At 44.4% G+C, this 245,058-nt stretch overlaps 3 protein-coding genes and 1 long non-coding RNA gene across 8 annotated transcripts; 1 reads left to right on the forward strand and 3 right to left on the reverse strand.

Moving 5' to 3' along the window:
* The first annotated feature begins 11,050 nt into the window (after positions 1–11,050).
* Positions 11,051–29,667, forward strand: LOC141108697 (uncharacterized). The gene is made up of 3 exons (XR_012236108.1): positions 11,051–11,207; positions 20,974–21,056; positions 26,111–29,667. It is a non-coding gene; the product is annotated as an uncharacterized lncRNA (long non-coding RNA).
* A 12,988-nt stretch (positions 29,668–42,655) lies between these two features.
* On the reverse strand, positions 42,656–175,884 carry LOC141107310 (HEPACAM family member 2-like). 5 transcript variants are annotated; one of them, XM_073598004.1, is made up of 5 exons: positions 175,745–175,884; positions 94,016–94,393; positions 48,406–48,433; positions 47,179–47,207; positions 42,656–43,024 (listed from the first exon to the last, which is right to left on the reverse strand). In XM_073598004.1, exons 2-5 carry the CDS (start codon positions 94,377–94,379, stop codon positions 42,918–42,920), a joined length of 528 nt encoding a protein of 175 aa, XP_073454105.1. In that variant the 5' UTR covers positions 94,380–94,393; positions 175,745–175,884; the 3' UTR covers positions 42,656–42,917. The 5 variants fall into 5 exon arrangements, with proteins under 5 accessions (XP_073454105.1, XP_073454104.1, XP_073454102.1 ...); XM_073598003.1 differs by lacking the exon at positions 175,745–175,884 and adding an exon at positions 115,287–115,416 and having other exon boundaries at positions 42,656–42,979; XM_073598001.1 differs by lacking the exon at positions 175,745–175,884 and adding an exon at positions 115,287–115,416.
* LOC141109032 (olfactory receptor 1M1-like) lies at positions 131,380–132,321 on the reverse strand. Its single transcript, XM_073600987.1, has one exon. It carries the CDS (start codon positions 132,319–132,321, stop codon positions 131,380–131,382), a length of 942 nt encoding a protein of 313 aa, XP_073457088.1.
* Positions 175,885–223,835: 47,951 nt separating the features above from the next.
* Positions 223,836–225,013, reverse strand: LOC141107313 (olfactory receptor 1M1-like). The gene has a single exon (XM_073598007.1). It carries the CDS (start codon positions 225,011–225,013, stop codon positions 224,048–224,050), a length of 966 nt encoding a protein of 321 aa, XP_073454108.1. The 3' UTR covers positions 223,836–224,047.
* Between the last annotated feature and the right edge of the window lie 20,045 nt (positions 225,014–245,058).

A 245,058-nucleotide genomic window follows, 5' to 3' on the forward strand; every position in this document is an offset into this window, starting at 1 on the left:
TCTCCGCCATTCTTTAACTCCACTACGCGCCGTAACAAAAAATGGGCGGAGAACATGAGTTAAAATCGAACGTCAGGGGCGGGCGACGCAGGCGGAGTTTCACACATGCGTAGTGTATAAAGAGGGGCCTTGCGCACGTGTCGTACGTACGTTCTGTGCGTCGAATTAGGGGGCGGAGAACATGAGTTAATTTCGAACGTCAGGGGCGGGCGACGCAGGCGGAGTTTCACACATGCGTAGTGTATGAAGAGGGCCCTTGCGCACGTGTCGTACGAACGTTCTGTGCGTAGGTGATAGTGGACCAGGACGTTACAAAACGAAGGTAATTTTAAATATATTTTTTTTGGGTTTTATGGTCATGACTTTGTAGCAAGCGGCCTATATGGCTTGATAGATTGATGAGGCCTACATAGGGAGAAGATGATGAGGGGTTAGCCGAAACCTATAATAAAAGTGTTTTTTGTCTTGTGACTTCATCTTTTCCAGATATAATGAATCCCCTATTTAAGGATCCAGAGTTCCTTACATCTTTTATTTCCAAATATCGAGAGATGAGGAATTTGTGGGAGGTGAAACACCCTCAGTATTATGCTAAGCATGTGAGGAAGTCAACGCTGGAGAGACTTCTGGCCTTTGTCCAGGCGACCATCCCGGAAGCAACAATGGAGACATTGCTCAAGAAAATTGGGGGCTTGAGGAACATGTATAAGAGGGAGCATAAGAAGATCCAGGAATCAAGGAGATCAGGAGCATCAGCAGATGATGTTTATGTACCCAGGCTGGGAGAACTCTGATTATGAACAGCAAAACACCTTCGTTCTTTATAGAGCCTTCGTAAAGAAGAAATAAAATGCGCTGCATTCAACGATCACAGATTTTGCAGCGTGATGAATGTGCTACCTACAATACGAACACTAGTTTTACTAGACCGAGTGCTTCCGTTTAGTTTTTGCTTATGAGCATGCGTCGTTTTTTTGTCCGTCGGACTAGCATACAGACGAGCGGACTTCGGGGTCCGTCGTACTTACGACGTAAAGATTTGAAGCATGCTTCAAATCTAAAGTCCGTCGGATTTGAGGCTAAAAAAGTCCGTTGAAAGTCCGGAGAAGCCCACACACGATCGGATTACCAGCCAGCTTTAGTCCGTCAGCGTCCGTTGGACTTTTGTAGACGAAAAGTCCGACCGTGTGTACGCGGCATTACTTTTTTTTTTAATTAATTTCATGTAATTAATTTAAACAAAAAAAATTGCCTTTAACCACTTCAATACAGGGCACTTTTGGCCATTCCTGCCCAGGACAATTTTCAGCTTTCAGCGGTGTCACACTTTGAATGACAATTGTGCGGTCATACAACGCTGCACACAAACAAAATTTTTATCATTTTCTTCCCACAAATAGAGCCTTCTTTTGGTGGTATTTGATCCCCTCTGGGGTTTTTTATTTTTTGCTAAACAAACTAAAAAAGACCAAAATTTTTGAAAAAAAAATTTTTTCCTTAGGTTTTGTCATAAAATTTTGTTTTCCCCTTCACTGACGGGCACTGACGAGGTGGCACTAAAGAGGTGGTACTGATGGGCACTGATGAGGAGGCACTGATATGTAGAATTGATGGGCACTGATAGGCGGCACTGATATGCAGCACTGATGGGCACTGATAGGTGGCACTGATGGGCACAGACAGGCGGCACTGATGGGCACTGACAGGTGGCACTGATGAGCACTGACAGGCGGCACTGATTGGCACTGACAGGTGGCACTGATTGGCACTGACAGGTGACTGTGATGGACACTGACAGGCGGCACTGATTGGCACTGACAGGTGGCACTGATGGGCAGCACTGATGATGAGGTACTGAGAGATTACTGACAGGTGTTACTGCTGGGCACTGATTGGCACTGTGGTGGGCTCTGGCACACTTTATTGTTGGGACACTGCTGGGCACTGATTTACAGGTGATTTGCACAACTGAGGGGGCTATATGAAGTAGGCCTTGGTCAATAATAAATAAACCTGCAGTATCTATCATAACATGTCGGGGCCGGGACTTGGGGAGAGAGACGCAGGGATGAACACACGGGCAGGTGAGCGAGCAAAGCGGTGCTTGGCGGGGTGGGTAGCGACAATCGATGGAGCAACAGGGAGGGTGGTCGGAGGGCTGGCTGGGGGGGAGTCCCCCTAACAAATCTGAGCAACAGCCGCCACTGCTCTCTATTGAGATAATTCTCATGAAGCTACTTCTAAAAAGTTAAACGTTTGACAGAAGATATAAGGATAATACTTACTTGAGCCCCATCTCTCTCCAGCGATGTCCACGAATGAAGGCCCCTTGAACTGCCTTTAGGGAAAGGAAGCCTTGACTGCTGGAAGCATGGCATCACTGTGGGTGTGAACCTAAAAGGGAAGTTAAGTACCTCCCTTAGGGCCCTTTCACACTGGGGGGGGGGGGGGGGGGGGGGCGGCGGCGGGGATAAAGCGCCGCTATTATAAGCGGCGCTTTACCGTCGGTATTCGGCCGCTAGCGGGGCGGTTTTACCCCCCGCTAGCGGCCGAGAAAGGGTTAAATACCACTGCAGAGGCGCCTTGCCAGTGGTATAGCCGCACTGTCCCATTGATTTCAATGGGCAGGAGCGGTGAAGGAGCGGTATACACTCCGCTCCTTCACCGCTCCGATGATGCTGCTGGCAGGACTTTTTTTCCCGTCCTGCTAGCGCACCGCACCAGTGTGAAAGCCCTCGGGGCTTTCACACTGGAGACAAAGCAGCGGCACTTTCGGGTCGGTTTGCAGGCGCTATTATTAGCGCAATAGCGCCTGCAAACCGCCTCCGTGTGAAAGGACCCTTAGGATAAGACCTGAGGTGACTGGGTGGAGCCTGAACCCTAAGAAAAGGCTACGCTGAGGCACATCCAACTGCTCTGAGGAGATTCAGCTATCACAAGAGTTGTTAGGTGAGTATCTCTCAGTCAGACATTAGATTAGTACTGGAGCCACTGGCAATGAATTTGCTGGCTCCACTCCTACAATCCCCACTCTGCCCTCAGCTCTACAGGATCATTTACATGTCCCTGACTTCTCCTATAGGGCCCCTTTCACACTGGGGCGGTTTGCAGGCGCTATTGTGCTAATAATGGCGCCTGCGGACCGACCCGAAACAGCCGCTGCTGTCTCTCCAGTGTGAGAGCCCTGAGGGCTTTCACACTGGAGCGGTGCGCTAGCAGGACGGAAAAAAAAAAAGTCCTGCTGGCAGCATCTTCAGAGCGGTGAAGGAGCGGAGTATACACCGCTCCTGCCCATTGAAATCAATGGGACAGTGTGGCTATACCGCCGGCAAAGCACCTCTGCAGAGGCACTTTGCGGTGGTTTTTTAACCCTTTCTCGGCCCCTAGCGGGGGGTAAAACCGCCCCGCTAGTGGCCGAATACCGACGGTAAAGCGCCGCTAACAATAGCAGCGCTTTGTCCGCCGACGCCGCCCCAGTGTGAAGGGGGCCTAATTCATAGACCCCTGTTGTTACCCACTCTCAGCCAACACATCCCCTGAAAACTGCTGCTCTGACTAGAAGGTGTCTCTCTTCCACACCCAGCAGCCTTCCCCTATGCTCATTCCTGCATGGGATGGGGCCCTTCACCACAGCTACTGGCTCTGATGGCGCTGGCTCCTCTCCTACTTTCATCTACTTTCTGCCCACAACCTGTGAGGACTTTTACTACAGCATCTGGCCCTATTAACCAGTTGCCGACCTTCTAACGCAGATATACTGCGGCAGAATGGCAGGGGCAGGCAAAATCACGTACCTGGTACGTGATCTGCCTCCCGTGGGCGGGGGGTCCGATCGGACCCCCCCGGTGCCCAGGCGGGTGGCTTCTGACTGGGAGCGTTCAGAGATGGGGGGAGGCCATCCATTCGTGGCCCCCCCTCGCGATTGATCCCAGCCAATGAGAATCTTCCCCTGCCTCTGTATAGTACACAGAGGCAGAGGAAGTGATGTCATCTGTCCTCGGCTCGGTATTTTCCGTTCCGGCGCCGAGGAGAGAAGGCATCCGAGTGAGTTACACAAACACACACACACACACAGTAGAACATGCCAGGCACACTTTACACCCCCCTTTACCCTCCGATCCCCCCCCGATCATCCCCCAATCACCCCCCAATCACCCCCCCCGTCACACTGACACCAAGCATTTTTTTTTTCTGATTACTGCATTGGTGTCAGTTTGTGACAGTGTGGTAGGGCAGTTAGTGTTAGCCCCCTTTAGATCTAGGATACCACCTAACCCCCCCTAATAAAGTTTTAACCCCTTGATCATCCCCCGTCGCCAGTGTCGCTAAGCGATCGTTTTTCTGATCGCTGTATTAGTGTCATCGGTGACGCTAGTTAGGGAGGTAAATATTTAGGTTCGCCGTCAGTGTTTTATAGTGACAGGGACCCCCATATACTATCTAATAAAGGTTTTAACCCCTTGATTGCCCCCTAGTTAACCCTTTCACCACTGATCACTGTATAACTGTTACGGGTGACGCTGGTTAGTTCGTCTATTTTTTATAGTGTCAGGGCACCTGCCGTTTATTACCTAATAAAGGTTTAGCCCCCTGATCGCCCGGCGGTGATATGCGTCGCCCCAGGCAGCGTCAGGTTAGAGCCAGTACCGCTAACACCCACGCACGCAGCATACGCCTCCCTTAGTGGTATAGTATCTGAACGGATCAATATCTGATCCGATCAGATCTATACTAGCGTCCCCAGCAGTTTAGGGTTCCCAAAAATGCAGTGTTAGCGGGATCAGCCCAGATACCTGCTAGCACCTGCGTTTTGCCCCTCCGCCCAGCCCAGCCCACCCAAGTGCAGTATCGATCGATCACTGTCACTTACAAAACACTAAACGCATAACTGCAGCGTTCGCAGAGTCAGGCCTGATCTCTGCGATCGCTAACAGTTTTTTTGGTAGCATTTTGGTGAACTGGCAAGCACCAGCACCAAGCAGCGTCAGGTTAGCGCCAGTACCGCTAACACCCACGCACGCACCGTACACCTCCCTTAGTGGGATCAGCCCAGATACCTGCTAGCACCTGCGTTTTGCCCCTCCGCCCGTAGCGTTTTGGGGAACTGGCAAGCCCCAGCGGCCTAGTACACCCCGGTCGTAGTCAAACCAGCACTGCAGTAACACTTGGTGACGTTGCGAGTCCCATAAATGAAGTTCAAGCTGGTGAGGTGGCAAGCACAAGTAGTGTCCCGCTGCCACCAAAAAGACAAACACAGGCCCGTCGTGCCCATAATGCCCTTCCTGCTGCATTCGCCAATCCTAATTGGGAACCCACCGCTTCTGCAGCGCCCGTACTTCCCCCATTCACATCCCCAACCAAATGCAGTCGGCTGCATGAGAGGCATTTTCTTTATGTCCTCCCGAGTACCCCTACCCAACGAACCCCCCCAAAAAAGATGTTGTTTCTGCAGCAAGCGCGGATATAGACGTGACATCCGCTATTATTGTCCCTCCTGTCCCGACAATCCTGGTCTTTGCATTGGTGAATGTTTTGAACGCTACCATACACTAGTTATTAGCGTAGGGTACAGCATTGCACAGACTAGGCGCACTTTCACAGGATCTCCCAAGATGCCATCGCATTTTGAGAGACCCGAACCTGGAACCGGTTACAGTTATAAAAGTTACAAAAAAAAGTGTAAAAAAAAAATATATAAAAAAAAAAAAAAAAAAAAAATAGTTGTCATTTTATTGTTCTCTCTCTCTCTATTCTCTCTCTATTGTTCTGCTCTTTTTTACTGTATTCTATTCTGCAATGTTTTATTGTTATTATGTTTTATCATGTTTGCTTTTCAGGTATGTAATTTTTTATACTTTACTCTTTACTGTGTTTTATTGTTAGCCATTTTTTTGTCTTCAGGTACGCCATTCACGACTTTGAGTGGTTATACCAGATGCCTGCAGGTTTAGGTATCATCTTGGTATCATTCTTTTCAGCCAGCGGTCGGCTTTCATGTAAAAGCAATCCTAGCGGCTAATTAGCCTCTAGATTGCTTTTACAAGCAGTGGGAGGGAATGTCCCCCCCACCCACCGTCTTCCATGTTTTTCTTTGGCTCTTCTGTCTCAACAGGGAACCTGAGAATGCAGCCGGTGATTCAGCCAACTGACCATAGAGGTGATCAGAGACCAGAATGGCTCCAATCATCTCTATGGCCTAAGAAAACGGAAGCTACGAGCATTTCATGACTTAGATTTCGCCGGATGTAAACAGCGCCATTGGGAAATTGGGAAAGCATTTTATCACACCGATCTAGGTGTGGTCAGATGCTTTGAGGGCAGAGAAGAGATCTAGGGCCTAATAGACCCCATTTTTAAAAAAAAAAGAGTACCTGTCACTACCTATTGCTATCATAGGGGATATTTACATTCTCTGGCATAACAATAAAAATGATAAAAAAAATTAAAGGAGCAGTTTAAAAATAAGATAAAAAAGCAAAAAAAAAAACAAAAAAAAAAAACACCCCTGTCCCCCCCTGCTCTCGCGCAAAAGCGAACTCAAACGTTGGTCTGGCGTCAAATGTAAACAGCAATTGCACCATGCATGTGAGGTATCACCACGAAGGTCAGATCGAGGGCAGTAATTTTAGCAGTAGACCTGCTCTGTAAATCTAAAGTGGTAACCTGTAAAGGGTTTTAAAGGCTTTTAAAAATGTATGTGGTTTGTCGCCACGGCACGTTTGTGTGCAATTTTAAAGCATGTCATGTTTGGTATCCATGTACTCGGCCTAAGATCATCTTTTTTATTTCATCAAACATTTGGGCAATATAGTGTGTTTTAGTGCATTAAAATTAAAAAAAGTGTGTTTTTTTCCCCAAAAAATGCGTTTGAAAAATCGCTGCGCAAATACTGTGTGGACAAAAAAAAATGAAACACCCACCATTTTAATCTGTAGGGCATTCGCTTTTAAAAAATATATAATGTTTGGAGGTTCAAAGTAATTTTCTTGCAAAAAAAAAAAAATTTTCATGTAAACAAATAGTGTCAGAAAGGGCTTTGTCTTCAAGTGGTTAGAAGAGTGGGTGATGTGTGACATAAGCTTCTAAATGTTGTGCATAAAATGCCAGGACAGTTCAAAACCCCCCCAAATGACCCCATTTTGGAAAGTAGACACCCCAAGCTATTTGCTGAGAGGTATAGTGAGTATTTTGCTGACCTCACTTTTTGTCACAAAGTTTTGAAAATTGGAAAAAGAAAAAAACATTTTTTGTTGTTGTCTTTCTTCATTTTCAAAAACAAATGAGAGCTGCAAAATACTCACCATGCCTCTCAAATTCCTTGGGGTGTCTACTTTCCAAAATGGGGTCATTTGGGGGGTTTTGTACTGCCCTGCAATTTTAGCACCTCAAGAAATGACATAGACAGTCATAAACTAAAAGCTGTGTAAATACCAGAAAATGTACCCTAGCTTGTCGACGCTATAACTTGCGCAAACCAATAAATATATGCTTATTGACATTTTTTTTACCAAAGACATGTGGCCGAATACATTTTGGCCTAAATGTATGGCTAAAATTGAGTTTATTGGATTTTTTTTATAACAAAAAGTAGAAAATATCTTTTTTTTTTCAAAATTTTCGGTCTTTTTCCGTTTATAGCGCAAAAAATAAAAACCGCAGAGGTGATCAAATACCATCAAAAGAAAGCTCTATTTGTGGGAAGAAGAGGACGCAAATTTTGTTTGGGTGCCGCATTGCATAACCGCGCAATTACCCTGTTTCCCCGAAAATAAGACCTAGCGTGATTGTCGGTGATGGCTGCAATATAAGCCCTACCCCCCCAAATAAGCCCTACTCTGTTTCCTCGAAAATAAGCCCTACCCTGAAAATAAGACCTACAAGGACTTTAACTAGGGCTTATTTGGGGGGGTAGGGCTTATATTGCAGCCATCACCGACAATCACGCTAGGTCTTATTTTCGGGGAAACAGGGTAGCAGTTAAAGCGCCGCAGTGCCAAATTGTAAAAAGTGCTCTGGTCAGGAAGGGGGTAAATCCTTCCGGGGATGAAGTGGTTAATGGACACCGCCTTCCCTATCCTAGGATTCCCAGAGCACTGCCATCACATGTGAATGGACCTCTGACCCAGGGTTGCCAACCTCCCGCAACATTTTTTACTGACAAAACATGGAAAATTTACTGGAGGGGCACTTTTTTTTTACTGACAGCCTGAGAAATTACAGAACTCCTATTGAAAACTAACACCGTGAATATTTAAACAGTATAAGCATGATATGGAAACACTGACAATACCTAAAACAAAGTAATTTGCTTGATTTACACTTAAAAAGTCAACACAGCGTGAAATGATCAGCCCCTGATATTTACTGGCAGTTGTAAAAAAAAAAAAATCACAGAATTTTACAAACTGTCAGTAAATTTACTGGCAGTTGGCAACCCTGCTCAGACCTTGGACACTTGCAGCATCTCACTCCCTGGATTCTGTCAGAGAGACTGAGTTCCCTGTGCTCTATAGAGCAGGGACTGATGTATTCTGTCAGCTCTCATCCCCTCCATCATTATCACTCAGCTCCTCTCACTGCCTGTGTCAGGGATCAGGTTTCCATATTGCAGGAGACACCTATTTCCATCCCTGCCTCAGCCTGCATGCCAGCCAGCTCTCCTCTTCAGTGACATGTGATTTCAGTGTTCAGCCTCCCCAAGTGACATGCCTCACATTCTCTGACAGGGCTTCTGTGTCGCTTGAGGCAGGAGGCGCCTTCTTATTAACCCCTCATGTCCCGGCAAAAAAAAAAAAAAAAAAAAAAAACAACTTAGTACAGGGGATTAAATAAATACATTTTAACGACGGCACCGCGAGTTCACTGATGTGCTGACGCTGGTGCTTTTTAATACACAGACCGTTGACATATAGAAAGATATTTATGTTAATACTTAGGCTCGGTTCACACAGGGGCGACTTGTCAGGCGACCTAGTCGCCTGACAAGTCGCCTCCCGTTCTGTGCTACGGAACCGTTCTAATAGGAGCGACGCAAGTCGCTCCGACTTAGAAAAAGGTTCCTGTACTACTTTGGGGCCGACTTACATAGACTTCTATGCAGAAGTCGTTTTGCAAGTCGCCTCGGAAGTCGTTTGCAGGTCGCCTCGCTGAGGCGACCTGCAAGTCGTGCCGCGCCTGTGTGAACCTGCACTAAGGGTGAAAGTCTAAGCAGCTTCCTTGTATTTTGGTATTTTGTATCCTTGTGGATGTCAGTTGAGAAGTCTACAAAATATATGGAGGGCTGTGCTGCCTGCTGTGGGGGAACTCGACAGGAGGGAGGGGCCAGGAGCAGCAAAGAGGGACCTGAGAAGAGGAGGATCTGGGCTGCTCTGTGCAAAACCAACCGCACAGGGCAGGTAAGTAGAACATGTTTGCTATTTTTTTTTATTTATTTTTTTTTTAACAAGACTTTACAATCCCTTTAAATTACACACAGGTGGGTTCTATTTACTAATTAGGTGACTTCTGAAGGCAATTGGTTCCACTAGATTTTAGTTAGGGGTATCAGAGTTGGGCTCTTTCACACGGGGGATCCGTATGTCCGTTTTTCATCCTTCCGTTTTCGGATGAAAAACGGACATACATGTATCCCTATGGAGCGTCGGATGTCAGCGGTGACATGTCCGCTGACATCCGACGCCGCTCCGATCCGAAAAGTGTAACGGAGGAAAAACCTACTTTTCCATCCATTTTCGGATCGGATCGGGTGACAACGGACACTACGGTCCGTCATCATCCGATCCCCCATAGGGGAGAGCGGCGCTCTGACAGGTCCGTAGCTGCACAGCGTGCAGCGATGGACCTGTCATCTTTCTGCTCAGCGGGGATCGGCGGAGCGATCCCCGCTGAGCCAGCGGGTGTTCACGGGGCGGATCATCACTGATCCGCCCCGTGTGAAAGAGCCCTAAAGAGGGCTGAATACAAATGTACCCCACACTTTTCACATATTTATTTGTAAAAAATATTGAAAACCATTTATCATTTTCCTTCCACTTCACAATTATGTGCCACTTTGTGTTGGTCTATCACATAAAATCCCAATAAAATACATTTATGTTTTGATTGTAACATGACAAAATGTGGAAAATTTCAAGGGGTATGAATACTTTTTCAAGGCACTGTATTGTCTAAAATAATGTTCAATATATTTAATGACAATTTCAATTTGTGTGGTTTATTTGTCTTAAGGGTGCACCAGAGTGCTGGAGATACCCCACGATTGAAATATTTTAGCTCCAATAAAAACGTATTAAATTAGCAGCTCCTAAGGGAGTGAACTACAGAGAGATCACAAGATTTCTGGCTGGAGGAGCAGGGATCTCATACAGGGATCTCATGCAGGGATTTCATGCAAGGATCTCATACAGGGATCTCATACAGGGATCTCATGCAAGGATCTCATACAGGGATCTCATGCAAGGATCTCATACAGGGATCTCATGCAAGGATCTCATACAGGGATCTCATACAGGGATCTCATGCAAGGATCTCATACAGGGATCTCATACAGGGATCTCATGCAAGGATCTCATACAGGGATCTCATGCAGAGATCTCATGCAAGGATCTCATACAGGGATCTCATGCAGAGATCTCATACAGGGATCTCATACAGGGATCTCATGCAGAGATCTCATGCAGGGATCTCATACAGGGATCTCATACAGGGATCTCATGCAGAGATCTCATGCAAGGATCTCATACAGGGATCTCATGCAAGGATCTCATACAGGGATCTCATACAGGGATCTCATGCAAGGATCTCATACAGGGATCTCATGCAAGGATCTCATACAGGGATCTCATGCAAGGATCTCATGCAGGGATCTCATATCTACACTTGTTGAACAGATATAATAAAACACTGTCAATGGTATATTTACAGAGACCAAAAGGGAGTAAATAAGAGGAAAGTATTGTTGGAGTTTCCATACACTCAGACTGAGCATTGTATACAGGGAAGGTCCCTTTACGTGTTCCTGTCTAGAAAAATAAACATTAGAAGATCAGCTGTGTTCTGTATACTGCACCAGTTGCTGAGATTCCCATACTGGGGGGGGAGGTGGCGGAGCTTTGTGACGTCAGGATTCCGGGAACCTGAAACTACAACCATGGCGTTACTGGCGATGTGTGTGCTGCAAGGAGTGCTGGTGTGCGGGGTCATTGCCGGTAATGTGTCAGTGTTCTGTCCTATTGCTGAAACAGTCCTTGTATGATGTGACATGCTGGGAGATGTAGTCCTGCAGTGACCGCACAGTCCCTGTGTGATGTGACATGCTGGGAGATGTAGTCCTGCAGTGACCGCACAGTCCCTGTATGAAGTGACATGCTGGGAGATGTAGTCCTGCAGTGACCGCACAGTCCCTGTATGAAGTGACATGCTGGGAGATGTAGTCCTGCAGTGACCGCACAGTCCCCGTGTGACGTGACATGCTGGGAGATGTAGTCCTGCAGTGACCGCACAGTCCCTGTGTGATGTGACATGCTGGGAGATGTAGTCCTGCAGTGACCGCACAGTCCCTGTGTGATGTGACATGCTGGGAGATGTAGTCCTGCAGTGACCGCACAGTCCCTGTATGACGTGACATGCTGGGAGATGTAGTCCTGCAGTGACCGCACAGTCCCTGTATGATATGACATGCTGGGAGATGTAGTCCTGCAGTGACCGCACAGTCCCTGTATGATGTGACATGCTGGGGGATGTAGTTCTGCAGTGACCGCACAGTCCCTGTATGACGTGACATGCTGGGAGATGTAGTCCTGCAGTGACCGCACAGTCCCTGTATGATGTGACATGCTGGGAGATGTAGTCCTGCAGTGACCGCACAGTCCCTGTGTGATGTGACATGCTGGGAGATGTAGTCCTGCAGTGACCGCACAGTCCCTGTGTGATGTGACATGCTGGGAGATGTAGTCCTGCAGTGACCGCACAGTCCCTGTATGACGTGACATGCTGGGAGATGTAGTCCTGCAGTGACCGCACAGTCCCTGTGTGATGTGACATGCTGGGAGATGTAGTCCTGCAGTGACCGCACAGTCCCTGTGTGATGTGACATGCTGGGAGATGTAGTCCTGCAGTGACCGCACAGTCCCTGTATGACGTGACATGCTGGGAGATGTAGTCCTGCAGTGACCGCACAGTCCCTGTATGATATGACATGCTGGGAGATGTAGTCCTGCAGTGACCGCACAGTCCCTGTATGATGTGACATGCTGGGAGATGTAGTTCTGCAGTGACCGCACAGTCCCTGTATGACGTGACATGCTGGGAGATGTAGTCCTGCAGTGACCGCACAGTCCCTGTATGATGTGACATGCTGGGAGATGTAGTCCTGCAGTGACCGCACAGTCCCTGTATGATGTGACATGCTGGGAGATGTAGTCCTGCAGTGACCGCACAGTCCCTGTGTGATGTGACATGCTGGGAGATGTAGTCCTGCAGTGACCGCACAGTCCCTGTGTGATGTGACATGCTGGGAGATGTAGTCCTGCAGTGACCGCACAGTCCCTGTATGATGTGACATGCTGGGAGATGTAGTCCTGCAGTGACCGCACAGTCCCTGTATGACGTGACATGCTGGGAGATGTAGTCCTGCAGTGACCGCACAGTCCCTGTGTGATGTGACATGCTGGGAGATGTAGTCCTGCAGTGACCGCACAGTCCCTGTGTGATGTGACATGCTGGGAGATGTAGTCCTGCAGTGACCGCACAGTCCCTGTATGACGTGACATGCTGGGAGATGTAGTCCTGCAGTGACCGCACAGTCCCTGTATGACGTGACATGCTGGGAGATGTAGTCCTGCAGTGACCGCACAGTCCCTGTATGATATGACATGCTGGGAGATGTAGTCCTGCAGTGACCGCACAGTCCCTGTATGATGTGACATGCTGGGAGATGTAGTTCTGCAGTGACCGCACAGTCCCTGTATGACGTGACATGCTGGGAGATGTAGTCCTGCAGTGACCGCACAGTCCCTGTATGATGTGACATGCTGGGAGATGTAGTCCTGCAGTGACCGCACAGTCCCTGTATGACGTGACATGCTGGGAGATGTAGTCCTGCAGTGACCGCACAGTCCCTGTATGACGTGACATGCTGGGAGATGTAGTCCTGCAGTGACCGCACAGTCCCTGTATGATGTGACATGCTGGGAGATGTAGTCCTGCAGTGACCGCACAGTCCCTGTATGATGTGACATGACATAGACCTGGGGTGTGCCGTAGTCATGTGGTCAGTATGCCTAAAAGGGGGCAGACCCAAGTACGATTAAGAAGGAAAGTAAAAGAAAGAAGGGGAATGGGTGGGTGGGATACGTGAGCCATGGTTGATAGGGAAGGAGGGACAGAGGGGAAGCTTTGTGCAGCCCGACTCCTCCCACAAACACAGGCTGACCTGCGGTCAGCCTTACACTTGTACTCGGAGTCTCCTTATGGATTGTTTTAGGAATGGAAGAAGCTACGGAAAATAGACCTGGGGTGTGCCGTAGTCAGTATGCCTAAAAGGGGGCAAAAATAAAGACAGTAGGATGAAGCTATCAAAAATTTATTGCAAAACTGAAATGTAATAATCAGTCAAAACAACAAACACCTGTGACATCTCGACCAGAGGATCCGGGATATATCTAGAGAAGCAAGATGACTTCCATCCACCTAATTTTTTGATCACATGAACCAAGACCCCTTGGTGAGAAGCTGCCCCAATTCTGAAAGAATGGCCCGAATACGCCTTGGGATCCAAACCCAAATTGGCCAGACGGGTGCTGCAATGATGTATGAACTGAGCTATAGAGGGGGGAGCACTAGGGAAAGGCAATAGTGGACTGTCCCTAGGCCTGTCCGCTGTTGCCCTTACAAGCTGGTCTAAGACCAAAACCGGGCACCATGCATTATTGGTCTTAAAAAACCTAATGACGGTGCCGACTCCCAGCTGCTGCGTCTTGCAAGTATGCAGAGGCAACTGAAAGTAGTCGGAGAACCTGACTACCTGATTGGCCAAAAGAATACTGAATCCTAGTCCAGAAAAAATAAACTCCCCAGGTCTCAAGAAACCATAAAATGGCAGATACATAGCCGCCCTAAGCACTAAGCTAGGCAACAACCCAAAGGGAGACCTGGCAAGTAAATCAGACATGCCCCGGAATATTTGCCCCGTAATGGGCAGCCTGCTAGCTACAGCAGGAGGGCTACTCTTCTGAATCCCTTTGAGGATAGCTTTAATGGGGTGTGCTGAAAAAATGGATGGCCTGCTGGGGTCCCGTAAAGACAAAAAGTGCTGAATGCCTGCTAAATATGCCCTAATGGTGCCATGGACCAGCTTAAGCTGAGAGTGGCAAAAAGCAGTGAACGCTAGTAAATACTGAACGCTGTAGCCATCAACCTCAGGATACTATGCCTGGAAGGTCTGGAAAACATTCCAGGCTGTGATGTACCTTCCTGGTGTTCACTGATTTGTCAGTCAAAGCTGCCACGATGGCCCAGTGGGTATCTAGTCCATCATTAATTGAAGAAAGTGCGGTGCTGGAGTGGCGCCGGCATCTGGGACCTGCTGGAAAAACAGTAATTAAGCAGGGACAGTGCATCTGCCGTTACATTGTCTACTCTACACCATTGATGAATCTGCAGTGTATGTAGAAGTTAAATCGGAGGGAGAGCCGAATGATCCTACGCACAAAAGACTAGATTAGAGCTGCACGATTCTGGCTAAAATGAGAATCATGTTTTTTTTTTTTGCTTAGAAGATAGATCACGATTCTTACGGCGTAACATCATCTTTCACATTAAACAAAATAATTGGGCTAACTTTACTGTTTCATTTTTTTTTTTTTTTTATTCATTGAAGTTTATTTTTCCCCAAAAATTGCGTTTGAAAGACCACTGTGCAAATACAATGTGACATAAAATATTGCAACAATCGCCTTTTTTATCCCCTAGGGCAGGGGTGTCCAATCTTTTTTCCAAGAGGGCCAGATTTGATGAATAGAACATGCTTGAGGGCCGACCATTTTGCCTGACATTCTTAAACCATTAAAATTTGGTCTAAGTGTGTCCATCCGAGCACTAATACACGGCCCAACAAGAATTCTCTTGCCTTTGTGCTGTGTGTGGTGAATAGATGAGCTTGGGCGTGTTATTTGGATATACCGGATTTAATCTGCTTATAACACGCACCTTCACTTTAAAAATGAAGTTTCAGGAAAAAAAATCTTAAATTTTAAATAAAGAACTGTGAAGCAAAATAAGGGTCAGTGCCCATCAATGCAGCCTAATCAGTGCCCATCTGCGGCCCCCACTCCATTGCCATGAATGTGGCCCCCACTGTATTGACATGAATGCAGCCCCCACCGTATTGACATGAATGCAGCCCCCACCACATTAACATGAATGCAGCCCCCACCACATTAACATGAATGCAGCCCCCACCGTATTGACATGAATGCAGCCCCCACCGTATTGACATGAATGCAGCCCCCACCACATTCACATGAATGCAGCCCCCACCGTATTGACATGAATGCAGCCCCCACCGTATTGACATGAATGCAGCCCCCACCGTATTGACATGAATGCAGCCCCCACCACATTCACATGAATGCAGCCCCCACCGTATTGACATGAATGCAGCCCCCACCGTATTGACATGAATGCAGCCCCCACCGTATTGACATGAATGCAGCCCCCACCGTATTGACATGAATGCAGCCCCCACCGTATTGACATGAATGCAGCCCCCACCGTATTGACATGAATGCAGCCCCCACCACATTCACATGAATGCAGCCCCCACCGTATTGACATGAATGCAGCCCCCACCACATTCACATGAATGCAGCCCCCACCGTATTGACATGAATGCAGCCCCCACCGTATTGACATGAATGCAGCCCCCACCACATTCACATGAATGCAGCCCCCACCACATTCACATGAATGCAGCCCCCACCACATTCACATGAATGCAGCCCCCACCACATTCACATGAATGCAGCCCCCACATTCACATGAATGCAGCCCCCACCGTATTGACATGAATGCAGCCCCCACCGTATTGACATGAATGCAGCCCCCACCACATTCACATGAATGCAGCCCCCACCACATTCACATGAATGCAGCCCCCACCACATTCACATGAATGCAGCCCCCACATTCACATGAATGCAGCCCCCACCACATTCACATGAATGCAGCCCCCACATTCACATGAATGCAGCCCCCACCGTATTGACATGAATGCAGCCCCCACCACATTCACATGAATGCAGCCCCCACATTCACATGAATGCAGCCCCCACCACATTGACATAAATACGGCAGCCCCCACCACATTGACATGAATGCAGACTCACCATTGCTGTCAGTGCAGCCTGATTCATGTCCATCTGCAGCCTTGGAGGAGACAGGGAGGGGGCGGGACGAGCGCCAACAGATATACAGGAGAAATTCCTGTTTACACGGCGGCCTCTTTAATTGAAAGTCCCGCCTCCTATGATGGACAAAACAATTGTCCAATGGCAGCGCAGGAGACGGGACTTCCTTTTACACAGGACGCCGTGTAAACAGGAAATTCTCCTGTATCCTGTACGGCGCTTGTCCCGCCCCCTCCAAGGCAGCCAGCATATCTATCTTTTATGGCCCCCGGCGCTCGGGGATTCGTTGGGGGCCACAAAAGATATATATGTCAAAATTACCAGGCGGGCCGTCCGAAACCGGACCGCGGGCCGCGATTGGCCCGCGGGCCGGACTTTGGACATGCCTGCCCTAGGGTCTCTGCTAAATATATATATATATAAAATGTTTGGGGGTTCCAAGTAATTTTCTAGCAAAAAAATCAGATTTTAACTGTAAGAAACAAGTGTCAGAAAAAGGTTTAGACTTTAAGTAGTTAAACTTCCTGCATATTCACACAGAAGTTTTAATCCTTTGGCAGGGATACCCACTGAGCCGCCCAGCTGTTTGCCCGCTCTCTCACCCGCCCGCCAAACCTCCCGCCTGCTCACCAACCGAGCCTGCCGCCAGCCCGGGTCGCCCGCGGATCCGCACACTCTCTCGCCCGTGGAGCCGCACCGCCTGCAGATCTCTCTCACCCGCAGAACCGCACCGCCCACGGACCTCTCTCGCCCGCAGATCTCTCTCACCCTTGGAACCGCACTGCCCGCGGTTCTCTCTCACCCTCGGAACCGCACCGCCCACGGATCTCTCTCACCCTCGGAACCGCACCGCCCGCGGATCTCTCTCACCCTCGGAACCGCACCGCCCGCGGTTCTCTCTCACCCGCGGAACCGCACCGCCCGCGGTTCTCTCTCACCCTCGGAACCGCACCACCCACGGATCTCTCTCACCCTCGGAACCGCACCGCCCACGGTTCTCTCTCACCTGCGGAACCGCACCGCCCGCGGATCTCTCTCACCCGCGGAACCGCACCGCCCGCGGATCTCTCTCACCCGCGGAACCACACCGCCCGCGGTTCTCTCTCACCCTCGGAACCGCACCGCCCGCGGATCTCTCTCACCCTCGGAACCGCGCCGCCCGCGGATCTCTCTCACCCTCGGAACTGCACCGCCCACGGATCTCTCTCACCTGCGGAACCGCACCGCCCGTGGACCTGCACACTCTTTCACCCGCGGGGCTGCACCGCCCGCAAAATCACTCACCCGCATTCTTAGGGGGGGTCAATTGCCCTGTCGCGCCCCCCCTCCCCGGATCCGTCCCTGGTCTGGGAAGAGGATAGTGTTAAATTTACAATCTGGCAGAATCACCAGATGAAAATAAATCCTAAAAAAATAAAACCAATGCAGTCACCACATCTAAGAATTGGTAATTTGCAAAATAATACATTTTTGCTTTTGATTTGAATACCACATTAATCATAAGATTAGATCAAATGCTTCCAGACTGCTTTACCAGTCAATTGCAGGAAACTTTATGCTTTTGCGACATTTTTCTAGTCTACCACTAGATGTCCTCAAAGCTTTGCCTAGTAATATGTTGCTTATGTTCTGGCTAAAGTGGAGGATATAGGCAACATATAAAGAAATTACCATAAATGTATGATTCAGTGTATGATTCAGCATTAACACAGTGATGTTTGTTTGTCCCCATTATAAAAGACAGTACATTTCCTGTAATAGTCCAAATTGACCTATAAACATGATAATTACAGGAAGTCTCAATCTAAATTGCTAAGGCCCATAGGTGTGCACAGCCTCTTGCATTAGGGTGTGCACCCCAAAGCTCAAATACATATGCATGTGTATATGTACTGATGGTGTCAGTAGGGCAGTGGACAGTGTAATTTTGTTAATTTTCTTTTCCCAAAAATTTTTAGCTTGTGTAACATTTTTTGGGGGGATGAAATATCAGTGGTCTAAACAGGGGGGGAATATGCACCACACAAGGCAATTAGGGTGTGCCCAGGCACACCTGGCACACCCTGTGCGCACGCCTATGCTAAGGCCTCATTTACACTGCATCTGATAAAAGGTTGCTTATAGTCATTTAGGCCCCTTTCACACTGGGGCGGTGGGGGCATCGGCGGTACAACAGCGCTATTTTTAGCGCTGCTGTACCGTCGTTCTTGCAGCTGTATTCGGCCGCTTGCGGTGTGGTTTTAACCCCCGCTGGCGGCCGAAAAAGGGTTAAAATCCCTCGTACAGCGCGGCTATAGCCGCGGTATTGCCGCGGTAAATCCGCGCTGTCCCATTGATTTCAATGGGCAGGAGCGGTTTAGGAGCGGTGAATACACCGCTCCTTCCCCGCTCCAAAGAAGCTGTTTGCAGGACTTTTTTCACCATCCTGCCAGCGCACCGCTTCAGTGTGAAAGCCCTCGGGCTTTCACACTGAACAAACAGCGGAGGCTGTTTAGGGGCGGTTTGCAGGCTGTATTTTTAGCGCAATAACGCCTGCAAACCGCCTCAGTGTGAAAGGGGCCTTAGAGGCAGTTGAGTTTACTGGTATTTTTTTGAAAGCAGATAAATCGCATTCGGGACGGTAGTTTACTGGCATTCCAAACGCCAAATGCTTGTAACTGCTTGTAAACTCGTGTATAAGCTGTAACCCGAGTTTATGCACTTTTTTTTTATAATCGTTTTTCAGGCTGGGTTAACATTGGTGCACTGTGCGACATTGCATGTGATTCGCATTGAACTGCTGTGCAAATCACATGTGATGTCTGTGCGATGTTCAGCCATACAGACTGTATTGTTTTGGTCCACACCAGAATCAGATTGCATGGAGAGAGAGAGAGAGAGAGAGAGAGAGAGAGAGAGAGAGAGAGAGAGAGAGAGAGAGAGAGAGAGAGAGAGAGAGAGAGAGAGAGAGAGAGAGAGAGAGAGAGAGAGAGAGAGAGAGAGAGACAGACTAGATGAGGGTGCGCTACCTTGCGCACCAAAATGCCACTTGTCTAAAACTTTCACACGGGTGGTCCGCCTGGTGGACTTTGCTTTGCTCAGAGGGGGATCGATCTGCTGATCCCCGCTGAGCAGACGGATGACAGGTCTGTTTCCGCTCACTGTGCCAAAACAGACTTGCCGGAGTCCCGCTCTAGTCTATGGGGACATCGGATGAAAGCAGACCGCCTGTGCATTTTCATCCGATCCAATCGGTCAGACGAATGGAAAATAGGGTCTCCATCCATCTGGATTTCACGGACAGGATGGGATAGCAGCGAGTGTCAGCGGACATGTCACTGCAGACATCCGCTGCTCCATAGGGGTGAATGGAGTGTCCGATCAGGTCCGCCTGAAAAACTGACAGGCGGACCTGATCGGAAAGCTCATGTGAAAGGGGCCTTATTATAAATCGTAAAAGGTATGTAAATGAATATAGCAGATATGCTCATAAGGTGATGTCTATCTCTCAGATATGTAATACGGGTACACTAATCCACGTGGACACAGATAACCGCTGATGGACAAGCCCCATATTTCACCATATCCAGGGCCATCTTTAATATTGATTGGACCCTGGGCAAACATATTCTTGGACCCTCCTGAATCCACTTATCAACTATTTGGGGGCAGTGCAGGGATCAAGGGGCAGCTGTTTTGGGTACCACAACAATGACAGGGCCCAGGGCAGCTGCCCCTTTTGTCCCGTGTTAAAGATGGCCCTGACCATATCCACCATTAGCTAAGACTGCATTGGTGGCACAAGGCACATCACACCCCACAATGATGAAGGGGGGGGAGGGGGGGGTGGGAGAAAGAGCATGTCAGGACAAGAAAAAGATCATGTGAACCTAAATAATAAAGTCAGAAGGTGCTCCCAAAATAAAAATCATCCAAACCTAACATGTTTCACTTTTCAAATAAAAGTGAAACTGCAGAATAGAAAACCTTGCACAACTCCATTTACACTTTGATAATAACACTGTGCATACAACTTCTGTTTAGTGTAATAGAGACTGTCATTATGGAATGTTTAAACAGCCTGATCATTAGATGAACATGTGACTATTTATCCAGCCTGTGTGTTTGATGCACTCTTGGTACTAAGCACAGTTATATTTGAGAAGTGTCAGGGTTTCTATCAGCAGAGGAAAATACATTTGTTTATTAATTAAAGATTGGAAGAGCACTGTGACCAAGGTGTGGCTTGGGAAATATTTGGTATATTAGGTGATGACATGGAAAATCTGGCCCTGCCCCTGAGGAGCATGGGGTTGAGGGGTCCTGAATAAGAGCAACTTTTCCTTTGAATATAGACAAAAGAACATTAAGACGTGCAACTGTCATCTCATGTCTATGGGAGGCATTACATTTCAAAAGTGAAAGTTACAACTTTGGAAAGTATATAGAGATCACATAGCTCTGCCTTGTATACCTGTGGTAATCCTTAGAGATATTTTGCTCTGTTTTATCACTGTGATTTGCAGAACGAAATAGTGTTTTACTGCTGCCCTGACCATTATACTGTATATGCTTTTTATCATTATAGAAAGTCAACTGCCAACCAACTGGACTGATTGGATTGCCATCCCTGTATTTTTTGTATTATTGTGCATCATATACTTGTGCTATGTAAGTAGTGCGTTTTATTCCAACTGTTTTATCATCATTATTCTTCTTGGCTGTTAGTATTCGGCTGTGGATGGGTTATGGTCTTGTTATGGATTGTATAGCTGTAGTCTAGTTTTCCACTGTACATGATGCTGGGAATGAGTCCTGGATGGGAGATATGTGTCCCCACGTTATGGTTCCTTTTAAGGGGGATCATTTTTTTTTTTTTTTTTTACGTATAACTCTTTATTCAAAGATTTTTCCAAATATAAACATTATGTAGAAAAAGAAGACAAACAAAGAAATAAACCTATTACAAAACCAACTTTGATAAGCATATACATTTAATAGGCCAACACTGACACTTATTAACTTTATAAACTAAAGATATAAACTAGAGATAGGAGATTAATACAGAATATAAATTAATACGCCACCTTAATGCAAATTCACTTCGAATGAAATAATAACCTCGAAAATATGTCGATATGCATCGATTACTGCAATTGTTAACCTATATGCTTATACCTAAACTTAACTAATTTAAAATGAGAAACCTTTCTCCTGACCCCATCAATGGGGGGTCCGGAGACAAAATCTACTAAAAAACTGAGAAAAAGAGAGAAAAAAAAAAAAAGGAGAAAAAGAGATTAAATATAACTAACTCAAACTCAGAACCTTCGCTGCCCCCCCCCCCCCCCCCTTCCAGAGTTCCCGCATCAGGGCCCAGCTCATCCTTATGAATCCCAAACCCTCCCAACCTATACGGAAATGCAATCAACATATTGAGGGGTGCACGAAAAGGTCGTCCATGGCCGCCAGGTATCCCTACACTCCTCCTCTCTACCATAGAGAGACCCTGTCAAAAATTCCATTGTCCTTATTTCGTCTATCCTAGAAAACCATTTTTTCAGAGAAGGTGTAGTCGTGGACTTCCACATGTCTGGAATACAAGCCCAGGCAGCATGCAGCATTTGCGCTAACAACGTCTTTCTATAGTGGTGAAGGGGTTGTTCATTTAAATGCAAGAGATAGCCCAAGGGGTCCGAACCAAGGTCAACAAATGACAATTTTTTAATCATCCCCCCCACATTCTTCCAGAATGCTGTAATTGAAGGGCACTGCCAAAAAATGTGTAGTAATGTCCCAGTCTTTTTATTACATTGCCAGTATAACTTAGACATTTGTGGGTAGAATTTGTTCATTAAGGCAGGAACCCTATACCACCTAACCAATAGGGGGATCATTTGAGTACAGTTTGGAGTACTCAGGGGTAGGGCTGCAACTAACGATTATTTTCATAATCGATTAGTTGGCCGATTATTGTTTCGATTAATCGATTAATCGGTTAATAACCTTAAAAAAAAAGTGTGGTGTATAATTTAGTTAATATGTAAAGTTTAAAAAAAAAGGCAATTCATTCTTAAATATTTCTATGCAGTGGTAAATATAAACAACCAACTATATGGTTAGGGAGCAAAATATTGAATCCACTCTGAGAATAATAGACAGAAGAGATATACTGTATATTCACTATTAGAGGAGATATACTGTATACACTATTAGAAGAGAAATACTGTTTTTTGGCCAATTTGTTGTTGGGCAGATTAAAAAATACAAATTGCTGCAAAAACGCATTACATGCTTTTCTGCAGCTTCTCCATTGAAGTATATTGAACCTAAAAAGCACCATTTTGCATTAAGAAAAAAAAAAAGTCCTTGACCCTTTCCAAATACGCAGCGGCTGAAAAAAAGCATAGATGTGAACGTGTCCCATAGGAAACCATGTTAAATTAACTGTAGTGTTTCTGCAAAAAGCACCAAAAAACACATAGATGTGAACCAGGTCTAAGACGTTTAGTAACATAATGGGGTTAAAAGAAACTAAAATGAGCCCTTTATTAGTACAAAAAAAGCAAATAATCGCAACTGTAAGGGGTTCATTTTTTTTACTGTAGAACGGTGAAAGTAATATTTACAGTAGCGATTTGCTCTTTTTGTACTATAAAGGGCTCATTTTATTTTTTTAACCCCACTATTTTACTGGCCGATTAATCGATTATGAAAATAGTAATCGATTAATTTCATAATCGATTAGTTGTCGATTAATCGATTAGTTGTTTCAGCCCTACTCAGGGGTTCTCACCCATGAAGGGTGAGGGATTCCAGCTATTAAGATAAACAGGTTTACAGTTTTCCACAATTGTTAGGTCCTTATATGGGATCTGGAATTCAGAGACTCGGAGAGACTTTGGGTGGGAAAGAGACTCTAAATTCTGGATCCCATATAGTGACCTGAAGTGGTTGAAAACCCTCACATATGCCCAGTGACAGAGCTAGCATCAAGTAATACACAGAGATGACCCAAATCCTCCTACATAATTTGTACATGTTTATCTTCTGCCATCTGTCCTCTACAACCATTAAAGGTCCAGAATTTACAGAGGATCTCTCATCTCTGAAAAGCAGTGAAAAGCAGGGAGCGAGGATCTGAAGTCTCAAAGTGCAAATCTCAGTGAGGACAACTCTGAGTCCTGACTGGAGGGAAGAGAGACCCCCCCACCGTCACACGGTACAGGGGAAACGTGTAAATCTGAGCATATCAGCCACAGGTTGTGTGCTGTATCTCTCCTCCCCATCACTATTTTACCTCTTGGTGTTGGAAAACCTTTCAAAACCAACTCATGCTGATAGCTTTGGATATAGGCAAGTACACACTATAGAAGGATGTGCTTCATTCATATTTTATGTCTGAGGTTTACGACCACTTTAAAGTATAACTAAAGGCAGAACATTTTTATGTTTTGGATAGGAGAGGGATTTAAACCCTTGTCAGGTTTTATTGCTATCTTTATCCTCATTTGGGAGATTCACCTTCTCTATTTGTTGTGTTTTTACCACTTTTTAGTGAATGTAAAAGAAAATGCTACATTTTGGGTTGTTTCCACAAAAGAAATAGAGAGGAAATCTTCCATTGGAGACACTAGTTATGGTGACCTTGGTGACAACCAGTGATTTCCTCACTTTGGATGCATTTCCTCTCACTTATTGTTTTGGCTATAGGAAAGGAAGTGAAAAGAATTAGAGGGGAAATCTTTCAATAGGGACACTAGTCCTGGTGACCTGGGGGTCCTCAAGGAATTCCCTTTATTTTCAGTGATTTCTTCCCACTTCCTGTTTAGCTATTAGAGAAGGAGTGAAGGTAAATCTCCCAAATGGGGGAAGAAATAATCTGCGAGAGTGGGAGAAAAATAAAATCTGACCGGGGTTATAACCCTCCCTTATTCTGTTCAAAGTGAAAAAAAAAAAGTTTTTCCTTAATTACACTTTAACAATCTTTTCCCTTTATAATTGGAATCCTTCACCGTCATAGGTGAGAATGCCTGAGTACTCCCAACTGTTCTCAAATTATCCCCCTTAAAGATACCATAGCCCAAACAGTGGGGACACACATCTCTCATCCAGGACCTAGTAAAGAAAAGCCATGGGGTCCATGTGTTTTAAAACTTCTGTTTTATCATTTTGCAATGACAACAAACATTCAAGATCACAAATGGCATCTAATTCCAACACCCAATCGATCATTGATGGTATCACAGTAGACTTCCAAAGTTAATGAAATACAGCTTTTGCTGCTGAAAGGAAGCGCCTAAAGATATCTTTTTTAGCTGAAAGATAAAGAATAATACTACTTTAGGTGTTAACCCATGGAACAAATTATTAATCCTTACCCAAAAAATGTTTAATAGGAAGACCTAATACGGGTCATAGTCCCCTTGACTCTATGGCAATACCAACAGGTATCAGGTACAGTGGTACAGATATGATTCAGAGTTTCTGGACAAATTTCATATTGATCTGGTAATCAACTTAAAAGTCTTCTCTTGTGCTCTGTTGGCTAGGGGCAATCTGTTATATAGGATTAAACATATATTCTATTCTTCTGGGGTAATGTTAATACTAAGTTATTTTTCCCAGGTAGCTGTATATAATGGAAAAGAAGTGTGAGACTGAGATTGTAAGATTGAATAAGTAACAGATATTACAGGAGTAGGTGAAGAATCTTGACAAAAAAAAGGGGTCTCTGGTGGAATAGGTTTTGTTTGAATCTGTTTGGAATAGATTGCAGAAATGAGTAAAGCTGATGTCTCTTGAACCAATGGCCCACAGCCCTGGGACCAATAGACCTGCTCCTATAGAGTTAGGGCTAGGTTAATTTTGTATCACTGTAGCTATTCTACAGTGGGTGTCCTTAAACTATGAGCCAAAGGCCAGAGCTTGTTCAGCAGGGTCTAATGCCAGATTATTGTTTAAAAAAAGGTATTATAGGGCCTAAATATTGAGAGACCTGAAATCTATGGATAAACTGGTCCCAGTTAGCAAGAGTTTGTTTCCTTAGATCTGGGAATGCTTTAAGAGCATTCCTAAGGTTGGGGAAAACCCAAGTTAGAGCCCATAGATCTGATAATGTCATTACTCCTTCTAGCCAAACCCATAATTTCTTATGTAAATGATGAAACCAGTCTACTAGTCTTGTGGTTAATGACGAATAATATTATAATATCACATCTCTTAGGAAGTGTAAGGGCTCTTTCACACGGACGTGCCCGGGAATCGCTCCGTCGATCCCCGCTGAGCAGGCAGATGACAGGTCCGTCGCTGCACACTGTGCAGCGACGGACCTGTCAGAGCGCCGCTCTCCCCTATGGGGGATCGGATGAAGACGGACCGTAGAGTCCGTTGTCATCCGATCAGCAGACGGATGGAAAAGTAGGTTTTTCCTCTGTTACACTTTTTCGGATCGGAGCGGGTCGAATGTCAACGGACATGTCACCCCCGACATCCGACGCTCCATAGAGATCTATGGAGCGTCCGTTCAGGTCCGCCTAAAAAACTGACAGGCGGACCTGAACGGATCGTTCGTGTGAAAGAGGCCTAAAGTGTTTTGAAGCATATTCGGGGACGATGGTTATTCCAGATAGTCAAATTTCTCTTTTCTATGAGTGTTACATGGAATCTATTCTCTGGATCGTGAAAAATTAACTCATCATTTGATTTTGTTTTTATTGTTGTAGAGCGATCTGTGTTGGCAGTTGATGACCTCTCTCAGTGTTCCATCCTGGTTGCATCAGTTAGTAAAGTCAGCAAGTTTTCGAATGAGTCACAACAATGAAAGCCACCCAGAGGACCCCGCATGTGACCAAATCCTTTAAATACATGTCTGTTTTTTTTTAAATTTATTTATTTTAACGTCCCGATTTAAAACCAAGAAATGCAAAGTCGTTTATAAAATAAATGATCTGTGACTCAGAAGGAAGATTAGGCAGTACTTTGTATCGGAAAGGTACTGCTGAAAATACAGTATTGCATGCTGACAGCTTTCATCCTATCCCTTTTAAAAGACTCGATCCCTTATGGACAGTATACGGTTGCGAAGGAACTGTTCCAATAGTGATTTGTTTTGGCTAGATGCAGGTAAACTCCAGGACAGATTACTAGCCCGGGGATATAGTCGTTCATGTCTACGGAGGGCTTATAATAAAACAATTGGTCAGTCACGTCAAAAACTTTTATTTCAATCGAAGTCTAAAAAGAACTCTAATTTTGACCCCATGAGGATCATTATGCGTTATTCAAGTCAACATACAGAAATTAGAGAAAACATTAAAAAACAATGGTCTATTCTTATAGACGACCAGAGAATACAGCAATTTATATCAACTAATCCTTTGATTACTTATAAACCTGCTTCTTCAATTAAAGACAAAACTGGTTCAGAGCGAATATAAGGTTAAATCCATTTAAAAAAAAAACATTGTCCTTCTATATATGGTTCCTTCCCCTGTGGACAATGTTCACACTGTTACCTTATCAGGAGACGTCTTTCCTACTTCCCAATGGCGAAATGTTTAACCCCAAGCACTTTGCCAATTGCCAAACATCTGGGGTCGTCTTTTTGATGTCCTGTGAATGTGGGGCATATTATATAGGCAAGACAAAACAACAATTTTGGTGTCGAATCTCTCAACATATATACAGTATGGAAATTGGAAATAGACATCTACCAGTGGGTAGACATGTAGTCTCATACCAGCATTATCAAATGCCAAAAGTCACCTTTTGCTGCCCTCAACAGAATACATATTTCTGATCAAGGTGGAGATTGGAACAAAGTGTTGCTTCAACATGAGCAACGCTGGATTTTTAAATTACAGGCCACCACCTTTCCTGGCCTAAATGAATCTATAACTTTTGCCCCTTTCCTAAAAGGATTTGTGTCTGGCAAAACTAATTAAATAGGAAAATGTTTTTTTTTTTAAATACTTTAATTATTATTTCATGGGAAAATGGAGAGAAACGGAAAACTCAGCCCGGCATTGGGTACGCCTAAAATAAATAAATGTAAAATATATTCTAAATGCAGAGTATTAAACAATATATTTTTCTCTGTATGTATCGTGTAATATTGCACTGTTTATAAATATGGAATACTAAATTATGTTTTACAATTTATGCTTTTTCTTTCTTTTTTGCAGTCATTTTCAGCATCCCAATTCAGTGTCTTCCTCGCATCCATTAGTGGTATCCTGCCACTCTTTCAACTTCCCGGTACGGGAAGGGAGAGGCTTATGCCTTCTCCCATTCATTTCCTCCCCACAGGTGCAAAATCCATCAGCACCACAAGAGGAAGCATTGCCGTGCCGGCGGTGTCCTGCGATCACGGCCGGACATTAAATCGTCATCGTGTGCATGCGCCGTTATGGCGGAGCGTGAGCGTGACGTCATTTGTTTGGAACGGAAGTGACTGAGGTTTCCGGGGCACTCCTTCCGGAATGCCGAGGAGACCATGAGGTGAGCGCCATGATGGCGATCAGGACCTACAGGAAGTGTTTGGAGGAAGTGGGAGGGAGACAGGCACCTGTACACTATTAAATCATTAAGGAGGTATATATACGCTAATAGCTCTTGTGAATCCTGTAGTGATCCCAGCAAGCTGCTGACATATAGACACATTGAAAACTCTGCTCACAAGTAAGTCCCAGGATGGGGAGTGTAATACTACTTTGGATTTCTTTTAGTAATCTTTATAGTCATTAATACTTTCACTTGAATTCACTAATATAGATACAGATCTTGGGAAGTCATTTATGCTCCTTTATCTGCATTGCTGATTCATCATATCAGCTGTGTGTCATTTATGCGTGCTCACATCGCCTAAGGTATTGTTAGCACTTCTATATCATTTTCATTAGTTTTCACTAATTTATACACAATATAGCACATCTATCATCTTTCACTTATCCAATTTAATTTCTTTTTCTTTTTCATTTAATTTAATTATTGATTATTGTAATTCAATCACCTTCACACTTTTTGTCACATGGCACTTATATGGATTTATATTATTGCCATAAATAATACCGTATTTTCCGGCATATAAGACGACCTTTTACAGTAAAAAAAAAACGGGCAAAAAGCGGGGGTCGTCTTATACACCTGGTATAAAGCTGGGGTTGTCATATGCCAGCCGTCCGCTGGATGTTAAGCCCTCCGGATGCTTGCTGAGTGTGCGGTAATACTGTATACATACAGTATACACCGCTGAGCCAATCCCGGCGAGCGATGTATTCTATTAATGAATACAGAGCCTGCTCGGATTGGAGTAACAACCTTTGCCAATCCGAGCAGGCTACATACAGTAGCCTGCTCGGATTGGCTGTGAGAGGCGTGGGCTGATGATGTTACAGTCTCTGCCAATCCGAGCAGGCATTGTATTCAATAATAGAATGCATAGCTCGCCGTGATTGGCTCAGGGAGGTATACTGTATTTATACTGTGAGACAGCATGTTACCCGGTACCAACGTAGTTTCTGAACATACGATATTACTGCACATGGGGGTCATCTTATACAGTGAGTATAGCACAAAACCAACATTTTAAATAGAAAATTAGGGGGTCGTCTTATACGCCCAGCCGCCTTATACGCCGGTAAATACGGTAAGTAAAAAATATATAATCTAGTGATTTAAGTATTCCTAACAAAAATGTCTTTATTATCATTTATTGAAACCAATATAGTAAAGAATAAGTCTACTATGATATACTACAGGTGCCTGTTCGCTCCCCTCCCCATCTCCTTCTTAGGGTGTCCAAACAAATGGTCTCTTGTAAGTTCTTTGAGGGCAGGGTCCATGTCATAGGAGGTGGAGACGACACACCAATGTCTTTGGGATTGCTGGAATGAGCTGTTTTTAAAAGAAATCTCTGGCTATAGGATATGTTTTTCTCTCTTCCATCGTCTTGACTGGTAAATATACATTTTTTTTGCATGATTTATTACATGGGAAAATTAATAAAATTTTTATCAAAATGTAAAATAATCCACTTTTTTTCTGCATAGAATAAAATGCCCTCTTGAAGTAGATCACAAAGGGTTGAAACACGTAGGGGTTCTGTGTGGAAGATTATTTTTTGGCAATGAAATGCAATTTTACTTAAACTTCATATAAATGTATGTTTATCTTGATCGGTGGTTTTGTCATTTTCACGTGAATGCCAGAGCACAATTTTTTACAACTCTTATGTAACTGTCAAATTGCCTTTTGATACAATAAAATATTTTAATTAAAATCTTTGAACATTTTTTTGGCTGCTAAAAAAACCCCATCTTATAAAATAAATACTTTTTTATGTTCTGTAGTTTTTTTTTAATGCAACAAATGAAAAAATAATAAAATAAAAAAAGTTTACATATGAATGCTAAAAAAAAAGACAAAAAAAAAAAGGCTTGAAAATCTAAGCTTGATTTGAGAAGAGGAGTGAAAAGTTAAATAGGGTTGTCAAATGTTAACTAAGATTAATAAGGGGTTAAACAGAAACAGTTTTTTCATTAATAGAAACTTTTTTTATTCACTTGAGAAGTTGCTGGAACATGATGGTGAAAACATGTTCACCTTTTTTTGTGTTTTGGAGAGGGGTGATGTTAGAATTCAGTCTGAAATAAAAAAGCTTTTTTTTTTCAATTTTTTTTTTTTGGAGATTTGTCAAGATAACAAATTCAATATAAAACATCAGTTCACAACCAGCAGTATGCATCAAGCATTTAATCATATACAAATTGTAACTGTAACTTACATGGTGCAGCTTAGCATAGTTAATGTAAAAAGAAAAGGGGTTCCAATAAGGGTCCCATCACCCTAGACGCACAAACCTCCATCCCCATGAATAGAGGGTCACACATCTGGATCTGCTTGAAACAAAATGCCCAAGTAGCCACTAAGGGCTTCTGTGAAGTATTATTTATATAGCACTACCCCTGAAGGAGCCGCTTAAGTATGTTTGGTTCTGCCAGTGGCGGCCCCCTCTCTCCAGGCCACCCCCTATTTGGTAATGGATAGATTCATGCATATTCATGAATCTATCCATGGCCGCCATGGACAACCCCTATTCATGCGTCCGGCCCCTTTCAGGTCACCGGGCGCATGAATTACAGCAGCAGGGGATTTTTTTGAAGCACCTGATTAGAGCCAGAGGTTAGGCTTCAAAATCCGGTGGGTTCAGGTCGCAGAGCATGTGACCTGGAGCCCACCCAGTTGTGTTGCAACAGCGAATGAATATTCGCTGTTGAAACACTGATCCTCAATCCGGCCAATCAGAAGTGTTTGTGAGACCCGTTTTCCGATTGGCCGAAAAGCAAAGACTCCCGATTGGCCGCCGAGGAGGGAGGAAATGGAAGCTGCCGCCGTTGATGGAGAACGGGAGGCCACCACCAAGCAGGGGGAATTTGTTGATGATGGGGTAAGTGCTCTCCCACCAGCCTCCACTGGGTTTTGTACTCTGCCTCTCAACCCCAAGAACAGTCTCGACCCGTCTGGCACACCTGGCAGAGCAATGAAAAACACACACGTTATGATAAAACACAGGAATCGTCCTTACCTTAAGGTTTCTGTGGAAAAGTAACAGACAGTAACAGTATATTTTCAAGTGAAATAACTGGAGAGCAATGACTGAGATCAAGAGCATTATAACCCAATATTGTAGTCAGGCTGCTTTCAGGGGATTCCACAATGGCGAATGACCCCAAGAGTGGGGTGACCAGACTTCCCCGATTTCCGGGGTTAGTCCCCAGACTGAGGACACTATGCCCGGACCAAGTCTGTCCCCAGTCCTAATCAGTATGGCGGTGATGGGAGTTACAATCACCGATCTCCCTGTGTGGCTTTCAATGAAGCAGCTGACAGCCACTTCTCCTCCTGAGGCTTTCAGCTGCATCGAAAGCCATACAAGGAGATTGGTGATTGTAACTCCCCCCACCGCCGCACCGATCATCCCTGACTGCCCATCAAATTTCCCTAATCTCTGGACCCCCGTGTCCTCCGCCAACTCACAGGGTCCTCCTCTGGTTCCCTTCTGTGCTCCTCCGCCCCCCCCCCTCATCCTGGATCTGTCAGAATGGAGAGTGGAGGAAGGAGCCGGTAAATATGTCATTTACCAGCTCCTTCCTTTTCTGAATGAACAGAGTCACTGATCACTGACTCTCTGTCCATTCATAACTGAGCAGCTTCAGTTTATGAATGAAAGAGACTGGGGAAGCTCTGTCCTCAGTCCCTTTTCCTTTCTCAAAGGGGAGATGTCAGGGGTCTGTTTAGACCCCTAATATATCACCAAAGCCCCCCAACAGGGCTGATAAAAAAAAAATCAAGAATTGTAATAAATAAATATTTAAAAATTAAATTGTAAAAATAAAAAAAAACACTGACACCATCCATCCAAAAGAAAGCATTGTATAAAAAACATAAATTGTAAAAATATATAAAAATAAATAAATTGTAAAAAATTTAATAAATAAACTACTGACACTGCCCACTGCTCTACTGACACCATCCAGCCATACCCGTCCACAGCCCCCCCCACCACAAACTTAAGCACTGTGAAATGATTTTATAAAATTGTAAAAAATAATAAAAAATAAAATAAAAACTACTGACTGTACTGACACTGTCCAGTGCCCTCACTAAATGTTTGTAAAAAAAAAAATACAAAAATAGAATTGTAAAAAAAATAATAATAAAAAAAAAAAAATTTACGCTGTCAATTGCTTTATTGACACTATCCACTGCCCTACTGACACCATCCTGCACATACTACCCACCACCATATATATAATCTCTTTTATCCTGGGAGGAGCTGGTCTGTGTAGTTTTGTCCCCATAGAAAGCTAAGGGATGTTTTGCAATGGGCACTACACATCCCATGATGCTTTGTTCCTCCAATGCTGGAGTCCCATTAGTTCCCTCCCCCTGTCAATGAGGAAGCAGGGGAGGGATCAGCTATGTCTGTGTGTGTCTCTCCTTACTGGACAGTGAAAAGAGGAGAGGGGGGGAATTCCCCTGCAGGAGCTGACAGATTGTGTCTTCCTTGTGAGAGCCTGTGTTTGTTAATCCTGGAGGTGGCTGGAGAAAGATGCGGGCCCGCAGGGCACCCGCTATATTTAGTAAAACAAAATGGGAGCATAAAAGCTTAAAGGTCCTCCTTAATTGTGCATATCAAAAAGTCTACATTTAAAGAAGACCCTTTCATGAGTTTATCTTTGTTCCACATTTAGGTTTTGAGATCTGCCTCTGTGTGGAAAGCTGTGGGGGATTGTGGGATTAGCCAGTTTTTCATAACGGCCCTTAGAAACACGTATGTATTCCATCCACTATTATTCTATGGGTGTGAGTGGGAAGAGGCCCAATAGCTGAACATACATAACATACATGGCCAACAAGGGGGGGAGGTTCTGGGGTGGGCTTTCCCCCCCCACCCCCAGAATTTACTTGTGACCCCCCTCCCAGGCCAGCCACCCCATGGAAATTCTGCTTGACCGCTGAGCTCCTCTCCCCACCCCTGAATTCAGCCTTGAGCAGGGAACTAAAGTGAAAAGTCAGAGAAAAGTGACAGTGGCAGAGAGGAGAGAATGGGAAGGATGTGCAGGCTGTGCTGTGCTCAGCTCCTTCTGTCATATCAGCACTCCTCCATACAGTAGGTCACTCAGGATTGCTATATTGAACTATGCCTGGTTTGATTAACCGCCCCATCCACATTTCCTGCTCCCGGGAGAAGGGCAACCCTCGGAGGACATAGGGGGAAGATAATCAAGCACTGCATGAATAGCCGATGAAAGGGAAATCCTGTGTCATCCTCTGTTATGACAGGAGGAGGGAGAGCACAGCACACCTCCTCCTGGCTCTGTAGCATATTCCCACCTGCTGTAAGTTTGGGGGGTGCTGAAACTTACAGGTGGGGGAATTGTACTGGGACCACAATGGGGAAAGAAGAGGAGGTAAGAACCATCTGTGCTTCGGTAGGAAGAGAGGTTTGTGGTGGAAGGGGGATGGGGGGTTATTTGTGCTGGGAAGGGTAATGGGGGGGGTTAAGCCCTTTTGGGAGGAATGGGGTGGGGGGATATGCGCTAGAAAGGGGGATTGAGGGAATTTGTGCTAGATGGGGTGGGGGGATTTTGGTTAAGAGGGGGAATTTGACCCCCTGTACCCTGCCCTGCGGACCCCTGTACACTGCTCGCTAACTTTCTGTCCTGCTGACCCTGTCCTCTGTTCTGCTGACCTCCTGTCATCCATCCTGCTGACCCCCTGTCCTCCGTCCTGCTGACCCCTGTACACTGCCCTACTGACCCCCTGTCCTCTGTCCTGCTGACCCTGTCCTCTGTTCTGCTGACCTCCTGTCAACCATCCTGCTGACCCCCTGTCCTCCGTCCTGCTGACCCCTGTACACTGCCCTACTGACCCCCTGTCCTCTGTCCTGATGACCCTTGTCCTCCATCCTGCTGATCCCTTTATACTGCCCTTCCGACCACCTTTCTTCTGCCCTGCTGGTCCCTGTCCTCTGCACTTGTCACTCCTCTGCCATACTGATCCATGTCCCCGGCCTGCTGACCCCTGTACACTGCCCTGCAGAGCCTTCTCCTCTGCCCTTCTGGTCCCTGTTCTCTGCCCTTTTGACTCCTGTCCTCAACCCTGCTGACTGTGCTAGGATGAGAACTGCGGGGGATATGTGCTAAGAGGGGAGGTTTGTGCTGGGGGGTTCTGGGATTTTGGTCCTCCATCCTGCTGACCCCCTGTACCCTGCCCTACTGACCCTCTGTCCTCCATCCGGCTGACCCCATCCTCTGCCCTGCTGTCCTCCTGTCCTCCATCCTGGTGACCCCCTCTACATTGTCCTACTGTCCCCCTGTCCTCCATCCTGCTGACCCCTGTCCTCCATGCTGCTGATCCCTGTACAATGCCCTGCAGACCCTTCTCCTTTATCCTGATCTCTGCCTACTTCCCTTGTGAGCATGTGTGCTAAGACGGGGATTTGTGCTAGGAGGGGGTGGGGGATTTTGGTTAAGAGGGGGAATGTGGGGAATTTGACCCCCTGTACCCTGCCCTGCTGATCCCTGTACACTGCCCTGCTGACCCCCTTTCTTCCATCCTGCTGACCCCCTGTCCTCCATTCTGCTGACTTCTGTACACTGCCCTACTGAGCCCGTCGTGCTGCCCCGTGTCCGCTGCCCTACTGACTTCTATACACTGACCTTGCATCCTCTGCCCCCCATACATTTTAAAACTGCGCCCCCACATCAGACAGGCTAGATCCAGCTCTGATAACAAAGGGTCTTTTGGTAGTTATAATCCTAAAATTCTTCTTTATAATGTTAGTCGGCAGACAAAAATTTATATTATTTTTGTAATTTAAAGTGAATAGACACACACATCAAGATGTATATAAAAGCTATTCTCATTTTCCTGAAGATGGGTAAGAGTTTTTATAGACAGTGAGACATTACATGAGACATACAAAAACTCAAACCAATCAAATATCTTTATGACTATGTCATGGTCAGAGGTCAGGCTCGGACACCAGTAGCTAAAGCAGTACAGAGGTTCACACCAACCAGCAGGATAAGTAGACAAGCAGGTCACCCTGGCGGATGAGGTGGGCTCACCCAAGGCGCAGGTTCTAAGCACTAACTAGTCTTTAGAGCTTCTAATGGTAGAGTTGGGTTTCATTGTGTGGTAGTGCCAAGTTGCTGTCCCCAGGATTGCCCCATCAGGAGATGAGCAAGCCAGGGTCCAGCAACATATGTAGTAGGTAGGGATCAAACAAAAGTGTAGTCAGTATACAAACAAAAGGTTGGTAACAGGCGGATGCAGGGTTGGGATCAAGCTGAGGCGTAACCAAAGAACTATCCAAAGGTCGGTATGAGAGGTAGTGAAGATAAGGACAGCTGCATGTACACAAAAGAGCAAGAAATTGACTGGGGAGAGCGCAATAATCTGGCAATGAGGAAGTTCAAAGACATGGCTTAAGTTTTGAAGTTCATGAGAGGAGCAAAGAGTTCAAGGTTTATCAGAAATAAAATACAAGGCAAGGCTGTCCAATGGATCAGGCAGGGAGCCTACCAGCATCTCAGGTGGCACAGTGAGAAGACTTACAGCTAGACACAGCAGATGTCCCAGGTAAAGATCCTAACCCCGATACAGTAAGAGGAAGATTACTTACAGTAAGAGGAACAAGTGCTTAACTGGCAGCAGAGGGGATTTTCCAATACCCTGAGATGTTCTTCCTGCTTCTTTGACCAAGAAAATGGCTGTATTTCAGAATAAGCAAAAGCTAATTTCCCCTTCAGTAGTGTTTTGCACAAGGGGGTCGAAATGGCTGGGCACTTCCAGAGGTTGTGTTTCAATATAGCCCCTCATATTTAGGGGAGCTGTTATGATAGTGACCCAAAGATTAATTTTGTCAAGGGATTATATGAATATTAGACCTTATGCATGACCTTGAACTCTGTCTCTCTCCTTACATCATTTATGATACATTTTTTACTTCGGCAGTAACCTTGTAAAATTTTGCCCATGGCGTTCTCCATGGGAAAGTGTATGTAATTTTTGGACATTGGTTTTGTGGAGTAAGTGTACATGAACCATATTACAATGAGGGTATAAAGTAAGAATTAAGTATTGTCTTCATTTGGACATAGTGTCCATTATGTTATATTTCGAGAAAGATTCATACTCCTTGGCTTATTGTTTCCAAAAGTGGGTCATTTGAGCATAATACAGGAAATTGGCAGACAATATTAAAAACAAAGATCTGCGAATGATGTGTCTCAGGGTGTCTAGGTAAAAGGTAAGATCCCAGATTTGATAAATACCCTTGTTCCCAAAGCCTGTGTGCCTGGTGTTCATAACCTTTGGGAAATTAGGGGTTGCCCAGTAGGGGAAAATATCAGAAAGGTAAAGATTTTGTTTAAAATAGAACTATAGGCAAAGCGTTTTTTTTTTCATTTTGGATAGAGTAAGGGAGGGTTATAACCCCTGTCAGTTTTATTTTTGACGCCTGTGTCCCATTGTGGAGATTTCCTATCACTTCCTGTCCCATAGCCAAACAGGAAGTGAGAGGAAATCCCTGCAACTGAAGGGAATTCCTTGGGGAATCCCCAGGTCACCAGAACTAGTGTCCCCATTGGAAGATTTCCCCTCTAATACTTTCCAGAGGACAATCCAAAATATGGTATTTCCTCTTACTTTCACTTTCAATGATAATGGTAAACAGGACAAATAGAGAGGGTGAATTTCCATAGTGGGGGCACAGACAGCAATACAAACTGTCAGATGTTCTAATCCCTCTCCACTCTATCCAAAACTTAAAAAAAAAGTTTTGCCTTAAGTAATACTTTAAGGTTTTTCCAGATTCTCTTCATGCCAAAATTTGAACTCGAAGGCATATTTTTGAGAGCAGAAGGTAATTTTGACATTCTAGCATGAAAAAAAATTGGCGAGCCAGTCAAAAGTGTAAGGTAGGAGACACACCATATTGTGTCTCCTCTGTTAATTGTTTGAGGGGTGGGGGTGGAGAAGCAGCAGTACACTGATCATCCCAGTGAATGCCTGTGCTTGGGTGGGGCGGGGGGGTGCGTGTCAGCACAAGTCTGATCATTAGAAGACATTGGTGGAAAACCAATCTTGCTGGAAAGGATGTGTCAGGAGTGTCTAGAGCTCCTGCTCCAAATTTCAGCATCCTGGTTTTGGCTATGGTATTCTCCCAGTCTTTGTTCACCTGCAAGGTGATTAATGTGGTCAGTCTCTGAGTGGAAACCAAACCTGTTATAAGCCAGCCAAACCTTCAGTCTCATGTTTTTGATAGAGAGTGATAACGTGTAATATCTGATCAATCCCCCTGTCTGTCCACCCTGCTAGATTGGATTAATTGGATTTCCCTATGTATGACCTCAAACCAGATAACGACTATTCTCTGAACTCTGCTCTGCCTGCCTTTTATCTGGACTGTCATTGAACCACTCTGCCTGTCTGAGAAACCACAAATACCTGTTTACTTTGCTCAGTTCACGCATGCCCTGGCATGGTGCCTAGGCACTATAGCATTGTATATAAGACCTGGAGGCAACTGAGTACCGGTAGGCCTGCTTGCCTTATGGGAAAGGGGGCTGCTATAGGTGAAGAACACAGTAACCAGCTTCAGTGTCTGACCGCCTACGTTAGGGGTAAGTGTGACAAGATGAGCTTCTATGTGTCACGATCAGGGGTCAGGCTCGAAGATCAGTTGCTATAGCAGTAGTGGGACCACCACTGACCAGCAGGATAGGTACACTGGTAGTCACCCTGGCGAATGACGTGGGCTCACCTGAGGTGCGAAGTCTGAGCACTAACCGATGTTCATCAGAGCTCATCAGAATAATAATAGTGAATATATGATAAAGCACATATGGAATAAAATCACTTCCGGTGCCGTCAGGTTGCGAGCTCGCCGCTCGTGGTGCTGTGCTTTGTTTGTTTATTTTTTAATGTGGGTACAATATCGGCTCTTTTTTAAATGTACCCAGTCTCAATATGCTTCACAATCTGGACCTCCATTCTTTTCTCTCTCTCCTATACACTGTATTGGACCTGGAGCTTCCCCCTTTTTTTTCTTATACCTACTGCTGAGTTATACAGAGGAAAAACCCCTACTGGCCTATGGCAGGAACCCGGACTATTGTGGTCATCTTTATACTTTCTCACGCTGTTACCTTATGGCGGTAAGGTAAGGGACCACCTTACACGGAGGTGTTACACTGAAGAATTTCATCACCAAGTCACTAATGCCACGTACACATGATAGGAAATTCCGCCAGCAAAACTCCGATGAGAGCTTTTTGTCGGAAAATGCGACCGTGTGTATGCTCCATCAGTCTTTTGCTGGCGGAATTCCAGCCAGCAAAAGATTGAGAGCATATTCTCTATTTTTCGGTCGGGAAAAGTTCCTATCCGAAAATGCGATCGTTTGTACAAATTCTGACGCGCAAAGTTCCTACGCATGCTCGGAAACAATTCAACGCATGCTCGGAAGCATTGAACTTCATTTTCTCGGCTCGTTGTAGTGTTGTACGTCACCGCGTTCTTGATGGTCTAAAGTTCAGAGAACTTTTGTGTGACCGTGTGTATGCAAGGCAAGCTTGACCGGAATTCCGCTCGTGTGTACGGGGCATAAGTCACTAATGATATTTTTTCTTTGGATCTGCACAGAGTGTCATTTGGAGCAGCACGTCACTACTCCAGTTCACTCTTATATGGACTTGCTTTATACTAGTAGCACTTTAATATTTGTTTGAAGAATTACCTATGTGGACTTTTCCATCATCTTAATATTAGTTCACACAAAGTTTTTTTCACCACTGTCACTTTTATCATTTGCACTTTATATTTATTCACTTATTGGCTATTTTCTAGTATTGTATGATTATTATTTAGGATTTTATTCCATATGTGCTTTATCATATATTCACTATTATTATTCTAGCCAATACCTAGAGCGCAACATCACTCATTGATTTTTATTCTATTTAGTTTTTGGGTTTTGGTTGAACTATCTGTTGTTTGCTGCAACCAGGATCTTTATTCCCGGTAATACGGGCAGCTTGGGAATATTCCTCCTTCCCATATTCTGATTATACCTTTACCATTATCACTGATGGGCGAATTAGGGCAGTTACCTCCCATGTTTGGAACCAACTAATCACGAAATGGTAAATATGAGGAGAAGGAGGTAATCATCCGAAAATTACATTGCACCCTACAGAAGGGGACACACACATGAGTCAAGGGACCGAGGACCACAGATCCACACGCTGACATACACCCAAGCTTTGTAATAAGTGACCACTTACCATCTCGTTGGATGTTGCTGTTGGAACGAATCGAATATACATCCTTTCCTTTTAAACAGTGGTGAGATACTGACCATATAAATATTGATCAACCTTTTTCTACTCAAAATTATAGAAATTGTATTTTACTGTTTATATTTTAATCTTATCAAGTACTGTGTGAAGGGTAGTTTAGTATTTAATAATTGTCCCACATTATTTGTCATGCCGTGTGTTGAAGCCATGTGTGGTTGAAAATAAGATCAACCTGTATTGCAACTAATTTGGCTATTGTGGTCCCAGGGAAATTATTTATTGCCCAATCAAATCTGGTAGCCCTGTTAAATTAAGACTTCCTTAAAATTGATAATATCTATCTGTTGGCTCCTCAAGACATATTTTGACTTTCTTCCAGCCGGAGAAATTGAGAAAATTGTCTTCCGAGCGGCAAGAGTTATTGTGTTTTTTTATTTTAAGGCACGGTTAACCACACTATTTTTAACATAGTCGATTGGGGCTACCCTAGGGTTTTTTGTTAATATTAAGGGCAATAATTTTATTGTTGCGTTGATGTCTTTGGTAATGTGTGAAATATTAATCACCCGAAATTCCAGTATTGTATGAAGTTGTATAATTATACTTGTAAATTAATAAAATGTATTTACTTATCCATTTCATTGGGAGATATTTATAAGAATTCCCCATAGATTAACGAACTCAGGAAATTATTACGGTATGTTACTGTTACTGAAAAAGTTCACATTTTTTTTATTAATTGTCGTAACTGTCTGGAGGCACTGTAAATCCACTATACTTATAGTCAGACACTACCCTTTTCTTTATAATTTACCAATCGCCAAAACATTAAATTCTATTTAATTAAAATTCCCCATATTTATTATCATTAAGATTCCATACCACACTCACAGATATAAAAGCAGTAAGGTAAGTAATGCACTCACATGTATAAGTGCCTGTATGTGTATACAGCATGTATACAGCATGTGCGGATCCGGCTGTTTTCCTCCAGCTCTAGGGTGCGATGCAAGCCTCGCTCAATTTTATTAGACTGTTGCAGCCGGAAACGTTCATGTTGGTTTTTGATTTAAGCTGGCCATAGATGGGTAGAATTTCAAGCAAGAACTCTTAGTAAAAGAATATTCTATGTTCTAATGTTCTATTCTAAGTTCACTCGCTATTTTAATCAATAGTGGATAAAATTGACGATTGTTTTCAACCACAGTGACTGGAAAATTCGAAGGAGAGGGGTGGAAAATTTTTCTTGAATGAACAAATTTCTAACAGTGTATGTGGTTTTCGTTTGGTAAAGGCCATTCATTCCAAAATCAAATGTTGAAATCAAATGAAATCTTTTGAACAACATTTGAATGAACTGTTTGAACGAGTTTTCCTAATGCTGCCTACACACGACCGGACTTTACGGCAGACTTTGTCCGGCGGACTTTACGACAGACTTTCCAAATGAACGAACTTGCCTACACACGATCAACCAAAGTCCGACGGATTCGTACGTGATGACGTACGACTGGACTAAAATAAGGAAGTTCATAGCCAGTAGCCAATAGCTGCCCTAGTGTAGTTTTTGTCCGTCGGACTAGCATATAGACAAGCGGACTTTTCGACCGGACTCGAGTCCGTTGGACAGATTTGAAACATGTTTCAAATCTAAATCCGTCAAACTTTTGAGAAAAAAAAGTCCGCTGGAGCCCACACACAGTGAGATTGTCCGGCGGACTCTTGTCCGCCGGACCAAGTATGCCGGAAAGTCCGGTCGTGTGTACGCGGCATAATGCCCCGTACACACGGTCGGACTTTGTTCGGACATTCCGACAACAAAATCCTAGGATTTTTTCAGACGGATGTTGGCTCAAACTTGTCTTGCATACACACAGTCACACAAAGTTGTTGGAAAATCCGATTGTTCTGAACGCGGTGACGTAAAACACGTACGTCGGGACTATAAACGGGGCAGTGGCCAATAGCTTTCATTCTGAGCATGCGTGGCACTTTTTGTCCGTCGGATTTGTGTACACACGATCGGAATTTCCGACAACGGATTTTGTTGTCGGAAAATTTTATATCCTGCTCTCAAACTTTGTGTGTCGGAAAATCCGATGGAAAATGTGTGATGGAGCCAACACACAGTCGGAATGTACGACAACAAGGTCCTATCACACATTTTCTGTCGGAAAATCCGACAGTGTGTACGGAGCATAAGACTTTTCCTAAGAATTTTCGTTCAAATTTCCATCCATCTATTGCCAGCTTTAAATGTGCCCTTTTCTTTCTGTTTATTCATCAGATAGGTATTGAGAAAGCCATTGTATCTTCATTCTTTATTTAACATACAAATGCGTGAACTCTACTTCAGAATGTAATAAGAGGAATACAACAGATACCAATATTGAGGGAGTATTACATATTGGTTTGTAGAAAAAATATTATTTAACAAAAATTTTTGGTTGATATGAAAACCCTTTGGGAACATTTAGGAACTATGTTTTGAAAAGCCCAACACTATCCACATGTTTATCTGTTTTGAGTAGACAGAGGAACCTTTATCATGTTTTAACTGTTACCTTTGTCCACATTTGGGAAATTTTCCTTCTCTTCCTATCACGGGAAAAATGAGGAGAGGGCAAATCCCCCAAGGGCCTTTGTTGATGGCCTTTGGGCTTGTGTTGATGGCAAAAGGTTTGAAATCAATTAAAGATACTTCTGGGATAATTCAGAACTAATTGAATGGTGCATTTGACTTGCAGTTGACCTCCTTCTAACGTGCATTTAACCTTTGAACATCCAATAGCAAAGTTAACACTACCAATCAAAATGCCCTGTTACTCCAGTCAGTTCGTACTGCTTCCAGGTACTGGTTGGGCTGGGTACAGGCTTGTCAAGCTCGATCATAGGACTATAGGAAAATGGTGCCCTCCCGCACACTGTTAAGTCACACTACCGGTCACAACTATGTTAAAATGGCTTCAGCCTGCTCTTCACCTAGGGGAGGACCCCCCTCCAGAGGAGGGGGTTTTCTCCTAGGTGGAGACCGAGCTCTAGAGGGGGTTATACCATGAGTGGAGCCTAGGCTGAAGCCATTTTAACATCGTTGTGACTTAACAGTGTGTGGGAGAGTGCCATATTGCCGAAGTCCTATGATAGAGCTTGACAAGCATGCATTTGATCTTCACACTGGTTTTGATTTCCCATAGGCTTGTATGGAAATGCAAAACCTATTTGAGGTGAACAAATGCCCATTGACACAGGATTTACAAGGCTCAGGAAGGGTTTTCAATCTAGGTTAGCTTTTAATTGCTTTCTGTATCCCTAGTAGGAGCTTTGCTTCAATTTTTATCCCGGTGTTGGGCATCATCAGTCCCGATACTCTTTTCATGTAGGACAAATACAAATAACTAAGATTTAACATTTCTTTATTCTATGCTCAACTTAAAAAAAAAGCACATTTTGGTTGGAGTTCTGGCTAGAAATGAGACGTAAGGTAAAGGTGATATTGTGGGTATTGATGTATCTCAATACTCCATTGTCCAGTAAAGCAGCAAATGAATACGGCCTTCTTTGTTGTGCTAAAATGGTTGAAGACTCTTCAGGTAAACTTCTTTTAAAGATGAAATCTTCCTGTCCCAAATATAAGCAGAAACATCCGCATCAACGATCCTCAGTCACACCCCCAGCGTCGTAAAATGAACGCAAGCACAGCGATCGGAAGGAAACAGAAGGCTGTTCGTAAAGAGAAAATGATAACATTCTTGGTTGTGTGTTCACCTGCAAGAGGTGAGAATGTGAAGTGAATTGGCAAGAAATATGGTGCCTATGACATACAGCATTTATGAATAACCAATAAACGTTAAACCCTGATTCATGGATGCAGCCCAGGTGGAGCAATGAATGCTATCAGCTCACAAGGTTTATATTATAATCAACAGGTGTTTTTTTACACTTACTAGGCCTTGGTCACAGGGGCACCGAGGCTCATATTCCATGAATGGGCCATTTTTTAGTGTCTCTAGATGCTGCCTTGCTCGTACTCTCTGCACTAATTCACCCTAAAGGTGTTCTATCGGGTTGAGGTCAGGACTCTGTGCAGGCCAGTCAAGTTCCTCCACCCCAAACTTGCTCATCCATGTCTTTATGGACCTTGCTTTGTGCACTGGTCCAAATCAATTGGTGGAGGGGGGATTATGGTGTGGGGTTGTTTTTCAGGGGTTGGGCTTGGCCCCTTAGTTCCAGTAAAGGGAACTCTTAAGACATCATCATACCAAGACATTTTGGACAATTGCATTTTTCCAACTCTGTGGGAAGAGTTTGGGGATGGCGCCTGTGACAGACTCACCCGGGACAGAGGCTATTGGAGGGGACTGAACGCAAGCCTCTTGCCCACTGATTATGGGCCCTAGCATTTGGGGGAATGGTGCTCTCTGTGAGCTGTATGCCTGGGGACCCTGGGGTTGGTGTTACTTTGGATTCAGCTCCATGTCCCCCCAAAACACGCAGACTCTGGGAACCCTTTATATGCCATATTAGAATGATAAGACTGAATTATACTGTTGGGACACATCCTGTGAGGAGATGCTGGTGTCATCAACTCCAACTACCTGTGTTTATGTTAATTGAATGAGCTGATGACATTGTCCTCTATACAATCTAGGAGACGGGACGACTCCTATTGGAGCTGCTGCTATTGTGAGAAAATGTCCTGTGATAATTAACTCAGTCTGGGCAATAGGTCATGTCTCAGTCACCTAGGCTGTATAAAGGATTAGTTAATTAGCTCATGTTAATTAGGTTAATTAGGTTACGTTTGTATTGTTAGAGTAATATTTTCTCCTGTATATAAGACTGTATTCTGGTTCTGAATAAAGTGAGTTCATGTTAGCAACAAGCAAGTGTCACCTTGTTTTGTGCTCAGAGAGGTTGGAATATCTGATATCTGTATACAGACTGGGAGGAAGTGGTATATGACGGAAACACTCAAGCGGAGTGTGGGACGTTCCGTGACAGCGCCTTCCTGTTCTAACATGACTGCTCACCAGTGCACAAAACAAGGCTCATAAAGACATGGATGAGCAAGTTTGGGGTGGAGGAACTTGACTGGCCTGCACAGAGTCCTGACCTCAACGCAATAGAACACCTTTGGGATGAATTCGAGTGGAGACTGCAAGCCAGGCATTCTCGTCCAACATCAGTGCCTGACCTCACAAAAGTGCTTCTGGAAAAATGGTCAAACATTCCCATAGACACACTCCTAAACCTTGTGGACACCTTTCCCAGAAGAGTTGAAGCTGTTATAGCTGCTAAGGGTAGGCCAACTCAATACTGGACTCTACAGACTAAGACTGGGATGCCATTAAAGTTCATGTGCGTGTACTTTTGGTAATATAGTGTATCTGCTTATCTTGGAGTTCGGCTTTAAGCATCAAGGTCTATAAATATTTGGGATGGCACTCAAAGTTATATTAAAGCTTTGAATAATAAACATGTTGCACTTCTTTCTCTGTGTGATGGTATAGCACAGAGCAGCCCCAATCCTCCTCTTCTCCAGTTCTCCATTGGTGCTCCTGGCTTTTCCTTTTTGGTGAGTGCCCCCCATAATAAGCTGCTTTCTATATGGGCACTTGTGCAAACTCACTCCCAAACCACCCTGTCTGTGTCTGTTGGCACAGGCAGGGTGACTCAGCCCCTTGACTTATAGTAGCGGGAGGCAATCTCCGCAAGGCAGCTTTAAAGTGTACCTGTGCCCACACTATGGGCATGACATTATTTACATAGTGTTAACAAACAGTAAAGGAACTGTATTCCAGGAAAAATTGATTTTTCAAATTTTTAGATGAGGCCAGCATGATTAAATTTAATGATTGCTACGTAACATCCATAAGGCTGCTGGGGACACTAAATTGTCAGTAGTAGCCCATGGCACGTACAGTCTGAGCTGTGACCATTCGGTGGTGCTGCAGTGACTTCTAGTTTCCTAGGGCTCGTTCACACTAGCTTTGATCTCTGAAGAATGACCCACATTCGGGTTGCTCTTCAAAGAGCATTTGACAGGCAGGAAGACAGCTTCCTATCGCCTCCTTACTGTCTGCTTTAACCCCTAGAATCCTACACCAGCAGACTGCAGCCATGTGCACTGCACAAGGCTGTAGGGTGCTTTCAGAGCAGTGCCATTCACTTAAAGCAACAGGACAGGGGGTATAATTCCTTCCACAAGCCACAAAGTGAAACGCCGTGGCATGTGTACACTCCCACTGCCCCTGCAACTAAAGAGAGACTGATTGGGGAGCAGTAAAAATGCAGCTTACCCACAGGCTGTCATACAGAACTTTTGGCTTTGATACTTTGAGCCACTGACCTAGAACACCAGTCTAAATAAGGCCTTCTGACGTGGCAGCGACATTCGAGATAGGCATACTTGTTCTTGGGCCCAAGTTCTTGATTAGGAAACTCTATATGATAACAGAAATCTTAAAGTGATTCTAAATTTTTTTTTTTTTTAAATAACACACATTATACTTACCTGCTCTGTGTAATGGTTTTGCACAGAGCAGCACCAATTCTCTTCTTCTCGGGTCCCCCGCCTGTGCTCCTGGCTCCTCCCTATTAACCAGTGCCTCCAATAGCAAGCCGTTTGGTATGGGAGCACTGGTGCATGCTCAATCTCAAGCCCTGCTCTATGCATCCATAAGACACACAGAGCTGTGGTTCAGCCCTGCCCCCTCCTCATTGGCTGACTAGCTGTGATTGACATGCTAATGGGTCCCACTGCTGTGTCTCAGCCAATGAGGGATGAGAGATCCGGGACAGCTGAGGCTCCCGTGCACATCACTGGATCCATAAGGGGCTCTGGTGAGTAGCCATTGACAGCCAGGGACCAAGTATGTTCAGGTCCGCAATAGCAGCCTGCATACTTCCTCGTTACAGACACCATATTACCAAAAGTATTGGGACGCTTGCCTTTACACCCACATGAACTTTAATGGCATCCCAGTCTTAGTCCTTAGGGTTCAATATTGAGTTGGCCCACCCTTTACAGCTATAACAGCTTCAACTCTTCTGGGAAGGCTGTCCACAAGGTTTAGGAGTGTGTCTATGGGAATGTTTGACCATTCTTCCAGAAGCGCATTTGTGAGGTCAGGCACTGATGTTGGATGAGAAGGCCTAGCTCACAGTCTTTTCTCTAACTCATCCCAAAGGTGTTCTATCGGGCTGAGGTCAGGACTCTGTGCAGGCCAGTCAAGTTCCTCCACCCCAAACTCCCTCATCCATGTCTTTATGGACCTTGCTTTGTGCACTGGTCCAAATCATTTGGTGGAGGGGGGATTATGGTGTAGGGTTGTTTCTCAGGGGTTGGGCTTGGCCACTTAGTTCCAGTGAAGGGAACTCTTAAAACATCAGCATACCAAGACATTTTGGACAATTTCATGCTCCCAACTTTGTGGGAACAGTTTGGGGATGGCCTCTTCCTGTTCCATCATTACTGCGCACCAGTGCACTAAGCAAGGTCCATAAAGAGCAGAGACTGCGAGCCAGGCCTTCCCATCCACATCAGTTTGGAGCGGAGGAACTTGACTGGCCTGCACAGAGTCTTGACCTCAACCCGATAGAACACCTTTGGGATGAATTAGAGTGGAGACTGTGAGCCAGGCCTTCTCGTCCACATCAGTGCCTGACCTCACACATGCGCTTCTGGAAGAATGGTCAAACATTCCCATAGACACACCCCTAAACCTTGTGGACAGCCTTCCCAGAAGAGTTGAAGCTGTTATAGCTGCAAAGGGTGGGCCAACTCAATATTGAACCCTACGGACTAAGACTGGGATGCCAATAAAGTTCTTGTGCGCGTAAGGCAGGTGTCCCAATACTTTTGGTAATATAGTGTATTTCTTTTAAACAGGAAAAGAAAATGAAAAGCAATAACTTACATGCTGTAGTAGAGTTGTCAGTAGCAAACCTAAAAACAAATAAATAAATAGAATAAAATTTGCATTTGTGTAGTATATAAGTGTATATATAGTTAAAGGAGAACTCTATTCTGTATGGAAGAGCCCTGGGGCCATCATAAAAAAAATACAGAATTATGAGTTTGAAAAAAAAATTTTTTTTTTACAGAATTCTGAGTTTGAAAGTCAGAATTCTGAGTTAGAAAATCAGAATTCTGAGATTCAAAGTCAGAATTCTGACTTTGAATCTCAGAATTCTGGAATTCAAAGTCAGAATCGTGAGTTTGAAAAAAAAAAATCTACAGAATTCTGAGATTTAAAAGTCAGAATTCTGAAATTTAAAGTCAGAATTCTGAGTTTCAAAGTCAGAATTCTGAGTTTAAAAGTCAGAATTCTGAGATGAATTCTGACTTTTAATCTCAGAATTCTGACTTTTAATCTCAGAATTCTGACTTTGAATCACAGAATTCTGACTTTGAATCTCAGAATTTTGTAGAATTTTTTTTTTTTAAACTTACATTTCTGAATTTCAATCTCAGAATTCTGAGTTTCAAAGTCAGAATTCTGTTTTTTTTTTATGATGGCCCTAGGGCTCTTCTATAATTCTGGATCAAACTCAGCTCAGCACACACTAAAGGGTCTATTTATAAAACGTTAATTGGACGAATGTCACACACATTTGTGTAGGATGCATGCATTTTATTCCGTAATAGGTAATTCCTATGGTCATCTGCTCCATCTAGAGGCCAAAATGCAGTATGCTGTATGTTTTAATTGAGGTATTTCAGAAAAATGATACCACATTTTGGACACTAGATGGAGCTGACGATTATAGGAAGTAATTTATTGCAGAAATTATAGTCACAGTGTGTGCAGTCTCCATGAATGTTTGAAGCATTTATCCAACGAATGTTTCATAAATAGACCCCTGTATGTTGGGCTATGTATATCATATCATGGGGTATTATTGAGTGTAAAAGTTAGCATTTTGCATGAAACTCACAGAAGCAGATTGTTCTTTCAATTCCTATTGCACAATATATGGAGCCAATATTACTCTCTTCTTAACTGCATTTAAAAGCTGCCTGGGGTAAAAAAGTGTTCATTTGTTCAACATTTAGTAACTGGGTTTATGTTTGGCCAGATGGGCTTCTTTTTATTAATGTCTAGTATATTAAATGCTGAAAAATAATAGTAAAAAGTGAATACCCATTTGCACTGGATATAGGTGACAAGCCTGCAAAAAAAAAAAAAATGTTATTCAATATATATATATATAATAAAAAAAAAAGTGTTATTCAGATTATCAGGGATAACCTCAAGAAAAGGAACTGCCATGTCAATTATAGCAGCCAACACATATTACCCATCAGTTGATGAGAATTCTCTGCATGTTGAACATACCAGAAATATATATTTGTGTTATATATCCTCATTGCTCTCATCACACATTGGTTAAAGGGAATGTATAAAGTTTTTGTATATACTGTGATCAATTATTGTATTCAGGAAAAAAAAAAAAAAAAAAAAAAAGATTGTATTAAAAATTAGGTAAATATGAAATATGGCTTATGGATATTTAATATGTGCCACTTGTAGGCAGCTGTTTGCAAACTCAGAAGTCGCTTTGCAGAAGCCAGATTTACAGTTGTAAATTGTTGCTCTGAATAGCCTGAAGAACCTTTGTTGTGAAAAGATCTGACCAGCAGGAGAGATCAGATTACACATACTGCTAAAGGACACACCCCTGAGAAAAACAGCTAGCCAGTCACATGATACAAAATAAAAATTAAACTCAATAGCGCAAATAGAGGGTGGATAGGGATAATCCACAAAAAAAACATAAGTGTCTATATATAGAGGAAAATCATGGTGTAACAGAGTCCACTTGAGGTGATGTCTGCTGCTTTTCTTACGAGGGTATTAGATTTCCTCTGTGCTCTAAAGCAACAAGCAAACAGAAGGCTCTGCCATCTAAGTGTATCAATTTATTAAAAACCATGAGTTAAATGTAGCGCCCTGCTCCTGTTGATCAGGCGCTTATATGTAAATTTAGTGGGTTATCTGTTCTGTACATAGTTCAGATTTAATCTATGGCTAAATTAGCCTCTGTTCCAGCATTGGCTGTGTTGTGTGCAGTTTCACACTGTCGCCTGTAGGTGTCGTTGTCACCACAGGCCGGTGTTGAAAAAACAACAAGCTGAAGTGTATTGAGTGCTCTTCTTTCTCAGAAGCAATTCGGCAGAGGTGGTCCACTGCATAGTGGCCAACAGTCCCGATTTTCCCGGGACAATCCCAATTTTGGGACCCTCGTCCCGATCGGAGGCTGTCCCAAATCGGGATTTGCCCAGGGAAAATCGGGAATGTTTGCAATTTACATTTTTTGGAAGCTGGAAGTTCAGAGGTCTGCTGAGGGGGTCTGCACTGATGGAGGGGGGTCTGCTCTGAGGGGGTCTGCACTGATGGAGGGGGGTCTGCTCTGAGGGGGTCTTCTCTGAGGGGGCCTGCACTGATGGAGGGGGGTCTGTTCTAAGGGGGTCTGCACTGATGGAGGGGGGTCTGCTCTGAGGGGGTCTGCACTGATGGAGGGGGGTCTGCTCTGAGGGGGTCTGCACTGATGGAGGGGGGTCTGCTGAGGGGGTCTGCACTGAGGGGGTTCTGCTCTGAGGGGGTCTGCACTGATGGAGGGGGGTCTGCTGAGTGCATCTGCACTGATGGAGGGGGGTCTGCTCTGAGGGGGTCTGCACTGATGGAGGGGGGTCTGCTCTGAGGGGGTCTGCACTGATGGAGGGGGGTCTGCTCGGAGGGGGTCTGCACTGATGGAGATGATGGAGGGGGGTCTGCTGTGAGGAGGTCTGCACTGATGGAGGGGGGTCTGCTCTGAGGGGTTCTGCACTGATGGAGGGGGGTCTGCACTGATGGAGGGGGGTCTGCACTGAGGGGGTCTGCACTGATGGAGGGGGTCTGCACTGAGGGGGTCTGTACTGAGGGGGGTCTGCACTGATGGAGGGGGGCACCTGATGCAAGGACGGACTCTGCTGGGGGCACCTGATGCAAGGAGGAACTCTGCCGGGGGCATCTGATACGAGGACAGACTCTGCTGGGGACACCTGATGCAAGGATAGACTCTGCTGGGGACACCTGCTGCAAAGACGGACTCTGCTGGTGGCACCTGATGCAAGGATGGACTCTGCTGGTGGCAACCGACGTGGCAGGTGACACACTCAGGGATCCCACTGATTCGGCATTATGGTGAGTTGAATGATTTAATTTTATATTACAATGTAATAATAGAAATAATGCGCTTCAATCATCCTGACACCATAACATTCATGGTGCTGGGATGATTGAAGCGCTAACACCAGGTGTTTGGAGTATCTTTATCTGCTGATTGTTAAACTTTCTAGAATACACATATTTCTATTGTTGTGTAGGATCTGGGGCTGCTGTCCCTTCATTCCTCTCTCCCCCTTTCCCTCTCCATCCCTCATTCATCTCAGACTCTAACCACACCCTTTGAGCCACGCCCATTTAAGCCACAACCACTATTCACGTAAACCACGCCCATTTTTTGTTGCGGCGAGCTTCGCATGCCACAGTTTTATTTTTATTGCTAAGCCACGCCTACAAACGCATGCCCCACCCCCTAATTATTATACAGCTCCGCCTACAGCCAGAAAAGTGTCCCACATTTTTTTTTTGCAATGTTGGCAACTATGCCACAGCTATGCATTTTGGGAGAGGGTACTTAAGAGGCAGACACCATTTTTGGTTTTCTTTTACCTGCTGGCCCTCCTGGCCTAAAGGTATGTGGCGGCTTCCTTTCAGTCTCGAGACCATGCTGGCCCGAGGCTACGTTACCATAAGTGGGTCCAGAGGTCGCCTGGGGACTGCTGGTTTAGAGGTGGTCCCGTGCTGTCTGTCCTGCGGGAAGAAGCCAAGCAATTGAGAAGATCCAGGGGAGGACTCATCTTGGAGAGGACCGTGTGGAAGGCTGGTATCTCAAGAGAGGCCTGGTGACTCAATTTGAGGATGCATCCTAACCTAACTTACCGCACAGTACTGCCGGGTCGGCTTAAAGGTTCTGGTACTGTGTCGCTGTTCATCTAAAACCATTACATCCTGTGGCAGAGGATCGTATAGCTATTTTGTTTCTCTAAAGTCTGTGGCAGAGACTTTTTGTTCGTGCTCCATTCCGGCTGTTAGGTCAGTGAGAGAGACCTATCCGGGTGGGCAGAGATCTTTGGACTGAAGGTATAATCGTCTCTAAGATCTTCAATCCCTCAATGATCTGAAAAAGGTATTTGAATTTTCCTGCAACTCCCTTTCTACCTCTTCACTGCTACTTCTTTCAAGTTTTTTTCATTAAAGCATTGGAAAATTACTAAAGTGACCAGTGCATACATTGTTGGATACAAAGCTCAACATGGACTCTAGGTTCCTGATATGGTGAAACTACAGGTAAAGGGTGACAGTAACAACCCGAAATATTTCAACAGCTCCTTCGGGGGTTAATGCTACATAAAGAAAGTGTTAGAATGCACTCACAAAAGGTAGCAAGAAACAGGCATGTCATCAGTCCTTGTTCCCTGGCCAGCCTCAGGGAGCAGAGGCTCAGGATGAAGCTTGTGTAAGTCTCTGAATACCCCGCTGTAGATCGGATGGAGTGTGGCTGAGTGGTTTCTACAGGGGCTCTGCTGGACCGGCAGTAGCAGGCAAAGGGATCCCCAGGCTGGAGCTGTAACCACATTGGAACGCAAGCCAGCGCTGGGACCGGAATCAGAAGGACGTTGGAACGTGGTGATGTCACAGAATGGGTGGCAACATGTTTCGAGGGAACCCGCTCCTTTGTCAAACCAAAGAGAAGGGAAAAAGCCAGCGAACAAGGATTAATGACATGCCTGCTTCTTCCTACTTCTGTGAGTGCATTTTAACCCTGTGTTGTATTCATGGTATTTAATAAATTGATATACTTAGATGGTGGCTCCTTCTGTTTGCTTGTTGTTTTAGCCAGTCACATGATCATCTTATTACATTTCTAGGGAAGTCACATATGTATCTAGAAAGCTGCTATTATTGCAATGGTTAAATGGAAGTTATGTTTTGAATTTTTGCTAGTGTTAGAAAAAAATAGCTGTCCGCAGATAATGATGGAAAGGTCATTGTGATAAAATTATCTTATAATAGATTTTATTAACAGTTTATTGGTATGCCATTCTTTTCAATGAAAGTGCTGTTACAGTTTGTGTTCTTGCGCTGTGGGCATTTGTCCCTAGGTGCATACTGCCCTAAAGATTAGTACCCCTCAGTGCACCATCCAGCCGAAGCAGCTTTCAGCCACTCCAAAAGTTTTACAGGCTGCCGTCAGCGTGGACGGGATGGATGGTGTACCTGTGACTTCCACTCCAGTGGCAGCTGGTGCTCCATTTTTTGGGGGAGGGGGGCAGCAAACAAACCAAACCACCACCCCCCGCCTGCCAGCCCCGCACTTACCCCATCCAGGTCGCGGACGGCTTCCCTGGCTTCTCCTCCTGGCCAATCCGGTCTTAGAACCCGCTTTGTGTCTTGATTGGCCAGGAGGAGAAGCAGGAAGACAATAGTGAATCAACATTCGCTGTTGTTACAAGTGGGTGGGCTTGGGGTGTTGGGGAGCCCAACCTTTTTGCAGCCAATTAGAGCCTCAGGCTTTAATTATGTGCTTCACAAAAATAAAAAACCCATAGAAATCCATGCGTCCAGCACCCTGCATGGAGCTCCCCTTATGGACTGGCCGCCGTTGAGAATCGCACCAAAACATCAGGATCTCATACACCAGGGCCTTAGAATGGAGTATCAAAAAATGTAGCCAAAATTTGCATGTACAAAGCTGCACCATGTGGTATCTGCTTTCATGGGTTTGCATTAGGTAAACCCTTTCTATTGGGGACAGGTTAGCTTTTTTAGTGAATAGTGAAACTACAATAAAATAAATATAAAGACACAGTGAATAGCAATAGATAATGAGCACCAAATGTTTTGTGTGCTACATATATGCCCCTTTCAATCACGGCGCCGACGGACCAGAAAAATATAAAAAAAAAAAAAAGCTCTGCCTCGATGGGTGGTGTCCCTCCAACTGCTGTCTTCTCGTGGTGACAGCTGTTATATAGGCAAGGGCGGGGACACCAGGTGATGTAACCAAGTGACCCCGCCCCTTCTGACGTCATGTTCCGGATCTGGTATGGATTTGGGGGGGGGGGGTTATTTATTTATTTTTTTTAATTTTGTCGTGGAGTTCCCCTTAATATCTATACCAGACCCAAAGTGCCTGGTATGGACTGGGGGGACCCATGACGTTTTTTCCTTGATTTTTATCTATACTACCGGGAGCCGGCAATACATTACAGCCGCGAGCAAGTTTACATGAAATTTTTTACCTTAGAAATGTCATTTCGCTATTTTACAGGCAGGCTAAGGGGACCCCCCAGGCACAATATTTAAAAGAAATATTTTATTTTTAATGTTTCACTTTAAGTATTAATAAAATCACTGCTCCTGAAAAAACGGTAATTTTTAAAACTTTTTTTTGCATTGATACATATCCCCTGGGGCAGTACCCAGGTCCCCATACACTTTATATGGAAATAACTTGCATATAAGCCTTTAAAACAATCACTTTTGGTTTTTCATGTTTGTGTCCCATAGACTTTAACGGGGTTCGCGTGTTCGCAGAAATGTTTTGCCTATTTGCATGTTCTGGTGCGAACCAAACCGGGGTGGGGGGGTGTTTGGCTCATCCCTATTAAAGAGGTTATGGCAGTCTGGTGAGTGGTATTCCAGTAGAGCACATGACACAATGACACTTCACATTAAAGAATCAAGAAGCTTTGTTTAACCACTTCAGCCCCGGAAGATTTGGCTGCTCAATGACCAGGCCATTTTTTGCGATACGGCACTGCATCATTTTAACTGACAATTGCGCAGTTGTGCAACGCTGTACCCAAACAAAATTGATGTATTTTTTCCCACAAATAGAGCTTTCTTTTGGTGGTATTTGATCATCTCTGCGACAATTTTGAAAAAAACACAAAATTTTGTACTTTTTGCTATAATAAATATCCCCAATTTTTTTAAAAAAGCTATTTTTTTTCTCAGTTTAGGCCGATATATATTCTTCTACATATTTTTGGTAATAGAAATCACAATAAGCGTATATTGAGCGATTTTGCGCAAAAGTTTTAGCGTCTACAAAATAGGGGACAGATTTATGGCATTTTTATTATTATTATTATTTTTTTACTAGTAATGGCGAGATTTTTATTGAGACTGCGACATTATGGCGGACACATCGGACACTTTTGACACATTTTTGGGACGATTGTCGATTATAGAGCGATCGGTGCCATAAAAATGCACTGATTACTGTATAAATGTCACTGGCAGGGAAGGGGTTAACACAAGGGGGCTTTCAAGGGGTTAACTGTGTTCCCTGGGTGTGTGTTCTAACTGTAGGGGGAGGGGACTATTAGGAACTCAGGATCTGCATCTCCTCTCCTCACAGAACAGGGAAGTGTGTGTTTACACACACACCTCCCTGTTCTGCCTCGCTTGCCCGCGATCGCGCATGGCCGGTCACGAGCATCGGCACCCCCTCAGGGCAGCGGTGCACGCCTGCTATCCTGCTTAAAGGAGCCAACGTACAGCTATGACGGTTCACGGGATCGTGCCGACCTGTTTTAGTATAATGACGGCGGCTGGTCGGCAAGTGGTTAAGAAGAACACAAATTAACTTTATTTGAAGCACTATATGTTATTTTATTTTATTTATTTTTTTGCACTTTATTAATTTTATGCACTTTATTTAGGAGCATATTGCATCTGTGTTTGCTATAATATTATTTATCGCACGTTTTAGCTACTATTGCACCATATACTTGAGTAGGGATGAGCTTCATGTTCAAGTTGAACCCATGTTCGACTCGAACATCGTCTGTTCGGCCGTTCGCCGAATTGCGAACGATATGGGCCGTTCACGCCAAATTCGTGTGGCGCGTCATGGCCCATAATTCACTGCGGCATCGCAGTGCATTGCTGGCTGATGATTGGCCAAGCATGCATTATGACCCGCATGCTTGGCCAATCACAGCGCCGTCTGAACAGAGAGCCGTAATTGGCCAAAGCCAAGGAGGCTTTGGCCAATTATGGCTCAGGGGATTTATTACACGCCCCACACTATATAAGGCCGCCTGCACGGCGGCCCTGTGTAGTGTGTGTTCCGGCATTGAAAGCGATAGACAGAGAGACAGTGCCATTTGATTTAAGTTAGATAGATTAGGCAGGACAGTCAGTGAGTTAACTGCACTCACAGTGTATTGTGTATATATATATATATATGCATCCCAGGTGTTGTGTGTGTGTGTATATATATATATATATATATATATATATATACACTGTATTCAGTTTAGCTAGATCCGTTCCTGTTATCTTCCTACTGACAGGCAGGCTTGTCTTGTTACAGTATTTACAGCTACCTGAAGAAAATTGCTGGTGTTCTTTTGATCCTATTAGTATCACAGTCAGGCAGCTAGACTATTTACAGTTAGTGTAGTGCGTCCTCCTCACAGTGTTCAGTTAAAGCTACAAGTTAGTTTAGTGTGACCTCTGCACAGTGTTCAGCTAAAGCTACAAGTTAGGGTAGTGCGTCCTCCTCACAGTGTTCAGCTAATGCTACAAGTTAGTGTAGTGCGTCCTCCTCACAGTGTTCAGCTAAAACTACAAGTTAGTGTAGTGCGACCTCTGCACAGTGTTCACCTAAAGCTACCTGCAGAAGGTTGGTGGTGTTTTCCTGATCCTATCACTACCGCAGGCAGCTAAATAAGCTACAAGTTATTTTTTTGCGAACTCTGCATAGTGTTCAGCTAAAGCTACCTGTAGAAGGTTGGTGGTGTTTTCCTGATCCTATCACTACTGCAGGCAGCTAAATAAGCTACAAGTTAGTGTAGTGCGTCCTCCTCACAGTTTTCAGCTAAAACTACAAGTTAGTGTAGTGCGACCTCTGCACAGTGTTCAGCTAAAGCAACAAGTTAGTATAGTGCGTCCTCCTCACAGTGTTCAGCTAAAACTACAAGTTAGTGTACTGCGACCTCTGCACAGTGTTCAGCTAAAGCTACAAGTTAGTGTAGTGCGTCCTCTGAACAGTGTTCAGCTAAAACTACAAGTTAGTGTAGTGCGACCTCTGCACAGTGTTCAGCTAAAGCTACCTGTAGAAGGTTGGTGGTGTTTTCCTGATCCTATCACTACCGCAAGCAGCTAAATAAGCTACAAGTTAGTTTTTTGCGAGCTCTGCACAGTGTTCAGCTAAAGCTACCTGTAGAAGGTTGGTGGTGTTTTCCTGATCCTTTCACTACCGCAAGCAGCTAAATAAGCTACAAGTTAGTTTTTTGCGAGCTCTGCACAGTGTTCAGTTAAAGCTACCTGTAGAAGGTTGGTGGTGTTTTCCTGATCCTATCACTACCGCAGGCAGCTAAATAAGCTACAAGTTAGTGTAGTGCGTCCTCCTCACAGTGTTCAGCTAAAACTACAAGTTAGTGTAGTGCACAGTGTTCAGCTAAAGCTACAAGTTAGGGTAGTGTGTCCTCCTCACAGTGTTCAGCTAAAGCTACAAGTTAGGGTAGTGCGTCCTCCTCATAGTGTTCAGCTAATGCTACAAGTTAGTGTAGTGCGTCCTCCTCACAGTGTTCAGCTAAAACTACAAGTTAGTGTAGTGCGACCTCTGCACAGTGTTCACCTAAAGCCACCTGCAGAAGGTTGGTGGTGTTTTCCTGATCCTATCACTACCGCAGGCAGCTAAATAAGCTACAAGTTATTTTTTTGCGAACTCTGCATAGTGTTCAGCTAAAGCTACCTGTAGAAGGTTGGTGGTGTTTTCCTGATCCTATCACTACTGCAGGCAGCTAAATAAGCTACAAGTTAGTGTAGTGCGTCCTCCTCACAGTTTTCAGCTAAAACTACAAGTTAGTGTAGTGCGACCTCTGCACAGTGTTCAGCTAAAGCAACAAGTTAGTGTAGTGCGTCCTCCTCACAGTGTTCAGCTAAAACTACAAGTTAGTGTACTGCGACCTCTGCACAGTGTTCAGCTAAAGCTACAAGTTAGTGTAGTGCGTCCTCTGAACAGTGTTCAGCTAAAACTACAAGTTAGTGTAGTGCGACCTCTGCACAGTGTTCAGCTAAAGCTACCTGTAGAAGGTTGGTGGTGTTTTCCTGATCCTATCACTACCGCAAGCAGCTAAATAAGCTACAAGTTAGTTTTTTGCGAGCTCTGCACAGTGTTCAGCTAAAGCTACCTGTAGAAGGTTGGTGGTGTTTTCCTGATCCTATCACTACCGCAAGCAGCTAAATAAGCTACAAGTTCGTTTTTTGCGAGCTCTGCACAGTGTTCAGCTAAAGCTACCTGTAGAAGGTTGGTGGTGTTTTCCTGATCCTATCACTACCGCAGGCAGCTAAATAAGCTACAAGTTAGTGTAGTGCGTCCTCCTCACAGTGTTCAGCTAAAACTACAAGTTAGTGTAGTGCACAGTGTTCAGCTAAAGCTACAAGTTAGGGTAGTGCGTCCTCCTCACAGTGTTCAGCTAAAACTACAAGTTAGTGTAGTGCGACCTCTGCACAGTGTTCAGCTAAAGCTACAAGTTAGTGTAGTGCGTCCTCTGAACAGTGTTCAGCTAAAACTACAAGTTAGTGTAGTGCGACCTCTGCACAGTGTTCAGCTAAAGCTACAAGTTAGTGTAGTGCGTCCTCCTCACAGTGTTCAGCTAAAACTACAAGTTAGCGTAGTGCGACCTCTGCACAGTGTTCAGCTAAAGCTACAAGTTAGTGTAGTGCGACCTCTGCACAGTGTTCAGCTAAAGCTACAAGTTAGTGTAGTTCGTCCTCTGAACAGTGTTCAGCTAAAGCTACAAGTTAGTGTAGTGCGTCCTCCTCACAGTGTTCAGCTAAAACTACAAATTAGTGTAGTGCGACCTCTGCACAGTGTTCACCTAAAACTACCTGTAGAAGGTTGTTGGTGTTTTCCTGATCCTATCACTACCGCAGGCAGCTAAATAAGCTACAAGTTAGTTTTTTGAGTTTTTTGCGAGCTCTGCCCAGTGTTCAGCTAAAGCTACCTGTAGAAGGTTGGTGGTGTTTTCCTGATCCTATCACTACCGCAGGCAGCTAAATAAGCTACAAGTTAGTTTTTTGAGTTTTTTGCGAGCTCTGCACAGTGTTCAGCTAAAGCTACCTGTAGAAGGTTGGTGGTGTTTTCCTGATCCTATCACTACCACAGGCAGCTAAATAAGCTACAAGTTATTTTTTTTTGCAAGCTCTGCACAGTGTTCAGCTAAAGCTACCTGTAGAAGGTTGGTGGTGTTTTCCTGATCCTATCACTACCGCAGGCAGCTAAATAAGCTACAAGTTAGTTTTTTGCGAGCTCTGCACAGTGTTCAGCTAAAACTACAAGTTAGTGTAGCGCGAGCTCTGCACAGTGTTCAGCTAAAGCTACCTGTAGAAGGTTGGTGGTGTTTTCCTGATCCTATCACTACCGCAGGCAGCTAAATAAGCTACAAGTTAGTTTTTTGCGAGCTCTGCACAGTGTTCAGCTAAAGCTACCTGTAGAAGGTTGGTGGTGTTTTCTTGATCCTATCACTACCGCAGACAGCTAAATAAGCTACAAGTTATTTTTTTTTGCGAGCTCTGCACAGTGTTCACCTAAAGCTACTTGTAGAAGGCTGGTGGTGTTTTCCTGATCCTATCACTACCGCAGGCAGCTAAATAAGCTACAAGTTCGTTTTTTGCGAGCTCTGCACAGTGTTCAGCTAAAGCTACCTGTAGAAGGTTGGTGGTGTTCTCATACTACAGGCAGGCAGTTGATTTTGCTAGCTGCAGTATCAGTATATATATATATATATATATATATATATATATATCCCAGCTTAGTGCAGCTACAGGCCATTAGTATGTCTGGAAGGCCAACAAGGAGAGGCAGACAGTCACAAGCCAATAAAAGAGGGCAAGCAGGCTCTGTGTCTAGAGGCAACAGTGCTGGTCGTGGAGACGGTGCATCCTCATCAGCACGTGGCCGTGGGACACGCTTGGCGTTTTTGTCGGCAGCTGGCCGTGTTGAGCCGCAACATGCAGAAGACTTGGTCGAGTGGATGACCAAGACGTCATCATCCTCATCCTCTCTCACCCATGCTCAGAGTACTTTGTCTGGCAAAGCAGCTGCCAACGCGGCCTCTTCCCTCAGCTCAATGGCATCAGTGACTCCTTCCCTAGCCCCACCATGTCCTCATGAGGAGTCCCTCGAACTGTTTAACCACAGTGTTGGGTATATGCTCCAGGAGGATGCCCAGCGTTTAGAAGGCTCTGATGATGATACTGAGCTAGATGAAGGCAGTAACGTGAGCACGGACAGAGGGGGTGCCCAAGAAGGACAGCAATCTGGCAGTCATGCTCCCCCTGCTGCAGCATACTGCCAGGTTTGCTCCAGTGATGAGGAGGGAGGGGATGATGAGGTCACTGACTCAACATGGGTGCCTGATAGGAGAGAGGAGGAGGCACATCACCAACGAGGCAGGATGCCCTCCAGGGGCCAGCCTAAGGGCAGCACACTGACTGCATCACACCCCAAAGCTCCACATGTGCAGGGCGCTGCTGTCTCTGCGTGTTATTCCAAGAGTTCTTTGGTGTGGCCCTTTTTTGAGACGAGTGCATCAGATCGCACCGCTGCTATTTGCAACATATGTCTCAAACATATCTCGCGTGGCCAAAACATCTCCCGCTTGGGCACCACATGCTTGACCAGACATATGTTGACCTGCCATGCAGTTCGTTGGCAAGCGTATCTAAAATACCCACACCAAAGAACAAAGAGGACCTCTCCTTGCTCCTCATCAGCTGAGATCTCCAACCCCACTATACCTTCAGTCCTCTCTGAGACCTGCACTGAGAGGAATGAAGGTGTAGAATTAGGTGTGTCACAGCCAAGTACTTGTGGGCAATCTGCTTTTGGTACACCAACGTCAGATTGTACCAGGCAAATTTCCCTGCCCCAGCTGCTGCACCGCCGAAAGAAGTTCGCTCCAAGCCATCCACATGCCCAGCGGTTGAATGCTAGCTTGGCAAAATTGCTAGCACTTCAACTGCTGCCTTTTCAGTTGGTAGACTCTGCCCCCTTCCGTGAGTTTGTAGAATGTGCAGTTCCTCAGTGGCAGGTACCCAAACGCCACTTTTTCTCACGGAAGGCGATTCCGGCTCTCTACCGGCATGTGGAAGGCAATGTCAATGCCTCGCTGGACAGGGCGGTCAGCGGTAAGGTGCATATTACCGCTGACTCATGGTCCAGCAGGCATGGACAGGGACGTTATCTAAGTTTCAGTGTGCATTAGGTGACTCTGCTGGCAGCTGGGAAGGATGCAGGACAAGGTGCAGTAGTGTTGGAGGTTGTTCCGCCACCACGCCTCCAAAATGCCACTACTAATGATTGTGACACACCTCTCTCCTCCACCCCATCCTCTTCTTCTTCCTCCATGGCCTCTTCCTGTGCTTGGTCATCGGAACCAGCGGTGCTCCGTAGCCGTTCAAGGGGCTACGCAAATACGCAGGCCAAAAGATGCCATGCGGTGCTTGAGCTGGTGTGCTTGGGGGACAGGAGCCACACTGGGGCAGAGGTTCTGTCAGCTCTGCAGGGGCAGGTTCAGAGGTGGTTGACGCCACGCCAACTTAAGCCAGGAATGGTGGTTTGCGACAATGGCACCAACCTCCTCTCTGCCCTCCGACAGGGAAAAATGATCCATGTGCCCTGTTTGGCTCATGTCCTTAACTTGGTGGTACAGTGGTTCTTGGGCAGGTATCCGGGCTTACAGGATGTCCTGAGGCAGGCCAGGAAAGTCTGTGTGCATTTCTGCCGGTCATATAATGTCAGTGCTCGCCTGGCAGACCTCCAAAAGGAGTTTAACCTGCCCAAGAACCGCCTAATCTGTGACATGCCCACCAGGTGGAACTCAACGTTGGCCATGCTGCAGCGGCTGCACATGCAGCAGAGGGCCATCAATGAGTACCTGTGCGACTATGGCACCAGGGCAGGGTCAGGGGAGCTTGTTTTTTTTTCCCTACACCAGTGGGCCATGATCAGGGATGCATGCACTGTCCTGTCACCATTTGAGGAGGCGAGCAGTGAGCAGTGACAGTGCATGCATCAGTGACACTGTCCCCCTTATCCACCTGTTGGAGCACACGCTGCGTGGAATAATGGACAGGGCACTTGAGGCAGAACAGAGGCAGGAAGAGGAGGACTTCCTTAGCTCTCAAGGCCCCCTTTATCCAGACAGTGTTCCTGCATGCCCGCCGATCACACAGGAAGAGGACGAGGACGAGGAGGAGGAGGATTGTGTCAATATGGAGGTGGAACCTGGCACTCAGCATCAGCAGCAGTCTTTAAGGGATCAGTCCCAAGAAACACATGGACTTGTACGTGGCTGGGAGGAGGTGGCTGCAGACCATGTCGTCCTTAGTGACCCAGAGGACTCCGGACCGAATGCCTCAGCAAACCTACGCTGCATGGCCTCCCTGATCCTGCAAAGCCTGCGTAAGGATCCTCGTATTCGTGGTATCAAGGAGAAGGACCAATACTGGCTGGCAACCCTCCTTGATCCACGTTACAAGGGTAAGGTTGTGGACCTTATTTTGCCGTCGCAGAGGGAGCAGAGGATGAAACATCTTCGGGAGGCCATGCAGAAAGGTCTGTGCAACAGGTTCCCAGAGACTGAGAGGTTACAAACTCCTGTTTCTGGACAACGTGTTGCTGAGGCTTCGGTCAGTCAAAGAAGGAGCGGTGGAGAAGGTGGCCGTCTGACTGATGCGTTCAGACAATTATTTAGTCCGCAGCCCCAAGGTATGATCGGTTCCAGCAACCATCGCCAGCGTCTGTTTTACATGGTGCAGGAATACCTAGGGGAAAGATCTGACTTGGACACCTTTCCCACCGAAAATCCTCTGGGTTACTGGGTCTTGAGGATGGATCACTGGCCAGAGCTTGCACAGAATGCAGTTGAGCTACTGGCCTGTCCTGCATCCAGCGTTCTTTCGGAACGCACATTTAGTGCTGCTGGAGGCTTTGTAACCGATCACAGGGTGCGTCTGTCCACAGACTCGGTCGATCGACTGACCTTCATAAAAATGAATCAGTCTTGGATCACCACCAGCTACCAAGCACCTGATGCTGATGTAACCGAATACTTTTTTTTGAAATCTCAGATCCCTTCAAAGACTGCCTATGCTGATGCTGAGTGACTATCCTGAGTAATTATCCTCTTCCTCCTCAATGATCACGCTGATAGCTTGTAAGAACATTTTTGGTTCTGGGCGCCGCCACCAGTGCCTAAGGCCCAATTTTTCAGAACCTGTTTAACAGGGGCTTGTAATTACAATTTTTGATGCAATACTTTGCAGCAGGGCTCGTTCCTGCGTTCCAACTAGAGTATCTGTGAGGGGTTGCAGTGTTGTGGCACCAGCACCAGTGCCTAAGGCCCAATTTTTCAGCCCCTGTTCAACAGGGGCATGTAATTACAATTCTTGATCTAATATTTCACAGCAGGGCCCGTTTCTGCGCCCACCAAGAGCGAGTGAGGACTTACAGTGTTGTGGCACCAGCACCACCACCACCACCAAAGGCCCAATTTTTCTGCCCCTCTTTAACAGGGCGTGTAATTATAATTTTTGATGCAATACTTTGCAGCAGGGCTCGTTCCTGCGTTCCAACTAGAGTATCTGTAAGGGGTTGCAGTGTTGTGGCACCAGCACCAGTGCCTAAGGCCCAATTTTTCAGCCCCTGTTTAACAGGGGCGTGTAATTACAATTTTTGATGCAATACTTTGCAGAAGGGCTCGTTCCTGCGTTCCAACTAGAGTATCTGTGAGGGGTTGCAGTGTTGTGGCACCAGCACCAGTGCCTAAGGCCCAATTTTTCAGCCCCTGTTCAACAGGGGCATGTAGTTACAATTCTTGATCTAATATTTCACAGCAGGGCCCTGAGAGGGCTTACAGTGTTGTGGCCACAACAACACCTAAGGCCCAAATTTCTGCTGAGTATATAGGGCAGGCCCCTACTTTCAAACATCCAACTTACAAACTACTCCTACTTGCAAACGGAAGGAGACAACAGGAAGTGGGATGAAATCTACCCCTAGGAAGGGAAATTCTCTCCTGTAAGAGTTAATATGGGAAAAACATTTCTCCTTTCCATTGATGCTTTATCACCAATCCTTGTTTCACAAAAAAACCCAAATTTTCAAAAAACATTTGTCATTGGGACAAAAAGTGAGGTGAAATCTTCTGAAGAGGAGCACGGACAGCAAAACAAATGTCACAGGGGTGAAAACCCTTCCCTATGTTTTCCAAAAAGCTTAAAATAGATTTTTTGGCTGGAGCTAAACACGTTAAAAATGTACCAGTTCAAAATTACAAACAGATTCTACTTAACAACAAACCTACAGTCCCTGTCTTGTTTGCACCGCCTGTATACTGCTGTTCAGAGTACAGAGCCTGTATACTGCTGTTTCCTTTTTTAATGTGGGTGCGGGGTTCCCCTTAATATCCATACAAGACCCAAAGGGCCTGGTAATGGACTGGGGGGTACCCATGCCGTTTGTCTCACTGATTTTCATCCATATTGCCAGGACCCGACATTACATTAAAGCCGCAAGCAGTTTTAAATGACTTTTTTTCCTTTAAAAATGACATTTTGTGCAGGGACTGTTCTAAGCACGGGAAACATGCGCCACTTTACAGGCATACTATAGACACCCCCCAGGTACGAAATTTAAAGGAATATTTCACTTTTTTTTTTTTTACTTTAAGCATCATTAAAATCACTGCTCCCGAAAAAACGGCCGTTTTTAAACATTTTTTTTGCATTAATACATGTCCCCTGGGGCAGGACCCGGGTCCCCAAACCCTTTTTAGGACAATACCATTTAAATTAGCCTTTAAAATGAGTACTTTTGATTTTGAACATTCAAGTCCCATAGACGTCAATGGGGTTCTAAAGTTCGTGCAAATTTTCGGTCCGTTCGCAGGTTCTGGTGAGAAACCAAACCAGGGGGTGTTCAGCTCATCCCTATACTTGAGTATAGCGCCCCTCATATCATTCTTATGCTGTTTAGCATTGCCTTGCAGTGTACCAGAATTGATGAATGTCCCCCAATAGTTTCTAGAGAGAGAGGGTACAGAAGATGCTGCCACATTCTATCAGAATCTCAGTACAGTCCCATTCTAAAAGAGGAGACAAGGAGGGAGGGATGGGAAGGATTCACTGATCTGATGCAATTATATCTCAACTTGAGCTATTGAACTTTGTTAGCACCTAGAGTATGCTGTCCAGTTCTGGGCACCAGTCCTCAGGAAGGATGTACTGGAAATGGAGAGAGTACAAAGAAGGGCAAAAAAACAAATAAATCCTCCCAAAACCATGCTTCCCGCATGCCCCCTGGGACCTGCATCCAGCGCAATCACAGTAGCCAGTTACCATGTGATGTCAGCTGATCACATGTAAACAGACTTGCCGGTTATCCGCAGCCCTTTCCTCCCACGCTGTGTCTTTGTTAGGAAAGGACTGCCATTAAAGGTCAACAATGTCAGTAAATTGTTTACACTGATAATAAGTGCCCCAATCATCAGTGCCATCTATCAGTGCCCATCAATGCCGCCTATCAGTGCCCATCAATGCCGCCTACAAGTGTTACCTATCAGTGCTCATTAATGCCGCCTATTAGTGCCCATCAAATCTGCCTATCAGCACCACCTATCAGTGCTCATTATTGCCGCCTAACAGCGTCCATCCGTGCCACCTATCAGTACTCTTCAATGCTGCCCATCAATACTGCCTGTGCCTGAGTTCTGCCTATTAGTGTTCCTCAGTGCCCATCCGTGCAGCCTATGAGTTCTGCCTATCAGTGCTCATCAATGCCTCCTATCAGTGCAGCCTATCAGTGCCCCCCTTCAGTGCTCATCAATGCCTCTTATCAGTGTCCCCTATCAGTGCCCCCTAGTGCCTTCTCAGTGCCCCCTATCAGTGCCTCCCTTCAGTGTTCATCAGTTAATACCATCGGTGCCCCCTATCAGTGCCCCCTATCAGTGCTTATCAGTAAATCCTATCAGTGCCCACCAGTGCCTCCCATCGGTGCCCTCTAGTGCCTTCTCAGTGCCCCCTATCATTGCCCACTAGTGCCTCCCATCTGTGCCCCTAGTGCCTTCTCAGTGCCCACTATCAGTGCCTCCTATCAGTGCCCACCAGTACCTCCCATAAGTGCCCCCTAGTGCCTTCTCAATGCCCCCTATGAGTGCCTCCCTTCAGTGCCCATCAGTAAATCCTATCAGTGCCTCACATTGGTGTCCCCTATCAGTGCCTCCCATCGGTGTCCCCTATCAGTGCCTCCCATTGGTGTCCCCTATCAGCGCCTCCCATCGGTGTCCCCTATCAGTGCCTCCCCTTCAGTGCCCATCAGTAAATCCTATCAGTGCCTCCCATCGGTGTCCCCTATCAGTCCCACCCATCGGTGTCCCCTATCAGTGCCTCCCATCAGTGTCCCCTATTAGTGCCTCCCATCGGTGTCCCCTATCAGTGCCTCCCCTTCAGTGCTCATCAGTAAATCCTATCAGTGCCCCCTATCAGTGTCCATCAGAGTCCTCTATCAGTATCCATCAGTGCCCATCAGAGTCCTCTATCAGTGTCCATCAGAGTCCTCTATCAGTGTCCATCAGAGTCCTCTATCAGTGTCCATCAGTATTCATCAGTGCCCATCAGAGTCCTCTGTCTTCTCAGGACAGCACAGCTCTGAGTGGAGAGCGTGTCTCAGTAGCACAGATACGCTGGCATTGACAGTTTGTTTTATTTACCTCTCCATGTGTCCTCTCTCACATGGGATGACAGAGGACACACAGCTGATCTCTCCCCCCTTCTCCCCCCTCCCCTCTCCTGTGTGCAGGAGAAGGGAGGGGGGAGCAGATCAGTTGTGTGTCCTGTGTCATCCCATGTGAGAGAGGACACATGGAGAGGTAAATAAAACAAACTGTCAATGCCAGCGTATCTGTGCTACTGTTACATGAGAGACACGCTCTCCGCTCAGGGCCCTGCTAATAGCAACCCCGCTGCCCCCCCCCCCCCCCCCCCACAGTGATAGAATGCCAGGGCGCCATCGCAAGTGCGACTGTTGCAACCCTGGTAATTCCGCCACTGCTCCTCTGTATAGTGACCCTTCCTCCTGTGCCCTTTCCCTCGGACCCATCCCCCACCCCCCCATGCTAGCTGCACGGCCAAACTGAGTGATGTTCTCTCCTCTATCTCTCAGAAAACAGGTAACATTTTCAGGCTTCATATCTCTGTTCTTTGCTGTGGAAGACAACTGTTCTTTCACATTCTATTTTTAGTACATGCACATTCACAAGGGGTGCAAACAATGCGTCTCCCATGCAGGGCTGTATCCCCATGCCAGCAACCCATTCATTTCTATTGGGACATGGGGCTGTACGGACACAGCTGCTGTATCCTATATATGACATACAGGTGCGGGATACAATAGAAGTAAATAGGAGGCTGGCACAGGGATGCACAAACTGTACTGATAAAAGAGAGCCCTGCACAGGACACACATGTCTGCATTGCATGTGAATGGACCCTAAAGAACGCATGTACATGGATGCTTGGTGAGCTCCCCAGGCATAAGAAAACCACGGGGATTTTACACAGGAGCTAATAAAGCTGGCCATAGATGGATCGATCTGCTCAGTTTTTTTTTATCGGACATGGACTGATAAATTAAAAAAAAACGGATCCATACACTATATAAACCGATTGTACAATACCTTTTGGATCTACCACCAACTATGTAGTACAAAGGCCTGCCTGATTGGATACTACTTAAATTAATTGTTTAGGTTTGTCCATATATTACAAAGTTTTGGTAAATCTAAAGGAGATTGTGCAGAGATTGATAGTGTATGCTCACCTACAGCATAGTGTTCTTGTGCATGAGTACTAACAATGACAAATGTTTTCCCTGTTATAAAGATAACACCTATATATTGTTAACACCCTGACACATTGTATAAAGCTGGGTACACACTAGGGTTGCCCCAATACATGTTTTGTACTGGCAATTACGAGTACCGATACTTGTGCTCAAGTACTCACTGATACCAGTTATTGAAACCTTTGTGGTAAGATTTAATACAAAATGAATGGGCTCATATCACACTGCAAAGAATCTTGTGCGATTCCTGCCCATTTTGGCATCCTCACCCTGGGCACTGAAATACCTTATCCCGCCACTGCCAGGCTGTATGGGGTATCGTAAGAGAAGGGGTCGGATTATAACGTAGGTATGCTGAAATTTGCAGAAATGCAAAGTGGTCCAAGGAGGAGGCATTGGAAGTCTCTTTAAAGTGGATGTAAACCCGAAATTTTTTTTTTTTTTATGTAGAGTATAAGATTTCCTATCATTTGAGCCCAGTCTTGCCACAAAGAGTTAATCCATCTCTGAGCAATCCTCTTATTGTTCAGTGAAATAAAACTTGACAAACAGAGAAAAACTTTGTCAAATCCTCCCCCTTGCTGTGAGTGACAGGTGATTTACATATCTCGTGTACTAGCCTAAGACATGCATTATTTTTTAATTCCCTCCCCCACTCCTTTCTTCAGCAGCTCTGCCAGGATTGGCTGTTCCACACCTCACCATGATTTGGCATGCTGAAGTCATGTGGTTACTTTCCTGTCTTTTCACTGGATGTTAGAGATCGTAGCAGAAGTTCAGTGTAAGAAATACACAGAGAATATGCATATTGACAAGGGGAGTGTAGAGGTGGGCGGGGAGTCTACTGACATCACGACTCCACCCACCGCGCTCCAGACAACAGACCCACCCACAGAATCTGCAGTTTTTCGGGTCTCATAACAGACAGAGGGGAGACATTTGACAGGTAAAGATACATGCAGGAGGCGTGTATATCCTTATAGATAACCCCTATGGCAGTAGTTTAGAAAGGATGACATTGGGTTTACATCCACTTTATTAGCATCGAGGGAGGGCAATTGGTCATTAGTCACTAATTCCTGAAGAGGGCTTAGATTTACTAATTGTACATGTGGTTTCAGGCACCGCTCCTATGTGTACCCAGGCTGAAGTCACTATGACAAGCCTAGGCTCACACAGGAACTGTGTGGGAAACCACATGTGATTCGGACAGGAATCACACCGTATTGCATGCAATTCTTTACAGTGGGATTTGAGCACATTCATTTTGCATGAGCTCAAATCACAATGCAAAATATTGGTTTTAGGTATCGGAGCATTTGAATGAGTACAAGTACTTGTGCAAATGCTTAGTATCAGCACCGATATCTGTATCAGTGCAACCCTAGTACACGCTATATATTTTTTTTCTTCCAGCAGGTTGAACATATCCCTGCATCCACTCAAACAAGGTGGATGGAGGAATCCCCCCTCTTTGCTGTTGTACTCTGACAGCAGGACTCCTCCACTGTCAGAATGCAATGATCAGCGCTGCAGCCCGCAGATCGAAGGAGGTTTTCAAGCAGGACCAAGATCAGCTTCAATTAGTTCTGGAGCACCATTTACAACCTTCAAAAATCACCCCTGGGCAGCCAACTTACTCATTAGTTACCAATCACCAATGTAAATAGTAATACTGAAGCTCTCCGCTATCTGCAACCATCACATATGTTTTTGTGTGCTGCAAATGCTTCTACTAGCTCCGCCCCCTACTCTGCGTGGGGGGAGGGGAGGGGGCGCATTTTGACAATCTCGCCCTGGGCACTGAAATACCTTGTCCTGGTTATGAGGAAAGGTTGCGAGCACTGAACTTATTCTCTCTGGAGAAGAGACGCTTGAGAAGTAGATATGATTTCAATATACAAATACTGTACTGGTGACCCCACAATAGGGATAAAACTTTTTCGCGGAAGGAAGTTTAACTGCTTGCTGTCAATTGACGGCCAGGCGGTGCGGCTCTCGTTGCGGGAGGGCGTCACATGACGCCCTCGCTTTCCCGGCCCACCAGGGGGCGTGCGCACGCCGCCGACGGCAATCGCGTGCGCCCGCCGTGTCACTGGGCACCCACAATTGCCCGGCAACACAGCAGAACCGTGGATCTGTGTGTGTAAACACACAGATCCACGTCCTGTCAGGTGAGAGGAGACCGATGGTGTTGTCCCAGTACAGAGGAAAAACGATCGGTCTCCTCCTCTTGTGTGTCCCCGCCCCCTACAGTTAGAATCACTCCCTAGAAACATAATTAACCCCTTCCCTGCCCCCTAGTGTTAACCCCTTCCCTGCCAGTCACATTTATACAGTAATCAATGCATTATTTTAGCACGGATCGCTGTATAAATGTGATTGGTCCCAAAAATGTGTCAAAAAGTGTCCGATATGTCCGCCGCAATATCGCAGCCACGATAAAAATCGCAGATCGCCGCCATTACTAGTAAAAAAAAAAATAATAAAAATGCTATAAATCTATCCCCTATTTTGTAGACGCTATAACTTTGCACAAACCAATCAATATACGCTTATTGCGATTTTTTTTTTTTTTTTACCAAAAATATGTAGAAGAATACATATTGGCCTAAACTGAGGAAAAAATTTGTTTTAAAGAAATAAAAATTGGATATTTATTATAGCAAAAAGTAAAAATTGTGGTTTTTTTTTCAAACTTGTCACTCTTCTTTTGTTTATAGCGCAAAAAATAAAAACCGCAGTGGCGATCAAATACCACCAAAAGAAAGCTCTATTTGTGGGGAAAAAATGATAACAATTTCACCTGGGTACAATGTTGTATGACCGCGCAATTGTCATTCAAAGTGTGACAGAGCTGAAAGCTGAAAAATGGCCTGGGCAGGAAGGGGGTGAAAATGCACTGTATTGAGGTAGTTAACAAGACTCGTGGCCACTCATTAAAATTAGAAGAAAAGAGGTTTAACCTTAAACTACATAGAGGGTTCTTTTCTGTAAGAGCGGCAAGAATGTGGAATTCCCTTCCACAGGCGGTGGCCTCAGCGGGAACATCGATAGTTTCAAAAAACTATTGGATAAGCACCTGAACGACCGCAACATACAGGGATATACAATGTAATACTGACACATAATCACACACATAGGTTGGACTTGATGGACTTTTGTGTCTTTTTTCAACCTCACCTACTATGTAACTATGTAACACTTTTTTTTTTTTTGACCAGCCTCGTTTTGGATTTTAGGTGTTTACATGTTTAAAACAGTTTTTTTTGCTAGAAAATTACTTATAACCCCCAAACATTATATATTGTTTTTTTTTTCTAACACCCTAGAGAATAAAATGGCAGTCAATAAAATACTTTTTTTTGCACCGTATTTGCGCAGCGGTCTTATAAGCACACTTTTTTTGGAAAAAATTCACTTTTTTGAATAAAAAAATAAGACAACAAATAAGACAACAGTAAAGTTAGCCCTTTTTTTTTTTTATACTGTGAAATATAATGTTACGCCAAGTAAATTGATACCCAACATGTCACGCTTCAAAATTGCGGCCGCTCGTGGAATGGCGTCAAACTTTTACCCTCAAAAATCTCCATAGGCGACGTTGCATGTTTTGCGTTACAGAGGAGGTCTAGGGCTAGAATTATTGCTCTCGCTCTACCGGTCGTGGCGATACTTCACATGTGTGGTTTGACCACCGTTTTCATATGCAGGCGGTACTCAGGTATGCATTCGCTTCTGCACACGAGCTTGTCGGGACGGGGTTTTTAAAAAAAAAAAATTTATATTTATTATTTATTTTACATGATTTTATTTATTTTTACACAGTTTAAAAAAAATAAAAAAATGTGTCACTTTTATTCCTATTACAAGGAATGTAAACATCCCTTGTAATAGAAAAAAGCATGACAGGTCCTCTTAAATATGAGATCTGGGGTCAAAAAGACCTCAGATCTCATATTTACACGAAAATGCAATAAAAAAAAAAAAGAAAAAAAAAAGTCATTTAAAGAAATGACATTGAAAAAAATGTTCCTTTAAGACGTATGGGCGGAAGTGACGTTTTGACGTCACTTCCGCCCAGCAGTGTCATGGAGACGAGTGGGCGCCATCTTAGCCTCACTCCTCTCCAGGCACAGCACGGAGAAGGACGCGATCGCCTCCGCCGCTACCGACGGCTCTGGTAAGAGGGCACCGGATCGCGGCGGGAGGGGGGCCCCTCTCCCGCCACCGATAAAAGTAATCTTGCGGCGAATCAACCGCAGAGACTACTTTTATCTTAAAGCCAACCACCGCACGAAAACAAGGATACCGGGGTTATAGCAGCTAGCTCCTACCATAACATCGATATCTGCCGCCAAAGTTTGGACGTACATCGGCGTGCGGCAATCGGCAAGTGGTTAAAGGAGCTAAGGCAGGGGCAGATCCAGGGGGGGCAACAGGGCACTGACATGTCTCTTGCACTTGCTCTGCTCGAGTCTCTCTCTCACATCAGCTGATCAGCGGTGCCGAGAGACTCATCTATTGGTATTACGGCTACACCGCGGCTGCACTGACCAGGAGCCGGAGGAGGTGGGAGGCGCCTCTTCCCTGCACTCGTTGCTAGCGCCTGGGCCGCCTGGCGTCTAGCAACGAGTGACGTCAGAGTCACGTCGGACTCGAGTCTCAGTGCCGACGTGACAGGAGCTGGAGCCTCAAATAGGGGGACAGTTGTTGCTGCAGTTTAGAGTTTAGACAGATAGATAGAGTTAGATATAGTTTAGAGTTTAGACAGACTAGTTAAAATGTCCAGCGTCACTGTCAGTGGCAGAGCGCCAGCATTATTCCTTCCCCCCCCAACTTGTGGCAAGTGACAATCCGCAACGTGTGGCAGGTGATGTGGCAAGTGGACAATCCGCAACGTGTGGCAGGTGACGTGGCAAGTGCACAATCCGCAACGTGTGGCAGGTGATGTGGCAAGTGACAATCCGCAATGTGTGGCAGGTGACATGGCAAGTGACAATCCGCAACGTGTGGCAGGTGACGTGGCGTGTGGACAATCCGCAACATGTGGCAGGTGACGTGGCAAGTGCACAATCCGCAATGTGTGGCAGGTCACATGGCAAGTGCACAATCCACAACATGTGGCAAGTGACGTGGCAGGTGCACAATCCGCAGCTTGTGGCGGGTGACGTGGCAAGTGGACAATCTGCAACGTGTGGCAGGTGATATGACAAGTGGACAATCCGCAGCTTGTGGCAAGTGGACAATCCGCAATGTGTGGCAGGTGACGTGGCAAGTGGACAATCCGCAGCTTGTGGCAGGTGACATGACAAGTGGACAATCTGCAACGTGTGGCAGGTGACGTGGCAAGTGGACAATCCGCAATGTGTGGCAGGTGACGTGGCAAGTGACAATTCGCAACGTGTGGCAGGTGACGTGGCAAGTGACAATCCGCAACGTGTGGCAGGTGATGTGGCAAGTGGACAATCTGCAATGTGTGGCAGGTGACATGGCAAGTGACACACTCAGGGCTCCCACTGATTCTGCATTATGGTGAGTTGAACCATTTCATTTTATATTACAATGTAATAATATAAATAATGCTCTTCAATCATCCTGACACCATAACAACCTTGGTGCCGTGATGATTGAAACGCCAACACCAGCCATTTCCCCGATGCATTGCTCGCAAAAAAAAAAAAATCTCTGCCAGTGCCCCTCCCGAGACTGGACTCTAGAGCCGCCGCTGAGCTAAGGTAAATATGAAAAGGAGTCTGAAGCTCCACTTGGTGGCTGGAAATGTGCATATTAGTTATTAATTCGTATTGGTTCATATTTACCTGATCACAAAAAGAAAATGCATTTTTTGAGTGTATAATATAGTTCTGAACATAATAAGTAAACAAAAGGAAAATATATACAAAAACACTTTATGATCCCTTTAGGAACAGCAAAAGGGAATTTCCAGTGACTATACATTCTTGCAAAGCCAACCCCACTATTGGGGAACTTTAAACCACAGAGGAAGAGGAAAGAAAGGCAATAAAATATATACAGACATGTCATATTTCAAATTGTGGCCTAAAAAGAAAATAAAGTTTTATGTGCCATTATGACCTTACATGTGCTGCCATCTTTCTGCAGCCCATGTCTGCTCCTTGACAGCTAACATGTAACATGTCAGAATGCCAAGGTCTGTTTTATTGTCTGGACTTACTTGTACTTCCTTTGTTTTTTCCATGTCTCCCCATCTAGATGTCTTTCTTTAAAGAGCATCTCCTTGCACAGCTCTCCATATTCCAACTTTCTCTCACATATTCAGCAGTTATTAAAAATGAATACCTTAAAGTGTTACAAAACCCACAACTGTAAAATCAGTCTGTATATGCAGTAAAGCATGCTTGTTTTACTCACTGTGGAACCTAAGGGGTTAATCTTCTGCATTGTGTAAAACGGCTGTTTGATCCTGTCCTCTCTGATTCTCCCCTTCTTCCACTGTCCCCACCCCATCCCCTTATAGAACAGAGCCTTGGGGGCGAGCTGCACATGCCCAGTTTGGTGTGTATTGCTAGGGAGTTTTTTTTTTCTCTTGGGAGAGAGAATGTGATCAGCACAGGGCCAATCACCACTGTCCGAACAGAGGGCCAGGGGTCATGCAGCCTCATAGGACAATCAGAGGAGTATGAAAACTCCTCCTACAAGCTTTACCCTGTGCTCTGCTGGACATTGATAGAAGTCACAAGGTATTTAGCAGTTTATATTTACTAAAATAACCCCTTTTCCATGTTATGTGTACTGTGGGATATAGATATAGTGAATGCAGAGTCCTGGGTTTTGTCACACTTTTTTTAAGAACCTTTTTTTATACATACTTAACTTTGCCATCTCTGTCCCTTGCCAGTGCCCCCTCCAGAAATGATGACTGGTGGAACCCACACTGCAATGCCCGTGCCGGCCGGTCTCCTTATCAAAATGTCTTAATGCGGCGCAGCTTGAGAGGACCCAACCATGGACAGCCAATTGGAAGGATTTTTAAAAACTTCTTTTATATTAACCCATCAATTTATTGGGAAGTGTGTTTTTTTTCCTGGAGTTCAGATGTAATTCAAATGGGCATAAAGTAGAACCTCACCCTACTTCCTTTTTCTCCACCCATTATAAAAACAAGCTAGTGTCCTAATTTGCTTTTGGATTTCCATTTCTGTCTGTGAGCCCACAAAGGAGATTTTCCTTTACTTACCAATGAGGACAAATGCCAAAAAAAAAAAAAAACATTTACAGAGGCTATAACATTTTTCCTTCTCGATAAAGTAGAATGTTTTGGTGTTAAAGTGGTGTTCCGGCCGAAATTATACTTTTTAAATAAAAATACCCCTATAATACACAAGCTTAATGTATTCTAGTAAAGTTAGTCTGTAAACTAAGGTCTGTTTTCTTAGTTTATAGCAGTATTTTGTTATTTTATAAACTTAAAGCAGGCCGTGGCCATCGTAAGTGTGGGCATCTGAAGCCAGACAGTATTTCTTCCTGCATCTCATCCTTGCAGATCTCGCACATGCTCAGTGCAGCACAAGCAGTGTAATAGGTTTCAGGTCAGGTTTCCATAGCAACGGCAGTGTCAGAGGAAGTTGCCGCCCCTTCCCAGAAGGCATTGCAAACAGGAAATGATGCGATGGGCCACGGCCAGGGAGTAGGAAGTGAAAAATGAATACAGCAGATATACAGTAGGTGCTGAGAATTGTTTTTTTTAAATATCCAATTCGTTTACAGTGCACAGTTTAGTAAAGGATGCTGAAGAGTTGTAAAAGTGGGTGGAACTCCACTTTAAACTTGAACTGTTTGCTTGAGTGAAAAAACGTTATATGGAAGTTCTGGCTTGACAAAGGGTTGTATAGGGCCTCAAATGTAGCATGGGAAAAGAAGGAGCATTTTTGTCTAAGCTTTCTGTGAGATGTTGAAGAGTGCAATAAAGAAGATTAAGTCCCTGTACCACTCTTGCTGTGTTATTACTTCCTGTCCCCGTGATGCCCATGCAAGAAACCTGGGAGTGGTTGTCACCATGGCAGAAAGGTGAAGACACCAATAAAAGTATTATCAGATATTCAAATTTCTCCACACTCTTCTAAAACCTGTTTTTGTTTATATACCCCCATTAAAGAGATTTCCCATCATATCTTGTTCTGGCAGGAAGTAAAGGGAAATAGTTCTAACAAGGATATCCCTCTCTGCAGCGTTCCTTTATAGAGAGCCCAATTAACCGCTTCACCCCCGGAAGATTTTACCCCCTTCCTGACCAGAGCACTTTTTGCAATTCGGCACTGCGTCGCTTTAACTGACAATTGTGCGGTCGTGAGACGTTGCACCCAAACAAAATTGAGGTCCTTTTTTCCCCACAAATAGAGCTTTCTTTTGGTGGTATTTGATCACCTCTGCGGTTTTTATTTTTTGCGCTATAAACAAAAAAAGAGTGACAATTTTGAAAAAAACGCAATATTTTTTACTTTTTGCTATCATAAATATCCCCCAAAAATATATATGTAGCGCCCTGCTCCTGTTGATCAGGCGCTTGCATGTAAATTTAGTGGGTATCTGTTCTGTATATAGTTCAGATGTAATATTATGGCTAAATTAGCCTCTGTTCCAGCATTGGCTGTGTTGTGTGCAGTTCTACACTTTCACCTGTAGGTGTCATTGTCACCACAGGCCAGTGATGGAAGAGCAACAGGCTAAGGCGTATTGAGTGTCCTTCTTATCCAGGAACAGCCCGGTGGGAGTGGTTCACCACTGTGCATTCTGGGAAAGGATACTTAAGGACACCATATTTTTCACTCTCTCACCTCCTGGCCCTCCTGGCCTAAGGTATGTGACAACTCCTTTTCTGTCTTGGGGCCCTGCTGGCCCGAGGCTATCTGGGGCCTGCTGGTTCAGAGGTGGTCCTGTGCTATCTGTCCTACGGGAAGAAGCCGAGCAATAGAAAGATCTGGGGGAGGACTCATCTTGGAGAGTACCGAGCGAAAGGCTGGTATCTCGAGAGGAGCCTGGTGACTCAATTGGAGGATGCATCCTAACCAACCTACCTCACAGTACTGCCGGGTCGGCTTAAAGGTTCTGGTACTGTGTTGCTATTCAACTAATACTAAATCCTGTGGCAGGGGCGGTGGCGAGGTCGGGGCGTGACCGGAAGGGCGGGTGCGTGCTGAGCCGCAGCATGGAGTGAGTGTGAGTGAGTGAGGACGCTGTGTGCTCTATCTCACCTCCGCTCCCCTACGAGCACACGGACGGATGACCGGGAGAGGCAGGCTCGCTGCAGGACGGGCGATGCAACGCTAGAGCGTGGGTAGAGCAGTTGTTGTCCACCAGCCTTGCCTCACCGCTCCCCCCGCTGGACTTTTCCACTCCACGGTAGGCTGTAAACGCCGAGGAAATCCCCAGGCGTGACGTCATCTCCTGCACTCTGCCATGTATTGGTATGTGACACAGCAATAGCTCCACCCCCCATTCTCACGCATCCAGCAGTGAGCTGAAGACCTCTAGAGCGGTACAGTATGATGCATAATCATTGTTAATGAGAGATAAGCCAGAAGCTGATGAAAGAGATATAGAATCACTGTTATCTTCTCCTTTTCGGATCGGCTCAGCACCTGGTAATATGTAATTCTTGTCATTCTTGCAATAACAACAAACTCTTGCAATAACAACACCGCCTGCAACAAACAAACAAAATAGGATACAGGATATCTAGGTGTTGTTAGGGGCCTGTTTGACTGTTTGGGGGTATAAAAATCGTAAGTTAAGTTCTATAACACTGTGTGTAAAATATCGTTCATTGCTTGCACTGAGTTCAGGCTGGGTCTGGGAGTAGCAGGACCGTGTGTTAATTTTCTGTCCCCTCATCCTCAGGTGGAGTTGCCCTCTACCTATTACCCACGCTCTTACAAAAGTAAAAGGTTCAGGACGGGCTCAGTAGCTGAAGGGGCGGTAGGCTTGGGGGTGATGGGATATGCTGTATATTCATTCCAGCCGGTACATATTGTCGTTGTATAAGCGAGTCATCCAGGATAGTCATTGCATTCTATGGTGGGGCATCGGCTGCAGAGGCGGTGGGGGTGTATAAGGGTGAAAAGAGCTGCTTCGCTCTGGACATTACTCCCATTAAAAAGCATCTTTCTCTTTGTATGCCCCGTAACACGAGCGGATAAGGGTATAGGTTCCCTCCTCCTCCCTTCTTCCTCCTCCCTTCTCACTAAACTAGTTGCTATAAGAGAATATATTTAAGAGCAAAGGATGCAGAGCCTATGCTCAGCGAAAGAGAAAACCTCGCAACATACTGTGGCAGCATCTGCAGTAGCAAAACTGGAGCAATTTGCCCATGCCTCAGCTCTGACCCCTCCAAAAAAGGGGGCACAGCTGAAGTCTCAGCAGGGTGGTGCATCGGATAGGAAAAGCCAGGAACAGCCTCATTCACAGCCCTCCGGGAGTGCACCTATCGCCCAGTCCTCTAAAACGCAAAGTAATAAAGGCCCGGGGCCAAGTGAACTGAATATAAATCTGAATATGGAGTCAATAAAAGATCCGAATCAACCTCTGGATAAGGAACCAACCTTAACGGATGTTTTTATGGCAGTAGGGATGTGCAATGGCTTGCTCAAAGAACTCTGTGAACAGATGAAAGGTGTAAAAGCAGATTTGCTACTAGTTAAACAAGATTTGCAGAAAACGGCGGAGAGAACAACAGCCCTGGAAGAAAGAGTCAGTGGTCTAGAAGATAATGTGTCCCAAATAATTAAAGAAATAGAATGGCTGAAAGAACAGATATCCAAACAAGCTTCTAAACTGGATGAGATGGAGAACAGGAGCAGAAGAGATAACGTGAGGCTGGTAGGAATGCCTGAAAGAAGCGAGGGCGCCAACCCGGTTAAGTTCCTAGAGAAGTGGCTGGGGGAGCTATTTGGGAAAGAATCGTTTTCGGCCTCGTTTGCCATCGTAAGAGCCCACAGGATTCCCTTCAGGGCACCGCCGGAGGGGGGTCGCCCCAGACCCCTTCTCTTGAGATTTCTTAACTATAGGGATAAAGTGACTCTGTTACGGAAGACCAGGGAGGCAGGGGAGGTCCGCTTTAAAGGGGCAAAAATCTCGTTCTACTCTGACTTTTCGCCAGATTTGCAGAGGAGCAGGGCAGAATATATTCAGGCAAAACGCAATCTACAAAAAGTTAAGCTGCCATATGCCCTCCTCTACCCGGCAAGGCTGCGGGTTACAGCCTTGGGGGAAACCTTATTTTTTAACTCTCCTGCTGGGGTTGAGAAGTGGCTTGAAGACAACAGAGAAAAAATTGCGAATCTTATTTAGAGGGATAGGGAGGATGAAATGGGCCGGTGTGTTAATAGGGTGATGTGGTGGGGAACGGGGAGGCACAGGGGATTTATTTACATTTTTTCCTTCTCTTTTTTGTGGTCCCTGTTCCTTAGTATTTCACCCCTACCTGCTATTCGTTAAAAGTTTGTGCTTATTGGGGGGTGGGGGGGGGATGGGTGCACATAGCTGTTTGCTTGTGGGGAGGTGAGTGGGACGATTGGTGTAATAGGGTGTTGGTAGCGGGTGAGATAACGGTCATGGTAAACCCCCGGGGGGGTTCACCTAGATAGGTGGGTGTGGGTGGGAAAGAGGGGGGGGGGATGGGGGGAGAGGGTAGAGGTGGGGGAATGGGAGGGGGAAAGGGTAAGGAGGGGAGGGTGGAAGGGAGGGGTGTTAGGGGGGTAAAATATTATCTTCGAGAATATACATCACTAGAAACTATTCTGGAGGTATCCAGTCTTTCACTTATAGGTTTTTGGTTGTTACTACACGCACATGCAAGCACTGTCTATAGCAAATTTATGTCCAAAGTAAGGCTGATATAGCCAAAATGAGCACGTGGTTTAGAGGCCACATTATGCATACACATGAAACTGACACAACAGTCACAAGGGGGGAAAAACTAATTTTGGGTGTAGGGATATATAAATCATTCCTCTTTTTTATTTTTTGGATATATATGATAGCACGTGTTGGGGTAAAGGATATTCCTCAGTCTCTAGATGCTAGCTAAGACCCTGAAAATAGGATCCTGGAATGTCAGGGGCCTAGGTATACCACTTAAAAGATTGGCAGTGTTCTCTATGATGGAGAGATGTGGGGCTGATCTGGTCTGTCTGCAGGAAACCCACCTAACCAAGGAAACTACTCATCACTTACAGATGAAAACATTTCAAACCCAATTTCATGCGGTTCACTCCTCCTATAGTAGGGGAGTGAGTGTCTTGGTAAAGACAGGGGTGAAGTTTTCCTGCAGTCAGGTCAGGATAGACGAGTTGGGTAGATACATCTTTCTATTATGCTCTATTGATAGCGCCAGGTATGTGGTGGCAAATATATACATTCCTCCGCCCTTTAATCTGAACGAATTTCTGCTAGATAAAAAAGAGGTACCGGTTGTAGCAATGGGGGACTTTAACGAGGTTTTAGATAAAGGGCTGGATAGATTCCCACTACGAAAATGCTCAGAGGATTCAGTAAGGAGCCGATTAAGCTCTTTTTTGGAAGAAGTGGGGCTAGTGGATTTGTGGAGGGCACGGAACCCAGGCGTGCTGCAATATACTTGCTGCTCTGCGTCATACTCCACGCTTTCAAGGATAGATCTAGCCCTAGGAAACGACAGGGCTCTCCAGAAGGTAGAAAAAATAACGTACTGGCCAAGAGGCATCTCAGACCACTCACCTATGGTAGTTATACTAAATCTTGGGGAGCCCAGGCCCCGGAAGAACTGGAGTATAAGCCCGTACTGGTTTGAAATGATTAAAAAGCCGGATGGGATGCTCCCCTCCTTAAGGGAGTTTGTTGAGATTAATCAGGGAACGGTGTCCCCCTCTATGCTATGGGACGCCCTTAAGGCTTTTTTTAGGGGGGTCCTGATACAGCAGATAGCTAAATTCAATAAAGAGGCTGGAAGGGAGGAGGAGAGTTCGTTGATAGACGCTTTTGAAGCGGAAAATAATTATACTTGCAATCCAACTCCGGAGACGGAAAGTATCTGGCAAGAGAAACAACAAGTATATAAATCAGTGGTTATACAGAAAGCAGAAACCAGGCGCTTACTCCAAAGACAGGAATCTATGGTGGAGGGCGAGAGAATGGGAAGGACATTGGCTATGCTAGCAAAATCAAATGCAGCTCCATCCACGGTCCTCGCGATTAGATCACAGAGTGGTGAGGTAGTATCAAGCGCCCCAAAAATAGTACAAGCCTTCAGGGATTACTATAAAAAACTGTATTCCTCTCAGAAGAAGGGTAAGGAGGCCAAGATGGAGGACTTCCTAAGGGGGTTAGATATCCCCATCATATCACAAGAAGAAAGAGATATATTAGATGCCCCAATATCTATAGCAGAACTACACCAAGCAGTAGCGGGCATGGCAACCCATAAGTCGCCCGGGCCAGATGGTCTTCCAATTGAGACCTATAAATACTATGGCGAAGTGTTGATCCCCGAACTGTTGAAAGTTTGGGGGGGGGGGGCGCTTGAGGGGGGCCAGTTACCTGCCTCAATGCTAGAAGCAACTATTATCGTATTACAGAAAGAAGGGAAAGATCCCCTGGATATGGCCGCCTATAGACCAATTTCTCTTCTATGCACTGACGTAAAAATTCTGGCCAAAGTGCTGGCAGCAAGATTGAATGGAGTTATCCATAAGCTGATTCATGAGGACCAGGCAGGCTTCATAGCTAATAGATCTACGAGCCTGAATATTAGAAGGGCGTTTTTGAACTTACAGGCCCCAACGGTGAACGAGGGCTCGAGAGCGTTAATGACCCTTGACGTATCCAAGGCTTTTGATAGTGTGGAGTGGGGCTATATGTGGCGTGTATTGGGGAACTTTGGATTCGGCCCTGCCTTTATAGGGTGGATCAGAATGCTATATACTCGACCTAAGGCAAGATTAAAAATTAACAACAAATTCTCAGACTGGTTTGAGCTGGAGAGGGGGACGAGGCAGGGGTGCCCACTCTCTCCCCTGCTGTTTGCATTGGCGATGGAACCTCTAGCCATCTCCATAAGGGGAAGTCGCGCGATAACCGGCTTCCAGAGAAAAACAGGCGAGGAAAGAATCGCGTTGTATGCGGATGACATTCTGCTATTTCTGGGAGACTCGAGAAAGTCACTACCGGGAGCGATGAGGATAGTGGAGGACTTCGGTAGTTTTTCTGGCTTAGAGATAAACTGGGAGAAATCTGAGTTTCTGCCGATAGACCCCATAAATGAGACAATAGCACGTGGTATACCCCAGATGGTAATAGTGGAAGCTTTGAAGTATCTAGGGATCATTCTGACAAAGGACCCTGCTCTATATATTAGTAAAAACCTCGTTCCTCTACTAAAAAAATTTAAACAAAAAATAGGAATCTGGAGACGCCTGCCTCTATCAGTTGCAGGAAGATGTAGCTTAATAAAAATGATATGGATGCCACAATTGCTATACGTCTTGCACAACTCTCCAGGTTGGATTGGCAAGAAGTGGTTTAAAAAAATTGATAGCCTCTTTAGGGAATTGATTTGGAAGGGGAAGCAAGCCAGGATTCGTCTTGGAGTGCTCCAGCTCCCTACCCGGGAGGGGGGCTTTGCCCTCCCACATCCCGAGCGTTACTTTTTCTCAACTCAGTTGCAGCAGTTATTGGGCTGTGGGATACCGAAAGGAGGCACCCCTAATGGCAAGTTACTATTGTTGAGTTCCACACACAACACAATAATTGAAGCCCTAGAGGCGGACATGTTCTATGACAAATCTCCAACAATTAAATTTATAATTAAACTCTGGAAAACAGTCAAGAAAATGATGGGGTATGGAGACCTAACAGTCTACTCTCCTATTTGGAACAACCGCAATTTGCAGGAAGTTCTTAAAATAGGTATATTTAGAGAGTGGGAGAAGTTTGGTATCAGAATGCTAAGTCAACTATATAATGACTCCAGGCTAAAGAAATTTCCGGAATTGGTTAGAGAGTTTAAGCTTCCCCGGGGTTCTTTCTTCTTATATGTCCAGCTGGAACATGCCCTTAAAGCGCAATTTAAAGCCCAGATTCCGAGATGGGAAGAGATGCCTCTATTTCAGTGTATAATTCAAATAACCCCCACTAGAGGGGTAATATCAAGAATTTATGACCAATTAAGTAAATCGGTTAACAGCAGGGAGATACTCCATGGAGTAAAGGCTAAATGGGAAGAGGACGTGGGAGGAATGACCCAGGAGCAATGGGCGAGAATCTTGGAGCTGGGAGTACAGGTCTCTGTGTCCCCTTCACAGAGACTTTCACATTTAATGCTGTTAAATAGAGCCTATTATACTCCTAAAAGACTTTTTAAATTTGGGAGAAGGCCCAATGACAACTGCCCCAGGTGTCGGAAGACGGGAGATCTCATCCACTGGGTGTGGAGGTATCCCAAGCTGTTCAGATACTAGGAGGAGGTGACTGGGAGCTTGGGAAATATTTTTGGTACGACAGTGGCAAAGGAGGCCTTAGCTTGTATTCTGGGGCATAGAAGAGTGATGGGAGAAAGGCTGAGCACTACTTTAGCTGTCACGCGGGCCCTTTTTCAAGCTAGAAAGATGATAACACTTAGATGGCAGTCAAAGGAGCCCCCCACTGTGAAAGATTGGATCTCTACAATGAATGAAACCCTGGGCAGGGAAAGAGTGGAGTACATAAAAAGGGGCAATCTTCAGGAATTCGAAAGTATGTGGAAGTTGTGGATAGAGAAAGCGAAGAGCCATTAATAGCGGGTTTGGCGCGGAATAGACTGAGGGATGGGTTTAATATAGGTATATGGGCAATTGGAATCCTTGCAGGCAATGGATGTTATAATAAAGTGTTTTGGATATGAATATTCTTAGCTAAATATATAGTCTAGTTGGGCACAGGACAAAATATAGGGAGTGGGTGGGGGGGTGGGGGGGATTAGGGCATAGGTAAATTTGTGCACAATGCTGGCTAAGTCAGTAGAAGATGGGCACGGGGAGCCCACAAGTTCGTTTTTACAAACCTCTCTTCTTGTTTTTTTTTCTATGTTTTTCTGTCCCTTTTCTTTTTTGCTAGCCCCTTCTCTCTTCAAACTGAATCAGAAAAGGATAGGACCCATTGGATATCGAGTTTTAGCCAGTGGGGCCTATGAGTTGGAAGAGATGGGGGACTTGATGGTAAAGATTTGTAATAAAGTTCTCTGTTCACTGGGACGGTATAAAAAGTAATGAGAAAATGAATAATCCACTATGATGTGAATATGAGAAGGCGACAGTTAATGAACACCAAACTGATTTAGCCCTCTAACTACCGTTTGCTGATGTGGAAAAAAAAAAAAAAAAAATCCTGTGGCAGAGGATCGTTGTTCAACTAATACTAAATCCTAAAAAAAGGAAAAAGGGGTTGAAAAAACCCCGGGACTTTTAAGGTGCTTATATTTTGTAATAAATAGGGTAAATAAACATGTATGATTTATCCATAAAAAATTTTTTAATACAATTGATATAAATTACACATCATAGTTAAAAAATCTATGTATATCGATATCCACATCTCAAGGTAGGCAAACAATCAGAAAAATACCACTCAAAAGAATACCACTCTACATGTTTCGCTCATTGGGAGCTTCTTCAGGAGTTTTGGTATATATTAACCACTTGCCGACCGCCTAACGTATATATACATCGGCAGAATGGCACGGGCAGGCAGAATCACGTACCTGTACGTGATCTGCCTCCCGCGGGCAGGGGGTCCGATCGGACCCCCCCCCCCGGTGCCAGCGGCGGTCGGCATTTGACTGGGAGCGTCGGGAGGCGAGGGGGAGACCATCCGATCGTGGCCCCCCCCTCGCGATCGCTCCCAGCCAATCGGAATCCTCCCCTGCCTGTGTGTAGTTTCACACAGGCAGAGGATGTGATGTCATCTCTCCTCGGCTCGGCAGTTTCCGTTCCAGCGCCGAGGAGAGAAGACATGTAAGTGCACACAACACAAACACACAAAGTAGAACATGCCAGGCATACTTTACACCCCCGATCCCCCCCCGATCGCCCCCCCGATCCCCCCCCAATCACCCCCCCCTGTCACAAACTGACAGCAAGCAGTATTTTTTTTTTTTCTGATTACTGCATGGTGTCAGTTTGTGACAGTTACAGTGTTAGGGCAGTGAATATTACCCCCCTTTAGGTCTAGGATACCCCCCTAACCCCCCCTAATAAAGTTTTAACCCCTTGATCACCCCCTGTCACCAGCGTCGCTAAGCGATCATTTTTCTGATCGCTGTATTAGTGTCGCTGGTGACGCTAGTTAGGAACGTAAATATTTAGGTTCGCCGTCAGCGTTTTATAGTGACAGGGACCCCCATATACTACCTAATAAATGTTTTAACCCCTTGATTGCCCCCTAGTTAACCCTTTCACCACTGATCACCGTATAACCGTTACGGGTGACGCTAGTTAGTTCGTTTATTTTTTATAGTGTCAGGGGACCCGCCGTTTATTACCTAATAAAGGTTTAGCCCCCTGATCGCCCGGCGGTGATATGCGTCGCCCCAGGCAGCGTCAGGTTAGTGCCAGTACCGCTAACACCTACGCACGCAGCATACGCCTCCCTTAGTGGTATAGTATCTGTACGGATCAATATCTGATCCGATCAGATCTATACTAGTGTCCCCAGCAGTTTAGGGTTCCCAAAAACGCAGTGTTAGCGGGATCAGCCCAGATACCCGCTAGCACCTGCGTTCTTCCCCTCCGCCCGGCCCAGCCCAAGTGCAGTATCGATCGATCACTGTCACTTACAAAACACTAAACGCATAACTGCAGCGTTCACAGAGTCAGGCCTGATCCCTGCGATCGCTAACAGTTTTCTTGGTAGCGTTTTGGTGAACTGGCAAGCACCAGCCCCAGGCAGCATCAGGTTAGCGCCAGTACCGCTAACACCCACGCACACACCGTACACCTCCCTTAGTGGTATAGTATCTGATCGGATCAATATCTGATCTGATCAGATCTATACTAGCGTCCCCAGCAGTTTAGGGTTCCCACAAACGCAGTGTTAGCGGGATCAGCCCAGATACCTGCTAGCACCTGCGTTTTGCCCCTCTGCCCGGCCCAGCCCAGCCCACCCAAGTGCAGTATCGATCGATCACTGACACTTACAAAACACTAAACGCATAACTGCAGCGTTCGCAGAGTCAGGCCTGATCCCTGCAATCTCTAACAGTTTTTTTGGTAGCGTTTTGGTGAACTGGCAAGCACCAGCAGCCTAGTACACCCCGGTCGTAGTCAAACCAGCACTGCAGTAACACTTGGTGACATGGCGAGTCCCATAAATGCAGTTCAAGCTGGTGAGGTGGCAAGCACAAGTAGTGTCCCGCTGCCACCAAGAAGACAAACACAGGCCCGTCGTGTCCATAGTGCCCTTCCTGCTGCATTCGCCAATCCTAATTGGGAACCCACCGCTTCTGCAGCGCCCGTACTTCCCCCATTCACATCCCCAACCAAATGCAGTCGGCTGCATGAGAGGCATTTTCTTTATGTCCTCCCGAGTACCCCTACCCAACAAACCCCCCCAAAAAAGATGTTGTGTCTGCAGCAAGCGCGAATATAGGCGTGACACCCTCTATTATTGTCCCTCCTGTCCTGACAATCCTGGTCTTTGCATTGGTGAATGTTTTGAACACTACCATTCACTAGTTGAGTATTAGCGTAGGGTACAGCATTGCACAGACTAGGCACACTTTCACAGGGTCTCCCAAGATGCCATCGCATTTTGAGAGACCCGAACCTGGAACCGGTTACAGTTATAAAAGTTAGTTACAAAAAAAAGTGTAAAAAAAAAAAAAAAACACAAACAAAAATATAAAATAAAAAAAAAAATAGTTGTCGTTTTATTGTTCTCTCTCTCTATTCTCTCTCTATTGTTCTGCTCTTTTTTACTGTATTCTATTCTGCAATGTTTTATTGTTGTTATGTTTTATCATGTTTGCTTTTCAGATATGCAATTTTTTATACCTTACCGTTTACTGTGCTTTATTGTTAACCATTTTTTTGTCTTCAGGTACGCCATTCACGACTTTGAGTGGTTATACCAGAATGATGCCTGCAGGTTTAGGTATCATCTTGGTATCATTCTTTTCAGCCAGTGATTGGCTTTCATGTAAAAGCAATCCTAGCAGCTAATTAGCCTCTAGACTGCTTTTACAAGCAGTGGGAGGGAATGCCCCCCCCCCCAACGTCTTCCGTGTTTTTCTCTGGCTCTCCTGTCTCAACAGGGAACCTGAGAATGCAGCCGGTGATTCAGCCAGCTGACCATAGAGCTGATCAGAGACCAGAGTGGCTCCAAACATCTCTATGGCCTAAGAAACCGGAAGCTACGAGCATTTTATGACTTAGATTTCGCCGGATGTAAACAGCGCCATTGGGAAATTGGGAAAGCATTTTATCACACCGATCTTGGTGTGGTCAGATGCTTTGAGGGCAGAGGAGAAATCTAGGGTCTAATAGACCCCAATTTTTGCAAAAAAGAGTACCTGTCACTACCTATTGCTATGATAGGGGATATTTACATTCCCTGAGATAACAATAAAAATGATTTAAAAAAAAAAAAAATGAAAGGAACAGTTTAAAAATAAGATAAAAAAATAATAATAATAAAGAAAAAAAAAAAAAAGCACCCCTGTCCCCCCTGCTCTCGCGCTAAGGCGAACGCAAGCATCGGTCTGGCGTCAAATGTAAACAGCAATTGCACCATGCATGTGAGGTATCACCGCGCAGGTCAGATCGAGGGCAGTAATTTTAGCAGTAGACCTCCTCTGTAAATCTAAAGTGGTAACCTGTAAAGGCTTTTAAAGGCTTTTAAAAATGTATTTAGTTTGTCGCCACTGCACGTTTGTGCGCAACTTTAAAGCATGTCATGTTTGGTATCCATGTACTCGGCCTAAGATCATCTTTTTTATTTCATCAAACATTTGGGCAATATAGTGTGTTTTAGTGCATTCAAATTTAAAAAAGTGTGTTTTTTCCCCAAAAAATGCGTTTGAAAAATCGCTGCGCAAATACTGTGTGAAAAAAAAAAATGAAACACCCACCATTTTAATCTGTAGGGCATTTGCTTTAAAAAAATATATAATGTTTGGGGGTTCAAAGTAATTTTCTTGCAAAAATAAGTGTCAGAAAGGGCTTTGTCTTCAAGTGGTTAGAAGAGTGTGTGATGTGTGACATAAGCTTCTAGATGTTGTGCATAAAATGCCAGGACAGTTCAAAACCCCCCCAAATGACCCCATTTTGGAAAGTAGACACCCCAAGCTATTTGCTGAGAGGCATGTCAAGTCCATGGAATATTTTATATTGTGACACAAGTTGCGGGAAAGAGACAATTTTTTATTTTTTTTATTTTTTTTTGCGCAAAGTTGTCACTAAATGATATATTGCTCAAACATGCCATGGGAATATGTGAAATTACACCCCAAAATACATTCTGTTGCTTCTCCTGAGTACGGGGATACCACATGTGTGGGACTTTTTGGGAGCCTCGTACGGGACCCCGAAAACCAAGCACCGCCTTCAGGCTTTCTAAGGCCGTAAATTTTTGATTTCACTCTTCACTGCCTATCACAGTCTCGGAGGCCATGGAATGCCCAGGTGGCAAAAAACCCCCCCAAATGACCCCATTTTGGAAAGTAGACACCCCAAGCTATTTGATGAGAGGTATAGTGAGTATTTTGCAGACCTCACTTTTTGTCACAAAGTTTTGAAAATTGAAAAAAGAAAAAAAAAAATTTTTTTTCTCGTCTTTCTTTATTTTCAAAAACAAATGAGAGCTGCAAAATACTCACCATGCCTCTCAGCAAATAGCTTGGGGTGTCTACTTTCCAAAATGGGGTCATTTGGGGGGGGTTTGTGCCACCTGGGCATTCCATGGCCTCCGAAACTGTGATAGGTAGTGAGGAGTAAAATCAAAAATGTACGCCCTTGGAAATCCTGAAGGCACTGATTGGTTTTCGGGGCCCCGTACGCGGCTAGGCTCCCAAAAAGTCCCACACATGTGGTATCCCCATACTCAGGAGAAGCAGCTAAATGTATTTTGGGGTGCAATTCCACATATGCCCATGGCCTGTGTGAGCAATATATCATTTAGTGACAACTTTTTGCAATTTTTTTTTTTTTTTTTTGTCATTATTCAATCACTTGGGACAAAAAAAATGAATATTCAATGGGCTCAACATGCCTCTCAGCAAATTCCTTGGGGTGTCTACTTTCCAAAATGGGGTCATTTGTGGGGGTTTTGTACTGCCCTGCCATTTTAGCACCTCAAGAAACGACATAGGCAGTCATAAATTAAAGGCTGTGTAAATTCCAGAAAATGTACCCTAGTTTGTAGGCACTATAACTTTTGCGCAAACCAATAAATATACACTTATTGACATTTTTTCTACCAAAGACATGTGGCCGAATACATTTTGGCCTAAATGTATGACTAAAATTGAGTTTATTGGATTTTTTTTAAGAACAAAAAGTAAAAAATATCATTTTTTTTCAAGATTTTCGGTCTTTTTCCGTGTATAGCGCAAAAAATAAAAACGGGAGAGGTGATCAAATACCATCAAAAGAAAGCTCTATTTATGGGAAGAAAAGGACGCAAATTTCGTTTGGGTACAGCATTGCATGACCGCGCAATTAGCAGTTAAAGCGACGCAGTGCCGAATTGTAAAAAGTGCTCTGGTCAGGAAGGGGGTAAAACCTTCCGGGGCTGAAGTGGTTAAGGAGTACGAAAAATGATAAGAGAAGGAACATGGATGAGATATCATATTACTTAATAAAATTTAAACAGCATGAAAATATGTTTATATGGATAACATGTCATACATGAACTTATAACAGACTGAAAAAAATCAGGAAAATCAAAAAATCAATCAAACAACACATCAATCAATCAAAATTTATAATCTTACCAGGCTGCCAAAGGTTAAATGTGAATTATATTGAATAAAAATATTGCCAATGAATAACATCAGAAATACACAGGCATCACGTGATAAGAGCGTCCATCCAAATTGGCCACAGAAGGACATAGAATTAATATATCCTTAATGAAAAGGACGAAAAAATATATATATAAGGGATGGAATGAACAATTAATGTAAAAAGGACACCATATTGAAAACCTTCTGCAGGCAATTCCCTGCTTCACACCACCAGCTCCCCCCCCTGCGTCTCTTATAGAATTATACAATGTGCCCTATGGGCAATATTTGAGAATTAAACGAAATTGTAGTGCAGACTCTGATTTTGAAAGGGAAGCCAAGTTGCTGCGGTCTCATCTGCTAAAACGAGGTTACAGCAACAAATGTTTAAAGAAGGCCTATTTGAAGACCAAGAACCAAAACAGAGTCTCTATTATACATGATCCCAAACCCAAAAAGGCTAATTCAGGTGTTTGACTCATCACCAGATTTTCGGGTCAGCATCGACAGGTGCGAGACATTATGAGACGGTACTGGTACCTGTTGATGGGAGACCAAAAAGTCTCCAAACATTTGAAACCCTACCCCGAGATCACATTCAGGCGATCTCGATCCTTTAGGGATACTCTGGTACATAGTCACTATGATACTCAAACCAAAGTCCCTGGTGAATCCAATAAGGGCAGCAAACCCTGTCATAAATGCAATTTTTGTAGGTTTACTTCTACAAAAAGAGGCACGTTGGATACATGAATTATTAGCTTTAAGGTATCCTGGCCTTAATGATGCATTTAGCTTTAAACCTTTACTTTAAATCATACTATACAATAAATCATCAAATTTAACTTTGCATCTCTTCTCTTTTTTGTTCCTTTTTTTCTTGCTTTTCTTTTTCAAATATATATATTTTTGAATATTGTAATAAAATTATTTTGTACATTTGTATGTCATGTGCTCTTCCCTATGTATTTGACACCATTTTCTTACAGGCTGTCTTTAATTTGTGGCTCTGTTTGACTCCCCAATGGGCTACTTACATGGACTCTATCTGACTGGCGATTCTTGTTGTGCTTTGCCCTTCAGCTGTACCTCTATATATCCATATCTTTGGATTTCAGTCTTGCTACCTATGATCATCTGATTGCTGGTTATGAACCTTGTTTGGCATATTGATTCAATACTGTTTTACACCTTTGCAATGAGGATTTTTCACTTCTAGCAAAAAGTTTTTTGATTCTACTGAAGGTAACCTTTATGTAAACATGGTGTTTAGACTTTATGTCCCTTTTTTACATTAATTGTTCATTCCATCCCTTATATATATTTTTTCGTCCTTTTCATTGAGGATATACTAATTCTATGTCCTTCTGTGGCCAATTTGGACGGATGCTCTTATCTGAGAGACCTACGTGATGCCTGTGTATTTCTGATGTTATTCATCGGCAATATTTTTATTCAATATAATTCACATTTTACCTTCGGCAGCCTGGTAAGATTATACATTTTGATTGATTGATGTGTTGTTTGATTGATTTTTCTGATTTTCCTGATTTTTTTCAGTCTGTTATAAGTTCATGTATGACATGTTATCCATATAAACATATTTTCATGCTGTTTAATTGTAAATTTTATTAAGTAATATGATATCTCATCCATGTTCCTTCTCTTTTCATTTTTAGTACTCCTTAATATATACCAAAACTCCTGAAGAAGCTCCCAATGAGCGAAACATGTAGAGTGGTATTCTTTTGAGTGGTATTTTTCTGATTGTTTGCCTACCTTGAGATGTGGATATCAATATACATAGATTTTTTAACTATGTTGTGTAATTTATATCAATTGTAATAAAATCTTTTTTATGGATAAATCATACATGTTTATTTACCCTATCTATTACAAAATATAAGCCCCTTAAAAGTCCCGGGGTTTTTTCAACCCCTTTTTCCTTTTTTTATGTAAATTTCATGGGATGCGGTGCTAAGTTTGACTGTTTCTGCCATCATCATTGCCTTTATAATACTAAATCCTGTGGCAGAGGATTGTTCAACCATTTTTGTTCTTATCAAGTCTGTGGCAGAGACTTTTTGTCCGTGCATCATACCGGTTGCTAGGTCAGTGAGAGGGGCCTATCCAGGTGAGCAAGATCCGTTGACTGAAGGAGTACTTGTCTCCGGGATCTAAAAGTTCCTCAGTGATCTGCACAAGGTATCTGAACTTTCCCTTAAGCCCTCCATCCCTCTACTGCTCAAGCTGTTCAATAAAAAAGCATTGGAAAAAGAACCAAGTGATTGGTGCATATATCGGTGGGTGCAAGGCCCAGTATAGACTCTTAAGTTTCTGGTATGGTGAACTGCGAGTAAGGAGTAACAGGAAAGACCCAATTTAAACCAGCAGCTCCTTCGGGGGTAAGTGCTACATATAAAAAATTTTTTTTTTCCCTCAGTTTAGGTCAATATGTATTCTACATATTTTTGGTAAAAAAAAATCGCAATAAGTGTATATTGATTGGTTTGCGCAAAAGTTATAGCGTCTACAAAATAGGGCATAGTTTTATGGCATTTTTATTGTTAATTTCTTTTTACTAGTACGGGACTGTGACATTAGGGCGGACACGTTGGACAATTTTGACACATTTTTGGGACCATTGGCATTTTTACAGCGTTCGGTGCTATAAAAATGCATTGATTACTGTAAAAATGTCACTGGCAATGAAGAGGTTAACCACTAGGGAGCAATCAAGGGGTTAATGTGTTCCCTAGTGTGTGTTCTAACTGAAGGGGGAGGAGACTGTGTAGGGGAAAAGATAGATCGCTGTTCATACTCTGTATGAACAGACGATATGTCACTTCTCCCCTCAGAGAACCGGAAACTGTGTGTTTACACACACAGATCCCAGTTCTCCGTGTGTCAGCGGTGATGGTGGGAGCCTGGCGGTGATCGTGACCGCCGGGCACTCGCATCGGCTTGGGGGGGCGTGCAACAGGCGCGCTCCTCTGGTGGCGTGCATGCGCCCCCTAGTGGCCACAGGGCGAAGCGACGTTACATAACATCGTTTCGCCCAGCCGTGCCATTCTGCCTCAGTACAACTGTGGCGGCTGGTCGGCAAGTGGTTAAGGGGAGCAGCAAGTAGATTGGGACTACCACTTTATGTTCTAAACAGCTTTGTGCAATGTCTGCAATTTTTATTTGTTTAGTGTTCATGTTTACAATGTTTCAATGATGTGTTGTTTTTCAACATGAGAGATTTTTTAATAGTTTTTCTACAAATAAATACATATTTTTGCATAATTTATGTATACTTTTCATTGCCCATAAAATCCCATCTTTTGAGGTTATTTATACAATAGTTCTAACAGGAACATAGACAGCAGTAATAAGAACTCTGAACCTTCCTCTTTAAATTTTGTCTGGAGTTAAGCTTTAAAACCTCGTTTACACAGGGCATACTAAAGCATGCAGCCATAGGACAGGCCATGTTTACCCACACAAGTGGTACGTGTATCCCTGTGCAGGCAGACCTATTGATGTCAATTGGGAGGAAGCGACTACATGGACACAGACACTGCTTCTAATCTGACATCCATGTGGGTGCAGGTTCACGGCCCTGATTGCAATCACGGCCATGCACCCGCACAGATGTCCAGTCAGGAAATGAGGAAGGCTCCATCTGACTTGCTACAGCTTCCAATGAATACTGTAAAAATCTCACAGTGTGCAGTGAAATCAGTTAAGCCATCTCAGTACAGCAGAGAAGCCTGTACAACTGTACAAGAGCTAAGATAAGGCTGGGGTTCAGCTTTCAAGTGTATTTCAACCTTTTTAGTCAAATTTATTAAAACCCTATAATATGTTTGTTTTGTATTCCTATTCTCACAGCCTAAAAAAAAAAAAAATTCTTACCCTTTAGATGTTTCTCAGGTTGGCTGACTGCAAAAAATTCTCAACTAGCTTAGCATGTACCAATAGCTGGGCTGGGGACTGGACTGGCTTAGTCCAGTTCTCATTAATATACAATAGAAAAGTCCAGCTCTTAAACCTTTACGCCCCATTCGAACCTGTGCATTCCAGGAATGTGAGCAGAAACACAAGATTTTGTGAGCTTTCCTGGAAATGTGCAAAAATCGTGCCAAAGTCCTTAATGGTAATGGTACCCCAAACGTAGCTAACAGACCCACATTTTGTCATGGCACAAAATGCACGACAAACATGCAGTATAAAAATGCGTGAGGCTTACTACCCAAAAAAGGTACAGGAGCTACTTTGGTGCATTTAAAAATGCGTAGGGAAGCCCGTTCAATTGAACAAGCTCCACTTTGCTGTTGCACGTCAAACCCATTTAAAAAAAAAACGCAAAAGAACTTATGTAAGTGTGACGCACAGTTGTGATTGAGGCTTTAGCCTTTTGTTAAAGCAGACAGTGTTCATATCTACTACAACTGATGAGATGACATTTGCCTGCACAGTACAGCGTTAGTTATAGTAAACACAGCTTTCCAGCACCCCCCTTATAGCAAAGGGAACTAAGTAGAATTTTTTCTTGCTGGAATTTCCAGGAAAGAGCATCTAAAAATGTAAGGTGCAATTTTTAATATTTGGTTATGCTATTTGTAACAAATATAAAGTAGGTATTATCCCAATTTGGCTCCAAAAGTGGCAACAACCTATAAGTATTTTTTCAAAAGCTTGTGTTATAAAATATACTCAGGTAGTCCATTAAAATAATCTGGCATTTTCCTGCTTACATTGTAGAGCTATTTGGGGGTAATAATAATGATGATACTCACAAGAAGGAGTGATGCTAGTGACATAGAGGGTGATATTCCTTCTATATATTTTGCCTTCAGCAGACAAGATGACAACGTAATTCCCAGCATCGCTGATCTGGAGGTCCTGTAGCAATAGTGACGCATTTGTTGGGTAGAACTCCACCCGTCTGGTAAAGTTTGGAAAAATACTGGGTCTTCCTTTGTTCCCACTAGAAAGTCCTTCAGGATCAGTGAAGAAGTCGTGATACAGAATAAATTTGTCATTGAATAGCCATCGGATCGTATATTTGCTCATCTGAACGGGCAGAGCGTACAATGTCTCTAGGAGCACTGACTGACCAACTGTAGCACTTATTGAACCTTTGGTAACATTTATGTCCATTCCTTTGGAGGGACCTGGAAGATATACAATAAATGTCCTATTATCACAAAATTCTTATGCTGGTTTGGACAGAAGTGGGACAACCTTAAACATCTTTTACAAAACAGGCCCTCTTGTTTGTAAGTAGATAGATCCCCAATCCATATGGTGCTACATGCTATAAGTTTGTTTTACTTAAAAAGCAATTAGGGCAGCAGATTTGAAATAAACTAATTATACACACCTAAAAAAATATTATCACACCTAAAACCCTGACACTGTGTTAATGAAAGCCTTACCCCAACCTAAACATCAACCTAGCTCCAACCAGCAACCTTAACCTATCCCCTAAACCTCAACCTAACTCTCAATACAGAATGCTGTATTAATCCCAAAGGGAAATTGGGAAATTGATACGACACAGACACACTTAACAAAACAACACCAGATCACATCAATAAACTGAACAAGATGCAAAAACACAACAAAATTACCAATAATAGCCATTAACACCAAATAACAAAATTAAGACTACACTACAAATAAAACATCTATACAATTAAAATACAACATAGAATAAATAACACAGATTACATTACCAGGCAAACTACCAAATACAAATAATACACCACTTTCTCTAACACAACCCCAAATAATAACCAACACAATACCAACATACTATAAAAACAACACAAAATCCTGATCATAAACCGGAATTAAATCTTCACCTCCAGCCCTCACAGAAAAGATTTATTTATCTTCATTGCCACAGGCAAAAATGATTTCCTGTGTCGCTCTTAGGTGTAACAATCTGTCACTAATGGTTCTCTGTAGTCTGACCAGCGTATTGTGGAGTGGTTGGGAGGAGTTGTCTAAGATTGAACGTAACTTGAACAACATTCTCCTCTCTAACACTGTTGTAAAAGACTCCAATTCCAATCCAACAACATCACTGGCCTTGCGAATCAGTTTGTTGAGTCTGTTAGTGTCGGACAGCCCAAGCTTGCTTCCTCAGCATGCTACTGCATATAGGAGAGCGCTGGCCACCACAGACTCATAAAACATCTTCAGCATCATCTGGCAGATGTTAAAGGACCTTGGTCTCCTCAAAAGGTAGAGGCGGCTCTGGTCCTTCCTATAGAGCACCTCAGAGTTCTTGTTCCAGTCCAGCTTATTATCTATGTGCACCCCCAGATACTTGTAACTCTCTACTACCTCCACATCCACTCCTCGGATGGGGATTGGGGTCACTGGTGGCTTCTTCTTTCTGAAATCCACAACCAGCTCCTTTGTCTTTGTCACATTTAGATACAGATAATTAACCTCTCACCATGTGACAAAGTTCTCCACCACAGTCCTATACTCAGTCACTACTGCAGAGTCATCAGAAAACTTCTGAAGATGGCAAGACTCTGTCTGGTATCTGAATTCAGTGGTGTAGACAGTAAAAAGAAAGGGAGAGAGAACTGTCCCCTGTGGAATGCCAATATTGCTGATCACCCTATCTGAAACACAGTCTTGCAAACGCACATACTGCTGTCTTGCTGTCAGGTAGTGTTAGGTACCTGGTAGGAGAGCCTGACTGTAGGAGAAGACCTCTCATACAACGCTGGTTCAGGAGCCACTGGAGTGGGGACAGTGGTCTCCTGAGCGCAGTGGGGTAGGAGTGCCTGTTGGAGTATAGGCTCTGATGAAGAGGCAGAGATCCCTCCTGGGATGGCAGAACTGCAGGTGAGTGGAGACTGGAACAGCAGCAGACTTGACACACTGGAGGTGAGGGATCACAGGAGCTGAAGCTGAAGGTGCAACAGCAAGTAGAGCGGCAGGCACAAGCAGAGTCAGACAGTCCGGGTCGGCAGGTAACTGGCACAGGTAATCACAGCAGGCAAAGGCAGAGTCGGTGAGCAGGCAGAGGTTGGCAACGGTAGCAGATACGGACAGCAGGATGGTCAGGCAAGCCGGGTCGGGATTGGAGCAGGTCGGATGGTCAAACAAGCCGGGTCAAATCAGATAGCAGACAATCAGATACAGGTTCAAGCAGAATCACAGAGCTGAGACGAAGCAGCGATGTTCCCATGGAACAGGAAAACTTTTATGTGCTAATTGGCGCCAAACCGGCGCTAACGCGAACGCGCGTGCGCCCGTGCGCGCGTACACGCGAACGCGCGCACGCACCCGCGCGCCGCGCGGATGCACAGCAACAGCAGCAGCTTGCTGCCATGTCTGAACAGGGGCGCGCCGGCGCATAGGCGCATGCAAATGCCCCGGTCTGGTGCTGGTAGATCCCTGACATTGCCCCCCCTAAGGGGCAGCCTCCGGATGCCCAACAACCTCTTTTTCTCAGGGTGAGTGGAAAAATAGGCGCGTACTAAACGCCTAGCATGCACATTACTGTCCGGTTCCCACGAGTTACTTTCTGGGCCGTAGCCTTTCCACTTGATTAAGAATTGGTTTTGCCCTTGCCTTCTTCTACAATCAAGGATAGCCTCAACTTCATATTCCTCGCTGCCATTAATTACAACAGGTTCAGGAGGTCTAGTCCCTCTAGTAGGAAAGGGATCAGGTACAACAGGTTTGAGCAGAGATACATGGAATACCGGATGAATTTTAAATGAATCAGGTAAAGTCAGTTCATAAGATACTTCATTGATTTTCCTTCTAACTGGAAAGGGTCCCATGAATCTAGGTGCCAACTTCTTAGAAGGACATGCTAACTTGATATTAACGGTAGAAAGCCATACCTGGTCTCCAATTTGTAAGTTCAGTTCCCCCCTTCTTTTCCGGTCGAAGATTCTCTTACCATCTGCCTGAGCCTTGGACACTGTTTCCTGCAACAACCGACTGTTGTGACTGAGGAACTCCACTGTACTTTGTACTGCTGGAACCGAAGACTCTGAAAGGAAATCAGGTAGAAAGGTTAGGTGAAAGCCGTAATTGGCGAAAAAAGGAGATTGACCGGTAGCAGAATGTTTGGCATTATTGTACGCAAATTCTGCTAAGGGTAGTAGAGATACCCAATCATCTTGCGTGAAAGATGTGAAACATCTGATATATTGTTCCAGGGTCTGATTAGTCCTTTCTGTCTGACCATTCGTTTGAGGGTGATAGGCCGAGGACAAGGCCAATTCAATCTTTAGGGTTTCACACAGGGATCTCCAGAAACGAGAGGTGAATTGAACCCCTCTATCAGAAATTATGTTTACAGGTACTCCATGAAGTCTGATGATCTCCTTGATAAATATGCGAGCTGTTTCGGTGGCAGACGGGGTTCCCCTTAACGGTAGAAAATGAGCCATTTTGGTTAGACGGTCCACTACTACAAAGATGGCTGAGCAACCTTCAGAACATGGAAGCTCCACAATAAAATCCATAGAAATCATTTTCCATGGTCTGTCGGGTACAGGTAACGGTTTCAATAGGCCCCAAGCTCGATTCCTGGATGACTTATTCTGAATGCAGATGGAATAGGAACTGACATGTCTTTCACAAAAGTCTTTAAGATTGGGCCACCAGAATGTACGCTGTACTAGGTCCAGGGTCTTACGAACTCCAAAGTGGCCTGCCAATGGGTGATCGTGGAGAAGTGTCAAAACCCTGACCCGGATATCTTCAGGAACGAAAATTTGGCTTCCCTTCCAGAACAGACCATCTCTTCTTACTAAAGAAATCCCAGTAGGCCTGGCTGACTCAGAGGATGCTTCCTTAATCAGGGAAAGTAAATCTGTTTGTAGCAGTAAAAAACTGTTTGCGGGTAAGATGGTGTCAGGAGTGGATAAGTCCTTAGGATTGTCATGCATACGTGATAATGCATCCGGTTTAATATTTTTTGACCCTGGGCGGTATGTGATATGGAAAGAGAAACGTGAGAAAAACAGAGCCCAGCGGGCTTGACGAGGCTTCACCTGCTTGGCAGATCGTAAGTATTCCAGGTTTTTATGGTCAGTATAAATTAGCACTGGATGCATAGCTCCCTCCAACAGGTACCTCCACTCTTCCAGTGCAGTCTTAATGGCGAGAAGCTCTCGGTCACCAACGTCATAATTCTTCTCTGCAGGGGAGAGTTTACGGGAGAAGAACCCTACAGGGTGCATTATCTCTTTGCTACCTTTACGTTGTGAAAGAATCGCACCTACCGCAATCTTGGAGGCATCAACCTCTAAGATAAACGGTAGAGATGGTTCAGGGTGACTGAGGATAGGTGCTGAAGTAAATAATCTTTTGAGATTTTCGAAGGCGTCTTGGGCAGATTGGTTCCAAGAAAAACGGGTATTTTGTTTGGTTAACTGCGTGATGGGTGCAATTATGGCTGAGAACCCCCTGATGAACTTTCTGTAGAAGTTCGCAAACCCCACAAACCGCTGAATTCCCTTCTTGTCCAAGGGTACCGGCCAGTCCAGAACAGCGGAAACTTTTTGTGGGTCCATCTTGATGCCCGTTGCAGAGATAACTAACCCCAGAAATTGAATGCTCTGTTGCTCGAACTCACATTTCTCCGCTTTCGCGTACAGACTGTGTAAGCGGAGACGACCCAACACGCTGCGGACATGTTCTTGATGCAATTCACGGGATTCTGAAAAAATCAAAATATCGTCCAAGTATGCGATTACAAACACATCTAAGAAGTCCCTGAGGACATCGTTAATCAGGTGTTGAAAGGTTGCAGGGGCATTGCAGAGTCCAAAGGGCATGACCAGGTATTCATAATGCCCGAATCGGGTTCGGAATGCTGTCTTCCACTCATGCCCAGCCCGGATACGGATCAAATTATATGCCCCTCTCAGGTCAAGTTTAGTAAAAATGACGGCAGTCCTTAATTTTTGGAAGAGTTCAGGTATCAAGGGTAGAGGGTACCGATTTTTGACCGTGATTTTGTTTAGTTCATGATAGTCTATACACGGACGGAGAGACTTGTCCTTCTTGGTGACAAAAAATATTCCGGCACCAGCTGGAGAGGTAGAGTGGCGTATAAAACCCTTGGCCAGGTTCTCATCTATATATGTCTTTAGTACTTCCTGTTCTTTCTCTGACAATGGAAAAATGCGTCTGAATGGTATTTCGGATCCTGGCAGCAATTCATAGGGGCAATCGTAGGGGCGATGCGGTGGAAGAGAGTCTGCCCCCTTCTTGCTGAAGACATCAAGGAATTCATGATACTGTTTAGGTATGACCTGACAAAGTTTCTGGTCGGTGTCCAAACAAAGTAAGGTGGATGAGGAATCCGAATCTTTCTTAAAACAGTGTTCATGACAGTAAGAAGATGAGAATTTCACTTCTCCAGATGTCCAATGAATGTATGGATTGTGGGCCTGCAACCAAGGAATGCCCAGGATGATGGGAAACATAGGAGAGGAGATGGCATCAAGAACCAGCAGTTCCTTGTGTTGGGAGGGAGTAGAAGCAGGCAGAGGCAGGGTTTCCTGGGTTACTTGTCCTGATCTGATGCGGGATCCATCAGCTAGAAATACAGCGAGTCCATGGGTCTTGGTTCGTAATGGGATGTTATGCTGGCTGGCAAAGTTTGAATCAATAAAGCAACTGCATGCTCCGGAATCAATGATGGCGTTGATCGTTATTGTCCCTTCTTGCAGCTGCAAAGACAGAGGAATGGCAATGTGGGTAGAATTCGCAGACAGAGCAGAGAGACTGGTATACACAGAAGACGGGCACTTACTTATTTTGACTGGACAGTTCAGGACATAGTGCCCAGTCCCACCGCAGTAGAGGCACAGATTGAGTTGCCGGCGTCGGGCCCGTTCTTCAGGGGACAAAGCAGGTCGCATCAGTCCTAATTGCATAGGTTCTGCAGAGTCAGGCGTGGCATTAGCTGGTTTTGAACTGGATGGGGGTACGTAGCGTGTTGCTGGAAGTGGTGCTCTGGCTGTCATCCAAATCGGGCGGGATTGTAAAGTAGATCGTTCAGATCGACGTTCCCGGATACGTCGGTCGATTTGAAGAGTCAAGTTAATCAAAGCCTCAAGAGTATCTGGTACACCCACTCGGGCAAGTTCGTCCTTTAATCCTTCAGATAGACCCAAGCGGAACTGGTGACGCAGGGCCGCATCATTCCACTGAGTGTCCGCACTCCAACGTCTAAAGTCCATGATATAGTCCTCCGCAGGTCTGCGGCCTTGCTGAAGCATGAACAGAGCTGATTCAGCTGTAGCAGTCTGTTGAGGGTCTTCATATATTTGCGCCATGGCTTCAAAGAAGGAAGATAAGGACTGGGTTAGTGCTGAGTCTCCCTCAAGTAGACGATGGGCCCAGGTCTGAGGCTCTCCTTGTAGGAGGGAGATCACGAACCCCACCTTAGTGGCTTCCAGTGAGAAAGTCCGAGGCTGTAATGCGAAGAAAAGCTTACAAGCGTTGCGAAAGGCCCGGAACTTGGTCCGATCTCCAGCGAATCTATCAGGAGTGGGAACCTTTGGTTCAGGTGGAAGCATTACAACGGAAGGACCAGGAGTCGTCTGTGCCGGGGTTGCGGCTGAGGAGGAGGCCAGGGGGTTAGGCCCTGCAAGGTTCTGGACCTGTCCCTCCAATCTGTTGTAGTTATCCTGGAGGGATTGGACGGCTTGAGTGAGGGCCGCAAGGTGGGTGCAAATTTCTTTCAAGGGAGAGGTATCTCCTGCAGGCTCAGTCATGGCTGCTTCGTACTGTTAGGTACCTGGTAGGAGAGCCTGACTGTAGGAGAAGACCTCTCATACAACCCTGGTTCAGGAGCCACTGGAGTGGGGACAGTGGTCTCCTGAGCGCAGTGGGGTAGGAGTGCCTGTTGGAGTATAGGCTCTGATGAAGAGGCAGAGATCCCTCCTGGGATGGCAGAACTGCAGGTGAGTGGAGACTGGAACAGCAGCAGACTTGACACACTGAAGGTGAGGGATCACAGGAGCTGAAGCTGAAGGTGCAACAGCAAGTAGAGCGGCAGGCACAAGCAGAGTCAGACAGTCCGGGTCGGCAGGTAACTGGCACAGGTAATCACAGCAGGCAAAGGCAGAGTCGGTGAGCAGGCAGAGGTTGGCAACGGTAGCAGATACGGACAGCAGGATGGTCAGGCAAGCCGGGTCGGGATTGGAGCAGGTCGGATGGTCAAACAAGCCGGGTCAAATCAGGTAGCAGACAATCAGATACAGGTTCAAGCAGAATCACAGAGCTGAGACGAAGCAGCGATGTTCCCATGGAACAGGAAAACTTTTATGTGCTAATTGGCGGCAAACCGGCGCTAACGCGAACGCGAACGCGCCCGTGCGTGCGTACACGCGAACGCGCACACGCACCCGCGCGCGCCCGAGCGCCGCGCGGATGCACAGCAACAGCAGCAGCTTGCTGCCATGTCTGAACAGGGGCGCGCCGGCGCATAGGCGCATGCAAATGCCCCGGTCTGGTGCTGGTAGATCCCTGACAGGTAGTCTACAATCCATGACAGAAGAGAAACATCAACCTGTATTGCTGCTAGCTTTTTGCTCAAAAGATCTGGCCTGATAGTATCAAAAGCACTAGAGAAGTCAAAAAACATGACCCTCACAGTACTTGCTGACTTATCCAGGCATCCTCTACCCCAAGTCTTGGCTGGTATGCAAACTGCAAAGGGTCTAAACATTTATTAACCATGGGTTGTAACTGATATAAAACAAGTCTTTCCAAGGTCTTCATGGTGTGGGAGGTCAAAGCCACTGGTCTATAATCCTTGGAGCCACAAGGGTGTGGTATCTTTGGCCCTTGAAAAAGTCACGTGTCTGTGACGCAACGCGTAGGGAGGAGGAGCCTGTGACATTTCCAGCAGTAGCTGTGTGTGGACACTGGCGACAGATGAGAAGCCTTAGCACTGAGCTCTATGCAGCTGATCATTGTAATGCGATCTTACGAATGGGGATATGTGAGTGAAACAAAGTATCCTAGCACATAGCCTCCATTTATTGAGATCTCTGAGCAATGGATGTGTTTTTCTTTATTTTACATATCAAGAATATGAGTGGAAAACCAAACTAAAACGAAACTGGCGATGGAGTGACAGTAAAACTTTCACTATATTTTTTATACACTCTTACAGCAAAGCGGCACTAAATTCACTTATTTTTGATACTATTTATCAGTTGAACTTTGAGCATTTAATGGTGGCACTTTAAAATCATTTATTTATTTATTCATTTATATATTTATTTATTTTAGGTTTTTTGGTAGATTCAATTAAGGACTCGTGGTATTTATTTCAGAGGTGTTTTATATGGGTGAATCAATAGGGTAATTAATTTAAATTTAATTTATTTTAATTGGTAGCGTTTATTTATTCAAACCACTCATTGAGATACACAGGGTTAATAATAAGAGGATAATATCAGCGCAATTAATCACACTTACTTAATCTTTGGCACAGGGACACGACAGGGTGTCTTCCACATCACAGGAACCTTTCATAGACTGAGGCTTAAGCTAAAGACCCGTTGAAGAACACTCCCCAACTGATCTGCACATGCCCTAAGCACCCTGGGGCTAACTTCATCAGGGCCTGCTGATTTTACTGCCATAAGTCTCCTCAACTATCTACTCACCTGATCATCTGTAAAAGACATTGATGCACTTTCCCATAAAGGAAGAGTGGAGTTGTTCTTATAAAAAGAACAACCAGTAAAAGTATCCAATAGGGGTGAATCAGAACACACATTAAAGGAGGAAGGACATATAGTATGAGGAGAGGAGAGTACTCTCCTCTCCTACAGCTTTGTGTTGAATCTGAAGGAGTTAAAGCCAGGGCCTCCGAATAAAAAATATTTAAAAAATTGTTCAATTTCAACAAACCCCTAAATCTATCCTCTAACCTCAACTATCCCCAAATCCCCCTTTACCTTAAAGTTGAACTCAGAGATAAGGTATTGTCTAGATACAAGAGCCATGTGTATTACAGGCCATGTGTGTACAGGGGCCTCCTGTAATAAGGACTGGTCACTGCTCTCTCCTTGTGCAGAGTGACTGGTCTATTATCTGCCCCCTCCTTAGTTTTCTGTAGGCTGCCTATAGTGAGTGGACCCGCTGGACCCCTCCCATAGCTCTGGTCTTTGCACAAGCAATGTACAGTGCTGTGATGGAGACAATGCTACATTTATAAGGTAATAAATGGGTGCACACAAAGTGGATTTACAGTGGGGCAAAAAAGTATTTAGTCAGCCACATACAGTATTTTAGGGAGTAGGATCATTTTAATTAAATTTATGTGGCCCCAGGTTCCAAGTGGGAGTCGGGACCATATTCGTACTTTAGTTTTAACCAGGGAAAGGAGAGGGTCTATATTAAGGGATATGTAGTCTGTAGAGGATCTGGATATATGGATCCACAGGTATTTAATGACAGCAACTCTCTGTAGTGGTAGTCTGGCTTGGGATTCTGGGGGTGGGAAGCTATCGATTGGTAGAATTTGGGACTTATCCCAATTTATTTTCAATCCTGAAAATGTTCCGAATTGTTCGATCGTGTGAAGTGCGGTGTGTAAAGATGGGCCTGAGTCTGCTAAATATAACAGCGTGTCATCTGCATACATACTGATTTTTTCAATTAAGGAGCCCATTCTCAGTCCTTTAATCTCTGGGTTTGCTCAGATAGATATCGCAAGGGGTTCCGCCGCAAGAGCATACAATAGTGGGGACAAAGGACAGCCCTGTCTCGTACCTCTGCTAAGGTCAAAAGTCTGGGACAACCACCCATAGGCTACCACCTTGGCTTTGGGTGCCTGGTATAATAGTTGAACCCACTTAATATATTTGGGACCGAAGCCATAGCCCTCCAAACATCTCCAGAGATACCTCCACTCCACCGAGTCGAAGGCTTTTGCTGTATCCAAAGTTACTACAACTCGTGAACCAACCTCCTCATGTATAGCCTGTAGATTTATGTATAATTTCCGGAGATTAAACGAGGTATTGTGACCAGGCATGAAACCTGCTTGGTCTGTATGTATTAGGGACAAGATGACCTGATTGAGCCTGATGGATAGTACTTTGGCCAATATCTTGATGTCAACCTGTAATAGGGATATGGGGCGGTAAGATTCTGGGTATCCTGGGTCTTTTCCTGGTTAGGGGATGAGGACTATGGTTGTCTCTGTCATGGATGGGGGTAGAGTCCCAGTCTCAAAGAGATGGTTGTATAAAGCCAGTAATTTGGGGGTGAGTGTTTCACTAAATTGGGAATAGAACTCAATTGGGAGCCCGTCTGATCCTGGGGATTTAGACCTGGCAAAACTAGCAATGGCGGTTGTGATTTCGTCTGTGGTGAGGGGTGCCTCTAGTAGGTCTATCTGTTCTTTCGTCAGTTGTGGGAAAGTCACCTTCTCAAGGAAGAGGGACATTGATTGCGTCTCAGTGGGAACTATCGTTTTATACAAGTCGGCAAAGAAGTCTCTAAACATGGAGGTTACCATGGGTGGGTCTGTTATTTGTTGTCCTCCAGGGCCATGTAGTGTGATAACCACCGGGGGTCTATCTTCACTGTGTACTAAGTACGCCAATAATTTGCCCACTTTTTCCCTATATTCAAACATTTTTTGTTTAGAGAAAAAGAGTTTTTGTCTTGCTTTTTGAAATTGTAGCTGGGTGACTACTCTAGGTTGTAGTTTGAGCAGGTTTGCATTTGCGGGGGTCGGGGTGGTGGCAAAGTCTCTCTCAGAGGAGGACAGGTCCGCCATCGCCTTACCGATGGCACTGGCGGAATCTGTCTTAATTTTATTGATATCAGTAATTAATGTTGAAGCTAAAAGCTTAAAAGAGTCCCATACTATGGAGGGTGATGCTGACTTGTCATTCTCCGCGAAGTATAATCTCCACTTACTCACGTGCTCATCATCCTCCGGTAGGAGAGACAGCCAAAATGGGTTCAAACGCCAGGATCATGGTGGTTTGGCTATAGGGATGCTTAATGTGATCCAGTAGGGACTATGATCCGAAAGTATTCTGGGGCAGAACGCAGCCTCTAGTAGTCGCGGTGTCAGTCTGTGGGAAATGAGTATGAAGTCTATGCGGGACATGGAGTTACGAGAGGATGAGAAACACGAATACGATCTCGTTTGTGGGAACTTGTGGCACCATGTGTCTGTTAAATGAAAGGTGGAGAGGATCTTGTAGAACCTAGTTTCGTTGGGAGCAGTCAAGGTGGGTAAAGTCGGTTGTAGCCTGTCCAAGGTTGGATTTAGTGTGGTATTAAAGTCACCCAACCAGACTGCAGATATTGCAGGGTGACGAGCCATGAACGACAGCCCCTCTTTAATTATGGTGATGTTAAATGGGGGTGGCACATAAAAGGCCAGTATGAGCAGGGGTTCCCCATGTAATTTAGCCAGGAGAAATACGTATCGGCCTTGTGGATCAGTAGATAGTTCACATAACTCGAAATGCACAGATTTAGCTATCAAGATTGAGACTCCCCCGGCATGGGATGTGTGGGTAGAATGATAAGCCCACCCAACCCATGGGCAGCGGAGTGCCATCTGGATGCTCCCCTTAACATGTGTTTCAACCAAGGCTATCACATCGGCACGCTGTTTCTTGAGGAATATGAAGACTGCTGCACGCTTAATTTTCTCGCGCATGCTCCTCACATTCCACGTAAGAAATTTTAGAGATGCCATGGGTAGAACTTTTTGAAATCTATTGACACAGTGATGTTAGGCGATTTTCTCTTTGTGCGTAAGGCTCTTAGGTTCCTAATATTCAGACATGGATGCATCAATACTGTATCACACAACATATATGAACACTCACATGTACATAACCTTCGAAATGTTACTTGTTTTCTGTGGTTAGTATGCACAAACAATTACAACAAAACTGTGAACAAATTAACTCCCTCCCCCCTCCCTGCCCTGCACTTTCCCAAACTGGTGCGGGCGTATTCCCTTAACTTGTGTCCAACTGGGAAACATTTAATCTTCCAGGTTGTATAGAAGATGTAGTGTATCTGGCTGAATCTCTGGGGTCTGAGTAGGTCAAGGGATATCCCCCATATCAGTAATACAAGGTATGTTATAGTTATTCGATCTCCTTGCTTCCCGTTGAAGGCAGCTAACGTGCTCCAGAGAAAACTCCAGTGAACATGATGCTGCTTCCCAGTGGTGTGTGGGGTAAAGTCTCGCTGCATGATGCATGTGACTTGTAGGACTTCTGCTTCTTCGGAGCTCCGAAGAGTAATTGAACTCTTGTATAGTATATATCTAGGGTTTGTGTCTTGTACTCACGCTGGTGTGTAGACGGTCCTGTAACACATTCAGGATCTTACTATGTGTGGTACAAAACGTTCCACGTCCAGAAATGGGTGGTTTCAAATGAGGTTCCATGCGACTGCAGGGGACAATGCGACTCCGGAGAAAAGTTGAGGTTGGGCAAAATTAGTTATAGCTTTATAACTGGAATTTGGTCATTCAGCTCTTTCAGGGTTAGCACGGCGCTCCAACCAGGCAATCATTTCTTCCGGATCCTCAAAGAAGACCGCACGGCCGTCATGTTCTATTCTGAGACGGGCAGGAAAGAGCATGGAGTACTTGTAATGTAGGTTCCTCAGCCTGCGCTTGGCCTCCATAAAGCTCTGACGACGGCGTTGCACCTCCGCTGAAAAATCTGGGAAAATAGCGACTTTAACATTCCCTACTGGGATGTTTCCTTTCTCCCTTGCCATCCGCAGAGGTGCATCTCGGTCTTTGTAGTTGAGAAGTTTGGCTATGAATGTGCGGGGGGGGGCTCCCTGTGGGGGGGGGGGGTCTGGCTGGCATGCGATGTGCCCGCTCCACTGCAAAAATGGGGGAAAAGGCTTCTCTCCCATAGGTGTTGATTAGGAGTTGTTCCAAGAACGTGGTAGTGTCCTTTCCTTCAGTCCCCTCTGGTAGGCCTATAAGGCGCAAATTATACCTTCTCAGCCTATTCTCCATATCATCTTGTTTGGTGAGGAGTTGGCGTATTTGCTGTTGCACGCGGTCTGACGAGGCTTGTAAGGGTGGAATGGCGTCCTCCACTGTGCTCAGCCTGGTCTCAGCTCCCTTCACCCGGTCCCTGAGTTTTTGGAAGTCTTGCCTGATGAGGGAAATATCCATCTTTACCTCCTCAATTTGTGCCGTGAGGGAAGTTCTGCAGAAAGTGATTGCTTCAAGTAATCTGTCAGTATCGCCTGCCGTTCATTCCCCCCCTCCTGCTTTCTCAGGGACGCCTTCTTCCTCCATATCTTCCTTGTCTTGTCGGCGGTACTGCTCGAGTTTTGCCGCTGCTGCTTTCTGCGATTTTGTTGGCGACATACCGAGGGAGTCCGGGGAGTCACTTAATGGGTTTTCAGTTCTGTGTAGGTAGATCTGGTAATCTGCGGGACAGAAGACAGCGCTGGCCTTGTCCTATATACCTCCAAGACGGTCGTGGATCTCCAACGGTAGGATTTTCCTAAATGCTACTGCCTCTCCTTTGGGTTACAGGATGTCTGGAGATCTGCGATGAGGTGGGGTGTATGAAAGGTCCCTGAGAAGGTCTCCCAGTGGAATCCTGTGGACAGGAGGGTGAACATGTAATACAGGTCGGGTGCTATGGTGGACCAAGATGGGCGCGGACCTCCGTGGGTGGGCCAAAGCCCCAGACTTGCCTGATTGTGGCCGTCTGAGCTGCCGTGTGTCTGGAGGCTTTTAAAGGTTGGGCCAAGTGCGCTAAGGGTCCCCAAGAAGGTCGCCCGGGTAAATCCAGAAGAAGCAGGGCGAGGATAAATCACACGCCGGGTGTACCAAGATGGCCACAGACCTCCGTGACTAGGCCGAAGCCGCAGACTTGCCTAAATGCGGCCGCCATGCGGGGGATCGGCGCTCCGCTCGGGCCGCCGCTGGTCCGGTCACCTGTAGGGTCAGTGGAGGGGATAGTGGATGTCCCCAGGAAGGTCTGTCCAGTGGATGGCAGGTATTGCAGAGTGTAGGATTAATTAGATCAGGAGTAATAGACGGAGCTCAGGGCTTGCACGTCCTACTCCATGCTGCATCAGGCAACGCCCCCCATTGTCTGATTTTTTAAAGAATTTATTTGCAAATTATGGTGGAAAATAAGTATTTGGTCACCTTCAAACAAGCAAGATTTCTGGCTCTCACAGACCTGTATCTTCTTCTTTAAGAGGCTCCTCTGTCCTCCACTCATTACTTGTATTAATGGCACCTGTTTGAACTTGTTATCAGTATAAAAGACACCTGTCCACAACCTCAAACAGTCACACTCCAAACTCCACTATGGTGAAGACCAAAGAGCCGTCGAAGGACACCAGAAACAAAATTGTAGACCTGCACCAGGCTGGGAACACTGAATCTGCAATAGGCAAGCAGCTTGGTGTGAAGAAATCAACTGTGGGAGCAATAATTTGAAAATGGAAGACATACAAGACCACTGATAATCTCCCTCGATCTGGGGCTCCACGCAAGATATCAACCCGTGGGGTCAAAATGATCACAAGAACGGTGAGCAAAAATCCCAGAACCACACGGGGGGGACCTAGTGAATGACCTACAGAGAGCTGGGACCAACATAACAAAGGCTACCATCAGTAACACACTACGCTGACAGGGACTCTGATCCTGCAGTGCCAGACGTTTCCCCCTGCTTAAGCCAGTACATGCCTGGGCCCGTCTGAGGTTTGCTAGAGAGCATTTGGATGATCCAGAAGAGGATTGGGAGAATGTTATATGGTCAGATGAAACCAAAGTAGAACTGTTTGGTAGAAACACAACTCGTCGTGTTTGGAGGAGAGAGAATGCTGAGTTGCAACCAAAGAACACCATACCTACTATGAAGCATGGGGGTGGCAACATCATGCTTTGGGGCTGTTTCTCTGCAAAGGGAACAGGACAACTGATCCGTGTACATGAAAGAATGTATGGGGCCATGTATCGTGAGATTTTGAGTGCAAACCTCCTCCCATCAGCAAGGGCATTGAAGATAAAACGTGGCTGGGTCTTTCAGCATGACAATGATCCCAAACACACTGCCCGGGCAACAAAGGAGTGGCTTCATAAGAAGCATTTCAAGGTCCTGGAGTGGCCTAGAAAGTTTCAAGATCTAAACCCCATAGAAAACCTTTGGAGGGAGTTTAGATGAACTTTTGATATTGACAAAGTACTTATTTTCCACCATAATTTGCAAATCAATTCTTTCAAAATCAGACAATGTGATTGTGTGGATTTGTTTCCACATTTTGTTTCTCATAGTTGAGGTATACCTATGATGACAATTACAGGCCTCTCTCATCTTTTTGAGTGGGAGAACTTGCACAATTGGTGGCTGACTAAATACTTTTTTGCCCCACTGTATATAATCTTATTTGCTCTCGAGTATTGCACATAGAGATTTTTAAATTAAAGAATAGCTGCACTAACAGTACAGAACAGTTATACTTTGAAATCAACTTAATTGCTAACTGTAAATCAGAACTTAACCATTAACATGACAATTGTAGCACTGCCATCACATAAAAAATAGTTTAAAACTATATTACCAAAAAAAAAATCACAGCTTAAAGCGGAACTAAACTGCATCTGAGAGCCACAAACCAAAAATACTATTTAATACATTTTTAATATTGAAAGCAAACTCACCCATTCATCCACATCACCATGCTTTATTTTGCTTAGATATTACTTTGAAAAACAACCCCCTAGCAATTCTGGCTGTTGCCATCTTGAGCAAGGGCAGAAGATTCATGTAGCTTTTACTTCCTGGAATCCATCTGCCCTTAGCTCATGCACGCAGGCAGGAGGATGTGCTTAGCTGAGAAAACTCCTCCTCCTCTCCTAAAGGCTCTTGGGATGTATGACATAATTTGCTCAGGCATGAAAACCATGAAGTAACTGATGAAATGTAAAAAAAAAAAGTTTAAACGTAAATATGATATACCTTCCTATCTATTTATTAATGCTAGCAGCATAGGGATTAAAAATAGTCAATGCTGATTGAGAGAGCGATGTTCCACTTTAATTTTGTAGCTACATTTCCTCTCCCCCATCTTTGCATACAATACACATTAAAAAAAACTTGTGCAGGTTAAATGGAACAAGAAAGCCACGCCTTACATCAAATGTGGGGCTGAGTTATTCCATGGCACACAGGGCATATGCCCATGGTTCTTTTGCAGTAATTGAAGCCATTGATGACAAAACAAAAAAAAACCCATATATGTACTTTAGTTCTAATCTTTTCTATATATTGTACAACTGTTTTCACACCTACACTAGTAACTCTATTTTTCCTTCACGGGTCTTAGTAATATTGTTAGGTAGGTCATTTAGTGAATTAGCTTATTTAAAAATGAATTACTAGCTGTTGGGGCTTGCTCCATTTCATAGTTATCATTTAATTGACTATTGATTAATTGATTATTGTTTAACAATCAGATTATGCATTTTATGATTTTAGTGCATCATGTAATATATTTTATTTTGAATTTACCTTTGAAATCTGTAGCTTACACTAAATAATACCCGATGAATATACTATCAATGTCCTTATTCAGGGTGACAACACTTTATTGGGTCCCTAAATTTTTCTCATGCCTTGTAAGCCTGTTGCATGTGCTTCCAATGGAGACTACAAGCAGCTATTTTTTTTTTTTTTAAACAGATTTTTAATAAAAAAAAATATGAGATCTAGAGAAGAAAAATCACGTATAAGAAGAATAACATGACATTTCACAATCAAGAAGTGTATATTGCCGCTAACCCTTTGTTAAACATTAAAGCACAACATGAACCAGTGTTACGTCAGGAAACGTGGCTTGTAGTTCCTCAAAGCAGTCTATGAAGTACCAGGTCAATAGGGGAAAGACCAGGGGTGTCTACCCTTCCCTCCAAAACCTTTTCAAATTTGACAGGGCATCCACGGTGTAAATATATAAGGTGCTCTAGGCTCAAAGTGTCTCCCATGTGGAGTAGCCACTCCTTGGAGGACAGGGGTTTATCGGAGTTCCAGTGTTGAAGATAACTTTATAGCCTTATGCAGACCATACATGGGTCGAATTCCGAACAAATTTTCTTTCGAAAATCAGAAATTCTGTGTGTTTTGTAATTTGATGGTGCCACCATTGATTTCGAAATTTGACCAACCAAGCCTTCAATTTCTCCTCATGTTGCTACAGAATTGAATTTTCATGGCTGGGAATTTTCTTTTCTTTCCAGGTCACAACTTATTCACATTTCTTTTTCAATTGTGTTGCTCACACGATTCTCCCATCATTGATTTGAAATTTGTTTGTTTTTAAAAACATTTCCAACATGTGCAAAAAAAAATATTTTGGAATTCGACCCATGTTGGCTGGCTTTAGAACAGAGCCCTAGATCCCGCGTCTCTAGTGTGGTCTGGTTTAACAATGTCTTCTAAAATACCTAAAATACACTGCTTAGGGTCTAATTAGACAGTGGAGTCTAAGGCTCCATTGATCGTATCAACAACTTGGGCCCAGTTTCTATGAAGCTTGGGACATCTCCATAGAATATGAATTCATCCTTTGTGGTCTTTATACCACTTGCAACAGATAGGATCTTGCATTAAGTCCATTTTATACAATTTGACAGGGGTATGATGAACAAATCATTGAATGTATAATTGAGAGTCTTTGGGAAGCATTTCTGGAGCTCAAATGGACTGGTTGTAATGCCTTTTATCATTGATCATCCACCAGAACACCTATATCTGTCCCCCCCATTTCCAGTACTTTAAATGGGTAGTCGTCCATTCAAGAGCATGGCTGGAAAATAAATCCTTAGTCGAGGTAGTATTTTGCATAAGGTTAAAAATAAGAGTGTGAGAAAGATGCCAGGCATCAAGGGATCCCTCAGATGTCACTGCCTGTTTAAGCAGCGAAAAATAGAAATGCATATAATCAGGCAAGCTATATTGAAGAATTGAAAACAGAACAGGGATGCCCTTACTAAAAATATGGGACAAGTGAGTAATCCCAAAGGTCTGCCATTTTACAGCATACTGAAAGCGTTTGTTAACCCCAAAAAAATAAACAAATATCCTTTTCCCTTAAAGCATGTTGTACAGCACAGTGCTTGTGCTGTGTTATTTGGCTCCCTGTAACACCTGAAATACCTGGCTGATCCTGCCTTGCTGTACCCTCCCCCCTGTAAACTGACCACAGTAATCAGGGCTGACACTGTGGTCCGTTACGTGATTCCGTCATCTGCAGCGCTGCTCCCCTGTGTCCTCCTCGCCCCTCCCCTCCCCTTCCCTCCCTGCCTGTCTGCTCGTATCAGCGCCCGCTCCCCCCCCCGCTCCTGCTGCTCTCATAACTTCTACTAAATCATCTTATCCCCTCTGTGTCATAATAACAAGTGTCCCTGTGTCTGTGTAATGGCGATCTGTACCTATATAAGCGTGGCTCCTGGCGCTCAGCTGACTGTCAAATCTCTCTCCTCTCTCCCCCTCCTCCCTGGCTGATGTCAGTGGTAGTGCTTGGCCCCGCCCACTGGAGCTGTGAGCCAGAGAGAGAAGATAGCTGACAAGTCAGCTGAAAACCGGGAGCCAAGCTTATATAGGTACAGACCAGATTTTTTACATTACACAGACACAGGGACACTTGTTATTATGGAACAGAGGGGATAAGGTGATTTAGTAGAAGTGGGTTAACAACCACTTAAAGCTTAGCCAATTCAGGATATGTATTATTTGACCAAACAGAAAGTGTTTTAGTAAGCCTACAAAACTTATTAATGATATCCATAACTGTTTTAAGTGAAAGGTCTTTATCACTCAGAAGCAAAAGCATATCATCTGCATAGCCTCTATGCCATAGAGCATGATTTTTTCAGGTATGTCCTCATAGCTAAAGCTCACAATATTATCAATGCAAATCATGACTGTTAAGGGCTCAGTATCAACAAAAAAAGTAGTGGCGATAGTGTGCAACCTTGTGTCATCCCTATGTTCAGTGTGAAGGCAGAGGAAAGTCCCCCTCCCTCACAAATGGGGAGTAGCTATTTCAATATTATTCAGACATGCTCCACAGGTGCCACTATCATGAATCCTGACCTGAGAAATGCCAAGCAGCCAGCGCTGGAATACATGTAGCATGACATAGCTGCAAATTGGCTGCAGGAGATAAATGTGCACAAGGCTTCCATTCTTTGGGGCTTTATTATGCTAAAAGCCCCAAAATTTCAGTATAGTTGCCTAGGGAAGCTTGGGTCTTATAAAACCCTGACTATACCCTAATAAAATGTGTTAGTAAAGAATAGATTAAGCTTCTTATTACATCTCCCAGATGACTTTATCCTTCTGAGCTTCACCTGCTAAATTCTTTTAGCTTGGTTAAAATCTATATAAAGATTAATTCAAATATTTGCAAGCAAAAGTACATTTTTTACATTTTGGATAGTTTAGAGAAGGGTTAGATCGCCAGTTGGGTTTCTATTACTTATTTGGAGGCTCACCCTTTATTGCCCTACTGATCATTGTCACAGAGATATTGATAGGAAATTCAAAAATTCTGGGTTGTCCTCAGAGCAAGAGGTGAAGTAAAATACATCCTATGACAATTTTCCAGGATGGAAATTCTGTGAACTTTGGAGAGATTTCATCTCATTTTCTGATGCATCCTTTAGGACAGTGAGAATCTCCCAATCAAGACTCAATCTATACAAAAATCCTCTGTTGAGACTTTGAAGGCCACCAAATTGTTAATATGCCATGGCTGTCATAATTTTATATGTACAAGGGTTTAAAGCCGTGTACACACGAGCGGAATTTTTGACCGAACTGGTCCGACGGAAAGAATCCGTCGGAAAATTCGACCGTGTGTGGGCTTCATCGGACCTTCAGTGGACTTTTTCTGTCGAAAATCAGATGGACTTTAGATTTGGGACATGTTTCAAATCTTTCCGACAGACAAAAAAGGACGCAAGGGCAGCTATTGGTTACTGGCTATGAACTTCCTTATTCTAGTCCCTTCGTAGGTCATCACGTTCAAACCAATGGACTTTCGAACGGACTTTAGTCCGTTCGTGTGTGTCGTTCGAAAGTCCATCGTAACTCCGTCGGAAAGACTGTCGGACCTTTGATGCTGAAAAGTCCGCTCGTGTGTATGTGGCATAAGTGTTATATAGGGGATGTTTTGGAGATTAATTATACGCTATGTTATTAGATTTTGAATTTGCTTCTTTGTTAAATTACAGAATGGTACAAAATAATTTAAAATGCGTTGGGAGGTACCATCTATGTGAATGTACATTTCAGCCATTACACTGTGAAGTTTGTGTTGTTGCACATATTATAATTTTTACTTTTTGTATTTGGATAATTTTATACTGACATTAAATAAATGAAAAAGTTATATAATTCATTTTGATGCCTTCAAAGTCCCAATAAAGGATTTTAGTATGGATTGTGGAACGATATAGGGATAGTGGCAATCCCTGTCTGCATTAGAAACATATTTATTATTACCAATCAAGACACGGGCAACAAAAAATAACTTGATAGTCATTTTAAACCTATGTCTATCTTATCTAAAACCGAAAAGTTTGGGTTTTACATACATTTGAATTAAAAAAATCTAAAGAACTGAAAGTTTAATTGTGCTAAGACACTTTCATCCTTACCAAGCCACCCTTTTATTTTGTTTAATTTTTTTTTATTATTATTGTTGTATGCATTAATAAAAAAAGTCTGAATAACTGGGTTTCATTGTTTTTTTGCTTTTTTTTTAATACTGATGGGACTGTTGTGCTTTCTGCACAGGATTTTATGTTGCTCAGGAGCAGCTGCCAAGTCATAGTCCAGGAGAAATGGAAAGAACAATTTAGGGCCAAAAGACAAGGAAAAAAGGCACTGAAGGCTAACAATTATATGTTTAGAAAAGTTGCATAAGGCTGCATACTAGACAATACATAAAAAAAAAAATGAAGGTAGACATTGTCAGTTTATGTTCAATCTTTTAGATATTTACCCAATATCAGGATCTGGATGAGAATGAATGCGCAGATTAGATGTTTCATGACCAGACTCTGTTAGAGCGACGCGTGGACATAGAGGACTTTACGCTTCTGTTACCTTGAAAATTTTTGTTCCGTAAAACACTGGACTCAGCTACAGTAAGTGTACAAACAGGATGCCAAACCTCAGTGTGGGCGTTTAGGACAGGAAGTAAAACTTCACACTTGTTTTACCTGAAAAAGTTATGCTCTGTAAAGCACCGATTATAAAAAACAAATATAACAAAATGATAGTTTTAGATAGCACTCATAAAAGTGTCGCACGGATATTGTCAGTTGCTCCCACAGTGTCCAAAGACTTGCATGGTAGAGGTTGTGTGGTTGATGTCATGTCCTCCGTGTTTTCCTCCTCATTGGGCACCAAGCAAGGGTCAAAAGAGAGGCTTACTCTGGGGTGGGCTCTTCTGGGCTACACTAGGCACTTTGGTTAGGGTCACCGTCTCACAAATGGGGTACCTTTACTTGAACAACTGTCAGAGCTGGGCTCAGCCCTTCCTTCTCTGAGCTGGTCGCTCAGCTGTCGGCTAATTGCCAGCTCCCATCTCTCTCCATAGTTGCTCAGCTGTTGATGATCAAGCTCGTCAGTCCTGCCTACTTAAAGTGGTGTTCCGGCCGAAATTATACTTTTTAAATAAAAATACCCCTATAATACACAAGCTTAATGTATTCTAGTAAAGTTAGTCTGTAAACTAAGGTCTGTTTTGTTAGTTTATAGCAGTAGTTTGTTATTTTATAAACTTACAGCAGGCCGTGGCCATCTTAAGTGTGGGCATCTGAAGCCAGACTGTATTTCTTCCTGGATCTCATCCTTGCAGATCTTGCACATGCTCAGTGCAGCACAAGCAGTGTAATAGGTTTCAGGTCAGGTTTCCATAGCAACGGCAGTTTCAGAGGAAGTTGCCTCCCCTTCCCAGAAGGCATTGCAAACATGAAATGATGCGATGAGCCGCGGCCAGGGAGGAGGTAGTGAAAAATGAATACAGCAGATATACAGTAGGTGCTGAGAAAAAAAATTAAAAAAATCCAATTTGTTTACAGTGCATAGTTTAGTGAGGGATGCTGAAGAGTTGTAAAAGTGGGTGGAACTCCACTTTAAGCCTTCCAGTCCAGAAGAGCTCTGCATTCGCCTTGGTCAACATCACAAGAAACATCTCCTGCGTTCCTGTTTAAAGACAGGCTCCAGATCCTGCTTGCTGTTCCACTACATTGATCCCTGACTTCTGGCTTGGCTGACTATCCGTTCTGGCTACTGAACTTTGGCTATGTTTTGACTATGTTTTTTATTTTTACTTTTATTATTAAACAAGTGTGATTTAACTGTACTTCTGTCTCTGTCTGATTTCATGGTTTCTGACAGTAGGCGAAGGCACATGAATTCAGAAGATGCAGTCAATCCACTTGATGGTAATATTTTTTCCAGATTGGATGAACTGGATCACCACATGGATAAGTTTGCCATGGCGTTACAAACGCTCCTGAGTTGCACGGCTCACCTGGAATCTCCCATTGTGGCCACCCCGATACAACCTATGTTGCAGGCCGACCCTACTGCTGCTCCAGTCTCTGTGCAGGCACCGCCTCGAGTATTACCTCTAGTGTAATATGTATTATATTGTAGTATGTCTGGTTCCGCTCCGCTTCCCCAGTGATTTGGGGGTGATCCAGTCCAATGCAGAGGGCTTCTCAACCAGGTTGAGATATACTTTGAGATGCTGCCCCAGGCGTTTTCCACGGACAGAAGCAAAGTAGGTTTCATGATATCTTTGCTTTCTGAGAGAGCCTTGGCCTGGGCAAACCCTCTACGGGAGGTGCAAAAACCTGTTGTCTTGAGTTACCCTGAGTTTGTGTCTTCATTTAAAAGGGTATTTGATGTTCCCACAAGCTCCGCTTCTGCTGCCAAGTGCCTCATGTCCATCGAACAGAGTACAAGAACTGTTGCCGACTACACCATTGAATTCCATACTCTGGCAGCAGAGGTTGCGTGGAACAATGAGGCCCTCGTGGCTGCTTTTTCTCATGGTCTCTCGGATACCATCAAGGATGAGATAGCAGCCCGAGATATATCCACTGAACTGGAGAAGTTGATCACGTTTGCCATCCTCATTGACTCCAGACTCAGCGAAAGACTCTATTTTAAGGAGCACTTGCGGAAGCCTCCTGTATGTTTGTCTTCGATCTTTGCAGTCCCACCCGTGCCTCCCTCACCTCCCATGCCTCCTGGTAACGAGTCGGGCAGTGAAGGTGAACCCATGCACTTGGGTTTCACGCGTCTCTCTGTGGATGAGAGAACCTTTAGGAGGAGGGAGGGGTTGTGCCTTTATTGTGGCCAGGCAGGTCACTTTTTGAAGTCTTGTCCTACCCGTCCAGGGAACGCCCAAAACTTGAGGTCCTGTCACGGACACACCTTAGGTGGCGTTGTTTCATCCCCAGTTGTCCAGAAGGATAAGCCCCTGGTTTTCGGTTACCCTTTCTTGGGCTGAGTCGCCCATCGAGATACAGGCTCTAATCGACTCTGGGGCTGCAGGCCTGTTCATTGATGGCGATGCTGTCTTTGTACTGAAGCACTCGATTCCGCTGCAGCTGCGTGACACTCCACTTGCCATTGAGGCTCTTGACGGGAGTCCTCTACAGCCTGCCCATCTGACTCATGAGACGGTTCCATTGTCCATGGCCATAGGGGCTCTTCACCATGAAATAACCAATAAAGAGTGGAAACTTAGGTGAGAAAATAACTTGGAATTAGATTATCTCGATGATATCCTCATATTTTCCAAGTCCCTGGAGAACCACCACACAGATGTCTGTTGTGTGCTTTAGAAACTAAGAGAGAACAATCTCTATTGTAAACTGGAGAAGTGCGAGTTCCATCGTGAACAGGTTAAATTCCTGAGCTTTTGTCATTTCCACTGCCGGTTTTTCGATGGACCCAGAGAAACTTTTGGCAGTCCTACAGTGGCCCCAACCTGTGGGTTTACATCCCCTGCAGCGTTTCCTGGGCTTTGCCAACTATTATCAGAAGTTTATGTGTAACTTGTCGTCTCTGGTCAAGCCCCTGACTGATATGACCAGAAAAGACGGTAACCCACAGAATTGGTCTCCAGAGTCCATTAAGGCCTTTGAGAGTCTCAAGGCTGCCTTTGTTTCTGCTCCTGTGTTGGCACATCCTGATCCTGCGTTACCTTTTATCCTTGAGGTTGATGCTTCTGAGACTGGTGTCGGCGCCCTTCTGTCTCAACATCCTACCTCTGAGAACGCTATGCATCCTTGTGGCTACTTTTTCAAGAAATTGTCACCTGCGGAGTGCAATTACGAGAATGGTGACAGAGAGTTGTTGGCGATCATTTTAGCCCTGAAAGAATGGAGACATCTCCTCGAAGGTACCACTGTGCTAGGTTCTCATTCTTACTGACCATAAGAATCTCACATTCTTGTCTGAGGCTAAACGCCTCTCTCCCAGAAGGGTGCGATGGGCTCTTTTCTTGCCAAGTTCCAATTACATTGTCTCATTCTTACCCGTTACTAAGAATGTAAGGGCTGACGCCTTGTCACAACGATTTTCCTCCACTTCCAAGTTGTAGTCGGTTCCGGTTCCTGTGATTCCTTCTGATCGTATTCTGGCTACGGTTCGCACCAGTCTCACTTCTCCTTTGGGTGACAAAATTCTTGCTGCTCAGGTCCTTGCTCCTCCTGAGAAACCTTGTGACCACTGCTTTGTCCCAGAGAGTCTCCATACTGACGTGCTCCTGCGAGTATTCCTGCACAAGTCCAGGAGGCTTTGCGTCATGCTAATGATAGGTGCAGACTCCATGCTGACCGCAGACACCTGCGCCTTTCTACCAGGTTGGGGACAGGGTCTGGCTGTCATCTCGCAACCTCCGACTTCATGTTCCCTCACTGAAATTCGCACCTCAGTTTATTGGGCCTTTCCGTATTCTTCACAGGATTAACCCAGTGGCTTACGCATTAGACCTTCCTTCTAATATGCGTACTTTGAATGTATTTCATGTCTCCTTATTAAAACCGTTGGTCTGCAACCGCTTTACCACCTCAGTGCCACATCCTCACCCTGTACAGGTTGAGAACCATGAGGAGTATGAAGTACAGTCCATTGTTGACTCACGTAGGTACCGTGGGCGCATACAGTCCCTGGTGCATTGGAAAGGGTACGGTCTGGAGGAACGCTCTTGGGTCTCATCCTCGGACGTACATGCCCCTGTCCTCCTCCGTTATTTCCATAGACATTTTCCCCTCAAGCCTGGTGGTCCTCTGAGGGGGAGGGGTCGTTGAGGAGGGGGTACTGTCAGGGCTGGGCTTAGCCCTTCCTTCTCTGAGCTGGCTGCTCAGCTGTCGGCTAATTGCCAGCTCACTTCTCTCTCCACAGCTGTTGATGATCATGCTCGTCAGTCCTGCCTACTTAAGCTGTCCAGTCCAGAGGAGCTCTGCCTTCGCCTTGGTCAACTTCACAAGAAACATCTCCTGCGTTCCTGTTTAAAGACTGGCTCCAGATCCTGCTTGCTGTTCCACTACATTGATCCCTGACTTTTGGCTTGACTGACTATCCGTTCCGGTTACTGAACTTTGGCTATGTTTTCACTACATTTTTTTCTTTTTACTTTTATTATAAAACAATTGTGATTTAACTGTACTTCTGTCTCGGTCTGATTTCATGGTTTCTGACAACAACTGACTGAACTCTTATAAACCCTCTTGATGTAATATACTGTACATCACCGTGGATTTAGGAGGGACACGCAGAGCCAATGTGCTCACCACCACTACCTCACTCCCAGTAATGGTATAGGGTCCCGCCTAGCACCGCACCTAGCGTGGACTCCATGCGTGCACTTCACTTAACTCTTTCTATTCCATACCTGTGTACAGGATGAGGGTCCCGATGGTGCAGATTTGCTCCCGTTGCTGTGAGAGACAGATCGCTGCTGAAGGAGCACCTACAACATCTCCCTCGCTGCAAGAGGCTGCCCCACCTGACACATGTGCACGTTTAATGAATTTTTGATATTTTTAGAGTTGGGCTTTAACCACTTGACCTCCAGAGGGTTTTACCCCCTTCATAAATAGACCATTTTTTGCTATTCAGCACTGTACTACTTTAACTGTCAATTGTGCAACACTGTACACAAATTACATTTTTAATCCTCTTTTTTTCACAAAAACAGTTTTTTTGGTGGTATTTGATCAACACTGGGTTTTTTACTATGTAAACCAAAGACATTTTGTAATTTCTGTTATAAAACATATCCAAAAAAAAAAAATCAAAAAATCTAATTTCTTCATAAATTGAGGCCAGAATATATTCTGCTACATGTCTGGTAAGAAAATAAATCCAAATAAATGTATATTAATTGGTCTGTGTACAAGTTATATAACTATACAATACAATACAAACTATGGTATACTGTATATACTGGAATTTACCCAGCTATATACACTGTACTCCAGTGGTGGTGATCAGGTGCTAACAGACACTATCTGGGAGGGTCACTAACTGACATTGATGTCGCTAGTGACACTAATACAGTGATAATACTGTACACTGACACTGTACTAATGACATGGCTGGGAAGGACTCCATTCCAGCACAATATGACAGACTTACCTAAAAAATGGATCCTTCCAGTGGTGTCCTGTCACCGCTGATAGGGAATCCATCTTCAACCTGTTTTCCTTCCGGGTTTGTAGGCTCCAGCTGTTTGAATGTCCAAGCCGTAATGATGTCACTCCTAAACATGCACGCAGGCAGGAGTCACAACCATGGCATGGCTGTCTCAATGGACGGAATGTGATCCATTGAGAGCACAGTAAGCATTCACCTGTGACATCACTGGTTGCTACACATGTAAATATCTCCTAAACAGTGCGTGTTTAGAAGATATTTAATGTACTTTCAGGTAAGCCTTTTTATAAGCTTACCTGTAGGTACAAAACAACAATGGGAGTTTACTCCCACTTTAAGTTATATATTCAAATGAAAGTTTTTATGCCCACAGCTTTAATCAAATAAAAATAAAATAAAATGCTTACTACTTACTGTATAATAATTTATACAATATAATAGATCTGTTCCAGTCCACTGAGCCAGTGGCGTAGCGTGGGTTGCCAGCACCCAGGGCAAGGCAAATAATTTGCGCCCCCTAACCTGCGGACTTTTAGCTCTCCCTGAGTCCCTTCAAATACAGTAGTACTGACCTACCTGATTCCTATACTGACCATTACACACTACACTGACCACTATACTATACTGTCCACTACACTGAGAACTACACTGACCACTATACTGTCCACTACACTGACCACCATACTATACTGTCCACTACACTATACTGTCCACTACACTATACTGACCACCATACTACACTACACTGACCACTATACTACACTGTCCACTACAATGACCACCATACTACACTACACTGTCCACTACAATGACCACCATACTGTTCACTATACTACACTGTCCACTACACTGACCACCATACTTCACTAACTGACCCACCATACTACACTAACTGATCCACCATACTACACTAACCAACCACATACTACACTAACTGACCACCATACTACACTAACTGACCACATACTACACTAACTGACCACATACTACACTAACTGACCACCATACTACACTAACTGACCGCCATACTACACTAACTGACCGCCATACTACACTAACTGAACACCATACTACACTATCCGACCACATACTACACTAACTGACCACCATACTACACTAACTGACACCATACTACACTAACTGACTACCATACTACACTAACTGACCGCCATACTACACTAACTGACCGCCATACTACACTAACTGACCACCATACTACACTGACTGACCGCCATACTACACTGACTGACCGCCATACTACACTAACTGACCCACCATACTACACTAACTGACCGCCATACTACACTAACTGACCACCATACTACACTAACTACCCACCATACTACACTAACTGACCACATACTACACTAAATGACCCACCATACTACACTAACTGACCGCCATACTACACTAACTGATGCCATACAACACTAACTGACGCCATACTACACTAACTGACCGCCATACTACACTAACTGACCGCCATACTACACTAACTGACCCACCATACTACACTAACTGACCCACCATACTACACTAACTGACCACCATACTACTCTAACTGACTAACCAAACTACACTAACTGACCGTCATACTACACTAATTGACCCACCATACTACACTAACTGACCGCCATACTATACTAACTGACCCACCATACTACTCTAACTGACCCACCATACTACACTAACTGACCACCATACTACACTAACTGATCACCATACTACACTAACTGACCCGCCATACTACACTAACTGACCGCCATACTACACTAACTGACCCTCCATACTACACTAACTGACCACCATACTACACTAACTGACCACATACTACACTAACTGACCACATACTACAGTAACTGACCCACCATACTACACTAACTACCCACCATACTACACTAACTGACCACCATACTACACTAGCTGACCAACATACTACACTAACTGTCCACATACTACACTAACTGACTTTCTCTCTCTCTCTCTCCCCTCCTCCCCGGGGCCAGTAACACGACTCTCAAGAGGGAGTCTCACTTACCTTTGTGTCTGGCTGGCCTGCATCAGTCCGGAGGAGGAGGAGAAGGAGAAGACAGCGGCAGCTCGGCGGCTCACATTGCTTCTCTCCCCCGCGCTGTAGCTGCCATATTCAGTGTCCGGCGCAGTGCACCGTGATTGGGCGTTATGGGGGTCATGTGCGGAGGTGGGACTTCAGGAGTGATCGAGGACAGGCCAGCTCTACACCTCACATGACCCCCATACGCCCAATCACAGGGCACCGGACACTGAACATGGCGGCCGGAGCCCGGGGACACAGGAATTTAATATTAGGAGGAGGCAGCCAGTGACACATACTGGCGCCCCTCTAAATGTCGCGCCCGGGGCCACGGCACCCCCTGCACCCCCCACGCTACGCCACTGCACTGAGCATTAGTACAACTCCAGCTGGTGTGAAGGGAAAAAAATGACCTGATTACCTCATACACACACACACACACAGTGGATTGGTGAATCCTTCACGCTGAGTAATTGTATTCTGACAACTGAGACTTCCCCCACTGTCAGAACACACTGATCAGGGCTGCCAGATTTAGCCTGCGACACTGATTGATGGGGAAAAACCAAACAGGATGGTTGTACAGAGGTCGATCCATGTATGATTCAGCAGAGACTGGCTGAATTTCAGTCCATGTATGGTATATGGTTTGCTTCAGTCACTTTTGTAATTAAAAAGCTCATCTGTGTTTTTTAGCTGTACAGCCCTCATCTGAGTCATAAAGAAACAACAGACACTAAATCCCATGTATAAACTTCCTTACTGCAACTTTTAGTTATGATATGTTTGATTTTAAATAGAGAAATATGAAGAACATCTTCCTGCCACCTTGTTGTACTGCCTGTGGGTGGAAATGAGCGTTCCTATATACATATTTTACTATCATTACAGCTGTGTTTTGTTTTCTATTTGGTTGATTATTTGTAAGGATTGTTAACTGATGTATGTAAATATTATTGTATAGTATTAGTATAAGCAATTGCGTACAATATTGTTTTTCCTCTTTTGTTTTCTGTTGCAGATATGAATGCATCCACTAATCTGGCAGGGTTTTAAGTTTGTATATCATCCATTCTGTTTTTGGGTCTTTGCTGTGTTTTTTTTTACATTTTCACTATAGAAGTCTTGTCCTGATTGGCTTGAGTGGTCCGGATGACTGCCCATTGGCCAATGTCCCTGTACTGACGCCCGAGGGTGCCCATCTGGATGCCCTATCCCGCCAAAATCTGGGTGATGGAGACCGTGGGTCTGCAGGCCCCTGTGTGCATGTGCACCCACATTTGGCTCGTGTTTGCAGATCTGTCTGTCTGGGGTGGCCCCTTGGCATTTCTGTCTTCCTTTTTTGATCATTCCTAGGGCTGGGGAGACTTCCCCGGGCATGGCCCTGCCCTATGGGCAGACCTGACCATGGGCGTTGACCCCACATGCTGGTTTGATCTGCGGATTGGCAGTTTTTGCTGTGGAGGTTTATCTGGGACGGCCCCATTGCATCCGCATAATGCCGTGATGTCATACGCTGCAGCAGGATAGGGAGGGGTATATAAGGACCAACATGGCGGTAGCCATTTTGTGGTAGTCCAAGGGAGCCTGACACCAGTGATAAAGTGAGAGCAGGTATGCAACATTTTACCATGATCTGTTACCTTGTGGATGAGATTTAGTCATTTCAAGATGCTTGGGGCGTTGGCCCCACTGACCTGGTGCTTTATGCTTTTCATAGCTTGGGGCGGCTTACCCCTTTCTCTGTTAGGGGTGTTTGTTTGCCTTTCCCCATTCCTTCCATCTCAGCCCTTTTCATCTATAGATGGGATCAGCTGTGGAACCTTAAGAGATCAGGTGGGTTTCATTGTACACAGGTATTTCCCTAGCTATGATGACACTATTATGTAAGGCAAGCGTGATTACACATGCTTAAACTTTTTTTTTTGTACTTGGCAGTCTTTTCAGCCCCATGTGGTATTTATTTAAATGTCTGGTGCCATCTAGTGTTTAATTAGGCTCCCTGCGTCCCTTATACTGGTGATATTGAAGTAAGTTGATTTGGTAAGGAATAACTCAGGATTATATAGTTAAAAGTAAAGGTGATAAACCAATTGACCACAAGTTTTTTTTATTTATTTTTTTAATCTTCAGGCTCTACTTTTCCTGTATATTACTTGCAAAAGTATTCACCCCCTTGGCATTTTTCGTGTTTTGTTGCCTCACAACCTGAAATTAACATGGTTTGTTTGAGGATTTGCATCGTTTAATTTACAAAACATGCCCACAACTTTGAAGATGTTTTTTTTTTACTGTGAAGCAAACAACAAATAGGACAAAATAACAAAAAAAGGCAATGTGCACAACTATTCACCCCTCTAAAGTCAATACTTTGTAGAGCCACCTTTTGCGGCTATCACAGCTCCAAGTTGCTTTGGATAAGTCTCTATGAGCTTGCCACATCTTACCACTGGGGTTTTTGCCCATTCCTCTTTGCAAAACTGCTCCAGCTCCTTCAAGTTGGATGGTTTGCACTTGTGAACAGCAATCTTTAAGTCTGACCACAGATTTTCTATTGGATTGAGGTCTGGGCTTTGACTAGGTCATTCCAACATTCCAAGTGTAGCTTTAGCAGTGTGTTTGGGGTCATTGTCCTGCTGGAAGGTGAACCTCCGTCCTAGCCTCAAATCACACACACAGTGGTACAAGTTTTGCTCAAGAATATCCCTGTATTTAGCACCATCCATCTTTCCCTCCCTCAACTCTGACCAGTTTCCCAGTCCCAACTGCTGAAAAACATCCCCACAGCATGATGCTGCCACCACCATGTTTCACTGTGGGGATGGTGTTCTTTGGGTGATGTGATGTGTTGGGTTTGCGCCAGACATAGTGTTTTCTTTGATGGCCAAAAAGTTCAATTTTAGTCTCATCATACCAGAGCCCCTTCCTCCATACATTTTGGGAGTCCCTCACAAGCCTTTTCGCAAACTCAAAATGTGCCATATTGTTTTTTGCTGAAAGTAATGGCTTTCTTCTGGCCACTCTGCCATAAAGCCCAACTCTGTGGAGCATACGGCTTATTGACGTCCTATGTACAGATACTCCAGTCTCTGCTGTGGAACTCTGCAGCTCCTCCAGGGTTACCTTAGGTCTCTGTGCTGCCTCTCTGATTAATGCCCTCCTTGCCTGGTCCGTGAGTTTTGATGTGTGGCCGTCTCTTGGCAGGTTTTCTGTTGTGCCACGTTCTTTCCATTTGGTTATGATAGATTTGATGGTGCTCCTAGGGATCATCAAAGATTTGGATACAGCCAGGTCCATAAATATTGGGACATCGACACAATTCTAATCTTTTTGGCTCTATACACCACCACAGTGGATTTGAAATGAAACAAACAAGATGTGCTTTAACTGCAGACTTTCAGCTTTAATTTGTGGGTATTTACATCCAAATCAGGTGAATGGTGTAGGAATTACAACAGTTTGTATATGTGCCTCCCACTTTTTAAGGGACCAAAAGTAATGGGTCAGATTAACAATCATCCATCAAACTTTCACTTTTTAATACTTGGTTGCAAATCCTTTGCAGTCAATTACAGCCTGAAGTCTGGAACACATAGACATCACCAGACGCTGGGTTTCATCCCTGGTGATGCTCTGCCAGGCCTCTACTGCAACTGTCTTCAGTTCGAGCCCTTGCACACTGGGGCGGGGGCGGCGTCGGCGGTAAAACGCCGCTATTAATAGCGGCGTTTTACCGTCGGTATGCGGCCGCTAGCGGGGCAGTTTTACCCCCCGCTAGCGGCCGAGAAAGGGTTAAAAACCACCGCAAAGCGCCTCTGCAGAGGCGCATTGCCGGCGGTATAGCCGCGCCGTCCCATTGATTTCAATGGGCAGGAGCGGTAAAGGAGCGGTATACACACCGCTCCTTCACCGCTCCGAAGATGCTGCTAGCAGGACTTTTATTACCGTCCTGCCAGCGCATCGCTCCAGTGTGAAAGCCCTCGGGGCTTTCACACAGGAATGCAAGGAGCGGCACTTTCGGGGCGGTTTGCAGGCGCTATTATTAGCACAATAGCGCCTGCAAACCGCCCCAGTGTGCGAGGGCTCTTCCTGCTTGTTCTTGGGGCATTTTCCCTTCAGTTTTGTCTTCAGCAAATGAAATGCATGCTCAGTCGGATTCAGGTCAGGTGATTGACTTGGCCATTGCATAACATTCCACTTCTTTACCTTAAAAAACTCTTTGGTTGCTTTCGCAGTATGCATCAGGTCATTGTCCATCTGCACTGTGAAGCGCCGTCCAATGAGTTCTGAAGCATTTTGCTGAATATGAGCAGATAATATTGCCTGAAACACTTCAGAATTCATCCTGCTGCTTTTGTCAGCAGTCACAACATCAATAAATACAAGAGAACCTGTTCCATTAGCAGCCATACATGCCTACGCCATGACACTACCACCACCATGCTTCACTGATGAGGTGGTATGCTTTGGATCATGAGCAGTTCCTTTCCTTCTCCATCCTCTTCTCTTCCCATCACTCTGGTACAAGTTGATTTTGGTCTCATCTGTCCATAGGATTTTGTTCCAGAACTGTGAAGGCTTTTTTAGATGATGTTTGGCAAACTCTAATCTGGCCTTCCTGTTTTTGAGACTCACCAATGGTTTACATCTTGTGGTGAACCCTCTGTATTCACTCTGGTGAAATCTTCTCTTGATTGTTGACTTTGACACACATACACCTACCTCCTGGAGAGTGTTCTTGATCTGGCCAACTGTTGTGAAGGTTGTTTTCTTCACCAGGGAAAGAATTCTTCGGTCATCCACCACAGTTGTTTTCCGTGGTCTTCCGGGTCTTTTGGTGTTGCTGAGCTCACCGGTGCATTCTTTCTTTTTAAGGATGTTCCAAACAGTTGATTTGGCCACACCTAATGTTTTTGCTATCTCTCTGAAGGGTTTGTTTTGTTTTTTCAGCCTAAAGATGGCTTGCTTCACTGATAGTGACAGCTCTTTGGATCTCATATTGAGAGTTGACAGCAACAGATTCCAAATGCAAATAGAACACTTGAAATTAACTCTAGACCTTTTATCTGCTCTTTGTAATTGGGATAATGAGGGAATAACACACACCTGGCCGTGGAACAGCGGAACAGCCAATTGTCCCATTACTTTTGGTCCCTTAAAAAGTGGGAGGCACATATACAAACTGTTGTAATTCCTACACCATTCACCTGATTTGGATGTAAATACCCTTAAATTTAAAGCTTAAAGTCTGCAGTTAAAGCACATCTTGTTTATTTCATTTCAAATCCATTGTGATGGTGTATAGAGCCAAAAAGATTAGAATTGTGTCGATGTCCCAATATTTATGGACCTGACTGTATTTTTTTATAACCTAACCCTGACTTGTATTTCTCAACAACATTGTCCCTTACTTGTTTGGAGAGTTCCTTGGTCTTCATGGCAGTGTTTGGTTAGTGGTGCCTCATGCTTAGGTGTTGCAGCCTCTGGGGCCTTTCAAAAAGGTGTGTATATGTAATGACAGATCATGTGACACTTAGATTGCACACAGGTGGACATCATTTCACAAATAATTTGACTTCTGAAGGTAATTGGTTGCACCAAAGCTTTTTATGGGCTTCATAACAAAGGGGTGAATACATACGCACATGCCAATTACTAGTTTTGTAGTTCTGAAAAATAGTTTTATGCATATATTTTTCTAATTTTACTTCATGAACTTAGACTATTGTGTTCTGATCCATCACATATAATTCAGATTAAAAAAACATTGAACTAAAGGCTGTAATGTAACAAAATAGCTAAAAAGCCAAGGGGTGAATACTTTTGCAAGGCACTGTGTATATATATATATATATATATATATATATATATATATATATATATATATATAGTTGTTACTAGAAATACCTCCAGATGAATGTTGCATCAAAGTCCCGCTGCAGAGGCCCCTGAGGATGATGCAGCAATTGGCATTTGTTTTTGTGTCAGAGACCTGAAGACAAGATCTGCGATGATGAGGAGACCCTCCAGCTATTACCCAGCCAACCAGGAATTGAGTCCTAGTTATCTGGCAATAATCATCTCTTCTGACCTGGTATTAGTAGCATGGACAGGACATGTGGCTGAGACATTCTCTCTCTTTTTCTCTCTCTCACTCACTCTCTCTCTCTCTCTCTCTCTCTCTCTCCACTTCCTCCTTCCAGGATTTGGCTAGAAAGTGAAAAAGTTAGAACCTTTTTGAGGTTCCTTTGAGCTGCATGTGGCTTTATTAGGAAATCCTAATAAACCGAGACACCGAGAATGAAGAAAGATAATCTTGGTATTGTCCTTTTCTCCATTGATATACCTCCTCAATACCTCCTCATGCCAAAGCTAAAAAGAAAATATTTTTTTGGATATACAGTAGCTGAGTTCTAACCACTTCCCAGCTGAAATAAAGTATATATATATATATATATATATATTAAGGTTGCACCAATACCGATACTAGCATCAGTATCGGTGCAGATACCGAGCATTTGCGCGAGAACTTGTACTCATGCAAATGTTCCACTGCCTAATCCGATGCCTGTGTCCTCAGCTAGCAGGGAGCCCCGGGCAGCCTCACAGATGATCAGTGGGGGCAGTTATAGGCACAAATCTCACTGTGTGGCTTTCAATAAAGCAGCTGATAGATGCCTCTCCTCCTCTCTCTCCGGTGGCTGTCAGCGGCATTATTGAAAGCCACACAGGGAGATCGGTGCTTGTAACTTCCCCCACCGATCGTCCCGACTGTCCCCTGTGTCCTCCTCCGGTTCCCTGGGTCCTACTCTGGTCTCCCTCTGTTCTCATCCGGTCCCCCCCTCATCCTGGATGTGTCAGGATGGAGAGTGGCGGAAGGAGCTAGTAAATCTGTCGTTTACAGATCTTTCAATGAGACAAATCAATGACAATTTGTCAGTGATCATTGACTGTCCATTCATAACGGTCACTGAGCATTGAAAACTGTGTTTACGATATTTCAGTTTATGAATGAACAGGAGCCTCTGTCTCTTATCTATTCATCTTCGGTGCAGCTGAGGCTGCAGAGAAGAGGACTGGGGAATCTGTGTCTTCAGTCCCTTTCCTGGTCTCAAAGGGGAGATGTCAGGGGACAGTTTAGACCCCTGATATCTCACCAAAGCCCCCCAACAGGGCTGATAAAAAAAAATATATAAAAAAATAAACAATTGTAATAGATAAATATTTAAAAGGTTAAATTGTAAAAATAAAAAATAAAATAAGCAAACATTGACATTTTTTACAAATAAATATGATGCTGCCACCACTATGTTTCACGGTGGGGATGATGTGTTCAGGGTGATGTGCAGTGTTAGTTTACCGCCACACATAGTGCTTTGCTTTTAGACCAAAAAGTACAATTTTGGTCTCATCTGACCAGAGCACCTTCTTCCACATGTTTGCTGTGCCCCTAACATGGTTTCTCACAAACTGCAAACAGGACTTCTTATGGCTTTCTTTTAAAAATGGCTTTCTTCTTGTCACTCTTCCATAAAGGCCAGATTTGTAGAGTGTACAGCTAATAGTTGTCCTGTGGACAGATTCTCCCACCTGAGCTGTGGATCTCTGCAGCTCCTCCAGAGTTACCTGCTTCTCCGATTAATGCTCTTCTTGCCTGGCCTGTCAGTTTAGGTGGGCGGCCATGTCTTGTTAGGTTTGCAGTTGTGCTATACTCTTTCCATTTTCATATGATGGATTGAACAGTGCTCCGTGAGATGTTCAAACCTTGAGGTATTTTTTATAACCTAACCCTGCTTTAAACTTCTCCACAACTTTATCCCTGACTCTATTTACTAATTAGGTGACTTCTGAAGGCGATTGGTTCCACTAGATTTTAGTTAGGGGTATCAGAGTATAGGGGGCTGAATACAAAAGCACGCCACACTTTTCACATATTTATTTGTAAAAAAATTTAAAAACCATTTATCATTTTCCTTCCACTTGACAATTATGTGCCACTTTGTGTTGGTCTATCACATAAAATCCCAATAAAATACATGTACGTTTTTGGTTATAACATGACAAAATGTGGAAAATTTCAAGGGGTATGAATAGTTTTTCAAGGCACTGTATATTAAATGTATATTATATTATATATATTATATATTATATATTATTGTCATTCTGAATAAAAGGAGAAAAACATTTTGGACACACACACACACACACATTTGCGGTGGCAGGTGGCATCTAAATTTGTGACTTTTGTAACTAAAAGTGGTGGAGCAATGTGTTAAAGTGATTGTAATGACAAAAATTGATTTCAATGGTTTTGCGCAGAGCGGACCTGAACCTCCTCTTCTTGGGTGGTTCTTTAGAATCACTTTGAGAAAAGCACTTTGTTCTGAAATAGTAGCTGTGCTGCTTTCTTGATCTCATGGTTTCTCATGCTATAAAGCATTGGGTTAATTAAAGGGGTTATGGTTGTATATAGAAAAGATTTCATTTTATTTTCATAGGGTGAGCTCCCCCCTACTGGAAACATATAGATGGTGATTATAGGTCCAAAATAGGTACACACAGCCGCAAGATGGGAACTGCTCGTTGAGAAGGCTTTCCGTCTATTGTCATTTGACTTGATCTTGATGATAGCATTTACTATACATATATAGGATATAACAACAAAAACAAAGGGTATAAAAGATAAAAAAACTGTCATTAAAAAGTCTTCGAATTTCACTTTGGAAGTGTCTGTGGAGGCAATTTCCAAAATGGGAACAACATCACAGAAGAAATGGTCTAGGACTTTGGAACCACAAAAACCCATCTGGATTACTGAAACTGTTTCACTTATAAGCAGGATGATGGGGATGGCCCAAGGCCAAAATGCCAAGTGGAAACAGAGTTTCTGGTTCATAGTAGAGGAATATTGGAGAGGGTGACAAATGGCTAGGTATCTGTCAAAAGCCATGGCTGTAAGAACCAAAGATTGTATATATGTTGCAGCGCAATGAAAGTAGAACTGTAGGAAGCAGCTCGTTTTGGAGATGACTGTCCCACCTAACCAAGTCACCTCTAACAATTTTGGCATGATGTTAGAAGTTAAAAGAAGGTCTGCCAGTGCTAGGTTCCGGAGGAAGATGTACATGGGGACATGAAGGTGGGGGCAAGATGACACAAGTGTGATAATCAAACAGTTCTCAGTCACCATCAAAAGATAAAAAACAAGGAAAAGGAAAAACAACAGAACTTTAAGATCGTGGAACTCATGAAATCCAAGCAAGAGGAACTCCGAAAACTCAGTTTCATTGGCATTACACATCCTTTCAGATTTCTTGTTTCTTATCTTAAAGAACCACAAAGAAAATAAATACTTCAGGTTTTAAATACATTTGTTTGTCCTTTAGACACAGACAGTTTATCACAATCAATCTTGCTTGTCCACAGGGGCAATACTGGCTGTAAAAGACTCAGACCATCTAGCCTAAAATGTCATGCCCCTGTCACACGTGCTTTCTGATCAGGTCCACCTGTCGGACCTACTCGGATACTCCATTCACCTCTATGGAGCAGCGGATGGAAGGACGCTTAAGGTCGGTTCTGTCTCCTGTCTTCTTTTTTGTTTGCTATCTTTCTTGTTCTGAGACTCTTTCCTCTTTCCTGCTGCACTCCCTTAAAAGAGAAGTATGGGTTTAATTAAAAAAAAAATTATACTCACCTAATCGCTCAGCTCTCGGTCTTCAGCCTGCAGAGAGCTGAGGACTGTCAGTCGCCAACTCTCTGCTCTGCCCCTCCATCGCTCACTAAAGCCCTGGACTGTGGAAGGGGCGGGAGTGGCTGTCTCAGTCTCCCAGCTGCTCGCTGAGAGGCTGATCAAGCTTCCATTCCAGGCATCTGGGTGGATCCAGACTGTAAAATCAGCATCAATCTAGAGCCCGGATCAGCTGAGTAATGTCAGCCGACAGCTGAAAATGAGTCAGGGTAGTGTAGAGTGTAGAGTGAACTGCACTTCTGTGATCCATAGGAGATATAGGGCCAAAAGAGCTTTGGCCACACTTCTCCTTTAAGCTGCTCATACATGGATCGAAACTTGGCTGGTTCACCGATCGACTTCTGTACAACCATCCTGTTGGATTTTTCCCACTCAATTGGTGCTATGGGCTATAGACTAATGTAAAGCTACCTTAGAACTACCTTAGACACTTCTTGGATGTAAAAGAGGTTTTATTTCTTTGACAGTCCTTTTCATATTTCGGAATGGAAAGAGGGAAAGGGCCAGGGCACCCTTCAGTAGTTGCAATTTCAAATGGCAGACTCTGAGACTTCAACAGGAGGACGGCCATACAGGGAAAGGCCCTAGCAAGGTGCCACTTCTGCACGTGCAGGATTGCTGTCTCCTATGGCAACAGAACTTAAACAGTTCCTAACTCAACATAACAATTTTCTCAGCTGTACTACAACTTCTCCTGGTATTTCTTCAGTCCCTTGAGCTCCTGGTCTTTCACTGGACCCTCTGATTCACTGACTCTGAATCCCGTGAGCTACTTAAGGCTTTTGCGGTGGTATCCCCCTCAAGCGTCAACCACGCTTCCCTGCTGGGTCCCTGGGTTGGCACTTCAGGTAACTTCAAGCTTTACCCCTGCTGACTGGCTCAGTCCCTAGCTTGGCCTACAAGGCTGCTCTGCTGTGTCACCTGCGCTGGTTGGGTCCCTGACTTGATCACCGCCTGTAGTTTCCTGATTCCCCACTGTGCCCGTTCGGCGAGAATACTGCTCCGGGACTTGCTTCAGTTACTCACTGTGGTCCCTGGTAAAGATGGTTGGTCCCCAATGCCGAGTACACACGATCGGAAATTCAGCCAGCAAAAGGCCGATGAGAGCTTTTGGTCGGAAAATGCGATCATGTGTATGCTCCATCAGACTTTTGCTGGTCAAATTTCTGCCAGCAAAAGATTGAGAGCATGTTCTCAATTTTCCCAACGGAAAAAGTTTCTATTGGAAATTCGGTTTGTGTGTATGCAAAAAACCACGCATGCTCAGAATCTAGCCGCTCAGTCAGGTAAACAACCGTTCGTAATGGAGATGGCACATTCGTCACACTACAAATTTTTAAATCTTTCAATGCAGCGCATTCTCTTCTTCTTTATAATGCTAGAAGAATGAAGTTGTTTTGCTGCTCCTATCCACACAGAGTTCTCACAAACGTATTTCTTTATTATTTCTCATGATCTCCTAACTAATCTTTTTTGTTTTAAAGCCAGATCTCCATAATAATGTTTTTGTTTTTTTTAATAGTAATTTTTTTTTCAATCAAGATCTCCTGTTGTATTTTTTTTTTGTTTTTATTATTTTATAGTCATCTCCATATTTTTATTTTTTTTGTATGTCACGTTTCCACAACACCATTATTATCTTGTATTTGTAAACCTCAAGTAGGTTGCTTGGTGTCCCTTGTTAATTTGACATTGTATTTTTGAAATGCACCTGCCTACTCACCAAAATACTGTCCTATTTGAAGAAAAACACATCGGCAAGTATTTTCATAATAAAAAAATCTCCATTTATTCTGGCTCATAATACCAAAATAAAGAGGGAAGGCAACGCTGGAGAAACAGCTAGAATTTGCAAAGCCTTTGGCCCCCAGGGCAGACATCAACTCTGTGGATAAAAAAATTGGTAGCTTGAGAAGTCCATATAGAAGGGAGCATAATCTGGTCCAGGACTCCCAGAAATCACGGACAGCAGCAGATGACATGTATGTCCCCAGGCTGTGGTACTACATCCCCTGAAGAAGTTACATGAGGTGACGCAATGCATAGAGAGTAACCGAACCGCACGAGAACCGGAAGTGACGCACAGAGGCACCTGTAAAGTCGCACAATTTACAGACTTGCTGTTTTTATGTTACACTGTTGTAAGTACCCACTTGGCTTTAAATAAATGTATTAGCTTATTCAGTATTACACTATGGGAGATTCTTCTTTATCCTTTGCATATATTTGCTGGAAATGAACACATCCTAAGCCACCATCCACCATACCACGGTTTAAGAGGGATATCCATTACAACACCCTGCAAAGATCTCCAGCCACACCCATCTCCATTGCTGTTTACCATTTCCACGGAGGTAAGAGGCCAGTACACACTGTGTGTTATACACGAAGAGTGATACACAGGCGGCTGTTTTGAAGAGCACATTGGAGCACTATTTGCACTTTCATTTATCATAGACTTTATCATTTTCAATAAGTGAACTTTCGCATCTGCATTGCGGTAACTGTGTGATATTGGGAATTGTCAGCACACAGTCACAATTTTTAGCACAAGCATTGTTTTATTGGTATTATACATCATTATTTTACATATTTTGTGGTTACACTGGAATTAGGGCATTAATTTCTAGGATCATTACTGCATTTACACAGCGCTTAGCGCAAGCACTCTGATTGTTTTATTTAGCACTGCTGATTGTTGCTTTCAGCGATTTTACATAGCAGTATCATGCATTTTTGCACAGTTGCAACATTAAATGACTATGTACACTAAACATAGGGCTATTGGTTTGTTCAGCACTGTTCATTGTTGTTTTCAGCGATTTTTACACAGCACCATTATGCGTTTTTGCAAAGTCACAACATAAGCACTCTAGTATTCATCTACACTGAACATAGGGCAACTGTTGCTTCAGTTATTTTGCACAGCATCATTATTTATTTACATAATCGCAATTAGCAATTTTGTACACCATTTATCGCTTATTGTTAAATATTCCATATATATCATTAAACTGCGCTGGATATCATTTACTTTATACCATTTAAGTGCATTTACACACTTTGGATCTAGCTGCAACTTATCTGATTAGCATATACTTAGTGATTTTACATAGCAGCATCATGCGTTTTTGCACAGTTGCAACATAGTCATTCTATGTTTATGTACACTGAACATAGGGCTACTGGCACTTTAATATATACTATGCGTTTACATTAGTATATTAATACCCAGAAACACTATTGCATTTGCACAACACTACGTGCACATACTCAGGTTGGTTTGTTAGCGATTTTTACACAGCATCATTATGCGGTTTTGCACAGTTACAACATAGGCACTTTAGTATTCATCTACATTGAACATAGGGCTACTGTTGCTTCAGTTATTTTGCACAGCATCATTAGCAATTTGCATAGTTGCAATTAGCGATTTTGCACATCATTTATCGCTTATTGTTAATATTTTATATATATCATCAAGCTGCGCTGATCATTATTTACTTTATACTTTTTACTACAACAGCCTGCGTCTTCTGTCAGACCAGACTGAACCCAGGCAATCACCCTCTTCTCTTCGCTGCAGCCTTCCCTCCACGCTGCCCTGCAGCCTTTCCTGCAGGCTGTGGCTCTGAAGGTGGACTTGTGGCAGGAGGAGGAGGAGAACGGGCGAGCGTACATAAGTGGACATCGTCGATCATTTGCCTCCTCAGCCCCTTGTGAATGGCCTAAAAAAAAATATTTTCACAGTTGAGGCGTTGGCCCTCCTCCATTTTCTGCATATTTGCGGCTAGATAGTAGCCATAGGCCTCTCCAGCGTCGAAGGGGGCTTTCAGGGCGTCATTAGGCTCCTTAATGAGGACACGTTCCTCCCCTTCCTGGGCCTTTTGGTTGGAAGGCGGAGGGGAGGCACCTGGGATTGGGTGAGGCTTGGCCCCGCCACCTCTTGGCTGATACTAACCCCCACTTCCTGGCTGACGCTTCCCCCGCCTCCTCCTGTGTGCCACATTCCAGAGCCTCGTCCTGGCTGAGGTCTTCCTGTGTATGAAAAAGGAGTTTGGTTCATCAAAGTTTTTGGTTCATCAATCACACACAATTTTCAGCTCATGACTGTTGCAAATTGAATGTTAATAACTAGAAAAGACTATAATTCTGACCCCAGCATTTTTCATTCTTGTTCCAATCATTTTTGGCCCCTACTGTCTATTGATATGTAAAACACTTTTTGGTAAATCATTCATTTGTTAGCAATAATAGCATCTAGTTAACAACAATCATTTTTCCACAAAAAATATGTTTAACTATACTATACCTGGCTCCATCTGGGCTCCTCAATTTCTTATAGGATGGAAGGCCCAGGTTTGTCCTTGGAAGCCTCAGCTGGGGTTGAGGGAAGGGTGGAAGGAAGGGGGGCCAGAAGAGTCAAAAGTGATTCCCTGGCTTCAATCTGGTCTTCTAGAAAATGCATCCTGCTGTAGTACCACAGATTGGGTACATACACATCTTCTGCTGCTGCTCCTTACCTCATGGACTTATGGACCTTCTGAAGCTCCTTCCTATGCGTGCTTCTCAAGCTACCAATTTTCCTATCCACAAACTCGAGGTCTGCATTGGGGACCCGAGTCTTCACAAATTCCAGCGGTTTCTCCATCGATGCCTTCCTTGCTGGTTTGTTGCAATATAAGGAGTTTTTCACCTCCCACAAATTGCGCATATCCCTGTACAGAGGGGCAAAAAAGTATTTAGTCAGCCACCAATTGTGAAAGTTCTCCCACTTTAAAAGATGTGAGAGGCCTTTAATTGTCTTCATAGATATACCTCAACTATGAGAGACAAAATGTGGAAACAAATCCAGACAATCACACTGTCTGCTTTTTGAAAGAATTTATTTGCAAAATATGGTGGAAAATAAGTATTTGGTCAATATCAAAAGTTCATCTCAATACTCTGTTATATATCCTTTGTTGGCAATGACAGAGGTCAAAGGTTTTCCGTAAGTCTTCACAAGGTTGTCACACACTGTTGCTGGTATGTTGGCCCATTCCTCCATGCAGATCTCCTCTAGAGCAGTGATGTTTTGGGGCTGTTGCTGGGCACCATGGACTTTCAACTCCCTCCAAAGGTTTTCTATGGGGTTGAGATCTGGAGACTGGCTAGGCCACTCCAGGACCTTGAAATGCTTCTTACGAAGCCACTCCTTCGTTGCCCGGGCAGTGTGTTTGGGATCATTGTGATGCTGAAAGACCCAGCCACGTTTCATCTTCAGTGCCCTTGCTGATGGGAGGAGGTTTGCACTCAAAGTCTCACGATACATGGCCCCATTCATTCTTTCATGTACACAGATCAGTCGTCCTGTTCCCTTTGCAGAGAAACAGCCCCAAAGCATGATGTTGTCACCCCCATGCTTCACAGTAGATATGGTGTTCTTTGGTTGCAACTCAGCATTCTCTCTCCTCCAAACACGACGAGTTGTGTTTCTACCAAACAGTTCTACTTTGGGTTCATCTGACCATATGACATTCTCCCAATCCTCTTCTGGATCATCCAAATGCTCTCTAGCAAACCTCAGACGGGCCCGGACATGTACTGGCTTAAGCAGGGGGACACGTCTGGCACTGCAGGATCTGAGTCCCTGGCGGCGTAGTGTGTTACTGATGGTAGCCTTTGTTACGTTGGTCCCATCTCTCTGCAGGTCATTCGCTAGGTCCCCCTGTGTGGTTCTGGTATTTTTGCTCACCGTTCTTGTGATCATTTTGACCCCACTGGGTGAGATCTTGCGTGGAGCCCCAGATCGAGGGAGATTATCAGTGGTCTTGTATGTCTTACATTTTCTAATTATTGCTCCCACAGTTGAGTTCTTTGCACCAAGCTGCTTGCCTATTGCAGATTCAGATTTAGATTAAAGGAGACAACTTACCCTAATATAGTCATTCTGCAGGACCTGAATAATAGCAGAACAGGTCTCTGGGATAATGATCCCCAGAGCCTGGGGGAAGATGCCTGTCGAGAACTTGAGGTCCTGTAAACTTCTCCTAGTCGCCAAGTACTGCAATGTGGCGACTAGCCTCTGCTCAGGAGTGATGGCTTGCTGCATGCAGGTGTCCTGCCTGCTGATATAAGGGGACAGCAAAGCCAACAAACGGTGAAAAATGGGGTCCGTCATCCGGAGATAATTCCTGAAATCATCAGGGTTATTCTCCTGGATCTCCCTCAATAAAGGCATATGAGAGAATTAATTAATAGGTATATGGACGGGGGATTATAGCGGTGCTAGGGTCCAGGGATATTGAAAAGAAAAGTGCAAAAACAAGAAATTTGTACAAAAAAATATAAAAAAAATTTTCTACAAAGTTTATTAATAGTTGTACATAGATGAAAAACACTTAGGACAATTGACATTTAAAATAAGTACAAAAATTGTATATGACCCAAAGTATAGTAGAGTGGGCCTGATGGAGATGGCCGTCAAAAAAAGGGGGGGGCTCGATTTCCTACATGTTTCGCCAAGACATTGGCTTCTTCAGGGAACAAGAGCTCAAGAAATGGGAATAGAGGAGGGGTTCTGTATACGGAGATATGGAAAACATCATATGAGCAAATATATTCGTCAATACAATACTTAGTATATACTTAGCAGAGTTAATATTGTGGCTGGACATTCATGCACCCCAATGGTCCCACCAATTCCGATATTGCAAACGTACCTGCAGCGTCGGCACCAAGGGAGCGGCCGCACGGAGGCGTCACTACAGGGGAGTAAGCAGGCCGCACCGTAAACTATGCCTGCAGAGGGTATACAGTATACCTGGCAATGGAATGCATTGACACCGTGTAAATAATTATTGGATTTTTACATATAAGGATCAATGGATGGTTATATATCAATTGCGTAAAGCTAAATTATGTATATATAGTGTGTCAGATTCTCATTAAGGCAATGTAAACTCACTTTGTTCTTTAAAAACGGTAGAATATAATGGACATAGAGTGCCTGTGGATGGATGCACACACACAGCAGGGCAGTCAATGAAATCAACAGGGTTGGCAATCAAAAAAAGCCTGGATAAAAAAATATAATAAATTGCTTAGAGAGTAGTGCTAATGGTAGTTCTAGACTTTACATGACAAAAGTCATCAAAAGAGTGTAGTTACTTACTCTGATTGACTGCCAAATGAAGGCTTTAAAAATCATGCAGCCGCATGTGTAAGATGTTTAGCTTGAGAATTATTTTTAAATAAAATTTCTTTAAGGTGAGGCAGAAGCTGCAATGCTTCCTAACAAAAGTAAATAAAAAAAGAGGATTTTTTAGAACATCATAGATTCTATTGAACAAAAAACGGGGCTGATAGGGAGATAGAAATTATCTTACCTAATAAGCCATACACTAGGTGATGTTACTCAGAGAGATCTGTGTTTGCAAAAAGGATGGATGATGAGTCCAAAATGCCTCAATGAGTGGTATGCTAAGAAAAAAGTCATGGCAAAATGCCATAGAATCAAGGAATTACCTGAATGTTGTGTGTGGGGTAGAAGCAGGCACGTCCCTCGTCCAACAGAGGAACTGAGGGACTGGCCGGTTGCTGTTATACCCCCCACACCTGATCCAATGCTGATCAGGTGTGCGGACGCAACAAGGGCACAACCGCGCCTGCGCATTGCACGGTGCCGCGGAACTACACGTTCCATCATGCACCGCGAGCGCATGCTCAGAACAAGTGGGCCGTCTGGCGAACGGGAGAGCGAAACGTCACGGGATAAGAATTCCCTAGACGCCGCTTACGCCCATCAGCCGATGGAAACAGAAGGGCCAAGGAGTCCGAGTGCGGCGCGGATGTGCTGGGCAGGCAAAAGTCTGCCCCGGGCGTCCGTACAGGCAAATACAGTGCTGGCAAAGCACCTCCCAGGAGGGAAGTCGGCGCTACGACCACCTAGCCCAGATAGCCGGATTGCCGGAGATGCGAAGCGATCGGGTGACGGGGCACATCGAGCGCACAAAGGGGTGTGCAGAGACACAGGATAGGGGAGCATTAAAGGCTAACCCTCACACGGCGATCCCCAAGGGTCCATGGGGATGCCGGGAATACCTGTGTATCAGCCACAAACTGCATGATATACATAGAGAACAATAGGGTTCTGGTGACGAAACAAAATATCTGAAAAAACAAAAGCAATACTTAAGTGATATAGACTTGCATCAGAGAGACATATGGATCAAAAGGATTATTTTTGTATGAATACAATATCCAACATATCTGTAGACGTAAGAGAAAGTTTTAACAGATTTTTTTAAAAACCAAACAATCAAAAAATAAAAAAATAAATGAAATGTATTGCAGTGAAAAAGAGAGCATTTATAGCAAATCACAGTGACATAATAAAAATTGCCTTAACAGAGCTGTAAACGAAGCCACAAGTGGAGCCATGGCAGGGGGGTGAAAAACGATAAGGAAAAAGAGAAAAGAGAAAAGAAAAAAGAAAAGAGTTAGAGAGAGGGGGAGGAAAAGGAAAGTGAAAAACAAGAGAAAAGGAGGGGAGAAAGAAAGAGAAACAGGTAAAGACTACAAGCAACGCTGACCAAAGAGAGGGCATGGGGGAGAAGAATACAAACTATATTGTAAATATAGTACGTAAAGAGATGGTATTAAAGAAAGGGTTTAAAACTGATGTATTCGTTAAGTCCTGGGAAGTGAGTGGCATTTAATAAATGGATCCATTTTGTTTCAAGTCGTAACAACTTATTATCTATGCTGCCGCCTCTAACATGTAGCGGGACATGTTCTAGTGCAGAAAACAAAATTACATGGGGATCAGAGTTATGATGGGCAATAATGTGCCTATTAATGGCAGTAGTGATGATATTTTTGTATAGCGGTTTAATGTGGTCGCGAATGCGAATCTGGAATGGACGTTTAGTTTTACCAACGTAATATGAACCACATATACATTGGGCCAAATAAACGACACCTACAGTAATACAGGTGACACAATGTCCAATGGTATGGGTATTTCCATTGGGCAGGTTCACCACTTGAGAGTTAGTAACAAATGCACATATGTCACATCTGCCACATTGGTAAGTACCTGTGGCAGTGGGCCTATGTATAGTATCAGTCACATGATGGCTATTGATTAGTCGGTCACGAAGTGAAGGGGATCGACGGTATGTGATGTCAGGGTATGTTTTTATATATTTAGCAATAGTGGGATCTGATGTAAGTAAGGGCCAGAATTGATTGAGTATACCCTTTACTTGAGTGTGTTGATTTGAAAATTGAGTGATAAGTCGTATCGGTTGTTTTGAATCCAATGGTTTATCCGAGAAAACCAGATCTTTTCTGTTGAGTTTCTTAGCCTTGTTGAAGGCTTTCTTCAACAGGGAGTGGCTATAGCCTCTATCCAGAAGTCTATGATACAGTTCCTGTGCTGCCCTGAAGAAGTCTTCCTCTCGGGTGCAGTTACGTTTTATCCTTAGATATTGGCTAAACGGAATACTTCTAAGAAGGGGCTCTGGGTGGGCACTCTGGGCATGCAGTATCGTATTGCCCGAAGAGGGCTTACGATAGAGGGCAGTGTAGATTTGGCCATTGGGTTGCAAACCAATCTGAAGGTCCAAGAAGTGGATCTGTGACTGGCTGCACTCCATGGTGAACCTGAGGTTGAATGTATTAAGGGTAAGATACTGGACAAACGAAACAAGTTCTTCTTTTGTACCTGACCAAAACAGTAATATGTCGTCTATATATCTGTACCAGGATATCACCCTGGACTGATAAGGGTTAGAGTGAGCTGGATCAAATAGTTCCCTCTCCCACCCCCCCAGGTAAAGGTTGGCATAGGCAGGGGCACACTTGGTCCCCATAGCCACACCTTGTACCTGGAGGAAGTGGGAGGAGCCGAACATAAAGTAATTCCGTGTTAGTATAAACCTCAGTAATTCGAGGACAAAGTCCCCATATGTGTCGTATTTGGGGCCTCTTTCCCGGATTAGTTTTCTGATCTCCGAAATTCCTCTATTATGGGGAATGATGTTGTACAAACTCTCCACATCTAGGGCTACCAGCCATGTATTAGTTGGTAAAGTTTGACCATCAAGTATCCGAAGGAGGTGAATAGTGTCCTTAATGTATGAAGGCAAGGCTACTACATGTGGTGCCAAGTATTTGTCGACCAGTGCACTGGCCGATTCAGTGAGACATTGTCGACCGGACACAATTGGGCGGCCCTGGGGATGAACAAGGGATTTGTGTAGTTTAGGAAGGGAGTAGAAAGTAGGAGTTCTAGGTTCTCTAACACTCAAGAACTTCCATGTGTTGGAATCTATAATGCCTTTTTGGTGGGCACCGAATATCAACTGTTGATACTCAGATATATAGTGATCGATGAGTGATTTTGAGATGGGTCTGTACCACTCGCGGTTGTTCAAAATGTCCAGACACATTTGTTCGTAAAAGGGGACGTCCATCACCACCACGTTTCCACCCTTGTCGGCTGGCTTGATGGTCAGTTGGGGATGATTTTGAAGGGATTTGATGGCTTTGGTGAGAGCCGGAGTAAGATTAGAAGGATAAGAAGAGGTTAGATTAAGACCTTCAATGGTGTTAGTGACCTGCTGTACAAAAGCCCAAATATTGAGATTTGTAGCTAGATTAGGGAAATCGGTGGATTTGGGTTTGAAAGAAGCCGGGGGGGGAAGGAGACACCGAGTGGGGCGACCTCAGGATTGTGTGAGTCCAAAAGGTCATCTCCGTCAGTGTCGCCCTCCTCCCAGAGTGACATAAGCTCCTCAAGAGCTTGTATTTCAGCTAGAGTGGGAACTTGTTGAGGAGGATTGGTGTCGTGAAGAGGTACTGAACTCGATGAAGATTTGTCATACATAACTTTGTAGAGCAATTTACGTGCAAAAAGGTGGATGTCTTTGATAAGAGCGAATTTATCAAAGTCATTAGATGGACAGAATGTGAGGCCAAGTCGAAGTACATGGATCTGATCCATGTTGAGTGGAATAGATGATAAATTGATTACATCGGGGGTGGATGATCTGCATGGATCATCAGAGTATGTGTGTGTGAATTGGGAATTGGGCTCGAAAGGGAGTCCTGGCCCTGTCCTAAAAAAATAGGTGCAAGTTTAGGATCCACAGATGATGAATTAGCTGGGAACATGGAGGTGATGGTGGGTTCACTTACCCTCCGAGTGGCAGTGTGCGTTTGGGAGTGCGGGAGTGCCGGTGTGGCTGAGGATGCCTTATTGGTGGATGATTTGGGTATAGCTGACGACTTGGATTGTGCTTCAGTGAAGGGGGTAGATACGTGAGCGGTCTTCAAATGACCTGTGGATGAGTGAGAAAGAGGAGTGGGTCCAAGCGTGCGCTGTAGTGATTCCGAGGACGTAGCCGGTAGGTCACCTTTTCTTCTCTTAGCCAGTTGTTCCTGTGTCAAATCTTGGTATGCAGTGGAGGTACTGGATGAAAAGGAAGCAGATAGAGTATTAGAGGCATGATTATTCGCAGTAGGTATATTAGAAGTGAAAGGCTTATTTCTGGATTTAGTTTCCTTGGCATTGTCCCAATTGTAGGCATAGCCATTTTCATGAGCCGCTAAATCTCTAAGAAACTTGCTTTCTTTATCATTAATTGTTGTAAGTGTGTATTCCTCCAGGTGCGCTCGCAGGGTATTGTCCCGTTTGCTATACCTGGGGGAAGACAAACCTTGGGCATGATCAGTGTACCAACGGTTGATCGCGACATCAAGTTGTGCCAACTCGTTGGTATATTCGTTGCATAACATAGAGAGCATGTTGAGGGAGCATGACAGAAGGTTGCTCTCCCAAGATGCCTTTAGTGTGTCATTAATTTTTTTGATGTTGGGGAATAGTTGTATTCTTAGTCCCCAGGGGATTATCTTATGTTCAGCATACTTTTCAAAGTAACTTTTATGCCAGTAAATTCTGACTTTCTTTTCCAGGAGACGTTGTAGTCTAATAAATGCCCTGTCCAGTTCAGCGTCAGTTATAGTAGAAGCATTTTGAGATGCCTGGATACGCGTCATAAGGTCCTCCCAGGCCTCTCCACAGAAGTCTGCCATGGCTGCAACCAATGGATCCCAGAACAGCACTGAGAATGCACATAAACAGAAAAATATGAGTTTTTCACAACAATTTATCGCAATCAAAACAGAATAGCCAATTAATTATTTGATTAATTTGGGGATGAGGTGCTGTATTTTACGGTACCACCTAGCCAACCTTATATTATATGAGAGAATTGGTCAAGCTGGAGCAACCAATTCTTGGTCTATGAACTCCTCCTCGCCCTGTTCATGGACTGGGCTTGGGTCAAAGTAAGAACCCCAACATCAAGCCCCCGCACAGCACGAACTCTACGACGAGTACGTACCGGCAAGATGGCTTCAAAACGGTCGGCCGGTCAGAACGAACTAAACAGAATGCAGTGAAGAACAGCAAGGCCTGTGAAGAGCGAGCTAAAAATCAGTAACGAGCGGACAAGAACGCACTGAAAAACAGATACGAACTGACTTCACGCACTGAAAAGCAGATACAAACCCACAAGCACAAACTGAACAGCAGTAAAACGATTTGAAAAAGCAGGAGTCTGAAAAGCGCAAATCGTCTCTCACCAAAATTCTACTAACACGAGGTAAACACAAGATTAGCAGAAGGAGACCAAAGGGTGGCACGCTGGCTGTTGAACCCGTCGTACGTGTTGTACGTCACCACGTTCTGGACGGTCGGACTTTGGTGTGACCATATGTACGCAAGACAAGCTTGAGCGGAATTCCGTCCGAAAAAGCATCATAGCTTTTTCCAACGAGAATTCCGATCGTGTGTACAAGGCATTAGTGGCGACAGCTTCCCTTCTACCTCCAACCACGACAGGTTCTCCGGCCGGCAGAACTGTCACTTTTGTATTGACTGCAAGCCGCAGTCCCAGCCCTGCGCTGCCCTCTTACTCCTGTATAGGCCCTCACACAGCTTGGCAGCCTGATGCCTCCGGGTTAGGCACATTTTCCAGCCTAGCAGCCCGGGCAGAGGACACATGTCCACCCAGACGGTGGTCTGCATGGCACACAAGAACCTTGATCACCTGACCTCTGACCTGAATATACCAGCAGGCCAAGGAATTCAACAAAATCCCTGTCCATTGACTGAGATACCCCATATACACGTAACCTGGCCTTGAGTTGTCTTTCTCAATCTAATACCTCCAAATACCCGGCCACCTGGTGGTAGAAGAGGAAAGTACAACCAGGCCAAACTTAGGGAGAAGTCAATGGATCCCTAGTAATTAACTACAGTAGCTACTTCTGACAAGGAATTTGGCAAGGAGCTCCCTGACTAAACCCCAGGGTGCCACATCCTCCCCCTGCCCAAGAAACTACGTCTCAGAGTTTACATAAAAAAAAAAATAATTTCAGCTCCCAAGCCTGAGAGCGGATGTCCTGGCAAAAACTGGGATGGGTAGGGAAACAGGAAAGGGTTAACAGTATAACAAGACAACAAGAATATGTGGTGTACCACATGAATAAACATTATCATCAACATAAAATAGTTAGTCACGTATGACATTTAGATATCAAAAATAATTATTTACATTTCAAGGTGGTGTATGACATTTAGATATCAAAAATAATTATTTACATTTCAAAGTGGTAAGGCAATAGCATTGCTCCCTGACTATCTATCTAATACATACAGCTGTAAAAAATGTACAAATGGTTAGCGTTGTTATATACGGGTAGATCCCTATCTCTCTTTAGCCAAGGAAGATGAACCTAAAAGAGAGAAACAAACAATGCAAAAGCATCCTATTCTATAAAAGCATTGTGTGATATGTACACAGTTATTTAAACTAGTCCTCAGCTGAGGGCAGCATGAAATGTAAGGATATCCTATATACAGTTGTGCTCATAAGTTTACACACCCTGGCAGAACTTATGATTTCTTGGTCATTTTTTAGAGAATATGAATGATAACACAAAAACATTTCTTTCACTCATGGTTAGTGTTTGGCAGAAGCCATTTATTATCAATCAACTGTGTTTACTCTTTTTAAACCATTATCACAGTGGAAACTACCCAAATGACCCTGATCAAAAGTTTACATACCCTGGTGATTTTGGCCTGATAACATGCACACAATTTGACACAAAGGGGTTTGAATGGCTATTAAAGGTAACCATTCTCACCTGTGATCTGTTTTCTTGTAATTAGTGTGTGTGTATAAAAGGCCAATGCGTTTCTGGACTCCTGACAGACCCTTCCATCTTTCATCCAGTGCTGCACTGACATTTCTGAGTAATGGGGGAAGCAAAAGAATTGTCAATGGATCTGTGGGAAAAGGTAGTTGAACTGTATAAAACAGGAAAGGGATATAAAAAGATATCCAAGAAATTGCGAATGCCAATCAGCAGTGTTCAAACTCTAATCAAGAAGTGGAAAATTAGGGGTTCTGTTGAAACCAAACCACGGTCAGCTAGACCAACTGAAGTTTCAGCCACAACTGCCAGGAAAATTGTTTGGGATGCAAAGAAAAACCCACAAATAACTTCAGGTGAAATACAGGACTCTCTGAAAATATGTGGTGTGGCTGTTTCAAGATGCACAATAAGGAGGCACTTGAACAAAGATGGGCTGCGTGGTTGAGTCGCCAGAAGAAAGCCATTACTAAGCAAATGCCACAAAGTATCCCGCTTACAATACGCCAAACAGCACAGAGACAAGCCTCAAACCTTCTGACACAGTCATTTGGAGTGATGAGACCAAAATTGAGCTTTATGTCCACAACCATAAACGCTCCATTTGGAGAGGAGTCAATAAGGCCTATGATGAAAGGTACACCATTCCTACTGTGAAACACGGAGGTGGATCACTGATGTTTTGGGGGACATGTGAGCTACAAAGGCACAGGAAATTTGGTCAAAATTGATGGCAAGATGAATGCAGTATGTTATCAAAAAATACTGGAGGAACGATTGCATTCATCAGCCAGGAAGCTGCGCATGGGACATACTTGGACATTCCAACATGACAATGATCCAAAACACAAGACCAAGTCGACCTGTCATTGGCTACAGCAGATTAAAGTGAAGGTTCTGGTGTGGCCATCTCAGCTTCCTGACCTCAATATCATTGAGTCACTCTGGGGTGATGTCAAACGTGCAGTTCATGCAAGACAGCCCAAGAATTTACAGGAACTGGAGGCTTTTTGCCAAGAGGAATGGGCAGCTTTACCATCTGGGAAGCTAAAGAGCCTCATCCACAAATACCACAAAAGACTTCAAGCTGTCATTGATATTAAAGGGGACAATACATGCTATTAAGAACTGGGGTATGTAAACCTTTGATCAGGGTCCTTTGGGTAGTTTCTGTTGTGCTTATGATTTAAAAAGAGTAAACACAGTTGATTGATAATAAATGACTTCAGCCAAAAACTAACCATAAGTGAAAGAAAAGTTTTGTGTTATCATTCATATTCTCTTCAAAATGGCTAAGAAATCATAAATTCTGCCAGGGCATGTAAACTTATAAGCACAACTGTATGTCTACATCATTTATATTTTTGAAAGTGGGCCCCATTCTCTGTAAGAATGCCACCCATTTCATCATCAGTATAAAACTATAAAACTTCAACAATACTCCAATCAGTAACAGTCCTGATACATGTGCATGAGTCCATCATTTGAAGAACTAGGCGGCGGGGCGTGACCGGATGGAGGAAGGAGTGCGTGAGTGAGTGAGTGTGTATGGTGTCTCTCCTCCACTCCCTATCTCTGCACTGAACCGAGCTGCCCCGCTTGGAGAGCTGGCCGTACCTGATGTTCTGAGGACTGCTGAGAGGCTTGTCTGGAGGTCTTCCCGCCTCCTCCTTGATGCCTGGCGTGGATTTCCATGCTAAGCTGCATTCAGATCCGAAGCTGATGTGGTTGTCTCCAGGCTGGTGAGCTGCAGCCGCACCGGAATGTTTGCCGTGTAGTGAGCGGAGCTGTCTGTGTCCCCGCCATGATCTCGCCAGACCGTGGGAGACCTGATATTACGTCACTGGACTGATCGGCTGGTCGGATGGTACAGCGAGAGAGGTGAGGGAGGTGTGAGCGGTGGGTGCACTGCAGGGGAAGCGGGAAGCCCCCCTGGGAGATTCAGGCCCCCCTCTCTGCATTGGTAGCCTGCATAATCGCCTACATTAACAGCATATAATAACCCTTGGCTAATTTAATCACTGAACAGTTGCTGATTTGTTGCTGAAGCTTTTTTGTATGTCTAAAAAATGACCAGCTGATGAGCAGCCACCCCAGGAAGGGCCACAAATGACACGCTCGCAAAAGAGAAGGAGAAGGGGAACCAGGCAGCAGTGGCAGCAGCAGCCACTGCAACTAAATCGGAACGTTTTTCCCATACAGTTTCCATGTCGCCCATTAAGGGGGATCATCACGAGACAGTGGCACAAGCCAAAACTCAGGCGGGGTCCGCACCAGATAGAAGGAGTCAAGGACATGGCCAGATATCCTCAAACCCTACCACCCCATCCAGCAATAAAACCGCGAATACCAAGGGGACAGGGGGAGGAAAAATAGGACCAGTATCAACAAAACCCGAGGTGGCTGGGGTGGCCATTACGACCAGTACCATTTCTAAAAGTGAGGAGCCGACACTGAGGGATGTTCTCTCTGCCATTAATGCCTGCAAAGACTTAATTGTCAGTATCAATAGTCAGCTAAAAAGTATTAAAGATGAATAACTCTCAATGAGCCAGGTATTGGGTAAGACTGTAGAGAGGACTACTGCTTTAGAAAAAAAGACTAAGTACAGTTGAGGACAATCTATTCCCACTAAAGCAAGTAATCAAGGGGCTACAGGAACAAATGGTGGCACAGGCTATTAAACTCGATGAAATGGAAAACAGAAACCGTAGAAATAACGTGAGAGTGATAGGCCTACCAGAGAGGAGCGAGGGTTCCGATCCCATAGCTTTCCTTGAGGTTAGTTTAGGAAAACTTTTGGGGCCACTACTTTTACAGCACTATTCGCGATTGAAAGAGCCCACCGAGTTCCCCTCAAGGCCTGTCAGTCGAGTGAATATACCAGGCCACTGCTCCTGAAACGTGTTAATTACAACGACAAAGTGATCCTACTACAGAAAGCCAGAGAGATGGGGTTCATTATGTACAATGGGGTTAGGGTCTCCCTGTATCCAGACTTCTCACCAGAGCTCCATAAGCGTAGTGTGGAATTCATACCAATCAAGCAAATTTTGCAGAAATATAAGCTTGCATATGCTTTGCTGTACCCAGCTTGCTTGTGGGTGACAGCATTGGGTGGAACTTTGTTCTTTTGCTCACCGCCTGAAGTGGAGCAGTGGCTGGAAGAAAATAAGAAGGACCTGTAGAAGACATTGAGCATGGAACTGTTTTGTTTGGGGGGGGGAGGGAGGGGGGTGATCTGGCTGAGGTTTGTTAAGCCTTCTAGAGTTCGCAGGCCCCTCTCCCCCCCCCCCGTCTCTTTTTTTTTTTTTTTTCTCTTTATTCTTCTTTTTAAGGTATTGATTGCACTATTTTGATGTATCACCGTAATATCACGGAAATTAGTTTGATTGTTCAGATTGGAGGGAGTGGAGGAGAGGAGACACTTTTTTCTCGGGTGCAAGTTTGCAAGTAGGGGACTAAGAGACTGCAAGGAACTCCCATGGTTATGCTTTACATTAAAGCCACGGGTTTGGAATATGTCGAGGGCCAGATGGGAGTGGTATGACAAGGTCACAGGTGAATCCCTTAGGGTAGGCCCTGATGGGCAGGAGTGGGGGGGTTGTATGGGTGGGGGGGGAAGGGGTGGGTGTGGGTCTGGGTGGTGGGGAGGGGAGCAGGTTGTGAGTCAAGATACACACATCACTAACATTAGTACTTTGTAAGGCACAAATTGAGAGTGGGGAAGGTTATGGAGAGAGGGAGAAATACACAGATTGGAAAATCCACTTGAGTTCAAGAGATGTGAGTGTGATTGCTAGGTTGACCACTTTTTCACTTAATTTTGTGTTGCTTTCTAGTGTTGATATATTCTTATTTATTTTACCATGCAAGAAAGGAGAGTCAGCATAACCTCATGGAATGTCCAGGGCCTAGGGGATCTAATTAAGAGAGTCACGGTCCTATCGGCATTAGAAGGGAGTGAGCCAGGACTACTTTGCCTGCAGGAGACGCATCTGACTGATGATAAGGTGATACAATTGTGCACTCGGAAGTTCCAAGCCCAATACCATTCGGTCTATTCCTCCTACTCAAGGAGGGTAAGTATCCTGGCTGGGAGAAGAGTGGCATTCTCCTGCAGGTGAGTTGTATTGACAAACAGGGCCAATATTTTTTTCTACTTTGCTCGATTGAAAACAAATTATTTGTGTTGGCAAACATTTACATTCCCCCCACCTTTCAATCTAGAGGTTCTACATAAGTTATTGGAGTTTGTGCTGGATAAAGCAGGAACCGCGATAATAGCGGTGGGTGACTTAATGAAGTACTCGACAGGAGTCTAGATAGATTCCCGTCAGGTCATAGGTCCAATACAACAGGCGAGAGTTGGTTATTTCGATTTCTAGAGGAAATGGGATTGAGTGACATATGGCGAATGCGCTACCCGCAAGAAAGACAGTTTTCATGCTTCTCAAGTTTCTATCTCACTCTCTCTAGAATCGATTTGGCCCTGGGTAATTGGGAGGCAATATCAATAATAAGCAGTATAGAGTATGGTTCAAGAGGAGTCTCGGATCACTCCCCGCCTTTGCTGACAATAAATGCTGGGGGTAAGATCCATCCTAGAGAATGAAAAATAAGTACTTGTTGGCTGGAATTGATTGGTAATTCTGGAGAAGTGGTGTCTAGTCTAAATGAATATGTACAAATTAATACAGGTACGGCATTGCCGGATGTGATTTGGAACTCCTTGAAGGCCTATCTTAGAGGACTCCTGATCCAACAGGTGGCAAGAACCAAGGGGAAATCCAGAGAGTGGGAGGGGGATATTAGGAAAGAGGTGACACTGGCAGAGAAGCGATATGATCCAACCCTAGGTAGGCAGAGGGAATGGTTAGATAAGCAACAAGTGTATAAAATGACTATTACTAGGAGGACAGAGAATAGACGTATATTTCAGAGACAGTGCCATTTTGGGGAGGGGGAAAGGGTTGGCCGCATGTTGTCCCTCTTGATTAAATCTAATTATCCCCCTTCTACCGTCTCGGGGATTAGGACTCCAAGCGGGGACATCACTACCGACGCGATAGAGATAATGCAGGTATTCAGTAATTATTACAAGTCTTTGTATAAATCTAACAGGGGTGAAGGGGGTGAAATAACAAACGATTTTCTCCAGGGAATATCAGTCCCGTCCCTGTCAGAGCAGGATAGAACAGATTTGGAGGCACCAGTGACTTTAGAGGAATTAAAACGGGCAGTGGCTGGGATGTCCAGCCAAAAATCACTGGGCCCAGACGGGCTCCCGGTAGAAATATATAAAAGATATGGCGGCGAGGTCCTTCTCCCAGAACTGCTGGAAACATTAGGATGGGCACTAGCTAATGGGAGACTTCCTACTTCAATGTCAGAAGCCACTATCATCATAATACACAAGGAGGGGAAAGACCATCTGGATGTCTCCTCATATCGCCCAATCTCATTATTATGTACTGATGTTAAAATCTTGACGAAAGTTTTAGCAACCCGTTTAAATAGATGTATTCAAGGGTTGATACATCCAGACCAGTTGGGTTTTATCCCCAATAGATCAACAAGCATTAACATTAGAAGAGTCTTCTTGCAAACATGCAGATTCCCACTGATAACTTAGGTCCTAAGGCCATTTAGGCCTTGGATTCTGCCAAGGCCTTTGATAGTCTAGAATGGGATCACCTATGGAAGGTGCTAGTCCGATTTGGGTTTGGCCCCTCCTTTATTAGTTGGGTGAAACTACTATATAATGAACCAAGAGCAAAAATTAAAATTAACAACGAATATTCGGAAGTGTTCCAGTTGGAAAGAGGGACGAGGGTTGTCCCCTGTCTCCCCTATTGTTCGCCCTTACAATGACTAGATCAAGGCCAGATATACAGGGGTTCCGACGCCAGCTAGAAGAGGACAGGATAGCACTGTTCGCAGATGACGTCCTGTTTTTTGTTGGGGACGTTGAAACCTCGCTAAACCCAGTGATACAAATGGTGGGTGAGTTCGAGTGTTTTTCTGGTCTGGTCATCAATTGGGATAAGTCGGCTTTGTTACCGATCGACCCATTTGGTGATCAGATACCACTGGGAATCTCCCATCTAAAAGTAGTGGCCAAGTTAAAATATCTGGGTGTTTGGATTACGAGTGATATAAACCAGTATGCTAACAAAAACTTAGCCCTATTGTTATTGACATTAAAACAAAAGGGAGACACTTGGTGCCGTTTCCCCCTATCTGTTGCAGGGTATTTTCATTTAATAAAGATGATATGGCTATCGCAGATATTGTACACGCTTCACAATTCTCTGACCTGGATAGGTCAAAAATGGTTTAAGAAAATAGAATCCCTTTTTAGGGAATTAATTTGGAAGAAGGGCCAATCTAGGATTAGCTTGCAAACGTTACAATTACCGATTAAAGATGGTGGTATGGCGATTCCGCACCCGAGACTATATTTTTTGTCATCTCAGTTGCAACACCTAGTGGGTTATGAAACCCTAGGTGGCGGGAATTCTAATAATAAAATGATGATAAAGGGGGTCCCACACAATACACTAGTGGAGGAACTAGAGGCAGACTCCTTTATTCATAGATTCCCGACGATAAAACTAGTTAGTAAAGTGTGGCAGGTAACGAAGGCACTAATGGGGTACAATAGGGTAACAGAGTATACCCCTTTATAGCACAAAAAAAACTTGGCTGAAATAAGGGGTATAGAGAGACCCTGGGAATGGGAAAGGCAAGGTATTAGCCTTTTGAGTCAGCTATACGAGGGCAACCTTATGAAGTCTTTTTTTAGATATAATGCCGCGTACACACGACCGGACTTTACGGCAGACTTTGCCCGGCGGACTTTTCAACAGACTTTGTCCGTTAGGTGCGCCGGACTTAAAAACGGACGGACTTGGACACACACGATCACTCCAAAAGTCCGCTGGTTTTGAACGCGGTGACGTACAGCACGTACGACAGGATTAGAAAAAGGAAGTTCAAGCCCCACTACGGCACCCTTTGGGCTCCTTCTGCTAATCTCGTGTTTATCTCGTGTTAGTAGAAGTTTGGTTAGAGACGATTTGCGCTTTTCACACTTCAGCTTATTTCGATCATTTTCTGCGGTTCAGTTTGTGCTTGTGAGGTTTGTATCTTCTTTTCAGTGCGTGTTGGTCAGTTCGTAACCTGCCTAGCAGGCCGTTCTGGTCCGCTCGTTCCTGATTTTCAGGTCGCTCTTCATAGGCCTTGCTGTTCTTCAGTGCGTTTGTTATAAGCTTGTTTGACCAGCCGACCGTTTTGAAGCCATGTCGCGTGGACGTACTCGTTCTCGAGTTCGTGCTGCGTGGGGACTTGGTGTTAGGGTTAATACTTTGACCCGAGTCCAGTCCATGAACAGGGCGAGGAGGAGTTCATGGACCAAGAATTTGTTGCGCCAGCGTGACCAATTCTCGCACATGCCTTTGCTCCGTGAGATCCGTGAGAATAATCCTGAGGATTTCAGGAATTATCTCAGGATGACGGACCCCATTTTTGAACATCTGCTGGCTATGCTGACCCCCTATATCAGCAGGCAGGATACCTGCATGAGGCAAGCCATCACTGCGGAGCAGAGGCTAGTTGCCACTTCACGTTACTTGGCGACTGTGAGAAGTCTTCAGGACTTGAAGTTCTCGACAGGCATCTCCCCCCAGGCTCTGGGGATCATTATCCCAGAGACCTGTTCTGCCATCATTCAGGTCCTGCGGAAGGACTATATGAAGGTAAGTTTTATCCTTTAACATTACATGATATGTATTAAATGTTTGCTAATGTACAGTATTGTCTAAATGTCCTCGTTACCTAATTACCATGCTTGGAATATGCTGTGAATGTCCCCTTTATCTTCATGCATGCCTGTTTTTTTACATTAATCATTTTTTGCCCTACATGCATATTTACCTTCAATAAACTCCCCACCATGCAACCCTGGGTCCATTTATATCCCTAGCCTCTAGTCCCTTGAACAATGAATATTGTCAGCTCCATTGGACTGTTTGACCCTCCCCCACCCCCTCAAATGTTTGCAACTGTCAGGTGTGTTTTTTAACCAAATTAGAACCCCTCCCCCACCCCTCAAATGTTTGCAACTGTCAGGTGTGTTTTTTTAACCAAATTAGAACCCCTCCCCCACCCCCTCAAATGTTTGCAACTGTCAGGTGTGTTTTTTATCCAAATTAGAACCCCTCCCCCACCCCCTCAAATGTTTGCAACTGTCAGGTGTGTTTTTTATCCAAATTAGAACCCCTCCCCCCACATTCAAATTGATCAATGGGCCATCAGAGGGGGTGAGTAATCTTATAAGTGGGCCTTATGTTTTTTAGAATTAAAAGCAAAAAAACACATATTAATAATGTTTGACTGCTGTTGTTCAAGAATGTTTTTGTGTAATCTGATAACCAAGTTATGTTTAAAAGTACTTATCTTATTTTTTTTATTGTTTCACTCCACAGTTTCCTTCCAGTACACAGGAATGGCAGACTGTGGCCTCCCAGTTCGCTGACCGTTGGGACTTTCCCAACTGTGTCGGAGCGATCGATGGGAAGCATGTCCGCATTGTGCCACCACCCCATTCGGGGTCTTATTTCTACAACTATAAGGGGTTCCATAGTATAGTTTTGATGGCGGTGGTCTTGGCACAATTGGAATTTATGTTCGTGGACGTGGGGAAGAACATCCGGATGTCTGACGGAGGAGTCTTTGCACAGACCGAGCTGTGCCAGCGTCTCCAGACTGGTGGCCTGGGATTGCCACCTGATGACCAGAATGTGGATGGACTCCCCTCAGTTTGCTCTCGGCGAGCACTTGATGAGGCCGTTCCCCCAAAGGACATTCACCCCTGAGGGGAGGGTATTTAATTACCGGCTGGCCAGAGCAAGAAGAGTTGTGGAGAATGCCTTTGGGATTCTGGCCAGCCGGTTCCGCTTGTTCCTCTCGGCCATAAATCTGGCAGACTATAAAATAAATAATGTGATACTGGCTTGCTGCATTCTCCATAATTATTTGAGAAGACATTCTGCTACATATATGACCTCTGTTGGGCCTGAGGCCAGACTTGTAGTTGACCAAACACTCACAGGCCTGGAAATTGGCTATATTGGCTTGGCCCCCCAAACTGCACGTCAAGTGCGTGACCGATATGTGAATTATTTTAATGGTCGGGGGGCCATTGCTATTCAACAAGAGCTATAATTTCTTACAAAAATAAAGAAAATTAATTTTTACTAAAATATCTTGTTTTTATTCTTGTTTGCATTTAGTTTTGTCTGTCTCCTAATGCACTTGTAGTGGCAAGTGCATTTCCCTTTAGTTAATAAGGCCCTTTGTCACTGTAACCACACAAAAATTAGCAAAACATCTTATTGATAAATAATCAGCCACACACATTGTAGTAGTAAAAACATTTTACTGTGTGCACATTGAAAGGTGCATTTTTTGGAAACGTGTTTTTTTTTTTTTTTTTTTGTTATTTTAGGCATATTTCAACAAAAGTAGATCTTGTTTACAAAATTACACTTAACAACAGTGTTTTTAAAAACATACAAAAAAAAAAAAAAAAGAACTTACAAAGTTCAACATGTTAATAACGGTGCTGGTGATGTCACCCTTGTAAAGCCTACAATTTGCGGATGCTCAAAATTGGGTATTAAAAAGGTTCAAGTCAACATGTGCTATCTCCCATCATGGGGGAGCAATGTACGTGTTTTGTGTGTGCAATCCCTTTGTTCCTCTCACAAACAAACATTTTTATGATGAAGGGTTTGCAAACACAAAACAAGTACATTGATATCCCCTGATGGAAGATAGCACATGATGACACACCGTGTGCATCTGCAAATTGTTTTTTTTTTTTTTTTTTAAACTTAAAAAATTTAAGAATACACAAATTTGATAATGAAATGAAGAACATGATTGATGTTTTTAGGCAAAACGTTATTATATTCTGCCCAAAACATCAATCATGTTCTTCATTTCCTGTTGCATGGTGTCCAGCCGATTCCTCATGCTGTCAATTTGGTCACGCATTCGATCAATTTGGCTATTCTACAACATTATCTGGCCAATAAGTCTTTGTGCACTGTCTGTTCTAAATGGCTCTGCCGCTTGGCCTTTCACAACCAGAACCTCACCTAAAATGTGTGGGGAAAAAAATGGGTTAAAATATGCACGCTTAAACAGGCCCGGATTTACTCCCTTTGCCGCCCCAAGGCCGGGTCCTTCAATGCTGCCCCCCCCCACACACACCACCATTCTCGTCCTTTATCGATGACTTCTACAATAGATCAATTAAAAACATATCTCCACACACGAGAACACTGAAAATAACTGACTTTAATTGTACAGACTAAAAATACTTCAGGCGCGCGAGGGGTAAAGATTTTTCGCGGGCAATGGCTGGTGTTAATGCCTCAATCATCTCTGGCACCATGGTTGGTATGGTGTCAGGATGATTGAAACACATTATTTCTATCATTACATTGTAATGTAAAATGAAATAGTTCAACTCACCATAATGCAGAATCATTGGGAGCCCTGAGCCCTGGGATGTCACTTGCCACGCTGCCACCAGATGGGGATGTCACTTGCCACGCTGCCACCAGATGGGGATGTCACTTGCCACGCTGCCACCAGATGGAGATGTCACTTGCCACGCTGCCACCAGATGGGGATGTCACTTGCCACGCTGCCACCAGATGGGGATGTCACTTGCCACGTTGCCACCAGATGGAGATGTCACTTGCCACACTGCCTGGCTGCCACCAGATGGGGATGTCACTTGCCACGCTGCCACCAGATGGAGATGTCACTTGCCACACTGCCTGGCTGCCACCAGATGGGGATGTCACTTGCCATGCTGCCACCAGATGGGGATGTCACTTGCCACGCTGCCACCAGATGGGGATGTCACTTGCCACGCTGCCACTAGATGGGGATGTCACTTGCCACGCTGCCACCAGATGGGGATGTCACTTGCCACGCTGCCACCAGATGGGGATGTCACTTGCCACGCTGCCACCAGATGGGGATGTCACTTGCCACGCTGCCACCAGATGGGGATGTCACTTGCCATGCTGCCACCAGATGGGGATGTCACTTGCCACGCTGCCACCAGATGGGGATGTCACTTGCCAAGCTGCCACCAGATGGGGATGTCACTTGCCATGCTGCCACCAGATGGGGATGTCACTTGCCACACTGCCACCAGATGGGGATGTCACTTGCCACGCTGCCACCAGATGGGGATGTCACTTGCCACGCTGCCACCAGATGGGGATGTCACTTGCCATGCTGCCACCAGATGGGGATGTCACTTGCCACGCTGCCACCAGATGGGGATGTCACTTGCCATGCTGCCACCAGATGTTGATGTCACTTGCCACGCTGCCACCAGATGGGGATGTCACTTGCCACGCTGCCATCAGATGGGGATGTCACTTGCCACGCTGCCACCAGATGGGGATGTCACTTGCCACGCTGCCACCAGATGGGGATGTCACTTGCCATGCTGCCACCAGATGGGGATGTCACTTGCCACGCTGCCACCAGATGGGGATGTCACTTGCCATGCTGCCACCAGATGTTGATGTCACTTGCCACGCTGCCTGTCTGCCACCAGATGAAGGAGGGCGGAACAGCAATGAGAGATGTCATCTCTCTCCCCCCGCCGCCGCACTGTCATTACTTTTTAATCTTTTCAGAAATGGCGCCGGGCGGTGCAATCACGCTACTGCGCATGCGCCGCCCGCCCGAGCGCGTACGAGCTTTCCCGAGCCCGGCCGCTTCAGAACTGCGCATGCGCAGTAGTGGGCGGCTCGCGGCCATCTTATCTAAGGGCACCGGTGCCCTTAATCAACTTTAACGGGCAGCCTGAAGGGGGGGGCGGCCGCGAAGTCGCCGCAGGAGCGGCGCCGCCCCTGCACCGCTGCCGCCCCGAGGCCTGGCCTCGGTGGCCTTATGGCAAATCCGGCCCTGCGCCTAAATAGATTTCCTTAAGCTGGGGTGTCAGTCACTCACTTGGTGGGGTTGAAATGTTGCACACTTCCTCCACCTCTCTTTCCTCCAGCTCGTCGGGTGGGCGTGGTCTTGGGCTGGGGCTTGGGGTAATGTCAGCTTCAGACTGGTGACTTGGGGGGGTCCTGGGATCCTTGGACTATTGTCTGAGTCTTTTCTCTCCTATGATAATTAAACAAAAGGTATAGTTAAAACACAGTGATATTTCTTTTTTTTTAAATTAATATGAAACGTTGGTTATGAGTTGGGGACAATTGTCATTTTTGGCTACAAAAATTTAGATGACAGGATGAAAATTCCCTCTGAACAACAATTAAAAACAATACACATTTTCATGCAAGTTTCACAGATGCAGACACCTCAATGATCTCCTATGTGTATTACCCCTCAAAAATTTATTTATGGTCACATAGTACACTAGTGCTCGTGAGTCCAGATGTGGAAACAGCTGCTGTGTCCTGTCCTTACATTACACTGAATCATTTTTGAAGAAGTATTATATTTTCAAACACATCTACACCACATCACCACATTTTTGGAATATGACAAATTCTCAAGACCTAAATGTATGTCCAACCCTGTACCATCATTTTTGACGAAAAAATACGTAATTTTCATAGTATCATATGTATTTTACAAAGAACGGTCTTTACGAACGATGCTGTATAAACGAAAAAAATATGGATCAGCATGCACGTTAAGTATCTCAATAGGAACACACCAGTACTTACTTTTTTTAACAGCTTCTTTATTCGCCAATATTGTTCCGGCTCCCTACTTTTGATGTCAGACCACCGCTTCCTCAATTGTTCTTTAGACCGTTTAGTGCCAAATTTTGCTTCTAGAGCAGTGACAACTGAGGCCATTATTTTGTCCTTCCGCATATTCGGTCATGTGTACGGTCCTTTTTTCCCATCGTAGTCCTCCCTTCTCAATATGGACACCATCTCCACCATCTCTTCAAAAGCCTCCTCCTGGATCTGGATGGTTGTGGCTCCAGGCTTTCCTCCGCACTACTTCCAGTTAATCTCTCCGCCATCTTTCTCTATATACTCCCACTGCACAACGAAGAGTGAAGGGGGGGACAAATCGTACTAAAGAACGTCAGGGGCGGGCGACGCAGGCGGAGCATGACACATGCACAGTGTAGATAAAGCTATTACGATGGCCTACGTATGTCCGTGCGGAAGTAGCGAGCGTCAGAAACGAAGGTAAGATTAAACGTGGGTGTGTGTGTGTGTGTGTATATGTGTCCCCTAGATTCTGTCAAATATAATCCTGGGAGTTCTGACTGACATTACAGTTTTTATGTTGTGTCTTGTCTTTCAGCAAAAATGAATCCCTTTAAGGAGGCTGATTTTTTGTCAAGATTGATTGATTTGTATCAGGAAAACAAAAACCTGTGGGAGGTCAAACACCCATTATATTTCAATAGAGATGTAAGGAAGGCAACACTGGGCACACTTTTGGAATTTGTGAAAACTCGAGTCCCCCAGGCAGACCTCAAGTTTGTGGACAAGAAAATTGGTATCTTGCGCAACATGTATAAGCGGGAACACAATAAGATCCAGGAGTCGCTCAGATCAAGAGCAGCAGCCGACCAGGTTTATGTACCCAAGCTGTGGTACTACCAAAAACTGCGATTTCTAGATGACCAGACAGAAGCAAGGCAATCACTTTCGACCCTTCCCCCCACCCTTCCCTCCAGCCTTCCCCCCACCCTTCCCTCCAGCCTTCCCTCCACCTCCACCCCAGCTGAGGAGTCCCAGGAAGAACTGGGCCCTTTCATCCTTGATGAAGTGGATGTGCCCAGCTTCAGCCAGGTATCCTTTTTTGTTGAATTTGTGATTGTGTAAATATTAATGATGTAAACGTCTCAAATTTGTAAGTGTTTCATAAAAAATGACTTCATCACAAATATTAATATGTAGACATATCACTAGACAGTAGTGGCCAAAAATATACTTCAGCATAGGTGTGCTCAACCTCTTGCATTAGAGTGTGCACCCCAAAGCTCAAATACATATGCATGTGTATATGTACTGATGGTGTCAGTAGGGCAGTGGACAGTGTCAGTAGTTTTATTTTTATTCTTTTTAAAGTATTTTATTTTGTAACATTTTTTTTGGGATGAAATATTAGAGGTCTAACGGGGGGAATATGCACCACACAAGGCGATTAGGGTGTGCCCAGGCATACCTGGCACACCCTGTGCGCACGCCTATGTACTTCAGATATTGGTGAGCAGCTAGAATAATGGTGGGGTCAAATAGATAGCCTTTACTATTTGTTTCGAATTATATTTGCAAGTCATGAGCTGAAAATTGTGTGTGATTGCGTAACCCAAAATTACAACTATGTCCCTTTTTTTTCACCCAGGATGAGCTCAGCCAGGAGGAGGCCTTGCCCAGTGGGAGAGAGGAGGAGGCTGTGGCTGGGCCCAGTAGAAGCCGCACGGAGTGTCAGGTGCCTCCCCTCCGCATTATCACCAAAAGGCCCAGAAAAATGACCCAAACTGAGGAGGAATCACTAGCCCTCATTCGTGAAACCAGCAAAATCATCAGCACACCACCCAATGCAGAAGAGGCGTATGGGACATATATGGCCAGGAGATTGCTGGAACTCGAAAAGGGGCAACGCCTCCTCTGTGAGGGTCTGATTTTTTAGGCCTATCAGAAGGGCTTGAGAGGGGAGCTTACTGCTAAAACATATCTAGCAGATGAAGCCACTCCTCCTCCTGCCCCAAGTACACCACCAGAGGCACAGCCTCCGAGGAAGGCTGCAGAGAAGCATGCAGGGAAGGCTCCACGGAAGAGTCGAAAGTGATTACCTGACTTCTGTCTGGTCTGACTGTGCTCCCTGTGCTCCCTAGTCGCAAGATACCAATTTTCTTGTCCTAAAACTTGATGTGTGTCCTGGGGGACGAAAGGCTTCACAGATTCCAAAAGTGTCTCCAGTGTTGCCTTCCTCATTTTTTTTTTCCAAAAATAAATGGATTATTTCTTTACCTTACATTATTGACTATGTGTTTTGATTCCAAAACGACATTTGGTTTGGGAGTAGGCAGGTACAGGTCAAAAAGACTATGTGTGTTTTTTCCAAAAGGCTAAATCATTGTGAAAATCAAGTGCAAAGTACTAGTGAAAAGTGCACTTTAGAAATTGCACTGCAAGTGCACTTGTTGGAAGTGCAGTCGCTGTAAATCTGAGGGGAAGAGCTGAAATGAGGGGAAGCTCTGCTGATTTTGTCAAACAATCATGTGCGAGAGAGGTATGTTTTTTTTGTGGTTCCTTGCATGTGCCCCTCAGATCCACAGCAAATGCACTTCAAAATGCTCTTTCTGTGCAATTCCAAGTACAATTTGCACTTGTAGTGAAAAATGAATTTGCCTTTGGAAAATAAACCCCCCTATGTCTAATTAACAAGGGACACCAACCTCATTAAGGTTCATTAAAACAACACAAAATATTAAGGTTATTGTGGTAACTTGAAACTCCAAAACTAAAAAAAAAAACTAAAAAAAAAAAATTTGTATAATTTAGCACACATTGTAAAAAAGATAGTGTTTCAATCTAAAAAAAAGAAAGATGAGTCCAAAATCTAATTTAATACTTTATTTATGGAGATCTGGCTTTTTAAATATAGCTTATTAGTCATGGCATGAGGATAAATCATGAAGAAAGTAGTTTGTGAGAACTCTGTGTGAATATAAAGCAGCAAAACAACTTAATTCCTCTCGCATTATAAAGAAAAAAGCACTGTATTAAAAGATCACAGAAGTAGAATGTGCTAGCTTCAATACGAAGGCTAGTTTTACCAGACCGAGCGCTTCCGTCTTGTACTTACTTCAGAGCATGCAAGAGTTTTATTCCGTCGGACTAGCACACAGACGACCGGTTTGTCCGCTAGAAAGCAGAGTCTGTCCGATAGATTTGAAACATGTTTCAAATCTAAGTCCGTCCAACTTTTGATAAAACAAAGTCCGCTGGAGCCCACACACAATCGAATTGTCCAACGAAATCCGGTACACCGGACCAAGTCTGCGGTAAAGTCAGCTCGTGTGTACGCGGCATAAGATGGGAATTTAACATATCAAAAAGGCGTTCTATAAATACATGCAGATTAGGCATTCATTCAATCACAGTTTAGGGTTCAAATTATAGAGTGGACCCAGATTCCCGTACTCCTGAAAATCATCAATTCAGCCTCAACTAAAGGTCTAATTTCTAAGATGTATGCTAGTCTGGGGGAGAGAATTATAAGTGGAGTGGGTCCTCTTAAGAGTAGAGAGGGGTGGGAGAGAGATGTAGGGACAATAACTATGACACAATGGGACAAGATCTTAGAACAAGGAGCCCTGGTCTCGATCTCCCCCTCGCAGAAGCTTTCCCATCTGTTTCTAATCCACAGAGTCTACTATACCCCACAAAAAATGTTTAAACTTGGATGGAAACAAAATGATGAGTGCCCCAGGTGCAAGGCGACAGGAGACCTTATCCATATGGTATGGAAGTGTCCAAAGCTCTTTAGATACTGGGGGGAGATAATTACTAGGATAAATAAAATCTTTAGGAGCTCATTAGAACTTGAGGCCAAGACATGCCTATTAGGGTGCTTGGAGGAAGATAGAGTCCTGCCCGGTACTACCGAAACAGTGTTGAGATGTCTGTTCCAAGCGAGGAAATTAATTGAACAGAAATGGCAAGCTCAGACCCCCCCGACGGTGGAGAACTGGATTGAAACTATTAATTCTATGATTTGGAGCGAGAGAGTGTTGTATATTAGACAGGACAACCTCAGAAGGTTTGAGAAGATGTGGAGACCTTGGCTGCAGGAGATGGGTTGTCCTGTATGAGGGGATTGCAGCGAACTGGGGAGAATTCTCCACCGCCTGCCACCAGGACCTCGTCTCCACCTTTTCTCTCTTTCTCTCTCTCTTCTCTCTATCCGGCGGTCTCTTCCATATATCTTCCATCTGCCCATGGTGAGGGCTTTCTCTTTCTCTTTGGTTATAGAGATAGGCAACAGACATGATGACAGTTATAGATAATGTTTGAGCGATGTGTGCTAGTGGGGTGGGACTAGGTTGGGTTGGGGGGAGGGTGAGGGGTTATAGAATAATAATAATGTTTTTGCAGTTTGTAGTATATGTTAACTCATGACGTTGTATGTTTTTAATTTTTGCAATATGAAAAACAATAAAAAGAAAGAATAAAAAAAAAAAAAAAAGAACTAGGCAACCATTTCTTTATCACAGCCTATTCTAACTAACTACATGTTCATTGTCCATGACCGCTTACCATCCATTAACTTTTGTTTCAAATGGACTACATTTCCCAGCAGTTCTTTTTCTTCTTTAAAAGGAAACTCCTGGCACAGGGCATGACCGCATTTCAAATAACCAACAGTCAGGCCAAATTGCAAGAGACCATACTTCAGGACACAGTTCCCCTTGCAAGAATATCTTCAGTCTGCCCACATGGCAGCCAAAGACAGAAACTTTCTTCCTTCCTTGGTTATCAACAACCTGCTGAAGTTCACAGATTGCTCTTCAGGGTGAAACACCCCCAACAACATTTAATCTTCTGGCCAACGGGCTCAAGTGATTGGTTTCTGTAACTGTCAGTAGCATTCAGTCCAGCACAGTCCTGGTGTCACAGCTTTCTGAGATTTCCCAGTAATAACATTCCAACTGGGTGTGCAAGGTAATTATCAGCAGAGCGTCCTTGACATCACAAAACCCATATTTGTAATCCACAAAGAAGACATCAAAATTTTCCTGCTACCGCTACCAGTAGTACTGAGGTTCAGGCAGAATCAAGGTTACTCCCTTGGCATTCACCGTAGTGACAATTCTTTTTAGGTCCTTTTTGTCCGGCCTGCAAATGATCACAGTGTCCATGTTAATCTTCCGGCTGTAGCTCCAGGTGTTCACTACAGAGTGGTAGTTTGCAGCCATCTTAAGGGACAGCTTAGGAAAGACCAAGGGGAGAGGAATGTGTAGGAAACTGCGGACAGCCTCATCCACCCACTGGGCCTCTTTTTCGAATATCTCTTCTTCCAGATGAGTTGGTATGTATGGGTACAAGTATCAATAATCAGACGCTTCCTTCTTTATTATGACGCATGTATTTTGGACAGCCACGGCAGGGTCTTAGGGTCTCAGGGTACCTAGGTAGAACGCATACATCTGGGGCACGCGTGACTGAACACCCAACGATTACCTCCAGTTTACAATCCATTTTGGGACTGGGCAGGGGTGTAGTTGGTCAAGCTATAGGAACCCACTGTGCCCCTGGATCTAAGGATCTGGCAATGCTGATCATCGGAGCTGCACTGGCTGACAGCCTAATCTGCACACTTGCAGTAGTAGTAGTGTATCATCTTCCTGCACACTGCTGGTTAACTCTTCGTCACTCTCTCCCCACTTCCGTGAATAAGACAAAGTGTCCAAAAAGAGTTCTGATAGCTTATCAGACGAAATGTCTGAATCTGAGATGGTTGAACATTCCTCGACCGGGAGATAGTTCCTCTTGGCTTTTGCCTTGGTTGACACCTCTAGGTCAACTCCCCTTGTTGCCACCAGTATCACTTCCCCCACAGGCACACCACGCTCACTGCTCACTGACTTACTCTGCCCCGGTATTTCCCTCTCGGGCAAATCAGTCATCAACGCGAGCAATCTGGCCCAGCCTCGGTTTTTAGAAGCAATCGGTGCACTGGGTTCTGGGGAAACCACTGATGCAAAGACAACAGATTTTTGCACCACTCGGGGGACGACTGACGAACTTTGCACTTCACTCTTCGGAGGAATAGCAACACTCTTGTCCCAATCCACTTGTAGGATCCGTGGAGGTAGGGTTGGAGGGACAACCTCGAACAGATGCTCCCCACAGAGTCCGCAGATGATCCAAGGCCTCAACTGCGTAGTCAGGCCAGAACATTTTCCACAAATCAGCCCCAAAGACTCGTAGCCTCCAGCCGTGTATAAAGCAAGCTGACCATTCGGTATATACCGCACTCCAGTATTGGTCACCACAGGTTTTCCGCTGTTTTCCGCCACTCCAGGTCAACATAGACACACAGAGAGTACTTTCCCCAATCTCACTCACGAATTGCACCATCTCTTTCACTAACCCACAATCAGACACACGTGGGGGTCCTTCCTTATCTTCCTCTGCAGAGTGGGAACTCCTCCTCCTGCCAACGGATTGGTGCAAATTTTTCTTGGGAACTGTGGCGCCCGCCTCCTCCTTGCTGCGGTGTGCCAAAACTGTAATGGAGTTCATTTTGTGGTCTGCTTTAACCCTTACAGCGCTGGTGGGAAGTGTCAAAAGACCAGGCTGTTTCTTTCCCATGAGCAGTGATGACACAGTCTATAAGAAGGGTAAATGTTACTTGCTACCTTCCCATGGAGCCAGGCAAAGTCCCAATGGAGCCGAAGCCAGTTGCTATGGGCGACTGCTGCAAAGACGACACCTTAGCCCTACATTGGGCACCAAATGTAGCCAAATCTCTGACCTCTTCCAGTGTAATGAGAACCTTCAAGGCCAAAGATAGCTGACATCCTTCAATATGTGGTGGGTTGTGAGGTATAGAGGGTGCAAAGGTGGTAAAAGTCATTGGGCGCCAGACACTTCTTGGATGTAAAAGAGGTTTTATTTCTTTGACAGTCCTTTTTATATTTTGCAAGGGAAAGAGGGTAAGGGCCAGCACACCCTTCAGTAGTTGCAATTTCAAATTGCAGATGCCGAGACTTCAACAGGAGGACAGCCGTACAGGGAAAGGCCCTAGCAAGGTGCCACTTCTGCACGTGCAGGATTGCTGTCTCCTTCAAGCTTCACCCCTGCTGACCAGCTCGGTCCCTAGCTTGGCACACAAGGCTGCTCTGCAAGCATCACCTCTGCTGGTTGGGTTCCTGACTCGATCACCGCCTGAAGTTTCCCAATTCTTCACCGTGCCAGTTACTCACTGTGGTCCCTGGTAAAGGTGGTTGGTCCCTTAGTGGCGACAGCTTCCCCTCTACCTCTGACCATGACAGGTTCTCCGGCCGGCAGAACCGTCACTTTTGGTTGGACTGCAAGCCGCAGACCCAACTCTGTGCTACCCTCTTACTTCTGGATAGGCCCTCACACAGCCTGGCAGCCTGATGCCCCCAGGATAGGCCCAATCTCCAGCCTAGCAAACCGGGGAAGACGAAACACATCCACCCATTGGCTGAGATACCCCATATACCCATAACCTGGCCTTGAGTTGTCCTTCTAAATCTAATACCTCCAAGTACCCGGCCACCTGGTGGTAGAAGAGGTACAACCAGGCCAAACTTAGGGAGCAGTCAATGGATCCCTAGTAATTAACTACAGTAGCTGCCTACTCCTGACAAGGAATTTGGCGAGGAGCTCCCTGACTAAACCCCAGGGCGCTACAGCTGTAAGAAGATTACTCTTGTATGTTTGCCAAATCTCATTTGATCATATTTTACAGTGTTAATATGGAGAAAGGGAGATAGAGTCTCATAACTTATCTCTTTATGCCTACCGTGGTCTTGTCTCTCCTAGTTAATGGACATAAGGGGTGATAACAAATACATTCCCCTTCCTGTGGAACAAGTTGGAAAGTATCTGTGTGTAAAAAAAAAGTACTTTCAGCAATCATAAAAACTTGGTATTGCCTTGGCCTTTTAAAAGCTAAAGAATGCTCCCTTCAAAAAAAAAAAATTGAATGTTTACAATTAAAGTGTTACTAAACCCAGGACCCTTCATTCACTATATCTGGTCTCCCACAGTACACAGAACATTAGAAATGCAATTATTTTAGTAAATGTAAACTGCTAAATACCTTTTCTCTTCAGCAGTATATAGCAGTCTTGTAACTTCTATCAGTGTCCGGCTGAACACTGGTCAAAACTTATAGGAGGAGTTTTCATTCTCCACCCTCTCCTATGAGGCTGCAAGACCCCTGACCCTCTGTCTGGACAGTACTGATTGGCCCTGTGCCTATCACATGCACCCTCCAAAAAAAAAAAAAACCCTCTATAGCAATACACATCAAACCAAGCATGTGCGGAGTGCCCCCAAGGCTTTGTACTATCAGGAGATGGATTGGGGACAGTAAAAGGAGGGGGGATCAGAGAAGACAGGATTAAATAGCCTTTTTACACAATAGTCCAGATAAACCCTTTAAGTTCCACAGTGAGCATAACCAGCATCCTTTACTGCATATACAGACTGATTTTACTGTTGTGGGTTTAGTAACACTTTAACTGTCCTGATGTCTTTTTCTGGAAACTATGCTTTCTTGCAGAGCAAACTGTCAACAGAACCTTCACATCCAACACACATCAACACTAGGCTGCCCCCTACATCATATGGTGTGGAGGTCGATGATAGCAATTACAAAGTGTTAGGAACTGGATCATCTGCCGATGGCATTGGTCTGATCAGATTTTTTCCCCTGTTTTGTATATAGTTTATTATAGTTAGATTGTTAGGGTGTTTTTCACTAGATTTCATTTGTTGTGTGTGCTTAGCTATTGCTGGTATATTTTTTTGGTTTTGTTTGGTTAATCATTTTGGTATTAATACAGTTAATGATTTAGTATTGAGTCCAGTCTTCTTTGTGCAGCTCAACATATCTGGTCACACCTGCTCTGTAGGGATACCAGTACATGGCATCCTAAGAGAACACTGAGACCAATAATGAATGGATTGGCTGCACAGAGGATCTGTGATTTGTTTGATTTTATATACTTGTATTGTTTTTAAGATGCATCCAGATGCAGTATTATGTTATGTGTTACTAGCATCGGATGAAAGTGAGTATTGCCACCAGATACTGCAGGACTCAACTAGTGAGCAGCTGATGGAACATATTCGTGTAGGTCCTTCCTTTATCGATCTGGGTAGCTTTTCCTTTAGCAAAGTTCAGCTACTAGTTCAGACCAGTTCTGAGCTTGCTTTATCTGACAACTGGTGGTCATAATTTTTCACCTCTCCTTAGGCCTTATGCCCACTGGGTGTTTAACCCAGGTGCATGAGGTCAGGTTTTGGTGTGGACAGAAGGTACTGTCCAGCCCAAACAGCCTGTAAAACTCTATGAGAGGCTTGTAAGGGGGGGGGGGGGGCATCTGGGTGATGATTGGTTTTTACATCCTCCATGTTCCCCATAAACTCAGTGGGCACCAAGTACTGAGTCACATGAAAGGACTACCGCCTGTGGGTCCTTCTGGGCTACGTTAGGCACGTTGTTACAGGGTCACTTTACACACACACATGGAGTACCTTTGTTTGTGTCGTCTTTATCAATGCTCTGGGACAAGGCTACAGCTGCTGTGGGGGAATACTTGACTGCCATGCACTCTGTGCAGGCTTCACACGTGCACTCACTTAAATCTTGACCTTCTGTACCTCTGTACAGGATGGGGGAACCTCTGCGGTACAATCTGCTCCCATTGCTATGGGAGACAGACCATGGGCGGAAGGAGCGCCGACAACCTCACCCTCACTGCTAGAGTCCGTGCCACCTATAACAGGTACATGCAATCGACAGGCTGCTTGTTAAACTTCCGTTACTCTTGTCAACTACTTATGTCTTCACATTACTCCATTCACTGCTGATGTTTTCATACCCCAATATGTTAAGACACACTCGGTTAACTGTGTGTGTGTGTAGGTTACTTGCGATACACCACTTTAGATACCTCAGACCAGGCAGGGACAACGTTTCAATACTTTACTTGGCAAAAGCTCACAGTCCAACAGTCAAGACATGGTACTTCCCTACTCCTAACTATACCTACAGGTGTCCAGCAAGCAAGGTCCAGCAAACATAAGTCTTTCAGAGGCATTTCTCCAGCACTGGCATCTTCAAGGCAAATCCCAAGTTAAAAGTTTCTGTTGCAGGCCATGACAAACAACATTCTCCTACTCTTCATTCATCTCCATCTCTTACGGGTCTTACAACCCACAGTTGTGCTAGAACTCCTTGGCTTCACCCTCTTTTTAGCAGCGCTCTCCTACAGGGCCAAAGATGGCTCCCCGGCTTCCCTGAATCACTGTCCCAGTTTTATATCCCACAGGGCAAGTGGGCCGGACCCAGACAAGAACCTGTCAAAAAGACCGGGCAAAGTAATAATCCCAGCCAGGAAAGCACCCACTGACAGCTTCAGCCTGCTTACAGGCTTAAAGCTGCTGCATCTGGGGCTGGATGATGCACCAAGTGGTACTAAAGTTTTTTCCAACCCACACAATTCTGTCACTGTCCACTCCTGTCCTAGCCATAATTCAGACAGATCTTGTGCCTTTTCCAGTCTCCATACAGTCTGATCTTGTTTCTGCTTCTGACCAACATTCTACTGCTCTAGCCTCTAAACTGGGCATGTTATCACCAGCTGCCATCACGCTTGTGTCCTTTTAGACATCAACCAACCCGCCTGCCTTCCAGCTGCAAAACAACCTGCTAACCCCGGCCTCTGCTTGACTTGATTTTGTCCAACCTGTCTCAGTGTCGGTAGTCCCAATCCAGCCAGTCCCTGTTTATCCTGTGTCCTGCGACCCTACTGGTGGGGTAATCTCAATGGCTGGTAATCCCAAATCCTGGTATCAGCTTGCAGAAAAATAGACTGTAGGCTTCTACGGTCCCTGATCCATCACTTCTTACTAGGTGCTTTGGTGAAAACCAGACATCATTTAGACACTGCATTTTGGGGGAGCCCATGGCCATACCTCCCAACTGTCCCTGATTTCGAGGGACTGTCCTTGATTTGGAGCAATGTCCCTCTGTCCCTCATTCCACCTCATTTGTCCCTCATTTTTGTCTGATCTATATAAATGTATATAAAATGCACTTTTATCTATCAAAAAAAGTGTTATCCAGAGCTAAACCTTTCATCTGATTTCTAAATTGCTGCATTTGTAAGTTCCAAAAGCCAGTATAAAGAAATAGTAGTGGTAAAAAAGCACTTGTGGGTTTAACCAATCTTATATTTTTTTGTACAATTCTCCTTTAAGGGGGCGTGGCAAGGGGTGTGTCCTATGCTGCCTAACCCAGCCTTACCCAATCTCTCTCCTAGTTTTGCATATCTTTTTTTTAGTCATGCAGCGCTAACACAACCCCCCCCCCCGGTGAATGCTGTGCTCCCAGCATTCACTGCTCGTTCCCGCACATGCTCAGTGGTATCCTGGGAAGCCTGAGACTAGCTCCCAGGAGACTGTGCGGAGTCTGGGAGAGGCTAGAAACACGCCTACTCCCACGGGAGGAGAACCAGGAAGTGCAAAGAAGAATAGAAAAATAAAAGGTAATTAGTGCGATTTAAATTTTTTTAAACGGCATGTCAGCATCTAGGCAAGGAAGAGAATACATACAGATATTGTTCAAAATTTGGGTGGAATCCCGCTTCAACACACAGCCTCTGATGTCTAAACTGTTGGCAACAAAAGTGAGCACACCCCTAAGTGAAAATGTCCAAATTGGGCCCAAAGTGTGAACATTTTGTGTAGCCACCATTATTTTCCAGCACTGCCTTAACCCTCTTGGGCATGGAGTTCACCAGAGCTTCAAAGGTTGCCACTGGAGTCCTCTTCCACTCCTCCATGACGATATCACTAGGCTGGTGGATGTTAGAAACCTTGCGCTCCCCCACGTTCCGTTTGAGGAATCCCCACAGATGCTCAATAGTGTTTTTCGGTCTGGAGACATGCTTGGCCAGTCCATTACCTTTACCCTCAGCTTCTTTAGCAAGGCAGTGCACATCTTGGAGGTGTGTTTGGGGCAGTTATCATATCGGAATACTGCCCTGCCGACCAAGGGAGGGGATCATGTTCTGCTTCAATATGTCACAGTACATGTTGGCATTAATGGTTCCCTCAATGAATTGTAGCTCCCCAGTGCCGGCAGCACTCATGCAGCCCCAGACCACAAAACTCCCACCACCATGCTTGATTGTAGGCAAGACACACTTGTCTTTGTATTCTTCACCTGGTTTCCGCCACACACACTTGACACCATCAGAACCAAATACATTTATCTTGGTCTCATCAGACCACAGGAGATGGTTCCAGTAATCCATGTCCTTAGTCTGCTTGTCTTCAGCAAACTGTTTGAGGGCTTTCTTGTGCAACATCTTTAGAAGAGGCTTCCTTTTGGGATGACAGCCATGCAGACCAATTTGATACAGTGTGTGGGTATGGTCTGTGCACTAACAGGCTGATCCCCATCCTCACCTTCAACCTCTGCAGCAATGCTGGCAGCACTCGTATGTCTATTTTCCGAAGACAACCTCTGGATATGACGCTGAGCACGTGCACTCAACTTCTTTGGTTGACCATGGCGAGGCCTGTTCTGAGTGAAATCTGTCTTGTTAAACCGCTGTATGGTCTTGGGCACCGTGCTGCAGCTCAGTTTCAGGGTCTTAGCAATGTTCCTATAGCCTAGGCCATCTTTATGTGGAGCAACAATTCTTTTTTTCATATCCTAAGAGAGTTCTTTGCCTTGAGGTGCCATGTTGAACTTCCAGTGACCAGTATGAGAGAATGAGAGCGATAACATCAAATTTAACACACCTGCTCTCCATTCACACCTGAGACCTTGTAACGCTAACGAGTCACATGACACCGGGGAGGGAAAATGGCTAATTGGGCCCAATTTGGACATTTTCACTTAGAGGTGTACTCACTTTTGTTGCCAGCAGTTTAGACATTAATGGCTGTGTGTTGAGTTATTTTGAGGGGACAGCAAATTTACACTGTTATACAAGCTGTACACTCACTACTTTACACTTGTAGCAAAGAGTCATTTCTTCAGTGTTGTCACATGAAAAGATATAATAAAATATTTACAAAAATGTGAGGGGTGTACTCACTTTTGTGGGATATTTTATATATATATATATGTGTATATATATATATATATATATATATATATATATATATATATATATTTAAGCGGTCCTGGACTTTACAAAAGTAAAGATTTGCTATGGTATTCCTGGTATGGCTTACAGACTCATAGCTCTGTGGCTGCAGTGTTGATCTAGGAGTGAGATTTGGTGACCAAAGGCCTGCCTTTACCAAGACGGTTGCCTCCACAAAGAGATATTGTACAGAATAAGGTATGGCAAATCAGTAATGAGAAAATCAGCTACAAGAAACCACAGGCAATACAGATGACTAGTCCTATTCCCTTTATTTATTTGCAAGAGAGTACGCCTCTTGTTTCCTTCTATATTCCCTTTTTGGGGCTCAGACTCCTCTTTAAGTGCACACACTTAATCCCTTTGCCCCCTTTTGTACACATATGTAAAAAAATCCTTCAAACCTGAAGATCAGTTAAAACATGCAAACAATATATTTTATCTGAAAGCAGAGACCCTGGAGAATAAATTAGTGGTTGTTCCAAATTTTTGTTACAATATATTAATGCAACAGTTTATTCAGCAGGGTTGTTCAGTAAAAAATATTTTAAATTAATTTTAAGGCAAATGTCTTAGTAAAATATAAAAAATAAGGCTGTACTGAGTAAATAGATTCCGAATATGTAAACCTTTATGTAACAATACCCCCTAAGGAGCTGCTTGGTAATTTGAGTTCTCTGTTCTGTGCCTCAACTCCAAGGCACTCTGGCACACCTGGATGAGTAAAACTTACTGCAACTACTTATAGGAACACAAGTGTGGATACTTTTAACTTCACTGTGTGTTAGTATCAGGAAATAGACACAAGACCATTTAGTGGTAAATGAATCAATGTATTGGTATGGGTTAGAATAACTATGGTTTGAGTTTAAATCGTAACGGTGTCCCCAACCTCCAAAGGCCTAATGGTGACCTCCAGAGTCAGGTAGAGCTGACATCCTTCCTTGTAGTGAGGATTATTAGGTATGGTGGGTGTATTGCAAGTTGAATGATTGGGCGCCAGTTACTTTTTGAATTCGAAAAAGGAACTGAGGTAGAGAGGGTTTAGGGCCAGGACACCCTTAGGCAGATGCAATAGTAACTGGCAGACTCAGAGACAAAATAATAGGCAGACCTATACAGGTAGAGTGCCTTTAAGCTGGATGCAGTAACTGTATTTGTAGAACTGCTGTCTCCTTTAGCAACTGAACTTTGAACAGTCAATAGAGATCCATACACATAACTCACAGTAACTCGTTATAGATCTTCTCTCACATCTCACATTATCCTACTGTAGATCTTCACTCACTGAGCTCCCAGTCTCTCACTAGACTTCAACATCCTAGTCGTCACTGGATCCCCCTAGCTCTTCCACAGCTAACCTACTGTATTCTCCTCAAGCGTTACCCCTGCTAACCCGCTGGGTCCCTGGCTTGGCACTCTGCTGAAGCTTTCCCACTTGTTCACCATCCCCAGCTAGTGAATAAGGCTGCTCTGGTACTTCTTCAGACTTCCATAACTGGCCTCTGATGGCGACTGTGTCTTCTTTATCTCTGACCTTGATTCTCACTTGCCTCTGGTAACAGAAGTGGTTGTCCCATGTGGCAACTGCTTTTCCCTCACCACTGGCAACAATGTGGTTTCCCGTCCAGTGGAACCTCTGCAACTTGGTTGGGCTTCCGTCCGAAAGCCTCAGCCCCGCACTGCTTCTCTCAAACCTGGATAGGCCTCAGACAGGCTTCTGGCTTAGCAACCCGGAGCCTTGTAACACACATCTACCCTGACAGTCGTCCAGGTGGCACAGAACCCTGATCACCTGACTCCTCCCGAATAAATGGGCTCCCCCAGCAGGCCAAGGGACTAAAGAAACCCCTGACAATTGTCTGAGACAACCCATCCACCTCTAGTCTGGATTCACTATGCCCGTATCATTCTAATGCCACAGGCAACAGTGTCACCTAGTGACAGAAGAGAGAGGTGCATCAAATCCAGAATTAGGGAAAAGTTAGGGAATCCCCCCTAACAATTAGCCAGGCTGGTTACCACCTAGCTAGTTACCACCTAGCAACCAGGGTGCAACATCATGAACATACAGAAGGTATGTTCAGTCACAGTCTGCTAGACAGTATAATCACTGTGCCAAAGTAATTTAGAATAGAGTTCTATTCTAGAGTTCTATTCTAGAGTGAACTCTAGGAGGATGGCTAGGATATTGTGCAAAGTCCCCTGAGAGGTGACGGGTTAATCATGTTTTTATGCTGTATACATTTCTCTGTTTTTCATATAACTATGCATGACTCATGGTCTAATGGTCATTAGATTTTGTTTACATGTACAAGCTTAATCAGTAGAAATGTTCTTGCGAGAACATCTTTACTTGTAAACACTGCTGGAATGTATCATGCAATTTTAACTCTTGTTCGGGCCATTTTTAAACGGTCTATTTTCTATCATTTTTACTGTGTATATATAAGCTTGGGATTTTCCCAGAATAAACTGAACATCTTTTGACCTCATCTTGTTTCTGGTGTCATTATGTGTTCCTGGAGCTCCGCCGGGAGTCCCCCAGCCGTCCGGTTCTGAAAGTCCCCAACAAGAGGTACCTCTTAGCATAGGCAAAGAGCAAAGGTCTCTGTGTAGCAGCTGTAAAGGGGCAGTCTTTAGTCCTAGCTCTTTACCTTGCTAACATTGGGGCTCAATTTTACCATTGGTGCACATGACAATAGCCCCAGCCAAGCCTGCAGACAGCAATAAGGCTACTAGCAGCAGACAGTAAATACCCCACAGCAGCAGCTCACCAGTCTTAGTTATATTGCAACTCACCATCTGGTCTGCTCTGCACCCAGGTGACTCTGCTGTTGGCACCCCAAACTCAGCACTCCAGATCCCCCAAAGGCTGCCAATATGCATCAGTGATGGTGCACAGTGGACAGTGATGTGCACTCTCCAGTTTCCCTCACGGTAAGAGGAAGCCACAGTGCTGTGCTGCCTGACTCAGTCTATTGAACTCTTCCTGTTCAGCAACTTCCTCCACTTGCTGATATAGCTGTTAACTAGTTTGCACCGCAGGGAAGAAACTACAGAGAGCAGTTGCAGCCAGTGTTTCTCTCACTCTCCATTTTTAGGCAAGCACCTGTCTACACTTGTCTACACCTTCACACTACCATGAACTTACTTCGGTACCCAGAATTTTCTATAGGCAATGCTTTAATTGTTGCCCTGACCCAGGGTTACCATCTACTTCCTGGACTTAAGCACTGGCTCAGAGATGACATGTAAATCCTAGTGCCTTTGCATTCCATGACTTGGTCCACGAATGTCTGCCACAGACCAACCTCCCGCTGAGGCGTTTCATATGGTGTCCTGCTACAAACTGATAATATTGCTAATAATAATAATGCTTCCTCCTGACTGCAGCAGACTGAGGACATCAACTTAGCCCGGCCAATTTGCTTGACTTGGGCTCAAGTATGACTTCATTTTTTTTTTTTAAGATAAACTGTGCATCTTTAAAAAATATATACAGTATACATTCTTAAAAATTGTTATGTGTTATGCAGACTTGTAAGAGCCAAATGATCTATATTTCAACATACCACTATCTTACATCCAGTGTTAATTTTTACCTCAAATTTCGATCTAGTTTTAGTTATAGTCTTTTGACTAAAATGCCATTTTAGTTTTAGTTGTATTTTAGTCATCTGAATTGTTTTAGTTTTAGTCATATTTTAGCCAACTAAAATCTCCAGTACATTTTAATCGACTAAAATCTCCAGTACATTCTAGTCGATTATCTAATGGGTTTAGTTAAAATTGAATGCATTATTTAAGCATTACTTTAGAATTGCCAAGCTTATTATGTACTCCCGGAGTGAAAATCTAATAACATGTTATTATTGATGGTATAATGGTCTGAACATGAACTACAGACACAGATTTAGCCGTTGAGAGATATAACATCTTTAACAATAAAACCAAGCATCATAAACAAACAAATATATTGCTTTTAGACTAGCAGAAGTACAACTTGAAAATATTAAAAAAAAAAAAAAAAAAACTTTAAACTCTATTGGCTATAATGCCATTTCACATATTACCTGAATATATTACTAACATTAAATATTAAGAAAAAAGATTTAAAAAAAGCCTTCTTTTATTAATTTCTTTTCTTTTAGCAGCTTAGTAGATGCCTCTACATATTCTTATGTGGTAGTGCAGTGTAAATTTCAATTTAGTTTTACTTTTTTTTATAGTCTCTTGAATAAAAGGCCATTTTAGTTTTAGTCGTATTTTAGTCTTTTGACTAAAATGCCATTTTAATTTTAGTCGTATTTTAGTCATCTCCAATTGTTTTAGATTTAGTCGTATTTTAGTAGACGAAAATGTTTTAGTTGACGAAATTAACACTACTTACATCATTTCACAAGGCTAGAGCCTTTTTTTTGTAAACGTGATGCATTTTATTATACTGTTGTATCTTGATATTAAAACAGCTAATAAATTGGAACAGTTTCATTGTAAATACTTGATAATGTAAACATAATAGATTATTCAACTGTAAAAAAAAAAAACAAAATAAATTATAACCATGTGACTTACTCTGTGTTGTGGCTTGGTCTCACTAGGATATAATGAGACATCTGGTTGCCAATTGTGCTACCTTTATATATTATTGTCTGTGTACGAGATGATGTGTCACACTCCATGAACTCCCCAGAGCTCTAATTAGAAGTTTACAAAATCAAGAAAAAATGGAGATGACAAAACATGATTTTTAATTAAGTCTCTTGAAAACACAAGTCTGTGTGGTGCCCAGTCCGTGACAAAGATGTTTTTCTGTCTTATCTTCTCACAAAACAACAGTTGTGTAGCACCCTTCTAGTTAGGCTGTTAGGGAAATTTCGTTTTTGGCTCACTCTGTAGTCATAGGAGAATGTCTGGTTTGATCTGCTGTGGCTCCACAAGCTGTGGGATTGATTGCTTCACCCTAGTTCTGTTGAGAAACTTCCAGAGCTTGGGGTGGGAAGATTGAAATCCTCTGTTTGAATATTAACTACTACTACTGGTCAGAGAATGGGGTAAATAGGCTGGAGCCTGGGCAGACAGAGTTAGTTGGTGTCTAGACATCCTATCTGCCTGGGATTAATTGCTGATGCTTCATGGGCCCCCCTGGAACCCTCCAGGTCAGGCTGCTGGACTACTCTGTGCTACAGACAGAGCCCCGAAACATGAATCTCTCCCAGGTCTGTGAGTAGAGCTTAATTACTGAGCTACAGCCCCTATGACCCCCAGCTGTGGCTAGGGACTGTTCCAGTTAGTCCTGAATTTGTTCAAAATTCTTTGTAGTCCTCAGCTTTGAGAGTTTTAGACTGCTCCAGTCTACTTCAAACTGCCCTAAAACCCTCAAGCATTTTGGAGTATCTCATTCCACATTGTCCTCAAAAATACATCCCCTAGACTATTGTCTGAGCTGGATAAATGAAATGTCTTTTGTGTGCCTGGCTGCCTCTGCTCTGTCTGGGAAGGAACCAGTGGGGGTAGTGCTTCAATTGCTACAACAGTTAGTTGGCACCTATGTACCTTCTTGATTTGGCTCATGTAAAGCAGACCTATTGCCAAAATAAGCCCCTTCCTTTTATTTGCTCAATCGACTTCCTCTTCCTTATGAATTGTAATAGAAACCACAAAACACTACTTGGGCCGGGGAAATGAATGCTTTAGAATTCCACAACAGCAGGCCATGTGACTAAATGCTTTGGCATTTTTTCTGAAGGGGAGGATCAGTGTTCGGACTGGATTACCTATCTTCCAGATCCTGATACAGCAAATTCTGTAGATAAAGAGAACAGGCTTATTTGGGCACAGTTTCAGTTTGTGGGGAACAGGATGGATAAAGGAGTAGAGCATCCAGTTGTGACACAGGGCCAGTAAGCATAAACCGAATGGGTAAAATACACAAAAGAGCTTTAATTAGCACTCAAAGGAGAAAATATATTTAACCTGCTTATGGCTATTAAAATGCCTGAATGAGTCAAGGAATGTGAATTTGGTGTATTTATAAAAAAAATGCCTCCTGGTGTACTGCATGTACATTTGTTCTGTGTGAATTGGGGCAAAAACTGTACAGCAGGAGACTAGTACAATGATATGTAAATTCATCAATGAGGGGCATAGTGCCTTGCAAAAGGGGGAGGCATTACCGCCCTCCCTTGCAAGGTACCATCCTCATGCTTAGGTTGGTTTGCCACTTGCCACCTTTTCTTCAAAGTAGGAGTCATGGGTACAAACCAAAAAGACTGCAGAGGTGTGGTGTGTAATGCACAATGTAGGGGTAAGGATAGTGGAAAATTCCCTCCGCGGGCAATATTCTCCCCCACTTTACCCTTTTATCAAAAATCCCCATCCCCCCAAGCAAAAATTTCTCCCGCCTACCAGAACAATTCCCCCCCAAAACAAATATTCTTCCCCATTCCTCAGCAGAAGTCCTCCTGTATCATTCCCAAAATCCCCAGTCCTAGCACAATTCCCCCTTCTTCCCTTTCCTAGCACTTATCCACATCCCCCTCAATCCCCCCTCCTAATACAAATCCTTTTCCCCATCAGCCACCAAATCCTCCCTCCTAACACAGCCTCCATTCCAGTACAAATCTTTCTCCTTCTCCCACTCCCCCCCTCCAAAAAAAATCCCACTTCTAGCACAAACCCTGAAAAATCCCCCTTCCCAGCACAAATCTTCTGCCCCCAAATTCCCCTCCCAGCACAACTCCTTATCCCAGCACAAATATTCCACGTCCACATCCCCACAAGCATAAATCCTCCTACTAGTACAAATCCCCTCTCCAAATCCCCCCTCCCAGCACAACATTCTGGAACAAATCCTGTCCAGCACAAATCTTCTTTTTCCCAAGCCCCTCCTACACAAGACCTCTCCCCAGTTCCATCACAAATCCTTCTACCCAAACCAAATCCCGCCTCCCAGTACAAACCCTTCCCCCCCACACACAAATCCTCCCCGCTTTCAATACAAATCCATACCTCTTAACCATCCCGGTTTTCATGGGCCTTTCCTGAGATTTGAAAAACATCCCAGTGTCCCATGAATCGGGGCTGAGCCCTGGAGCCAAGTACCAGAACAAGTTCTGGCACTTGGCTCCACTAACTAGCATGGGCATCCCGGGGTAAATGCCGGGGTCCCAGAAGACATGATCATACCCTCTGGGGCTAGTGCTAGCCATGACCACCCCCTCTGTGAAAGACAGCATCTTTTTGATTTGGGGGAGGTTGGAGTAAGAAGATATGTGCTAGGGTTTGGTTTGGAAGGGGAGAGTACTTGTGCTAGCAGGGGCGTGAGAGGTCAGATATGTGTTTGGGGCGCTTTGGGAGGGGAGAGGACTAGTGCTAGGGGGCAGTGGGTCAGATATGTGCTGGGGGCACTTTGGGAGGGGAGAGGACTATTGCTAGCATGGGGGGAGTTGGATATGTTAAAACAGAAAGTGCAGCGCTAATAGAACATACAAGATAGGGAATAGAAATGCGAGCTAAAAAAGACAGGATAAAGCACAATATGATCCACCACAGTGTGTAAACAATCAGTCCATGATTCCAGTCCACATAAATCTTCAAAGTGTAGGAGACTGCATGCTGACACAAACGGTGATTCCAGGTGCCCACCACCACGGTAACAAATGGCCTCTCACCTGATGTAGTGGACCCTTTGGTTATAGAGGGTCACAAAACGCCTTTACCATAAATCAATAGGTGTGTAGCATGTCAATCAAGGACCGGATACAGGACACTCCAAAACGGCCATATAAAATAAAAAGTGGCAAGAGGATAGTGCTCTCCGTATAATAAACTCTTTATTCAATAATAAAAAGGTATCACTCACAAAGATAGTACTTGGTAAAAGCAGACAAACGTTCTTTAAGATCCTCCGATCTTCCGGACAGGAAGATCGGAGGATCTTAAAGAACGTTTGTCTGCTTTTACCAAGTACTATCTTTGTGAGTGATACCTTTTTATTATTAAATAAAGAGTTTATTATACGGAGAGCACTATCCTCTTGCCACTTTTTATTTTATTTGGCCGTTTTGGAGTGTCCTGTATCCGGTCCTTGATTGACATGCTACACACCTATTGATTTATGGTAAAGGCGTTTTGTGACCCTCTATAACCAAAGGGTCCACTACATCAGGTGAGAGGCCATTTGTTACCGTGGTGGTGGGCACCTGGAATCACCGTTTGTGTCAGCATGCAGTCTCCTACACTTTGAAGATTTATGTGGACTGGAATCATGGACTGATTGTTTACACACTGTGGTGGATCATATTGTGCTTTATCCTGTCTTTTTTAGCTCGCATTTCTATTCCCTATCTTGTATGTTCTATTAGCGCTGCACTTTCTGTTTTAATGTGTACTGAGGGATTTGAACTTTGACCCTGGTGTTCAGCTGCTGTTCTTGTTGTTTTTACATTTCGCGCTGATTCATTTTTTATCTATATTAGGAGTTGGATATGTGCTGGGGGGCACTTTGGGAAGGGAGAGGCTAGTGCTAGCGGAGGGGTCAGATATGTGCTGGGGAGGCACTTTGGAAGGGGAAATGGCTAGTGATAGCTGGGGGTGGGTCAGATATGTGCTGGTGGTGCTTTGGCAGGGGAAAGGGCTAGTGCTTGCAGGGGGTTGAGGGGGTGGGGGTGGATATGTGCTGGGGGGGGTTTGGAGGGGAGAGGGCTAGAGCTAGCAAGAGGGGGTCAGATATGTGCTGGGGGGCACTTTAGAAAGGGCAAGGGCTAGTGCTAGCCATGATCATCCCCTCTGTGGCAGCCTGCATCTTTTTTATTTGGAGGAGGGGGGTATGAAGATATGTGCTACGGGTTGCTTTGGAAGGGGTAAGTACTTGTGCTAGCAGGGGGGAGGGGGTTGGATATGTGCTGGGGGGTACTTTGGGAGGGGAGAGGGCTAGTGCTAGTGGGGGGGGGGCAGTTGGATATGTGCTAAGGGGGGTGTTTTGGGAGGGAAGAGTCCTAGTGCTAGCAGGCAGTGAGTCAGATATGTACTGGGGGAAGCTTTGGTAGGGAAGAGGGCCAGTGCTAGCAGGGGGGAGAGGTCAGATATGTGCTAGCAATGAGGGTGAAGTTGGATATGTGCTGGGGGGTGCTTTGAAAGGGGAGAGGCTAGTGCTAGCAGGGGGTGTCAGATATGTGCTGGGGGGCACTTTGGGAGGGGAGAGGGCCAGTGCTAGCAGGGGGGAGAGGTCAGATATGTGCTGGGTGGTGCTTTGGTAGAGGAGAGGGCTAGTGCTTGCAGAGGGTGTTGGATATGTGCTGGGGGTGCTTTGGGAGGGGAGAGGGCTAGAGTTAGCAAGGGGGGGTCAGATATGTGCTGGAGAGGCACTTTGGGAGGGGAGAGGGCTAGTGCTAGCGGGGGGGTGTTGGGGGAGTTGGATATGTGCAGGGGGGTGCTATGGGAGGGGAGAGGGCTGGTGCTAGCGGGGGGGAGGGGGGACGGATGTGTGCTAAGGGCTCTTTGGGAGGGGAGAGGGCTAGTGCTAGCACGGGGGGGTGGAAGGTCAGATTTGGGGGGGGGATGCTTTGGTAAAGAGAGAGGGCTGGTACTAGCAGGGATGTGGGGGAGTTTGAATATTTTGGGGGGGTGCTTTAGGAGGGGAGAGGAATTGTGCTAGAAGAGGGGGTCAAATTTCAAATCCAACCCACACTGCTAGCATAAGTCCTTTCCCCTGCGAAAGCGCCCCCCCCCCAGCACAAATCCAACCTCCCCCTCCATGCTAGCCATATCCTCTTATACCCCCCCAATCTCTCCACCAAGTGTACATATTTTTTTAAGTTGTTCCCCTTCCCAATCACTCTGTCCCCCTTCCCTGTCCATCTACAGAGTATAAAATAGCATTAAAATTAGTTACTGTAAAAGTAAAGCTTTCACAAAAAATACCTTGTCCTCGACTTCTGTGCCTTACCATTGCCTAATTGAAAGCTAAGGGCCTAAATTACAATGGGCGTTAGGCAGCCTTCTAACTTCTACCATCAGCTGCAGGTTACTGAGTCTGGCCAAACACTCCCTAGCTGGATTGATTCTAACATATGGCAGGTGGCCTTTCAAAAGGAACTGATGGCGGAATCGGGCCCCTTTAAATTGCCCTTCTGGCCAGCACTCTAGCTGCGACACTTCCTCGACACCCTACCTAATTTACAGAGATTCAGGCGTCCTCTGACGACATTTGAGGAATATTGCTACGAAGAGGGCACTCTAATGCCCCGTACACACGGTCGGATTTTCCGACGGAAAATGTGCGATCGGAGCGTGTTGTCGTACATTCCGACCGTGTGTGGGCTCCATCGGACATTTTCCATCGGATTTTCCAACACACAAAGTTTGAGAGCAGGCTATAAAATTTTCCGACAACAAAATCCGATCGCGTTAATTCCAACCGTTAGGTTAGATTTGTCACATCTGACAAAATTTCTTTTTCGTTGTTTTAATTTTTTTTTTTTTCAAGGCTGTTTTTTTTTTTTTTTTTTTTTTTTGGGTTTTTATTTTTTTAAAGGCTTATCTTTGTTTTATTTTATTTTTAGTTTTACTCCATAATATTTTTGTGTGTGTTTTGTGTCTCAAGTTACCACAACACCATTATTATCTTGTACTATTTAATCTCAAGGAGATTGCTTGGTGTTGGTGTCCCGTGTTAATTTCAAATTGTATTTTTGAAATGTACCTGGATCCTCACAAACAAACTGTCCTTTTTTAAGGAAAACACACATAGGCGAGTATAATTGAAACAAAAAATCCTTTATTAAGGGCTCAGAACCAAACAAAGAGGGAGGCAACGCTGGAGAAACATCATAAATTGGCGAAGCCTTGGACTCCCAGGGCAGACATCAATTCTTTTACTGCAAAATTGGTGGCCTGAGGAGTCCATATCTAAGGGAGTGCAGTCTGGTCCAGAAGTCCCAGAGATCATGAAAGCAGCAGATGACATCTATGTCCCCAGGCTGTGGTACTACAAGAGGCTGCATCTTTTGCCAGACCAGACTGGACCCAGGGTCAATACTCTCTGGTCTTCTTTCCATGCTTCCTTCCTGGCTGTGGCTCTGGTGTTGGAGATGTGGCAGGAGGAGGAGGAGGAGGAGTAGTAGGACCTGGAGGAGGAGGAGGAGGAGGAGGAGTAGTAGGACCTGGAGGAGGAGGAGGACTATGTGTGAGGTTACAAATGTGGGTAGCACATGTTATTTGGCCTCTCAACCCCTTATTGAGAGCTTCCAAAATTAAGGACTCACACAGGAGTCGTTGGGCCTCCTCCATCTGCAGCATTTTGCAGGCAGTTATGCCAGCAAAGTCCTCCTCCACACTGTGGGGTATTCTGAGGGCCTCTGTAGCCTTCCAAAAGAGGCCTATGGCAGCCTCCTCCAGGTTACTCCTCTTCCTGCCACTTTGTCTTTGAAGGTGTAGGGGAGGGACCTGGATATCAGGCAGCCTGCTTGGCCACCTCCTGGCTGAGACTTCCCTGTGTATGAAAAAGGGACATGGTTGTAGTTTTTGCGTCATCAATCACAATCATAAATTAGTACTCCATACTAACATCTAGTTAACATCATTGATTGGACAACCATGAAGATTTAGAGGAATGCTATACCTGGCTTAAGCTGGGCTCCTCCACATGTTGCTGCCTGAAAGGCCCAGGTTGGGCTTCAGAAGCCTCAGCTGGGGGGGAAGGAAGCGTGGAAGGAAGAGTGGAGAGTGCTGGCCTGGGTTCAGTCTGACCTGCCAGAAAATGCAGCCTGTCATAGTACCACAGACTGGGGACATAAATGTCATCTGCAGCTTCTGATCTCTGGGAATCCTGGACCTTCTTGTGCTCCCTTAGATAAGTGCTCCTCAGGCCACCAATTAGGATCTTCAAATAATTGATGTCTGCAGTGGGGATCACCGTCTTCACAAATTCCAACAAATTATCCAGTGCTGCCTTCCTCTTTGTTTGGTTCTTATATTCAGGGTGGTTTATCTGCCACAGACAGGGCAGCTCCCTGAACATATCAATGAAGATTGCCATAAAGTCCTTATGTTTCAAGATATCTATTTTCACTGCAAGACACAACACAAGACAAACCCTAATGTCAGCCTAAAGTCTTCTAAACTTGTGCAAATACAGGCCTCAATATAGAAGCAGTATAGGCCCAATGTTAAATCTTACCTTCGTTATCAGGATCGGCGTCTCCGTTACTCCTTCCTCCACTCACAGATCGTACGTTCTACGCACGTGTTACGCTTTATAGACACTGCGCATGCATGAAACTCCGCCCGCCCCTGACGTTCTTTCTAGTCTATTCCCCGACCCTTCTCATTCGGCGCAGTGGGGAAGAGCACATAGCGGAGTTAGAGCAGGTGTCTGATATTTACACCAACGAGGAGGAGGAGGAAAGCCCGGACGCAGAAACGTCCCGATCCAGAAGGAGACGATTTAAGGCATCAAATATATCTTTTGGGGAGATGTTGGAGATGGTCGACATCCTGAAGAGGGCCGACTATGATGGAAAGTAGGGACCTTACCCCAACCCCAATGTCCAAAAGGCCAAGATCATGGCGAAAGTGGTCAAAAGTCTGCACCGGAATTTCGGGGTACGTCGATCGAAAGATTAGCTCAGAAAGCGGTAGTCAGACCTGAAATTAAGAGAGCACGAGCAGTACAGAAAGACCCGGAGAGTGCTGCAAAAAAGTAAGTAGTTGTGCTGTGTTCCTAGTCTTTTTGTGTTTATTACGTTCGTGCTGCTCCATGTGCTTTTCTTAACTGTTATCCAGTTGAAAATGTCAACTTTCATGTTCATGGGTACATTATTCGTTCGTATCAAACATTTTTCTTTCAGCCTATAAAACATCATTGTTTTGGCCATATGCATTTGCCCACATTTTTTAGGGCCTAGTTGTCTGAAAAGAATTTGGCTGTGTAGATGGGTTTGTTACTAGAATGAAATGCAAACTAGATTCTGTGTAAGGAGAGGACACTCAGCAGCTGTTTACACATCTGGATGCTGGAGACACAAGAACAGCCATTTTAGTAGGTGGCCCACACAGGTGCTCCAGTGTATACTATAGGGGTGTCTCCATCTGTGAAGCTTGTACAAGACAGGTAAAGTATTGAAGCTTGACAAAGGACAATAAAAATTCTACATCTTGGAACTCTGCCAAAACAGACAATTGTACCCCACTTCCAAGCAATGTTTCATATTTATAGTTCTGCCATCAAATATCTGTATACTAAGTATACCATTTTTTTTTTACATAGGGGAGAAAAGACTCGGAGGACACCCCTCATCCAAGGAGACCAGAGACCCCCCACCTCTGGAAGAAGGGGAAATGCACCCAAGACAAACAGAGCAGGAGGAGGAGGACGTGGTGGAAATTGGCACCACAACAGGTGAGTGTCTGCTACCACAGGCTCGGGTAAGAGATGGATGCCGGAATATTTATAATACATGTTTTTTTTTTGTTTCTATCTTTTTAGGTGATTGTGATGTTGTGGATCCGGATCCTTTCACCTCGGAAAGTGCACAGATCCTGATTGGGGAGATCATGGGGTGTAATAGGGACTTGGAAAACATCAAGAAAAACATCAATGATGTTCTTCATTGATGTTTTGGGGAGAGTTTAAAACCCCTCCAAATCCCTTTGTTTTTTGGTGTGCTACAATTTTTTACCTTTTTTTGTCAAACTGGAGAAAAGAAAAATTTTGAAGATGCACACAGTGTGTCAACATGTGCTATCTGCCATCACGGGAGATCAATGGATGCGTTTTGGGGGTGCAACCCCTTCCTCAATAATAAAGTAGCTGAGAGGAAGGGGTTGCACCCCCAAAACTCATCCCTTGATCCCCCATGATGGCAGCTAGCACATGTTGACATTCAGCTATTTGTGTGCATCTTCAAAATTTGGCTTTTCCGGGGGTAACTTCACCCCATCTGACCGTAATATCAAACACAGTTTGTAAATACTCATGTCTGATATTGCCTTCAAGTTCTACCAAATGTGAACTTTGTAAGTTCAAGATTTGTGTCTTTCTTGTTGGTTTTAAACATGCCTGTTTTATCTTAAATGGACATTTCTACTTTTTCTAATGTGACCCCAAAAATTGTTATACAACAAACATGTTGGTTTGTTTTAAAAACCTTTTCTAAATGCACATGTGATTGCAGGTATTAAAAAGATTGTTAATCAAGAATGTGTCGATTATTGTCTCAACGCTACAACACTTTTGTGGTGCTCTAAATTGCTGCTTTCTGTGACAATGGGTGTTATTTCCTAAGGGCAAATCCACTTTGCACTACAAGTGCAGTTTCAACTGCACTTGTAGTGCAAAGTGTCTTTGCCTTTAGTAAATAACACCCAACAGTGCTTTGTAAGGTTACACAATCACGCCATTTTCAGGACTCACCACATTTCTGTCATTTCACCTCTCCTCTGGCCAGCCGGTAATTAAAAACCCTCTGGTCCGTGGTGAGGGTCCTCATCGGGAATGGCTGCATAAGATGGTCCCCCAGCGCAAATGCTTCATCCGCTACGAAGACGAATGGGAGTCCTTCCACATTGTCTTCTGGAGGTGGCAAGTCCAAGCTGCTATTCTGGAGACGCCTGTAGAACTCCGTCTGGGCGATGACTCCACCATCGAACATCCGGCCATTCTTCCCCACGTCCACATAGAGAAATTCATAAGTAGCCGACACCACCGCCAACATCACAATACTATTGAACCCCTTATAATTATAATAGTACGACCCCGAGTTGGGTGGTGGGATGATGTGGACGTGTTTCCCATCAATTGCCCCTCCACAGTTGGGAAAGTCCCACCGCTGGGCAAAGTGGGAGGTCACAGTCTGCCATTCCTGTGGCGTGGAAGGAAACTGTGGAGTAAAACAAAAAAAAATTAGTGTTTTTGCACATAAACATGGAAAGCAGATTAGACACAAACATTCTTGGCCAACATCAAAATAACATTTATTTATGGGTATTTTGAAAGACCAAAGTATAAGGTACACCTATCATATTCCCCCTCCCCCCCATGGGCCATTTCTAACATTATAGGGGGGGAGCTTTTGGACAGGTAACCCTCTCCACTTCATTGAGAGATGAATGCCTAAATAATGTGTATTACTTTGAACAGCCCCTCCTTAGTTACACTATTGACAGCCCACTGGACAGGTAAGAAGTGTCATAATACAAAGATATAAATACACATTGTACACATTTTAGCACATTTGGACATTCTGCTATTACCTATCAAGATAATAATAGGATACCAAAACTTTAAACAGTACCATTTGAAAGTATACAGGCAGGCCCTTGCACTACATGCTTTGGGGAATTCATCCATAAATCTGAGCACAGAAGAGATGGCTATAGTGTGTATGGGTTTGGCAAAGTCAGCAGATGATTGAGGATAGATAGAGAATTGGTATCAGCTGACTTAGCAGTTGGGGGGAGGGTTAAAAATGATTTGGGGGCCCCCCCAAAAAAAGCCTCTGGCACTCTGCCTGAATTTGAAGCACTAATCACATTTCAAAACATTTTAGGGGTGTTTGGGGTAAAGCACTACTATGGAGCTGATAAAATACATTGTTAAGTGACTACATGTGGTGAATAAAGCCCCCGTAGACCATGCTGGGGAGGTAAGTTAAGGCAAATATGTATGAAGGACAACAAAAATAAGTACATAAAAATCCAGCATGCATGAGGACAAAGGGGACACAGCATATTACAGTCATGGTAATTAGGGAATGAGGAAAAGAAATACAATATATTAGCAAACATTATATACAATAAAATGTGATATTAAAGGATAAAAATCTTACCTTAATATACTCCTTCTGCAGGACCTGAATGATGGCAGAACAGGTCTCCGGTATAATGATCCCCAGAGCCTGGGGGGAGATGCCTGTTGAGAACTTCAAGTCCTGCAGGCTTCTCCCCATTGCCAAGTACCGCAGGATGGTGACTAGCCTCTGCTCCGGAGTGATGGCTTGCCTCTTGCAGGTATCCTGCCTGTTAATATAGGGGGTCAGCAAAGCCAACAAACGGTGAAATACAGGGTTCGTCATCCGGAGAAAGTTCCTGAAATCATCAGGATTATTCTCACAGAGCAAAGGCATGTGACAGAACAATGCCAATTCTTTTTTTTTTTTTTTAAAGTTATTTTTATTGTAATTTCAAGGTAAATACAACAACAAAACAGAGCCTATTGGGCATACCCAGGCTCGGTCATAAGAACTACACACTAATACAAAAAAACCCCCCAAAAAACCACACATATATATATATGAATATATATTCTAACTAAACCACTGTACGCTCGACCACCTGTACAGAATATTCAAAGTAGTCCTCTAATTCCATGTATATCCTGTAATGCCCACTTTAGTCATTCATGAAATGAGATGTACATTACAATAACATATTCATATTCCCCCCCCTCCCCATAAACTATCGATTGAGCAAGCAACCAATTCTTGGTCCATGAACTCCTCCCCACCCTGTTCATGGACTGGACTTGTGTCAAGGTCAGGACCCCAACACCAAGCCCCCGCACAGCACGAACTCTACGAGGAGTACGTATACGCAACATGGCTAGAAAACGGTCGGCTGCTCAGAACGAAGTAACAGAACGCACTGAAAAACAGCAAGGCCTGTGAAGAGCGACCTGAAAAACAATAACGAACGAACAAGAACACAATGATAAAGTCACGCGTAGCTTGCTTGCACGCACTGAAGAGAAGATACAAACCCACAAGCACAAACTGAACAGCAGAAAACGAACTGAAAACCACGAGTCTGAAAATGCACGAATCGTCTCTCACCAAACTTTTACTAACACGAGATTAGCAAAAGGAGCCCAAAGGGTGCCGCGCTTGGTTCTGAACTGGCCTTTTCTAGTCTCGTTGTACGTGGTGTACGTCACCGCGTTCTTAGCGATCGGAAATTCCGACAATTTTGTGCGACCGTGTGTACGCAAAACAAGTTTGAGCCAACATCCGTCGGAAAAAATCCTAGGATTTTGTTGTCCGAATGTCCGATCAATGTCCGACCGTGTGTACGGGGCATAACACAAGTAATATCCAAAACATACTCCTTATTAACCGGTTCCCGGCCGGCTTATGCCGATATATGTCTGCAGAATGGTACAGGTGCGCAAAACCACGTACCCATATGCCGCTCGCACCCGTGGACCGTGGCGATCGGATTTGTTGCAGAACTGATCAGTCTTCAGGCCTAGGCCAATGATTTCTGGCCTGGACCTGCTGATCAGTGTTGTAATATGTTGGCCGATTTATGTATAATGTTGTATTGGAGTGCCTGTTGACTTGGACAATTCAACTGAGTTTCTGGTCAACATGGCACTCCAATACAACATTATACATAAATCGGCCAACATATTACAACATATACTACACATATTATATCACTACAATCAGTTCTGACCAATGAAATGCTTCCCCTGCCTGTAAGTGTAAAGCCAGGGGAAGTGATGTCACCTCCCCTCATGGAATTATTTTCGGTTCCAGAGAGAGGAGAGAGGACATGTAAAAGTGAGTTGCACCAACACTACACTGGCACAGTACAAGTAGGCACACATTTCACCCTCCTGATCGCCCCCCAGTTAACCCCTTCACTCCCTGTCACTGTGTCACCAATTGCAGTTTTCAGATTTTTCCTGATCACTGCATTGGTGTCACTTGTGACACTAATTAGCATTAGGGCAGCTAGTAGTAGGCCCAGGTAGGTCTAGGGTTTACCCCCCCTAAATAAAGGTTAACCCTTTTACCCCCTGTAACCAGTGTCACTAGTAGATCTATTTTCTGATCGCCGTATTAGTGTCACGGGTGACGCTAGTTAGTTATTTTTTTATAGCATCAGGGTACCTGCCGTATATTACCTAATAAAGGTTTACCCCCTGATCACCCGGCGGGTGACATCAGTTAAGTTTTAGCATCAGTTAGAGCCTTCGTCAGCCCCAGGCAGTGTCAGATTAGTGCCAGTAGCGCTAGCACCCATGCACGCACCATACACCTCCCTTAGTAGTATAGTATCTGAAGGGATCAATATCTTTGACCTGGTCAGATCTATGCTAGCGTCCCCAGTAGTTTAGGGCTCCCAAAAATGCAGCGTTAACGGGATCAGCCCAGATACCTGCTAGCACCTGCGTTTAGCCCCTCCGCCCAGCCCAACCCACCCAAGTGCAGTATCAATCGATTACGGTCACTTACAAAACACAACACACATAACTGCAGCGTTCGCAGAGTCAGGCCTGATCCCTGCAAATGCTAACAGTTTTTTGGTAGTGATTGAAGCAGGCTCTGACAATGAGGTGCTCTTTTTGCCTGTGAGTCTCACTAGTTGTAGCAGTAAATTTAGAGGCCACAATGTCCAATCGAAGGTACACTAGTGAAGAGGCCTACACGTTTCTGAGCATGACAGATGAGAGTGAAGAAGAAGTCACCTATCTGTCAGATTCAGGCTCAGAATACGATCCAGTAGACGATGGAGTAGTGATCCCTGCTAAGGTCAGGCGTACTCGACCCTGTTCTTCTTCTGTTGTTGAGGTGCAAGAACCGCAGGGCTCTCGTATGGAGCAGAGAGCCAGTACTAGTGCCGCTCATCCTTCTGGTGAACTGGCAAGCACCAGTGGCCTAGTACACCTGGTCGTACATCCAGCACTGCAGTATCATGTGGTGAGAAGGCGAGTCCCATAAGTGCAGTTCAAGCTGGTGCGGTGGCTAGCACAAGTAGTGTCCCCCAGCCACCAAGAAGACAAACACAGGCCCGTCGAGCCCACAGTGCCCTTCATGCAGAATATGCCAATCCTAATTGGGAGCCCACCACTTCTGCAGCACCCATACTTCCCCCATTCACTGGCCAACCCAGAATTCAGGTGGAAACAGTTGATTTTACGTCTATTCGCTGTTTTTCATGGAAGATCTCTATAGATCTATTGTGGACCAAAGCAATTTGTATGCTGGCCAATTCATCGCAGCTAATCCCCAGTTGACCCTTGCCAGAGATTGGAAACCTATTATTGTTTCCAAATTTGATAGACCTTCCTGGACCTATCACGTCTCATGGGCACAGTTAGAAAAAAATGAGTTGCGGTCATATTGGTCCACTGACCCAATTCACCATATGCCTGTGTTCTCTGTATCCATGACCACGGCTAGATACGAGCAGACCTTGGGGTTCATGCATTTTAATGACAATGAACTATGTCGTCTTCGGGGTGACCCTGAATACGATCGGCTCCACAAAATTCGGCCCCTCGTAAACCACTTCAACCAACAGTTTGCAAACAAAGCCTGGGGAATGCCCCGGAAAAAACCAAAGCCTACTTACCACCAACTCGCAGACAACCAAATTGACCTGTCTAACAGTACGCGTTAAAAACAGGGGTTTAGTCCGCACGCATTTGCAAATGCATGCGTAAGCCACAGAGCCTCGTCACGGCACCCTGATATCTGTGGTCCTAACACTAAAATATGAGTGTCCCCACAGTGGAGGCACATGCATTCTGATGGATAAATGCTGGCAGGTGGACTGAAGGGCAGCCCATCCCTTCCCAAAGGCACAGAAGCACACCAGACACCCAGCAAATAGCACCATGGCTGCAAAGGTGTTGGTGCGTTTCTGGACCAATAAACACACCAAGGTGATCTCAAAAAACTTGCCACCGCCTACATTTATAGCTGGCTATCGCAGTAAGCGGCTTTGGAGGGCTACAAACAGATGCAAACAAAGCCTGGGGAATGCCCAGGAAAAAACCAAAGCCTACTTACCACCAACTCGCAGACAACCAAATTGACCTGTCTAACAGTACGCGTTAAAAACAGGGGTTTAGTCCGCACGCATTTGCAAATGCATGCGTAAGCCACAGAGCCTCGTCACGGCACCCTGATATCTGTGGTCCTAACACTAAAATATGAGTGTCCCCACAGTGGAGGCACATGCATTCTGATGGATAAATGCTGGCAGGTGGACTGAAGGGCAGCCCATCCCTTCCCAAAGGCACAGAAGCACACCAGACACCCAGCAAATAGCACCATGGCTGCAAAGGTGCTGGTGCGTTTCTGGACCAATAAACACACCAAGGTGATCTCAAAAAACTTGCCACCGCCTACATTTATAGCTGGCTATCGCAGTAAGCGGCTTTGGAGGGCTACAAACAGATGCAAACAAAGCCTGGGGAATGCCCAGGAAAAAACCAAAGCCTACTTACCACCAACTCGCAGACAACCAAATTGACCTGTCTAACAGTACACGTTAAAAACAGGGGTTTAGTCCGCACGCATTTGCAAATGCATGCGTAAGCCACAGAGCCTCGTCACGGCACCCTGATATCTGTGGTCCTAACACTAAAATATGAGTGTCCCCACAGTGGAGGCACATGCATTCTGATGGATAAATGCTGGCAGGTGGACTGAAGGGCAGCCCATCCCTTCCCAAAGGCACAGAAGCACACCAGACACCCAGCAAATAGCACCATGGCTGCAAAGGTGCTGGTGCATTTCTGGACCAATAAACACACCAAGGTGATCTCAAAAAACTTGCCACCGCCTACATTTATAGCTGGCTATCGCAGTAAGCGCCTTTGGAGGGCTACAAACAGATGCAAACAAAGCCTGGGGAATGCCCAGGAAAAAACCAAAGCCTACTTACCACCAACTCGCAGACAACCAAATTGACCTGTCTAACAGTACGCGTTAAAAACAGGGGTTTAGTCCGCACGCATTTGCAAATGCATGCGTAAGCCACAGAGCTTCGTCACGGCACCCTGATATCTGTGGTCCTAACACTAAAATATGAGTGTCCCCACAGTGGAGGCACATGCATTCTGATGGATAAATGCTGGCAGGTGGACTGAAGGGCAGCCCATCCCTTCCCAAAGGCACAGAAGCACACCAGACACCCAGCAAATAGCACCATGGCTGCAAAGGTGCTGGTGCGTTTCTGGACCAATAAACACACCAAGGTGATCTCAAAAAACTTGCCACCGCCTACATTTATAGCTGGCTATCGCAGTAAGCGGCTTTGGAGGGCTACAAACAGATGCAAACAAAGCCTGGGGAATGCCCAGGAAAAAACCAAAGCCTACTTACCACCAACTCGCAGACAACCAAATTGACCTGTCTAACAGTACGCGTTAAAAACAGGGGTTTAGTCCGCACGCATTTGCAAATGCATGCGTAAGCCACAGAGCCTCGTCACGGCACCCTGATATCTGTGGTCCTAACACTAAAATATGAGTGTCCCCACAGTGGAGGCACATGCATTCTGATGGATAAATGCTGGCAGGTGGACTGAAGGGCAGCCCATCCCTTCCCAAAGGCACAGAAGCACACCAGACACCCAGCAAATAGCACCATGGCTGCAAAGGTGCTGGTGCGTTTCTGGACCAATAAACACACCAAGGTGATCTCAAAAAACTTGCCACCGCCTACATTTATAGCTGGCTATCGCAGTAAGCGGCTTTGGAGGGCTACAAACAGATGCAAACAAAGCCTGGGGAATGCCCAGGAAAAAACCAAAGCCTACTTACCACCAACTCGCAGACAACCAAATTGACCTGTCTAACAGTACGCGTTAAAAACAGGGGTTTAGTCCGCACGCATTTGCAAATGCATGCGTAAGCCACAGAGCCTCGTCACGGCACCCTGATATCTGTGGTCCTAACACTAAAATATGAGTGTCCCCACAGTGGAGGCACATGCATTCTGATGGATAAATGCTGGCAGGTGGACTGAAGGGCAGCCCATCCCTTCCCAAAGGCACAGAAGCACACCAGACACCCAGCAAATAGCACCATGGCTGCAAAGGTGCTGGTGCATTTCTGGACCAATAAACACACCAAGGTGATCTCAAAAAACTTGCCACCGCCTACATTTATAGCTGGCTATCGCAGTAAGCGCCTTTGGAGGGCTACAAACAGATGCAAACAAAGCCTGGGGAATGCCCAGGAAAAAACCAAAGCCTACTTACCACCAACTCGCAGACAACCAAATTGACCTGTCTAACAGTACGCGTTAAAAACAGGGGTTTAGTCCGCACGCATTTGCAAATGCATGCGTAAGCCACAGAGCCTCGTCACGGCACCCTGATATCTGTGGTCCTAACACTAAAATATGAGTGTCCCCACAGTGGAGGCACATGCATTCTGATGGATAAATGCTGGCAGGTGGACTGAAGGGCAGCCCATCCCTTCCCAAAGGCACAGAAGCACACCAGACACCCAGCAAATAGCACCATGGCTGCAAAGGTGCTGGTGCGTTTCTGGACCAATAAACACACCAAGGTGATCTAAAAAAACTTGCCACCGCCTACATTTATAGCTGGCTATCGCAGTAAGCGGCTTTGGAGGGCTACAAACAGATGCAAACAAAGCCTGGGGAATTCCCAGGAAAAAACCAAAGCCTACTTACCACCAACTCGCAGACAACCAAATTGACCTGTCTAACAGTACGCGTTAAAAACAGGGGTTTAGTCCGCACGCATTTGCAAATGCATGCGTAAGCCACAGAGCCTCGTCACGGCACCCTGATATCTGTGGTCCTAACACTAAAATATGAGTGTCCCCACAGTGGAGGCACATGCATTCTGATGGATAAATGCTGGCAGGTGGACTGAAGGGCAGCCCATCCCTTCCCAAAGGCACAGAAGCACACCAGACACCCAGCAAATAGCACCATGGCTGCAAAGGTGCTGGTGCGTTTCTGGACCAATAAACACACCAAGGTGATCCCAACAGTTTGCAGCCTTGCTTATTCCCGATCAAGTTGTCTGCGTTGATGAGTACCTGATTAAATTTTCTGGCCGCTTGTCTTTCAAATAGTATCTTCCCAGCAAGCATGCCAGATATGGGGTTAAGATGTATAAGCTCTGTGACAGGACAGCAGGCTATACATATAGTTTTATGGTTTACGAGGGAAAAGATAGTCACGTGGAGCCAGAGAACTGCCCAGACTACATAGGGAGTGCTGGCAAGGTTGTTTGGGACTTGGTGTCACCCTTATTCGGAAAGGGGTACCACTTGTATGTGTACAATTATTACATGAGCACTTTTTAGTCACTTATTTGATCATGGAATTGGCGCATGTGGCACCGTGCGATCTAATCGCTGGGGCTTGTCCAAGCAGCTTATAGAGTCCCATCTTAGACTGGGGGGGAGAGCCTGCTTGGCAAAAAATAATTTGCTTGCAGTGAAATGGAGGGATAATGAGAATGTTTTCGTTCTGTCTTACCTTCACGCAGATACGACAGTCCAAATTCCAAGGTTGTGGAGAAATCCCTCTGTGTCAATGAATACAACCTTAATATGGGTGGGGTGGACCTCAATGACCAGTTGTGGCACCGTACTTAATTGCCCATAAGGCCAGACGCTGGTACAAAAAAGTTTCTGTATACTTACTCCAATTGGCTCTGCTAAACGCTTATGTGCTATACAAAGCTTTAGGATAAATGGATCCTTCCTTAAATTCCAGGAAGAGATCATCACAGCCCTTCTCTTTTCAGACGGTGTTGTGGCCCAACTTCCCAATCCAATTGCAGTGAGCCGGCTGCATGAGGGGCATTTTTCGTATATCCTCCCTGGTACCCCTACCCAACGATCACCCCAAAGAAGATGTCGTGTACACTTTCACAGGTCTCCAAAGATGCCATCGCATTTTGAGAGACCCAAACCTGGAACCGTTACAATTACAGTAACAGATAAAAGTGTATATATACACAGTGGGGGCGGAAAGTATTCAGACCCCCTTAAATTTTTCACTCTTTGTTATATTGCAGCCATTTGCTAAAATTATTTAAGTTCATTTTTTTTCCTCATTAATGTACACACAGCACCCAATATTGACAGAAAAGCACAGAATTGTTGACATTTTTGCAGATTTATTAAAAAATAAAAACTGAAATATCACATGGTCCTAAGTATTCAGACCTTTTGCTGTGACACTCATATATTTAACTCAGGTGCTGTCCATTTCTTCTGATCATCCTTGAGATGGTTCTACACCTTCATTTGAGTCCAGCTGTGTTTGATTATACTGATTGGACTTGATTAGGAAAGCCACACACCTGTCTATATAAGACCTTACAGCTCACGGTGCATGTCAGAGCAAATGAGAATCATGAGGTCAAAGGAACTGCCTGAAGAGCTCAGAGACAGAATTGTGGCAAGGCACAGATCTGGCCAAGGTTACAAAAAAAATTCTGCTGCACTTAAGGTTTCTAAGAGCACAGTGGCCTCCATAATCCTTAAATGGAAGACGTTTGGGACGACCAGAACCCTTCCTAGAGCTGGCCATCCGGCCAAACTGAGCTATCGGGGGAGAAGAACCTTGGTGGGAGAGGTTAAGAAGAACCCAAAGATTACTGTGGCTGAGCTCCAGAGATGCAGTTGGGAGATGGGAGAACGTTGTAGAAAGTCAACCATCACTGCAGCCCTCCACCAGTTGGGGCTTTATGGCAGAGTGGCCCAACGGAAGCCTCTTCTCAGTGCAAGACACATGAAAGCCTGCATGGAGTTTGCTAAAAAACACCTGAAGGACTCCAAGATGGTGAGAAATAAGATTCTCTGGTCTGATGAGACCAAGATAGAACTTTTTGGCCTTAATTCTAAATGGTATGTGTGGAGAAAACCAGGCACTGCTCATCACCTGTCCAGTACAGTCCCGACAGTGAAGCATGGTGGTGGCAGCATCATGCTGTGGGGGTGTTTTTCAGCTGCAGGGACAGGACGACTGGTTGCAATCGAGGGAAAGATGAATGGGGCCAAGTACAGGGATATCCTGGACAAAAACCTTTTCCAGAGTGCTCAGGACCTCAGACTGGGCTGAAGGTTTACCTTCCAATAAGACAATGACCCTAAGCACACAGCTAAAATAATGAAGGAGTGGCTTCACAACAACTCCGTGACTGTTCTTGAATGGCCCAGCCAGAGCCCTGACTTAAACCCAATTGAGCATCTCTGGAGAGACCTAAAAATGGCTGTCCACCAACGTTTACCATTCAACCTGACAAAACTGGAGAGGATCTGCAAAGAGGAATGATAGAGGATCCCCAAATCCAGGTGTGAAAAACTTGTTGCATCTTTCCCAAAAAGACTCATGGCTTTATTAGATCAAAAGGGTGCTTCTACTAAATACTGAGCAAAGGGTCTGAATACTTAGGACCATTTGATATTTCAGTTTTTCTTTTTTAATAAATCTGCAAAAATGTAACAATTCTATGTTTTTCTGTCAATATGGGGTGCTGTGTGTACATTAATGATGAAAAAAATCAACTTAAATGATTTTAGCAAATGGCTGCAGTATGACAAAGAATGAAACATTTAAGGGGGTCTGAATACTTTCCGTCCCCACTGTGTGTGTGTGTGTATATATATAAAAAGGCGGGGCCAATGTTTTGATGCAATATTTCTTTACTTCAAGTTCCAAATACATAGAAAGTGTAAACGTGCAAGCAACAGCAACTGTACAGTATCGAGCATAAATCGCTCTTCCTCAGGCTTCTCTGGCTATGTGTGAAGGCATTGATACAATATCTCTCTTTTATCCACACCACAATGAGACAACACACATGTGTGCAATCCAATCATCACAATTACCAACCCTCAGCAATGATGAACTTAACCCCATCTAGTATTAAATGACAAAGAAAAACAGTGTTATTGTGAATCAATGAAAAAATATATATACAAAATACTACCTATATACATATAAATACAAAGAATAGGCCATGTCTAGAATTTAAATCTCATCAGGATGTCTGAATTAGCGGCATGCGACTTTTCAAAAAATCATTCATCTGCTCAATTCGCCCGAATGCAATCTAGAACTTCTTTGTTTCAATATCCATCCAAAGTATGTAGCAATTAAAAATTTTCTCAAGCAGGGAAATATTCCACTGGATCTAGAGGAAAAAGAAATGAAACATACATAGGTATGTACTATTAGAATCCCTGTATGTATATTGTAAAACTCTCTCACGTCAGTATGCCTTCAAGAATAAATAAAGATCATAGTCCCTGTTCATCCCCTTAGGATGCAGAGATTGTAATCTATAAATCCACCAAACTTCGCGCTTCTTCAGTTTCAAAATTCTGTCCCCCCCACTTCTATCGCCGAATACCTCTACCAATACTATGAAACGCAATTCCGATTCCTTGTGTCCCATTTCTAAAAAATTACGTGACACAGGGAGACCAGTTTAGGCACGGGAATATCCGGAGAGAACCCATTGAGTGTTTCATCAAATATTTTTACACTCAAACACTCAATGGGTTCTCTCCGGATATTCAATTCAAAATGCATGTTGGTGGCAATTCTGTTCCTTTTTTAGACACACGGGTATATTTAGAACAGGGCCGGATTGAAACACATTTATACACCAAACCCACTGACAGAAACCAACTCCTTAGATTTGACAGTTATCATTCCCCTCATGTTTTTAGGTCTATCATTAGGAGTCAACTCCTCAGGGTTGCACGGATTGTTAGCAATGAGACAATTAGGGACAACAGATTAAAAGAAATGTGCCTCAGGTTTAAAGAGCGGGGATACCCAGAGAGATTGATTGCACAAGAAATGTATAAAATCCTACAAACAGACAGCACACACAGTTGTAAAAAACAAAAACAGACAAAACCTACGATACCATTTGTATTTCAATTTCACAGTTACAGTGAAAACACTTTTAATATAGTGAAAAAACATTGGCAACTGTTGAAGCGATCATAAACTCATATAGACGAATTTCAGCAAATTCCCATGAAGGCATATCGGCGAAATAAAACATTACGGGATATTCTGGTGCGATCGGAATTGAGAACTAGTACATAGTTACATAGTTACATAGTAGGTGAGGTTAAAAAAAGACACAAGTCCATCAAGTCCAACCTATGTGTGTGATTATGTGTCAGTATTACATTATATATCCCTGTATGTTGCGGTCATTCAGGTGCTTATCTAATAGTTTCTTGAAGCTATCAATGCTCCCCGCTGAGACCACTGCCTGTGGAAGGGAATTCCACATCCTTGCCGCTCTTACAGTAAAGAACCCTCTATGTAGTTTAAGGTTAAACCTCTTTTCTTCTAATTTTAATGAGTGGCCACGTGTCTTGTTAAACTCTCTTCTGCGAAAAAGTTTTATCCCTATTGTGGGGTCACCAGTACGGTATTTGTATATTGAAATCATATCCCCTCTCAAGCGTCTCTTCTCCAGAGAGAATAAGTTCAGTGCTCGCAACCTTTCCTCATAACTAAGATCCTTCAGACCCTTTATTAGCTTTGTTGCCCTTCTTTGTACTCGCTCCATTTCTAGTACATCCTTCCTGAGGACTGGAGCCCAGAACTGGACAGCATACTCCAGGTGCGGCCGGACCAGAGCCTTGTAGAGTGGGAGAATTATCGTTTTATTTCTGGAGTTGATCCCCTTTTTAATGCATGCCAATATTCTGTTTGCTTTGTTAGCAGCAGCTTGGCATTGCATGCCATTGCTGAGCCTATCATCTACTAGGACCCCCAGGTCCTTTTCCATCCTAGATTCCCCCAGAGGTTCTCCCCCCAGTGTATAGATTGCATTCATATTTTTGCCACCCAAATGCATTATTTTACATTTTTCTACACTGAACCTCATTTGCCATGTAGTCGCCGACCCCATTAATTTGTTCAGGTCTTTTTGCAAGGTTTCCACATCCTGCGGAGAAGTATTGCCCTGCTTAGCTTAGTATCGTCTGCAAATACAGAGATTGAACTGTTTATCCCATCCTCCAGGTCATTTATGAACAAATTAAATAGGATTGGTCCCAGCACAGAACCCTGGGGAACCCCACTACCCACCCCTGACCATTCCGAGTACTCCCCTTTTATCACCACCCTCTGAACTCGCCCTTGTAGCCAGTTTTCAATCCATGTACTCACCCTATGGTCCATGCCAACGGACCTTATTTTGTACAGTAAACGTGTATGGGGAACTGTGTCAAATGCTTTTGCAAAATCCAGATACACCACGTCTACAGGCCTTCCTTTATCTAGATGGCAACTCACCTCCTCATAGAAGGTTAATAGATTGGTTTGGCAAGAACGATTCTTCATGAATCCATGCTGATTACTGCTAATGATACCGTTCTTATTACTAAAATCTTGTATATAGTCCCTTATCATCCCCTCCAAGAGTTTACATACTATTGATGTTAGGCTAACTGGTCTGTAATTCCCAGGGATGTATTTTGGGCCCTTTTTAAATATTGGTGCTACATTGGCTTTTCTCCAATCAGCTGGTACCATTCCAGTCAGTAGACTATCTGTAAAAATTAGGAACAACGGTCTGGCAATCACTTGACTGAGTTCCCTAAGTACCCTCGGATGCAAGCCATCTGGTCCCGGTGATTTATTAATGTTAAGTTTTTCAAGTCTAATTTTAATTCTGTCCTCTGTTAACCATGTAGGTGCTTCCTGTGTTGTGTCATGAGGATAAACACTGCAGTTTTGGTTACGGAAGTCCCCCGATTCACTCGTGAAGACTGAGGAGAAGAATAAATTCAATACCTTCGCCATCTCCCTATCCTTTGTAACCAGATGTCCTTCCTCATTCTTTATGGGGCCAATATGGTCTGTCCTCCCTTTTTTACTGTTTACATACTTAAAGAATTTCTTGGGATTTTTTTTTGCTCTCCTCCGCTATGTGTCTTTCATGTTCTATCTTAGCTGTCCTAATTGCACCCTTACATTTCTTGTTGCATTCTTTATAAAGTCTGAATGCTGAGGATGATCCCTCAACCTTGTATTTTTTGAAAGCCTTCTCCTTTGCTTTTATATGCATTTTTACATTGCAGTTAAGCCATCCAGGACTTTTGTTCGCTCTTTTAAATTTATTACCCAATGGGATACATTGGCTAATGCCCTTATTTAATATTCTCTTAAAGCAAACCCATCTCTCCTCCGTATTCTTTGTTCCTAATATTTTATCCCAATTTATGGCTTTTAGCAAGGTTTGTACTTTAGGGAAGTTGGCTCTTTTGAAATTCAGTGTCTGTGTATTCCCTTTATGTTTCCTATTTGTGTGATTTATACTGAAACTAATTGATCTGTGATCGCTGTTACCTAAATTGCCCCGTATTTCCACATTCGTGATCAGGTCTGTATTGTTGGTAATCAGTAGATCCAGTAATGTTTTATTTCTAGTTGGTGCGTCTACCATCTGACCCATAAAATTGTCCTGCAAGACATTAAGGAACTGGCGAGCCTTAAATGAATGCGCGGTTCCCTCCGCCCAGTCTATGTCTGGATAATTAAAATCCCCCATTATGATAACACTTCCCATCCTTGCTGCTAATCCAAATTGTGATAGGAGATCTGTCTCCACTTCCTCCCTCAGGTTAGGGGGCCTATAGCATACTCCCAGTATTATTTTCCCCATAGCTTCATCCCTTTGGAGCTCTACCCATAAGGATTCCACCTCCTCTCTAGCTCCCTCAGTGATGTCATCTCTCACATTCACCTGTACATTATTCTTGATATATAGGCATACCCCTCCCCCTTTTTTACCCTCTCTATCCTTGCAGTATAGGGTATACCCTTGAATGTTTGCCAGCCAATCATGAGAGCTGTTGAACCAGGTCTCTGAAATTCTCACAAAATCCAAATCCTCCTCGTACAACAGTATCTCTAGTTCACCCATCTTGTCTGCCATGCTCCTGGCATTGGTGAACATGCCACATAGTTTAGACTGGTTGCATATTGTCCTCGTATTGGGTGTTTCGAGATTGCAACTAGGACTTGCTACTATACTCAAATTGTGTTTTTGTGCTTTGGTTAACCTACCACTAATGCCCCCAATACTACCCTCTGGAATATCTTCCGCGCTGGCTATCTCTGCCTCTGGACCCTCCCCCCCATCGCCTAGTTTAAAAACCCCTCTAACTTTTTGGCCATCTTCATTCCCAGCAGATCTGCACCCTCCTCATTTAGGTGCAGTCCGTCCCTTCTATAGTACCGGTTACCGACTGAGAAGTCGGCCCAGTCCTCCAGGAACCCAAACCCCTCCTTACTACACCAGCTTTTCAGCCACTTGTTTACTTCCCTAATCTCCCTCTGCCTTTCTGGTGTGGCTCGATGTACCGGTAGTATTCTTGAGAATACTACCTTGGAGGTCCTTTTCTTCAATTTAGCTCCTAAGTCTCTAAAATCGTTCTTTAGGACACTCCATCTGCCTCTGACTTTGTCATTGGTGCCAACATGCACCATGACAGCCGGGTCTTCCCCAGCCCCTCCCAGTAATCTGTCCACAAGATCCGTGATGTGCCGAACCCGAGCGCCTGGTAGACAACATACTGTTTGGCGCTTCAGGTCTTGGTTACAGATTGCCCTCTCTGTCCTTCTAAGAATTGAGTCCCCTAACACCAGAATCTGTCTTTCCTTTCCCTTTGCTGCCCCCCCCCACTCTCACTGGAGGAGTTCTTCCCCCGGCAGCTAGGAGAGTCCCTCAGCTCCAGCAGTGCTGGTCCTTGACTGGTTTCACCAATGTCACTCAATGGAGTGTACTAATTGGGATGCTCCAGTCCTGGATCGGCCTCCCTGGCATTTCCCCCTTTACCCTTCCTGATTGTCACCCATCTTCTCTTTGCTAGTGCCTGCACCTCTTTGTCTCCACCCGCCTCTGTGCTGGCCCCTGCCGTCACCTGCCGTGTACGTTCCTGGCTCTCCTTTAGTATGCAGGGACTTCTCAGTGCTGACAGTTGCTTCCCCAGATTCAGAACCTGGGCTTCCAGGGAAACGATGTGCTTACATTTTGCACAGCAGTATTCGCCCTCGATCGGATGATCAAGGAACGCATACATGCAGCAAGATGTACAAAGAGTCGCCTCTCCACACCCGCGGGGCATCGTACCTATTAAATTTAGTGAGGATTGGGGATTTTACCCTGTTCAAATTACCTAACAGCTAGCTTCCTGGCACTAATACTCAAGACAATACACAGGTACAAAACAAAATACACAGGTACTCACAGACCTACGTGCACTCGCAATACACAAGTATACAGTACACAATACACAAGTACTAACGATCCACACACACTACTCAGACAACACTCAGGTACTTACACTACACAGGTACTATGACCCCTGTTATAACCTCCTGTTTTAAACTCTGGTTTTTAACTCACCACTTAGACCAGTTCCACTTACACAGAATTCCAGCAGGCTCACAATGAGCAGGCTCACTTATGAGTCCTACACAGAGTTATATAGCCCTCAAGCACCTGTGAGCAATTAACCACTCCCCTTAATTGTTAGTCTGAAACCAAAGAAGAAGGAAAAAAAAAAAAAAAAGCTATTTAAAAAGTGACAGAAAAGGGTGATTGAAAAGCTAAAAGGAAAAGCCCCAAAAATGCAACCCAGCAAACAAAAAGTAAGACTTGTTCACTCTCCCTCTGGTTTTTAAGTCACCACTTAGACCAGTTCCACTTACACAGAGTTCCAGCAGGCTCACAATGAGCAGGCTCACTTATGAGTCCTACACAGAGTTATATAGCCCTCAAGCACCTGTGAGCAATTAACCACTCCCCTTAATTGTTAGTCTGAAACCAAAGAAGAAAAAAAAAAACGTTTTTAAAAAGTGACAGAAAAAGATGATTGAAAAGCTAAAAGGAAAAGCCCCAAAAATGCAACCCAGCAAACAAAAAGTAAGACTTGTTCACTCTCCCTCTGGTTGTTAACTCACCACTTAGACCAGTTCCACTTACACAGAGTTCCAGCAGGGTCACTTATGAGTCCTACACAGAGTTATATAGCCCTCAAGCACCTGTGAGCAATTAACCACTCCCCTTAATTGTTAGTCTGAAACCAAAGAAGAAAAAAAAAAAAAAAAAAAGCTATTTAAAAAGTGACAGAAAAGGGTGATTGAAAAGCTAAAAGGAAAAGCCCCAAAAATGCAACCCAGCAAACAAAAAGTAAGACTTGTTCACTCTCCCTCTGGTTTTTAACTCACCACTTAGACCAGTTCCACTTACACAGAGTTCCAGCAGGCTCACAATGAGCAGGCTCACTTATGAGTCCTACACAGAGTTATATAGCCCTCAAGCACCTGTGAGCAATTAACCACTCCCCTTAATTGTTAGTCTGAAACCAAAGAATAAAACAGCTGAGCAGCCAATTGTCCCATTACTTTTGGTCCCTTAAAAAGTGGGAGAAACATATACAAACTGTTGTAATTCCTACACTGTTTACCTGATTTGGATGTAAATACCCTCAAATTAAAGCTGAAAGTCTGCAGTTAAAGCACATCCTGTTTGTTTCATTTCAAATCCATTGTGGAGATTATATATATAATTTCCTGGACCTCCCCATGTCAGCCTACTATGGGTCAGCTCCGCCCCCTCTGACCCCTCCAGGACCACCTCTTTTTTAGCCCATAAAGGGCGGCTGTCTGTCTGTTATTTTTTCGTCCTCGCTCCAGACGCCTTTTAAAGTTTATTTTTATTATTTTATTTTTTATTTTTCTTTATTTTTTTCTCCATCCACCATCCATCCTGTTCGGGTTCAGCCTCTCCCGGTTCAGAAGACCCCCCCATATAGGCTGTAAATCTCCTGAGGAGGTGGGTTCCTGTGGTGCTGGGATTGTATAGTACAGTATAAATGACTGTGTATTACTGGCAAAGGTCACTGGCAGTATAAATGACTGTATATACATTTGTTAGGCAGGTGCTGGCACTCTCTCCTTCCATGTTTTTGTGTGTTCAGGCAGTGGTTTGGCTCGCTGGGACTTGTAGTTCACTGCCTGCACATGTATTCCTTTCAGGAAGTTGAACAGGTGGGGTCAGAAGTAGCTTCCTCTTTGGGTTGCCTAGCAAACACCAGAATGCTCACTGCTGATTTGCAGCAGGCTCTGTCCTCTAGGCTAATCTCAGCCTCCAGCTGATCAATCTGCTACTCTGCTCTGGTAAGCCTCCTTCCAGGTCTCTCATTATTTTCTGCTGTGTTACTTGTCTGTCAGAGTGTTTTTATTATCCTGTGCCTTATAGGTCTGGGGACACTTCAATCAGCCGAACAAGAAACCCATACAAATAATTCTTCCCCCTAAGTACGAGATGAGGCTCTGTATTTAGGGTCAAACGGAAATGAATTTTATTGAAAGGGATACCAGTCTTATACACAGTAAAAAGAGGAGGTGCATACCTCCTGCTCATATTACTCTGAAAATACATCTGTGACCATAAACCTAATTAACATGAGCTCATTAACTAATCCCTTTAAGCAGCCTGGTCATTGTTATGATAAATCAGGATTTCACTACAGGTCAGACTTGTCACCGAGCTTCACACAGTAGATGATACATTATCATAAGTTTAAACACAGGACATTCTTACAACAGCAGGAGCTCCACTAGGAGTCGGCCCGTCTCCTACATTGTACAGAGGCCAATGTGATCAGCTTTTTCAATTAACATGTTGAGTTCAGAATCAAACAAACCAAGAATAGTCTTTACATATATCCTGGGGGATATTGCATATAAATTTTACTGTCCCATTTTAAGTAATCCAATATATATTTTCTCAGTCGCTATTTGCAATATGGCATATCCAGGGTCCCCAGAGTCTGTGTGTCTTGGGGGACATGAACCTGAATCTAAAGTAACGCCACCTCAAGGGTCCCCAGGCATACAGCTCACAGGGCCCATAATCGGTAGGCAAGAGGCTAGCATTCAGTCCCCTCCAAAAGCCTCTGTCCCGGCTAGGTCTGTCACATTTCTGACCTTTCGGCAGGAGACTAACACAGGAGGAGACCCCAGATGGGTTGAAGTTAGTCAGAAGTTAGTCAGTAGTTCCAGTCCTCCAATGCTGGTATCCACACAGTACCCCAAACAAATTGTCCCAAACAGAGCATTACTCACCCAGCCAACCTCTGCCTCTCTCAGAGAACATATCCGCCGTTGGGGAGAGGCCTGGACTTGCCCTTCTCCCTGGAGTCCTTTCAGCCGCTGGAGAGAAGACAGGGTGACTGGACTCACTCCGTCATGCTGTTGGGGATCTGAGCCGACTGCCCAGCATCCCTGGGGTATACAGGTGGAGACTGAAGCCCCATCCACCTTTACAGGAAATTCGTCCTCTGTTAGTTGAAGGCAGAGGCCAGCAGTACTCTGCCCTGTTGCCAGCCCTTCTGCTGGAAACCCCACACCATCTGCTCTGGCTAACTGTTGGGGAGGTAGACCGACTGTCCCGGCTCCCTGGAACTCTGTAGTTGTTGCCGGTGCTGGGTAGAGGTTGGTAGCACTCTGCCTTGTTGCCAGTGCTTCAGCTGGGTTGGTGTCATCATTCTGGGGTGCCGTCTGCTGTTGGAACTCCCTTTCACTGGTATTGTCTCCCAGGTGCACGAACCCTTGTTGGGGAGGGAAAATGGCTGCTTCTCCTCCCTGCATCTCTGAAATCCACTTGGAGAGAGGAACTATCACCTTCTCACCTCGGGCCTCCGAAACTGCCACAGGTGTAGAGCAGGGGTCTGCAGTACTCTGTCCTGCTGCCAGTACTTGAGCAGGTGATGCATAATCTATAACATCATCTGAACAGTCCATTTAGTCCATACATTTTGTAATCTGTGGCTGGTGAGATGAGCCGACTGCCCCAGCTCCCTGGAACACCACAGTTGTTGCCATTGCTGGGCAGAGTTTGGTAGCACTCTGTCCTGTTGCCAGCACTTCTGCTGGGGACTCCACATCATCCGCTTCGGCTAACCATTGGGGCAGGAGGCTGAATTCCTCCCCTCCCAAACTGTGCAGCTGCCATTGGGGAGGTGAGCTGGCTGCTTCCTTTTCCGTTTCCTCATCTAGCTGCTGGGAAGTGATTGCCACCTTGTCAACATGAGCCTCCGGAACTGCCACAGGTGTGGGACAGAGGTCTTGGACCCTCTGTCCGGTGACCAGCGCCTCAGCTGGGGAAGTTCCTTGCAACTCCACAGATACTGCTGTTGGTGCTGGGCAGAGAACACTGAAGTTTGGCCCTGATACCAGCTCTTCTGCTGGAGGCTCATCAGGTTGTTCTTCCTCAGCAGAAAAGTCTATCACATCCCCTGTCTCTGCAACTGGTGTCTGGGGATAGAGGTTCACCATCTCCTGTCCGTGGAACCCAGAAGATGCTATCAGTGCTGGGCAGAGGTTAGCAGAACTCTGCCCTGTTGTCAGCACTTCAGCTTTGGGGATGGCAATCTCCAGATTTTCCACTGCCGATTCTTCAGCCAGGATTTTGGAGTTGTCAACTGGTATTTCCTGATAGTCCCAGGCAAAGGGAGCCCCACCCTGCTGCTGAGCAGCTGAGCAGAGTCTAGCAGCTGTCTGTAGGCAATCTCCAGTTCCCATTCCTAAACGGCCAGAAACTCAATATCTTCCTGTGCCCAGTGCCCTTCCGAGAGATTCAGTCTTTGCTCTCTGTGCTCCATTATTTCCTCCAAACACCACTCCCGATCACTCCCAGAGTCAGGGTCCCTGGACAGCCTCCGATACAAAAATCCTAGGCCATCATAGTCAAAGCCTTCCGTGGGGCTGTCATCCACTGACCATGGACATTCTTGGGCTACATACCACCAGAGGGCTCTGTAGCTCTCGTCCAACCGCATCTCTGCCAGGATCAGCCTGCTCAACTCAGCTGTCCACTCCTGCTTCGGTTGTTCCCACAATAACAGCATTCGTATTTCATACTGCAACCAGTACCTTACATGGATGGAGGGGAGAACTTTTCCCTGGTGTTGCTGCTCGAGAGCTAGCGCTTTCTTCCAGAGTTCACAGCAGATAGAATCAGACCATCCCAGCAGGACCTGCTCTGATACTGTTCCTCTATGCTGTATCTGCATCTCTCGCAACCTCCTTCTGAATTCCTCTTCCATGGCGGCTGGTATCTGTACCTCTCCTCTCCTTTCAGTTGGTGCTGCTGTGACTTCTGCTGCTGCAGCACCTTTTTGCTGTAGCCAATTTGCCTCCACAGCCGCTATAACTAGGTCTATGATCTCTGCTGTAGGGTTAGGACCATAATGTGCCAGTCTTATGTTAACAGCCCGATCAAAACTTGCCTCTTTGGGTGTCCTGTCTGTTACACTGGGCCTTTTGGTTATGTTGGGTCTTTCACCTCTATCCATTTAGACTAGTTCTGCGATAATGTCCCTCTTCTTACGGTTGTTGGCCAGTCGGCCCCGGTTCTCCAGTAAGTCCTTGAGGGTAGAGTGCTTTAGCCGTTCATACTGTGCTTTCATTGGCCTGTGTCCTCTTGTAGCTGTCCTTCTGGGCTGTGGGAATCATCCTGCTGCTTGCCACCAGTTGTAAGGACACCCCGAGTATGAAAGGGATTAAAGTCGTTTAGGACATTCCATACCCGAACACAAAGGCAGCTACCGAACACTCCAATCAGCTGAACAAGAATCCCATACGCATAATTCTTCCCCAAGTATGAGACGAGGATCTGTCTTGAGGGTCAAACAGGAATGAATTTTATTGAAAGGGATACCAGTCTTATATACAGTAAAAAGAGGAGGTGTATAACTAATCCCTTTAAGCCTGGCCATTGTTATGATAAATCAGGATTTCACTACAGGTCAGACTTGTTGTCACCGAGCTTCACACAGTAGATGATACATTAACATAAGTTTAAGCACAGGACATTCTCACAACAGCAGGAGCTCCACATTGTACAGAGGCCAATGTGATCAGCTCCTTCAATTAACATGTTGAGTTCAGAATCAAACAAACCAAGAATAGTCTTTACATATATCCTGGGGGATATTGCGTATAAATATTACTGTCCCATTTTAAGTAATCCAATATATATTTTCTCAGTCACTATTTGTAATATGGCATATCCAGGGTCCCCAGAGTCTGTGTGTCTTGGGGGACATTGACCTGAATCTAAAGTAACGCCACCTCAAGGGTCCCCAGGCATACAGCTCACAAGGAGCACTGTTCCCCCAAATGCCAGGGCCCATAATCGGTAGACAAGAGGCTAGCATTCAGTCCCCTCCAAAAGCCTCTGTCCCGACTTGGTCTGTCACAGGCTCTAATCAGGTGCTTCCAAAAAACACCCCCACCGCTGTAATTCAGGTGCCTGGTGACCGAAAAGGGGCAGGGAACCTGAATAGGGGGTGTCAGCAGCGACCATAGATAGATTCCTGCAATGCAGGAATCTATCTATGGTGATTAGAGAGTGACAGGAGAGGGGGGGGCCGTGCTCCTGCCCCCTTATGGACGCACCGCCACTGGCTCAAATGCAAGCCTACCAAGACATGGCCATCCACCTAAACTGACAGGCCGGGAAAGGAGAGCATTAATCAGAGAAGCAGCCAAGAGGCCCATGGTTGGGGGGGGGCATGGCCAACCGCCGAGATATAAGCAGCACACCATCGGAGCTCCGCCCTGCCCGACTCATTCCTCCGCTGATCCTGCCAACCCTGTTACTCCTGCTGGGCTGTATTTAACTCTACAGCCCTCCGGATCACAGAGAGCCGCACGGGAGATGGTAAAAATTGGGCATGCCCACACGGCGCCAGGCTTCAAGCCTCCTCTTCCCGCCTATACTGGGCAGCAAGATGGTGCCGACTCACCTCGTGGCTCGATGGAAGTGCAGTCACCATCTTTTACTGTTTTACAGCCTGCTTCTCTAATGAGTGAGTCGATGGAGCTTCCTGAGCCCGAGTTAGCTGAACTGCTATTATATTCTCCTTCAGAGGACAATAGTATAAATCTGACTGTAACCCCTGCAGAACCAACTTTAGCTCAGATTATGGAGGCTATTCAGCACTGCCACGCATCTCTGACTACTCAGATTGATTCAGTCTGTACAGATTTATCAATCCTGAAGCAGAACGTTCATAACCCCGGGCACAGGATTACCAATGCTGAGCAGCGTATTGGTGATTTAGAGGATGAAACACGTCCCTTACAAGCCTCTGTCAGTGATCTACAAAAAAAGCAAAAAGCCACCATAGAGAAGTTGACTGATTTTGAAGATCGCCTTAGGTGAAACAATCTACGCTTTTTTGGGGTTTCCAGAAGGTTCTAAAGGTAGAACCCCTGAATCCTTTATGAAATTGAATTTAGTGCTCCTAGAACGCACTCAGAAAAAACAATTATTTCAAAATCAGTGACTTTTCGAGTTTGGGGATAACAACAGTCATCTTCTAGCATATCTCTCTAGACCTGATTTCCAGCCCTGCACTATTCCCAGCATGAAAAATTCTAGTGGTATCATAGTAGAACAAACTACTGGCATAGTAGAAGCTTTTGTTATGTTTTTTCTGCCTTGTACACTACTAGAGCTCATATACCATTGTGGAATTGGATGACTATCTGTCAGAAACCATGAAATCAGACCGAGACAGAAGTACAGTTAAATCACACCTGTTTAATAATAAAAGTAAATAGAACAAACGTAGTCAAAACATAGCCAGAGTTCAGGAACCGGAATGGATAGTCAGACAAGCCAAACGTCAGGGATCCGAAGATGAGCATAGTAAAACAGCAAGCAGGATCTGGAGCCAAAAGGGATGTCAGCCAAGCAAGTCTTTTAACAGGAATGCAGGAGATAGTCTCTAAGTGGCCAGCTTAGAGAAGGAAAGGCTGAGCCCAGCCCTGACAGTACCCCCTCCTCAATGACACCTCCCCCTCGGAGGACCACCAGGCTTGAGGGGAAAACGTCTATGGAAATCACTGAGAAGGACAGGTGCATGAATGTCCCAGGATGAGACCCAAGAGCGTTCCTCCGGACCGTACCCTTTCCAATGCACCAGGCACTGTATGCACCTACGGAAGTCAGCAATGGACTGTACTTCATACTCCTCATGGTCCTCAACCTGTACGGGGTGAGGACATGGCATAGAGGTGGTAAAGTGGTTTGCAGACCAAAGGTTTTAATAAGGAGACATGAAATACATTCAAAATACGCATATTAGAAGGAAGGTCTAATGGGTAAGCCACTGAGTTAATCCTGCGAAGAATATGGAAAGACCAAATAAACCGAGGTGCGAACTTCAGTGAGGGAACACGAAGTTGGAGGTTGTGAGATGACAGCCAGACCCTTTCCCCAACCTGGTAGGAAGGCACAGGCAGGCGTCTGCGGTCAGCCTGGAGTCTGTACCTATCATTAGCATTTCGCAAAGCCTCCTGGACTTGTGCCCAAGTGGAACGAAGACCACGGAGATGCTCCTCTAACGCAGGAATACTCTGCGGAACAACGGAACAAATGAGTCAGGCAATGTGGGACAATCGGGAACCAGAATTCAAGGCACTGTTGTGAGCAAACTCTGCCCACGGTAACAGGTCTGACCAGTTGTTATGATGGTCAGAAATATAGCAACATAGGAATTGCTCCAAGGACTGATTGGCTTGTTCTGCAGCCCCATTAGACTGCGGGTGATATGCAGAGGAGAAAGCAAGCTGAACTCCCAACTGTGCATAAAAGGCTCGCCAGAACCGGGACACAAACTGACTACCCCTGTCTGAGACAATGACCTTGGGTAACCCATGTAAGCGAAAGATCTCCTGAGCAAAAATGAAGCCAGTTCCTTAGAAGTGGGCAACTTCTTTAGTGGAAGACAAAGACACATCTTTGAGAACCGGTCAACCACCATAAGTATAACTGTGTTGCCTTGGGAGTTGGGTAACTCCCCAATGTAATCCATAGACAGGTGGGTCCAGGGCCTCTCTCCATTGGGTACTTACTTACTTGTGCTCAGAGTCTTACTCTGAGCACACACGGAACAGGAAGCAACGAAGGCGCTTACATCAGCACGTAGACTAGGCCACCAGAATTGTTGGGAAATGGCCCAAAACAGTTGATACTTCCCAGGGTAGCCAGCATCCTTGGGAGAATGGTAAGTCTGGAGCATGGCAGTACGGAGACTCTCTGAGACAAAGCAGTGGTAACAAGGTTTCTCAGGAGGAGCATGGACCTGAGTTTCAAGAATTTTGTCACCCAAAGGAGAAGTGAGACTGGTGCAAACCGGAGCCAGAATACGATCAGGAGGAATCACAGGAAGCGGAACGACTCCAAGTTGGAAGTGGAGAAAAATTGTTGTGACAAGGCGTCAGCCCTTACATTCTTAGTACCGGGTAAGAATGAGACAATGTCATTGAAACTTGACAAGAAAAGAGCCCATCGCACCCTTCTGGGAGAGAGGCATTTAGCCTCAGACAAGAATGTGAGATTCTTATGGTCAGTAAGAATGAGAATCAGCACAGTGGTACCTTTGAGGAGATGTCTCCATTCTTTCAGGGCTAAAATGATCGCCAACAGCTCTCTCTCACCAATCTCGTAATTGCACTCCGCAGGTGACAATTTCTTGGAAAAGTAGCCACAAGGATGCAAAGCGCTCTCAGAGGTAGGATGTTGAGACAGAAGGGCGCCAACACCAGTCTCAGAAGCATCAACTTCAAGGATAAAAGGTAACATAGGATCAGGATGTGCCAACACAGGAGCAGAAACAGAGGCAGCCTTGAGACTCTCAAAGGCCTTAATGGACTCTGGAGACTCTGTGGGTTACTGTCCTTTCTGGTCATATCATTCAGGGGCTTGACCAGAGATGAGAAGTTACGAATAAACTTCCGATAATAGTTGGCAAAGCCCAGGAAACGCTGCAGAGGACGTAAACCCAGCAGTGGAAATGACATAACCCAGGAATTTAACCTGTTCACGTTGGAACTCGCACTTCTCCAATTTACAATAGAGATTGTTCTCTCTTAGTTTCTGAAGCACACACCTCTGTGTGGTGGCTCTCCAGGGAATAAATTCCTGGAAAACTGCCGGGGCATTACAAAGGCCAAAAGGCATTACAAGGTACTCATAATGGCCTGTTCTGGTATTAAACGCAGTTTTCCACTCCTCGCCCTCCTTAATCCTGACGAGATTGTATGCCCCTTCATGAAAACCGTTGCTCCCTTGAGGCGGTCAAATAACTCCGTAATCAACTGAATCGGATAGGCATTCTTAATCGTGAAACGACTGAGACCCCTATAATCAATACAAGGTCTCAGTTCACCACTCTTCTTCTTCAGGAAGAAGAAACCAGCACCAGCAGGGGACAAGGATTTGCGGATGAAACCTTGAGAAAGTGTGTCTGCAACATACTCTTCTATGGCCTTATCCTCCAAGACTGACAAATGGTAAACCCGGCCATGAGGGGGTATGGCACCAGGTTGAAGGTCAATTGCGCAATCATGCGTCCCGTGTGGAGGCAAACTACCGGCTTGACCATTGTCAAAAACATCGCTAAAATCGTGGTACTCCTCCAGCAGGGAGGAGAGTGAAGAGGTACACAGGACCTTGGCTACCTTCTCGAAGCATGTCTTACTGCATTGTGGTGACTAGGAGAGAACCTCAGCACGGAGCCAATCAAAAGAGGGGTTGTGCCTCTGTAACCAAGAATAACCAATAACCAGCGGAAGCTTAGGCAAGGAAATAACTTGGAATTGGATTATCTCATGGTGAAGAGCCCCTACAGCCATGGACAACGGAACCATCTCATGAGTCACATAGGCAGACTGTAGGGGTCTCCCATCAAGAGCGTCAATGGCAGCATCAATGAACAGGCCTGCAGCCCCAGAGTCGATTAGAGCCTGTGTCTCGACGGACGACTCAGCCCAAGAAAGGGTGATCTAAACCAGGGGCTTATCCTTCTGGATAACTGGGGATGAAACAACGCCATCTAAGGTCTGTCCATGACAGGACCTCAAGGTTGGGGCGTTCCCTGGACAGGTAGGACAAGACTTCAAAAAGTGACCTGCCTGGCCACAATAAAGGTACAATCTCTCCCTCCTCCTAAAGGTTCTCTCATCTGCAGAGAGACACGTGAAGCCCAAGTGCATGGGTTCATCTTCACTGACTGACTCGGTACCAGGAGGCATGGGAGGTGAGGGAGGCATGGGTGGGACTGCAAAGCTCAGAGGCAAGCGTACAGGAGGCTTCGGCAAGCGATCCTTAAAAGAGTCTTTCTCTGAGTCTGTGGTCAATGAGGATGGCAAACATGATCAACTTCTCCAGCTCAGTGGGTATATCTCAGACTGCTATCTCATCCTTGATGGAATCCGAGAGACCATGAGAAAAAGCAGCCACAAGGGGCCTCATTGTTCCAAACAACCTCTACTGCCAGAGTACGGAATTCAGTGGTGTAGTCAGCAACAGTTCTCGTACTCTGTTTGATGGACAGCAGAAGCAGAGCGTGCGGGAACATCAAATACCCATTTAAAGGAGGCCACAGACTCAGGGTAACTCAAGACAACAGGTTTTTGCGTCTCCCATAGAGGGTTTGCCCAGGCCAGGTCTCTCTCAGAAAGCAAAGATATCACGAAAACTACTTTGCTTCTGTCTGTGGGAAACGCCTGGGGCAGCATCTCAAAGTATATCTCAACCTGGTTGAGAAACCCTCTGCATTGGACTTCAAAGAAAAAAGGGAATATTTGGGACTTTAAATGAGACACAACGGGGAATATTGCGCCTCCATCCCTGGTTGCTTTTGCAAAAAAGAGGGGGGGAGGGGGGGACTTTAGATGAGGTGTGTGGGGTAGAGCCAGACAAAGCCATATACATATGTAAAAAATTGTATTCTTTATTAGACCAAAGATAGGGCATGGATCAGCGCAGAAACAGACATACCTCTTATAGATGTAATACTCAAGGCGGGTGCCTGCACAGAGACTGGCGCAGCAGCAGGGACGACCTGCAACACAGGTTGTACCAGAGCAGCCACAGTGGGAGCTTCCAGGTAAGTCGTGCGACTCAGGAGCATTTGTAATGCCATGGCAAACTGATCCATGCGGTGATCTTGCTCATCCAATCTGGAACAAATATTACCAACAAGTGGATTGACTGTATCTTCTGAATACATGGCCTTCGCCTACTGTCAGAAACCATGAAATCAGACCGTGACAGAAGTACAGTTAAATCACACTTGTTTAATAATAAAAGTAAATAGAACAAACATAGTCAAAACATAGCCAGAGTTCAAGAACCGGAACAGATAGTCAGACAAGCCAAATGTCAGGAAGCCAGAGATGAGCGTAGTAAAACAGCAAGCAGGATCTGGAGCCAGAAGAGATGTCAGCCAAGCAAGTCTTTTAACAGGAATGCAGGAGATAGTCTCTGTGATTTTGACAAAGGAGAAGGCAAAGATCCTCTGGGCTGGACGGGTTAAGTAGGCAGGACTGACGAGCAGGATATCATCAACAGCTGAGTAACTGTTGAGAGATAGAAGCTGGCAAATAGAAGACAGCTGAGCAGCCAGCTCAGAGAATGAAGGGCTGAGCCCAGCCCTGACACTATCTATTCGAGATTCATCGCCCTAGGTTATCGGCAAGCCAGATTTCACTCTTAGACGCTCCCTTGACATATGAAGAAATGGGAAAGGATATCCAATCCTTCGCTCATAACAAAACGCCAGGTTTGGACAGATTCCCTATAGAATGGTACACGCACTACAAAGAAATTCTGATTCTGCACTTGCTTTGAGTCTTTAACTATACTCTTGAAGCAGGGCAATTACCACCCTCGATATCAGAATCATTGCTTGTGCTCATTCTAAAACCCCATAAAGACCATCTCTATTGTGAATTATACTGTCCTATTTCCTTAATTCGGATGTAAAAAATTTAGCTAAAGTTCTTGCCCTTATACTGATCAAAGTCATTCCTACTATTATAAGTTCTGACCAAACAGGATTTATTTTGGGCCGCTCTACTTCCATCAACTTACGTAGACTTTTTACTAATATTCAGGCCAAACATGGCACCATTGGCTCTAGGGCTGTTTTGGCACTAGACACTCACAAGGCCTTTGATTCGGTCAAATGGCCATACTTGCAGGAGGTACTGGTGAAATTTGGCTTTGGCGATACTTTTCTTAGATAGATCCAGTTGCTATATAACAAACATAGGGCTAGACTGAGAGTGAATTATTATATTTCTGAGTCTTTTCCAATACTGAGGGGTACAAGGCAGGGCTGCACTTTATCACCATTGCTGTTCGCATTGGTGATAGAACTGTTAGCCGACTTGATAAGGTCTAGTTCTGCCACTAATGGTCTGGTGATTTGCAGTCTGGAGGAAAGGGTGTCCCTCTATGCGGATGTCATGCTCATATATTTAGCTGATCCCCAGTCCTCCCTCTCTGCTCTACCATGTATTATTCTGGATTTTGGCTATTTTTCTGGTTTCCAAGTAAAATGGCCAAAAATCCCTTGTTTTTGTTAGATCAGGATGCCTCAATCTCCTTACAGCCCTCATGCCCATTAAAAATTGTTATGAGTTTCTGATACCTAGGTATTATAGTTCAACAGCCCATTTACTTATATACTAAGAATAATTTAGACCCTCTTATTAGCAGACTTAAAAGCACCTTAAAGATATGGTCTAATCTTCCCCTAACCATACTAGGTAGGATAAATATATTTAAAATTATATTCCCACCACGTTTTCTTTACATACTGAGTAATTCTCCGGTACATATTCCTAAAAGCAGATTTCAAGAGATTGATTCTATCCTTACTTCTTTTATCTGGGGAGGTAGGGCAGTTAGGATTGCTAAAGATACACTGCAACCACCTATTCTGGAGAGTGGCCTTGCATTCCCTAATCTTCAAACGTATTATATTGCCTCTGAGCTGGCCCGTGCCCATTGTTGGTTACATCCTGAAGTTAATAACGCCGCCACAGCTTTGGAAGCTGCTATTCTTACCTCCTATGAGTCCCTACAAAATTTGATTCACTGTCAATCCACGAGGGGCAGGGACAGCACAAGTATTAATCTGTATTCAATCGGTATTCAAAGTCTCAAAATTGCTGCCATCGGGTGCAGCCAATGTATTCTCCCCTAATGCTCCTTTATGGAACAACCCGTGTCTGCAGGAATTTTTTCAGAGAACGGATGGGGCGTTTTGATACAGGCGAGGGGTGAAATTAGTTTCCCATCTGTTTTCAGGAAGTACCATTCGCTCCTTTGCAGAATTTCACAGAGACTTTAATCTTCTCCCTACAGCTTACTTTAGGTATCTCCAATTACGACATACTGTATAATGAATGGACATGTTATATATCACTTGCGGTGATCTTGAGCTCTGTTTGCTCTAGTTTCTTGTTCTTGCTTTTTGTACTCTATTTTGTATACAATAAAGTTACCTTTTAAAAAAAAAGAGACCCGTGGTCACTCTGGAGGAGCTGCAAAGATCCACAGCTCAGGTGGGAGAACCTGTCCACTGGACAACTATTAGTCATGCACTCCACAAATCTGGCCCTTATGGAAGAACAGCAAGAAAAAGCCATTGTTGAAAGAAAGCCATAAGAAGTCCTCTTTGCAGTTTGCGAGAAGCCATGTAGGGGACACAGCAAACATGTGGAAGAAGGTGCTCTGATCAGATGAGACCAAAATTGAACTTTTTGGCCTAAAAACAAAATGCTATGTGTGATGGAAAACTAACACTGCACATCACCCTAAACACACCTTCCCCACCGTGAAACATGGTGGTGGCAACATCATGTTGTGGAGATGCTTTTCTTCAGCAGGGACAGGGAAGCTGGTCAGAGTTGAGGGGAAGATTAATGGAGTCAAATACAGGGCAATTTTAGAAGAAAACCTGTTAGATTCTGCAAAAGACTTGAGACTGGAGCGGAGGTTCACCTTCCAGCAGGACAACGACCCGAAACATACAGCCAGAGCTACAATGGAATGGTTTAGATCAAATTCCACTTTAAATACTAATTTATAGCTATGTGCATAAATATGTAAATATATGAATGTTAAAATGAATTCATTAAAAACTGCTGTTTTATCCAATTTACATTTCTGCTCCCGTGTGCTAATTTAAAGTCCCGTCCTTTGTTCTCCTTTTTTCTTCAATATTGAATCGGGATGGAGGAGGGGACTGGAATGCCCCACTATCCTCATTTAAAGTCCCAAATACTTCCCCATTTTTTATTTTCTTTTAACCAAACAATCCTGGTTCTACAAAGTATTGACTCAGGGGGGCTGAATACAAAATGCACGCTACACTTTTCACATATTTATTTGTAAAAAATGTTAAAAACCATTTATCATTTTCCTTCCACTTCACAATGATGTGCCACTTTGTGTTGGTCTATCACATAAAATCCCAATAAAATACATTTAAGTTTTTGGTAGTAACATGACAAAATGTGGAAAATTTTAAGGGTTATGAATACTTTTTCAAGGCACTGTATATTTAGGGTCTACTAGGAAACATAGTCACATTCTGCAGCCATCCACCCTCAATCCACCTCCCCATTACCTGGATTGTGGGCTTTTCCTTTTTCAACAGCATCTTTGTAAGCATTTTACTTACAAGATTATCTGTCTCTCTTTCTCTGCAAGCCAACACAGCCTGATTCCTTCCCCAAGAACTGAGACACCTAGTGAAAAAAGTTGCTTCATAATAAAGGATAACCACAACACAGATGATAAAGTGACTGTGTAGAGAGAAAATAGCGTGTGCGTGTTATATGCCAATACTTCAATTTCAGCTGCCTTGGAGGCAACGGGGGGGGGGGAGAGTGCCATCAGATTACATACAGTGAGAATCTCCTGTTTACTTGGCGGCCTCTATAATAGGAAGTCAATAGATGGCAATGGCGAGGCTGCTGAATTTATGGCAATGGTGAGGCTGCTGCATTGATGGCAATGGTGAGGCTGCTGCATTGTTGGCAATGGTGAGGCTGTATTGATGTGGACTAATAAGGCTGCATTGATGGCAATGGTGAGGCTGCAGATGGGCACTGACCCTTATTTTGCTTCAAAGTTCCTTATTTAAAATGTAAGTTTTTTCCTGAAACTTCCCTCTTAAAATGAATGTGCGTGTTATACGCCTGTGCGTGTTATATGCCGATAAATACGGTATTTATGCGTTCTGTTTTCTACATGGTCTCCAAGTATTCCCAAGTATTCCCACCTTTGACTTGCTCTTACTTTTCAAACTCTGTATGGTTTTGAGTGTACAGTTATAATGGGCCAATCTGTAGCTCCCCAGCTGCGGTAAAGACCACAGTTGTCACTTTGTCCTGTCGATATATTATATTATACCATTAAGACACATATAATAAGCTAAACATAGTACAGATATTCGGATTGATAGCGTAGTATTATAAGTACAAATGAGGATGATTTTTTTTTGTTTTTTATGGCTAACCACACCTGATTAATAATCGCAGAGTAATCCTATAATTTTTTATTTTGATGTTGACTCAGTCACCCTCCCTATTTGTCCTGTTTACTGTTATCATTGAAAGTCAAAGTAAAAGAAAATCTGTAGTTTTGGGTTGTCCCTAGAACGGTAATAGAGGGTAGATCTTCCAATGGGGACACTAGTTCTGGTGACAACCAGGGATTTCTTTTACTTTGGAAGGATTTCCTCACATCCTGTTTTGGCTATACAGAAGGTGAAGGGAAATCTCCCCAATGAGACACATATACAGGGGTTATAATCCTATACTCTATCTAAAAATGAAAAAAAAAATCCATTTAGTTCAACCGAATTGAAGATCTGTAATTATCAATACATTCTTAAATGTATACTGTATATGCAAATGTATAGTGCTATCACTTTAAATCAATGACAAATACAATGCAACAAAACAAAGTGTAAGATTAAAGTGCAAAATCAGTACAAATAATCCAAAAATGAAAGTCCACTAAAAACCCTGTACAGGTGATATCATACAAGAGTCCTCAAAATTATATAGTGACAACTCTATGACTTTTAAATTCCTCCAACACTATGTGAATTGCAGCCAAGGACACACCGTCACCATCAACACAACAAATATGCGCCCCTTACTGAATTTAAATACCCCTTAGAGGTCTAATGTGCTTTTCTCACAATATTTGATGAATGGTAGCCGGTAAAGGATCCTCCAAAGCCCCAAGTTGTTTCCTTTTCACCTCCGGGAATGCTCACGTCCCAGATGTTTCATCAAAAGAAATAAAATCACACATAGCGTAATCCAATAAAATAATCCATTTTTATTGCAAACATAACCTACTCACAAAACATCAGCAAAGAAGGAGCATGTTGAATTTCGCCATACGGCGTGCATGCGCAGTGATATCAGACAACGTGGCCCGTCCTGCGCGCTTCGTCAGAAATAACGTTTTAGGGGAGCCACAAACATATTCCCAGATGCATTTGTAACTGTGGGTAGTATAAGTACCCGAAGTTGACCTGGTATCAGCCTCTTGTGGGCCCTGTACTGCAGGGCTGGAAAATGAAAGGAAAAAGCAGTACAAGGAGCCAATCAGTTCATGTGTACACAAAGCATGTCGACAGGAGGAGAAAGCAGAGTGGCAGAGAGATGGGCTTATCGCTGTGCTGATTCCCCTTTCATTGTCCAGTCACAGGTTGGAGGGGGTCCAGGAAGATTTGGGTTCAGAGGAGGTGGGTTGAATGATGCTGGCCATCAGACTAAGGACATCTAGCAGCAGAAAAAGGTACTCTTTAGATTAATGATGATTATCCCAACAATAGATGGGCTATTCATTTTTATTTTTCCAGGAGTTAAGCTTTACGAGCTAAGTTGGGGCTACATGCTAGATTCAAGGTAATGGTTTGTAAGTAAATAGTTTTTTTGAGTGAAAGCTCAATTGTTTTAAATGTTGAAAGTATGTTACATGCCAAGATGTGTTTTTTGTGCTGAAGATCTTGATGAGGAAATTTCTTAGAGCCACAATCCAAAGAAGAAACAATCAGACCAATTTTAAGGTGCTAAAAAAGTACCATTTGTACCAGTTGTTATGCGGGGACTTCCTGACAGAAGGTCACATTACTGAGGTCTTACTGGGACACTTACCATTTCATAACAACACCAAGCAAGGGGAGGATTGGTAAAAAGAATATAGGACAGCTTCAGACCACTGATCGCTGCTACTGGATGAGATACCACGAAGATCACATTACAGCAGATTCAGGTAAGGTTTTGAGAGTTTATTAAAAAAGGCATATTAGGCAGGTATAGGGAGACAGGCCTGTTTTTCTTATTTTTGCCTGCAGTTGGGCTTTGATGTTCCCACCTTTTCTGGGTAAAATGCAGACAATTTGTTCTCTTGAAAAATAATTGCATTGGCAACAAGACCTGTTTTTACCTGCCAGTACCAACCATGTCTTCAATGGAAATGCATTTATTTTATATATAATTGTAGTTATATATGATTTTCTTATTCTAGACTAACTTAGGACCAACCAAAAAATGTTCAGAGTAAAAGAGCTAATCCTCGCAGAGGGATGGAGTTTGGCCTATTTGGTGTTTACAGGCTATGATGATGAAAATTCAGCCCTATATCTATTCCTGAACTCCTGTTCTCTAGGGTTAGATTCAGTCATCCACCTGAGTTGTTGTTGACTCTTATTTCTTATTTCTTTACTAAAATGTAAAGTGTGGTGTAATTTCCCCATAAAATATTAGCCAACAGGCATACATAGGGGTAGGCCTATAGCAAGAGTGTCCAAGTGTGCAGGCTCCCTGCTATGCCAATACTAATTGGCCCCATAAAACACCAACCCCACAATGGATCTTTACAGAACCACAGAGGTCCAGAATAGGTGAAGAATGAAGGAATGTATTGGATATCTGTCCTGATGAAAGGTAGGGAAGTTTCCACACTCTACACCCATGAACTGATAAGAGATTTCAACAGGATCCCTTACTAACATGCTGTGGCACTAGTGGAAGGTAAAAAAAAACACAAACTTTTTTCTTTAAAGTAAATTCAAAACACTTATTGCCCCCCCCCCCCCCCCCCAAATTATTCACTATATAAAAAAATGTGTTCTTCATTGGTTCCTCTACTTCGTTAAAAAAATTCCATCTAACACTATATATGAAAAAGGAGAGCTTCCAGTTACAGAATTAGTTCATCTCATTGAGATGCACTATAATACTTGAGCAGAGATTATAATACTAGGAGCATTCCAGTCCTCACACTCTGAGTAGTTGGCAGAATGTACCAAATTCAGATTGTAGTAAACAGGTAAAGTGGTCCCTTGATTTCTCACCTTGAGAATCTAAGGTTTTATCTTGGAGTATAGGTACTCCATCTCAGCGAATGTTATTAACACGGAGTGCATGGATGCAGTTTTCTGTTCCTTGTGATGTAATTGACCTGGCCTGGTCTAATAAGGAAGTATGGTGCCATATAAAGTACAGTTAATCTCTCCTAATAATTTATCCCCCAGCTCCTTAGTTGTCAATATAAATTTGGCTGGCAAATTGGTTAAAGTAGAACTAAAAAAAAATACACAAAACATAAAGAGAAATATACACTATATTACCAAAAGAATGCGCTTCTGGAAGAATGGTCAAACATTCCCATAGACACACTCCTAAACCTTGTGGACAGCCTTCCCAGTAGAGTTGAAACTGGTATAGCTGCAAAGGGTGGGCCAACTCAATATTGAACCCTAGGGACTAAGACTGGAATGCCATTAAAGTTCATGTGTGTGTAAAGGCAGGTATCCCAGTACTTTTGGTAATATAGTGTTTATACTGCAGCACTTAATTATTAGTCCCCCTACAATATCCCACAAATACCTATTGATCTTACCAGTTAAATGCAGCTACCTGTGATGGGGAGGCAACAATGCTCCACAACTCCTGAATTAAGAGCAGCATTGCCACTGTCATGTAGGCTGTGCCTGCCTTGCACTACAAGGGATTGTTGCAGGGGGTGTAGAACTGTTAGTGCTGATTCACAATCCTGTCAGTCTGCACATGGCCACAGTAGGTCCAGCCCCCTGCTCTCTGGATTGAAAGCATTGCCTCTGTTGCTGAAAGCCTTCCAATGTAGGCTGCAATGTCTGGGAGAGGAAGTATGTAAGGCACAAATGAAGAAGGATTTGACTCAGTCAGGGAATGCAAAGTTTTGTTTTTTTTAACTTACGAGGTTTATTCATCACATAACAAGATTTGGGACTTTTTGGACTGCTATAAAGGAATATTTGGATGCACTTTAATTGAGTCAGTAATCCATGAGAAATGCTGCGACCAACCGAAATGGAACTTGCTAGTGGAATAACTCTAAAAGGACACTTACAAGTAAAGTTTTTTTTTTTTTTTCAAATAAATGCTAACCTATAAAAAAAATGAAGGGCTTTTTAATATTTACAGAAGATTTATGAAAAAGTAGTTGAATCGCTTTTTTGATCTCTTGATTTCTCATGCTGTAAAGAATTGGATTAATTAGTGGGGTTAATGTTGTATAGAGCAGGGATTTCATTTTATAGCCATAAGGTGTGTCATCCCCTGTTGGGAACATATAGATGGCGATTATCGGTCCATAATAGGTGCACACGGTCGCCAGATGGGAACTGCTCATTGAGAAGGCTTTCCGTCTGCCATCCGTACACCTGATCTTTACAATAGCTATAAATACATTTAGATAAGATATGATAACAAGCACAAAGGGTATGAAAGCCAAAATAATGGTCAGGGAGAAGTCTACACCTTTTACTATGGAAGGGTCCTTGGAGGCAATTTCTAATATAGGAACAAAATCGCAGAAGAAGTGGTCAAGGATTTTGGAATCACAAAAGCCCACTTGACTTATTAAAACTGTTTCAGTAACAAGTAGGATGATGGTAATAGCCCAAGGCCAGAAGACAAGGTGCAAACAGAGTTTCTGGTTCATAAGGTAAGAATACCGAAGTGGGTCACATATGGCTAAGTATCTGTCAAAAGCCATGGCCGTGAGAATCAGCGATTGTGTAAAAGATGCAATGCAATGGAAATAAAATTGGAAGAGGCAGCTCATTTTGGAAATAATTGCTCCACCCAACCAAGTCACCTCTAATAATTTTGGCATGATGTTAGAAGTTAAAAGAAGGTCCGTTAGTGCCAGGTTCTGGAGGAAGATGTACATAGGGACTTGAAGGTGGTGGCAAGATGACACAAATATAATAATCAGACAGTTTTCAGTTACCATCAGCAGATAAAAAGTAAGGAACATGAAGAACAACAGAGTCTTAAGATTGTGGAACTCATGAAATCCAAGCAAGAGGAACTCAGAAAACTCTGTCTCATTGGCCTCACACATCTTTTCTGAATGCTTGTTTGTAACCTAAAAGGACAACCGGATACACATTAAAATTATAATAAAAGGCTCCAATTGCACCATTGGCATGTAGGCAAGAAGCCTATCCTGCTTCTAATACATGTGTGTTTTTACTTTCTCCATCAGCCCATCCCCCGCAGTTATTACCTTTTGTATCACTTGACCCTCCCTGTAAGCTCTAAAGAGCAGAGCCCTCTGATTCCTCTTTTACCAAATTGTATTGTAACTGTAATGTCTGCCTTCATTTTGTAAAGCGCTGAGAAAACTGTTGACGCTCAGAGCGGAGTGTAGAACTGAGCAATCAGTGGCGTTTGATCGTTCAGATCTCAGTGTAGAGGAGGCAGGGGACGGATGCAGCATCGGATCAATGCTGCATCCAGCTAGGTGAGTATAACTATTCTTTTATTTGAAACCCAAACTTCTCTTTTAAGGGGTATAAGTATTAAATGCACCCATGTCAAAAGGTACTTAAAGAGAAGTTCGGGTTTCCATAAAAAAAAAAAAAAAAAGACTCACCTAGGTGGTGATCGCTCAGTTCTTCCCTCCACTTTGAGCAAAGAGCAGTGGCGGTCAGTGAAAGGCTCTCTGCTCTGCCCCTTCAGCACTGTAAAGTCAGGATCAATCAACTCCTGGACCAGCTAAGTGACGTCAGACAACAGTGGACTTTAGCCCGCTGTCGGCTGAAAATGATTATATTTTTTAAATAGCCACTTAGTAATACATGTTTTATATAGTACTTATTTTCTAAAATTCCATATGAAATACACATACCACTGGCTTACAACCATGGACCATGAACCATGTCCACATAATCTGCATAAACTGCCTTTACCAAGGGCTCATGTGGCAGGGTGACAATGCAAGAGCACAATTGGGAGACAGTTGTCTCTCACAACACAAAGGGCTTTAGTATGGATCTTCATGATAGGATTGCTAGGTATTTTATCCACTTGAATCCCTAGGCCCTTAAAGGCTAAGTTCACCTCTTTTCTCTTCTAAAATCCAGCTCCCGTTTGTACCAATATACCATTAACGTACCTCTGTTGCACAAAAATACAAGTTTTCTTTGATTTTGAAAACAAGGTCTTACCTCAGCCATGTAGGATTGCCACCTCATCCCTTTAAACCCGAACACATGTGAATTACACAGATTCTGAGGCTAATTTAATGCAGATAAAGCACCAAGTGAGTTTAATTACCTCCTTAATCAGCCACAGAACCTGTGTAATTATTATGTGTTCAGGTTTAAAGGGATGAGGTGGCAACCCTAAAGCCATGGCTATATTTCTCAGAAGGCTTCAGAAACTCCCTGGTATACAGACTCAGACAGACCAGCCAGTAAGACACAGGGAGTTTACCAGCTGACCTCATTAGCACATCTTCACCCATCAACTAAGTTTTCACAGCACCCCTGGCTTTCCTCCATACGTGCATTTGCCTGGTTTCCCCAGCATCCCTATAGACTAAACTCCCTGGGACAACATACAGTCCACAATCAGGCAAGAGCCTGCCTGATTGGATACAGAATGATTGGATAGATGGTGTGTCCTCCTATTATATAGTTTTGGTAAATTAAAGGGATATTGTACAGAGATTGTACAATCAGATTGTATAGTGTATGGCCACATTTATACACCTAAAATTACATAGTTGCACTTTCAGTGACGTTAATTGTTAACGGTACACCAAACACACATTTTGCCACATGAAAAAACGAATGACAAATGCAGTAAAAACTACTACTTTGCCAGGTGTAGATCAGCCCATTGAAATCAACAGACTGCCTTGTGTGTGTCACTGGAAAAACGAGCCAAAAAATATGCACCCCCCCCACTACTCTAGAAACAGATTTCCACATTTGTTGTACTCTTTACAAGTGTTTACTGTCATGGTTAGTTCATATTATAATTCTAACATGTTAGTGTAGTAGAGAATACCATTAGCCGTGTCTTAAAGTGACCCTGTCACCAAACCTCAGGTAAAAGCACAAAAAAATTAAAATTTTTCACTGTTTATTTCCATTTCCCTCCAAATATGATTTTTTTATAATTTACAACCCAGATAGCAAGCAATTGTGCTGCAAGTTTGAAAATGACTTGCTAAGCTATTGCTAGACATTCCAGGCTTCACATGTTTGTTGCGCAATTGCAGCAAATCCTCATTGCATGACTCCGGATCAACTTTTTTTTGCAAACATTCTGCAAGCCTGCTGCAAGTTCTGGTTCAGTTATGTTTTTTAAAAGTCATCTTACCACAGGGATCACTGTGACTTGCAGAGCTCTTGCTGTAGACTCAGCACTGCAACTTTGCGCTTGCTAGAGACTTGCCATGCAAGTTTGCTACAATTTGGAAAAGTGTCAACTAGAACTTGTGCTTCATGTGCTCTGCAAGTGTACAATTTGCCAGTGAAAAGTGCAGCAAGTTAACAGACTTAAAATTCAACACTGCCACAAATTTGTGGCAAGTTATCCTTGCTATCTGGATTTGAACTTGCTAGAAAAAAAATGACTATTCAGCAAAATTCTAACCCCTGGCACAACTCCCTCCTTCCTTAAATGTCAGTGCCCTCTCTTGGTTCTGTCTAATTGTTGTAAGTGCTGGCCCAGCTCCTCCTCCCCTCCCCTCCCTTCCCTACATAATGCTCTATGTAGCAGTCAGGAGAGGGTTGAAGGGGAATACCATATTGTGTCACTTGAGTGACAGCTTTGCGTCTGCTGGGCTACTTATATCTCACCCAAGATGGCAGCACCCAGCGGTCATGATAACATGTTAGTGTATAGAATATTGCTTTTTGTTTTGATGTACTGTACATGCATATAACATATGGCTGCATAATTTTTATTGCATATACACATATTTGTTTCTTGAATCATTTGCACATATTGTGTGTGTGCAGATTATATTAAATGGGGTTTAAAGGCAAGATATGTTTACCTTAAAGCGGAGTTCCACCCAAAAATGGAACTTCCGCTTTTCTAGTCCCCCCCCTCCTGTGTCCCATTTGGCATCTTTCAGGGGGGAGGGGGGAGCAGATACCTGTCTAATCCAGGTATTTGCTCCCACTTCCGGCGATAGATCGCCGCAGATTCCGCAGCGATCTACGCCATGTTCTGCCCCTCCTCCATCCCCCTCGTCTGTCTTCTGGGAGACACACGGGCCCCAGAAGACAGCAGGGACCAGTGAGGATGAGCAGTGTGACTCGTGCATGTGCAGTAGGGAACCAGGCTGTGAAGCCGCAAGGATTTACTTCCTGATTCCCTTACCGAAGATGCCGGCGCCTCCACCCGGGAGCCAAGGGACGGATCGGCTTTGGGTGAGGACATCGCTGGCGCCCTGGGCAGGTAAGCGTCCTAATATTAAAAGTCAGCAGCTGCAGTATTTGTAGCTGCTGACTTTAAGGAAATAAATTGGCGGAACTCCGCTTTAAGTGGTTGTAAACCTCAGATCTGAAATATAAATAAAGCATATTGAGGAGGTGGAATCCTTATGGGTAGAGCTCCAAAGGGATGAAGCTATGGGGAAAATAATACTGGGAGTATGCTATAGGCCCCCTAACCTGAGGGAGGAAGTGGAGACGGATCTCCTATCACAAATTGGATTAGCAGCAAGGATGGGAAGTGTTATCATAATGGGGGATTTTAATTATCCAGACATAGACTGGGTGGAGGGAACCGTGCATTCATTTAAGGCTCGCCAGTTCCTTAATGTCTTGCAGGACAATTTTATGGGTCAGATGGTAGACGCACCAACTAGAAATAAAACATTACTGGATCTACTGATTACCAACAATACAGACCTGATCACAGATGTGGAAATACGGGTCAATTAGTCTCAGTATAAATCACACAAATAGGAAACATGAAGGGAACACAAAGACACTGAATTTCAAAAGAGCCAACTTCCTTAAACTACAAACCTTGCTAAAAGGCATAAATTGGGATAAAATATTAAGAACAAAGAATACGGAGGAGAGATGGGTTTGCTTTAAGAGCATATTAAATAAGGGCATTAGCCAATGTATCCCATTGGGTAATAAATTTAAAAGAGCGAACAAAAATCCTGGATGGCTTAACTCCAATGTAAAAATGCATATAAAAGCAAAGGAGAAGGCCTTCAAAAAATACAAGGTTGAGGGATCATCCTCAGCATTCAGACTTTATAAAGAATGCAATAAGAAATGTAAGGGTGCAATTAGGACGGCTAAGATAGAACATGAAAGACACATAGCGGAGGAGAGCAAAAAAAATCCCAAGAAATTCTTTAAGTATGTAAACAGTAAAAAAGGGAGGACAGACCATATTGGCCCCATAAAGAATGAGGAAGGACATCTGGTTACAAAGGATGGGGAGATGGCAAAGGTATTGAATTTATTCTTCTCCTCAGTATTCACGAGTGATTCGGGGGGCTTCAGTAACCAAAACTGCAGTGTTTATCCTCATGACACAACACAGGAAGCACCTACATTGTTAACAGAGGACGGAATTAAAATTAGACTTGAGAAACTTAACATTAATAAATCACCGGGACCAGATGGCTTGCATCCGAGGGTACTTAGGGAACTCAGTCAGGTGATTGCCAGACCGTTGTTCCTAATTTTTACAGTCTATTGACTGGAATGGTACCAGCTGATTGGAGAAAAGCCAATGTAGCACCAATATTTAAAAAGGGCCCAAAAAACATCCCTGGGAATTACAGACCAGTTAGCCTAACATCAATAGTATGTAAACTCTTGGAGGGGATGATAAGGGACTATATACAAGATTTTAGTAATAAGAATGATATCATTAGCAGTAATCAGCATGGATTCATGAAAAATCGTTCTTTCCAAACCAATCTATTAACCTTCTATGAGGAGGTGAGTTGCCATCTAGATAAAGGAAGGCCCGTAGATGTGGTGTATCTGGATTTTGCAAAAGCATTTGACACAGTTCCCCATAAACGTTTACTGTACAAAATAAGGTCCGTTGGCATGGACCATAGGGTGAGTACATGGATTGAAAACTGGCTACAAGGGCCTGTTCAGAGGGTGGTGATAAATGGGGAGTACTCAGAATGGTCAGGGGTGGGTAGTGGGGTTCCCCAGGGTTCTGTGCTGGGACCAATGCTATTTAATTTGTTCATAAACAATCTGGAGGATGGGATATACAGTTCAATCTCTGTATTTGCAGACGATACTAAGCTAAGCAGGGCAATAACTTCTCCGCAGGATGTGGAAATCTTGCAAAAAGACCTGAACAAATTAATGGGGTGGGCGACTACATGGCAAATGAGGTTCAATGTAGAAAAATGTAAAATAATGCATTTGGGTGGCAAAAATATGAATGCAATCTATACACTGGGGAGAGAACCTCTGGGGGAATCTAGGATGGAAAAGGACCTGGGGGTCCTAGTAGATGATAGGCTCAGCAATGGCATGCAATGCCAAGCTTCAGCTAATAAAGCAAACAGAATATTGGCATGCATTAAAAGGGGGATCAACTCCAGAAATAAAACGATAATTCTCCCGCTCTACAAGACTCTGGTCCGGCCGCACCTGGAGTATGCTGTCCAGTTCTGGGCACCAGTCCTCAGGAGGGATGTACTGGAAATGGAGCGAGTACAAAGAAGGGCAACAAAGCTAATAAAGGGTCTGGAGGATCTTAGTTATGAAGAAAGGTTGCGAGCACTGAACTTATTCTCTCTGGAGAAGAGACGCTTGAGAGGGGATATGATTTCAATTTACAAATACTGTACTGGTGACCCCACAATAGGGATAAAACTTTTTCGCGGAAGAGAGTTTAATAAGACTCGTGGCCACTCATTACATATAGAAGAAAAGAGGTTTAACCTTAAACTACGTAAAGGGTTCTTTACTGTAAGAGCGGCAAGGATGTGGAATTCCCTTCCACAGGCGGTGGTCTCAGCGGGGAGCATTGATAGTTTTAAGAAACTATTAGATAATCACCTGAATGACTGCAACATACAGGGATATACAATGTAATACTGACACATAATCACACACATAGGTTGGACTTGATGGACTTGTGTCTTTTTTCAACCTCACCTACTATGTAACTATGTAACATATCCTTCCATAGTGTGTATCTCAATCCAGAGCACTGTGTCATTTCTGTCTGCTGCCTTGTTCCTCTTCTATATGCATGAGTCATTTCTGACAAGTTTTCCTGACACCAAGAGAAAAATGGTGACGGGGAAGACACACCCTATGATGACAACCTCAGCCTGTGTAAAAGGGGGGGGGTGTCCCTTCCCTCCAATTATCTCTCAGAGTTCTCCTCACTGATGTAATTTCAGCTCTCTGCCCCCTGCTTTTAAGAGCTGAGAGATCCTGTGTGACTTCTGCACTTTGAATGACTGTAGACAAATGGGTGCAACGTATGTAGGAGGATTTGTTTCATCTATGTGTATCACCTTAGACCAGTTACTTCACTGGTTATACGTAAGGGTTTACAACCACTTTAATGCATTCCCTGCATTAGGGTAAAACATGTCCCAGTAATTGTATGCCCCCCACCTCCCTATATACTTACCTGAGTCTTATCTTGATGCAGCGCTGTGCCTGTCTGCAGCCACACTGGACTCTGTTCTTCTCCTCACAGGGCACTGTCTGCACTGGGAGCCATTGGCTCCTGCTGCTGTCAATCAAATCCTGTGAGGAGGGAGGGGAGGGTGGGGCCAAGCAGCGCTGTGAGAGTCTATGGGTGCACATAGCCCGGTTTAGGAGCTTGCTATGTGGGCACTTGCAGAAGAGGGTTGGAGAGTGCAGGTGGGGAACCCCTGAAGAGGAGGTACCGGACTGCTCTAAGTATACCATATTTATTATTTTAAGAAAAAAATAAAGTATCTTTACACCCACATCATTAAAAACGATCAATAAATCCTGTATTACATGCTGTTTATACTCACTCAGTAATATGGGATTTCTTTTCTGTATATGCAAAAAACTTGCTTGATCCTGCTGTTCTCTATTTAGCCTTTCTGCCTATGTTCCCACTGTAGTTAGGGATTTTGCAGAACAGTGGTGACAGCTCTGCACATGCTCAGTTTTCAGTGTATTTCTACCCTCAGCATTTACTCCCTATCACATCTTAACAGCCCATGTGACTATAGAGTCACACATGTGTGCATATACACTGTGGTAAATGACAGCCCCACTCCCTCCCTCCCTCCTCCATGCCCACTAATCAGGTAACACAATGGGGGTGGGATATTACATTTTGCTTGATGGAGGCTTCACCTCCCTCCTATTCTTAGACACAGGCTGGAGGGGTGTGACACAGCCTGTGACTGGCAGAAATCCACCCACACTATGTTATTGCCAAAAATAATAAAGATTTAATTTCAAATTTAAACCATTTTATTAGCATTACTTTAGGCCTTTACAACGGCTTTAATACCTTATTGTGTGCCCTATTTTTATTTGGTGGACAGTACCATGGCAACTGCAGATCAAACAGAGGCCAAGATGGGAGACAAGACAAGAATACATGAAAGTACTGCTTTATAGTGATATATTACGACAATATAAACTTTTTAGTACTATGTTATTTAAATGTCATATTTTGGTTAATAATAAATAAATGTATTTTGAAAAGTTGCTCATTTTGTATTATTTTGTATTTAGTATAAAGTATAACTTTTTTTTTTTAGTTTTGAATAGAGTGGAGAGGGATTAGAACCCTTGTCTGGTTTTCATTGCTGTCTGTGTCACCTGTGAAAGGTGCAAAATTATTACAAGCTAAAAGTTGTAATAATAGCTCAGTGTAAATGCTCACTGAAAATGCACTCTTGCTACCCTTTAAATACATTTAAGACTATTTAAATTGTTACATTTGTGTGATATTTTGCTGTTTAAAAATAATCAAACTGCCATATCCTGATGTTAAATTTACTCATGCCAATCATTTTTTATGAACATTTTTAAACCAAATATAATTGATAATTCATTAAACAAAATTAACAGAATGAAAAGGACACCATTAATGTAAGACTTACTTTATGCCTGGGCCATACCTTAATGAGAAACAGACAAGTAATTGGGTATTAGTTGTGTTGTTTATATTAGTTTCTTCCAGTATTAAAAAATATATTGATTACGTATGTGGCGGGGTGTCATATGCGTTAAAACCTCAAGGGCCTTAATTATAATTCCACTTATAGGAAAGAAAACAACAGATTTATGTTTTGTTATTTTTAATGAAGTCTTTTGAAAAACATCTATATGACATACAGTATCTCATAAAAGTGAGTACACCCCTCACATTTTTGTAAATATTTTATTATATCTTTTTATGTGACAACACTGAAGAAATGACACTTTTCTACAATGTAAAGTATTGAGTGTACAGCTTGTATAGCAGTGTAAATTTGCTGTCCCCTCAAAATAATTCAACACACAGCCATTAATGTTCAAACCGCTGGCAATAAAAGTGGGTACACCCTAAGTGAAAATGTCCAAATTGGGCAAAAAGTGTCAATATTTTGTGTGGCCACCATTATTTTCCAGCACTGCCTTAACCCTCTTGGGCATGGAGCTCACCAGAGCTCCACAGGTTGTCACTGGAAAGGGAAGGAAGGGGTCAAGAGGAGATCCCCCCAAAAAAAAGATGGTCCGCTCAAGAACAAACAGTTGAACCTACAAAAACTTTATTGTGTCACAATATGTAGAAACATAATCCAACAACCATGTGTATTTAAAAATAGGGCAGATAAAAGTCCTATTGTGTGCTGGTGGCCACCACAGACATTGCACATATATCTCATGCATTCATGCACTCACACTCATCAATTAAAGTCACTAGAGACCCGGGTCTATACTATTTCACTGGAATTCCAGAGCTGGATTGGCTACATAAGTGGGTAGACTAGGTCCTTGTAGGTAAAGTGCAAGTGCTAATACACAACAAAAGTCCCCTCGGATGTGAACCAATGGCTGGTTAGACATATGTATGTGTCAATCAACCAGAGCCAAGGAAGGAAACGGTGTCCTGATTGTGTGGTGAACAATTGCAACTCAAGCAACCTCACATAGAGGGCTTTTAAGGATGGACGGAAAATGGCCATAAACAAAATGCCTCATGAATGTGAGGGTACATTTTAGCTCACCGTCTGACGTCTTCAATGAAGAAGGAGTAGAGCCCAAAGGAGTTGCTGATGGCCGCGTTCGTGTGGGTTTGAAAACACGTTCATGCGGTATTAGCTTGTTGTGGGCATGAGCGGGTTACTTCCGGGTATCCTCCGGCAGAAGGTAAGGTGAGTCACAAGGGTCAAGATTGTTAGTGTCTCATATCCAATGGTATAAGCAATCCGGAGAGACGCTCTTCCACTCCCCCCATGATGACATCACGGAGCTGGTGGATGTTAGAGACCTTGCGCTCCTCCACCTTCCATTTGAGGGTGCCCCACAGGTGCTCAATAGGGTTTAGGTCTGGAGACATGCTTGGCCAGTCCATCACCTTTACCCTCAGCTTCTTTAGCAAGGCAGTGCTCATCTTGGAGGTGTGTTTGGGGTCGTTATCATGTTGTCATCATGATAACGTCATATCATGCTCTGCTTCAGTATGTCACAGTACATGTTGGCATTCATGGTTCCCTCAATGAACTGTAGCACCCCAATGGCGGCAGCACTCATGCAGCCCCAGACCATGACACTCCCACCACCATGCTTGACTATAGGCAAGACACACTTGTCTTTGTACTTCTCACCTGGTTGATGCCACACATGCTTGACACCATCTGAACCAAAGTTTATCTTGGTCTCACCAGACCACAGGACATGGTTCCAGTAATCCATGTCCTTAGTCTGCTTGTCTTCAGAGAACTGTTTGCAGGCTTTCTTGTGCATCATCTTTAGGAGCGGCTTCCTTCTGGGACGACAGTCATGCAGACCAATTTTATGCAGTGTGAGGCGTATGGTCTGAGCACTGACAGACTGACTTTCCACCGCTTCATCCTCTGCAGTAGGGATGAGCCGAACACCCCATGGTTCAGTTCGCAGCAGAACATGTGAACAGGCAAAAAATTTGTTCAAACACGCAAACACTGTTAAAGTCTGTGGGACACGAACATGAATAATCAAAAGTGCTAATTTTAAAGGCTTATATGCAAGTTATTGTCATAAAAAGTGTTTGGGGACCTGGGTCCTGCCCCAGGGGACATGTATGAATGCAAAAAAAGTTTTAAAAACGGAAGTTTTTTCAGAAGCAGTGATTATAATGCTGAAAGTGAAACAATAAAAGTGAAATATTCCTTTAAATTTCATACCTGGGGGGTGTCTATAGTATGCCTGTAAAGTGGCGCATGTTTCCTGTGTTTAGAACACTCCCTGTTTAGAACAGTCCGAGAGCAAAATGACATTTTTAACCAAAATTAAAAAAAAAAATACGTAGGGGTCCCCCCAAATTCCATACCAGGCCCTTCAGGTCTGGTATGGATATTAAGGGGAACCCCGCGCCAACATTTTTTAAAATATGGTGTGGGGGTCCCCCCAAAAATCCATACCAGACCCTTAACCGAGCAGGCAACCTGGCAGGCCACTGGAAAAGAGGGGGGGACAAGAGAGCGCCCCCCCTCCTGAACCATACCAGGCAACATGCCATCAACATGGGGAGGATGTCCCCATGTTGATGGGGACAAGGGCCTCATCCCCACAACCCTTGCCCGGTGGTTGTGGGGGTCTGCGAGTGGGGGGCTTATCGGAATCTGGAAGCCCCCTTTAACAAGGGGACCCCCAGATCCCGTCCCCCGTGTGAACTGGTAATGGGGTACAAGTACCCCTACGATTTCACAAAAAAAGTGTCAAAAATGTTGAGACAATTGCCGGTTTTTGACAATTTCTTTATTAATGTCTTCTTCTTTCCCCGCTTCTTCTGGTCTTCCTTCCGTTTTCTTTTTCTTCCTCCATCTTGGTCTTCCCCCGCTTCTTCCTCCTCTATCTTCCTCTGCTTCTTCCTCCGGTCCTCTGCTTCTTCCTCTGGGCTTCTCTTCCGGCATCTTCCTCCAGTTGCTTCTTCCCCGCTTAGTCCTCCGGACGATCCGCCTCAATGGGGGGCTCCCGCTGTGTGACGCTTCTGTTCTTGTGACAGCTCTTATATAACTGAGGGTGGGGCCACCTGGTGACCCCACCCCCCTCTGACGCACAGGGACTTCCCTATGGCTTCCCCCATGGTGTCAGAGGGGGGCGGGGTCACCAGTTTACGGCTAATTGGGCCCAATTTGGTCACTTTCACTCAGGGGTGTACTCACTTTTGTTGCCAGTGGTGTAGACATTAATGGCTGTTTGTTGAGTTATTTTGAGGGGGCGGCAAATCTGCACTGTTATACAAGTTGTACACTCACTACTTTACATTGTAGCAAAGTGTCATTTCTTCAGTGTTGTCACATAAAAAAATATAATAAAATATTTACAAAAATGTGAGGGGTGTACTTACTTTTGTGAGATACTGTACATGGATGTTTTAAGATCCAATGGATCTTTGACTCCTCATGGCAACTCGTGGAGTGTTGTGCCCCCTCTCTGCACACCACAGGACAGGACTGGAAAAATTTCACCCTGAGCTGGCTTCTTGTGTTTTACTTATAAAATGCAAAGTGTAGCATGGAGCCTTCTATGTCCTACGGGAAACCACCCCAATTAGGAGGTGAGCACTGTCACATGACCATGAACAGGTCATAATGATTAGTGATTCCTGGAACGTTCCCAGCATGAGTGGCACCATCCCCTGTAAATAAAGACGGTTTAGTTTAAGGATTTCTGGTGAGGTTAAACTCTTATGCCGCGTACACACAGTCGGACTTTTCGTCTACAAAAGTCCAACGGACGCTGACGGACTAAAGCTGGCTGGTAATCCGATCGTGTGTGGGCTTCTCCGGACTTTCAACGTACTTTTTTAGCCTCAAATCCGACGGACTTTAGATTTGAAACATGCATCAAATCTTTACGTCGTAACTACTACCCCGAAGTCCGCTCGTCTGTATGCTAGTCCGACGGACAAAAAAACGACGCATGCTCATAAGCAAAAACTAAACGGAAGCACTCGGTCTAGTAAAACTAGTGTTCGTATTGTAGGTAGCACATTCATCACGCTGCAAAATCTGTGATCGTTGAATGCAGCGCATTTTATTTCTTCTTTACGAATGCTCTAAAGAACGAAGGTGTTTTGCTGTTCATAATCAGAGTTCTCCCAAACTGATTTCTGGATTCTTTTTCTCTTTGATCTCATGAATGATATAGTATGCATTTTAAAAACAATGTTTCCATACTAATAATACTTTTTCCCCTTTTTTTTTTTTTTTTTTTAGGTTTGTAAAGTTACCACAAAGAACCCATTATTCTTTTTTTTTTTATAGTGATTATTTTTTAGTTTTTAGATAAAGTTAACCCAAAGCACCGTTTTTGGTTATGTAAATTTTTTTATTTTCAAGACTTACCACTTGAACATTATTAACATTAGTAATGTATTTTTGGTGTGTTTTTTCCAAACTCAATGAGATTGTTGTCCCTTGTTAATTTAACATTGTGTGTAAAATCAATGATTTAAAAGAAAACACATAAAGTCTTTTGCTAAACTCAAAAAAGATCCATTTATTCATGGTCAAAATAAAATAAAGAGGAAGTCAACGCTGGAAAAAGTCGGTGTACCAGAAAATTGGGATCTTGCGGAGTCCATATAAGAGGGAGCACAATCTGGTCCAAGAATCCCAGAGATCAACAGCACCAGCAGATGATCTAGATGTCCCCAGACTGTGGTCCTACAACAGCCTGCGTCTTCTGTCAGACCAGACTGAACCCAGGTCATCACTTTCTTCTCTTCCCTGCAGCCTTTCCTCCACGCTGCCCTGCAGCCTTCCCTGTAGCCTTCTTTTGAGGCTGTGGCTCTGGTGTTTCAGTTGTGGCAGGAGGAGGAGGAGGAGGAGGAGGAGGAGGAGGAGGGGGGCTGCCTCATGTAGTTGGGTGTTTTGTGTTAGCGTGCCCTGCAGCCCCTTATGGATTGTTTCCCCAAATAGGCGCTCACAAATGAGGCGCTGCTCCCAATCCATCTGAAGAAGCCTGCTGGCTAAGTAGCAGCCATAGGATTCTTCCGCTTCGGGGGGGGCTCCTTAAAAAACGGGTGGCCTCTTGCATGAGGCGCAGGGATGCGTCCTGTGTGACCATCCCCTTCCTGGCCCTTTTTTTGGGAAGGTGGAGGGAAGGCACTTGGGATTCGGTCAGGCTCCTACTGGGCCCAGCCACCTCACTTGGCCCAGCCACCTCACTGGGAGCAGCCACCTCACTGGGAGCAGCCACCTCACTGGGAGCAGCCACCTCACTGGGAGAAGCCACCTCCTGCCTGACACTGGGCCCAGCCTCCTCCAGGATGATGGTGAATCCGGCCTCCTCCAGGCTGTCCATGGGCCCGGTCTCCTCCTGCCTGCCACTTTCCCCACATTCCTCCTGGATGGACTCATCCTGTGTATAAAAAAAGGACAATAGTTTGAGTATATTTTTTTGGGTTCATCAATGACACACAGTTTGCTTCTCATGAATAGCAAATTCAATGTGAATACATCTCTTTAATAAAAGAGTCTAATCAGACACCCTAATTATTTCAAGCAGGTGCCAAACATATTTAGCCACTACTGTCAATTGATATGTATACACAATTTTGAGTGACAAATTATTTTAGACAATTATAACATCCAAAAAAAGGAAAAATAATTGGTGGGACTTTATATGAAGCACATAACTAAGTCAGACGAGCCAATCCATATAAATATAAAACATAATAATTTATTGCAAAAGGTATACATACACATAAAGGGTAATAAAAGATATACAATCATATAATATAATATTGAATCTCATTGAATAAATGACATTCCTAGATAATACATGATAAAACAAATGTCTCAACATAATGTGCATGGTAATATAGTATTAGGTCTCAATGTAAAAAACCAAAACAATACATAATATAAGGCACTTGTCTCGACATCTTAATACATGATAATAAACTTATGGTATGTAAACTGCAATTGCAATGGTAGCATGTAGGTATAGTAGCAAAGAAGAATTGGTTCGTACTAATAAACTTCAATATAGTAGAAATGGGGCCTAAAAACTGTGACGTAGCATCGTAAAAAAGCTCTACGCGTTTCGTGGCTACATTACCACTCGTCAGGAGCAGATGCATGATTTTAGAGGTATCTATAATAAAAAAATGCCAAAGGAAAAGTATAAGAGATAATAATAAAAAGTAAGGCAAAAAAGGAAAGAAAGAGGGGGAACAAAAATGTCCCAAACACTCTCACCTATCTTTAACATATGGGTACGACTGGTGATGATATTAATGGTAGATGGCACTGCAGAAAATGCTGTTCCCGGGAGCTGAGACGGTACCACTGGAAACACGGCTTTGAAACTGACCACCAAAATGGAAAAGATACCAGAATTCAATCGGGGTATAGATGGTTGATGGTGTGACCGGTTCACAATGTAAGTGCTTGCCAAAGCTTATCTGTAAAAATAGATTATTAGGGTAAGGTAAACTAAGACCACAGCTAATGTATTGGATAGAATGCGACCTAGTGTGTATATGTAAGGGAAAAGTCCATAGGTGTGAGAAAGAGAAAGAATAAATGGAAAGAAAAAAAAAAAAAGGAGAGGTTTCAAGTGACCTAAGATAAGTCGTGAGGATGAAGTTATGTAGAAAGTAGAATAGTTAGTGAAAAAGAGAGTCCCTATTTACCTTGGAAGATTTTGGGAAACCAACATAGAAAGTCCAGAGGTGCAAAATTGTGTTAGCTGGTGGTGCAGACTGAAGTGTAACAGAGGGCGTGTAAGGTACTAAATGTCAGCCGCAGACCAATGAGAACCGGCAACGTCACGCAGCGTGAAGAGGGAGGGGTGGCGCCAACACCCGAGCTTATGAACCGGCCCGGCGTTTGGCGCCAAACATTCCCTCGTGGAGCACGCAGATGGGGACGCATGTCAGCGGCGCAGCGTCACGAATGACGTCACTCGCTGGACATGTGGGCGTGGCGTCGACTCGCAGCGAGCGCACCACCCCGCCCCCTAATGGGGGGTGGAGAGGAAGCCCCGGTGCGAGTCGCAGCTCCCGGGAACAACAATGCAAAGCCCAACCCCATCTAACAGAGCTGTTCCCAATGAGAGAAAAAGAAACGTCTTGGCATGTACAAGTCACAAATAATAAGAAAGATAATTAATGGTTTAGTTATGTGCTTCCATCCCCGGAACTTAGTAAGAAAAAGAAGACCTAAGGCCTGAGTGGGACTTTAAATGAGGCAATACTAACATTTACCTCCATCCCCAATGCGTTTAAACAAAAAAAGGAAAAATAATTGGTGGGACTTTATATGAAGCACATAACTAAGTCAGACGAGCCAATCCATATAAATATAAAACATAATAATTTATTGCAAAAGGTATACATACACATAAAGGGTAATAAAAGATATACAATCATATAATATAATATTGAATCTCATTGAATAAATGACATTCCTAGATAATACATGATAAAACAAATGTCTCAACATAATGTGCATGGTAATATAGTATTAGGTCTCAATGTAAAAAACCAAAACAATACATAATATAAGGCACTTGTCTCGACATCTTAATACATGATAATAAACTTATGGTATGTAAACTGCAATTGCAATGGTAGCATGTAGGTATAGTAGCAAAGAAGAATTGGTTCGTACTAATAAACTTCAATATAGTAGAAATGGGGCCTAAAAACTGTGACGTAGCATCGTAAAAAAGCTCTACGCGTTTCGTGGCTACATTACCACTCGTCAGGAGCAGATGCATGATTTTAGAGGTATCTATAATAAAAAAATGCCAAAGGAAAAGTATAAGAGATAATAATAAAAAGTAAGGCAAAAAAGGAAAGAAAGAGGGGGAACAAAAATGTCCCAAACACTCTCACCTATCTTTAACATATGGGTATGACTGGTGATGATATTAATGGTAGATGGCACTGCAGAAAATGCTGTTCCCGGGAGCTGAGACGGTACCACTGGAAACACGGCTTTGAAACTAACCACCAAAATGGAAAAGATACCAGAATTCAATCGGGGTATAGATGGTTGATGGTGTGACCGGTTCACAATGTAAGTGCTTGCCAAAGCTTATCTGTAAAAATAGATTATTAGGGTAAGGTAAACTAAGACCACAGCTAATGTATTGGATAGAATGCGACCTAGTGTGTATATGTAAGGGAAAAGTCCATAGGTGTGAGAAAGAGAAAGAATAAATGGAAAGAAAAAAAAAAAAGGAGAGGTTTCAAGTGACCTAAGATAAGTCGTGAGGATGAAGTTATGTAGAAAGTAGAATAGTTAGTGAAAAAGAGAGTCCCTATTTACCTTGGAAGATTTTGGGAAACCAACATAGAAAGTCCAGAGGTGCAAAATTGTGTTAGCTGGTGGTGCAGACTGAAGTGTAACAGAGGGCGTGTAAGGTACTAAATGTCAGCCGCAGACCTATGAGAACCGGCAACGTCACGCAGCGTGAAGAGGGAGGGGTGGCGCCAACACCCGAGCTTATGAACCGGCCCGGCGTTTGGCGCCAAACATTCCCTCGTGGAGCACGCAGATGGGGACGCATGTCAGCGGCGCAGCGTCACGAATGACGTCACTCGCTGGACATGTGGGCGTGGCGTCGACTCGCAGCGAGTGCACCACCCCGCCCCCTAATGGGGGGTGGAGAGGAAGCCCCGGTGCGAGTCGCAGCTCCCGGGAACAACAATGCAAAGCCCAACCCCATCTAACAGAGCTGTTCCCAATGAGAGAAAAAGAAACGTCTTGGCATGTACAAGTCACAAATAATAAGATAGATAATTAATGGTTTAGTTATGTGCTTCCATCCCCGGAACTTAGTAAGTTAGATGGGGTTGGGCTTTGCATTGTTGTTCCCGGGAGCTGCGACTCGCACCGGGGCTTCCTCTCCACCCCCCATTAGGGGGCGGGGTGGTGCGCTCGCTGCGAGTCGACGCCACGCCCACATGTCCAGCGAGTGACGTCATTCGTGACGCTGCGCCGCTGACATGCGTCCCCATCTGCGTGCTCCACGAGGGAATGTTTGGCACCAAACGCCGGGCCGGTTCATAAGCTCGGGTGTTGGCGCCACCCCTCCCTCTTCACGCTGCGTGACGTTGCCGGTTCTCATTGGTCTGCGGCTGACATTTAGTACCTTACACGCCCTCTGTTACACTTCAGTCTGCACCACCAGCTAACACAATTTTGCACCTCTGGACTTTCTATGTTGGTTTCCCAAAATCTTCCAAGGTAAATAGGGACTCTCTTTTTCACTAACTATTCTACTTTCTACATAACTTCATCCTCACGACTTATCTTAGGTCACTTGAAACCTCTCCTTTTTTTTTTTTCTTTCCATTTATTCTTTCTCTTTCTCACACCTATGGACTTTTCCCTTACATATACACACTAGGTCGCATTCTATCCAATACATTAGCTGTGGTCTTAGTTTACCTTACCCTAATAATCTATTTTTACAGATAAGCTTTGGCAAGCACTTACATTGTGAACCGGTCACACCATCAACCATCTATACCCCGATTGAATTCTGGTATCTTTTCCATTTTGGTGGTCAGTTTCAAAGCCGTGTTTCCAGTGGTACCGTCTCAGCTCCCGGGAACAGCATTTTCTGCAGTGCCATCTACCATTAATATCATCACCAGTCGTACCCATATGTTAAAGATAGGTGAGAGTGTTTGGGACATTTTTGTTCCCCCTCTTTCTTTCCTTTTTTGCCTTACTTTTTATTATTATCTCTTATACTTTTCCTTTGGCATTTTTTTATTATAGATACCTCTAAAATCATGCATCTGCTCCTGACGAGTGGTAATGTAGCCACGAAACGCGTAGAGCTTTTTTACGATGCTACGTCACAGTTTTTAGGCCCCATTTCTACTATATTGAAGTTTATTAGTACGAACCAATTCTTCTTTGCTACTATACCTACATGCTACCATTGCAATTGCAGTTTACATACCATAAGTTTATTATCATGTATTAAGATGTCGAGACAAGTGCCTTATATTATGTATTGTTTTGGTTTTTTACATTGAGACCTAATACTATATTACCATGCACATTATGTTGAGACATTTGTTTTATCATGTATTATCTAGGAATGTCATTTATTCAATGAGATTCAATATTATATTATATGATTGTATATCTTTTATTACCCTTTATGTGTATGTATACCTTTTGCAATAAATTATTATGTTTTATATTTATATGGATTGGCTCGTCTGACTTAGTTATGTGCTTCATATAAAGTCCCACCAATTATTTTTCCTTTTTTTGTTTAAACGCATTGGGGATGGAGGTAAATGTTAGTATTGCCTCATTTAAAGTCCCACTCAGGCCTTAGGTCTTCTTTTTCTTACTAATTATAACATCCAGTTAACATCATTAATATTAGTACAGTAAATATTTGTTAAAATAATTTACCTGACTCCAGATGGTCATATCTGGTTCATCCAGGATGGAAGACCCAGCTTGCTCCTCATCAGCCTCTGCTGGGGTGGAGGGAAGGGTGGAGGGAAGGGTGGAGGGAAGGGTTGAAAGTGATGGCCTGGCTTCATTCTGGTCATCCAGAAAACGGAGTTGATTGTAGTACCACAGCCTGGGTACATAAACATCATCTGCTGATGCTCCTGATCTCCTTGATTCCTGGATCTTCTTATGCTTCCTCTTATACATGTTCCTCAAGACCCCAATTTTCTTGAGCAATGTCTCCATTGTTGCTTCCGGGATGGTCGCCTGGACAAAGGACAGAAGTCTCTCCAGCGTTGACTTCCTCACATGCTTTGCATAATACTGAGGGTGTTTCACCTCCCACAAATTCCTCATCTCTCGATATTTCGAAATAAAAGCTGTAAGGAACTCTGGATCCTTAAATAGGGGATTCATTATATCTGGAAAAGATGAAGTCACAAGACAAAAAACACTTTTATTATAGGTTTCTGCTAACCCCTCATCATCTTCTCCCTATGTAGGCCTCATCAATCTATCAAGCCATATAGGCCGCTTGCTACAAAGTCATGACCATAAAACCCAAAAAATATATATCTAAAATTACCTTCGTTTTGTAACGTCCTGGTCCACTATCACCTACCACAGAACGTACGTACGACACGTGCGCAAGGGCCCTCTTTACACACTACGCATGTGTGAAACTCCGCCTGCGTCGCCCGCCCCTGACGTTCGAAATTAACTCATGTTCTCCGCCCCCTAATTCGACGCACAGAACGTACGTACGACACGTGCGCAAGGCCCCTCTTTATACACTACGCATGTGTGAAACTCCGCCTGCGTCGCCCGCCCCTGACGTTCGAAATTAACTCATGTTCTCCGCCCCCTAATTCGACGCACAGAACGTACGTACGACACGTGCGCAAGGCCCCTCTTTATACACTACGCATGTGTGAAACTCCGCCTGCGTCGCCCGCCCCTGACGTTCGATTTTAACTCATGTTCTCCGCCCATTTTTTGTTACGGCGCGTAGTGGAGTTAAATAATGGCGGAGACACCTGAAATGTTGACGACCTCAGGTAGTGGAGACAGCCCGGAGGCTGGAACGTCAACCAAATCTATGAGGCCTAGATTTAAGGCCTCTAATATGAGTTTTAAAGAGATGGTGGAGATGGTGGCCATTCTTCACAAAGACGACTATGATGGGAAGTATGGGCCGTACGCATGGCCAAATTTGCGCAAGGCCAAAATAATGGCGAAGGTCGTGGACACTTTGCAGGCATCTTTTGGGGTCCAGCGCTCCAGAGATCAACTGAGAAAAAGATGGTCTAACCTGAAACTCAGGGAGCCGGATCAATACCGACGTATCCGGAAAGTTCTTAAAAAAAGTAAGTACTTGTCGTGTTTTTCTCTTGTGTTTATTACCTTGTATACTGCTCCATGTGCTTTTCCTTCCTATACGATTTTTTGTTCATCGTTTTAAACGATCTTTTAATAAACCTCGTTACATATCTATAGAT

This window comes from Aquarana catesbeiana, linkage group LG09 (genome assembly GCF_042186555.1).
Source record: "Aquarana catesbeiana isolate 2022-GZ linkage group LG09, ASM4218655v1, whole genome shotgun sequence".
Lineage (NCBI taxonomy): Eukaryota > Metazoa > Chordata > Amphibia > Anura > Ranidae > Aquarana > Aquarana catesbeiana.

What these genes read in the sequence shown, in the direction of transcription:
- LOC141107313 (XM_073598007.1), bottom strand. Translation starts at nt 225,013, where the DNA reads ATGTGTGAGGCCAATGAGACAGAGTTTTCTGAGTTCCTCTTGCTTGGA.
- LOC141109032 (XM_073600987.1), bottom strand. Translation starts at nt 132,321, where the DNA reads ATGTGTAATGCCAATGAAACTGAGTTTTCGGAGTTCCTCTTGCTTGGA.
- LOC141107310 (XM_073598001.1), bottom strand. Translation starts at nt 115,335, where the DNA reads ATGAAACATCTAATCTGCGCATTCATTCTCATCCAGATCCTGATATTG. An exon ending in CATCCAGATCCTGATATTGG is followed by an intron (nt 94,394 to 115,286) that starts GTAAATATCTAA and finishes TATATCTTCCAG; the next exon opens with GTCCCTCCAAAGGAATGGAC. An exon ending in CACTAGCATCACTCCTTCTT is followed by an intron (nt 48,434 to 94,015) that starts GTGAGTATCATC and finishes TTTTTTTTGCAG; the next exon opens with GCTTGTCACCTATATCCAGT.